We start from the raw sequence: 288358 nt of genomic DNA, 5'->3' as shown, positions 1-288358 counted from the left end.
TGTGACCAACTCCCTTTTGCTGGTTGTAAAGTTAACCCAAAATAAACCCTTTGGTTATCACATAGACTCTGTGGAATTGCCTCATTAATTGCCTCATTAGAATAGATCATGAGAAGAGTCTGTGGGAGATATCTATAGTGTTCAATTTCCTGTTAATTATATAAAATAATTAATTTAATTATGGCATCTTATACAAGTATAGTGTGCTTTCTTCTTACCAATCCCCTCACTCATCCATTTGTTCCCTCTTATTGTTTATTTTACTCTTTAAAAGCAGACAACCTTCAATCTTCAAACCATAAGGTTTTCTTTTAAGTTTCTTTTCGTCTAGATTACGCATTGGAGAGAAAATATGCAGTATTTACCTTTATGAGACTGCTTAATTTAGTTCAAAATTATGATTTCCAATTTTATACATTTACTTGCAAAGAATATCACACAATTATTCATTATACTTGAGTAAAATTTTGTTTCCATTGGCCCATTGATAGGCCCATAGACAGAATATATAACTTGATGTAGTGAATAATGGTATGATAGGATGAGTATAGAGGTATCACTATTTATGCTGACTTTTCTTTCTTCAGATGTACACTCCAGAGTTGCATATCTGAATCACACTGTCTTTGTATTATTAACTTCTTGAGGAATTATATATGGATTTCCATAATGGCTGACTAATTCATATTACCATCAACAGTATAGAAGGGATATATTTTCTCCACATCCTCATCAGCACTTGGGTTTTGCATACTAGTTTCTTCTTTTCTTTCATGTTTATTTTTTTGAATGGTAGTAATTCTTACTGGAATAATAGATATATAGTTTTAGTTTCAATTTCTCTGACACTTAACAATGTTCAACATTTTTCCTTGTTCCCACTAGCAAGTTGTATCTCTTCTTTTGATAACTGTCTGTTCACTTCACCTGTCCATTTGTTTACTGGGCTTTTTGTTAATTTAGTATTTATTTTATTAAGTTTCTTATATTCTAAGTACTAATTCCCTATGATAGCTGGCAGAGACTTTTCTCCCTTTATGTAACTACCTTTTCTTTTCGGTTAATTGTTTACTGTGCAGAAGCTCTTGAGTTAAGCATGATCCTCTTGATCAATTCTAGCTCTTATTTCCTAAATTATTGGAATCCTATCCAGAAAGCCCTTTCATATGCCTACTTATGAAATATTTTCCCCTAATAGTTTCAAAGTTTTGAAGCTTTGATCCATTTTGAGTTGATATTTTTGCATGGTAAGGGGTAACAGAATGGTTTAATATTCTACAACTGAAAATCTAGTTTTGCTAAAATTATTTGTCAAATAAATTGTCTTTCTTAATATGTGTCTGGCAGCTATATCTAAAATTGGTTTGATATAGCATGGATGTGGGTTCATGGTTTTATTACTGGGCCTGTATTTTTTCTTTTGGACAACATGTCTGTTTTTGTATTAATTCTGTCCTAATTAGCTTCAGCTTTCAAATTGATTTACTGTCAGCTTAGATTTCCTGGGAGGAGTCCTCTATGAGAGGAATTGTCTTGATTATTGGTTGATATGACAAGGCACAGGTCACTGAGTGAGGTGCTCTCACTACGCAGGTGTTCCTGAGCTGTATAAGAAAGCTGCCTAGCATGAGTAAGGAAGCAGGAGCCAGTAAGCAGTGTAATCCATGGCTTTAGCTTCAGTTCCTGACCTGACTTACCCTAATAATAACCAACTGTCGTCAAAGTTTCTTTTGGCTATGGTGTTTATCTGAGTAATATGAATCAATTACAATAAGTAAGATGCCACTTCTATTATTATGGCTCTACTGTATAATTTGAAGTTAGGTGGGATGATGCCTCCCAACATTTGCTTCTTAGTATTGGCCTGGCTATCCAGGGCTATTTGTGCTTCCATATGAATCTTAAGATTTTTCCTATGCTAATCTGCTTCCAGATTTAATTTCAAAGATATGTTATATTTTTTAAAAAATTATTAAGTAAAACTTTTTTTTCAAATAAAAGACATGTAGCCTAGAGAATGGGAAAAGGTCTTCACCAACCCCATATCTGACAGAGGACTGATATCCAGAATATATAAGGAACTCAAGAAATTAGACATCAAAATGACCAACAGTCCAATTAAGAAATGGGCTATAGAATTAAACAGAGAATTCTCAACAGAGGAAACTCAAATGGCTGAAAGACATTTAAGGAACTGCTCAACATCCCTAATCATCAGGGAAATGCAAATCAAAACAACTCTGAGATACACCTTACGCCTGTCAGAATGGCTAAGATCAAAAACACTGAAGACACCTTATGCTGGAGAGGATGTGGAACTAGAGGAACTCTCCTCCACTGCTGGTGGGAATGCAAGCTTGTACAACCACTTTGGAAATCAATATGGTGCTTTCTTAGAAAACTGGGATTCAATCTCCCCCAAGATCCAGCTATACCACTCTTGGGCATATACTCAAGGAATGCTCAATCATACCACAAGAGCACTTGCTCAGCTATGTTCATACCAGCATTTTTTGTAATACTCAAAACTTGGAAACAACCTAGATGCCCTTCAACTGAAGAATGGATAAATAAAATGTGGCACATATACACGATGGAATACTACTCAGCAGAGAAAAACAATGACATCACGAGGTTTGCAGGCAAATGGATGGTTCTACAAAAAATCATCCTGAGTGAGGTAATCCAGACTCAGAAAGACAAATATGGTATGTACTCATTCATAGGAGGATACTAGATGTGGAGCAAGGGTGACTGGACTGCTACTCACATCACCAGGGAGGCTACCTGGAAAACAGGACCCCAAGAAAGACACAGGGATCGCCCAATGACGGAGAAATGGCTGAGATCTACATGAACATCCTGAACATGAGTGGGAGTAATGAAGGGTGAGGGTCGGGGGAAAGAGCCTATGGGAATGGGAGATCCCAGCTGGATCAAGAACAGAGAGGGAGAACAAGGAATAGGAGACCATGGTAAATGAAGACCACATGAGAAAAGGAAGAAGCAAAGTGCTAGAGAGACCCACAGAAATCCACAATGATACCCCCACAATAGACTGCTAGCAATGGTCGAGAGAGACAGCCGAACTGACCTACTCTGGTGATGGGATGGCCAAACACCCTAATTGTCGTGCTAGAAACCCCATCCAATGACTGAGGGAACTGGATGCAGAGATCCATGGCCAGGCCCCGGGTGGAGCTCCAGGAGTCTAATTAGTGAGAAAGAGGAGGATGTATATGAGTGAGAATTGTTGAGATCAAGGTTGGATAAAGCACAGGGACAAATAGCTAAACGAATGGAAACACATGAACTATGTACCAAAGGCTGAGGGGCCCCCAACTGGATCAGGCCCTCTGAATAGGTGAAACAGTTGATTGGCTTGATCCGTTTGGGAGGCATCCAGGCAAGTGGGACCAGGTCCTTTGCTCAGTGCCTGAGCTGGATGTTTGAAACCTGGGGCTTATGCCGGGACGCTTGGCTCAGTCTGGGAGGAGGGGACTGGACCTGCCTGGACTGAGTCTACCAGGTTGACCTCAGTCCTCGGGGGAGGCTTTGCCCTGGAGGAGGTGGGAATGGGGAGTGGGCTTGGGGGGAAGGAAAAGGGGGCAGGAGGGGGGAGAACAAGGGAATCTGTGGCTGATATGTAGAACTGAATGGTATTGTAAAATAAAATAAAAGGAAAAAAAAAACAACAGCAACAGAAATCAGACCTCAGGAAGCAGAAATAGGAAGATTGTCACAATCTTGGTCCACATAACAAATTCCAGATCTAAGAGGGCTACATTGTGAGGTCTTCTCACTCTCTCCATCCCCAACCCCCCTCTCTCTCACACACACAAACAAAATGCTAAAACTAAAAAAAAAAATAAGAGAAAAATAATATGGTGATTGTACAGAGGAACTGACTAACTGTGATAATGTACACAAGCCCTGCACAATATAGAATCAGTTAGAATTTCCAATATGGAAGCACGAAGAACTTCTGAGGCTTCACCCCTAGCTGAGCTGCTATTGGCAGCTGATGGCAGCTAAAGGAGAAGGTCCATTTTCTTTGGGTGATGGCCACTGGTCATTTCTTCATTCCTTAGTGAGTGTTCCTACACCTGCATATATATGGGCAACACTAATTGGACTCAATGGGTTAAATAAGAGGATGAATGAATAAATAGACAACATAAAGAAGTACATGAAGTGGAGTGGGAGATATGATGGGGTTACCGAGGAAGTTGGGATGATTAGGAGTGGGTATGATCAAGATGCATTCTACATATGTATAAAACCTTCAAAGAATCAATTAAAAATTAAAATTAAAACAAAAATAATGAATCAGGGAAATAAGACAAGCCGACGACAAATGGACAGCTCATGCATTTGCTTTGTCATAGCAACAGCAAGACCTTAACTGGCTGAACTTACGTATCTCATCTATAAAGGAAGAACATTGACTTAGTCTTACATGGTCACTGTGAATATTAGTGTGAAAGTTACTACTACATGCAACATACTTTCCAATTGCTGAAAGCCCTGTATTCCTTAGGCTGACAGCATTTCAGACAAACCTCTAGGAAGCACATCATAATCTCAGGTGTATCAAGAGATGTGTTTCCTGCATCCTGAGAATCACTAGACTGTGCAATGAATTCAGGCAGAGGTGAGGACTAGGACTCATGTAGGACTAGGAAATAAAGCTCTAGAAGCTCCTTGAGGAAGACAGCAAGGGAGTTTAAGAAGCCCAGAGGCTAGATTTTATTTTTCAGGTGTAAGTTATAGAAGACTTTTCATTTGAAGAGAGAAGTTACAAGGGGGATAGGATGCAGCCACAGGGCATCCCTGGAAGACCTGGTGATGAACCTGCCTTTTAGGAAGTGTTTCAATCTACAGAGAACAGAGATTCTGTTGCTTCTGTTTCTATTATAGGCAGTACTGATGACTTGATCACTATTATTTTAGTGTACCTGTTGGGTACCACATATTTAAGACTGTTATCTCATCTAATCCTTACCCAAAGCACCATGGATACCCTTGTCATTTATCAGTTTTTTCCCTAAGTACTAGACACTCATTGAAGCCTTTTACACATATTAATGCATTTAATACTTGTAACAGCCTTGTGAGATAGGCACTATTGTTATCTCCAGTTTATAAATGAGGAAACTGCAGCAATGAGAGATTAAATTACTTATCTGAAGACATTCTGCTATCAAGTAATGGAGATGGGATTCAAACCCTGGCAGCTTGGCTCTGGTGCTCATTCTACATGCCATTATAGTATATCAACATTCTGGGCTTATTATGCCCATATTCATAAGAACTGAAACCATACTCAAATCTCTTGCCTAATATCACCATTTTTTTTGTATTACATTGTGACCAGGCTTATCCTCTTCTTTACAATTCTATCTGACAGAGAAATAGTATGGATTCATGGCTCATAGCAAATGTTATATCACGCAAATGTCTTAAGACAGAAAACAATACCATCAATAGCATTTTTTATTGACGATATATACAGTGATAAATGTGTATGCTGTGTGTTTGTGAATGTGGTGTGTGTGTATGTGTGCACCCATGTGTCTTCCTCTATTGTTCTTTTTTATTATCTCTATCTATCTATCTATCTATCTATCATCTATCTATCTATCTATCTATCTATCTATCATTTACTTATTTATTTATACATATTTTGGAGAAGTCCCCAGTTGAACTTGGGACTCCAGCTTACTGATTCTTCTAGTCAAGATAGCCAGTTAGCCTCAGGGATCTCTGCTGCTACTGTTTACTGAGCACTGAGATTACAAGTGGTCCACCACACTGACTGACAGAGCTCTGAAGTGGGTACTGCAAATCTGAATTGTGGTCATCATGCTTGCATGGCAAGTTTTTTACCTGCTGTACCATCTCTCTGGCCTAGGAAGTTGTATTTTCCATTTTTAATCCATATGTCACAAATCAGGGAACTGCACATTGCTGAAGCTACAAAATTAGTGAGGTACTCAAAATGAGTTCTTATACAGCCCATGGTGATAAGAGGCATCACTCAATACCCTCTCAACCATAATGAGTGATTTCAGAATCTGATCTCTGTTCTCTCCACTCCCATCCCCAGTGAATTCTACACTTATTGCTGTCTTGGGGGAATTTAAAAAGCATTCCAAATTTTAATGTTTATAAGGAATCTTTGGCAAACTATTCTAATGCAAGCCTCAGCAGCAAATTCCTTTCCATGTTAGCAAGCCAGCCTCAGGCCCCAGAAGAGCAGGTGCTTGTCTGACCCATGTGTCACCTGCATGTGATATATCTCAATAGCCTCCAGCAGAAATTTAGTCTAGTCTCTCCCTGTTCCAAGATGTAGTCTCCTGTAGTCAGAGGGAGGAGCTGAGGACCTGTCTATGAAGAATATAGAGGTGGATTTTTCTCTGGGAGCATAGGAAAGGTATGGGAGACCTATGGCACATGCTCATGAATGCATGAGGTGTTATTAGGTTCTGAAGTAGCTCCCAGCCCAAAGCTTAGCAAAAAAAACAACTTCCATGACGACATCCAGTGAAAGAAGTCCTGAGATCCCACTCAATAAATATCTCTACTCCCAGCCCTTTCTTAGGTTCTGAAGTTTTCTTCATGCAGTCAGTTTGGTGTCCAGCTCTTTGTATCAACTGGGTAGAAGAGACAGAAAGGCAGAAGGAGTAGAAGAGGAAGACTTTAAGTTGAGTCAGTAGAACACACACACAGAGAGAAAAACTCACAGAGAGGAACACACACACACACACATCGTCATCATCATCATCATCATTATCTATCTATCTATCTATTTATCTATCTATTATCTATCTATCATCTGTAATTTTCTATATGTTGATCTTCAGAGTAAGGTCTATAGACTTGTTATTACTTAATATTCAGTAAGACTTCCAACTTAAGGAAAAATTTCAATTAATTGCATAAGGCTCTCATTATAAAAGATAATCTTTGAAATCATCTTATTATATACATCAACTATATATACAAAATGCCTACATATAAACTGTCATATTAGTTACTTTTAATTGTTTCAGAAGAGACAGAAAATTGAAGGAGAATGTGTTTTAGAGCGAACAATGTAGAAGAATTTACACTCTGGACTAGGTAATTGCAAAAATGCCTTTTGGTGTGATCATTCTTCACCATTAGGCTTGTCTTCTCTCCTTTTCTTCCCTGGAGCCTTCCTGTGCTCCAAAGTTTATCAGCTTACTATGCTGAGCAACAAAAATGTAGACAGATCCTGAGAGAAATGTTGCTCATTAGCACCCATCAGATGCATTCTCTCAGCTTAACTATCATAACAGCAAACTCTTAAATCACTTAAAGTCACTGGAAGAAAAAACACAGTAACAATCCTTGATAGCCTGTGTTTAGCACATAATACATTTCTGCTGCATGCAGAGCACCACTTTGTATAGAGACCCAATGTCAACTAGGTCCAAGCCCTGGCCTCAGATAACAGTTACAAAGGGACATATATGGTAACCCATGCTAGAGGTATTTTGAGAAATGCAGTTGGTGATGGAATAAGATGGCACAGTGGATAAATTGCTTACCATTAAGCCTGGAAATTAGAATTCACATGCTGAACCAAGAGAATTGACCCCTGTAAATTTTCTTTCCTCTAACCTCCATACATGTCCCTTCACATGTGTGCACTCATGCTCACATACGTGTGTGTGCAAGCACACACACACACACACACACACACACACACACACACACACATTTTTAAGAGATTACCTCAAAAGACAGACTTTGGCTAGGACTTTCTTCACTACTTTTACAAACCTTATATCTGTGGTCACAAGGAGTTGCCATGTGTCCCAAAGAGCTCTGATCCATAGGAGACTGTTGAGATCACTGTGTGGTCTTGGTAATCTCTTAGAACCTTGGGAGTCCCAACCTGCTAAGTTTGTCCACTATTTTTTGTTATTCAGACTGTCAGAGTTGCTGATTATTATCTGGAGATGGCTGTGCACTTAAAAACTTGGGAGCGGGTCCTGTTGGTCCTAAGGGAGTCTATAACAGCTTAAGATCTCAGATCATCTAAATTTTACCATCAAACAGAGGTGGCAGAGGTGGCAGAGTCTGATGACAGAGACATCGACCTTTTGCCGTCAACACCCTGTGCCTGTTGTCTGTGGAGCATGTCAGCTGCTCAGACTGTTCAGTGTGAAATTTAATTTGGGTTCCTGGGTGAGCAAGGAGGAGGGCGTAAAAAAATATGACACTGGTTAATTTCATGTTTTACAGACCCAATAACCCCAATTGTACATTTCTTGGTGAAAGCAGAACCTGTGGGCCATTGCATGCAATGATATGTGGTCCACAGAGAAAATGAACAGAGAAAGGGGAGAAAAACATAACGAATATATCATTTTCTGAAATCAAATAAACTTAGAAGCTTCCATTTTAATGGGTTAGATTGACAGGCAGAGAGAAAAATGCCAAAGAGAGTTTCCTTTAACTCTTCCAATATATTTACACATGACTGCAGACCCTTTTTAGCTTGTCATTAAAAGCCCCTCACTCTCTCCTCATCTGTTTCTCCATACTCCAAGCTGGCCTTATCTTACTCTTTTGTTTGTTTGTTTGCTTGCTTGCTTGTTTTTCAAGACAGGATTTCTCTTTGTGTCCCTGCCTGTCCGGGAACTATCTATGTAGACAGGCTGGCCTCAGATTCACAGAGATCTGCCTGATTCTACCTAGTGTGATTTGTAAAGATCAGATTAACCAGAGGTAAAAGTTAACCAAAGTATACAATTTGAAGGATGGTAATGTGCTTGATGAATGACAGTTAACCTTGATTATCAGCTTAATTGGATCTGAAACTAACCAAGAGACAAGTCTTTGGGCAGGTAATTAAAGGTATTTCTAGGAAATAGTTAATTCTAGTGCTGGGATTAAAGTCTTGCATCACCACCACCAGGCTGGCCTTATCATACTCTTATTTCAAATTTTTCTTTGCGTTTCTCTAGATTACTACATAAAACTCAAGCTCTTATAAAAGTCCCCTGTTTTTATGGAACCTATATTAGGCATGGTTCTCTAGTGGAGCAGAACTTATATAACATAAACATATTATAAAAGGCATTTAACAGAATAACATATTACTGATGTGGGGTAGGTAGTACAACAATGGATATCTTCAGCGATAGAGGGATTGAGAACCTGGTAGCCACTAAGTCTGAAATGCAGGATGTCTTAGCAGTTTTAATCTAGATGTAAAGACATGGAAGATTTCTGAAGATTTGTTCACCTTCAGTCCACCCTGGAACTCAAAGAAAATGGAGTTTTATGTCAGTAGAGAATGCTAGTATTTCACTAGATGGTAGTGGAGCATGCCTTTAATCCTAACACTGGGGAGGCAGAGGCAGACAGATAACTGTGAGTTCCAGGGAAGCCTGTTCTGAGTGAGTTCCAAAACAGCCAGAACTACACAGGGAAACCCTCTTTCTACCAACTCCTCCAAAATAAATGCCATCAGTAGCACCATAGCATCAAAGATTGGCACACTCACTAGTAAGATGCAGAGTCTGGCAAGCATGACTGATTTCTCACAAATCTTTTAATATTTGGACCTCTTTAAGACGCTGCCCTGCGTATGTTCTCATCTCTGCTAAATTTCCTTGGATATACCTTCAAATAACTGCCCAAAGACCTGTCTCTTGGTCAATTTCAGATCCAATCAAGCTGACAATCAAGGTTAACTATCATTCATCAAGCCTATCACCATCCCTCACATTGTATACTTCAGTTAGCTTTTATCTCTGGTTAATGTGATCTTTATAAATCACATAAATCTACAGGAACTAACATTGCTACTACCTTTATATACTATATAGCTTCAATCTGAAATGCCCACTGCATGTTTATATTCTTAACACTTGTTCCCTAGTTGGTAATGCTATGGTTTGAGACTCTTTGAAACCTTCTGGAGATGGCACAGAGCTGAGTGAACTATGTCACTAGGGCCAGGTCTTTTGAAAGCAATAGCCAAGGTTCTGGTGCTGGCCTTTCTTTATGCTCCTGCATCTGCTAAGATGTGAGCAAGCTGACACATGCTCCCATATCCATGCCTCGCCCACCAAGGTGGAATAAAATCTCTTGAACTGTGGGCTGAAGTAAGTCTTCCCTCCCTTATTTTATCTCTGTCAGATATTGTGGTCATGATGAGGAAATGTAGGTAATACAAGTGTGAAGTTCTTCCTCCACTTTGGATCAATCCTACTTTTCTGGCACTAGCTACTTGATATACTGAACTCTAGCTTCCTACTTGTCATCTGCAGAACTCGGCAAGTTTTAACTCTTCTCATATTTTCCACTAGCATAATGAGCATTTGGTTGTATGATAATGTAAAGTATGAAACAAAATGCCTGACAGAGAGTACATAGTAAATGGGTTATTTTCTTTATAAGATCAGGTCAGATATGTCTTCTTCCAGGAACTGTTTCTTAATTTAATATGTAGTCTGATGGTAAAATTTCACCTTGAATGTACATTGATTTATGCAATCATCATGTCCTATATTTTTCTTAAAAGTCTGTGTGTACCCTTCCTTCTACCATTGGATTTCATTTGTAATTGCATAGTTTTGTTTTGTCATGTAGGTTTGCTCAATGCTCATCCAAAATCCCAAAACAAAATTATTGGATATGTGGGTGAATTTATGAGTAGCAGAATAAAGCAGTGTTTGCATGAATAGATCACTGATCAGAACCTAGATCAAAAGCTTACTTTCTTATGATGTGTTATCTGGCTCCACCAGAAGAGCAATTTTTGTTTAGCATACAGTGGTGAGGCTGCAGGGGTGATAGAGGTGTCTTCCTAAGGAACTCATATCCCCTTGAGGAACCTACCATTACCTGAATTCTGTTGAAGGGTGCTGATTTCAATGATGAAAGTGGCAGACAACATTGGTGAGGCCTGGGTTAGTGATGGAGCCACCATGGCAAGGACCCTGGCAAGGTTCTATGGTGCAACTGCAATTTTAGGAAAGGACTGGCTTGGCCAAGAAGGCATTCATATATTTGTTCCCTTGGAAGGAAAGGGTGCTTAGAGATAAACCAGGCAAGGATTCAAATCTTCATTTTTTGTGGTATAATTGTGTGGCTGTCTGTAGGTCTTTTCACTTGTCTGAGTTTACATTTCCTCATCATTAGGTTGAAGAAAGAAGCCTGAGATACCAGTTGTGATAGGAATGGATGTGATCTATGCTCTTCCTATTTTATGGACAAATTTTAAGTAAATGAAAATGTATATCTGTCCATGTGTGTATGTGTGTGTGTGCTTCTGTCTCACATTTTTGCCATTTTCTTTGCCAAACTCAGTCTTTTCCACCTTGCATAAGCACATTTTACACACCACGCTAGAAGTCTTTTCTAATGCTTTATCCTTAACATTCAGACCAGCTCATTCTAATTGTTCACTCAGATGCCTGCCTTGCTTTCTCATAGTATATAACCATATATGAAAACAATTTTTGAATATTTCATTTGGTATCTGACTTTCCTGACAGACTAGGAACTGTTAACACATGGTAATTTTTAAATATGGTCATTAAGTCATGGCTGTAGACATATTTGGTTGGCACAACTGGGAGACATTGTAACTAGGTGGACAAACTAAGGAAATCCTTGGGTGTTTTACAGGGCCAAATGACACTCTGTGTAATAAAGAAATATTAGGTCCAATTGCCATTGATGTCACAGTTGCAAAGCTTTGCCACAGACTGTAAATTTTATATGGGAAAATATTTGATAATCTCATCCATAATCTTATTCTCATTATCAGAAAACAAACACATAGGTAATATTCAATAAATGTCTGTGCAATCAAATGAACACACACACACACACACACACACACACACACACACACACACACCTTTAGAACAATCTTATACCCGAATATAGGTCATCCTTGCTTCTGCATGGTCTCCTTTATTCTTTTGTACATAAGGCCTCACACCATAAGACTATAATTTTCAATCAAAACCACACTTTCTTGATATATAACTCCTACTGTATAATGCATACATGCTCACTTCCCCCAAGAAATAAATTTTAGCAGTTTCTACCTGTTTCAGTTTTCTTCCAGTACCCCACCACATATATGTTAACCTGCCCTGAGAACTAGCAGACTCACCTTCACCCACATATTTTCTCATCAAACACGTATGTGTGGTAGCAGAGGTTTGTCTTTTATCTTAGGTAAAACATGCTTGAACCAACAGGTGTCCAGATACATACACAGTGATAGAGAAGATGATGTACAGAGGATGGCCCCTTACAAAACCTCACTGATCTCATATAAGCCATAGGAGTACAAAAATCTATGCCATCGAAACTAGATCTAAAGCCAGATATCAAGCAGAGGCATCACATGTAACGTCTGTTAACTCTCTCTCTCTCTCTCTCTCTCTCTCTCTCTCTCTCTCTCATACACACACAGACAGACACACTCACACACATGCACACACACGCACACACACACACACACAATTGCTTTCTTTAAAAAACAAGATGTCAAGCTGTAGAAAATAATTTTAATCAACACCATGCTAGTGTGGGCTGAGGGTGAAATAGGATATTAATGCTTTTATCTCTGCTGGGGACATGGATGACTTTGCCACTGATTCTATTCAAAGTCGCACCCCAGGTGTGTTCTCATAGCATTTCTGCATTAAACAGTGGAGCGACCAGGTCTAACATCTTTTATTATCTCAGCAAAGCTGCACACACCGTGTGGTGGGACCATAATAAAAAGATCCAATACCCCATTAGCACAGCTAAATATTTGACTTCTAAACTCAAGTGGAAAATGAAACTCAGCACCTGGAGTGGAGCTGGCGAGGGGCTGTGATGTCTGAGACTGGACTATGCTTCTTCACTGTTTCATAGCTCTGCAGTTTACAAAGGCTTTGGGGGAGCATCTTTTCAGTGAACTTCCATGACAGCTGTGTGATGTAGACACTATTCAATCCTACTTTGCAGGAGGAAGCTCAAGCTTGGAAAAGTGAGGTGGCTTGTCCAGATGAATAGCCCTTAAAATCACATAGCCTGATTCCTTAACAGATGTGGTACATAAGTGCAGAGTATAGGATACTTTACTCCATGCTGATTTCTTCCTCTGCTCCAATGCACCAGCACTGGATTGTGAACATTCTAAACAGAAAATGCAATTTCAGTTTTACCATGGAGGAGGTTATCTTCCTATTTTCCTTTTTCTCCCCTTGCCCTTGGCTGTCCTACTAGACAACCTCCTCCAGATGGTGAACTCTCACTGCCTGTTATACACCAGACACTTATGATGAAAGGGAGTTATGACTAACACGCACGATGTCCTTGTGATCATGGGTCATCACATCCAGCTGAATAATAGACCTACATGTTCAAATAATAGAAGAAACTTGAGGGACAGAAAGTTTCAAGAAACTAGAAGTGGGGTAGGGATAAGAGAGTGCTAAGGTGGGGAAATGATCCTAAAAATTATATCAAAACTGGATTTCTAGTGAGAATTATTCATAAGGAAACAGAGAGAATGTTGCAGCTGGAGAGAATATCTAAAAGAAACAAATAACACAAGCAGATGCTCAGAGCAAAAAAATGATGCCCTTACAGTCACTGAGAGTAATTCATCATTATCAGAGGACTCTAGTAGTGAACTGGTGAGCAAAGTAGGTGAGGTAAGATGTTAGAGTCAAGGTAGTGTGCTGTGGGATGTTAATGTATGTCCTGTGGGAGCCCTTCTTGGGTTCCTTGTGGCGTTACCCAGCAGGTTTGCATAGAGGATGATTAGGACCATGGGCCTGAGTGCAGGTGTCTGAGATGGTCTGCACTTGCCTGTATTGGGGGGATGGTCTGTATGTCAAGTTGCTCTGATTGGTCAATAAATAAAACCTGATTGGTCGTGGCTAGGCAGGAAGTATAGGCGGGACTAACAGAGAGGAGAAATAAAAGAACAGGAAGGCAGAAGGAGACGCTGCCAGCCACTGCCAGGACAAGCAGCATGTGAAGATGCTGGTAAGCCACGAACCGCGTGGCAAGGTATAGATTTGTAGAAATGCGTTACTTTAAGATATAGGAACAGTTAACAGGAGGCCTGCCACGGCCATACAGTTTGTAAGCAATATAAGTCTCTGTGTTTGCTTGGTTGGGTCTGAGCGGCTGTGGGACTGGCGGGTGACAGAGATTTGTCCTGACTGTGGGCAAGGCAGGAAAACTCTAGCTACAGTAGTGACTGTTGGGAAGAATACAACCTCACCAACTCCACTATGTAAACACATGAACTAGCTTTTATTATGGTACAGGTTCTGATTCTGAATGTCTGAGATAGAGCACAAGATTTTTTCTCTTTGTAACAATATCTCAGGAGATAAGCTAGAACAGGACTATGGACCATATCTGAGTGACAAATTTATATCTGTGCTGTCCAGGTTGTAGTCACTAGCTACAAGTGACTACTGAATAATGAAAACTTTGTTGGCTCAATATGAGACATAAGAGTATGAAGTAGGTAACTTACTCTATGGATCTAGACAAAAAAAATCTGAAAGATCTTATTGGTCATATCTAATTGTCCTATGCTAAAATGATTGTGCTCTCATACTGAATTAACAAAAAAAGTAGGCAACAACATGAAGCTGTCCTGTTTTATGTAGTGGATGTTGATAGAAAAAATAAATCACATATTGACTGTATATTATCTTGGAGCATTCCATCCAGGTGAAGGACAGTCCAGGCTGTTTAAATCACAACAGAAAGCCCAGCAACAGAGAAATTCAAAAGAGAGAAAGAGAAAGGGATCTGAGTGGCATGGGGGGTATGAAAATGATACTAACAGAATTAACCATTAGAATTGATTCCACTTACCTTTCACATTTTAAACTGTGTGTTAAGGACTTTTGAATTACTTCTACTGCTCTTATTATTGTTCTACCAGGCTGTACTGCCCTGGACCTAGTCTCTCTGCCATGGTTAATTTACCCACTGCTCTTTAGTACTGTAGACCTTTCTATCCTTCTCATAATGGCTTCCTAGTTATTAATATTATTCACCTAGTTCATCAGAAATTGCTGCTTCACCTACAACAGAGGTTGTTAACCTTGGAATCATCAGAGAAGCTAGGGACCTAACCATAATTGGTTCTAATCTAAGTATATGACCTCAGGTAGCCTTTATGTGTATTCAATGTACTAAGAAGGAATGCAGAGTTAATCTAAGTGCTTATTTTTCAGATAGTTAAATTAAAGATCAGAGACAGGATACTTAGTTCAGGTAACAAATTAATCAAGGTTTCTTGATCCCCATTGGTCCTTACTCTCTCCTTTTGTACCTTGTGTGAATATCATTCATGTGGGTCCACTATAGTATTTCTTCAAGTACATTTGTATTTGAATCACACACTAGGAAGGGAAGTATATGTGTAGGCACCCTGGAGAACTGGAAAAAGACCTCAATCAAGAAAAAGGATGCTCTGACATGTAGGAAAAATCCAAGGTTTAAGATAAATGCATAGTGTTAAAACAAAAAGTGGCTCATTTAGTCATGTAAACACTGGTGAAGTTTAATTCTTCTTCTTCTTCTTCTTCTTCTTCTTCTTCTTCTTCTTCTTCTTCTTCTTCTTCTTCTTCTTCTTCTCCTCCTCCTCCTCCTCCTCCTCCTCCTCCTCCTCCTCCCCCTCTTCCTCCTCCCCCTCCTCCTCCTTCTTCTCCTCCTATCTATCTGTCTGTTTATCTATCTATCTGTATCTTTATCTCTCTCATATAATTTTATATTTAACTTCATTTCTTGATAGTGTCAAAAGCCAGAAGCATTCCATGATCATGATGCTGTTTACTGAAGGAATCCCTGGGACTCAAGATGGTTCCATTTTAGAACTCCTTGCAACAGGCTTGGCAGGCTGACATCTGGTTTACCAAAACCCTGCTTTGCCTACAGTGCATACTCAAAGCTATATTTTTGTAGACTGAGTCAGAATGCCCCTCAAGTTTCTCCTCTGATATCCAAGGGATTATCCTAATTGTATTCCCCTAAGGAATTTCAATAAATGAAACAGGCAGCTTTAGTGACACATCAGCAACTCTTGCCTTTGAAGAAAGTCTCCTATACTATCCTTTATGAACTCATCTGTTAAAATTATGAACAAAATGTTTAAAGGATTCTCCATTATTCTAACTTTTCTCTAAGAATCCTTCTGGGTGAGAGAACAATATTATAATGTGTTGTTTTATGGCTTTTAATAAATCAGAAAACATTTCAAAACTGATTTTAGATGGAACAGTTTGAACTGTACTCATCAATCTAATAATATAGGATTGCAGATCTAGAAAGAACCCTTGGAGTCATGGTGCTTAATCTCTTTCTTGTACAGATGAGAGTGATTTAAAAGTACAACTCTCACCTCAAAGTAGATATGCAATAATTCATTCTTAAGCCGACATGAGTGACCATGACCCGAAAACACAGATTTTGGTTTATATATTCCAATTCTAATTCTATATTAAACTTTTCATAGTAACAGGAAAAAGTCATAGATCAGCACACTTTTAAAATTCACTCGTGGAAGCATGCTAGGAAGTACATTTTTCAGCAAAGCAGAGAAATTTCGATGATAGGCTCTAGATGGTATGTGATAACATTTTTAGTGTATGGGTTAGTAGAATCTATAAAACTGTTCATATATCCCAAAAAATTTTACATGATAGTCAAATGACATTAGGTCAGACACCAGTGGAGAATAGATGGCTAGTAGGGGTTTAAAGATAGCCCAAGATAATTTGTCTCTGGATCTGTAACATTCCACCATCTCTACAATCATTAATTTCCAATCAGTCAATCAGCTTTGGCAAAATGTTCAAGGAGCTTCTTTCTGTGAACCTTTGCTCACAGGGGTGACATTGACCTCAAAGTGGGTTGACTTGCTCAAATGCCACAAAGATCAATGGTTTAGAGAAACAAACAATTTCTCATTGGTCCTTTGATGTCATAAAGTTGAAAAGAGGCTCCACATAAGACAATATCAGTTTTTGGTGGGTGTTTCCCAACTAGCTATATATACTAAGATGGTCAAAGCATTGTTCTTGCCTACAAAGGGCCTAACACTGTATGAACTCACAATTATAATTAGGGCTAAGTTCCAATATTTCTTCCATGTTTAGGTAAATGGGTTACCATCTTGGAAGATTTTTGTCTATTTTTTCCCACTGCTTTATTTCCTAGAACCTTTATTTAATAGAAATATAAATCATGAGGCTAGAGAAATGCATCAGCCTTTTAAAGCACCTTGGTGGTCCAGGGTTTGATTCTCAGCATTCACATCAGACAGCTCACAACCACTTGTAACTTCAGTTCCAGGAGATTTGTCTCCCTTTTCTAGCCATGTAGGCACCACATGAATGTGGTACACATACTGACAGACAAACACATACATACATATATACATACATACATACATACATACATGTAAATAAAAACAAATGAATCATGTTGGTAAATTTATTTTACTACATTCAATCTAGACATCTCTTTATTGGAATCAGCATTTACAGTATTCTACAAAAGTGACAGACCCAGTTATAAAATATCCTAGGACTTAAAGTATTCCTTTTGGTAGGTGGGATAGTTTCTCACTTTCCAACAGAAATTTTCAATTTTAAAGGTTTTCCAGTATCTTCATTAACCCAATAAAAAGAAATAGGTAGCCCTACATGTAATATTTCTATTTTTCTTGAGTCAATACATCTGAAAATTTGTTTCAGTTTTCAATCTCTATAAAGCAATAGTGAGATATTTTGTTCTATTTTCACTGTAGGTTTTTGAAACCTGGTGTGCATTTTATACTTATAAAGCTGTATAGTTCAGAGTACATTTCAGTGTGCCAAAATCACAATGGCTGGGGCAACCATATGAGACAGTTCAGCTCCAAACCCAAATTTGTATGAAACTTAGTAGCAACTCAAAAAGTAAGCATTAAGTTCTTATGAGTAAATGGGTTGGCTAAGGAACCCATGTTGTAGAATCCCTAATGTCATCCATTCACTATCTTAGCAAACAAAACAGCTAGAGAACAATGACCTCTTCCATAGTAGGGTATTTAATTATCTTACTCCCAGAAGAGAAAGTGAACACAAGCCCTTCCCAGTAAACAAGCCCATCCTGCCCTTGAACCTGGTTCCAAAGGGGCTTAGCACACCTCCGGTGGCACATATGTGCCCAGGGAATGTGTCCTGGAGGAAAGGTTCCTTTGATAATAATTGGCAAGAGCACTGTAGAGGAGCTGGGCTTCTGCCTCTTGCCCAGGGCTCTTCACACCAAACCCTGCTGTCATGCAAATTGATTTATTTTCAGGATCTCGAATAGTGTAACAATTGTATCAAGGACATGCTGGTGGGGTGCAGATGCTGCAGCACTGATTACTATTTAAATTTCTGTGTGAGTAGGTGTCCAGTGGGCACAGTTGCAACTCATTGTGTTGGGATCTGAATTCGCCTGCAGTAGGGATGCTGGATGCCATTTACCCAACAGAAGACAGGCACCTGCTACTGTGCTTTCTTTTAAACAAACATATGTTTGAGGATGTGCCTGAGCCTCATAGGGTTCCTAACATTCCTCCTAAGCAAACCCATATCAAAGCCTGAGAATTGTACCTCTGAAGTCCCTTTCCCTTCTTCTGTGTGTCTATATTCTCCTCATTCTTAAGACCCAGTCAAGAGAAACACCTAGTAACACATTTAACTGGGTTCCTTTACTGGGCTTCCTGGTGTGCCTAAGAATTCCCTCTTCTTCCTCTGGATGGGGCAGGCTGAGTTCTATACCCCGATCCTCTACTTGCTGCTTTCTTCCTAGCTCACAGAAAGACTGTGTTCCAGGAAAGCTGTCTCTTAGAATTGAATAACTATAATATCTGAGCTGAGACTAACATTTCACAATGTTTGCTACATCTACTGTGTGTTTGTGTGTGTGTGTGTGTGTGTGTGTGTGTGTGTGTGTGTATGTGTGTGTGTGTGTGTGTGTGTGTGTGTGTGTGTGTACATACAGAGCCTGTGTAGGAATCAGGGAACTTTCTGGAGTCAGTTCTCCTCTTCTACCTTGTGAGTCTCTGGTATTGAACTTGGGTGGTCATTGGTGAAAAACATCCTACTACTGAATCCCTCTCAGTATTGAGCATGAACTTTTACTCCTCCTAAAACAGGATTTCCTTCTTAAACTTCTCTATTTGTGACACTCCCGAACTGAGAAATTTTTACATAGAGTTGATATATTAGGCTTGTTAAGCAAATACTGGTAATAAATGACAAAGAAATATGTTCAGAAGTAGTTATGAGTACAGACAAGAATTATCATTTATTAAAAACAAAAGCAACTTTGCATTTGCATATGAATAAGAAGAATATACTTTAAGTATTATTATATAACAAATTAAATATTGATGATATATTTGTGACTGCAGGACGTAGATCATCTTCAAAGTTTTCAGTTTATTGATATTTTGATTTTATAACCACCAATTCCAAGAATAGCACTATGCATAAATACACAGTACAGCATGGCAGAACTGTATCTAAGGCTATTTCAGAAATTCTTAGAAAGTCTGTCCTAGTCCCAAGCCACAATTCATTTAGTGCTTATTTATAAATTTCAAGCCAGCAACTCAAGAATTGATTATTAATATCAAACTTTCTCACACAATACAATCCAAAGACATACCAATATGATATTTGCCTGCTGAGAAATGACAGTAGGGAAATGCTAAAAGTATTAATTTTTCACTAATTAATCCATTGTACTTCTGTAAGAGCAGAAACTTCATGTTCATAAAAACATTGAAACTCATGACATACAGTAGTCTTATATCTGAGCCAAGATGTTTCAGGCGGTGCTCATTGGTACTGGGTGGTATTACAACCTGCACCATGTAAAGAGCACACGCTGTGTGTTTTTCAGAGCCAAGGTTACTATGAAGTCATGAGATGTACTATAGGCTAGTGGTGACGAACTACCTCAGATTAATGGCACTTGATTTTGAATGAAATTCTGGTCCTTACACATTCAGAAGCCTTTAATCATTGCCAGATTTTTCACAGTCCCCACACTCAGTTAAGTGACCCAATGCTTAGTGCTCTCAGAGTTTCCCAGCCTCTAGGTATTTGTGTACCATTTTACAATCTTTGCCCTAGCTATTACATTAATGATGTCTTATTGTGTTTGAGTCTTTCTACTTCCTATATTTAAATACGTTTACTTTCATGTAATGCAATAATACCCTTGAAAAATGAGCATATGTGTATTTTGTACTTTATCTGTTTTACTATAATCATAATATAGTGAATACTTATTTTTTTAATTTTTTGTTCATTTTTGCATACCAATCACAGATTCCCTCTCTCATCCCTCCTCCAACTCCCCCCACGCTTACCTTCCCCCACCCCCACGCAACCCATCCTTTATCCCCTCTTCCAACAGGGTAAGTTCTTATAAATAGATGCATGTGTAATACAGTCTCTGTGTACCTGCTGAAACTGAGTGTGCTACCGCTAGTGACATATACGTTTAATTTAAAGTCTTTCTTGAACATACTTCTGTTCAGAGTTCTCAGTGAACTTTTCAACTTTACCTAGTGTCTAAAGTAGTTAGATTTGAAGACTAACTTATGAAATCTATTCTTTTTAAATAGGAATTTTATCACATATTCGATGTTATGTGTTAATAGTTGGAGCCCATCTTTTCTTAAGTCAAGGCAAAAGGAGATGAGGTTATGGGCAAAATGCTGAACTAATTAGCTCCATGCAGGTTTACTTAGAAGGCTCATTTTAGGAACTGTATTATTTAAACATCAGATAACTGATTTTTTAATAACTCTTTTTCTTCTTCTAGTAAGTATAATTTTCTTCTCTGAGGTTTCACAAGGTAAAACTTTCCCCACACAGAGGCCTGATTGTAGTGCTCAATTTTTTGATGGGGTTAACTTCTATGCTGGATGCCCCCTTTTTTTTACCCCTCCTATTCCCTTCCTCTCAGGCTTCAGGTTGTGTGGGAATACTGATCTACATAGGATCTGTCCCCTGCCCTGTTTGTCCTTCTTTGACTGTTTCTCATGTGATGGTAAATACAATAATATCCTGATTTCTGAAGTTCTTTTACCCTGATCCCTTTCTGAGTGCCATGAACTCATTGCATTTCAAAATTTAAGTAAATACAGTGTTCAGGCTACAAATTTAGACAACATGAAAAATCAGACACAAAGGGCCCTTGAAGCACACTGATTCATCCACAACATGCCTGGTCCTCCAAACAGCTACAACTTATGGTCTCCAAGTAAAGCTAAGTCACAGTGAAGGTAGTGTAAACCTTGTTAGAAAAGAGGCATGTTTATTTATGTTCACATTTCATTGTGATTATTAACAGCCCACAAAGATCTGTTGGGTTCAAAATAGCAACAGTCCAAGAGCTTGTAACTTTGATGCAGTTTTTCAGAGAATCAGAGCATTCTCATCTTTTAAGCAACTCACATTTCTATTCTTTCTATCCAGGGCTAAGAGTCCACCTTCCTTTCACAAACACTTCAAAGAGTATTTACAGGATCAGGATCCATCCCTGGTGAATGAGCTGACTTTTTGGAGCCCATTACCTATGGTGGGACATCTTGCACAGCCTTGATGCAGGGGGAGGGGCTTGGACCTGAATCAACTGAATGCACCAGGCTCTGCTGGCTCCCCATGGGAGGCCTTACCTTTTTTGGAGGAGGGAATGGGGAGTGGATTGGGGAAAAAGGCCAGGGTGGGGGGTGGGGAGGGGCCTGGAGAAGGGAAGAAAGGAGGATCTGTGATTGGTATATAAAATAAATAAAAAGTTTCTTAATTAAAAAAATGAATTCTGAGCAACCTAAAAATAAATATGCCGGGGGCTGGAGAGATGGCTCAGAGGTTAAGAGCACTTCTTTCATATATTGTAGGAAGCTTCTGTATTAGTAAATTTTTTTTTTTTTGGTTTTTCGAGACAGGGTTTCTCTGTGTAGCTTTGCGCCTTTCCTGGAGCTCACTTGGTAGCCCAGGCTGGCCTCGAACTCACAGAGATCCGCCTGCCTCTGCCTCCCGAGTGCTGGGATTAAAGGCGTGCACCACCAACGCCCGGCTTTTAACTGTAAATTTAATGAAAGAAAATTATAAAATGAAAATTAATCCCTTTTAATATACTTTAGTCCTAAATCAAGGATCAAACTTGGTTTCTTGCTATAAGAAATAAGCTCTTTCTTAATCAAAACAACACCAACTCAAGGGGAAGGGTAAGATAGAAATGGGGAGAGGCACCACTGTTTAATGCCAGAATTTCCAGAGTGTTTCCATATACGCTGTTTCATCTGCCTTACAGATGCTAGAACAGAAGATATCAAAAGCATGATTTGTCAGACACAATCAAAGAAAGACTTGTTTAGACAGACGGATGGGTTGCCAAATTCAAGGTATGTGTTGCTGGAGGGCTTCTCTCCAGGTTCCCCAAGCCCCGCAGTCCCACAATCCACATATAAAATAATCACTCAGACGCTAATATCACTTACAAACTGTATGGCCATGGCAGGCTTCTTGCTAACTGTTCTTTTATCTTAAATTAACCCATTTTTATAAATCTATACCTTGCCACGTGGCTGGTGGCTTACCGGCGTCTTTACATGTTGCTTGTCCTGGCGGTGGCTGCAGTCTCTCCCCTCAGCCTTCCACTTCCCAGAATTCTCCTGTCTCCTTGTCCCACCTACTTCCTGCCTGGCAACCTACTTCCTGTCTGGTCACTGGCCATCAGTGTTTTATTTATATAGAGAGATATCCACAGCATTTCCCCTTTTCTTCTTTTTTTTTAAAAAGGAAGGTTTTAACTTTAACATGGTAAAATTACATATAACAAAACAATTATCGAGCAAGAATTACAGTTACAATATTAAAGAAGATGTCCTATCTTATATTTGTGAATTTAAAGTTTTATATCTAACTTATCTTTTATCATAACTGAGGAAATTACAGCTATCTAGTTTTCAACCACATCAAAGACCTGAGAAGGAACATAATGGTACCTGAGAAATGGTAGATGGATGCAAGCAACTTTCGGGAATCTTGCAAAAGTAGACCAAGACAGCTGGCAGCCTGGACAGTCACCTAATGTTTCTCAGCATTGTTGGTGCATTCAAATTGGCTACAGGCCTAGAGTATATGACAGACCATTTTCATAAGCAAGAATTTTGAGAGACCATCTTACCCTGTCTTGGCAGAGTACAGTGGTCGCTTTCCTTGTGTCCCGCTTGTCCAGAAAGGACAGCATTACATTTGTACTGTCAGCCATCAAGGCAAGGGCAGTTCTTTGCCCAGAAGGCCATTTTGTGCCAAAAAGACAAACTTCCAAATGGAAATGTCTTAGAAGCCCAACATTCTCTCGGGATCAATTGGTGCAGCCGGGAGTAATTGTGTCTCATGTCAACAGAATTCTAAGTTATTTAAATGTCATATTCTCTAGGTCTCGTGCCCCACGTTGGGTGCCATTTGTTGCTGGAGGGCTTCTCTCCAGGTTCCCCAAGCCCCGCAGTCCCACAATCCACATATAAAATAATCACTCAGACGCTTATATCACTTACAAACTGTATGGCCATGGCAGGCTTCTTGCTAACTGTTCTTTTATCTTAAATTAACCCATTTTTATAAATCTATACCTTGCCACGTGGCTGGTAGCTTACCGGCGTCTTTACATGTTGCTTGTTCTGGCAGTGGCTGCAGTCTCTCCCCTCAGCCTTCCACTTCCCAGAATTCTCCTGTCTCCTTGTCCCACCTACTTCCTGCCTGGCAACCTACTTCCTGTCTGGTCACTGGCCATCAGTGTTTTATTTATATAAAATGATATCCACAGCAGGTATGTGTGTTTGAATGTACATGTCTCACTTGGATTTTACCTCAAGAGTTTGATCCATTGGTAATAACTGTGAAGGCAACTATTAGGAAAGATTTTGAAGATGTAACAGACTTATTTTCCAGAAAAAGCAGTGATTAATTAATAATGTCTGATTAGTTAATAATAATAATAATACCTGGATTCTATTTTGTCCTCTTCCAGTAATGAGTAAGGTCACTTCAAGGTCTCAGAAGGTCACATCTTCCTCAGAAGTTATTCAGAGTCTAAAATCAGGATATTGGAGTCAATCATTGATAAATGTTCATGCTCCTGAAATAGCATACAGGTAGGTAATAATAGCCATTGTGTTAGAACAAGCATGCTCTTATATAATTGTATATTTCATCCTGATATATCAACATATTACTCCTCCTTTTATTCACTCAGATACATTGTCTAAATAATATATTCCTTATATAACTAATAAATACTGCAACTATTTAAAATGGTAATATTGAGTCATTTATGTAAAATTAGAAATAGATCAGTGTTTTTTCTAATACATCTTGGGAAGTAGTCAGAGTCTTGTTTCTGCATGGTGACAGCAGTTTACCTACACAGTGTACTCTGTACACTTGGCACATCTTATGATTATCATGTGGAAGACTAGAGAATCAGAGAAGCAGATAACAAAGAAAGATCCAAAGACACTGTAATGCAAGAAATTATAACAAGTGTTCCTCCCTTCTACAACAAAAATAAAATAAATGCATTATGAAAATATTAGGATATGCAAGTATGGAATTTGCCAGTACATATTTATAGATCATGATAACAGAAATTATGCCTACCATGCCAAGCACTGTGTCACCAATGCTTTATAGAATATCTGGGACTAAAAAATAGAGTCTGAATATATGTGTATATAAGTAAAGGTTAACAGTAATCTCACCTAATTCCTGAAACATAAAAATAACTAGTCTTAACAATATTATAAAGCATATAAACTTCATTGACAAATATATACATATTCATTTTAAAATTTTATTTTAAATTATATGTGTATGTGTGTGCATGGGTACAGGTGTGCATGTGAGTGCAGATGCCTGAGAGGGCAGAAAAAGATTTGGCTGGAATTACAGGTGATTGTGAGCTGCCCCTTGTGCTTGTTGGAATTGGAATTTGGGTCCTTTGCAAGGGCAGTATGGGTTCTTAAATACTGAATCAAGTCTCTAGCTGCTGTGGGATGGTCTTTCTGTACATCTGAATATGTGTTGTTACTATTGGTTAATAAAAAAGCTGTTTTGTCCTACGGTAACACAGAATATAGCCAGGCAGGAAATCGAAGAAAGATATAGGGAGAAGAAATGCAGAGTTGGGAGAACTGTGAAGCCTCCAAGAGAGCAAGATGTAATAGAACACAGGTAAAGCCATGAGACACATGGTGATACATAGATTAAGAGAAATGGGTTAATTTAAGGTATAATAGCTAGCTAACAACAAGTTTGAGCCATCGACCAAACAGTTTGTAAATAATATTAAGCCTCTGAATGGTTATTTTATATAAAAAAATAAAACAACAAAAAAACAAAACAAAAAAAAAAAAAAAAAACACCGGCTGCTGCTCAGGCAGGACCAGGCGGGACCAGGCGGGACCAGGCAACACTGCGAAACTTCAGTCTACATCTAGCCCCTGGCATTCCTTTTAAACCACACCTTTACTGAAGTATAATATTACAGTAATAATTTATTTAGAGTAGATAATTTAATCATGAGTTTTGGGAAATGTATGTATCCACATAATTATCATAATAATAAGGGCATAAAATTTTTCTTCACCCTCAAGAAATCTTTTGTAAACTTTCAAAGTAAATCTCCAATCCTTTTTTTTTTATTTGAGAAATGTTTTTATTCATTCTACATACCAATCAAAAATGTCCCTCTTCCCTCCTTCTACCCTTTCAGCTTCCCCCTCGAACCCTTGTCCCATTAATTCCTACAAGAAAGTAAGGCCTCCCATGGGGAGGTACATTTAGTAGAGGGAAGTCCAAGCCCACTCCCCCTGCCTCAAGGCTGTGTGAGGTATCACATTTCAGATCCTAAGGGATTCCCCCCTTGGCCATGTCCTCTGGCAAGTACCTAGCAATTACCTGCTGCCTATTAGGGGTGGTGCTTCAGGGTAAAGCACAGAAACTACCACTACATCTCCTCCTTTTGTCTAAGGAACAAAGTTCAAACATATCACAAAGCTATATACAATAGAAATAATCATTAAGGAGAAATAAAGGGTGATGACATAAACAAATGGAACTACAATCAACAAGAACAACATCAAACAAGAGACACACACTAAAATCCAGAGAAGTCTGGAGCACAAGTAAATGGCATGTTACACAGATCATTTCAAATGGTGTCCCATCCTGATGAACCTGAGTCTAATATTTAATATGTTCTAGGTAAGATACAAGAAGATTGTAACTGTAATTGTTAGACTTCAATCCCATCAAAGACCTGGGAAGGAATATAATAATACCTGAGAAATGTAAGGTGGATGTAAGCAACTATTGGAAGTCTTGAGAGAGTAAACAGAGACAGCTGGCAGCCTGGACAGTCACCTAAAGTTTCTCAGCATCATTGGTACATCCAAATTGGCTACAAGCCTAGCATATCTGACAGACCATTTTCAGAAGCAGGAATTTTGAAAGACCACCTTACCCTGTCTTGGCAGAGTTTGGTAGTCACATTTCCTCATGAAGTTTAGATCAACAGCTATGGAGCCTGCATGGGACTGGACTAGGCCCTCTACACAGTGAGACACTTGTGGATCTGCTTAAGGGCCCCCTGGTGCATGAGCAGGCTTTTTGGAACCCACTACCTATAGTGGGACAATCCTTATGCCCTGAAATCTTCCAATTTAATATCTCTTGGTATAGTTGTATGTCTTCTTGCGTCTCCTCTTCATAAAACTAAGTGGCATGTGGTCTTTTTTGCCTGCTTCTTTTATAACATAATCTATATATAACACATAAACTATATATAACACAAGTATCTATAGTTTGTTCCAAATATCTGATTCCATGAGTTTGCATGTCTTCCAACTGAGTAGCTTAAATTCTCTAACTTGTTCTATTTTAAAGTAGCAATTGTTGCTGTGGGTCATTTTTATTTTCATACACATTATAAATCAAATTTTGATTTGTACAAAAAGAAAAAAGCTTGAATCTTAAGATTCATAAATATGGTACAATTACCCACATCTTTAAAAATTTATTCCAGCAAAATGATCAAGCACTAGGTATAAAGATATTACTATTTTAAAATAAATTTACTCCAAATGTTTTATGCTTTTTTCGTTTTTATTTATTCCCATTTCTTGAAAGTAGAGGTTTTTTTTCTCATACAATAATTCCTAATTATTTTTCTCTTCCATCTACTCCTCCTACTTTCCAACTCCTCTACTATCCAATCTATTCCATGTGTGTCTCTCGTTAGGAAAGAACAGGCTTCTAAGAGATAACAACCAAGTGCAACAAAATAAAATACAATAAGATGAAGCAAAAACTATCATATCAAAATGGGACATGACAACTCACCAGGAGGAAGAGTTCAAATAGTAGACAGGAGAGACAGATATCCCCTTGTTCTCAGTCAGGCATTCCTTAAAATATTTATCTAGTAGCTTTACTATGTATGCAGAAAACCTGGTGCAGACTCATGTAGACCCTGTGATTTCTGCTTCAGGCTCTGTGAGATCATATGCATCTTGATTAATTGATTCAGAGGGCCTTGTTCTCCTTTTTTCCTCCATACACTCTGATTCTTATTATCTTTCTCTCTCCTCTTCTGCTGGATTCCCTGAGCTCTGAGAGGAAGAATTTGATGGAGACATCATAATTAGGTTCTCTCTCCACTAAAGGTCAGACTATGTGTTTCATCTTCTCTTTCCATTTGCTGCTGGAGGATGTTTTTCTGATGAGAACTAAATAAGGTACTGATCTATAAGTATAACAGAATACCATTTGGAGTCATTTTTTGATACTCTTTTTTTTTTTTAAGACCAGAAGTCCAAAGTCTGGTTTTGTCCTAGGAATCTGGGTTTTTTAGTCAATGGTCCTTAGTTATACAAGCAGTGTCTGGTATGGGTTCCATCTTGTGGAGTAGGCTTTAAGTGAAATCATACATTGGTTGGCTCCCACAAGTTCTTACTTTCCCCTTAGTTTTTATCATGACTATAAGTTAAAGTTCTTCAGATGTTCCTTCTACACTGATTGAAATAGTCACATATATTTTTTCATTATCTATCACTACAGTGAGTTATCTTGGCAGATTTTCTGTATGCATATACATGTGTATGCATAGTTATATTTGTGTGTACATATGCATATGCATTGCATGAGTGTGGAGGCCAGATATAGATGATGCATGTCTTCCTGGATTGCTCTTGAGGCCACATGTTGAGATGGATTCTCACTTGAACCCAGATCTTATTAATTTGGCGAGTCACTTGTGTGGGTGTTGAGGCTCTAAACTCGTGCTCTTACACTTGGTTTGCACATTCTTTATCCATGTAGTGATCCCCCTGGTCCATACATCAATGCTTTCGTGGATTTTTAACATACATCAAGGAATCTCTCATCTTTGCCTTTGGTTCCTGGGATGAAATTTAAATATTTTTTTTTTTGCATACTACCACTCATTTCAAATTTCCTATCACAAAGTAATTTCATATATGTTAGCATTGTATTCACTTACTATCCACAGGATAGAATGTGAGTTCCTTTGTTAAATCTTCTGTTTAACCTAGATAGAATTTTATCATGTTTTGTTCATCATTCCAAATATATTTTTTTTATTTTATTGATTTTCCTAATCCTTTTCTAACTTTTTGATATATATTTAAGTCATCTTTTATTTTTCATACTGATAATAGATTTTATTTCCTTATTGCTATACTAGTTTTTATATATAAATTAAAACATAGACTGAAGTCTTTATTCCTTTTATTATAATAAAATATTCGCTGTATATTTTTCTCTCAAAACTGATTTGCTCCATCCACAGTTTTTTTTCATGTGTACCAATTCTAATTTACTTGAAAATGATTGTGAATTCTTCAATTGTTTACAGCTGTGTTGCAGTTTTCAGTGAACTTGGGACATGATGATGGGGAGTTTCTAAAGTAAAGCAGAGAAGGAAGAAAGAACAGGGAAATTTTCATTTTCCATTTAACACTTCTCATTCTATTAACTCATTTTGAATCTTGCTTGAGTTATTTCAAATATCTGAGGATTTTTTAAAGTATATTCTACATTCTGATTTCTCTCGCTTGTGTTTTGGTCATAGAATACTGATTTTAAGTTTATTTAGTTTCTTGAGTAGTCTAGAATGTTCTATTACTTTGTTAACTCCTCATTTTTTATTGGAAATGGTATGTTTCCTTTAGTCACTCTGTACTCCTAAACTATCATTAGGTGAAGGCTGTTGATAATATTTTTTAAGTCATCAAAATTCTTCATTTTAAAACCAATTTTCTTCAACAATTACTGTAGCAGGAATCTCAAAAGTTCTTATTAATAAAGTCAAACCTGAGGCCAGTTATTGGGGTGAAATGCTGGATGGTCAGAGAGACAGAATAAACCCACAGTTACCTCACCTCGCCGGATCCTCAGCTGGTCCTGTTTCCTCAGACTGGAAGCTTCTGTGTCCTCATCCCAATGGCTCTCAGCTGAACTGCTGCTTAAAAGCCTGAATGCTTAACCAGCCAATGCTTAACCAGCCAAATGCTTCTAGTTTCTCGTCCTCATGCCTTATAAACCTTTCTGCTTTCTACCATCACTCCCTAGGATTAAGGCTTGCTTTCTGGGATTAAAGGTGTGAGTCACCATGCCTGGCTGTTTCCAATGTGGCCTTGAACTCACAGAGATCCCAGATGGATTTCTATCTCTGGAATGCTAGGATTAAAGGCGTGTGCTATCACTGCCTAACTAGTGGCTTTTCTGTTCTCTGACCCCAGATAAGTTTATTAAGGTACACAATATTTTGGGGAACACAATACCATCACAAATTACTAAAAGAAGACAAATTCCCACTATATTATATACTTTATTTCTCATATGTAGTTATAATGAAAACATGAATAACTTTGATTTTTTTCAAAACTCTCTATCCCATTACACTGCTTCTTTTATTGTAATTTTATACATAGTATCTGTTTACTTATAATCCAGAATGAACTGAAGCCTACTAAACATTTTTCTTCCTTATTTATTTATTTATCTATTTATTTATTTATTTGTTTGTTTATTTATGAGGCAGGGTCTCCTATAACTGAGGTTGGCTTTAACTTGCTATGTAGATGATTCTGGCCTTGAGTACCTGATACTTCTGCTTCCACATCCTTAGAGCTGGAGTGACAGGCTTGAGCCAACATGCCTGGATTTTTCTGCCTTCTTGTTGGTTTTTCTGCCCTCTCTGCTTCATTTTGAATCTGCTGTGGGATATCTCTCTATATAAATAAAACACTGATGGCCAGTGACCAGACAGGAAGTATAGGCAGGACAAGGAGAGAGGAGAATTAGGGAAACAGGAAGAAGGGGAGAGACACTGCAGCCACCACCAGGACAAGCAACATGTAAAGACGCCGTTAAGCCACCAGCCACGTGGCAAGGTATAGATTTATAGAAATGAGTTAATTTAAGATAAAAGAACAGTTAGCAAGAAGCCTGCTATGGCCATACAGTTTATAAATAATATAAGTGTCTGAGTGATTATTTTATATGTGGATTGTGGTACTGTGGGGCTTGGTGGAACCTGGAGAGAAGCCCTCCAGCAACAAATGGTGGCCAACGGCTCAAGTTTCCACTTAAACCTGAGAATATTTAATAACCAATTCTAAACAGAGCCAAAAACAGGTTCCTGCTTCTTGTCTCATACGGACAGCTAGACACCGCAAAACGCAGGTTTGAACACTGGCGTGTGCATTTGACCAGCAGTATGGAGAAAATGAGGCGTCTGCCAGCGGCACATTATGCTGTGTGATAGATTTAGTCTTTACTAGTATTAAAAAAAAAGGTTTCTGGGCTACACGCTGCTTTGATTAAAGCTTAGATCCACTATTTCTGAGACTTGACTCACAGAACTGGCGGAAAACGCCATGTTGGTAAGCTGAAATGGGCGGAGCCAGCACCCACAGTGCCATTTCAGTCTTAGAATACTGCAGTTTAAAGCAATAGATTCACAATACGTAGGCTTGAAAGAGACAAAAAAAAAAGATAAATTAATATAAAAAAGCCACGTAAAGATGAATATTACACAGACAATCTGGATTGTGTTGTCTTTGGGATTTTTAACTGCAAAAAAACATTTGAGCGAAAAAGATGTTGAATTAAACCAATATGTATGTTTTAAAGGTACCTTGACTTCAAAATTTGGATTTAAGGATATGTTGCTTTGGAAAAGAGGTTCTGCTTTTGTTTCCACAGAAAGCCAGAGGCTGTGGATTTGTTCCAGATTAAGATACATCAGGTTTCACCAGCCAAGACCCCCTGAAAGGTCGCCGATGACACCATGGCCCAGATGATCCAACATCCAGAGCTGTTTCAAGGCAAATGGTTCACACAATACACCCTCACGGACTACCCCATAGGCCTAAAATTTTCTTTGCATCCCCATAAGATACAGTGCCCCCCTCCAGCAGGAAGTAGTAAGAGATGCTACGCCCAAATTCCCAAATATACCAAGCTGGCTTTAGAGGTGGAATTGGCTCACCCCCCTCTAAACCCAGACATATTGCTTTTAAAAAATGGTTAAGAGATTCTTGTGTCCCAAACCAGAAGAGCCCTCTGGTGTGAGACAGAGAAAAACCAATATTTTTATTTAAAACAGGTTGATTATAAATGTGATCTCTTTCTAAAAAAGAAAAGGGGATATGATATAGATATATAGGAGGATATAGAGATGATAAGATAAAAGGGTAGATTAATGAACCTACTTTTAAAGAACAACTTGTTTAAAATGTTTTACATTGGTATAGATTTTAGTTTATGTTTAAAATGTTTTACATTGGTATAAATTTTAGTTTATTGATACAAACTTGAAGTTAATTTTGTTATAATATATATATATATATATATATATATATATATATATATATATATTCTTGTTTGAGGTATTATGTTTATGTAACTCATTTAAAATTGTAATGGATAATTAAAAAATAGATTAATAATTAGTCATCTATGATAATCATATTTGTAGGCATGTTAGTTAAGTCTTCTAGGTATACATAGATATATTTCAGATAGATAGGTAATCTTCAAACACTTCATAGACCTAGAGAATATGGCATTTAAATAACTTAGAATTCTGTTGACGTGAGACACAATTGCTCATAACTGCACCAATTTGATCCCGAGAGAATGTTGGGCTTCTAAGACATTTCCATTTGGAAGTTTGTCTTCTTGGCACAAAATGGCCTACTGGGCAAAGAACTGCCCTTGTCTTGACAGCTGACAATACGAATACAATGCTGTCCTTTCTGGACAAGCGGGACACAAGGAAAGTGACCACTGTACTCTGCCAAGACAGGGTAAGATGGTCTTTCAGAATTCCTGCTTATGAAAATGGTCTGTCATATACTCTAGGCCTGTAGCCAATTTGAATGCACCAACAATGCTGAGAAACATTAGGTGACTGTCCAGGCTGCCAGCTGTCTTGGTCTACTCTTGCAAGATTCCCGAAAGTTGCTTGCATCCATCTACCATTTCTCAGGTACCATTATGTTCCTTCTCAGGTCTTTGATGTGGTTAAAGACTAGATAATTGTAATTTCCTCAGTTATGATAAAAGATAAGTTAGATATAAAACCTAAAACTCACAAATATAAGATAGATAGGACATCTTCTTTAATATTGTAACTGTAATTCTTGCTCGATAATTGTTTTGTTATATGTAATTTTACCATGTTAAAGTTAAAACCTTCCTTTTTAAAAAAAGAAGAAAAGGGGAAGTGCTGTGGATATCTCTCTATATAAATAAAACACTGATGGCCAGTGACCAGACAGGAAGTATAGGCAGGACAAGGAGAGAGGAGAATTAGGGAAACAGGAAGAAGCGGAGAGAGACACTGCAGCCACCACCAGGACAAGCAGCATGTAAAGACTGTGGTAAGCCACCAGCCACGTGGCAAGGTATAGATTTATAGAAATGGGTTAATTTAAGATAAAAGAACAGTTAGCAAGAAGCCTGCTACGGCCATACAGTTTATAAATAATATAAGCGTCTGAGTGATTATTTTATATGTGGATTGTAGGACTGTGGGGCTTGGTGGAACCTGGAGAGAAGCCCTCCAGCAACAGAATCTTCCCCTTATTATGTCCCAAGTTATTAGAATTTTCTTGGGCAGTGATTAACACTGTTTTCACTTCATATATTTTGTTTACATATTTGTAACTTCCATTCACATCTTTTTAAATCTCTTGCTTTTTCTTTTGCCTGCTTTATTTTCTTTGTAGTGTGAACATGTAAAATGTATTTCCAATAGCACCTTTAACTCCTTTGTATTCAAATTTCATTTTTCACTTAATACATCTCATTCTATTAACTTCCTTTTCTTCTGGTTGTAATCAGTTTTTGGCTGCTTTGCATAACTAATAATTTAAAATATGCACAATACTATATTACATAAGGATATTTTCATGTATTAGGCAACTTTGTATTAGATGTTAGACATCAGACTGTGTTGCTTGATTGTTTCTGAGATTGTCTCATGCAGCCTAGGCAGGCCTCAAACTCAGTATGTAGCTAAGGCTGTCCTTAAACCACTGCTCTTCCTGCCTCTACCTCATTGCACCAGGATACAGGTGTATACCAGACACTGGGCACTTTTATCACTGGATGTTGAGCATTCTCCATGACTTACATCAGTTTTTCAACATGTCTCCCTTATTTTAACATACATTATCATACTTAAAATGTAATTGTTTTGAGTCTCGTTTTAAAATAAATTGTTTTGACTATTCCAGACTGGTATTTATTCAGAGATTAATTTAATACACTCTTCCAACATTCTGTGAATTTGGCCTATTGCCTTACAGATTGGTTAATGAAAGCAGGTATCACCTCTGGTCCTAAAAATCTACCCAACAAATTACAACCATCTGCTTATCAGAAATCTTTCTTTGGTCCTAGTCAGTGACATCACAACAGATACACGCCATCCTCACTAAACAGGACATAAATTGCTATGTCTCCTTTCTCTATGGTTCTGAGCTCTGAGAATTCTAGCCATCTTGGCTTTCCTGAACTAAAGTCTCCTTTTGCTGCATTGTATGGGTATTTCAGCCCCTGGTTTTGTTCTCCTCATTGTTTTACATGTTGTAAATTGATTCTAGCAGAAACCACAGGCAGGCATAGTGCTGATCTCAAAATTCTACATCGCCTGTTGTTCAAAATCTTGTCTCCAATTTGTCTTTTATTTTGTCCAAGTTTCTGGTTATAAAAGCTAACTTCTATCACCATAAATCCTCCTTGGATGGAAATGAAAATCATATATTTATATTTTAAAAGGTGTAATACCATATGAGCTTTCTTGGAGATTTTTTAAATCTGTTTTTTAAGCTTTCACTAGAATGTTAACTGTTACTCACCTCTAACTGCTTTGCACTAACATAGGAATAATTTCAGATACAAAACCAAATGACATTGAAATTTGTAAAGTTTAAATGTTTTTAAACAAAGCAAATTGTCATTGTGTATAGTAATGATAGAGAATTAGAATTAGTAAATATAAATCACAGAATCCTCACCAGATGCATTCTTTGTGGCTTAATGATAAGATCTAGACCAAAGACAGAACAAACATGTAACTGTCGATCCTGGACTGCTGTCTACTTTCTTCTTCCTCAGAGTTCTAGGTAGAATGTAGGCATAGACTTTCATTACAGAAAACAGGAGACACTATTTGATATTTATAGATTCAGGCAGAAGGGAGTCATCATCTTCAATTGTATACTTACCAGTGACCCAATCATGACCCAATAGATAGTTTTAATCTGAGGCTCATGCAGATTGCCCTATTTAACTAAACTGGTCATAAAAGAAAATCCAAAGTCATGAATCTGGGAAAGGAAACAGTATGTGTGTTTGGGCAAGTTTGAGTGAAAGGTAAAAATGGAAAAAATAACCCCAAAAGATGAGAAAAATATATAGAAGTAGAATTATAATCTTTTCTCAAAACTCATAACTGATTATCTTTCAATTCCTTTTTTTATTTATTCTTCCCTCATATATTACACACCAACTACAGTTTTCACTCCTTCCTTCCCTCTCAATACCACCCTCCCCTCCCCCGCCTCTCACCTTCCCTCTTCCCCAAATCCACTCCTCCTCCTTTCCCTTCAGAAAAGGGCAGGCGTCCCAGGGACATGAAGCAAACATGACATATCAAATTATAATAAGACCAGGCAAATCCCCTCATATCAAGGCTGGACCAACCCAGTATGAGGAAAAGGGTCACACAAGCAGGCAAATGAATCAGTGACAGCCGTGACAGCCACCACTGCCACTGTTAGTAGTCCCACAAGAAAACCAAGCTACCCAACCATAGCATATATGCAGAGGACCTAGTTTAGATCCATACAGGTTCCCTAACTGTCGGTTCTGTCTTGGTGACCCTCTATGAGCCCTGGTTAGTTAATTCTAAGGGTCGTTCTTGTGGTGTCTTTGACCACTCTGGGTCCTAAAATCCTTCAGCTCCCTCTCCCACAGAATTTCTCAAGCTTTGTCTAATGTTTGGCGATGGGTATCTGTGAGTGACCCAATCAGTTGCTAGATGTAGCCTCTTTGATGAGGATTATGCCGGGCAGCTGTCTACAAGTGTATCAGGATATCATTAGTAATAATTTCATTGATTTTTTTTTTTTTTTTTGTCTCTGGGCTATTCAAACTCTGGTTTCTGGCCCTCCAGGTAGCGTCATGCCTGGGCTCTGTCTTGTGGCATGGGTCTCAAATTGGACCAATCATTGATTGGCCACTCCCACAAATACGCCATCACTTTTACCCCAGCACATCTTGCTGGTAGGACAAATCAGGACGAAGGTTTTGTGGCTAGGTTGGTGTCCTAGTCACTCCACTGGACGGACCCCTGCCTGGTTACAGAAAATGGCAAGTTCAGGTTCCGTATCTCCCATTACTAGGGATTTTCACTAAGGTCAGCCTCATGGATTCTTGGGTGTATCCATTGCACTAGGTTTCTACCTGGCAACTGAAATGTCGCTCAATTCTCTTAGCACTCTCTACCTCCACACCCTCCTCCCCATCTAATCGCTCCTCTTCACATCACCCAGTCCCCAGTCCACATAACAAAATCTATCCTATTTTCCCTTCACTGTTCCTCTTTGAGCTCTCCTTGTTACTTAGCCTCTCTGGGTCTGTGGATGGTAGCAAGATTATCTTTTACTTTAGAGCTAATATTCACTAATAAGTGAGTGTATGCAATGTTTGTCTTTTTGGGTCTATGTACCTCATTCAGGATGTTTTTTTTTTTCTAGTTCCATCCATTTGCCTGCAAATTTCATAATGTTATTTCCTTTAACAGCTGAGTAATACTAAATTGTGCAAATGTACCACATTTTCTTTATCCATTCTTTGGTTGAGGGACATCTAGGTTGTTTCCAGTTTCTGGTTCTTACAAATAATGCTGCTATGAACATACCTGAGCAAGTATCCTTGTGTTAAGGATGGAATGTCATTTGGGTATATGCTCAGGAGAGGTATAGCTGGCTTGATCGATTCCCAATTTTTAGAGAAACAGTCACATTGATTTTCAAAGGTGCTCTACATGTTTGCACTCCCACCAGTAATGGAGTAGTGTTCTACTTTGTTCCACATCTTCACCAGCATAAGCTGTCACTTGGTTTGTTTTTTTGTTGATGTTTTTTGTTTTATTTTTTATTTTTTAATTTTTTTTATCTTAGCCATTCTGACCAGTGTAAATGGAATCACAGAGTTGTTTTGATTGGAATTACCTTGAATACTAAGGATGTTGAAGATTTCTTTCAGTGTTTCTCACTTGAAATTCCTCTGTTGAGAATTCTTTGTTTAGATATGTAGCCCATTGTTTGATTGGATTATTTGGTTTATTGGTGACTAGTTTCTTGAGTTCTTTATATATTTTAGATTTTAACCCTCTGTCAGATGTGGAGTTTGAGAAAATCTTTTCCCATTTTGTGGGTTGCCATTTTGTCCTGTTGACAGTGTCCTTTACCTTACAGAAGTTTTTCAGTTTCACGAGTATATGCTTATTTATTATTTGTTAACCTTAGTGCCTGCAGTATTGGTGTTCTCAGGAAGTTGTCCCTTGTGCTATTGCATTCAAGGCTATTCTCCACTTTCTTCTCTGTAAATTTCAATATATCTGGTTTTATGTTGATGTTTTGGTCCACTTGGCCTTGAGTTTGGTTCAGGATGATAGATATGGATCTATTTGCATTCTCTTACATCCCAACATCCAGTTAGACCAGTACCATTTGTTGAAGATGCTTTCTTTTTTTCCATTGTATATTTCCAGTTTCCTTATCAAAAATCAATTGTTCATAGGAGTGTGGACTTATGTCTGGGGCTTTAATTTGATTCCATTGATCAACCAGTCTGCTTTTATGCCAATATCATGCAGATTTCATTGCTATAGTTCTGGAGTAGAGCTTGAAATCAGGGGGTGGTGATACCTCTGGAAGTTCTTTTATTGTACAGGATGAGTTTAGCTATCTTTTTGTTGTTGTTGTTTTTGGCTTTCCATATTACATTGAGCATTGTTCTTTCAAGGTCTGTAAAGAATTGTGTTTGAATCTTGAAGGGAATTGCACTGAATCTGTAGATTGCTTTTTGTTACATGGCCATTTTTACTATGTTAATCCTACCTATCCATGGGAGTTTCTTCCATCTTCTGATATCTTCTTCAGTTTCTTTTTTCAAAGACTTGAAGCTCTAGTCATATACATCTCGCACTTTCTTTCTTAGGTTTACCCCAAGATATTTTATATTATTCCTGATTATTGTGAAGGCTGTTATTTTTTCCTGATTTGATTATCAGCCTGTTTGTAGTTTGTATATAGGAGGGCTATTGATTTTTGATTTTTTTTTAGTTAATCTTGTATCCACTCACTTTGATGAAGTGCTTATCAGCTATAAGAGTACCCTGGTAGAATTTGGGATTTATATATATATATATATATATATATATATATATATATATATATATATATATATATAAAATCTTTGAATAGCCATACTTTGACTTCTTCCTTTCCAATTTGTATCTTTTGGTCTCCCTTAGTTGTTTCATTGTTCTAGCTACAATTTCAAGTACTATATTGAATAGATATGGTGGAGAAAGTGGACAGCCTTGTCTTTTTCCTAGTTTTAGTGGAATTGCTTTGAATTTCTGTCCCTTTAATTTGATGTTGGCTATAGGCTTGCTATAAATAGCCTTTATTATGTTTAGGTATGTCCCTTATATCTCTGATCTCTTCATGGCATTCATCATAAAGGGATGTTGGATTTTGTCAAATGCTTTTCATTATCAAATGAGACACATGTGTTTTTTTTTCTTTCAGTTTGTTTATATGGTGGATTACATTGACAGATTATGAATGGTGAACTATCCTCACATCTCTGGGATGAAGCCTACTTGATCATAGTGGATGATATTTTTGATGTGTTCTTGGATTCACTTTATGAAGATTGTTTTGAGTATTTGTGCATCAATTTTCATGAGGAAGATTTGCCTGTAATTCTCTTTCTTTGTTGAATCTTCATGTGGTTTGGGTGACTCTGGCCTCATAAAATGAATTTAGCAATATTCTCTTTGTTTCTATTTTGTGGGGGTAATTTGAAGAGTATTGGTATTAACTCTTATTTGAAAGTCTGATAGAGTTCTGCACTAAAACGTCTAGCCATGAGTTTTTTCTTTCCTTGGGAGACTTTTAATGGCCACTGTTTACTTAGGGGTTATAGGTCTATTTAAATTGTTTATCTGATCTTGATTTAACTTTGGAAAGTAGTATCTATCAAAGAAATTTTCCATTTCTTTTAAATCATCCACTTTTGTAGAGTGTAGATTTTTGAATCATGACCTAATGATTCTTTGTATTTTCTGGGCGTCTATTGTTAAGGCTACCTTTTGCTTCTAATTTTGTTAATTTGTGTATTTTCTCTCTACCTTTTAGTTAGTTTGGATAATGGTTTGTCACTCCTGTTGATTTTCTCAAAGAACCAACTCAGTTTCATTGATTCTTGGTATTGCTCTCTTTGTTTCTGTTATATTGATTTCAGCCCTCAGTTTGATTATTTCTGACTGTCTGCTGTTGTTTTGTGTGTTTGATTCTGTTTAGTTTAGAGCTTTCAAAGTATGCTGTGATGTTGCAAGTATGAAATCTCTCCAATTTCTTTATGACGACACTTAGTGCTATGGACTTTCCTCTTAGCTCTGCTTTCATTGTGCCCCATAAGTTTGGGTATGTTGTGCATTTATTTTCATTGAATTTTAGGTAGTCTTTAAATTCTTTCTTTATTTCTGCTTTGACCCAGTAATAATTCAGTAGAGAGTTATTCAGATTCCATGAGTTTATAGGCTTTCTGCAGTTTCTGTTGTTGTTGAAATCCATCTTTAATCTGTGGTGGTTAGCATGAAGGTGGGGTATTTCAATTTTTTGTATATGCTGAGACTTGCTTTCTGGCTGTATATGTGGTCAATTTCAGAGAAAGTTCCATGAGGTGGTGAGAAGAAGACATATTCTTTTGTGTTTGTTTGAAATGTTCTGTAGACATCTGTTAGGCCCATTTGGTCCATAACATCTGTTAACTCCAGTATTTCTCTGTTTAGTTTTTGTCTGGATGACTTGTCCATTGATAAGAATGGGGTATTGAAGCCTCACTGTCTTAGTTGGGGAATCTATTGCTCTAAAGAGACACAATGTCCATGGAAATGTTTATAAAGGAAAACATTTAACTTGGGTGGTGTACGATTTCAGAGGTTTAGTCTATTATCATGTATTATGGCAGTACATGGAGGAATGCAGGTAGATGTGGTGCTGGAGAAGGAGCTGAGAGTTCTACATGTTAATATACAAGTAACAGAAAGTGAACTGAGTGCCACACTGTGTATAGCTTGAGTATAAGACATGTCAAAACCCATGCCCTCAGGGACACAGTTCCTCCATCAAGGCCACACATACTCCAACAAAGCCACACATCCTAATAGTGTCTCTCATTTTGAGAGCCATTTTCTTTCAAACTACCATAAACTCTCAATGTGTGAGAGTCCATGCCTGACTTAAGCTTTAGTAGTGCTTCCTTTACAAACATAGGTGCCCTTGTGTTTGGAGCATAGACGTTCACAGTTGAATAATTGTGTTGGCTGTTTTTTCCCTTGATAAGTATGAAGTGCCCTTCTCCTTCTCTTTGGATTAACTTTGGTTTGAAGTCTACTTTGTTAGATATTAGAATGGCTACACAAACTTGTTTTTTATGTCCATGTGCTCAGAAAAACTTTTTCCAAACATTTACTCTGAAATAATGTCTATCTTTGATGTTGAGGTGTATAACTTTTATGCAGCAGAAGGATGGATCCCATTTTCACATTCATTTTGTTGGTCTGTGTCTTTTTATTGGGGAATCAAGTCAACTGATAATGAGAGATATCAATGACCAATGATAGCTTGCTGTGGAAAAATCCTTCAACACTGTGAATATGTATTACTATTGTTGGTTAATAAAGAAGCTGACTGGCCAATAGCTGAAAAGAATAAAGCTAGGTGGGAGAGCCAAACTGAAAATGATGAGAAGGAGAAGGGTAGAAGCTGGAATTGCATGTCAGATGCAGAGGAAACAGGAGATGAATATGCCATGCTTGGTACCTGCATGTGGCAGAGCATAAATAAGGAATATCAGTTAACTGCAAATATTAAGAGCTACTTAGTAATAAGCCTGAACTATTGGCCAAATATTTATAATTAATATAAGCCTCAGTGTGTCTATTTGAGAGTGACTGTGGGACTAGAAATCTCTGCCTACAATTGTTAATTCCTGTTATGTTTCTTTTGGGGGTGGGTGGGAGTAATGGTGTGTGTGTGTGTGTGTGTGTGTGTGTGTGTTTCTCTTATTGGTGTCTTTTTTTCTGGTGTGAGATTATTTATTGTCTGTATTTTTATAGGTGTAGTTAGCATCCTTGGGTTGAAACTTTCCTTCTAGTACCTTCTGTAGGGCTAGATTTGTGCATAAATATTCTTTAAATTTTTCTGTGATGAAATATCTTGTTTTCTCCATCTATAGTGGCTGAAAGTTTTGCTGGGGATGGAATCTGTGGTCTCTTAGAGTCTGCAGGACATCTGTCCAGGTACTTCTGGCTTTTAGTGTCTGCATTGAGAAGTTAGATAGGATTCTTAATGATCTGCCTTTATATATTATTTGGACTTTTTCTTTTGCAGCTTTTAATATTTTCTTTTTTTCTGTGTGGTTAGTGTTTTGATTATTATATGATGAGGGGAATTTCTTTTCTGATTTAATCTGTTTGGTGTTCTGTAAGCTTGTTGTACCTTTATAGTCTTTCCAAATCCCCTTTCATGATGTTTCCAGAGTGTTAGATGCAAGAGTTGTGTCATATTCATTGTGGTTGTGGTCCCCAAGAGATCAGCTGTTCTCTGTATTATGACCAATTATGGTTTTCTTTAATAATCTCCTTATTTTGCAAGCAAAGAGATGTTTCTTTGATGAAGGATGAAAGATACATAAGAGTAAGTATTTACAATGCAGTTTGAAATTATGCTAGTTTAGTAAAGTGTAGACTCTCTTCTAAGATCTATGACCTCATGAGTACCGGTTGTTTGGTAGGTTTCTAGTACCAGGTATGATTTTCTGCATGTTGAGTAAGCCACATGTCCAATTAGACAGTTTTTGTTACCACAAAGAAATAGAAGACTCTTATTGTTTAGTAAGTGCAAGGATCTTCATTCTAATTAGAAATCACCTTCCTGTGTATTAGTGTGTTCCATCATTTAAAAAATTGATATGCTATGTCTTAAGTATATGGACAGTATGTTCAAATAACATCACAGCATTAATTCAATAATCCTTATAATACTATTAAAACATTAGATTCCAAACAAATTGTAGAAGGTATGCTATTTAATTCTGTCTACTTAATGATGATAAAATGCCACTTTAAAATATAGAAAAGATGCTTCTTTCCATGTGTTTAGATCATTTTGCTGGCTTTCATTACTTTCTCATTTTAGGTATGGGGACAAGGAAAAATAGTGGGGACTAATTTCTCTTTTGTAACCAGTGAAGTGAGGCTTTTGGAGAAAAGTACAACTCAAAGAACAGCACAGAAATGCTATAGAAAATGGGGTAAGTGCCAGGTGTTTGTGGCATATGCCTTTAATCCCAGTACTCCAGAGTCAGAGGTAGGTGGATCTCGGGGAGTTGAAGGCCAACCTGGTCTACAGAGAGAGTTCCAGGACAGGCTCCAAAGCTACACAAAGAAGCCTTGTCCTGAAAAACAAACAAAAAAGAAAGAAAGAAAAAAGAAAGAAAGAAAGAAAGAAAGAAAGAAAGAAAGAAAGAAAGAAAGAAAGAAAGAAAGAAAGAAAGAAAATGGGGGAAGCATAAGACATTGAAAAATAGAAAAGTCTTTATGTGTTGGGGGGGATTCCAAATTCTTGCTGTTCTCTGAGTAATCACAGCAAATAGATAGTAAAAGACTGGACTAGATTCAGTCCCTGACCCAGAGGTGCAGTTCTCCATTTTCTATTATCAACTCAGCCAGAAAGCTACTCCCCTTGGAGCCATACTTAGCCAAGTTGCTATCTGCATCCACCCTGCCTGGTTCATAAACACGATACACACACGGAGGTGCACAGAATCAGCTTGCTCCTCCCAAAGGGCAAACTATTTTTGTACTGCATCAAGCAGAGTGAAGGGGCCAGAAATGGTTGTAGTAAATAAAATAACAATATTAAATCCTGTTTGCAGTCCTGTGAGCGATGGGTAAAGGAAGATAAGAAGTGGAGAGGCAGAATCAGAATGGCAGATCTTTAGCCCACTGGCTATAGTAAAGTGAATAAATTTTAGAAAGGTGTACCTTGGTGTAGGGAAGGGAGCAGGAGTTTGACACTGTGCTTTTATCTTTGCTTCGCATTCTCATATTTCTTATGGTTTGATTTCTTAGCATACTACTGTCTCAAATGTACCGATCTCACTTACAAGACATTTCAAATAGACATGCAGCTGTCAAGTCACCATGTATTTGCCCTTAATAATTAGTAAGAATAAACATGACCATACTCAATTAGCATTTATATTTGCCTCCTCATTTTTCATGGTTTTCCCTAATAGAATGTTCTCTCTCCACTACCTTCAGCTAAACTGACCCTATTCCATTGCCTTTAGAATATCCAGTAGCCTTGTTAACAAAAGTGGACAAAATGGGTAAAATAAGTAAAATAACATTTTTAAATGTCATTTATCAAAAACCTATCATTTCAACATCATGTAACCAACATGCAGCTATGAGAGACATGATCCATTTCTCGTACACACTTTCTCTTCATTATCCAGTACAGAGGTTACACTTTTGGCATATCTCAGTTTGGAACAGCCATGTCCCTGTTTTGCAGTAGCCATTTATTGCCACCTGTGACTCTTCCATAGAGAATTCAAGAATGATAACTTTATTTCTCACTGTTTCCTGGACATTTTCTTGTTGCCCTTGGGCTGCAGTAATCCAAAATGACTTGGGGAACACAACCACCATAGTTTTAAAGTTTCAATCAGTTTGACTGTCTTTTCTGGTATTTCAGATTTAAACATGAAATTGAAAATGAGATGCAACACAATGTAGGACTTGACCTTCAAAGAACATTTTAGTCCTGGTTCGGTGCCTCATTGGTAATTTTAAACACATGCTTTGTTGTTCAGTTAAACATACAAACACACACCCTGGGAAGAGAGTGGACCAGAACAAATTAGAACCCCTGTGCCCTTTGCTTTCCTTCCAACAATGTTCACAAGTTAGGATGCTATCAGAGTTTGAGGGGCTCTGTTTGTGCAGTATGAATGCAGATGTGCCCAAGAGTAAAAGACCCCTGCTCAGTCTACCATAACCTGAACTTGGCAGGCTCACTGAGGCATGGATGATTATGCAGTTTAAATTGGATGAGAATGGTGATGGCTGTTTAAAAAAAATAACATCAACAGCAATAAAAAAATCACAATAAAAATGAAATAAAGACTCCTCTCACTATCATAAAATAATATTTAATATCAATTCTCTTGCCTAAACCAAAAGTTTCCTAGATTCAAACAACTTTAAGTGAATCTGCCAATCCTGAGATTTCATAGTTATTCAAATGTGAAGAGGTGGCCTTCAAATTCTAAAACCTTAGAACCTTGAGAAAGGTCTGGATTCCTCTGGTCTGCACGTGCTTTTATAATTGGGTGTGATCCAGAATCATTTCGTAGTCAGCAATGGAGATCTACTGATCTCATTTAAGGTAGATGACATCTTTTTGGGGAGAAAGATGTTTGTGCAATGAATTCTGGGTACAGTCAAATAAGATTACTACTCATCATAGTGATAGTTGTTTGTGGGGGAGAAATGCAGTTTGTATTCCATGGGAAACTCAGAAAGCAGCAGAACATCAACGTAGCTCTACAGGAGCACATTCAACTGGCTTTGAGCTTATGATGAACAGCATGACTATTTTGGCTTGAAAATTGTGAATGCTACAAGAATTTGAAAATGAGTTGGAAAAGAATTTTTCTGTCTCTTTCCAGCTTGCAACCTGCATTTTATACGATATTAGAGAAGAGAGGAACCATCTCTGATTCCAGCTCATTGATCAAGGAAATTTACAGTAAGTCTTATCTACAGAATATCAATGTAGAATAGAGTTTTTCTCTCAGAGAAACCCTTTTCTCTCTTCCAAGAAGCTTTGCAAAACAGAGGGATATATGGTAGTGCACCCAGAATGATCTCTCAGGGATTCGGTGAACCAGCAAGAGTTGTATCATTGATGCCATTTTCTAGCTCTCAGGCCAATTTCAGCTTATAGATAATTTTCAAAAAATGCTATTGAAAAATAGAAAAACACATCCTTTTTCAGACTGTAAAATGATAACATTTCATGTACTTGAGGAATATGTCTCATCTTTGGGCTAGTTGTCACAATCTGGATTAATAGACCAAGCAAGAAATATATTCTGGTCACCGACTATCTGTTTAATGTCCTAATACCTTCATATGCCAAAATAAACCAACAAAAAGACAATTTTATTTGGTATTGATTAATCTAGATGTATTAATTCTCTTCAATGTTTCATTCAGCAGATATACATTGGATATATATATATATATATACTATTTATATACTTATAGTATTAAATATATATAGTATACATCAGAGGATGCTTTTGGTGTTGGGTTTTATACTGGCTCCTCCATGAAGACCAGAGCAATTGCTTAACTTTCCTGATAATGAGATAAAATACATCTGCTTTAGTCATATACAGCATTGAAATTTGTGTCAGAACCTATGCCAAGCTGTCATATATTTAGTTCTTGTTAGTGCTAAGTTATAAGTTATTGTACCAATGCAGCAATCTGGACCAATGAACTACAGAGACAGGACTTGAATCTATGTCTATCTGGATACAAAGACAATGTTTTTTATGGGACTATATTTATAACCATAGAGAGTTGTTACCTGACAACATTTTAAGAGTGATACAGCTAATTTCATGTATTAATTTAAAATATATCTTTGGGAGATTAGAGTCTTCAAGATAAATTTTTCCAGGCAAATTTTGGAAAGCCAATAATGGCCTGCTAGCATAGAAATTAGATCACTCAGTTCCCCTATCCCCATTGCATCTGAGCAAGGCTTTAGCCAGGATTCTGTTGCCATAGAGCTGAGACCTGGGCAGCAGTGTTTGTGCTGCACCTGGTCCTGGACCTGTAGCTCCAGGATGGATGTGATACAGCGGGCAGCTGAGCTGCAGTTAGCTCCTGAATCAATGCCAGAACTCAGCGACTTACCAGCTGGCTGAAATGAAATGTGTTTATGTGATATCGTCATTCAGTCTTCTTCTAACTGAGGCACAGAAGGGTTAAATAATAATTTTAGTGTATATATTATAATTGCCTAAAGAAACATGCCTAAATACATAGATAACAGATAGCTAATAGATAGATAGATAGATAGATAGATAGATAGATAGATAGATAGATAGATAGATAGATAAGGACTTGAATTATGCAATTATGGTGGCTCACAAGTCTCAAGATTCTATGAAATTGGGAGAAGAAAACCTAGAGAATTGATAGTGTAGGACCAGTCTGAGTCCAGAAGATGAGAAAAAGGAGATCTGTTGTTTCAATTTAAGTCTAAAGGCAAGGCACAGCTAACTTCTCAATTAGAATTGAAGGTAAGCAGGCAGGAAGAATACCTTTTTACAGAGAGAGAGTAGAGATAAGAAGGTCAGCCTTTCTATTCTCTGAAGGTTTTCCACCTGTTAGGTGATACCCAATAACATAAGAAAGGACATGATGATTTATTCATTTTAACACTTATATTATCAAAAGATGACCTTGCTGAAATGGCCAAATCATATTAAATTAAATGTGCAGGAACCCCAGACATATACCTTCATAAAATAAATAGCAAGGGGGCTATACTGTTCTCAATTCTCACATTCTTTACTTACATATACTGATCTCATATACCTTCCAAAATATTGATTAGAAATAGTCCTCAATGTGTACCAGTATCTTCAAGTTATTAATAGAAATCAAAGAGTGGGAAAATAGCATACGTAGTTCATTTGTAACTGTTTTATTGATGCTTTCAATATATACATATGTCTTATTATACTCTGTAATCTACTTGAACCAGAGGAAAGAAAGTCAATTTAAAAAAGCATTTGTAAATTTCTCTTCCTAACTACATACACTTTATACCATTCTTTATGGTGTTTGTGAATCTGGGCATGTATAGTTAAAAATAAAATCAGCTTTTATTCTCTACTGCAATGTTTAATAAATCACTAAGATATTCAAGATTTACTACAACCATTTTGTAATTAAATGTGTAAGGTTCAGCAGTATCTAAGAACTTTTCTGATAAAATATTTTGGAACCTATTACTGTTTTGCTAAATAGTCACATTGTCAAAGAGCCCTCTAAATTCCTTTGTTGGTACCCATAGATTAGTAGGAGAAGCTTCTTGTTGAAGAAGCCAGTCATCAACAGAGAAACCCATAAATAGCCAAAGTGTGGAAAATAAGTAATGGTAAGTAAAGTATTTGGCTCTTCTAGGGATATCTGTAACACACCTTCAAGATTCAGGGAACAACTCTAACAGGAGACAGAAATAATGTAATTGTTGAGGATAGGGAGGTCAACAGCAAAGAATGGCATCTTCTAGACATGACACGGCTGTTGCATTCAACTCTTTGCAGCTGTGGATATCTGCACACGACTTCTGCAGGACCGGGCCCATCCATATTTCATCAGGGATGGGGCATGGGCCCTGTTCCCAGAAGGATTAGGAATTAAGGCCAGGTAGGAGAGGTGTGTCACTTTCTTCAGTGGTTTAACCACAGATGAACTGCCCTTGCTTAGCTTCGTATGCGGAGCAAAGACCAGAAAAAAGATGTGAAAGTAGGAGACGGATGCATTAAAAAGTAGGGTGCCACTGGGAGAGTGTGGGAGATGGAAGGAGAAGAATGAAGGTTGAAAATGTCTAAAATGCATTATATATGTGCATAAAACTGTCGAACAATTTTAAAAATTGAAAACAAAATAAAATAAGTCCCCTGGAATTAAAAAACGAATTTAACTAAACTAAGAAAAATATTTCTATATTGATACAGAAGTATCATAACTAACAAATTTCTGAGAATCATACAGGTACACATAAAAGTGACCATTTTAGATTTCTTCACCACATTTTAAGTGATAGAAGGGTATATTTAAAATTTTAAATTATTTGCTGTAGAGCTTGCCTGGATATGATTCATATCAACATTTGTTTAGGGTCAAAGAGTCTGGTGATGTGTACATGCGATGCTTCCATAGCCTTTATCTCTTCATATTTATGGAAACAGAATCTCAAATATTCTCAGAGGGAGGGGCACCTTTCCCCTTAGTCCATCTGGTTGATCTCTAGGCTGGTAGCATCGATGGAGCATGCTGGGGATTAATGGACAGAAATACAACTTTATCACAACTAATTTAACAGAATCTTAAGGCATTCATTAGGACTGGCTACTTCTGGCCCTTGAGCCTTTGATGGACAAAGTCTACCTGAGAGTCAGGTCAACTGAAGCAGAGAATGAATTGAAAGAAGCAAGGTGGATTCTTGTGACACAGATTAAAATCTGAAGCATATTCAACTATCCCATTTTTAGATCATGAATCAATAAATTTCCTCTTCCTCCACCTCCTTTTTTTCTCCTCCTCTTCATCTTGTCCTTGTCATTACTATGTAGCCTTCATAATCATCTACTGCTCTTCTTTCTATTCCTTCTCTTCTTGTTTCTATTCTTCCTTCTTCTTCATTTGCTTTTTAAAACTTGTTTAACTTTTTTTTAACTTAATATTTGTTTCTGCTAATTCACTATCAAAGCAGTGCTAGTTTGATAAGGCAAGTTTGACTAACTATTCCCTCTAAAATTCTGAAATTCTTATAGCACTTTGGAATGTGTAGTGATCCTGCAAGATAACTTAGTGCAGGCATGAATGGCTCGGCTTATCATGGTCTGTATATTTAACAGTGTTATTATCAGCAAGGGCTAATATGAGCAAAAGATTTCTAGCAAAGACAAGCTATGACAAAATGCATTATCCATGGTTTTGTTTAGCCTCTTGTTATCAAGTAAAACAGACATTAATTTGTTAATTTGTTTCTGGGGATCTGTGTACCAAAAATCTTCAGTGCCCCCATATTACTGAAAAAGATTTTGACATTCTCAACTATCTTAGGTCCATAAAGATTGCATTTTACACAATTAAAGCAGGGACTTGGGTTATTATGTAAACAATTTTTCTGTGCTGATATTTGTAGTAAAATAGAATGATACGAGCTTTTGATGACTTGACTGTTGTAATAGAAAGCTAAAGTTATGCTTATTCACAGGGTACATACATTTTTTTCTATTTAATTATGCCACTGGACAAACATGCTTTTATCTCTAAAATATACAAGGACCTTTACCTGTGTCAGGGAGAGAACACATTGACTGCTTCTAGGATTTGCCTCCTGAGCCAGATGTATTTGATTTGAGGTTGTGGCTTGAAGGCTGTGATAAGAAGTGTTGGGAGGGGATATTGTAGGAGAGAACGCCATAATCAATTGGTAATGGTTGTCGCAGGTGAGAGATGAACAAGAAACTGCAAGAGATACTGAAAAAAATCTATGAACATGTGATGCAAAGAACAAAGATTAAAGTCAAGCTAATTTCTGGGGAAGTTTATTATACACAGTGTTAAAAAGTTTATAAACTAACAAGTCAACCAGCCTTTCTCAAACAGTGAGCCTGTAGCTATAAAGTGAACGTTCTGTGCCAGAAAAATGTCACTCTGGACTCAAATAGATGAAGCTTGCTTGACGCCCTGTTACGAACTGCTTTGGATTGCACAATTTTGCTGAGCATGGAACATAGCAAGTAAGGACAACAATGCAGCATTGGATTTCAAGCCCCAATTCAGCTCCTCCTAGCAATGTATTGCTTGTTTGCTTATGCATTTTTTTTGTTTTTACATCCTAATCATTTTTTTCTCCCTCCCCTCTTCCCAGTTCCTTCCCTGCACCCCCCCATCCACTCCTCCTCCACTGTTTCTCTTCAGATAAAGGCAGGTCTCCCATGGATATCAGCCATGGTATATCAAATTGCAGTGAGGAGTAGGCACCCCTTTTTCTATTAAGGCTGGATGCAGCAATCCAGTAAGAGGAATGGGTCCCAAAAGCAAACAACAGAGTCAGAGACAGACCCTGCTCTCACTGTTAGGAATCCCATGAGAAGACCAAGTTACATAACTCTAACATATGCAGAGGGCCTTAGTCTGTCCTATGCAGGCTCCGTTGTTGTTGGTTCAGTCTCTGTGAGTCCCTATGAGCCGAGGTTAATTGGTCTGTGGGTTTTCTTGTGGTACCCTTGGTACCAATGGGTACTACAATCATTTCTTTCCCTCTTCCATACGATTGCCTGAGATTGGTCTAATGTTTGCCTATGAGTCTCTGTATCTGATTCCATCAGTTGCTAGGTGAGGCTTCTCTGGGTGAAACTAGGCATAAGTCTATGAGTATTACAGAACATCATTAGGAATCATTTCATTGACTAACTTTTTTTTTTGGCATTCCTGTTTGGATCTATCATAGGTCTGTGAGTACCCTGTTTCTGGATCCTGGTCCTCAGTGAGGAACTCTCAACCTTAGAGTATGGGTCTCCAGCTGTGCCAGTTATTAGTTGGTCACTACCACAATTTCTGGGCCATCTTTACACCAGCACATCTTGCAGCCAGGGGAAATTGTAAGTCAAAGGGTTTGTGGCTGGGATAGTGTCCCAGTCCCTTCACCAGAAGTCTTGCCTGATCACAGGAGATGGCCAGGTTCATATCCCTATTGCTAGGAGTCTTAGGTAGGGCTATCCCATAGATTCCCGCAAGTTTTCATTGCACTAGGGTTCTCGCTCATCCCAGAGATGCCCCCCAGATTCCAGTTGTCTCTCCTCTCTCCTCCCAACACCTGATCCCTCCTGTTCCCATCCTATTCCCCCTTTCAGGTCTCCCCACCAACATCCACTGGCAATGTCCATTCTGTTTTTCCTTCACTGTGAGATTCATGCACCCTGCCTCCTTGAGCCCTCCTTGTTACTTAACTTATCTGGGTCTGTGGGTTGTAGCCCCAGTTCAGCTCCTCCTAGCCACGTATTCTTAAGAAAATTATTTTACCTCTCATTTTTTTTTTCATTAATGGTAATTTTGACAATCTGTGACTCTCAAGGTTTTGGATTTCAATTTGGTTAACCTAATTAATTTCATTAATCAATATGTGTGAATCACTTAGAAAATTCTCTGGAACATCACAGGCGTGGAACAAATGGCAAAGAAAGGTAACCATAGTAGTATTAATAATGTGGTTTCACTTAAGACTTAAATTAGTGCTAGTGATTTGGTCAGAATTTTAGATATGGAGCACTCTTGATAAAAAGGTAGCAATAGATGAACAAATGAGCGTCTCTGGTGTCCTACCCCTTTGCTTTAAAGGCATTCAGTGATGGTAGGCAATAAGATCAGGTGTTTTGATTTTTTTTTTTGTGTGTGTATAGTTGTAGAAATGAGGTGCCATTTCACTGCCCACTGTGAGCTGGAGATATATGCCAATATCTAGGTGGCCCTCATTGTGCCTTGTAGTCCTCAGAGATAGTTCAACATCTAGGTGGCTGATAATTTCTTACAAATTACCTAGCGTGAATCCCTCAGGCCTCCTGTGCTGCAACCATCTTGAGAAAACTCTTTGCTTTTAAAACTCATCATGCTTTGGCTGGATCACTCATTCACCATATAAAATAGCAATCACAATACTGGTGCCTCATTTCATGTAAAGATTGCAGCCACACTGCTAGGAGAGGGGATTATATATGTTCTGATGTTACTAGAAGTTGTTGTAGGGCTCTGCTTACCACAAAGGTTGAGAACATGGCCAGGAATGACAGATAGACTTGCCTTGTCCAGTGCAGTGTTTAGCAGAGGCAGAATTCTAGTAGCTGCTATTCACTTGGCTTATAGTTCATTTCTTTACTGGTGACAGTGCTGCTTCTAGTCTCTCTAAGTCAGATGATTTATCTAAAACCCAATTACCTGATTCATCATGATCTATCAGGATATATTTGGTAGCAACTTATATGAATTCAAATAAAACCAGTAACAAAGTCCTTATGACTTTGGAAATGTCTGGATCATAACACCTTCTTCCTTTGTTCCCAATAAAATTCTCTGTGGTAGCAAAAATGATTGACAGAATTCCAGGCTTTGTCATTACCTGCTAATTATGCCTATTATCATTATTTGATTTTATTAATTTTAATTGCATTTATTATTATTATTATTATTATTATTATTATTGTGTGTGTGTGTGTGTGTCTGTGTGTCTGTGTGTCTGTGTGTCTGTGTAAGTACACCATAGCATATACATGTGGAGGTCAGAGGATAACTTTCAAGAGTCAGTTCTGTTTCCAATGTGTGGGTGCTGAAGACCTAACTCAGATAAATTTCATGGCAAGCCCCTTTAACTACTGAACCTTCTTTCTTTCTGGCTTCGCTATTTCATTTTAGGGAACTATTAAGTAAAAATTTGGTTAAATATTCTAGAACTGATTGATCAGATAGGCCTGTACCAAGATCCCTTCTAAAACAACCACAGCTAGGTGCTGTGACTTGCTGGCCTTGCCCATGTGCCTTAGACTCAGAGGAAAGAGTAACACCTGTAGAATTATATTACATGAGAAATTTAGAAATGAGGTTTCCCGAAGTGGAAATGGAGGCCCCTTTTTAGAGAATGAAAGAAAGAGCCTTTAGGCAGGAGAAAGCTAAAAATAGCCTATGTTGGGCTCCCCCTGGTGGACCACCCCAGAGAGAGAGAGAGAGAGAGAGAGAGAGAGAGAGAGAGAGAGAGAGAGAGAGAGAGAGAGAGAGGTTGAGGGTGGTGGAGGAGAGGACAGGTGGAGACAGAGAGACAGAGACAAGAGAGGAACAAAGAGGGAAGGGCTGCAATTGATTACTCCACAGGAGCAGAGGAATAAACAGAGAGCCCGTGCACTGGGTCTAGTGAATATCCAGTTCAAGTGAGGGCCCCTCATTACAAAGTGTTCTGGAAGTCATCCTCCAGACTTAAATTGGTGTTTTCAGCCCTGTAAAGAGGGGCTACCTACTATGTCCACCTACTCTTTGAGTTACTATAAGAAAATAAGGCTTCAGAAAGTAGAGGATATTTTACATGAGATTTTAAAAAGCCTTATCCCTTCTGAATTACCAATTAAAATAGGGTATTAAAGCAGTTTACAATAAGACTACTCCTTGAGTGTTCATCAACATGACCATATTCTTGTGCTTCATTTATTTTAGAATTTTATGTTACCAAACCAAAGGGCTGAGCAGGCTGCTGGTTAAAGAAGACATAAGTTTAGCATCATGAGATGGGGAGAAGAGAGAAGGTGTGGCGGTAGTCATATGTAGCAAAACTAGGATGCGTGCACTTATGCCCCACAACATCCGTTATTACATATTGAGAGCTTCACAGGAAACCAATACAAGTATAACTCTTCCTCGGGGAATCTGTAGGTGTGCACAAAGCTCTAGACTATGAGTATGTATTTTCTGATGTCTAGGAACACTGCAAAGAGGATTGGCATATGCAAATATTCCTCATTAAAAGCAAGGAGTATTGTAGAATTAGAAAAGATAATATATGCATAAGTACTCAATGGATTGGAAAGATCTTCTGTGTGTTGAATAATTTTGCACCAGGCTCCTTCCCTATGAAAGAGCAGGTAGCATGTGGCATTAAGTTTGACTTCTGTAGTAGGGTACTCCAAGTTTGAATTCTGCTCCTGATATGTAATTCTGACCATTTTTTTCTAAGTTTTCCTCACTTGAAAATGGAGTGATGACCAGAACAGCAATAGCCATATCACAGACTGATTTGAAGAGTTAAATTAACTTGAAGAATTAAATTAATGATTGTGAAGGTCAGGGAGCAGCTATTGCTATTCATTGTGTCTTTGTGTGTTCAGCTTTCATTATGAATCCAGTTTTATGCCATTGAGTTTGGTTTAGGAAATATACATTAGATGAATAATGTCATTGATAATTACTTAATTACAGTTATGATGAAGGAGACAGTAAGAGTTGTGAGAGAGCTGATACTCTCTGTCTGGGGCATGAAGTGATATTTACAATGATACTTGAAGGGTGAGAAGGATTTGGATGGAGAAGAAAGCTCCTGTGTAAGCCTACAGGCAAGCAGGAAGTAGATAAATTATAGGCCCTGGGAAAGGACCAGGGTGGATGAAGTTGAGAGTTTGGTACATCATCTTAGAAAGAGAGAAAGTTAAGATCATGTGTAGTATTACACATTGCATGTTAAATCCTTCTTTATCTTAGTTGGAGCTGCAGAGAAGATGGCATGTGCTTTATTAAGATGGCGTACTTTATTAAGATGGCGTATTTTATTAAGAAGAGATTACCTATCCTCATGGAGCCATGGCAGTGCTGGGAGGAAAAACACTGACATTGAAGGGACCAGCATGACTGTTATGTACAGACAGAAGCTCAAAACTGACCATCAGCGAGCAGTTCCTTTCTGGTCTCAGAGGCAAAATAGGGTGATCACTAGGCATAAAATGAATGTAAATAATACAGCTACCAGATAACAGAGGACATTGAAGTCTCAGTTTATCAGTTCTGATTTCAGTGTGCAACACAAAGTCCACTATGTTTTGCATAAGTACAGTAATGGATGGAAATTTCATTTTAAGTGCACTGCCTACAGAAGCTTTAGATGAGATGAGGATCAGAAGGGGAGATTTGGGGAAATAAAGAGAAACAGAGGACACATTATATAGAATTTTTGTTCATTCAGCAGATGTTCATTTAAACTTCAGTGAGGGACAGGCAAGGCTTGAATTCTTCTGACCTATATAGGTTAATAAATATTAGTTCCAAGCTGGCAAGATAGCTCAGTGATCACAATGCTTGCCTAGCAAGCATGAGCATGAGTGCAATAGTTCAGATTCCCAGAGCCTGTGTAAAAGCCGGTGAGTGTGTTGCCCCACCTGTAACTCCAGAGCTCAGAGGTGAATACATGGGATCCCCAGACCAAGCTCGCTAGCAAGAGCAGGCATAGGTGAATTTCTAAACATTCTTATTAAATAAGAAACACATAGCAAAATACAGGGGTGAAAGCCATAGAGATCAGAGAAATATGAATAGCCATCAGCTAACCTTAACTCACCATACCGCTGTAGCTTCCTAAGAGAACCAGCTTCTTCCTGTCTAACCTGTGCCTTCATTGCCTTGCTGTTCTGCTTTCTCATTGGCTATTAGCCAAGCCACCTCATTTCCTCATCACTGCCTGTCTATACAGACCTCCAGGTCTCTATGGTTGGTCCTGGGATTAAAGGTGTGTGTGTGACCACTCTTGGCTGTGTCCTTGAACAGACAGAGACTCTGCCTGCCATATGATCGGGTTAAGGGCATGTGCTACCACTGCCAGACTTTTGTTTATGGCTATATCCTCTGATCTCCAGGCAAGGCAAACTTTATTTATTAACATTCAAATAAAATATCACCACAAACAGGTGCATCACTGAGCTCTGGGTTCATCCAAGAGAACTGCCTCAGCAAATAAGGTGGAGAATGATAAAAGATATCATGTGATGTCAGTTTCATGATTCCCATAAACCTACACACATATGAAGGTGAATCAAACTTATATGAGGAATCCCAAACATAGGATCACACATATAGACATGCACACACACTGAAGCATACAGATGCATATATATGGTGAGATGTCTGATTAGGTCAAAATGCTTGCTGCTTCTGATTTTAATTACCTGAGTTCAATCCCATGGACCCAAGTGTTGAAAGAAGAGAAACAGCTCATCTCCCCACAAATTGTCCTATGACCTACATGCACTCGTGTGCACACACATGTGCACATACACATGTGCACACACACACAAACACACTGTGGCATGTATGCCCTCTACATACAAAAATAGATAAGTGTATGTAAAACTAATAATGCTAGTTTCTGCTCTTTCAACTGCTTTCAAGACATAATAAAAACCAGCTCTTACTGTTTTTCACTAGATCTGCAATACATCAGGCCTAATAGAGAAACAAATGTTTCCTATGAGCTTTTCCAGAATTTTCTAAGTGTTCTGAAGATCATGAGTATCTCCTTTGATGCACTATGATTGTTTGGCCCAAGGTTGGCCCTGCAAAGGACTTCAGACTCCTGGAAGACAAGTCATGTGATCACTCATCTTCAAATCTTTCATATGACCTCACTTTCAGTAGCCCCTCAAGAAATTCAGACTTCTTGCTACAGATGTTCAGCCAACTTTGAACCCAAAACACCCCAAATTAAAGGATTTTTTTTAACTCTTCTGAGGTCTGACAGCCATGGTGAATTTAAGCCTTGCAGGCTGCAGCAGGTGGTTCCAAGTCCTGAACAAATAGGAGAAAATCTTGTCTTTATTTAAAGTGAGGGAAGCAGTGCCTTCATTTTATCCCTAAATTTTATCTGTACCTCTTAGTATTTCTCAAATCAAAAGTTGTTTTTTTGCTTATTTGTTTCCCTGTTGGTTTCCCTTTTAATTTTCATTAAGCAACTCTCACAAATAAGGGCAAGTGGGAAAGAAGTTTCCAGAATACCCAGGGACAGACATCAGTAAATGAGAATGGCAAAGAGGGATTTAGAAATATCTTATCAAAATTTCAGGACATTTTCATAAACATTTTTTCCCCACAGCACACTGTATCAGTAGCAATTGTGATGTTTTCAAAATAAGCTGAGACTTCCAAGCATTATCTAGTCCATCACAATAGTTATAAGGTGGCGCTCACTCCCATTTTCTGAGTCAATGTCCTTGATCAAGGACTTTTTATAAGAATTATTTCAAGGCCCACAGATAGTAAGTTCTCACTCAAATCTACCTTAATGTGTTGGAAACTCCTCCCCCATGGAAGCCTTTTGTAAATTCCGTGGAAACAGCAAGCAGCTGCTCACCAACACCCACCCCAAAGAAAGAACAAGACATTTCTCACATATCTCAAGCTTCCTTAAATGTTCTTTCTTTGGCAATGAAAAAAAAGAAAGAAGTATATTTTTGGCCTCTAAACCTTTTCCCACCAGTGTGTATTTCTGCAGAAATGTGATCCATATGGTTCTGATTGCTTTCTCCATAAGTCATTAGGAATGCTTTGCACTAGGAACTTTCCTGATGACCAAGAACTCTTTGGAGACAGTTTTAAATGGCCCTCTCAGCCTTGCCTCATAGAAATGGGACAGCTAAACAGAGCCAAATGCAAATGAGCCTTGTCCCAGGAAAGTTTATGTTTTGTCCAAAACTCAGAACCAGTGAGGTTCTGGTGAGCTTTGAATGTGTCCCGCAAAGTCTTCACAACCTCCTCCAGGGACAGCTGCTACTAAATCCTCCACTGGCACATATCAGACAAGGATTCCAGGTATTTAGATTTGTACTTATGTTGGGTACAGTGCTCCATTAAATTCCAAGATCTTCCACTCATCCCTGGGTTTCCCAATTATTTTCTGGAGACACAATAAATATTTTAGACTTGGACATGAATGTGGAATTCTGGGGATTATCAAATCATGATGCATGTAGTTATACTACTCATGTGTCAAGGGACTTAGTCTCCTGTTATAAAAAAAAAACTAGGGTAGTATTATTTGTCTCATAGCACTCAGCATTTTTCTTTTTGAGACAGCATGTTTTGTGTCTCAGACTGGCCTGAATCTCACTATAGCTAAGAATGATTTTGAGCTTCTAATTTTTCTATCTTCAGCTCCCCAGTGCTGGTTCTTTAGGCACATGACACCACACCTAGTTAATGCAGTTCTAGAGATCAAGCATAGTGCTTTGTGCATGTGAGAAAAACACTTTAACAACCGAATTATAACCTTGGCTCATCACATAGCATTTAGGGACTTGTATAGAAAATATATCAAATGAAGGTTAGTGCCTGGTAAAACTTCAACAATTCCCCCCTTTCTCTTTCTATATAGCAGCATTCTGAACCAGAAAAGGTTTATGTTTCTGAGTGAAATATTGACTATTTTGGATGATGGGTAAAAACAGAACAACATTTCATGTTATTAAGTGTCATATTGGACTGCACCCTATCATGAGAGATGAATTGTGAGAGAAGAGGTAGGAAGAGGGATGAATCTTTATCTTGGTCTTCATCTGACTAGATTTTTTTGGACTTCTTTCTGGACTGTATCACCAACTTTTTGTTGGTATTTTTCAAGGAGGTTACTCCCAGCTCGGGGTCACAGAGCAAAAAGAGGATGGGAAAAATAACTAGGAAGTGGTGAGATATAGATAGAAAGAAAGAGAGGGCTAGAAAAAGAACAGAGGGAAAGGATCGGAGCTAACAACTGGGACTTCATGCTAATGTAAACCCGGAAGCAGGTGTGTGGTGAATGTGTTTCTTCATAATTGTAATCCCTTCAAGAACCACACATCAGAGCCTCAGCGCAGGCCAGAAGCCAAGGAAAGAACAAAATTGTTGCCCAAGAAAAAGAGAAGTTTCCATCAGTCAGAAAGAGAAATTATCCAGCTGGTCAGTGGCCAGAGAGCTGTCCGTGGTACTGACGTACTCTCATTTAGATTGCTGAGTAGATGGCCATGGGTTCTGCTGTTCTCTCCCCTCCCCAGACTCTGTACAATTCTGTTTGTCTTTGTTTCTTTTTCCTATTTTCCTTCTATTTCTCTACCTTCTTTGTCAATTACGGCAATTTTTCTCAAGTTTGCAACCTGATAGTCAAGGTTTTTTTTGTTTGTTTGTTTTTGTTTTTCATTTTGCCTCCAAACTCTTCAGTTAGTCACTGTTATCTAGGTCCTTTGAGAATTTCATACTGACTGCATCTCTCTTATCACCTTTTGATAATGTAATGGATACATTAATAGTACTAGGAATCGCAGCAGTGCATATTATGCATTGTGCAGCAAAGACATGGGAGGGATCATTCTCTGTCTCTCTCTATACATATGCATTCATATATATACATATATGAATACATATATATATATATATATATTTCACTTTCAATTCCACAGTAACCCTATTAGAGGGCAAATTATATCATCTTAATAAACAACTGAGAAGGTGAAGGCTAAGCTAACTTGACCAAGATCACACACAGACAGGATTCCAGTTCACACCCAGCACTTATACTTTTTACTGAATCTGGATTTCTTTACAATGTCCAACATTTTCCTTATGGCTTCTTCCTTCTCCCTCTGGTAGCTTCACCCAAGCTTCCTATCTTGGCCAAATTTTCAAGGGACTGGGAATCTGCACTTTTGGTGTGACTTAAGCCTCGAGTGAAATAAGTAAAATACACAGAATGCATACCCTTTGGGGATTTAGACCTTGCAAGGGCCTTCCTTCTGTTTTTCTTCAGGGAGAGGTCCTACCTGCACCGCAGGCTGAATTGACGAGTATTCCCGCTACTGTATTCTTGTCTTACACTCGCTACCCTGGCGTTTCCCCTGTCTCTGGTGGTCCCTAGAGAACTTTGCATTCTCTTCGGATTCCCACTCGGACATCCTTCCCACATAAGGCCAAGCATGCATGTTTAATTCTGGGAGGTTAAGTGGGCTCTCACTTATACACAAAAACAATCTCTAATAGTCACAGAGAAACACAGACACAACGGGACTCAGACGTGCGTCACCCCAGACAAAACCCACACTCAGGTATGTACAAGCAGTCATGCCAAGCTCCCGCATAATCAGAAACACCCAGACGCTCACGCATCACTCAGCTACAGACCCGTTTCAGCTAGAATCAGGATTCGGGATTTGCGCACACAAGGTCCCTTTGGGTGCTCCTATACAACGACTTGCCGCGTTGTCCCCAGACCCATGCGACTTGCTCAGTGGCTAATTCTAGGCCCACCCAGGCCGCCCCTCCCTCCAGGAGGCCCCACTTCTCCTCTCCGGGCTCTTTCTCCTCCACCTAAAGACGTACAAAACACTCCTAGGAATCCTCCCGGCCGCTAGGCTCCTCCCCCCCCCCGCCCCCAGGCAGCCGCTCCCCCATTCATTTTCCTCCGTCGCTGGCGAAGTCCCTCCCCCTGCCTAGCCCGGCCTCCGCTGCTCCCCGCCCGGAGACCGCGGCGTACTTGGACTTCCCTCTCCATTCGCCAGCCGCCTCTCTCCGGGTCCCCACGGCTGCGAACTGATCTGGCGCGGGGGGGCAGGAGGAGGAGAAGAGCGCAGGCGAAGGAAAGGGCGAGAGAGCCAGAGAGCCGGAGGCAGAGGGAGTAGTGGCCGCCTTCCGGAGCCGGGATTCATGCCTGTCCTCGGGACCAGCCAAGGGGACTTTACGGCTGAGTATGAGCCAGGCTGCTAGAAGCCAGGTACCCCCACGCCTGCAGTCCCCTCGCCGTTCCCGGTATGCGAGCAGGACGCAGGGCTCTTCCAAGTTCCCACCGAGCCGAATAAAAAGCGTCCTCCCGCTGCTCTCCGCCAAAGACGGACATTGACTCCAGGTAAGGCGACCCCGGGCTCAGCTTCCCATAGCCCCTCTGCCCATGAAACCCGCCCCGGACCGCAGTCGGGGCGCCCCTGCCCGCGCCTCCCCTCCCCCTCCCAGCACCCTCGTCCGGCTTCCCTAGCCGCCAAGTCCCCTCCTGTTCCGGAGACTGGGGTCCCTGTAGCTTGGACACCAAGGGTTAAATGCCGGTTTTAGTAAGTGGCGTGTGTCCCCGCGCGCTCCCGACGTGTGTACCATGGTGGGAACTTGATGTGCTAGTGTGCGTTTGACTGTGCGGCGTCGTTCGCGTTTGATGCGTGTGGCGTGGTGTGTGTGTGTGTGTGTGTGTGTGTGTGTGTGTGTGTGTGTGTGTGTGTGTGTGTGTGTGTAGACCCTATAACCTACTTTCAGCGCGATGTGTGTGTGTGTGTGTGTGTGTGTGTGTGTGTGTGTTTGTATGTATGTGTTTGCCTGTGTGCGCGTCTGTGTATTTTTAATTAGGTATCTTCAGCTAACAGGAGATGGAATGGGGTTCTTACTACAGGATCACGTAGCTACCGGGAAGCCCGCTGTGGACTTCCTCTTAGGGCTCTGGGCTTGTTTGGGGGAGATGGTGGGGATGTAGACGGTGCCTTATTTAACCCAGTGTATGTACCATTGAAGGAAAATTTCCTCTAAACCATGGGGTAGTGGTGCAGACTTGGACTCACTGTTTAAAATGAAGAAGACATGTCCAAAACCTGAGGCAAAGGAGATGCTGTCCCTTTAAATTCCACACTGGGTAGACTCCAAGATTCTGATGGGAATTTGGAGATGCTAGATACTGAGTGCAAAGGAAAGGAGAAAGTCAGGGATCTCCTTATCTAGTGCACACCAAGAGTAGGGTAGAGAGATCGCCCTGTCTCCCTGTTGAAATCACAACCCACCCACCCCCCCTTTAAGGGGGTGGTCTGGGCAAGTTTGCCTGAATTTCTTCAGGGGAAAAGAGTAAACGTCCTCTGGGGATGTGCTTCTCCATCATAGTCGCACAGGGTCCTAGAGAAAATATAATTTGGGGCAGCTCTGGGTGCTTTGCCAGGAGACTGATAGGGCACTTTCCTAGGACGCATTCGTTTTGCCTTCTCCATCTCAGGCAAGCTCTGGAAGCCCCAGAATCTCTTCTAAAAGCCGTTCTTTTCCATGGCTCCAGGAAGTTAGGAAGATGCTGTGAGAAAGGAGAGATATTGATATGTGTGGGGTGGTGGTGGTCTGTACCTGTGTAAGGACCAAGGGAGACATACAGTTTGTGAGGGATGTGGGTGGGGAATCCATGATAGAATGTTATAGTAGTTGACTTGCACCTCACAGTTCATGCTTGGCTCTAAAATACTGCCAAGGGCAGGGGTCCCTGAGAAGGCTCTCAGGAAGACCATTTGAGTTTAAGGTCTCCTTCCTATTTCCTCCACCTTTTAGGAGCTTGTGTAGGTAAATACTTTGGCCACCCTGCCCAGGTACAGTTGGGCCGTGGTTCTGGAGCCAGCCATTGATTTGATTCCCGGCTGCCTCTTAAAGGCTTGCCCTACTCAGCAAAAATGCTGAGTTTTACTGCTGTTAGCATGGCTTCCAGACTAGGCAGCTGTTACTTTCTCAAGGTAAATGGCAGCCATTCTGCTTGAAAGCAGAGAAGCTGGAAGACGAGGCTGAGGTGGTGGGATGCAGTGCCTCTAAAGGCTCCCTGAAAGGCCTCTTGGGAGGGAAAGAAGATAGAAATATACCCGCTTTTACAAATATTTATGTATGTGCATCCATATCTTCTGAGGAGAGATAAAAGCAGACGTGTGTGTTTGTAGGAACCTGCCCCAGCTGGTGGGTGACTGTTCTACCTGCAAGCACTTGCTCACATACCATTCTCTGCCTATGGGCTGATCTTTCAGGCTGAAGTCTTCAGGAGGCCATGGCCATAGCATAGACTTTACAAAACTCAGGTCAGAGCACAGCCACCTAGTGCAGTTGTGGAGGGAGCATGGACAGACGAAGAGCCCTCATGTTGATAAAGGCTCTCATTATCTCTTTCCAGTGGAGAATGGATCAGAACTGGAAAGCATATTAAAGAGCAAACAGGCAGGACTCTGGCTCAGAGAGAGGATAACAGTTCCCCAATATTCACTAGCAATTTGGTGCCATGCCCAGGACTAGAACTCAGGTTGTTTTTCAGCCAGATCTTTGTCTTTTTCACTCCAAGGAGTCACAACATTTCCTAATTCTACCTGCCCACCACACTCCCACCCATGATAACTGCCTGTTTTCCCTTCTGGAACTTGTTTCAGAGATGCATTTCTGCCCCTTCTTCGTGTGGAATCATGACCCAGGAGAGGGAGAGCCTAGTGCTCAGTCATTCTCCTTCCTTCACAAAAGCATTAAACACATATGCACACATGTATACACAAGGGGGTGGGGAGGGAGATAGAAAGGATAGATTCTCTTTTCAATGTCATCAGATAATTACATGCACGTGGGCACTCAAGATGATGTGACTGATACACAGAACCCAGTAGAGCATTTGACTATACTTGAGCCTTTGATGAGGAAAGCTTTCTTGAGAACATTATATATTTAGCTGTCCATGAAAATACTCCAGGAAAACAAATTTATTTAAATTAATTAAAATCTCGCATTCATGGCATAGGCATAGGAGCACCTGCAAGAATATGCAGGCATTCATATACAGGTGTGTACACAAGGCTAGAAACCCTCCCTTCCTCCTATATTCCCTCCGATGAAACACTTAACCTTCGTAGGAAATTGAGCTATTCTGTGTAAATGCGTGTACGGGGACTCACAACCTCAGGGTAAGGAAAATATAAAGTTTTTTGAGTCACAGGTCCTTCAGGAGTTGAATCAGATTCATTAAATAAGTGTGTTGCCAGTCTTTTAGATGCTCTCTTTGGGGTGCAGGCAAGTACTGAGAAACATGGGGATTTTAGGCCCATCTGCAATAAAGCCATTAACAACCTCACAACCCTCGTCTTTTCTGGAGCTAGATGGCACTTTAGCTCCCAGAAGGGGGAGCTGTGACTCCATTTCAGCCGAGGAGAAACAGCTTAGCTATTCCAAATCAGCGCTGGGGCCCCCCTGCTGAGTTGAGAAGGCCCAGCTCAGGCTGCAGGGAATGTATCTGTAGCAGCATAGGTGGGGTCTGTAAAAAAATTTCTCTCTTGTTCAGTTCAAGCAGGACATCTCTTAGTGGTCTCAAGAGAGTGTATCCTATTGATCAAAACATCCAGTTTCTCTGAAAGTGTCATTGCCCTCAAAGGCCCTGCAGTGTGTAAGGAAATATTTTCTGATTTGCATGTGCTTTCTCATCCCAAATCCTTAGAGGAAGTCATTAGAACGTATCATGAAAACAGACTCTTACAATTAGTCATAACCTCCTTCTTTCCCTATGTCCTCTGACCTGAAATCCAAAGTTTAACAAATAAGTTAGTGAACTCCTGGTAAACCCTCTGAACAAAAGCATAGGAAGAGGAAGTTATCAAATACAATTTTTTAAACAACTCCTCCCCGTTGTTTTTCATTATAATATTTCATATGTAAGATAATGAATATATCATGCCTTCCTGCATTCTAATAGCCCTATAGTATCTGGCTCAGATAATCCTTCAAAGTCTTTCAAAGACCATGTTTCAGAACCACTCTTTTGTCTGGATTTTTATATAATTAGAAATGCTATTTATTTAGTTTTTGTCTCTGTTTGCTCTGTTTGTCAACCACACGGAGACAGATCTCTCTTGATCACATCAACATGTGTTCTTATTAGGAACATTTCTCTTATAATGCCTAGGTACTGGCACACAGCAATTGTTCTATCAGTGTTTGCTTTTGCATGTCATATCCACTGTCAATAGTATGTCAGTCTCTCTCTCTCTCTCTCTCTCTCTCTCTCTCTCTCTCTCTCTCTCTCTCTCTCTCTCACACACACACACACACACACACACACACACACACACACACACACAATTTCAAAGCAAAGTCATGTAGCTTCAAAATTACACTACTTATCCCAACAACTCAGGGGTACTGGTGATGGTGTGGACAGGTAATTATATCTAACTTGACAATATTCCTTGCTGTGTCCCAAGATCCTTAGATTTATTCTCTTATCTAATCTTCCTTCCCCTCCAGTGAGGCAGATGCACCTCCTATGCAGAGGAAGGTGAAGTTCATGTTGGCCAGCTTCCTTTTAAGCAGTGGGGCAAGGATTTGAACATTACTTGAGCATCTCCATTCTTCTACTACACGATCAGCATCACTGGTCACCAATGAGATTGCTTGTTCAATGGATGCTAGAAACAGCTGGAGCACACTGTTGGCTCTTTGGAGCTGATGCTATAAAACTATTGTAGAATCCCTGGATTTATAATAAAAATAGTGTTTTCTTTGAGGAAGTTCCCCGAAGAAACCTCTGAAAGTTTTTCAATAATCAAACCTTTCTCCATAGTCTGGAATCAAAACTGTTTTGGTAATGTAAGCAACATGTGTCTTCCAAGTCTCAGTTTTAATACTAACAGTGAGTTCATTACCACACAAAGGAGCTAGTGCTAAATCTGGAGAGATTTGTGAGATGTTTTCTTGTTTTGAGTGTAAATCTTCCCATCATCTATAAATCTCCGCAATTGACCAAATACATTTTTTTTTTTTTTACTCATCAGGTCCTTACATGCTATAATCATATAAACAAGTAAATATAATCATATAATTGAAAACATTCTCTTTTGAGTAGAAGAGCCCAGAATCCCATGATATTCACTTGAAAAGCCTGTCTGATACTGCACAATATTTTATGATTATTCTCTAGATTATCTCACTTTTAGGGCTTTGACACAAAGTTGTGAGGAGGATGTGTATTGGGTTAGGTTTAAAAAAAGTATTTATTTATTTTCAGTAACAGTAGGTGTTAATAGAGTGTCCTCTGCTTGTCAGATATTGCATTAGAATAGTACTGTCGAATAGAACTTTGGGGAATAAAAAACATGTTCTCAGTGCTAGCCAATATGGTAGACACTGCACTCTTAAATATACTTGAGGGATACTGGTGAAGTGAGCTTTGATTTTGTTTAGCATTTATTTCTTTTTCATTTTTATTTATGCAACTCTATGTGTCTGATGGCCATCGAAACAGACAGTTCAGATTTACACATCAGGAATGTTGTATGAACACAATCCTGCTTTCATTGGAGCTCACACAAAGGGGAAGAGATGGCTAATAGTGAGTAAGCAAATAGAAAATCACAGTAATTAAATCTAATATTAAATGTCATACAGGTAATTACAGACCCTGTGCTAGGAAGGAAGGTGGGAGATATAACTTTAAATGAGTTAGTCATAAAAAGCCATTTCTTAGTAATATACTGATGTTCAGATTTAAATAAAAAGGAAAAATAGAGTCATTATTCAGGGAGATGGTTAAGAAGGCTAAGGATGTACAGATTCCCAGTGTGGATGAAGCTTTAAGTGAGGCAGAGTACGACATGAAATGAAACAGGAGAGACATACAGAGCCCACATCAGAAAGGTCTTGTACAAGGGAGTGAGAGGTTTTGACGTCTTTCTTTTGACACATCTTTAGTTGGGAAGATTGAAGTCTGAGAAGAAAGGCTGTCTGGAAGTTGACAGGAGGCCATTATTAGGGACTCTGGTATGTTTTCATCATGCCCATTTTTAATCAGTCATTTCAATGTTTTTTGCTCATCTTAACTTCCAGTCCTATTTAAGAGTTCCACATTCTAGAAATCCTGGGCTTAAAAGTTAAAAGCAAATGAATAGAAAGGGGGAAAGAGACTGAACATGTGGGTAGCAGATAATGGAAACCTGAGGAAAAGAGTAGACTCTGGCTGCAGTTTCAACTGCAAAGATTTATCAAATATGATGTGCAAAAGGATTTGGACAAAATGGTTAAGCAGATATGCTAGTGAACGATGATAAATACAGGCCTTCTAACTGAAGAGATATGCAAATTCCCAACTATTCATAATGGGATGGTAATTGCCATTTCAGAATCTCATAGAGTTTAGGGAAAGGGAAAGGCTAAAAGAGGACACTTCAGAAAAGACAGTGATGAGGATGAACAGTAATTATAAGATCTTCAAGATCAGGGATTGTATCTTTTTATTTTATATCTCCTTCACTTCAAAATCTCATAGGATACAAGTACAGAGACATAAGTTCTTAATTCTAATCCTGACTCCTCTCAGTGTCAATATAGACTCCTTAAGAGCCTATCTTTCTCTGGGTATGCCTTTTATAAATTTAGAGGGACCGTACTGTTGCTTGGCTTGTTGAAGAGATATTGCTGGGTTGTATGGAAATGCAGCATGACAAAGTTCTTGTAAAAGCAGAGAGAGACACATGCATGGTGGCTATGCTTCATCATGAGAGTTAGATGGCCTCTCAGAGATGAGCAAACCTAAAGAACGTCATATCTCATGGCACTGATTGTGATTCAAGACAGGCTGGCTGAGTGGGATAGATGCTGAGCCTGTTGCCACTGGTGCAACTCTTAATATCAAAGTGATTAAGCGTTAACATTAAATCCACTATTCTCCTGGAACACAGCAGCCCACACAGCAGCCCAAAAAGGTTTTCTACAAATCCGTAGACAGTCCTTGCAACTGAGGGGGCAAAAAAGACAATTAAGAAAATAATGAGGCCAAGGAAATGTGAAATTAATTTTTTTCCATATGACAGTGAAGGAGGTTTTTTTCTCCCAGGGGAACCCTCTTTTAGAGACTGCAAGTGGCCTTCAGGAGACTAGCCTGAATAAGACTAGGTGTGAGAAAGTGAACAGTGGTCAATTACCACTGTTGCCTGCTACTGCCACACAGGATGAGGAAGCCCTATGAAGGCACACAATCTATCATTCTTAACAAATTCTGTACTCACATGGTGCAGAACTGTATAGAGGCATGTTGGCATCCTCTTGGGAATTGCTAAATAACTGTATTCCCCCAAGGGTGGGAGGTAGATCCATAAGGCAATTAACAAAAGTAAGATGCAATCGTTTTTGTGTAAACTGTAAAGGCTGGAACAGCAGGGCTCCAAGTAAATGGCCCATCTGAACAGCTAGAACTCTTTGTAAGGGTTAACCCAATACAGGCCCCAAAGGCTTTCTGAGATATAACTTATCTAGCATTTCAGAGGCCCAGAAAATGAGCCAGTAGGGAAGAACAGATCCTGCGGTTACTGTGGAATAGCCAGTTTACAGATTACAAGTTGATCTGAATGGAAGAAGGTTCCATACATATCCTGGGGTTGACTGCATTTTAGAAGACCCGCCCTATTAAAAGAAAAGTTCTTAAGTTCCTATTCTAAGAATTAGCCATCTGTAAAAATAAATGAAATGCTTGATGCCTGTGGGAATTCCTGGAGTATCCAGAAGCCCCATAATAAATCTGGAAGAGCATTTTCAGAATGTGACAGAGACCATAGCTTTGAGCAAATATGATGTTGTTGACATGGTACTGGGTAAGCTAAATTTCTCATAGAATTTGATGAGTTCTGAGTTTATAGGCATATTGTAGGGGGAGCACCTACAAGGAGCCTGGGTAGTACTATAAAAACATCTGCACAAGCAGAGCAGCCATTTAAAAAGAGGAAATCAGCATTTTGATATGTGTAGGCGTGTAGGGAAAAGATTGAAAAATAGATTACCTGGCAAGGGCGGGTAATGTCATTCTGCTGCTGGGACACATTTTGGAGACATGACTGTTTTAGAGGAAGTGGTCATCATCAAGTGCCATTTCCACAGATGGCTAAGGCTGGGAAGGGTTGAGAGAGTTATAATTTTATTCTGAGTGCATATCAACAGGACAGTATCATTCAAAGTCCAGTGAAGCCTTACAAATGATTTCTGAAAATATTAGCAAGCCAGTCACATTTTTCTCCATTTTGTCTCCTCTCTTTTTTGAATGGGGAAGAATACATTTGTTCAGAGTTCAGGGTCTTCACCCACAGTATTCAGGAGTGGCTGAAGTGTCACTATTATAGAACCGCTCCTGGACTGCCTGGACTGGTGCGGTATGTGTCGAGCTTGTTTGTTTGTACTATGATAGGTACATAGTCTATTCTTTGTTGTATGCTGTCTTTAAGCACATAGTAGGTAGAACGCTCTCCCATTTTGGAGATGTAAAAGCTGAGGTATGTAACAACAATGTTGCTCTTGGAAGACCAAATATTAAGCGGATGATGGGGTATGGGTGATTTGAATCCATTTCTATCTGACTTGAAAACAGTGATTGAAAGCTTGAGGGCTGGAGTCTGAATACCTGTGCTACCACTACTAGCTCTCTGATGTTAGCTGGGTTACCTAATGTTCCCACGTCAGTTTCCCCATCTGTAAAATGGAGAGAACAATAACAACTCTGTATGCAAGTGAAATGAGAATTTAACGAGTGATTGTGTAAGTGTTTCAAACTGTACCTAGCAGATTGTCACAACCACATAGCATTAACCATTTTTTGCTCTTTTTACTGCTATGCCCTGATGAATCAGATTGAGCATTATCTGAATTCATGGGCTTATTTTCTAACTGGAAAAATCATACACAAAAGAGATTACTTTTAGGTTTGAGACATGACCTTGCAAAGGAACTCCAAGGATCACTTTTACACACCAGCTCCCTCGCTGCACCCCACAGTGTAGAAGTATGACAGCAATGGTTAGAAGAAAGACTGAAAAAGTAGGAAAAGGGCATCATAGTATGCAGAATTGCTAAAGCAGAATTTTTACTTCTCTGGGTTTCTATGAAAGAAGATGAAGACAGGACATTGACCAGGAGAGCTGAAAGTCATCATCCATATATTTAATTTTCTCTCCTTTTTCTTTGGTCTTATTTCATATATAGAATCATTCTCTTTAAGATAATACAGAACCTGTGGCATCCTGACTCCCTGCAACCTCTCACCCTTCACCTGTCTACTTCATTTTCCAGTATGTAAGGCCAGTGTGTCCATCAGATTTACCTGAAAGCATTGGTGATGGACAGCAGCTGGATCCTCTGTTTATCTTTGTCTTCATGATTCCCTTTCACACCATTAATGCCATTTATTTTATCAAATTCCTGAATACCTTGAAATGTTTTTTAAAATTCCATTTATCCTTTATTGTGGTTCTCCAAAATTAAAATTATTCTCTCCAGTTTCCCAACAAGGACATTCTGTCTCAAAAGTAGGGAATTCACTGAAGGTATGTAATAAGTGACAATATCAGACCTCAAGCACTTGTCTATCGTGGCACATTAAATGTGATGTCTTTTGCCTAAATTGCCCTCCCTCCTTGCATTAGCCTAAGGCATTGTCCAGCTAGTGCCCCCACATGCAATTTGGTGGCTTCTTATAGTGGAGGTTGATGCCTGATACTAGGTCTCTATTGTCTTGAGTAGGGTCAGTCATTGCAAATCATCAACCATTATGTTGTAAGACTCAGTTCTGATCTTTCAGATGTCTAAAGTAGGAAGGCATCCATTATACTTGTTCCAGGAGAAGTTATAAACGGGCTGCTGGAAAGAGCTTCCTAAATCCTCACTAACAATCTGCATTTTACTTCCTTCCCTTCTTTATCTGTCAGTATCATGAATATCTTCCACTCTTCCAGTGCGTTCTCACTGCCAATTTCATAGCCTCTTAAAATAGTAATTTAACTTCACAATGCCTCTGCAGGAAACCTTAGCTTAGCCTATTTATTTGCACCCTAATTGTGGGAGTTCAAATGCTGTTGAAACCAGGGCCAACCATCATAGAATAAGCTACGTTCTAACTCTGAGCCAGAGCTAAGTGCCAAGATATTCCTTTTAATGGAAGCGATAACTCCAAGCCCAAATCTGGTAGCAGTGATCTCACTGTCACTGTTAAAAGGAACTCAAGAAATTGTAGGGTAGAGATGGCATGAATATCAACAGCCAGATGTTGCAAGATACTGTACATATTTCTGTCTCTGTATGTTTTTTCTATTAACTTATGCATGCACATACATGAATTCTAGAGAATTGATGTTGACCATGTTGGGAACAAGTAGAAAGGAGAACTGTAGCGATATTGGAAAATGCTCAAGCAAAGTTACCTCTCCATATTACTGGACCAAGAGCTCAGTCATAATTGTAGGATCACATGCTATTAGAAGGCAAATGTGTAGAACTTTAAAATGAAGAGCATGTTTGGTTATACCTGAACTTTCAAAAAGAAAATATTCCTTTTCCATTTAAAACAAGGATAAGCAGATGTGGGAAAAAATTGAGAGGAAAGAAAGAAGCCATCAGGAAAGATGTAGAATAGAAGACAATGAGAAGAGGAGATGAGCGGGAACAAATAGAACGATATGTTTGCATGAAAATGCCACAATTACATCTGCCCCACCCAAAAGAAGTATTTTTGGTTTGTTTTGGTTGCTTGCTTGGGCATCTCAAAAAAAAATGTTACAAGAGAAATGAGATAAAATTAAGCAAGAAATCAGGATGTAATAAAAGAAAGCTTTACTTTTCTATGTGAAAATAAATAATAATAATAATAACAATGATGATGATGATAATGATAAAGAAGAACAAAAGCAACATGATGCCAAGTAGCATTATCAAAGTGTTTCTATTTTTGTTGTTGATATTGACATTGTTGATGATGTTGATGTTGTCAGTTGTTTTAACAGTAAATGCTATCCAGGCAAGCAGTGCAGGAAAACAGAATTCCCTGTTAGTTAGAAATGCACATGCAGCACACATGTGGCTTGTGTTTGCTTCATTTTTAAAATGAAAGAATAGATCTGGCAAGGTAAGTCAGTGGTTAATGTACTTTCTGGGCAAATGTGGGAGTGGAGTTCAGATTCCCAGAGTCCATGTAAACACCGGATGGATATAGTCATACCTATAGTCCCAGGGCTCTGCTAGCCCTGTCAGCAAGGTCTGAGTTAGTTGAGAACTACTTCAATGACAAAGGTAAAAGGTAATTGGGGAAGATTTCTGGCAGCATAATCTGTGTTGCATGTACACACACACACACACACACACACACACACACACACACACACACACACATTTGTGATTGCATACATGTACACACAAGAGAAAAAATAAATAATACAAGGAGCACTTCTTATTGTACACTTCTTTATGTCAGACACTGTTCTAAGTGCTGTGAAAACAGCAGTGAACACAACTGACTAAGACCCTCAACCCCATCTTGGAACTCATGCTCTAATTAAGGGAAAAGTTGTTATATAAATAAACAAGCAAAAATATAGTGTGTGTCAGATGGTGATAAGCATAATAGAGAAGAAAAAATAGAACATGACTAGAGAAGGAAGGTGGGAGGGACAGATGGCATGGTGGGAGAGGGCATGTTAATTCATGTAAATAGGGAAGGGAAATGCCCAGGGAAGTGCTGACTTTTGAAAAGAGATCTGGGGGAGATTGAGAATACAGCCAGGGACATATCCTGGAGGGTAGCATTCTAGGTAGAGGTAACCAGGTAGACTCTTCTTGACTCCTGAAAGTAGACAAAGGGAGAATTGCAAGTGAATGACAAAGTAAAATACCAGAGGTTTGAGCATGCTCCTGAAGAATCTTCTGAGGTGAGATCCTGTGTAAGGAGGCCAGTATGACTGGGCTGGAGTGAGCAACAGGAAGTGAGGGGAGAGATTCATTATCAGGAGAGCAGGTACAAAATCCAGACACACTCCTAAGCTATTCTAATTTTTACAAGGGAAGTATAAATTATTCTAAATTAAGAATGTGACCCTCCCTCTAAGAAGTCAGTTAGATGTGCAGAATCTATGAAGAACGTTCCTTTGAGAACAAAAGAAAATAGAAATAAAACAAAATATAGAATAGACTCTGAAGACTCGAATTGTGCTGTTTGAGAGGTATCTTTCTATACCAAGAGATGGAATGATAGGAAATATCAACAGAACCTTCCATAAAGTTTTGATGTGAGAGTGAATATCACATACAGAAAATACTTGACAAAATGTCTTATGCATAGCAAGTAGTCCATAAACAGCACTTTTTTTGAAAAGGCCCTTTGATGGGAAGGAGATCTTTCTATATTGACTTACTTTTTGGTGAGTGATTAAAGGAGCATATAAAACAAAATATTACAGAATTCATGATCGTTGAATAAGATGTACATATGTATTAGTGGCTATTTTTAGATAATGTGTTATGAATGAATTTCATTTCTTCTTTGATGCTTCCCTGTATTTCTTTATATTCTGTAATAAGTGTGCATTACTTGGATAATCAGTGCCTTAATTAGTAGGATTAATGGGATTATTGAGTAATTCATGATACGTTAGAAGAAAAACTGAAACACAGGAGAGTCCATGAATATAGTTACCTATATTTGTAAGCCATCCTAAGCCAAATTAAATGACTAATCTTTTTAACTCACCATTGGCTTGAGTAAAAATATTCATAAAATAGTGGTGACTGTTTAAGTGGTTTGTGATTTCTAATGAACAAGAGTGGGTCTGGGCCCCTTAGAATAAATTAGTGCCATCTTTATATTAAATGAAACCATTTCTTGAATGGATGACACTTTGTGTGTCATGGTTTGAGAATCATGAGTGACTCAGGAGGTCTTTTCTCTGTTTATTTTGAATTTTGAGTAAATTACACTCCCCTGACTTTCATTTTCTCACCTTTGAAGTGATATAGGATCATTCTGAAGTCACTTTGGAAGCAGGGAGGAGGTGATAAATTGGGGCTGCCTCTGAGACCGCTCAGCTTTCAGCCTTCTTCCTGCACCCAAGTAGCTCCTCTTACCTGCTTTGCTTTGTTATACATTTGTAAGATTTGAATATGAAGGTCCAAGGCTTTAACAATGACTGGAAAGCATCGTTTTCAACTTCTATTGCCATTTAAGCCATTGTATTGAGCTCCTTGCAAGCCAAATATGGCTTAGACATATCCCCGAGGGTTCCCCAGGAAGAAAGGCTAATGTAAACTGTGCCTTTGTCACCTTTGTCATCAGAATACATGACACACATTTGCTATCAGCAGATGAAATGATATCCAGACAGTGTGTTCCTTATTTAAGATAGGCTTCTATGGAAATGAAACGTTTGCCTAGGAGACCTCAGGACTAAAAGTATGTCTCTCTCAGTTTTCCAGAAAGCTTACAGCTAGAGGTTGCCCTGGAGATGAACATGGAAATATTCAGACTTCTGGAAATAAATGAGGGTGGATGACATGGTGAACCTAATAAAGTTTGTGTGTCTTTATCTCAGAACCATAGAATTTTAGGGCTAAGCTAAGATTCTTAAAACCCCACATAGCTATTCCTCTGTTTTGACAGGTAAAGAATTCAAGGGCAGAGGAGATGGTTCAGAGTGTAAATAAAGTGCATCCTATAGAAGCATAAGGCCCAAAGTCCAGATTCACTAAACTACTGTAAAGCTGGACAGGGTAGCATGCATCTGTAATCATAAAGTTCTTGTGGTAAGGTAAAAAGCAGAGACAGAATTTCTTGAAGCTCAACAATGCATAGCAGCGACTATCAAGAGACTGTATCAAACATGGTAAAAGGTGAGCATGGACACTTGAGGGTCTTCTCTGATCTCTACATGTTCCTACACACACACACACACACACACACACACACACACACACACACACACACACACACATAAGAAAAAATTAAGACTATCACAACAGGGACTGGACTGAAAAAGGTCACATTCTTCATATAGACCCCAAGCCTAGAACACCAGTTCCCTGTGTCCGATTCTAAACACATTCTCCTTCCATACCATTCTCATGTCCTTTTCTATTGAGCACTGTTTTATTATTTTGTTTTGTTTGGGGTTTTTGAAAACCCTGAGATTAGTGCATTGGGCAGTATAATACATTTGAGAGAAGAATTATATTATATGCCTAAACATTTTAAAGACTCTTTTGTGTCCTACAATAAAGATTTACTTATCCTTAATTCAAGTGTTCTCAAAATTATTTGACCTTATAATTTCAACTTTCTCTATTTCTTTCAATTGACTATTAGTACTGTATGTGACATATAAGAAGCTCTAAATAGTAGAAAATCTATCTTCTATGCAAAGACTAGAATATTGCCTTTGCGATGAATTTGATTTTAGCTAATTTTTATGATCTACATTATTTTTGAAATTATTATCATACTAAGAAAATTATCATAAGATCATAAAGAAATTTCTCACATTATCTGACAGGGTGATGGTTGACTTTATTGGCACCCAAGACAAACACTTACCTTGAGCAAGAGAGAGCTTGAAACATAATAGGATTAACATCTTTACTCACGGCCAGCTCTGCTATAATCTTTATGTTGGCTGTTATTTTAGACATCATTTCTCTAAATATGCATTGTTGTAGGACAGTTCTAGATTCAGGTAGAGTAATTTTCATGAATTAATGTAAGCTTCACTTGTCTTTCCTTCTCTCTCTCTGTCTCATTTTTGTTGTTGTTGTTGTTATTTGGTTACTATCCTGCTTGCTCTTTCTTGCTTGTCCCCTTCCTGTGTCCTCTTTTAGCTTTTTTTTTATTAGTGTTCACTTCTCCTTAACATTTTCTGAAGCATGTTTCTTGAGGATCTACTACATGTCTGATTCTGAAACATTTATTATGAATAGAGTTGGTTTCCTGATCTGAAGCCATCCACAGTCTGAGATTGTGCAAAGTGGCCCAATCTCAGACTGTGGATGATGAAGCTGGAATACACCTATGTATCATGAGGAACAGAAAAGACATCTATCCCTGTCGCCTTGCAGGTTGCATAGCTAGTTGGATGCAGGGAAAGGCCATTGCAGATGGCGAGCAGGAGCAGAAGTGTTTCAGTGTGTCCAGAGAGCATGCCAGAGGTTGAGGCTAGAGGATTAGTAGAAAGGTAAACTACTTAAAGTTTCAGGACTTGGTTCTAATTTCTATTGAGACAGTTTTTGCTGACTGCTAAGAGGGGTTGTTGACTTTATTAGATCTACAATTGAGAATGACAGGGAGGTGTGTGGGGGAAGTGAAAGGAAAAGCCTTGGTAGTCCTTTTGCAGGTCATGGTTGTAGTGTAGCTACTGTGTAGAAGATGCACATCTAGACAGAACAGTGGCAAGGAAGTGGATGGACTCAAGAAACACCCGGTTGGTGGGACAAAGGAAAGGGAGGTGTTAAAAAATGGCTTCTTTAAGGTTGTGTCAGATCAGGGCCTCCTCTCTCTAAACACTGCTTCCAGAAACAGCAGGGTCTCAATTATCTCAACGTGGGCTGTGAAATTCTAAAAAAAAGTTCTCAAAACAAAATTAAGTTTAATTTGCTTTAATTGAAAAATAAACACATGCCATGTACAGCACTCCCAGGAGGAGAAAAAAAGGCTAGAAAATTAAATGAACTGTTGAGTATGGAAGGCTAGTATTGGATATCATAAAATAGGAATTGATGTTGATTGAGAAAATGTATTAAAATTATATTGAGGAATCAGAAGCAGTGGTCTCATGTCTGAGTTTTGGATTTCTCAGTGTTTTGTGGAGATGATATTTTTTATGTTTTTAAGGATAGTCCAAGACAACTATGGAATTTGGAAAGCTGTGAAGTTGGAGTCAGCAATTTCAGGTTCACCATTTTTTCTATTACCTTAAAGGATTTTGATAAATCATATTTAGCCTCAGCTTCATTATCTGTATAATGGGAGAAATAATAATTGGCTTCCTAAGAGATTGCATAACTAATATACATGGAAATTTTAAACATTTAAGAGACGATGTAGAAGGATGCAGAGTAGAAGATGGAAAAGGAGGAAAAGTATTGGAAGAAAGCATTGGCAAAGAGGGAAGAGAAGTGTGCCACAGTGAGCCCAGCTGTCTCAATTTTAGTATTTATTATGAGCTTTCTGTTCAGACATTCAGGATTTATGGTAGATGCTAGGATACACAGGGGGTCTGCCTCTACAATGCTTGTATTTTAGCAATAAATATTCTCACTCTTTGGACCATAAAATGAAATTAAAGTCAAAGATGGGCAGAAAGAGGTAACTTCAGAGACAATTGATGTGCGTTTGGGGCTTTTTTCTCTATAGGGTGCTTTCCCTTTTCATGGTCTCTCTGTCCTCATCACCTAGTATAGGCACTTTGGCCCCTTTTAGGCTTCTGCTTCAGATAATGGCATAGCAACTTCATTCTCATCAAGAGAACTGAGCTTCAAATTGTAAGCTATAAATGCCAAATTCTTATAATATTGACATTTGAGAACCATTGTTGTATAATTTTAGAAACTATCAAATTTTTAAATCATAGAATCTTAGGATAATAAAAACTTAGAGTCAGAATCTCATAAACTCATGGAAAGGAATATTTGTGGAATCAAAAAAAAATCCAACCTTAGTACCATCAAATATTGCAAGTCTAGGATTATGACATTAGAGGTTTTTTTTTTTTTTTTAGGTGAAGGTGGCATCTGTGGTTGTCTTGTTTACTTTCTTTCTCAATCCATGAAAAATACATATATAGCAACTTAGAGATTACTCTTAAATAAATATGTGTATACAATACAAACATGAGAGATGAAATCCTTATAATACTTACCGTAAACACATTGGCCAAATGTCACCTGTGGTGGTGACACATAAATCTTCTGGATGTTCTCACATTGCCTGACAGGGTGATGGTTGACTTTATTGACACCCAAGACAAACACTTACCTTGAGCAAGAGAGAGCTTGAAACATAATAGGATTAACATCTTTACTCACTGGCCAGCTCTGCTATAATCTTTATGTTGGCTGTTATTTTAGACATCATTTCTCTAAATATGCATTGTTGTAGGACAATGCTAGATTCAGGTAGAGTAATATTCATGCATGGCATTGTGATTTTTATACTGTTTCTAGGACAGTTTTTTGCATGCCTGATGACTTAAGCATTTATTCCTGTTCTTGTCCACAGCTTTTCCTCTCTTGTACACATGGTTAACCACTGTTGATCTGTGCTCTGCCTTATGTTTCCTGTGAAACATTGGCTCAGATCATCTAGACTTGCTTTAATCCTGGCATCTGTTTTATATGTGACATTTATTTCTTCCAGATTCTATGATCTCTCACAGGTCTTCATATTCAGTGGTCTATTTTGACAGGAAGAGGAAGAACCTGATTTGGAAAAGTATGTTGAGTGAGTCAAGCTCTCTGTTTTGTACCATGAAAGCTGTATGTTTTTGTGGGTGGTGGTGGTGGTGATGGTGGTGGTGGTGGTGCGTGGGTGTGTGTATGTGTGTGTGTGTGTGTGTGTGTGTGTGTGTGTGTGTGTGTGTTATACATATGTTTATCCTGTTTGTGTATTTTGTGTGGTGTGTATATGGTATGTGTAGAGAGAAGAGTGTGTGAATATGTGTGTGATGTGTTTAGGATGTGTGTGTGTGTCGTGTGGGGTGTATTTTGTGTATGTGTGTGTGGGTATTGTGTGGTATGTATGATAAATATGTGTGGCGTACATGTGTATGTGTACACATTTATGTTTTTGTTGTAAGGGCGGTATACATAGGGTATAGTATATTGTATGCTATGCAGTATGTATAGAGGAGAAAGAGAATGTGTACATGATACATATGTGCATGTATGGTAAGTATGATATGTGTATAGTGTGTGTGGTATGGTGTGTGTTTGTGGTGTGAGTGTGAGTGGCATGTGTGTTATGTGTTGTGTGTAGTATGTGATGTGTATATGGTAGTATGTGTTGGGGGTGTTTTGTGTGTTGTGTGGTATATGATGTGTACTATGTATGGAGTGTCAGTGTGGTGCATTTTGTGCATGTGTTTGTGTGTGTTTGTGTATGTGTGTGTGTGTAGTTTGTATTTGTATGTCCACATAAGTATGACTCACATACGTAATGAGCTTAACTCTTTCAAATATGAATATACCATTTGTGCTTGAATGTACTCATGGATTCCTAAATGTATTCATATGTGAATAAACTCGCATGGGAATGAATGTTCTCATCAGGAGATATGGCATGTAAAATGCTTGCATGGTTTCATAAGCATTTGTTAAGCAGCTATAATATTTCTAACAATGAAGGAAATGCTTAAATGAATATCAATGTATTTATGTATGTAACTATTAAGGAAGCATTGTGAGTTTTATTTGAATGATGTTTCAAATGTATCTCTTGAACTGAAATTATGTTAGATACCAGGGCTGTTCTGGTTCATGAATATAGTTGTAGTTGTGTGTGTGTGTTTGTGTGTGTGTGTGTGTGGTACCTGTATGTGTATATGTGACGGTGTTCATGTGCATGGGACAATCAGTACTTTCTAACGTGTGCTTCTTACTGTGTATATATGAATATTAATACTTTAGTGTTAAATATATTTTTCACCGCTTAAACTCTACCCATGCAGAAAAGCAAATGTTTGTGGTTGGACCTGTGGACTAAGTGAGAGTGGATTGTGTGAGCTATGCAGGAAAATAACCCAAAAGTTGCAGGATGACAGTTTAAAATAAAATTGACCATATTGCTGACATGACTGTGTGCTTTTGCAAGAATACTATCCCACAAGTTATTATCTCCCAATAGCTATTTTTCAGAATGTGCATATCCATGCCCTGATAGACTGACTGGATCAGATAATGCTGGGTAGGGCTCTGACTTGAGCATTTAGTAAAAGTTCCTTCAACAGTTCAGAAGAATAATTGTGACCAGAGGACCCCTACTGCAGAAGGCCTTGAATGCTGTTTTGTCCTCACTTCTGAGACAGGCAGTATCCTAGCATTCAATGGCCTTTGTCTCTGGTTAGGTCTCCAAGTCATTGGAATACCACTCTGACATGCCCATGGCAGGTGAACTGAGAATGTCTCCTGAGAATTACACATCTCAGTGTTAACAGAGACAAAAATAGAAACAGAGACAGTGAAAACAAGGAAATGCCAGTGGCTGTTCACAAGGCAGAGTATGGAGAGAAAGGGGGCAAGTTACATGGGTACAAGTATCCAGACATTTCTGTCTGTGAGTTTTTCCTCTCTGCATTTCTTTCCCTGGTTTCCTGTGCTGGGGTTTTCCTTGGCTAAGGCCTGAACTCACATAAATCTTATGCTGTCTGACATCTAGCCAAGATGCATAAGCATTCTGCATTCATTGCACTGAAGCTTGGTGGTGCTGAAATAGAACTTTGAAATTCTCCTTCACTTTTAATTAAAAAAAAAAAAAAAAGATTTAGGCCAACCCTGGGTTTCTGTTTAACCAAGACTGTTTTTAACCATTGCTGCATTTTTATTGTTACAAATGTGATGCACCGATCCATCTTCCTTGTAATGCTTCTCAATTTCTGCTCCATCTGTCAAAGAGAAAACATTTGCAGAAATCTCTCGGCTTTTCTCCAAGGGCTGAAGCCTCAGTTGTAGCATGATATGCTCGGCAGGAAGTAGAGTCAGACAGTGGTGAAGTAGAAAAATTGATAAAATCTGTTTCTGGTATTTTTTGATCATCTGGTCTCCCAACTAACATGTCCCATATATTCAGCCATTGCCAATGATTTCCAGTTTGTGTCTAAGATTCACTGGGTACTCCCAAGTTGCTTCCTCCCAGTTTTTCTTCCAAATGGAGGCATTGGTTTTGTTCTCATACTTTCATGTTCTCTATTCTTGAAAGGCTCTTGAATTGAGATTCTCTCTCTCTCTCTCTCTCTCTCTCTCTCTCTCTCTCTCTCTCTCTCTGTGTGTGTGTGTGTGTGTGTGTGTGTGCACGCGCTACATGTTTCTGTGTGTGTGTACTCACATGCATATCAGTGTTCATGCCTGTGTGCAAATGGAAGTCATCACAGGTCAATATGTGTGTCTTTTTCAATCTCTTGCTTTTTGAGGTGAGGTTATTGGCTTGAAGCCCATTGGTTCAGCTATACTTTCTGGCCAATGAGTTCTAGAGATCCACATGTCTTATGACTCTGTACCCCCAAGGTTGGTGTTAAGAGTTGTGTTCCAGGATCCAACTTCCATGTGGGTTCTGGGAATCCAAGCTCAAGTCCTCATTCTTATACTATGAGCACATTCCTATTTGAGCCACATTCAAATCCTCTGTGTATGGTTCTCTAGTAAGCTCCCATTCATTTCTTAGTAAAAGGACTACATTTTGGTGTGGGAGAAGCATTGGAAGACCCAGGGTTAAACCTTGATTTGCCATGCTTTAACTTGGCAAATCTCTCATGCTTTCTGAGCTTGAATTTCCTGTGAAAATCCCAAGAGCCTGTGAGGATCAAATGGTTTAAACTAAGCAAAAAATGCTTTGCAAATTGTGAGATGCTGCACTTAGACTACACGTATCCAGCCAACCCATTCATTTGTCAGTTCATTTTGTTTGCTTCTTCATTTATTAATGCATTATTAGCTGAGTGAGCACTATGCACCAAATCCTGTTTTGTTATACCATATCAAAACAAGGCAAATTAATGCTTTTCAATAGCCCACATGCATGACAGTATAGTGTTCTGATATGGAATAATGGGTAGGCTTCTGATTCACCTTCCTATGGAATTTGGCCTTGGAATGGTCTTGATCTGAATGTTCAAGAAGAAACCATTTCCAAATTCTCAATCCTGACAATTATTAGTTTATCGCCAATGCTACAAAATTAAACACACTCTTACAAGTGCTTTTAAGAGATAGGTTCTTTGGTATTTCACTAAAGTGATTGAAATTCCATGTCCACATGAGAAACCTGCACATTGTTTTTGGCAGCTATGTTCAGAATTACTAAACCTTGGAAAAAACAAAAATGTCCCTTAGGAGGTGAATGGATACATAAAATGTGGTGTATCCAGATAGTGGAGATCTAAAAAGAAATGAGCTATTATGACATGAAAAGACATGAGTAAAGGTTAATGCGCATCACTAGTGAAAGAAATCAATTTGGAAAGGCTATATACCATGTTAGTACAACTATACAATATTCTGAAAAAGGCTTGCATGTGATGCTGTAATATTAGACTCATGTTGTCATGTATTTGTTGAACCCATGAAACATACATCACCAAAGCTGAACCATAATGTAAACTATAGTCTTTGGGTGATGAGTATATGTCAATAGAGGTGCATCAACAAACACAGAGGTGTTCACTAGGGTTTAGGATATGGAATAGGGTAGGCTTTGCCGACGTGTGTATATGAAGGGGTAGGAGAGTTATATGTGGATAGCTCTGCACCCTCCCTTTATTTTTTGGTAATAATACAAAACTAATATTTAAACAAAAGAGAGGCAATACAGTTTATCTGTGGTACGGGCTTAGGATGGGGATGGGGTCAGTCAAAAGAATGTTCTAGGAGGAGGAATAACTTAAGGCAAAATGGCTGAGTGGTAAAATATGTTTGGGGTTGCTGAAAATATCTACAGACAACCTAGAAAGCAAAGGTAGAGATGCTAGTCACTGATAGAGAGTGACACATGGGGTTATAATAATGGAGTGAAGTGAAAACTGATCCTAGTTCTCATTTATAGGTGGGAGGGTAGCCATTGATCAGGGCGTGATCCAGGAAGGAACCCAATAATAACAACAGCTACCTTTTACCTCACAGTTTCTGCTTGCCAGACCCTGTCATCAGTTTCCATTCATCACTCATTGCACACACACAAAGACACTACTAACAAAGAACAATTTGACAAGGAAACGGGCATTGAAAGAGGCTGACATTATTTGCCCACATAGATCGTGAGTCTCATGATGAGTCAAAGCCAAATTAGACTACTTATAGTGTCCTCACAATCAGTTTTGAATTGTAGGCATGTCTCTGTAGCTCTGGGGTCAAGATGTTGAGCAAGGGACAAATTATGTTTATTTATTCTTGAGAGTAAAACTATCCTGTAGAATTCCAAGAAAAAAAATTACTTTGGTGGTAGCGTTTCAGACATTATTCTGAAACTTTTCAAGGAGGTATGTGGGGTCAAGGGAGGTTTTTAGAAGCACATCTTTTTCGGTAACTTCCTGCTTCATCTCGAAAGGAAATGGGTGTCTGTGAGGGAGCTGGGCTTTGGTTAATTAACATCTTCACATTTAGCTTATTGGTTCAGTACAGATACCTAACATTTCTGGATAATATCATGGAAGCTGCCTTCTTTGGCAATTCACTGGAGACAGAAAGTGAAAAGGCCATAAAACAACTCATAACCTTTATTTTTTTCTTCTATAATTAGATTTTTATAGCATTCTAAGTTCCTTGAAGGAAAAGCCATAGAACCACGAACTCTGAGATCTTATAGGCCTGTGCGATTTTCCCCCTCTCTTTCCCAGTCAGTGAATACCACTGCAGGCACCACCTCCTTCAGCCTCTTCCTATTCCTGCAATGTGCCTTTTGGATTTTTCTTTCATGTGTGCATCTTGTTTGTTTTGGTTTTTGTTTAAACATTCTCCTTGAACTAGTGCTCATAGGTTGCTAGTATAGAACTTTGTAGAACCTTATTCCAGTGTTCTTACCTTCCTACTACATACTGATATTGGAAATGTCTTATAAAATACTGGTAAAAATTTTTAAGTCAAATGGCCTTTCCTGGAACAGGAACATATTGATAATTTCATGTTTGTTAAAGTACTGGTCTTGTATATTTGACTTGGTTTTATAGCATAGAAGTCTAAAGGTCACTGACAGTCTCCCATTCTTCATTCCAGAGGATACTACTATGATATCTTTATATATATATATCTATATATATCTATATCTATATCTATATCTATATATATATATATATATATATATATATATATATAATTGTCTATAATACCTAGGGGAATGTCTTGTCCAGAGTTAGTCATCATCATATTTCTTATAAGTGGGTGAATCAGTCAATAAAAATATAGATGTATCTTTTCTATGTTCAAGCCTATTTGATGCATTTCAGCCTGATAGGGAGCTTCTAGTCAAGGTGTCAGCATTTTGTAAACTTAGTTGTTTGTTAAGTGTCCAGATTCTGCAAAGAGGAAGTCTGGGTGTGAATTGTGCACCCAATCAGTAGCTGTGTATTCTCACACAGGATGCTTAGTAACATAGTACTTCACTTACCCTGTCTGCAAGGAGATCTACAAAACCTAACTAGAATTGTGAGGGTTGCATGAGTTGATCAAGCAGAAATTTTAAAGCAATACTTGGCACAATGCAAGTTCTCATTAGACTATAACTCTTGTCGTTAAGGCACACATCAGAAAAAAAATAGAATTGGGAATACTGGTTTGTTTACCTGTATCAGAGGCCTGGTTTCAAGTTACTTCTAAAAGTCCTCATTAAAATGAATCTTTACAGATGAATAGTATGTTACTCTGATGAGGAAGGTAAATGGGTGGCCAATGAGATGAAGCTGCCTATGAAACAGATTTGGGACCACGTACTTTCCTCCTTTTGAAAAGTGTTTTGAAGAGTTCTTGGTAAAATCATTTATTTCATTTTGAATGATGAATATTTGCAATATTAAAGCTGGTGGGCATTCTTTTCAAAAGAGACATCAGAAATAGGATTTCTCTTCACAAATTCACTGCTGTGAAGACCTTCTTATCACAAAATAAATGATGAGATGTAGACGGATTTCTAAATGATCTTATTAAATAAAAAACACAGAGCCAAATATAGGGGTGAAAGCCTTAGAGATCAGGGATATAGTGATAGCTACCAATCTTATGTTTCCAGCTCCGCAGCTACCAAAAGTGAGTTACCTCCTGTCTACCGTGCTTTATTGCCTTGCTGTTCTGCCCTCTCATTGCCTCTTAGCCCAGCTACCTTATTTCTTTGTCACTGCCTGTCTGTACAGACCTCCAGATGCCTATAGTTGGTACTGGGATTAAAGGCGTGTCACCACGCTTGGCTGTTCCCTAGTGTGTCCTTGAACATACAGAGACCCTGTCTGCCATGTGATTGGATTAAGGGTGTATGCTACCACTGCCTGACATTTGTGTTAATGCTTGCTATTTTCTCTGATCTCCAGGCAAACTTTATTTATTAACATACAAATAAAATATCACCACAATGAGAAGATGGAAGTAGAGTTGTAAATGAAATTCAAAAAAAGTTAGGTTGTTAGAAAGAAGTTGCCGGGAATCTCGAATCCTCATCAAAGATGCTTAAATTTGGATCAATCTGGGAAACTTTGGGGCACTATGTGAGTGGAATCAGATGTGAATGTGCATGTGAATATTCAATGAGGCAGGGGTTGTGGATGCCTCTGGCTCTCAAGATTTTGCTTATTGCCATAGATTAGGCTGCCATCTGGCTACTACCTGCATTCAAGATGTTGCATGGATTCAGTTGATAATCTGATGTTTTTCAACAATGCCTTTACTTTCATGAAGAGAAGAAATACCTGCTGCACATTAGTGCTGTAAAAGGAAGCTGGTCATGGGGCATGACAGGTAGTCTAAAGCTGAAGCTTTTTTTTTTTTTTTTAAATATACTTTGGAAATTTTTTTATCTGACAGTAAGACCTCACATTACACACACACACGTGGGGGTGGGGGAAGTGAAGGGGAAGTACAAATGCATACACATGTGCAATGCCCATACACAGAGTAGGAAGTGAAGATTCTAAGTAGAAATGTGATTTAATACTCCTTTTAGGAAAATTATAGAGTTTCACAAGTTGATGATGGTCACACATTTGAAGTTGAGTATGTATTATTGGAAGCTATGAGGTGAGGTTAGGCTTGCAACCTTGGCAAAGGATATCAGATAAGCATTTAACTGTAGAATCTTGGAATCCATCTGTCCACTTGTTCATCTCTTCATGAGCATGCATAGATAGGCTCTACTTTGTACTAGAGGCTACAGTAAAAATATAAAATATTCTGGAAAACTTTGATTGTTTGATATAAATTTTATATATATATATATATATATATATATATATATCATGTGTTTTGTGTTGGAGATAAAAATACAAACATGATAGCATGAAGTTTACATTTAATGAACTTAGAGTCAGGAGAAAGATTAATATAAGAGTAAGATATAAGAGTTTTAGAATATATATGTATGTGTGTATATTTCAAATAATAATATATATTCATCTGGCATTTTCTATGTTCAATACACTGAACCAATGCATCCCATATGTTCTGTTTCAATTCTTCCTCATACCCTTCACTTTAGGAAAAATATATAGTTGTTATCCCAAACAGAAGTAAGAAATATATTCAGGGATGTTAAATAAGTTACTAAGGAAACATGAAGAATCTCAATACAAAGAAAGAAATAAGAGATTTTCTGACTGTAGTCTCATTCCTCTTAGCTTCTTTCCTTCTGTATCACCTCCCCAATATGTCAGAGGAACTCTGGAGGAAAGAATAAGAACTGAGTAAAGGCACTAAAGATGCTTAAGATGAATACTGTAGAGGTATTAAATTCATCAGGAGGGCATGTTGGGGAAGTGCACTTCACGCTGCACAGACAATATGCATTGAGGGAGAATAAGAAGCTCTGACTAGGTGATTTAGGAACAGCGGGGGAGTTAGGGGTATCTCTGTCTCTCTATATAGGACAGCATCAGGCAAGTATCAGCATCTCAAATTTCAAAATCTGTCAAAGATCACTTTTCAGAGACTGAGGGTGGGAGGGATGATTCACTGACTTAGTTAGGAAACACCCTACATAAATGCAAAGAAAGAAGGAAGGAGTAGGCATTCAATGTTTATAGATGGACTCTAAGATGTAAGAACCACTTGGAGATGGCTGACATTTTGCACGAGCCATGAACATGTTGGAGAAGCTAGAACCACAAAGGCAAATGTAAATGTTGAATTGTGGGAAATGTGATTGAACAACAGACGTGCCTGGTGTCAGGTGGGAATAGAGCAGATGTTAAGTTCAGGGCTTATGACTTGAAGAACGTGACCCATATAGCCAGCTTTCTCTCACTGATGTGTTTTTAATCGGATGTTCTTCTAAAATTCACCCTTCGCTGACTCCATGTCTCATTCCCTAGAGGCAATACTGAGCAATCTGCTTGCATCTGCACTTAATACAGCTATGGGCACTCTCCCGTCACACCTGGCATGCCGCATTTTGGACAACAGCATAACTTCCAAGGCACCAGTATACTGAATGGACTGGAGGAAGCTGGGTTTGACCCCGTGTCCTACTATTAATGGAAGCATTTAATGCATGCTTCTTATCTTAGGTGAATTGCACTAGATGTTCTGCAAGGGTGAGTAGGTTTGATCCAATACCAGCACAGCCAATGTATTTTGGTAATATATGTTTTATAGTGACATAAACTTAGGTAAAGGGAAATAAAATACTTTGCCAAGATTGAACAGCTGATAGTGACACATCCAAGAAATTTCATTCTTTCCTGTGTGTGCTGGGGATTAAACTCTGGACCTCTTGCATACTGGAGACACATTTTACCCCTGAGCTAAAAGTCACTGCCCAATATACATTATTGGAACTTACAGTTATCTCTGTGAGAGTCTTGTGCGATTCATGTCCAGTGCACTGCTTGCTTGATGCTGTGTGTGGATTTTCAAGCACAAATGTGAGTAGGGTTCAGCTGTGACAGTGTTTTTATAGTATTTATATCTAAGAATCAGGGACAAAAGTAACATCTAGTGCCATCACAAACACCATTGAGTTAATTTTGCTCACAAATCACCAGATGTCCACAAGGCTGTCTTCCACATAGCCCTGTTTGAAGGTCTCCCTTGGGCAGATGGGATATATTAACTTCAGGTCTAGTTCCTGGCCATGAAGCAGTTCTCATGTTTTTCATTTTTGTGGAGACATAAATAGAGATAAAGATAGGTGATGAAATAGTCCTAAGATAGTTGTATTACTTGAAAGACTTGGGGTTCACGCTGAGACAGATGTGGTTCCTGGCTTTTACCTATTTAAGACTAGTTCATTTTAAAAGCTCTGTACAATGAAGAACTGCTTTTCAATTACTCCATTATAGGAATGAACATGAATTGACTCTACCCAGTCACTAACCAGGCACCTAGTACATATATGTTACTTATCTCAACATGTCAATGAAATGAGCAAAGGCTAGAGACTTTTTTCACATATCAGAAAAAAATTAGGACAGTGCTGGTAACCCAGTGAGTACCACAGCTTCTGAGGTGTCTAGAACGTGACTGTCCCTAAATCTTACACTGACCTTCTGTTGTTGTGATGTGTCTATAGCAGAGAGGAGATGATGTTTGGGTCATGGATTAGGTAGTTCTTGGATCCTTCCCTTCATCCTGGGGCTGGGGCAAACTGTCACAGCTCTCAGCTCTGCCTTTCTTTGTTCAGTGGTTGGATTCCCATGCTAATGAGACCCTGATCAAGGATTTAAGCCCCTTGGGGGCCAATTAACTTCACTTTATTTCAGCTGCCAGGAACCTCAGAACTAAATCCAGATCAATTAGTTCATCCCAGGTGCCGGGTTACATCTATTCCTTCACTTGTTTTAACTATTCTTTGTTCCATTTTTATTTTAATTGTCCTGGTTTATATCTTATTTAACTTTATAATATCACTTTAACTGTGTCTTGGGGGTAGATAGAGTATGAATTCTAAGCCAGTACTAAGATCACATTAGGTGTCATTTCTGGAAAAGAAGAACAGCTCCAAAGTCCTCTTGGAAAGATTCTGAGGTTCCCTCTAAATCAGTGGCTTTGAGAAATGTCTTTGAACACAAGGGCATGTAGGAAGAAGAGGGAATAAGCGTGGGAGAAAATGGCCAGAGAAGTCATGGCTCTATGGGGCAAGAATACACAAAATAACTCATGAGGGAAATTGAAATCAACCTGAATTCTGAAGCTGTACCACAAGTGACCATGAAGGACCAAGTTAAATCTGCTGACATATAGTAAGACAGTTTTAGACTCAAATATTTTATCTTAAATAAATATGCTGTTGGTTGTGGGTAAATCACTCTATGTGTTTGCATCCTTCTCTCTAAAATGGGTGAAATAATTTCCATAGAAAATATGAACGACCACAATTGTCAGTGCCTGTGATTTGCTTGGTGACATCTGTTGGCATTTGCCTTGATTTTCTCTGTTGCTGTGATACAATAGCCAACCAAGGCAACAAAAGGACAGGGTGGTTCACTTTAGCCCTTAGTTGACATGCAGTCCAAGGAAGACACTACAGTCAAAAGCAGGGGTGTACGTTTGCTGTGCAGTTCACTTTCTCCATGCAGACGGATCAGGAACCAGGAACGAGGTCAGAGAATGGTGTTTCCACCAGTGGGCAGGTCTTCCCACTGCAACTAAAATAATCAAGATAATCCTCTACAGCAGTGGTTATCAACCTGTGGGTTACAACCCCTTTGGGGATCTCATATCAGACACTCTGCATATCAGATATTTGCATTATGATTCATAACAGCAGTAAAATTATAGTTATGAAGTAGCAATGAAATAATTTTATGGTTAGGGGTCACTACACCATGAGTACTGTATTAAAGGGTCACAGCATTAGGAAAGTTGAGAACTGCCTGTAAAGTCTAAAGGCATACTCAGAAGTTTTTCTCATAGGTGATTCTAGATTTTATCAAGCTGAAAGTGAGTACTAACACAGCATCCACTAATTCATGCATGCATCCATCCACATGTGCACATATTCTAAAGATCTGATTTAGGATCATACTTGGTGCTAAACACTGTTCTAGGGACTAAAGATACTTGAACAATTATATTGTAGGACTCATTTTCTTGTTCATAAACTATGGGATGATAGTCTTAAAGAACAAGGATATTCTAGTAGTCAAGGTTTACAATAAAAGATCAAATAAAATGTGATATGACTGTAGTTTTAATATCTATGGAAATAAAAAGCTAATTAATGTCTAGCTTAATACTCAGCAAAATAGCTCAGTGGACTATGTCTGGCCCTCTTTTTGTTTTTGCAAATAAAGTTTTATTGTGATACAGCCATATTCATTCATTTGCTTATTGTCCAGAGCTCCTTTCTATAATACTGATAGAGCTGATTTATCAAGATAAGATACAGTGGCCCATACAGTCTAAAATATTGACTAATGCCAGGCAGTGGTGGCGCACACCTTTAATCCCAGCATTTAGGAGGCAGAGCCAGGCGGATCTCTGTGAGTTTGAGGCCAGCCTGGTCTACAGAGTGAGATCCAGGACAGGCAGCAAAACTACACAAAGAAACCCTGTCTCAAAAAACCAAAACCAAAACAAAACAAAACAAAACAAAATATTGACTAACTACTGAAGGACTATTTCCCCTTTAATTTAGAAGAAAACAAACACTTGGAGCTGCTATATAGGTAAATGTAGACACAAAATTACGTTTTATCTGTCTCTTTCATATAATGCCTCATTTTTCTTTCCTTTTTTATTTCATCTACTTTCTGCCTTCTTATACCCCAATCTCCCCTTCCCTTCATATCTACCTCTTTCACCTTATATCTGGGGTTTTGAGATGAAAGATTCCTTCTCGTTTTGTGGTCTTTATTTTTAAAGACACTTAATCGCAGAAGTGGAAATTGGCTGCAAAAATAATGTGGCTATTGAGTGAATAAGAAGGGACAGCCATGTCTCAATTGGTTTTCTCTTCCTGTGTATTTATTCTGCTGTGTGCCCTATACATTGATAGGGCATAGGAAAAGATAATATACATACAAATACAGGTGGGAAAGTGGATGGAACATAGTCAGTAAAGCTTAACTGAGTTCAAAGAGGACAGTCTAGTGGCAATGGCAAAAAGGAAATACCTACAGTTAAATACCAGAACCAGTAGAAACCTTGGAATGTATTTGGGGGCTAAAGAGGTGGCTCCGTAGTTAAGAGTGTGTGCTGCTCTTACAGAGGACATGGGTTTGGTTCCCAGCATGCATAACAGACAGCTCACAATCACCTGCCAATCCAATTCCATGGGTTCTAACAACCTCTGGCTTGCCTGCATCATCACCTGAATAATATGGTACACACACAAATGAACACAGGCACAAAAGTAGTCTGTCAACAAATGGCAGAGAACAAATGTGAAGCACATGCCGAGGTCTGTAAGGACTGCAGACTGCTTCCATGTAGGAATAAGATCACTAGGCTACCAAGTAGCCTGTTGTGACAGAAGAATCCAGGAGAAAGTACAGGTTGTTATAGGAAAGTTCTCAATGTTTAAGTATGGAAAAATGGTCTCTCATACACACACACACACACACACACACACACACACACACACACACACACACATATGCACACACACATAAATAACTTATGCATTCAAAACAAGACTTAGGTGTGACTTGCATATGCAAATCAAGATTGGAGAAACAGGCAAACAAAATGTTGTGTGTTTATAGACAACTTAAGTCTTCCCATGTGTTGAAATTGGAGTGGTTGTGGTCATATGATCAGATTTGGATAGAAGCTAAAAGCTGCATTAGGGCATTGACTAGGTGTAGTCAAGGGAAGATCTTGGCTTTTTTAAATTAAAAAGTGAGGACTTCATCCTGTAAGCCCAAGGTAACAAGTAGATGCATGTTTTGGTCCATAGGTCAGTTTTGGTTTTAACCCTCAACAGAAAAACTGGGGAGATATCATTTTTCCATGCTTAAACATTGAGAGCTTTCCTATAACAACCTGTATTTTCTCCTGGCTTCTTCTGTCACAACAGGCTACTTGGTAGCTTAGTGACCTTATTCCTACATGGAAACAGTCTACTGTCCTTACAGACCTGGGCATGTGCTTCACATTTGTTCTCTGCCATTTGTTGACAGACTACTTTGGCAAATTCTACTCTTGGGTACTTCATCTCTCAAGGTTAGCTGTCTGTATTCCATAACTGCTTGATTTTATTTACTATGTAGAAGGAATCATGGAAGAAAAAAAAATCTGTCATCAATGGCATGATGAAATCAATGTTCAAGGCCGATTATTTGCTCATCAAACATTTATTGAGCACTGTTTTTTTGCAATGGTTTATTTAGAAAGAAAGGATTGAGTCCAGGAGGTGAATTGGGAGCCTGGTATATTTAGATGAGAGAGAATAAAATCAGCATTGAAATGGAGCTAAGGTGATAGAGTAGATGTTGTTTGCTTTTATCCTTCAATCCCTTGTCATTCTTTTTAAAGAAAATGCTGTGCCATACATTTCCACAGATTCAGGAGCCTCTTTTCAGAGTCTTTCACCCCATTTCTATTATATGCATGTTCTTGCATTCTTACATTAAAGTTCCATCTTTCTGTTCTCTTTCTCTCATTCTGTCTAGTGATGTATACCATCTGGTTCTCATTCTCCATTATTTGGTCCTTGCCTGCTGATGGAGAGTTCTGAACCTGGAGGATGTGCATGTATCTTCAGTGAAATGCAGAGAGCAGCCCAAGAAAAGCCAGGCTGGCTCACAGAATTGCTTTTGCAAATCAATACAACTGCTTTGCCTCTATCTCTGCATTTGATTGCAGCACTCTAATTCTATCTGCTCCCAAGTCCCTTTCCTGCCTTTCACTCCTACCTTGTGACCTACCTTCCTTCTTCAGTGCATTTCCCAGAGGTCCAAATGTCTCTGCTTCCCTCACACACTTTCCAGTATACTTGCCTTCAAAATATTGAGACTCTTGATTCGGCATGTTGATTTCACCAGGAATGGTCCTTGTGCTAAAACAAAGTTAAAACAAACAAACAAACAAACAAACATACAAACAAACAAAACCTTACCAGAAAAAGCAGTGTCAGCAGGAACAGGGCAGATACTTGAAACAGTAAAAATGGTATTCAGAAGGAACCATGAAGACATCACCCATATTTTTGATTTCTTGCCCTTAACTAGTAGTGGGACCTTCAGGAAGTCATAGTTTCCCTTTCCAAAAAATGAAAAACCTGGATTAGACTCTTTTTAAGGACAACACAATCAGGAATATTCTAGAACTGACATTCTGACAAGTCTTCTCCTCAGTCTGTGCCTAGCATGTGTATGGGGATATCTTCACAATGTAAGAATTGGGCAAACCAAGAGAATTTTACCAATCTGTGTCCACCTGAGAGGAAGCCATGCTCAAGGGAAATGCCAGGGAACTTTGTGACCATGCAAGAGCCTGGGGATTCCTGAGGAAACCCTTTCCTTCCTCTCTACAGCATCATGATGATAAACATCAAGTTATCAAGCACTGAGTCCTGTACTTCCTAAAGACACAACTAGACTGCGTGAACTCGAACCATTTGCCACCTTCTGAGGATAAGGATGACCTTATGGAATGCAGACTATAGATTTAAGGAATCAGTCACCTCCAAAGCATAATGCCTAGCACATGAGAAGTGCCTTATTAGTACACACAAATATTAAAACCAGTTAGATACCTAAAATGCACCCAAGAAATGGAAGTCACTAGTACTTGGCCATGATACACTACAACATACCTATGACAGAAATGTCTTTGGGGATTGTTTAGCATTTCCAGCTGCTATCCATCTATAAACAAACTGAACTCCATGGGAAGGCTGTGCTCACATGAAGAACTAAGACTCAGTTGGGACATGGGCCTGGGTCTTCTAACCCCAGAACCCCTTCCTTTGGTGTCAGTTGGTTCAGGCAGCCTTAATTCAGCCATTTCCAGAGGCCATAATGAGGATTGCACCCATTTTCTGAGTCTTTTAGGGAGAGGTTCCTTCTTTTAGGGAGAGACTCGTACCTTCTCTCTTCCTCTTGTGCTGGCACTTTCTGCTAGTCTCAGTCAAGAGAACATTATAATCTTTCTCTCTGTTTTTCAGCAGTGCACGGCCACCCCATCACTCACTCTAACAGACCCTGCCGAGTGCCCACAGTATATCTGGAAGCCATTTCTGTTTGGAAGTCAGTGGCGGTCAGCCAACATTTCAGTAATATTTGCTTTCTTAAGGCTTAGACAAATCAAATCCATTCAGTTCCCCAGACTCGATGTCTTTTGTCTGGCACCGTGTCCTCTCATCCAAGGCGAGCCAAGATTGAGCTCACTTGATGCCCTCCACCCCCACCACTGTGTGTGTGTGTGTGTGTGTACTCTCTTTTTCTCTGTCTGGTAAACAATGCGCAAAGATTTTCTCCTTCTATCAGCATAGAAACAGCCTGAGACAAAGTTAAGCTTGAAACAAAAGCACAGCACAATAATAACAACAGAACACCTTAGATGACCTTTGTAGTCATACTGTAAAGTTCATGAGTAAAGGTATTATAAAGAGGAACACTCATGCCTTTCCTTTGCATTGTCAGAATTTTGAGGCATTGGACTCCAAGAAATTAGAATTATCCAGGAGTCTCAGAAGGAAAAGCAGAAAGCTAGGGTCTTATTAACAACTCAAAGGAACTTATCTCCAGAAAAAAAAAATTCACACAGTTTTGACAACTTGTCAGACTCACATGCAGGAGAAACCACACTTATGGTAGATTAATTAACATGACTACTTATCTTCTATTTAAACCCAAACCTTATTCAAGTCCCCAGAGATGGACTTGGGAGGTCACCAGACCTCTTTGTTACTCTTGCCCATGTAGCCACATTGAGTCCATTCTTCTCTGCTTTTACTAATGCTTATCTGTTTAGTTGGTTTCTTTAGGACCAGTGGCCAAGCCTAACTTGTTAGGTCTCCTGGGCCCAGACTCTGACCTTAAAGACTCAAGTAACAATACATAGACAGAAATCAAGTTCTAAGTTTTTAATGACATCAGTTGATCCAAGTCTACTATTTCCAATGGTTGCTGGAATAGGTCTAGAATTCAAGCATCCTAGCTCAGGTTAGTTCTGTGTTAGCTAAGCCTTGCTATGGTTTATGTTCCACAAATGACCCTGTTTAAAGCTTCATCTCACCCTTACTGAAAAGGTAAGATCTAGGAAGAGCACACATGAATGTCTGTGTAATCTTAGGCATGTGACCTTAGGATATTCTTGGGAACTCAGTTTCCTATTTTGCTAGCAGTGGTGTGTTGCTGTGGGAATGGGGTAGGGTAGTGTGCCTTCTGGTCCTGAGGTGCTCAGTTTACACCCACTCCAGCAGCTCTCTGTTATTAACTTAGCTTTCTTCCTTGAGAAGGACCTTTCAATATATCAAAGGTGTATTTATTCTATAATGAGCATTTGGGACATCCTGGCAAGGAAGCAGGTATGTTATTTTGGGGCAAAAGATCTCTTTGAGGAGCCCTTCCATTCATCTAACTCCCTACTGTGTGGCATGCTCAGCAGGGAAGCAGTCATGTCCTCAGAATGCATTTAGGGCTGTCTCCATCAGGGAGAGTGAGTGCTAGAAATAGACCAGGCCTCTTCTTCAGAGTTTCACAAAAATGGATCCTTTGGGTCAAAGGACCCCTAATCTGCAAAACACAAGCTGTTTCCCTGACTTGAGGCCTCAGCAGACTTCCTAGGCTTGAAGGGGCTTTGGTATGAAAATGGATTATGTTTTGAAGATTAAGGGTCCTTTCATGCAAAATATGCATTTTTCCCCTCACCTTGAGCTCCCAATGAAACACCTTGTTCCTTTCTGGTTTAAAACCTTCAAGCTTTATTTCTTATGCACAGATGGATTAGGCTGGGCTGAGTATTTACAGCCTATGGCAGGAGACAACCTCAGTGCATTCCTATAGGCCACTCCTTCAGGACCAGCCTTCTCTCCTCCAAAGATGTTCCAATGGGCCTCAGTTTGTCATTAGTAAAATGAAAGAATCTGATACTATATAAAGATTCTGGTGAAATTTTTCTGATGACATTTGGAGGGAATGTATATTTTAAAAGCAGAGATTGGCTGGTTCTCCCATGCTGCATGAGCTCAAAGGAACCCAAGCTTAAAGGCACCCAAGCAGCTGAGTACTCCTTGCATTAAATTTCAGCATTGATTTTAGTATCCCTGAGGTTACTCCTGTTTCTCTCTGCTCATTTTGGTCTTGCTTCAGTATTTTATTGTTGCTTATTTGCTTATTCAGTTGTTTACCTTAATTAGTCTTTCTGTGTAGGCTAGGCTGTCCTCTAATTCCCTGATAATACTTCGGTTTGCAAACCAGAAGTACAGTAGCACAGGAAAAATTGTCAGGTGGTAAAGTGAGTTGTGTAAGCTGACACTTTCAAGGAAAATAGGATGAGCAGTTTAGTATTGTACAAGAGTGCAGCAGGCCGGACAATGAGGAGGAAGCTAGCACAATGGCAGAGGATGGGTTCTATCTTTTTCAGGGCTCTAAAACTCCTTGACAAAGTGCTTGATGATGGGGAGGGATGATGGTTTGGGGACATTCAAACAACCTAGCAGACTGGAGAGATGGCTCTGCAGGTAAGGGTACTTGCCACTCCTCCAGACGACCTGATTTTTGTTCCCAGCCCCCATATGTGGCAGCTCACCTCTGCCTGTGACATCAGCCAGCTTCAGGGGATCTCTCTTGGTCTCTGTGTAAACTTACACATATCACAACACACACACACACACACACACACACACACACACACACGCACGCACACACACATACATACACACATACATACACATGGGGTGGGGGGGATGAAAATAATTCTTAAAAACAAGCAACCTAGCACAAAATATCCCATCACAGAGACAAACTGCAATATAGCCTTGTAAATATTTTGGCACAACAGATGCAATTCATTGTGTTCATAAGTTATTTCTGTCATCATCATTAATATGGTACAGACTCTAATATGATGGCGAACATACTGAAAGATAGACCCCCTGCATCTTGGTATACATATACTTGAAAAGGTGATAGTGCTTTCTCATAAGAATGCAGCTTTGTGCCAGGTGTTTGTATGTTATTTGTGTTTTATTCATTTGGTATACTGAATCTTAGGAACAGAGTAAACATGGGGCAGGATTCAGAGAACCCTGTTTCTATATTGAACAGTTTTCTTTTTAATATTAATACCTCTGTAGTGCTGGCTGTCATCTTCAGCATCCTCTCTACTTCCTTGCTCTTCAGTACACCTCTGTGGAAGGAGTACTATTATTCTTAACTCATTCCTCTATCTGCGCAATATCTGATTTACTGGTTTGTACATAGTAGGTGAGTTTTTGTGATCAAATGATTCTGGTCCTGTGACCTGGAAGTCTTTCTTTTTTTCTTTTTCTTTCAACTGTCAAATCCTAACTTAAACAACTAGAGGCCAAATTAAATGTCAGCTCCCTAAGAACGTTTCCTTTTTAAGAGGCATTCTCTAATTTGCTTTATCTACTAAAAAACAAAACAAAACAAAACAAAACAAAACAAAAAAAAAACAGCAACAAAAAAACCCACTCAGTTCATTGATCTGCAGTTGTTTTACAGTTTTATCTCAGTCTGGATCCCTAAAGTCATGAACATTTTCATCTTTCTTTTTAATTACTCAGTACCTTTGGCATTTTATTCCAATCTTAGACCTCATATGGTTTCCTCAATCAATGCTTTTTTTTCTTTTGTCTCCCATACTAATAATTTCCTTCTTTAATTATAGCTGTCTTATGAATTTATAAAATCCACTAAACATTTTCCATGAGAAGAAATTTCTCCCATTGCTACTTGCATCCCACTGCTAGTAGGTAGAATGAAGAACTTTGGCAGCCACTCTTTAGCTGTTTCCTCACTTGGTAAGTCTATACTAGTCTATGTCTATTCCCTTGCCTCCTACTCATGCTTCAATGTCTTTGGAATCTTCAGTTTCTAATGGCTATTGGAAACTATTTACAACCTCTGTGCCCTGAAGCACAGTAGGCCTCTCTGGTCTTTATGTTGTACAACTCTGTAGCTATTAAAGCTTGACAATTTTCACTTTCTTCACATCTCTGCTTCTCCTTGAGTTTATGAAATCTCTTCTCAATGTACTTCATAGGGTTCTTTCCTTCTTCATGTTGCTGAAGTGTGAGCATTGCTTATTGTTTGCTTTCATTTCTCTTGAGGCACAGGGGTTCACTGGGTGACCTCATCCATGCCAAGAGTGCTAACCACCACTAGAACACAGTGATCAACACTCTCTGCCTCTAATACTAGCATCTCTTTCCATTTGTATAAAAGGATCCCACTGTCTTTTGGAAATTCTAAATTGAGTATTTCCCAGGCACTTATTGATCCTCTGCCTTTGCTACTTATTATCATCATTTTAGTCACCAATCCAGTCCTAAGAGTCACCACAGATTGCTTTTTCCTCACTTCCACTACCCACCCACCAAACCTTGCTGTTTTTCTTCTTTTCTTTCATCTTTCCAAAATAAGGATGTTTGTTCATGCCATATATAATATAATCTATTTAATTAGCTTCTTCCATTTTTACCTAACCATCACCTTTAAATCTTTCCAGTATCCCTTACAGTTAAACCAAGCAAAACTAAAGCATTAACAGGACTCTTCTGTTTGAAAGCTGTCAGTGGTTCACTATGATCTCATGGGGGTGATCCTAGCTCTGGATTTGTGCAGTTCATTCACTCAATAAATATTGATTAGCTTCTACCGCACGATCGGTTCCAGGTACTGAGCATACCCAGAAGGAGATAAAGGAAGGTTGCCAGCTTTAAATACAGATAGATATGAAGTAGGAGACAAGGGCAGCAGTTGGCTCTTGCTTCACTGTCTGGAGTTCCATTCTTTAAAATTGCTTCCATAGTAATTCTGTTCTTTCATTCTTTTTCACATGCTTCTTTCCTGGTCAGGAAACATCCTGGAAGACATGGGGCCAGAGGCTGTGTAGGCATACTCTGTCTTTTCTCTGAACGATCCCTTCCATGTGTTTCTTTTCTGGAAATCACCTGTTTCTGTTCCGGCTTGTGTCCCAGTCTCTAAGAGCCTATTTGGATGGCATGAACTCAATAGATACTTGCTGCATTTCAATGGATGAGCCCAGAAAAACACTCTGAATTTCACTACTCTTTTGAAAGATTGCCTGCTGAGAGTGCTGATAACCTGGGGAGAAAGCTCAAAATGTAGGAATTTAGATCATTCCATTTCTAAATGTGGCTCAAATGAAATATTTATGAAAGAAACAATACTGTAGCACGAAGCTTAAATGGTCTTATTAATAAAAACAAACCCAAGCCAGGTATTGGGATGAATGCTGGAAGATCAGAGAAGAAGAACAAGCCACAGCTTCCTCACCTTGCCAGTTCCTCAGCTGATCCTGTTTCCTTAGACTGGAAGCCTCTGAGTCCTCATATCCAAATGGATCTCAGCTGAACTGCTGCTAGAAGCCTAAAAGCTTAGCCAGCCAAATGCTTCTAGTTTCTGGTCTTCATGCCTTCTATACCTTTCTGCTTTCTACCATCACTACCTGGAATTAAATGCTTGCTTTCTGGGATTAAAGGCTTGAGTCACCATGCTTGGCTATATCCTTGAACACGCAGAGATCCAGGTAGATCTCTGCCTCTGGAATGCTAGGATTAAAAGGGTGTGCTACCACTGCCTAACCTCTATGTTTAATATTGTGGCTGTTCTGTCTCTGACCCCAGATAAGTTTATTAGTGTGCACAACATTTTGGGGAACACAATACCACTACACAATACTACATTTCACTTATGAATATATTATTAAATTGAAAAGTAATACTTAGGATCACAAGAATTCCACATACACATAAATCACATAAAAAGTCTACATACTTCAGTTTTTTGTCAGGATTTTAGTGATCTTCTCTAGATTCAATATTGCTAGAGATTTCACGTTTTCTCTTCATTAACATCTGTACAGCACATTTGTGACAGTTTGTGACTGTCAAAAAATACTGCTAAGGATGGCTTGCTTTCATAGATTAATATATTAAAGCCCTCTGCCATAGTACAAATAATTGGCTTAGGATCCACTTACATTCTAACAGCTTTGTACAATGTGATATTTTTAGAACATGAGACATTGTAAAAGTAAAAAAAAAAAAAGAAAAGAAAAAGAAAAACTACAAAGAAAGAAAAGAAAAAGAAAAACTACATTGTAAAGGACCCTGGGTTTTGTGGTCTGTGATATAGATATACTGTTATTTATTTCATTGATAGGTTTGTTCTGTAGATTTTATGGTATGGGAAATAAGAAAGCATTTGACAGGGCATGTAGCTGTAGCACGTGCTCAATGGTATTTGATTTGCTTTCATTCACATTTTAAAATATATTATGATGTCTACGTTTATCGTGTCTATGAATATCATGTCTGTGATAAACCTGTGGTGTGGGGATGGATAGAGCAAGGAGAGGAACCAACACAAGCAAAAACATTGAGTCATGTAGGTCTTAATGTTTCATTCATGCCCCTGAGGTGAGAATTGAGTGGAATGGGGAGCAGATTGTTGAATGTAAATTTAAGGGGGAAGAGAATCAAAGGGTAAATGGTTTAGTACATTCCATTAGGGGTGCCATTGCTTAGCTGTACTTAGATGTATAGATACTTTCCACTGGTAAGCAGTGCTCAGGCTAGAAAGAAAGAGATTCATGAATGTTTGTGGTAGGAAGATTCCAAAAGGATAAATGTACTTTGAGAAGATGCATTTCTAAGGAAACGAGCAGGAGGATCACTCTGAGCTTACTGAGATGATAGGAAGAAGCTTTATTGGCAAATCAACTGGATGAATATGAAAGAATGTATGTTGATGGGAACTAGAGATGGTGGTTTAAAGTTAAGAAAGTCCCCAAGCTTTGCAAAGGAAGGGCTTAGGAGATTGTGTGGGTCATTGAGACAGAGAATAAAGGAAAAGGCCGTGCTTGATAAGGCAATGGTATGTTCAGTCTGGAATATTTTAAATTTGAGAAATCTGTCAGAGTTTCTAGAGATGCTGATAAAATGTTTAACAATTAATACAAGTACACAAATTATAATAATTAGTACTCATCCCATTGGTTTCTAGACCATTTTCACAATAAATATAACATTTAGTTAAAAAATGTCTTTGGGGCACAGCCATTAGAAGCAAAGCTTCACAACCAAAAAAGTGAGATTATACTTTCCTATAACTTTTACATGTATCACTTCATTAGCTCAATTGTCAATTTTTTTAGTTTTTTTTTTTTTTTTTTTTTAGTTTTCAACAGCTGCTTAAGTGGAGATCAGCATTAACAATGTGAATGTAAATCTACACTGTATCTTGTCTTCCTGAATATCTGGAGTGGCTCTATCTAGCTATTAGCAAATGTGATCGGATAATACTATTTTGGCATACTGTTGTAGTGTAGCTGGCCCTCTGTCGTCTTCTGCTGTTTTCTTGTTCACTTTGCCTTGAGTTTCTCCAATTATTGCCAATCCACAGTTGTTCTTTTGGAGGAAGGAGGTTAATTTTAAGCCACATGCCCATTGCTTTAGTGATAATCAGATCAAATAAACCTCAGCTATGTATCACTTGGCATATATAAAGACCGAAGCATCACAGTGTCCTTTATCTGTAAAAGGGCAGGCTCTACATGCCACAGGATTTTGTGTTCAACACTCCTCTGCCATTGGTGGCTTATGACAATTGGATATTTGAGGTGAAACTTGGAAACTGCCCACAGACATATTTAACAGAATTTCTAATAGTTTTTTTTCTCACCTTGTATGTCTTTATTAGTAAACTGTAATTTAAGTTAATTAGGCTTTTACACTGAAGTGGGCTCTGAGTTTTGTTTTATGTGAAAACCTTTACTTTGGCTAAATAGGATATATAGGGTAAGATTTGGAAAAAAACAAAAACAAATCTGTGTGATGCTTGGCTCCCACAGTATAAATCCGTTTTGTGATGAGATTTCTCTTGATATCTTGAAAAAAGTTCAGACAAGATTGGACATTTTACAGTTACGTTAAAAATAATTGTTGGGCTGGTGAGATGGATCATAGGGTAAGGGTGCATGGTTTTATACCTGGTGAACTAAGTTCCATCTTTAGATCCCACATAGTGGATGGGGAGAACTGACTCCTGTAGGTTGTTCTCTGATATCTACTTATATTCAGTGTCATATATGTGTGTCACATTCAGACACACACACACACACACACACACACACACACGTTAAAAAACATTTCAGTTCACTTTTATTTCTTATGTATAATCTTTGTTTAAATATTAATCTTGAAAAAATATGGGAATATTGGGGTGATTTTGAGAGTGATGGAAACTTTTTCAACTCTTGCTTAGTTTGGGGAGCTAATGTCCTGGGAACCTAAGGGCCACCAAAGCCACACCAGTGGCTTTTTGGTTCTTGTGTCTGAAAGACTTAAGTTCCTGGATCAGGGAGGGTGAGTTTTAGAGAAAAGTAGAATCCCCAGGAGTTTTCTACTACAGGATGGGTCCTAGGAAGTAGGACAATGTTCAGCTCTTTGTCTGGGGCCTTTTCAAAGGACTTTCCACAGAAACTGGCTGAGGTATAGGGGGTGGGGCAAACTTCTTAGTCCAGTTGTCTGAACCAGGTGTCTAAGTGCCTCCTCTCAGCTTTGGTAGTGTTCATGTGTACAGCTTTAAGGCAGAGGTCCTCATATGGAGCAAAGACAGAGATCAGGAACCAGGACTCTGGCACTGATGGTCTCAAGCAAGGCCGATTTTGGAACTGGTGCTTAATGTTCCCATTCTTTTTGACAAATATCTCATTATAATATAGAATATTACCACAAATAAATCATTTTACTAGCAGAAGAAATTTCACTGTACAGAGTCTTCTGTTCCCTGCAGCATCACCGTGCCTTCCCTCCCTTGCTGAACTTGTCAGACTTCTTGATTTCCTTAGGACACAAGGTTTGGTGAAGAATGGACAAATAAGGAAGACAGAAACCCCTTCCATAGCTACTTCTCTTTAATAACATGATTTTGGTGCTCTGAACCCTCAGCAAGCATTGGTGCTGTGGTGTAGGCTAGCTTGGTACTTGACCATGTCCTGCAGTGTGAACCTGTCCTTAGCAACGTTTGTGTAGTGTCTGAGGTTTTTGGCTTCCCCTTAGTTCTCTTGCCATTGATTGTTTTGATGTGGGCAGATACACCTCTTTGCAGCTGCATGGCTGTAGCTCATTCCTTAGACTCTGGGAAAATGGCAGCCCCATTTCTATTTCCTTGAATTGGACTCATCCCTGCTCTGAATCAGGATGCTAGGTAACCTCCCCTGACTTACTCTAGCATGTGGCCCTTCTCTAATCCATGGGAAGGAGGAGGATGTACATTCCTTTCACCCATGCCTTAGGCAGTCATTTCCCTGCTCTTCTGCTGGGTTTCAGCCTGCCTCTTTTAACTCCTCTCTTTAGCATTCTTTTTTTAGAATTCTCTGGCATGAGTTAGGCAGCACTCTACCATGTTTCCCTAAGCTGTAGGGCACATTTAGCGTGCTGTTTGAGTGTTCTTGTCAAAGCTGGAGGTGGAGGAGTTCTATCCCCTTTTCACCCCCTGAGGAGTTTAGCGAGTGGGTTGGATGGCTCTGCACTGTCAGCTTCCACTCAAATCCAACTCCTAGTCTTAAAGACATTTTATGCTATGATGTGGGTGAGAGGTTAAAAATCCTTCTAAGTATACTTTGGCTGCCTTTTTGGTATGTATGATATGGTGGTCACAGACCTCTATTCAGAATGTGGGGAGTATATCAATGGTTGTATCATTCAGCTGAAACCAAAGCTAAAATAGCCTCATTTAAAACATCCCATTCAATCCCTATCTGTACTCTAAAAGTTTCAGTAAACCCAAGACTCAGGGGAGTTAATTAACACAGCCAAGCACTTTCAGCTTTGCAGCTCTTCTTATCAGTGAGACATTTTGTCTGAAGACCCAGGTTTGGGGGTAAAAGTCTTGATGTGATCACCAGAATGGCTCAGCTGGAGCCATCAGGGGCTATGTGCTGCCATCAGATGTAATTATTGACCCAGGTCCTCAGAGGATCTTGAGGCAGGAGTAGGGACATTTCTTCCTGCACTCTGGCCCAGAATGTACGCCTTGACCCTGTAATCCATGTAGATACTCCAGAGAATGAACTTGGTACTGGCTGACAGGACCCCATTGTTTTTATCTTTTTCTTTGTGTGTGTGTGCCTCTTATGTAAATAATTTGGAGTATAATTAGAAAGAAGACTGTGTAGGTGCGGAATTTAGTTCACTTCATGGCATTGCAGGCATATGAACATCCCAGTTCAGCCGTGGGAATCAAATGATCTTTATGTTTCGGCCTGTGTCAGCTCTCTGGGTCAACTAGTGTATCACACAGCAGTACCTGCAACTCTTTGAAGGTCACGAGGATTAAGAGCCGCACTTGGCCCACAACTAGCCCTGAACTGTTAGGCTGTAAACCCCAGTGGTAGGAATCCCCTTTATGAACCTTTTAGAAGATCAACTATTCACAAATTCGTTGAGGACGATTCTGAGGGCTGTCTCTAAGATTTGTGGCTCAGCAGCCATGTTCCCAGAGCACAGGGGATTCGATTTGTAGTGTATTGTTTGTTGATTTTGAAAGCAGAAGGGATGTGGACAATGTCTTGACTGAGCCATGAGGCAGAGTGAAGAAAGCTCCTCGGTATACATAGGAATGTGGAGTTGGGTATCTATGGCCACATTGCTTTTTTAAATAGGATCTTTCACTGAGCCTGAAAGTTCACTGGTTGTCTAGCTCGGCTGACTAGCAAGCCTTCAGATCCTTCTGTTTCTGCCTCTCAGAGCTGATCTTAAAGACACATATGGCCACATCAGGGTTTGCTTGTTTGTTTTTACTGTTGTTTTGTTTTGTTTTTGTTACAAGTGTGCTGGTGATCTGAATTCAGATTCTCATGCTTTCACAAGGCTGAGAATGTGGTTCATTGGTAGATACTTGCCTACCTCCCTCTCCTTTATTCCTTTTGTTTTTCCTTTTTTCCCAATTGGATTGAACCCAATGTTTAATGCATACTACGTAAGCTCTCAACCACTGCACTGTATTTCCAGCCCTACTATGGTTTTCTAAGTCAACAGAAATGTATTCTAACCTCACAAAATCCTGTAATGTAGATTATCACAGACATTCAAACCAACAGGCTTGTGGGTGCATTACTCAGTCAAGACAAAGGCAGAAAGTAGAACTGCTTAATAGAAGCTAAAAGACAGGAGTCATTGTACTTTGCTGGGATCATGGGTAAAATGAATTGTATGAGAACCTCAGTTTTGAACCATTGATATCTCTCATCCAGTGTATTGTAAGGGGATATCCAGTATATGCTGGCGTGTTTAGCAACAACCCTTTCCTCTGTCCATCAGATATCAAGAGTATCCTTTTAGTTGTGAAGTTGTGATAAATGAAGATGTCCCTAGGGCAATAATGACACCTATTTGTGAGGAACTGGGTTAGTCAGTTTTTAGCTACTCCTAGGATTACAGGCTGAAAACTCTCCTCTCCTCTCTTCTTCTTCTTCTTCTTCTTCTTCTTCTTCTTCTTCTTCTCTCTCTCTCTCTCTCTCTCTCTCTCTCTCTCTCTCTCTCTCTCACACACACACACACACACACACACACCCCATTCAGTGTTAGATATATAACCTTTTGCAAGCTGCAATGCTCTGCATTCTGTTTCTTCACAGTAACAGTTAAACATTCTCTCACAGGCTCACATTTGCACCCACTCACAGCAGAAGCTTGGTGCAAGTCTGTATGGGTAGCACACTGTAATTCCAGCTTGTTGTAGTTCACTCCAGGGATCTCAGAACAATTGTTCCCACACCCTGCTTGCCACGCTGGTGGGCTCTGGCAGACAATCCTGGCAGCTGTAGCTGATACAGTTCCATACTCAACATGTAGAGCTTTGTTTTAGCTCTGAACAAAACTTCAGGCCTCAGTTTTTTTCCATCTCACACTCGGCACACATGCCTACCTCCCTCACCCTGACAGCTGGGGCTTGCAACAACAGGCAGATTTTTGTGGCATCTCATTATAAAATGGTGCAATTGAGCCATTGAGGGAAATAGTTGTACAGAAACATGTATCCCTCTTTGATTTCTTCTTTCCTAGCATTACTGACCTCCCATATTCAACTGGGAGAATCACCAAGTTAGGTATACTTAATCATGTGTATAGGTTTTACAGTTCACAAAATGTGTGTCATTATATTTTTAAATGATATCCATAAAAATCTGAGGTCTAGTGAGGGGTTGTGACTGTTCAGTTATATGGCCAGCCAAGATAAGAAACAACTTTCTAAAGCTTCTCTCCAGTTAAAGGCTCACAGCCCAGTGAACAAGACAGATATAAAACAAAGAGGTATAATGCAAGACAATTGGCACTAACAAAGATTTTTCAGAAAATGAGCAAATAGAGTTGGGTGGACAGAATAGGACAACAGCTTTTTAAAGGAATAGAGAAAGATAAATGACCCTGAGGACATGACCTCAAGTGGCTTCCAAGGCTAAATGAGCCTTCATTTAGACATAAGAAAAAGGTGACAAAAATATTTCCTAGAAGATAATTGAAAACGTCAAGTCAATGGTTTCAGTAAGTGCTCTACCATCTCAAGGCCTGACAACACTAACATCCTTATGATCCTGACCATTCTCCTTACCATTTATGCTACATATCACATATTAAGTATCTGTTCTGTGCTGAGGGGTGGAGGGAGCACTCTGCCTTGTGTGATTCAGTCACCATGTTAGGTTTGGTGCATGTATCCTCATTAATTGCATTTTATAGATGAGGAAAAGAAGGCAAACAAAATAACTTGCCTGAAACAAGATTGTTTATAGATGATGCAACTTAAATATGTATTGTCTTTACCATATGGAGTGTGGCAAGTTTATTTAGAAAAAAAGAAAAAAAATGTTGAGGAAAGCATCAATTTGTTAGGCTAGTAATGACTACCAACGAGGTGACAATACTAAGCTTTTAAATTTTCTGAAAGTGGGATATTTCCTGTGATTTGTTTCTGTTCTGTTCAGTAAGCAAACAAACAAAAAACAAAAAAATCTGCCCACCCAACATCTCTCTTGAACTCAAAATTTTGTCCAATATCATGCCACTGTGCTGTGACACTGTGCAACTAAAGAGGTTGGCAAGACCTACCCACTTCCCTAACCCTTGATCTTTAGTGTTCTCTCCATAGATTAGGATATACTGAAGCACAAAATTACCAACAAATCAATAGTCTGTTAAAAAACTTCCTTGAGTACCCAGAAACATTCTACCGAGCTGTGTAGAATTTAGACTTTCACCTGTTGTAAGAGTTCTTTGTCTTAAAGTATCCACCGAATAGACAGTTGTTAGAGCATCTTAAGACTTGGTGTATTTAACTGACCGACCAGACAAAAATAAATATTCAGTGTGTTCCTACCTATGGTATAAAAGAAGAAAAAGGCATTCCTACTCATCAAATCTCAGTAGTGAGCAGGTTTTAGTTAAGGCAGAGTATGGAACAAACATTAGTTCTGTCCCATAACCTGGCCTGCATGTATTAGACTCTGTTACTGCATTTTTTTTTCTTTTACTCTTAAAGCACATACATCTGGACATCTGTAATACACAAGGATTGAGATAAAGGCCCTTAGACATGTTTTTTCTTTATATATAAGGAAATTGTACTCTATAGCCTATGCAGTTTGTATGCCTTCACATTGCATATGAACAGCAAAGCAAAGTAAGACCATGTGACCCCGTCATCACAGCTCCTCTGCTTTTAACAAAGCGCCAATGTTTTTATAAACATAAAAGCATTCTACAGATGACCTATTGATGAAGATATGTTAACCTCCTGTTTTTCTTTTCACTGTCTTTCTCTCTCCCCCTACCCCTTCCTCTTTCCTTTCTGTCTCCTTGATTCGTTTCTCTACAGGACTCCACAGAATGGAGCAAGAATGAGAGGAAAAAGGCCGGCAGAAAAGCATGAACTGGAGGTTTGTTGAGCTCCTCTACTTCCTGTTTGTATGGGGCCGTATCTCAGTGCAGCCCTCCCACCAGGAGCCAGCTGGGACAGACCAACATGTCTCCAAGGAATTTGATTGGCTTATTTCAGACAGGGGGCCTTTCCACCACTCCAGGAGCTACCTATCCTTTGTGGAAAGACACCGTCAAGGATTTACAACCAGATATAAAATATACAGGTATGATTTAGGCTAAGAAAGCCTTTGCTTTTCATTTTCGTTGTGCTTTGGAGAGACTAGGCATTGTCTGAGACCTGACTGTGTGGAGAAGACTCTTAGATAAGGGATTATGACCTTGTTATAGGCTGTTAATTGAATGTACTCAATGTTGCACAAAGTATTAATATGATGAGTCCAAATAACCAGTAATTTTTGAGTACTTTGTGTACTAGAGGTGATGCTTGTTTTATTATCTCCTATACTTTCTATTCATCTGATGTAGATTTTGGTTTTTTTTTTTCCCCTCTGCTTTACTCAGTTACACAGGTAACTGACTCTAAACTAGGTTAAATAATGGTTCCCAAAGAAACAATGTCAAAACTGGTAGAACTTGGATTTAATCCTTGGTTTACCTGTATCCATAGTCATGATAATCCTCTTGTTTTACAAGTATTATGAGTGAATCTAGTTTTCTACCCAAATATATTCACGAATTTGGGGGAGGGGAAGTAGAGACAGTCACTGAAGTACCGTTTTTTAAAACAAGTCTGAGCAGGTTACTAACTTAACTATAATTTTACCCAATCAAAAGGGACCAAGTTCTGTACAGGAATGACCTTAAGAAGGTCCAGTAAATGTGTCTACATTGTGTGTGTCTAGTAGATGGATTAAAAAGAGAAAAACTTGAATTATTTGCATACACATGGTAGTAGTCATGCAAAATAGGAGACATAGGGAAGGGATAGATGACTGAATTTTTTGCAATATCCTGAGTTACAAAAAACTCCTAGCAGAACTCCAAGGAGAAAAAATGAGCGGGAAATGACTGGTGTAGATAAAATGCATCAGATGGTAGAAATTGTTTCTCAGAGCATCCAACTATAACAAGAGGTGACAGCTTTTGATAGAATCTATCTGGGCTAGTGTGTCCTGTCTTGTGAGCTACTATTACCTGCTGATGAGATTTTTGGGGAAGAGGATTCATAACCATTGGGCTACTAGAATCTAGCTGTAGACATGTAAGTTAACTTCAGGGAGAATTCTACTTGGTGATATGAGTGACAACTAGGGATAAGAGAGAGAAAGGCAGGAGATGATGGCATAAATTTTAGTTCAAAATACTCAGGACAATAAGTGCTGTACTTTGCAGTACTGTTTTCTGATCCTCAACCACCAGAAGTATTTTCTTTATGTACTTTTCCTGGTTCCATATTCTACTTAACTATAATATCCTTGACATATCTAAAAAAATGCTAGATTTATTCCTCACTAGTTATAAACCATTTCCAATTAGAATGTATTCCTCTCTTTCTTTTTTAACTGAAATTATGTAACTGTTTATATAACTAACTGGTATCTCTTCCGGTATTATATACTCATGTACGTGTGTACCCACTTGCACACACATTATAATAACCATTGATGTCACTGATGTTCAGGTTTACATTTGTTATATGATTGTTATCATAAACACAAATGGGTACTGTAGTTTAATTGAAGAAATGCCAAAACTACTCTGCAACTTTTGTCTTAATGTCCAGAAAGAAAATGCAAATGCTAATATTGCTGAGACAATTAAAATAAGAAAGCATGGTAGAAGGAAAATGTTGGCCTATAAAGAGCAAAGCCTGAATTTGAACCTTAGGCCTTTCAAGTGGTTGATATAGAAAGTAGCCAAGCCATTCTGTATCCTGATTCCTGGAAATGAGTGACTTTTGAATTTTCAACTAGCTGAAAATACCAATCATGTGAAAGTTGTCCCACTAATAATTTGAAGTTTTACAGTAATAGTTCTGCATATGCAAGAGTTAATGTGTGAACTTTCTATGGGCCCTCAAAAATAGAAAACAATCATTGAACTGCTGGGGAAAGGTGCCTATCAGCATTATGAAAATGTAACATACAAAGCAAAATGAAAATAGAGTTTATAAAATAAGGAAACTGAGTACAAATACGAAAAACATTTTGGCATTTCTATTCCTGAAAGAAAATATCAGAATTCTAATATAATGCTTGATTCAAAAGGCTTCTTCTTGGGAGAACTATTCTTAAATCACCAAGAGAACAGTAGTTAACTGCATCATTTCATATTTGGATCCTTAAAACCATTTCTAGCAGAATACATCTATTGCTGCTTATGATTATGCATAAACCAAGGATTATGAGTATGTGTTGGTTGCTGGAGAGCATGTGTCAATCTCTGAAATGCTTGATCCAGGATAATTTGGAGCTTTGAGGTGTTGAAGATGGGGCATGACCTAAGTCTTTGAGATTCAGATACCTAATTCTGTCTGTGTATTATCAAATAAGAACTTCATTTTGTGTATAGCTTTGTCTTTCTTTTGAGCATCTCAAGGACACTTTCAAAGTTAAGGTCATTTGGGTTTTTTCTTGTTGTTGTTTCTATTTAAAAGGCCATCTCATGAGTGACTTGAGCAAAGTCTTACAGCCAAGAAAAGTTAGAAAATGGGCTTGAAACCAAGTATGATTATTACTCCATAACTATACTAACAAATGTGCTGGAATTATGGGCAGCTGGGTCCCAGTTCCAATTATCTGTTTACTGTACAATGGTAGAGGATCCTATCTTTGTTTCCTTATCCCACTTTCCTAATTTATCAAGTTAGAGGTGATTCATATTAATTATTTTCACTCTGTGCTTACATGAATTGCTGATGACTGATTTAAGTAGCCATAGAAACCACTGCAGTATGGTGAGAAGACCAAAAAGGCTGACCAGGCAGGACTCCCTGCCCTTCACTTCTGTAAACAGAAAACTTGCACCTGCTTTAATATTTGGTTTTCACATGGGTTCTCTGTTTGAATGGAATCCAACATTTAAACAAATATTTCAGTCCTTCAGTGAGATGATTTCTAAGATTCTTTTAGCTCTAAAATTAAATGTGAGATTTAACTAAGGTTACATGGTTAATTAAATGATGGAGTTCCACCCAGAAGCCAAGCCCTTGGTCATCTAGTTATCCTGTCTTTCTTTTATTTAATCCCTAAATAATTATTAAGCAACGGTTATAGACTCAGCACTGTGTTTAAGGAAGATGGTACAATAATGAGCAAAATAAACACTGCCCTTCCTCTCAGAGGAGAGAGTGACATTGATTAACCACGTGTGTGCACACATTTATATTAAGTGCTACAAAGGAAAACATCCAGGATTGGTATCCTAGAAAGTAATAAATTCTGTGTTCATTGATTTGACTCTTAGGGTAGTCTGTGCATGAAAACACATGCAAATGGATACACAGAGACATATGTTCATCCAGTTGCAGGTCAGAGCAAGCACCAGCTAGCTTATGCTTACTGAGGCAGTTGTCAATTGATTCATTTTCCTTTATCTGTCACTTTGCTGAAACATTAAAGCATTTTTTAAACGTGTGTGTATCTTGCTTGCTCTATGCTAACATGGATCCCGAAGATTGACATTGCTTCCCTAAAGGAAGAGTTATCCTTAAAGTTTTCCATATTATTCAATGTTAGAAAGCATTTCAGAATTGAGCCCTAAGTCTCAGTCAGTTCCCTCCTCTCCAGAGTTCAGGTTCACCAAGGGTTACTTGGAATCTACAACAGGAAAAGAAAGAGTCATCTCCTCACCTATGCAGGTTAAACCATCTTCTTGCCTGTGCACAGATTCGGTTTATAGATTGTAGAGTCATGGTGAGGAGTCACTCCCAGTGGTAGTGTGAGCACTATTATAATCCCTGAAGAAGTTCATTCCAATGTGGTTGCACAAGAAGAGTCATCAGATGAGTGCATGCAATGGTTTGAGTTTGTGAGGTATATACTCTCACTTCAGACAGTATAAATGATAGTGTTGGAGACTTGAGGTAAGGGAGGTGTACATTTATGAGAAAAGTTGTGTCTCTAAAATAGTATAGTAGAGGAATCTTCAGCTAAGTCAGAGTACCTTGACATTGTCCACCTCTTGTTGTTGTTTGGTTTTTACTCTTTTGGGGAGGCCCACCACACAGCTCCCAAGTAAATCACAGAGGCTTTTTCTTACTTATGAATTCCTGACATTAGCTTAGCTTAGTTTCTTGCCAGCTTTTCTTAACTTAAAATTATTTGGTCTACATTTTTCCTCTGGGCTTTTCCCGTTCTCTTACTTCTGTAAACCTTTCTCCGTGGCTTGTTATGTGGCTGGGTGGCTGGCCACTGGAGTCCTCCTTTTCTGGCTACTTCTTTCTTTTTTCCTCCATCTCTTTTCTTCTCACTCCCCCAGGTTTCTCCTTCTATATATTCTCTCTGCATGCTAGCCCAGCCTATCCTTTCTCCTGCTTTGCTATTGGCCATTCAGTTCTTTATCAGACCATCAGGTGTTTTAGACAGGCACAGTAAGTAACACACAACTTCACAGAGTTACACAAATGCAATATAAACAAAAGTAACACACCTTAAAATAATATTCTACTACATCTTGTTTTCTTTCTTGATTCTTTTGGTGAAGTAATAGAGTGATTTGAGGCACTTTCCCCATAAGGCCAATAGGTAAGTTAGTTAAGGTAGTCTTGAAAGCCTTTTCCATCTCTGAAATTCCATATTCCATGAAGTTTTGCCATCTCAATATTATAGCAAGTCCCTGTGGGGGAGAAGCTGGATTTAGAGTCTGGGGACTCAAGATATATTTTAGCTGAAGTCTCTGTTAAGTATGTTGTCATTAGTAGCTCCAAACTTGGAGACAACCAAAAGCAATGAGAAAAGGGGAGCATACATAGTACGTACCGACTCTCCCAATTGGGGTTATGGGAGGCACAAATGATAGAGGAGAAAGGGAATAAGTAAAAACTAACCACAGCAAGGGTAGGAATACCTCCTTATGTACTCTAGCTTCTCCTTTAAAGAAAGAGAATTACTTCTGTTCTACCAACTTCATCATAGGCACGCTATTTGAAAATACTTTCTAAAGTTTAAATTGTAGCTACAAGTTATGATAAAATAATTTAAATAGTCTATTTAACTTCAGGTTAAGAGTATGAATGTGCTAGTTATTAACTACTCACAGCTTACCTGTGAGGGAAACTGTGACCCTGTCCCATAGTTTGAGTGAGATGACTGATCCTATCACACACTTGCCAGTTTTCCAAGCTAGGATCCAAAAGCAAGTTTCCTTTGATTATAGACAATCTACAGTTTTCTAGGCTCACTTTTCTCATCTATAAAACTGAGATGGTATTAAATGTCTAGTATAGTTGTGATGAGGAAAAGAAGTATTGAGTATAAAGTGATAGGAATTTTATAGAAGGAAGATTAAGAAAACTTGAGTTTTATCCTTGGTTCCAGAGCACTAGGATAGGTGAATATATATTACTGTTACCTGTTAATAGATTTTTTTGTTTTTGAGACAGCGTATCTCTGTGTCGCTTTGGTACCTGTGCTGGATCTCACTCTGTAGACCAGGTTGGCCTTGAACTCACAGAGATACACCTGGCTCTGCCTCTTGAGTGCTGGGATTAAAGGCGTGCACCACCACCACTCCACCTGTTAATAGATTTTGAGATCATTAGTAATTGCTGTAAATTTGGCCATTTATTTCAAAGGTGGCTTTTTATTGCTTTTTCTTTTTAAGACATGGACTCCTATACCTCAGTCCAGCCTTAAATTCACTCTGTGGTGTAGATCAGCCCTGAACTCCTGATCTTCTTGCTCCTACCTACCACTTATTAATTTTAAATGTGACTTTGGTAGGAAAATTACGGTACCATTGTGCACTTTGATTCTGGAGAGCAGGGTCAGAGGGAGGACAGTGGTTGAGGTTTTTTTTTTTTTTTTTTTTTTTTTTTTTTAATTGAGTGGCTTTCCCTAAGGTTTCAATGGAAGTGGTTTGTGGCTTATGCTGATTCTGACTTTGAGTGTGGTATATGCACCTGAAAGGTGAATGTAAATCAAATAATGGCAAACCAAATTTAATTGCCTGTCTTCCATAACTATTTCTGAATTGTGTGAATCTCAGTTCTAATTTTTGGTCCTGATATTCCTTCATATCTTTCACACGAAATATTTTTAATCGATTTTGTAATAAAGCTCATTGAATAAATGAATGGGTATGGTGTTGGGTGGTTGATGAATGAGAAGTGCTTCTAACCTATCACTCACTCACATTGTATATCACATTGATATTCAATGAGGAATCAAATACAGCAGAAGCTAGGCATGAGGGAGCCAGAGATATATTAGGTGGTAGACATTGTAGGAAACTTTCAGAAAAGTAAATGTGAGAGAGAAGCCAGCCTATGTTCCATTCAAGGGACTATGGTTGAATTTGAAGGAAGTCTCTAAGCTTTGATAAAGTGTGTAGCCTTGACATTTGGTGCTAGGGCAATATTTCTGTCAGTGTGGTAATTATTAGTCCACATGATATTAAAAGGCATTTTCTGGAAAAATAACTTCCTAATGAGTTTAATAACAATAATAATTATTATATATAATAATGTTGAAGAAGACAACTAAAAATTTTAACATTATTTTCAGTGTCCACCATCGTACTGTGCTTACTGTCAAAGTGACTGCCTTTGGTATTTACAATATTTTTTTTTGTAATTTCTTATGCCATTATTTTCATTTACATCATTTGTGCAAGATAAAAGTTTAATTCGTATCAGAATAGGTGCTGTTAAAGGCAACTCTGATACAATAGACTGTATCCTTAACTATGTTGTACTGCCTCCCAGATGATGTAAATATATATTGGGGAAACCTAGACCTAAGGTTCTTTACTGAGGGACTTTTATTACTCTTAGACTATTTTCTGATATTTGGCCAAATCGCCTTGACTATATCTCCTTCTGGTGAGGAAGATGTCTTAAATGCTGTCTTTGTTCATTTAGATTCCAAGTGAGTGGTGCTGTTCTGGGTTCCAGTTGGTGTACCTGGCACCTAACTTAGGAAGTCCCATCATCATGTGGGATTTTTAGTTTGAGTATTTTGGTCTGAATCTTGTCTTTGATTGACAGGAATGGAATTAGAAGCTTCAATTTTGTTCTGTCATTAGGCTTATTATGTTTTTTTAAATTATTTTAAATTTAAGTTTTAAAATCAGTTTGTAGAGATTGAGAAAGAAACTTGTATTTCTGGAAAAATGAAAAAGGGAAGGTGTTAAAAAGAGTGTTAGATTAAATTTTCTTAGATTTAGGTATTCTTGAATTTGAGTTGGGGTGGTTTAAAGGTAGGCCCCACTTTAGAGGTTATATCTCAACATGTCTTGTTGCAGAAGCAAATGGAAACTTGGTATATACTCGGTGGTAGGCACTCAGAAATGAAGGTGAATCATTTTGCTTTTTTACTTAGACAAGTGTTTTAGGAAAATTACTAATCCACTCCAGGTATTCTTTATTCTGAATTCTCGGAAGTGCTGCTCTGATTGAAATATTCTTTAGGGAATAGGATGTTTAGACATTTTCTTTCAGTTAGATATATATGACCAGTGTCAGAAAAACAAAACAACAGCAACAACATAACTCAGACCAGCTGTAATAACCAAGATTTTCTTTCTTTATTAGAGAATGTTCCATTGGCTCAAAAAAAAAAAAAAAAAAGATGAATAAAGGACAATGTTCCTTGCTGATTTCAGGTTCTCTGTAGGGGGCAATGATCTCTACCCTCACTTGATCCAAATTTCCTGTAAGTTTCTCTAAATGTAGGTGGGAAGAGAAAGATAACCAACAACTTTTTCTTGGGCCATGCCAATTCAAAAGCAATCTGCAGTATTGATTATTTAAAATTGACCTTCCAATTCCAAAAATGATGGTTTTATTGCCACCAATTGAGTACCTGTGCGGTATTTTCCTCTTTGCTCCTGTGTCATTACTGGACTGTCTTCTGTGAGTTGCAAACCATTGAAATCTCTGCAGAACAATTGCCCAGTTTTAATCAGGAGCAGTGTCTATAAATGGATTTTATTTGCCCATTCTCTTGAAGAGGCAGCATGTCACAGGTCTTTAAGCTGACCCCAAAATGGTTACTGCTTTGGTAAGGAAAATTAGGAAAAGACATGGAGTTAAGCTCTTAGGTCTTTAGATTCTGCCCTACATCATGGGCTACAGATTGTAACAAGTCTTTCTCTGTCCTGCCAACCAGCTCCCAAATAATGACACAGAGACCTCTTAATAATTATTAAAGTTCATTTGGCCTATAGCTTAGGCTTGTTCCTAACTAGTCCTTATAACTTACATTAACTCATTTCTATTAAACTCGGCCCTGCCCCAAGGTTCATGGCTATTATCTCTCCTTGTGCACATTCTGTTTCATCCTCCACTGGCTGGCAACTCTGCCTTGCTTCTTTCCAGAGCTCTCTCTCTGCCTGGAAGTCCTGCTTATACATCCTTCACAGCTATTGGCCTCTCAGCCTTTTATTACAACAATCACAGCATTACATAGTCATACAGTGTACAAGTACCCACAACAAAAGATGATAGAAGATCTTCCTCTGGACCACCTGTAGCTTGCTCGTTCATTTTAAAATCCTTTGCTAAATTCCTAATGACCTAACCGTGAACTCTTTCATGGGGATGGGAGCAGAAATTTTTTATTGATGACTGAAAAGGATCTATGGTATCTCTGGGGAAGACTGACCAAAAGACTCATTACCAGTGCCATGTGGGAAGCTCCCTTACTGAACAATGCTACAGGAGCTAAGGTTATGGAGAGAAAGGCATCTTCTATAGAATTGGTGTGTCAAAGATGGGGAGGGATGGAAGGGGAAAGAACACAGTTTGGAAGGCACTTCCCGAAAGGGTGGTGTGCCCAGTGTTAAAGGAGTTTTGGGCTATCATGGGAAGCCAGTGAGAGAAGCATCTCAGGCAGATGAGGCATTGCCTAGGAAGGAAACAGGACAAAGCTTGGGACTAAATTCTCATGGACTGTGTGCATGTGTTTTCAATGGTTTTGATGGTAAGATCCAGGCCTCAGAGCCAAGGAAACTGAGATTGCTAGTTCATTTTAACCATCCTTCAAATTCCAGGTAATTATCAGGGTCATATTAGATAGCCACTTATAGTAGTGTCTAGTTATTTTTATATTTTGACCTTGATTCATGCAATGAAAAATATTCTGCATTGACTTTCAATAATTCTAGTCAGTGACATAAATTTTAAAAATATGTATTTTAAATAGACAATCACTAAAACTTTCACCTATTCATTACACATGACACACTAGGACATGTTTTGTTTTACCCCTCAAACGTAATTTATTCTTTTCTAAATCCTTTGTAAGATATTTGTGCCTACGCAAAAATTGATTTTTATTTTTACTAATGGAGGAAAGGCTTAGCAATTTGGAAAACACTGACTTTGAGTTTGTAACGTGTAATACATGGGCTTGGAGGAAGATTGAGCCATAGATTTGTAATAGATTCAAGTCAGAGAGTTCAAATCTGTGTTCCACTTGCCATAAGAACTAGGAAAGAAGCATTTCTGACCAAGGTTGTGAGCAGCACAAATCTAAAAGTATAAAGATTTTTTTATATTTTATTATATTTTATATTTTTAAATTTTATTCCTTTAAAAATATAAAGATTCACTTTGTATGTATTTCGATTCTGCCTCCATATATGTATGTGTGCCTTGTACATGCCTATGGATGGTTTTAAGCTGCCAATAAGTGATAGTAACTGTGCTTGGATCTTTAACAAGAAAATAAGTTTCTTTTCAAGAAATTTCATCTTTCTATCCCAAAATGTTATGATTCTTATTGCCCTAGATAGTGGTTAATGCAGAGAATCCTTACTGTGCAAAGTCCTGAGCATACGCTAATATCAGTACTTAGCCTTGCATGGGACATCTACAATGAGATCCACCCACTCTACTGCAAAAAATGTGAAATGGGGGAAGGATGAAGATAACTGGAGGACAGAGAATGCTGTAATATATTTTCTGGGCAGGGTACGTCTGTTGCCCATGAAAACTCACAGTAGTGCTGGTGATATACGCAAGAGCTGTGTGAGTCAAGCAAGCTAAAAATTACAGGACGGAGTAGGGAGGAGTTTATGATGCCCCACAACTACCTATCTGAAGAGCTATTGGCAGATGAAGGCTTCCTGGAAAGACTGAGTCAGGTTTATGAGGGATTTGACCACAGGTAGTTTTTAATCTCCCAGTAGATGACATGGCATGCACACACATATGGGCAGCACTAATTGGACTCAGTGGGTTAAAAAATTAATGCAGAAGAAGAAGAAGAAGAAGAAGAAGAAGAAGAAGAAGAAGAAGAAGAAGAAGAAGAAGAAGAAGAAGAAGAAGAAGGGCAAAAGTCCGGAGTATGAAACTGATGTGAGTGGTTGCATACTTGGAACATTACTCTGGCTATTGCATGAGGGATAGATAGAGGGGAGAAAGAAGAAAGCTATAGGAGTAGTTAGAGAGAAAGTGAAAACTTTTATCACTGAAGACCGAGTCCATGGACTATGTAGTTCCACTTATAACTTAACATCACCCTTCCCTCTCAACAGGCTTCTTTCTGTGCTATGTCTGGACCCACCCTTCCCTACTCTATGCTCTGTAACTTTGGCATGATACATTCTTCTTGCAGAATTCTGAATCTGCTGAATACCTTTGTATTTAATGAGAGCAACCAGAATTCCCAGGATTCTTCCTCCAAGCAAGTTCTTTAACTCTCAAGGCCTTCTGTCTGGGTACAAGAATTACTGGATCTCATTAAAAGTGTATTCTCAGACTGTCTAGAGCATTACAATTAATAACAGTAGCAAAATTACAATTATGAAGTAGCAACAAAAATAAGTTTATGTTTGGTGTCACCACAACATGAGGAATTGTATTAAAGGGTTGTGGTATTAGGAAGGTTGAGAACCACTGGTCCAGAAAGTTATTTTGAATTCTACCCTATATATCTTCCTGACTCTTCAATGTTTACCTGGATAGATGTTTCCAGATGGAAGTCAGTATCTAAGTTTATTTAAACCCTAAAATTATCAATAGAGCTTAGCAAATTCTTAGAGTGAAGCTAGCATTAATTTGAGCCTTAATTAAGTCTTAAATACATGGCTTAAATTCATTGAGCCCCATCTTCATCTTCAAGGAAAGGATATTCCCAAAGTTATTGGGAAGCACTACAAAGAGACTGTACCTTAACGTGGTATAAGTACTTTAACACTGGTAGCAAAAACAAATAGCTGAAACACAAAAACCTGGAGATTCTGCAACATTGACTCTTGTAGAAGTGTCTTATTGGAACTTCCAGAACATGAGTTCTGTATTATAGATAACTTCTAAAGGTAGGCTGTGTACCATTGTTAGACCAGGAGGACACTTCTAACAAAAACCACAGAGATGGAAGACCAAAAAGACAGCTTTCTGATACCCTGAGGTCCCATGTGATATGAATAAAAGGCCAGGTATTTTCAGGCTATTGGCATACATTTATCAGTTCAAGATATATTATACATCCCATGATTTGCAAGCTTCTAATTAATTAGTCCAGGTGACTTGGGGCAATCTGTGGCATCTCATCTTCCAGTTCTTGCTTCAGGGTGCTTACTAGGTTGTCTTTGATGTGCAGTGCTCTGGAGACTTTAGGCCCCTAGGGATGGTTTCCCACCTGTGTTCTTTCACAGCAATCAGCATCATCTCAGAGTGAGGTGTGTGTGTGTGTGTGTGTGTGTGTGTGTGTGTGTGTGTGTGTGTGTGTGTGTGTGTGTGTTAGTGTAGGCGGGTAACTATGCTTAATGCAATTGCAGGTTTGTTTTTCAAAGAGGGTCAGCAAAGTGCAGCTTCTTTCCCTGAGAGCTTGTGACAGCCCTCTATGCTTCTAGTGTGACAGCCATTTTATTTCACATTGATGGGGGAGTGTGCTTTGAATTAGAAGAAAGGAACTGAATACAAATGACAGGAGAGTCTCAGTCTTGAAGGATGCCTTGTGATTGCTGTACTTTATGAAAAGAAGGAAACGCCTGTGCATCTGTTGGTTTATACTATCTGCAAATATCATGCTAGTCCTTAGTGCCATTAAATTAGTAGTGACCCATCAAGAGCAACAAAGGACAACTGGGAAGAGCCAAGGAAAAATGCCAAACTGACCCCTAGTGTGAGGAGTGCTAGGAACAGGGCAGTAATCATGAAAGGGTTCTAAAATCAGTCTTGCAAGATCAAGAAAAACTTTCAGATTGTAGTGTGTGTAGCTGGAGAGTTTTCTCTCTGGGTCCTGCCAAGTCCTGGCAGTCCCTTAGCCCACTTATAAAATAAACATACAGACGCTTATATTATTTAAAGTGCTTGGCCATTAGCTCAGGCCTATAATTGTCTAGCGCTTACTCTTATATTTAGCCCATTTCTATTAATCTATACTTTGTCACGTGGCTCCTGGCTTATTGGTACCTTACATCTTCCTTGTCCTGGTGGTGGCTGCACTCTCCTCCTCTCTGCCTTCCTGTTCTTTAATTTTCCTCTCTGTTAGTCCCCCTATACTTCCTGCCTGGCTACTGGCCAATCAGTGTTTTATTTATTAACCAATCAGAGCAACACATTTGCCATACAGAACATCCCACAGCAGGTGTGTGTGTGTGTGTGTGTGTGTGTGTGTGTGTGTGTGTGTGTGTGTTCATGTGCACACATGGATGCACATGCATATGTTTGAAGAATTCTCAAGTAAGACTTGTTTGGTAGTCTGCAAGTAATTTAGTATGGGTTAACACAGAAAAATATATTAGCATGCCAGCAGTTAGTATGCAGCACAATCAGGTCAGGAAGCCTCATGAACTTTCTATAAAATACTTTGAACCTTATCTTAAGGCAAAAGCTCCTATGATTCCTTACTGTATCTCAAGATTTTATTGCTTCAGTGAACTTTTGGTGTGTTTCCTCTAGGCCAAAGAAAGACTAATAACGATGTTTATTAAGTGGCTAGAACAAAACAACTTAATGAAGTATTTATGTCCTGGCATGCTTATTGGTCATATGAAGAAAAAAATATTAATGCATGCAAATCTAAAATAAGTGTACTTTTCTCATCTAATTCTCCAATTAGCAAAGCTACCTACTACTCCTTCTCACACTTTGATCTCAAATGCTACCTTCATCATTTCAAGCTACCCATTCATTTTTTGCAATATTTTGTAAATTCTCAAAGTACCCAAAGTAAAACTTCACAAAGATACTCCATATTTGAAAGCAATGCTATATGTGTCCCAATGAGGGTCCAATAAAGCTTAAGTGTCACTCATTTTTCTTGAAACAGTTGGCATGTCCTGCTGTTCTGTGGGACCATCTCAGTGCATAATTTGCAAACTGTTTCCTGAGAACATCAGCTAGCCTTTGAGAGGATGTTGACTAACGTGGCACGAACTCTACCTGTTTCTGAAGTCAATCTTACTAAAACAGAGAGACTGTATTGAAGACTATTGAGAAAAATCAGAAGTTACAAAATGTTTTTGTATGCTCTAGAAAAGAAAAGAAAAAAATTACTTGGGATTAAATAACAGAAATGGAGATTGAGATATTTTTCAAACATATTTTTTTGAACTGTTATAACTTAATAAGGAGTTTCCAACATGGTAAGGAGGTTCTTACAGTCAAGAATTCAGATTTTTCTATCACCACAAAGATGCCTTGTGTAACCATTTAAGTCAGACCTCACTCTTTTATCAACCACACCTCTAAACTCTGCCATAACTATGGGTGTTAAAGTGTGTATGATCTTGTCATTTCAAGAACTTTATATAAATGTAATCATCACCTGAAATACTTTAACGGTCAGCATTTGGTGAGTGCTTGAATATGGAGGCTGAGAGCAAAAACTTACCACCTAAGGGCAATGTCAAAATTGTTCTTTCAGCAATGAATCATAAGTTCTGGGATGAATGTGAAACAGGTGAACATTGTTGACTTGCTTCACAGAGTAAGTGGTGGTGTTTTTCTTCAAGATGGAGAGGTCAGGAATGCATTTTTTTGAGGTTGTATATATTTGAACATGATGAGTCAGCTTTGAAAATATTGAATTTATATTATGTGGATTATCTAGATAGAAACCTGCTTGTCAGTTGTAGAACTGGTTTGAGCTCTTAAAACAGAGCTGGGTAATGTATTAGAATATCCACAGTCATCAGGACTCCATTGACAGCTCCAGGGTATATGTTCATTCATGAAAAACCTATTTAGCATGAGCAAAGAAAAACATTGAAAGTTACAGAGCTAGTTAATTATGTGGAAGAAACATCATAGATGGTTTTTATGGTGAAGTCTAAAATAATGGGACACTTGGAAGAAATGGCATGAGCAACCAATCCTTGGGATTTCTCATATACTACACCAATTAGAAACTAAAGACAGACTTACAGATTTAAAAATCTTCATTTTTGTCAAGAGTTCTTTAAATAGAATCTTAAGGACAGATGCTAGATTGCAGTGGGCTGAAACATAAGAAAAAGGAGGAGGATTTTTGATTTTATATTTTAAAGAAGTACAGCCAGGAGTGGAGTAGAGATGTGAAATGAAGACTTTTTTTCTGTTCACTTTGGAGAGGGATGGGGTAAAGTCTTTGATTCAAAGTGGGAGTAGTCTGGAAAAAGCTACTGAGCATGCAAGGAGAACACCGGTAGGAGTCAAGGGAGGCATATCTTTCAGTTAAAAGAGGAAGAAAGAAAAAGAGAAATTGAGAGAGAGACAGAGAGACAGAGAGAGGCAGACAGACAGACAGAAAGAGGTGGGTAAAGATAATAAATAGTTTTGGTTACTAGCTTTGCAGTTTGAAATCTCTACTTTGCTTTTGGTTAAGATTGTCTTGATTATCCAAAGCCTTTTTTTTTTTTCTTAAAATCACAAGGGGTTTATTTATTTATTTATTTATTTATTTATTTATTTATTTATTTGTAGGGCAGTATTTTATTCAACATAATTAACATGATAAACAAATTCTAAAAAAAAAAAAAGATAATAAATAGTTTTCCCTGGTTAAAATTTGGGGGGAGGGGGCCGCTGACAGATTTGTGAGTAAAGAAAAAGAAAAGAAAAGGAAGAAAAAAATGCCAAAGAGAGTCAGAAAATGCAGTTTGGAGATATTTGGAGTTGTCAGCCTTGAGAGGGGTTGGAGGTTTTTTCTAAGGAAATATATATACATATAAAATAAAAAACAAAAACCAAACTCCAGGAAACAAAGCTTTGATGAGCTTGGTGAGCAGTTTATTTATAATGACTGCAGACTGTGAAACTGAGCTACTCCTCTCCAGAGTAACTGAAAAGTTTTAATAACAGAATATGGGTAATGATAGTGTTGGTTTTGACAGGAGGGGGTCTTGCCAATATGTGAGATGGAAAGATAATTAGGTAAGAGAATTGAGAATACTGAACAAAATTTGGAATTGCTGCATGATCCTGAAATCCTATAACTAAATATATCTGGACAGCCAAAAGATATGACCTTAGTATATCAAAATGATATCTACAATTCCATATCTATTGTTGCGTTATTTATCATAGCCAAGATATGGAATTAACATGTGTCCAATGATATACAAATGGATAAAGCAAATGTGATATATGTGCATAGAGTGGAATGCTATTCAGTCCCTAAAAAAAAAAAAAAATAATGATACCTTCATTTGTGACCACATGGATGAACCTGGATGACATTTCAGTCAGTGAAATAAGCCATACACAGAAAGACAAATACCATACATTCTTATATATGTGGAACCTACAACAGCCAAACTGTTAAAAGTAGGTAATAGAATGTTAGCAACCAATGGCTGAGAATGAGGGAGTTGGAGGGCTTTTGTCAAAGATAGAAAATTTATTTTTGATAAAAGGAATGAATTCCAAAATCTACTACTAAGTATTACATCTATAACTAACGGTGTTGTATTATATGTTTGAAAATCATAGAAAAGGTAATTTTTAAGTGTTTCTACCACAAAAATAATCATGTTAGGCAATATATATGTTAATTACTTTGATTTAGACATTTCAAAATATATACATTTGTCAAAGCATGAGGCTGTATATAATCATTATAAATACATATCATAATATAGTCAGTTAAAATTGATTTTAAAGGGGTATTGGTAAAAATAAATATATGGCTAGATTTTTGGGTGTAAGTCAGATGTAAAGAGAGGTAAAGACGGTAGACACTATATAGAGTGAATGAAGGTCACAGGCTTCGAGGTCTTTGAGGGAAAGCAGGTGTTGTGATAATTAAGCCAGAGACTGGGATGTTTTGATGTATGTCAGAATTAGGAAGTTTATGGAGATGACACATTCTAGAGTAACTAAGAGAGGAATTAGGGAGCCGGAAGAGGGTGATGGTAGAGGTCACTGAGTTAGAGGAGATCAGGGGACTTGGATCTAGGGAAATTTGGTGCAAGACATGTAGCATGAATACATGACCTGGGTTAAATCATGATCTGAAATGATGTCCTAAATTGATTGTATAACATGAGCTAATACTATGAAAGTTCTGTCTTACTCCATTTTATGCTGCTATAGTGAAAAACTTACATTTTTATACTTTATGTAGAAAATAGATATATTTAGCTTATCATTTCAGAAGTCTAAGAACTTGGTGCCAATATCAACTTGGCTCTGGTAGGGTCTCCTTCTAGCTACATCACAATGTGATGGATGGAGTCATGATAGAAATACTTAGAAGGGAAAGACTCCTTTCCTTGGGGGGTCACTTATAGAGTAATCTAAGACAGTGGAACTTTTACTCTACTTACTTGATAACTAATCTATTCCAGGAGACCAGCATTAGTCCTTTTTAGTGATAGAGTTTCCATGAATTCAGTATCTCCCATTAGGCCTTATCTATTCTAGCTTCCTCTTTCTCAACATCAACACCACCCTCCTGGGTGTGAGGCCTGTTCAAGTCCCAGCACATGGCTCCTTGAGGGTACAAATAGTATCCAATAATAGCAGTTACTGAGTACAACAAAAAGACCATAAGAAGACTTGGGGATGATTCAATCTGTAAAACATTTTTATATTTGAGTCTTATTCTATTTTGCCTTAGATCTTTGAGTAGCGATTGATTGTTTCTGAACCTTCAGTCACTCTTTCTAAAAGGAAATTTATCATTTTTACCTCTCTCACAGAGCCACAGTCTGATGCTAGAAAGAGAAAGTGAAACTAAATGTGTTCATTAACTCCTGCATCTTCATGTTAATATTATGGGCCCTATTGTTGTTCATTGGAATTGGAAGACTGACAATGGATTCTTTTCACTCCATTGATGCAAGATAGTGCACTGGATAATCGCATTTGAATAGCCTGATTTGAGAATATCATTTTAGGGTAACAAAATGGACAGCAGCTGTAATATTGGAGATGGACCATTAGATATCTATTCTTTCAGATGTCCAGAATAATGTGTTAGAACAGTTGACCCCAGGCAAATTGACCGATAAAAAGATTACTTTTGCTTCAGCATAATGAGTGCAATATTCTTATGTTTTGAAAAAAGACATTGGAACAACCAGGCCCATGCATACTTGTCAGCAAAAGGAAAAATGAGATTATTTTGCTCCTCCAGTGTGTGGCATAGACTATGTGATGACCAAAACCACTAGAACATGGGGGTTTTCACAGGAAGAGTATTCAGGCAGTGTAATACCAATACAATGTAACTTTCTCAGGCTCAATGTTGCAAGCGAGTCAGAAACAAACAAGTATGGGGAGACTCCAAGAGCAAATCCCTTTGGAATTATATAACCTAGGATGGAATCAATGAATCACAAGAAGACAACAACTTATAAACAAAATATGATGGGGTATTAATATGTTGGAGAAACCATATGGTACTAATAGATAAAGTTCATGCAGGCATATTATACCTAACATTGCTTGTGGTAACTACTTCATCAAAACTCATTTTACATATGAGGAAATAGAGACTTGGAGACTTAATTTGCCCAGGGTCACACAGCTAAGAGGTCACTGCAAACTAGGGAGTCCTCTTCCAAAGTGTGAGAAGAATGTTGGGAAATGGAGTGAAAGCTGTCTGTTAAGGAAGAAAACTTAGTCTTAGCTGGTCAACCTTGATGCTCATCACCTGTCACCTCAGTGATTATTACATGATCCTTGATTTGCACTTACATAACTTTAGAGATTTGGGTAGACAATCACAGAAACCTGTTACCTATTGAATATTCTTAGCAGCTTTATTAAAGATAGAATAAACATATATGCCTGTGCTTCTCCTCTGTCTACTAATTTATAGTGGTCTACATGTCTGATTTTGGGCAATTATTATGTTGTTTTGGTTACTATGCGCCTTCAAGCCAGTAAATGCTATGCCTCCACACTTGTTATTCTTTCTTGACATTGTTTTGACCATTTGGGACATTAACAGTTCAGTATGTATTTTAGGTCTATTTTCCTATTTCTATAAAGGGATATCATTTGGCTTGATAGGGAGTACATTTAATTTGTATGCCACTCTGGGCAATATGATCAATTTAACAATATTAAACCTTTCAATAAATGAACATGAGCTGTCTTTCTCTATACCACTGTCTTGTGTAACTAGTTTCTTTTTCCCAGTTTCATATATTTTAGTGCCAATATTTCACTTTGTGGCTTAAATTTATTCCTCAGGTTTTATTCATTTTCTTGCTAATTATACCTGAATAGTTTACTTTAATTTCATTTTAAGGCAACTCATCATTAGTGTATAGAAATGCTGGTGGCTTTTTATGTTGATTTTTTTATTTTGCAAATTTATCAAATTCATTGATGAATCCCAAGAAAATTTGTTGTGTCTTCACAATATTCTAGATATATTATATAATCTGTAAACAGATAATTTTATTTCTCCAACTTATAACCCTTTAAATTTTTTTCCAGTAATATATTGAATATAAGGGAGGGAACAGAAATCCTCACTTTGTACTGGAATTTGGAGGAAGAGCTTCTAGTTTTCACTTTAAATAACACACAGTGCCCCCTCCATTTTTCTCTTCTTCACTTCCGATTCTTCTTCCTCATATGCAAATATGCCAACTGTACATAATATTTTAAAGTTCAGAAAACACGTTTCTAAGTGTGGGAGGTAATGATAACACAGTTTGTAGATGAGGAAGCCAAGGCTCTATGTCAATTATAAATTCTATGTTGAGTGGTGGTATATTACCTACTATCTAAGGCTTATCAAATGACACTGAATGTTGATTTAACTGTTCCATGGGTGGCTTTTTGTTTGTTGAACCCTTTTATATGACTGACACTCAGTTTAGGTAAATCAAATGCTGCCTCCATTACTACTCTTTAAAGAAGACTCTTGGAGAGCAACTTCTACAAACATGAGGAAGAACAATTAAGAATATTCAGATTTCATTTAAAAAAACATAGATTTTTTAATTTTTCTTAATTTTTGGATAAGAACATAATTGTGAGAAAATTTCTATCATAACACTTATTTTCCTCTGAGTATTTTTATAACATATCACACTTCAGTGATGAGGAGGATTCACTTTCAATTTACTGGTTATTCAATTCATACACTGGGACTTTCCTAAAAGCACATTGTTTTTATGGAAACTTTGAGCCAGAATGGAAACTTGGTAGGGTCATGTGTTTGATTTTGCCATAATCGCTGTTCCTATTTAAAGCCAAAATAGTGGTGTGTGTGTGTGTGTGTGTGTGTGTGTGTGTGTGTGTGTATGCATGTATGCATGTGCACATGCTAGGAGTGGCGACATCCAACACTTAATTGTAAGTCAACAATTAAATCAATAAATATATGGTTATATTTTAGGAAATTTCTTGTTACTAACCTGGATTCTGATTTCCTTTTCCTATGTTCTTAAACTTACTTAATTTTTTTTATTTCATATAGTCATAATCATAACAGACAAAGAAACACAGAAAGAAAAATGAGGGGAAAATGAAGAAAGAAGGGTGGAAGGGAGAGAGGGATAAAGAGAAGGACAGAGGTAGAAGAAAGTTCTTATATAAACTCCTTTTCATCATACCCCAATCTTAAATTCCTTTGAACATAAAACCTTGGACTACCTACCTCTCATATAGATATGAGACATCTACTATGAGAGGAAAGGAACCATTACTTAATTTTCAGGTAGGATGTTAGACATTTTTCTGTACTGGCAGAATGTATTAAAGGCTGAATTTAAGGAAGGCATTGACTAAGAGCAGTGTCTTAGCTCCGAGTGTTTATCTATCTTCATTTCAATCATTTGTATGTCCTTTCATAACGCAGGCATTCAAGCCCTATTTTGTGCCAAGCATTCTGCTGGTTACCATGGATATGAATAGTAAGTAACATAACCTAGCTGAAGAAGCTAATGGCATAGTGTTAATGACAGACAAGTAAACAGCTATAAAATAATGCTTTAAAAGTATACTAAAAGCATATACAGCTAATGTCATTACTTATTTTTTTCTGCTCTGAAAATGTCTCACACTTAAAAAAAAACTTTATCTAAAGCAGATCTTGAGAAACATTCCATATACAAACAGGAGGTACTACAACACTTTGTTTCAGATCCTAGCTTTATATCTAATTTGTGAAATGTAATTGACTAAGTCTAAGGCTCTATGCATTTATCTCTACAGTGAGGTAATAGAACTAAATGTTTTCCAGGAGCTTTTCTTGTTCTTACATACTGGTACCATGGGTCCCCTCCTTTCTCAAAAATTTCAAAAAATTATTGCTGTCTTTGACTGACATCCTTGGACTTTAGGAGTAAAGTATTTTTCTAACTAAGATTCCTTTCCTGAAATTAGCAGTCTGAGGTATCATTAAACACAGCCAGCTCGCTTTGCCTCAGCACAGATTTTCTTTTGTCTCTTGCAGATGGAGGATGGTAGACAGAAGGTCATGGCTGTACCTATTATACACTTCTCTTTCTGCCTACTCTATAATTCTCTCCCATTTTTGGATTCTTTTCTTGGTTGATCACCACCCACCTATATCTGGGAGACAAGGCCAGGTGAAAGACACCATTGAATGTCTCAGCTTCTTCCTTATACACCCGCGATTGTCATCTGGAGTTTCAGCACTACTTAGGAACTTGTTTTTAAAACATAACAAGCAAGAATATCTTTTGACATTGGGATACTATCTATTATGCATTGGAGGCTTTGAAACTTTTCGTAGAACATGAATGGGGAGCAAAGATCTTTTTGTGATTTGTTTCTATCTCCAGCTTTCATATCTCTTTCACTCTTCTAATTCTTGAATCTCACTGCCAAGTGTACCTTTCCATCAGATATTTTCAAAAATCCCAATTTCTCATTTCCTTGATTCTCTCTAACATCAATAATGATTGTGTCCTTGGCTAACGGCCTAAGCCATTAGGATAGTCAGCATTCTAAAGTCACCCCTTTTGCTTATCAAACAGCAACAATAATATAATGTTTAGTAACACCTAGTCTTTAATAAATGGTGGTCATACTGTAGCTCTGTGTTTATTCCTGGTCACCATTTTGTTCTATATCACTCTGACTCTATATGTTTTTCCATCGTGACTTGTGGCCACCTTCACATTAGACTTAGAGATATAATTCTTACATTTTGTATACCTTGTCCTGCCTATGCATTTGTGTTTGTTTCTTGCTTTGCTTATTTGTCAGGTTCTCCTTAGGCAACCCAGGCTGTCCTTGAACTTAGTATGTGCATTGCAGGCATGAATCACCACATCTAGCTATGTCATGTCATTCTTCTAAAATGAATCAAAGTCGGCAAAGATGGCTCAGTCAGTAAAATGTTTGTCATGCATCTGCAAATGACCACAGTACAGGATCTAGCATCCATGTACAATCTTTGGCACAATGTCATATGTCTATCAACCCAGTGCTAGGAAGGGTGGTAAAGGGTGAATAGAGCCAGGGCAGAACAAGTCAATCCCTAAAGCTCATTGGTTGGTTACCTAGCCTCGCTGAATCAATGAAATCTGGAGTCAATAAGAGACTCTGTTTTCAAAAGTAAAGTGGAAAGTTCTCAAGGAAAATTCCTAATGTCAAATTCTGGCTTCCATATGAGTAAGTTTTCAATGCATACACCAACGTGAATATGTACATAGATCACACACACAGGAAACAAGAATAAGGATAATAAGAAGATATAATTTTACAATTATCTATCAGATAGATAGCTGACAACTTGCCTTTGTTGCTTTTACCAAAAGTCCCAAAGTCAGTTATTAAAGATAGTCTTTGCTAAATCAAGAAGAAGGAGTGAAATAAAGGACAGTCTGTGCCAATGAAGAGGCTGTAAGCTTCATGCCAGCAAGAGACAATATACAGCTTGGTCTAAGGCAGTAGTTCTCACCTCATTGCTTGAAATCCTTTTGGGGCTCAAATGACCTTTTCATAGGGGTCACCCAAGACCACTGGCATATCACATATTTACATTACAAATCATAACAGTAGCAAAATTACAGTTATGAAGCAGCAATGAAAATAAGTTTATGGTAGGGGATCAATGCTACATGAGGAACTATTACAAAGGGTCATAGAATTAGGAAGGTTGAGAGCCATGGTCTAAGGGCCCATAGAACTTATACAAAATTATCAGGCTCACAAATTTAAGATGATTGGTTTATGTGAGTCATTAAAAACAGAGACAGCAGCCTCTCAAGTTATGTCAATGGTTCATTGACAAGTGTGTGCATTCTTCTGGATTTCTGAATTGATAAAAACCTAGAATGAATAATTTTTATGATGCTAGACAGCACTCCATCTGACTTAGTTTGAGTCTGTGTGTTTTAGCTGACCATAAGGCAAGCTCTGAAACAATCCAACAGAATACCTTAGACATCTGTTAGTCCTCTCTATCAAGCAGGTCATTGAAGCTCACCTCTGTTCTCCTTCCAAACCACTTTTATACTACTCTTTTCTAGCATGAGTTCATGTCATTAGCTTCCCTCAGTCCCCAAATTGCAACACTAGCTTAATTAGATCATTTCCTTTTATGAACCACAAAACATTAACTAATCTTCTAAGATGAAATTCAACTTAGTTTTATTTAGTTCTTACACACACACACACACACACACACACACACACACACACACACACACACACACACACACTGTCTTCCTACACTGGGAATGTGGCTATGAGTTACATCATGTGCCTAGCATGTGCAGTGCCCTAAGTTTAATAAAAATCAGTGGTTTCCTGAGCACAAGAGTGGAATTCCAAATAGCCTAGCTTAGTATACCAGTCATTTTCTCACTATTGGGTTTCTTTCCTGAGATAAGGTATATCTTTACTTACTTTAGAATGTGCTTGGTACATTCTAAAGCTAAAGAAAAACATTTTCTAACATCTTCTCACTGAGATACTTTTGTTTTCCCCTTCAATATATCATACATAGTAGATACTCAGTGATTATTCATTATCTTGTTAATTCTTAAATAACATTATTTTCTTTTCTTAATTGTGATTTTTGGAAATCTTTCCCTCTCTTCAGTACCATACTATTCTCTTGCCATTTGAAGTCAAGGTCCTTGTTATAATTAACCTGTTTTCTCCAAAATGCCTAATATGGTTATTTTATATATATCGAATGATACACTTGTGCCTAGTCATATGGTGATAGTTTTTAAAAGAGAAAACAATACTTAATGGTGATTGTTTCCTTTTTCATACCAGGCCTCTAAGAATCATATACTGAAGGCATAATTCCTAGGTAGTTAATTGCGTACAGAAAGCTGCTGTGGGGGTGAAGTGATTTATCCTCCTTAAATGAGGCCTGTTGGTTGAGGTACAGATAGAGAAAGGTTATGGGAAACAGACCTTACATATCAATACTTAGATGTTTAACCTATCGTCTTGTTCTCATGTTGTAATATAGTATCCAAACCTTGGCCTCAAGACATGTTATTCTTGGCTCATAATGGCGCTTTAAACTAATAGTGAAATTCAGCTTTATTGAAAATTAAAATATTTCAGAGAAAAATACACATATCTGACTCTTATTTAAAAATTGAAATGTCTTGCTAAAATCAATTTTACCAACATTATGGAAATCAACAATAGATTGTTGAATGGATTGTAGCTGCTACCTCTGAATATGAGTGATGCTTCGACTCCATGAGGACGATGGTTACCATGGTGCTTATGCCCTTGAACCTTCTTTCTGTGGCCCTGGAAAGCTTTGCATTTTTAACCATCTGGGTCTCTTGTATTGTTCTACTTTGCAGACAAATTTTTAAACAGTCTTATCAAATAAGAAACACAGAGCCAAATACAGAGCTAACAGCTAAAGAGATCAGAGCAATAGCCATGACTAGCCTTAGCTTACCACCAGCAGTAGCTTCCACAGAGAGTTTCTCCGTCTGACCGATGCTTTTATTGACTTCCTGTTCTTCCTTCTAATTGGCTCTAAGCCCAGTCCCATCACTTCCTCATCACTGCATGTCTATACAGACCTCCAGATCTCTATGGTTGGTACTGGGATTAAAGGCTCGTGTCACCATGCTTGGCTGTGTCCTTGACCACACAGAGACTCTGCCTGCCATGTGACGAGATTAAGGGCATGGGCTACTCCTGCCTGACTTCTGTTAATGGCTCGCTTTGACCTCTGATCTCCAGGCAACTTTATTTATTAACATACACATGAAATATCACATTTCATCACAAATAAAATATCACCACATTACCTATTTGCTTCTCTGTTAATTAAGAGTCAAGTCCGATGTAGCAGACTGTTTTCTGATGTATGTCAACAGTCAAATTATTACAAATACCCTACCATAGAAATGTGTTCATACATTTATAAGAGTGCTATAGTTGCAGTTCAGAGAAGTGAATGAGCTTTTCCTAGGTAACACAGACAGCATGGAGAGCTAAAATCAAGCTTAGAGCCTTCTGTTCCCAGAAAAGCATGTAGAATAAAAGTAAAAAAGTGTGAACTATCTCTGAGTCAGATAATGAGGGAGTTTCATCCTGCAATGATATATTTAGGAATAACATCCTAAATATATGTTATTCAAGAATTGTTCTTTGGAAGCAGGTCTCTCATAAGTCAGAACTTACTCAAATTGGAGAGTTAAAGCACCCTATAAATTATTTAAAACTGAAATGTGCCACAACCCTAAACAATATCTGAAATAACTCAACATTGGTTCCCCAGAGAGGAGAGATAAATTAGATAAGATTAGCAAGGTGTTTTATTTTTTTCCTTTCTCATCTCCAATATCTCTGTGCTTTTGATTCTTCAAGGTGAAATCACCAGGGTGTTTGGTGATTTTGTGAAGAAAAAAAAATACATCTAACTTCATGTGAAGTAACCCATAGACTCTTCCCCTCTGGTAAAGTGTTCACATTCTGTCTAATACTTTTTCTCCTCAGCAAGAGAATGAGGAATGCCTAGGTGAGTTGATATTCATGGATCAATGTTAGAACTTTATGTCCAGTAAGTTAACCCCACTACCCTTAATGGACATGGTTCTTACTTACTCTGAACTTTCAAAACACAAAACCATATTCATTTTACACTCAAAATTGAAACCTTGCATTATCAACTATCATACCTACTAGCTATATCAAAATTTCACATATATTGCCAGACTCTGGAGATGGCCAGTTCAGGCTACTTATCCCCTATTGCTAGGAGTCTTAGCTGGGGTCATTGTTGCAGATTCCTGGGAGTTTCCCTTACACCAGGTTTCTACCTTACCTGAAATGCTGCCACCCCCTTCCCAATCATCTCTTTCAGTAGTCTCCCACCCCCCAAACCCAACCCCACCGGATCCCTAATGTTCCCATCCCCACATGACCCAAGTCTACTCATGAAATCTATTCTATTTCCCTTTCCCAGGAAGATGCAAGTTTCCTCCTTTGAGCCCTCCTATTCTCTCTGGGTCTGTGGATTGTAGCATGATTATACCTTACAGCTAATATCCACTTATAAGTTAGATACGTACCATGCTTGTCTTTCTGAGTCTGGGTTACTACACTCAGGCTAATGTTTCCTAGTTCAATCCATTTCCTTGTAAATTTCATGATGTTATTTCCTTTACGAGCTGAGTAATCGTCCATTTTGCAAATTTATCACTTTTTTAAAAAATTTTTATCAATTGTTCACTTGAGGGACCACATGGTTGTTTCCAGGTCTGGCTATTGTAAATAAAGCTGCTATGAACAAAGTTGAGCAAGTATCCTTGTGGTATAATTGAGCATCATTTATTTGGGTTTATGCCAAGAGTGGTATAGCTGGGTTTTGAGGTAGATTGATTTCCAATTTTTCTGGGAAACTGCCATTTTGATTTCCAAAAAAGCTGTACAAGTTTGCATTCTCACCAGCAATGGAGGAGTGTTCTCTTTGCTTCTTATCCTTTCCAGCATAAGCTGTCAATTGTGTTTTTGATCTTAGCCATTCAGGCAGGTGTAAGATGGAATCTTAGAGTTATTTTTATTTGCATTTTCCTGATGGCCAAGGATGATGCCATTTCTTTAAATATTTCTCAGCCATTTTAGATTCCTCTATTGAGAATTCTCCATTTAGATCTGTACTCCATTTTTAAACTGGATTATTTAGGTTTTGATATCTAGTTTCTTGAGTTCTTAATTTATCTTGAACAACCAGCGAGCCTGCATGAAACTGACCTAGGCCCTCTGCACATCTGTGACAATTGTATAGGTTGGTATTCTTGGGTGACTCCTAACAGTGGGAACACAGGCTGTTTCTGACTCTTTTGCTGCCTTTTAGGGCCCTATTCTTCATCCTGGATTGCCTTGACCAGCCTCAATACAAGGGAAGTGCTTAGTCTTCTGCAACTTGATAGCCCATGTTCTTTTTGACATCCATGGGAAGTCTCCCCTTTTCTGAAGAGAAATGGAGGAGGAATGACTAGGAGGAGGGGGCAGAGAGGAGGTGGTGGAAGACTGGAAAGAGAGGCTAGAGTGGAAACTGTGGTCTGGACATAAATAATTATTTAAAAAACTCACATATATTTATTGATGTTTTCATTTATTGTGAGGATCATGCTGATACTGGGAGGAGATGGTAAATAGGACTTGGCAGCCAGTTTTTTGCCCAGGCATTTTTTCTAGTTCTATTTAAACTCGTATTTAATTGGTTTAAAGACAGCTCATCCTTCTAGTATAAGTTGGATCCCATTTCTATGAATGAATTAGAAGTGAACTTCTACTAATTAAGTAAAGATCCTCTGGTAAAGTGTAATATCTTCATAAATTCCACAAACTACTATTGAGATTCAAGAAACCTCATTGAGGATACAAGAAACCTTAATGGATAATCAGGAGAGAAGGGAGGAAGGAAGAGAAAAGAGAAAAAGAATTAAAAAAAGAGGATAAGAGAGGAGGAGGGGAGTTGAGGAGAGGACAGGGGAGGAGAGAGGATGGAGGGAGATGGGAGGGAAGAGGAGGGGAGGGGAACAGGTGATGATGACAATAATGGTAAAAGTCTTAGAGCCCCAAAGTCTAAACTGGACTTCTATCCATGCCACTAATCCCCAAGGTTAAAACTTTCACAAGACTAGTTAGGTGAAGGTAGTATCCAGAGTGACAAATCTTAACCGAAATTGTATCTCCACCACTTACTAGCATGTCTGGGACTTATGTAAGTCAGCTAACTGATTCCAGTGTCAGTGCCTTCTTATCTATACACGAAGACACTCATATCTAACTTCTCCATGGATGAGCTTCTGCAGTGCTTTTGATTCATTCTTTCCCTGTATTCCCTCTTCCCATCCTTGTACCGTTCCCACCTTTCATATCCATTCTGCACCAACCCCTGGAAAGTCAAAAGGATTTTCACATTCGTTTTTTTCTAGGTACTGATTTCAGTGATTCTATTGAACTCTATTTTTTTCTTCATGCTTGTAAGAACTTAATTAGTATGCGAAAGAGTGGCCATCCATGCCACACTGCAGTAGGAGCCCAGAGGCAAGCAGAAGGCCTTGGGAACTTTGTGATGCATTTCTCAATGGTAGGAAAAATGAACCTCAGACCAGCTCAGCTTTGTCTGTTTCAAACATTGTCATAAATTCACGTAAAGATGCTCTCTTTCTTCCTCAGCCAGAGGACGAGCACATTTCAGTAGGCAATTAATCTTGGATGATCTATATTAAATATTTATCTGCTGAAATGAGCCTAGTATTGTAGTGGTATTTTTCATTATAGGACTTTATCATTTCCAAAGAGATTTCCATGTGCTGGCTCCCCTGTATATATTAAACCCAAATTTCCTGTGGAATGACATATCTTTCTTGGCGGCGACCTTTTCTCTCCATAACAAGCTACTGATATGTTAGAATTTACAGGGTAATAAACACATTTATTGAGGAGTGAGTGGAGTGATCTGGTATTTGCTCCTCTAATAAAAACCCTAGGGATCATGCTAGGAAATGTGGATAACGGTCCCTATTTTTCTGCAGCATGGAGCTAGGGGGCAATTGATTGAGGTCAGCCCTTGAAAAAGCCCAAAGCAAAGGGTAGAGGAAAGAGTGACTTTAATAAAGCCATTATAATTTCTTTGCTTCTGAATCTCAGCTTTTCTATTTATTTCTACTAATTCAAATCTTACATTCCCCCAGAAATAAAAAGTATGAGTGTCTCCATTTTCAAAAGAGGTTCTGGGAGGTTCAGTGTCTTTCTTTGTCAGTTATCAGTAGAGAACAGTGCTGGGATTAGAACTCTAACCTAATGGATGATAGATAGCTGAACTCAGGACTATTGCCTGTATCATACTGCCTCCCACAGGGGGTAGTAAGGAATGCAACCTCATTAGCTTCTGGTTCTTCAGAATGTGAAATTTAATCAAGTCACTGGGTAGTGTGTGATTTATTAAATCTGAAACTCAGGCTAAATTGAAGCATTGTCACTATAAAATATGAGCATTTTGAAGAGGAAAGGACTATAAAAGAAAAGTAAAGGTGTGCATAGAAAGAAATCACATGGGGGAGGGAAAGAAAGAGGCCTCAAAGGAGAGTGGCATCTTTTGAGTCAATAAAGTATTTTTTACCAGTTATGACCCAATTAAGGACACAGACTATGACTCATTCAGCCTCAGGTAAACCTGGGCTCTTGAGTTTCTCTGGGTTGTTCTAAAGTTCATCACAGGATGCAATCTCCATCATCCAATGTGTGTGATTTAAGGAGTTCACAGACATTGAGATGGCAAGGAACAGCCTAGGGAGGCAAAAGGAGAGATGATAGATAGTATCAACTATCCTTGAGATGCTTGACTGGGAAATATGACACTCTGAAATATTATTTAATGCTGTGTCACTTCTCCTTTACTGCTCACTTTCATTTAGTCCCCAGACAAAACAGCATCCTGGGGAAGTGGCAGGAACTTTGGAAATCTTTGTTTCAAGAGTTCTTAAACTTTAAGCCTTCCTTAAAATCATTTTTAGGTGTGCTTGAACAGATCATGGAGACTTCTCCATGGTGATTCAGAATCACTAGGTTTGGGGCCTATCTAGAGACCCTAATTATCTATCCAGCTATCAGGGGATGCCAATGCTACTAAGGCTGCTGGTCCAGGGACTTGGATGGTCATGGCTTTATTAGCCCTTCCATTGCATAGAGATACACAAGGAAGCCCAGAGAGGCAAAATGATTCCACTTACAGCTACAGAACAATGGATGGGGAAAATTAATTTTTATGCAGTGTTAGTTCTTCTTTAGGGATAGATTTTCACTAGTATTCATTTAACTTTTATTGTTCATGTGTATTGTGCTTGTGCGTGTGCGTGTGCGTGTGTGTGTGCGTGTGTGTGTGTGTGTGTGTGTGTGTGTGTGTGTTCAAACAGGGACATATGCACATGTATTCATATTGAAGGCTAGAGATCTATATCATTCATTGCTATCCTTCTTAATTGCTCCTCACTTTATATTTTGAAAGAGTCTCTTACTAAACCGGGAACTCACTGGTTCAGCTACTCTGGCTGCTCATCAAGCCCTGGGGTGATCCCCCTTTCTGTGCCTCCTAAAGCCAGGGATTTTAGGTGAATTTTTTTTCTTGCTTGGATGCTGCAGGATCCAACTCTGGTGTCTAATGACAGAGTCATCCTTTCCATCATCATCCATTTGTACTCTGATAGGCACTATGAGAAATCTAAGAGGGGCAGTCAATGGGGTGATGATGTAGGCATATTACCCAAGAAATAATCTACCTTCCATCAAGAGGCAGAGAGCAGTGTCATGTTTGTGGTGCCTATAGAAACATGCAACCCTGAACAGTAATCTATCATCCTGCTCTCTCCTCTGAGACCAGCTATTATTCTCTCCATGGTTTTCGCTCAACATGAAAAACATGATTTCAAGGCAAAATTAAATTTGGGGTTTTTGAAAAGAAAAGAACAGCATTCTTGATCCCCAGGTCCCCTTCAGAATTCTTTTCTCTTTCTTGTAAAAGTTATAGCTCCTGGCATTGGTGCACAGTGAATTTTTAAAAAGGCTTTTCTGTAACAATAACTGTAGAGATGGGCTCATTTTTTTTCATTGTTTCCCTTGTTCTTCTTCTTTTGTTCTTCACTTTGCTTCTTCCTCTAGTTTTCTCCTCTTTTATATCCCTGCCTTTCTGCTTCTATCCTATTTATCCTACAGTCTTCCTTCTATGGCTTCACTAGGTACCTTAGCTAAAACATACCATCAATCTAAATCCATTTCTTGTTTGTCAGACAGACAAGCCAGTTTCAGAGAGCTTCTCTTCGTGTTGTTAGATTTCATAGAATAGACACATCAGACTCTCCCTGTGACTCAATGGCAGGGCTACAGCTACTGATGCCAGTGCCTTGTCTTTTCTGTTATGGGTCTCAGCAGCTCCTCATTTAAACACCACTCTCAGGTTCAATATATTCCTCGACAATGACATGTCTTGTACCCATAGTGATTCTCATGCAAAGGACAGTATGAGACAGTGGGATAAAGGGCTGGGTTAAAATTACTTAAACCTATGGAGGGTGTGATGTTCATACATTTGGACCTTGCTAATGGAAGTATAAATCTCTGTTTTTGAAAATTCAAGATGTCTATGAGGTATGATTCTATAATTCCCCTTCAAGAATCATCTCTAAGAAATGCAGTATGTACAGAGGTGCACTTAGCAGTATTTATTATGGCAGTGTTTGCACCAGCCAAGAACAGGAAATGGAAACAACCTGTATCCATCATAGGGGATTTTTCAAAGAAATTATAATGCATCCTTACAATACCAAAAAGCTACAAAAATGAATGAAAATGATCTGATGTGCTGATCTGAAAAAAAAAAAAAACCTTCAAAGGGAAAAATAAGGCAAATTGCAGACTCCTACATAATGTCCCCTTGCATCCGTTATGACCAGGATTCAGCTTGATGACATTTATTAGTTGATATGCATAAATATTAGGTTCATATCAGCAGAAAACAAAATACAGGAATGAAGAATTGTGAGTGATTGTGTAACCTTTCACACACTTTGTCAGTTCTGAGTGAGTCTCACTTTGCTGTAGAGACACTGTGCTGTCCTATCAACATCACTTCTTCCTTTGTGGTCCCTGTCAGAGCTTCCTTCCTTCGCAAGACTCATTGCCTATGTGAGTTTTGAATACTTATTTCAGTGTACTCATGTCCACAGATGAAGAAGACCAGTTCCTGGTAGCTCTTCCACAAAGGCAGGCTGATTGATGATAACTTGCAACCAGGTCCAACTTTCTGTCCCAGATGACAAATGAAGAGCTCTTAAAGAGAGAATAAAATATTCCACATGTGGGGAAGAATCTCTTCCAGGCGAGTCATGAAAAGCAATGAGCAATGAGAGTCATGTGCAATTCCTGACCCATTGGTGATGGGTCTCATTTCTATACTCATAGGACCAGTGTTGGCAATATGAGCTGGACTCCTTGATTTAGCTTTCAAGGTCCCTCCACAGTCAGCCCCATGCCACATTTAACCTCATCACTTGCATTTCCTTCACCTTCCTGCTGGTGGCATTGAAAATGTCTACATTTCTTAAGTACCTTGGACACAGTCACCCTCTGTGGCATTACATATATGTATATGTAGTCATAGATACATGAATTTCAAAACAAGGTGCAGGTATGTGGGAATGGTTGGAGGGAGAAGAGGAAAAGGGGAAAATGTTATAATTCTATTTTAGTTAAAAACAAAACAAACAAATTAACACTAAGCAGTCTTGGACCCTGAGCACACTCTTTTTCTGCTCCAAAGTTTTCTGTATCTCTGCTGTTTGAGACCTTAGTACATCTCAGAACTAATCTGAGGGACTGTACAGAGCTGAGCCCAGTGCTGTTTCTACATGCCCGGTATGTTAGGGCAAAGATCTAGTATTTCACTACATACATGAATACTTCCTACAAAGATTCCCAGAAAATTAAAAAAAGGATGAAAGAGAGAAAAAATAGCTAGATGACAAATCAAGTAGTAAGACTCCTGGTTCAGTGAGGCCCACTGAACAATCACTGCTAAGTCTCAGTTGAGCTTAACGCAACAGAACTTAAACATACTAGACAATCGATTGATGCTCCCATTATCTGAGGCCACGGCACTCTTTCTCTTTTGGCATACACTGCTTTTAATTCATGCTGTAACATCACATCCTGCCTTTACTGAGAAACAAATTGGCAAACACCTATGTCCCCAGAAGTCTTGGCTGCTATTGCTGTTTTCTTTATGTTGAACATTTGACTTAGTGTGTGAGGGGGTGCAGGGGTTCCATTTAAATATCTTGCATAAGGCTGTTGTGATCTTCTTTGTGTGCATAGCATTTTTCTTCTTTGGAATTATTTAGTATGGATTCCCAGGAGAAGGATTATTAGGTCAAAGTATATGAACATTCTTATAAGCCTCATTAAGTCTGACCCCACTAATTCTGAATGTGTGATGATTTGGGAAAGTAGTGAGCTTTCTTTCACTCTCTCTTAGTAAGGAAAATCACTAAATAACAAATTGGCATGAACATATTTTCTGGGGTACCATTGGTATTTCATGTGACTATTTTAATCAGTTCTTGGTAGGAGACTTTTCTTTGTATGTGAAATTGATATGCTAATTATAATTTATTATTATCATTTCATTAGCACAAGCCTTCAATGATCAACACTTATTTAACTATATTTCCACCTTTTTCTACACAATTAATGTGAATGAGGCTTTGGCTATCTCTGAATGCTTCCCCACCGGTTTCATTTGAGTCACACGTATTAAGCAACTATTACTTGCTGGGAATTATGTTGTTTGCAGTAGATACATAGGTGAGTAAACCATGACCTCTTTTTTGAAGTTAATTCATTCTTGTAGAGGAGCCCTGCATACAAACAGATGTGGCAAGGGTGATGAAGAGGCCTGGTGAACAGCAGGGTAAGCTGGCAGTCCCTCCAAGGGTAACTTCACCCAGGCAGGTACTAAGGCAAAATTACCATAGTTCACTACAGAGCTGATCAATTTAGAGATGAATTTAAAAAGATTGAAAATTACTGATAACCAATCAAAGAGTGTAGATGAGGACATACTTTTCAGTTATGTTACTTATCATATGATGTTTATTTTCAAGTGTTAAATGACTCAGTCTTTTCATTAATTCAGACCCAATTTCTCCCACACATCCTAAATTCATATGGCTGTATTTCGCTCCTATGTGAAAAACACTAGTACATACCTGAAGAGGTTAGAAATCTCTGATTGGCCCTGACATCCATTTGCTCTGAGCCCTGGGGATTTATATTTCTGAATCTTAATTTTCTCATAAATAAAATATAAGTGAACTAATATACCTGACTCTTTAGTTGCAATATGATGCATATAAAAATTCAATAGACAAGAAATGGCTTGAGTTATATTTTAAGAAGATACAAGATAAATTAATTTGCCTTATTTACTCATTTATTACAGGGCCTGCCTCAGTCTTTCAGATACCCATCATCCATCTCTGTTTTAAGTTTCCTATTGGAGCAGTGTCACAAATATAATCTATGGAAAATGAAAACAGCTCTATATGAGGCTCCAAAGAGAATCAGCAAAAAATTAGGAAGCAGCACTGTCTGTGACTGCTAGGAAAGGGTTCACTGCTCTGAAAGATAAAGGCTTTAACTCCAGTTAGAGCAGGAGTTCAGTAGGTGGGCTGCAAGAGAGCAGGGCAGTGTCAAGGGATCCCCGAGAAACCTGGGACTCAGAGAAACCAGCAATTCTGGGAAAGACCTGAGCAGTCATCCAGCACAAAGTATCAGCTGTGAAGAGAAGAGGAACAAGCACAGGACTGACGTCTCTCAGTTAGGCACTGGGGAGAAAACCAGTCAGCACAGGACATGGTTCCATACAGATGAGTCATAGGAGGCCAGCCATGAGAAAATTCTATATGCAGAGGTCTAAGGAGATTTCTTTTTTTAAAATGAATCAAATGCTGGGTGGTGGGGGCACACTCTTTTAATGCCAGTTCATGGGAGGTAGATGAGGGCAGATCTCTGAGTTTAAAGCCAGCCTATTCTCTAAAGCAAGTTCAGGGACAACCAGGATTACACAGAGAAATCCTGTCTCGAAAAACAACCAGAACAAAACAAAACAAAACAAAAAAAAGAATGAAGTATCAAATGAGGGCTTTGAGGGCTGTGTGATGAGTGAATGTGGAGAAGACTGCTCAGTATCCCTCAATGTCTCTTTTATAGGGGCTCTGCTTCCTGCGAGGAGAGATTTTGTAAGCAGGCTTAAAGCCCAGGGAACCGTTCTTTCTTGTTGAACAGTTAAGACATTTTTGAACTGGTTTAAGACATAGGTCATCATCCTGTGACCACAAGGCAGTCTTTCCTTCAGCATTCACCTATATTCTACAATACTCAGTCGGGACTTAACAAACGACTTGGAGGTTTGCCTTCACAGACACTTCTCTTAGAATCAGTGGTACTCTATATTTAACATTAGATTGCAATGTTTAACAATTATTGACATTTCTTCCCCTGTATCACCTCTGTGGAACCATTTTATTTTTAGTGCTTGCCAGTTTTCAATAGTGTAAATAGTCTCACCATCAAGTTTCCTGATTGATATCTTCAAATGTTGAGTTAGGAAGAGAGGAGTGCATTCAGTTTTCAATCAAGTGTGGGAGCACATTCTCAGCTTCCTGTTTGAAGTTTTTATGTCATCCAGGCTATTACATAAGATAAGCTATAGATATGAGAGTAAAATAAAGACAGAGAAAAGCTCAAGTGTTCTTCAGTCAAATGCACAGGCTGTAATGTATAAATGCCACATGCTACTTTGAGAGAAAGGAACCACGAATAAGCACGACAAGAGACATGGGCCTTAAAAGAATTATCTAAATGAAAAAAGCCAGACTCAGCAGACTCTGTAATTCCATTTCCACAACCTCCTGAGAAATGCAGAACTATGGAAATGGGAAAAAATGATGGACTTTTTCAAGATTGAGGGATGGGAGAAAGTTTGATTACAAAGGTAACTTGAGGAAGGATAGAACTCTGATTTAATGGTCATTATTACAGGATAAATTGGTCAAAACTCAGAGCAATAGACAAAATGTTCAATCTTCCAGATATCATTATAAATATTAACAACAATAATGAGAGTAATAAGAGGGGATAGAAAGAGAAAAAAAAAAACAAATTAGAAAGCCAAAAAGAGTTGGTATTTTCTCAGTTGTTTCGGAAAGAGATCAAGCACTATTGGTATCATGTAGAATGGGCAAAATTTCTCCCCAGTGATAACAAATCTCAGTATCTATTCTGGAGAAGAATGACAGGCAGCTGTGTGGTGAGATAGGGACTGAGGGTCTTCTTATGACTGAGAATGGAATAACAATGGAAATAGTTAATGTATAAGTATGACACATTTCATTGATAATATAAAATGTCATAAAAGTGGAGTATAAATTGCTATTGACAGAAAGAATTTAATAAAATATTCTATTAAGAATAAATATTATATGATTATCAATATAGTTGTATTCCCATATATATTTAGTTAGTGTATACACAGAATAATATTATGAATTTTAGAAAAATACATTGATATGCATTCAATTATAAAAAGAAAAGTTAAGAAGATTTTACCATTACTATCTATAATTAAAACTTTAAAATGTATTCACATATTGCTTGGATAATTAAACATAAATGACTGTCATTAAGAAATATGAGAGAAAGTTATGGCCCTTCTTTTAGATGTATTTAGGAAAGAACCCAATTAAGATGACTGTTACAGATATTTCAGGAAAATGAATCTTGCAGTAAAGATGTTTTGTCTGGCTACCATCAGGGGAGAAACATGAAAGAGAAGGAAAGCAGAAGGGAGTAGATAAGAAAGTCAGATGATAAGTAAGTGAAGAGGACAAGGGACAAAGAAAATAAATATTGAAGGAACTGGCCATGGATAAAGGGATAAAGAAGGAAAGGAACTGTGATGGCAGAGATGGGACAACCATCAGATGGGGAGGACAATGGAAAAGGCTCTGACCTACTCTGGGAGCATCCTTTTCTCAGGGAACCAGACGGCTGTGACCTCCTTCCCTAGTAAAGGGTGTTTAAAACTCTTCAATGCTGTACCTCATAGAATATCCATCTTGAAAGGAGGAAAGAAAAGATAGAAATGTGGTAATTATACTATAATCTCAATAAAAATAAAAATGAAACTATTCTCTAGAAACCCACAGGTCATGGTGTGGGAAAGCCAGTGACAACAGTATTGCAGATGACTGGGTCTTGCTCCTGCTGATACTGCACGATACTCCACAGTACCAAACATTCATTACACTGTAGTGGACGCAGCCTTTGGCATGTTCATTTCAAGACATTTCTAAATTCTAAGGTTTAAGAAACCTTGTCCCTTTGGGGTCACTAAAAGCAAATGGTAAAATCATGCAAATACATGTTCCTCACAGTTGTTACAAGTACTTCAGGAACGTATCGTACCAGTCATCTTTTCAATGGAAAAATGAAATATCTGACATGAGCTATTTATGAAGAGCAGAAAATTTATTTAGCACACAGTTGTGGAAAGTCTAGGTCCAGTGACTTTTGGTGAGGGTACCTGTTGCAGTACACCATGGCAGGAGTGCATGTTGGAGCCAATGGTCCCATCAGAGCAGGAGTAGACACAAAGTGGGTAGGCAAGACAGCCCTTTCTTCTTTAATGACAACTCTATAGCAAGAAACATTTAAGGGGTTACACAGGAAGCACCCTATGCCTCTGATCACCTAAGGACATCTCACTAATCACCACATCCAGTTTTCCCTTTTCTAAATTAGCCACAGAGGGGAACGAGCCTTTAATCACAGTGAACCATAGCAAGGAGAATTTGTTGTGTTCTAGACAGTGTCAGAGGGAACAGAGATATTAGAGCCTTGAAGTCTGATGGAAGTTAGGAAAATGTACATAACTCTGGGAAGGAGGAAATTGTGAGGGTTTTAGAGATAACTTGCTATTAAACTGTAGTATCTCTTCATGGATGATAGGGGTCCTACTCCTTGAAGGTAGACTTCTGTACACCTAAAATATCTGTTAGAAAATGTAAACATTCTTACTGGTAAACATAACCTTTAACTACCTACCACAACTTAAATACTATTATAATTTAGGTAACCAAAATCTTTATCAAAAACAACTGGTTCAAATCCAATTATTTCCTTCTAGTTAACCTTGGTCAAGTCAGTTTTCTCTCTAAGCTTCAATTTTCTAATTCATGAATAGAGATATGATTTTAACCATGGGGTTATTCTACCTTAAAATCATATAATCATATGAAGTATATAACAGTTTGTGTGTGTAGACACATAGACATAGACACATACATATTCTGCATGTTTACAGTGTACTTATATGTCAAATAGATATTTGTGAAGTTTCATACACTCTTGCATGCACACAGAGATAGAGTGTGTTACACTCTAAGTTAAGTGCTTCATTTATTATATGTATCAATATCAATCCTTGATTTTTTTTGATTTTCACAAAAATTATTTATATCCCAGAGCCCTATTTTTCCTAATTTGCAGCATGCTTATGACAAATATTCCATACATATTTTCTTATTTGGTTTTTGTGACTGACATGGGAACAGGTGAGGATGTTACAATCCTTCCTACCTTACAGAACACTCTCTTGAACAGCAAGCTGGAGAGAATCCATCTATCTTCTCTTTCCAATCTGGGCCAGCTCAGTTTAGTCCAATGAAATGGTGCCAAACCCACTGGCAGAAACACATGGCTCCCAGAAGTTGTCTTCTAATCCCCACCTGATATGCCTTTCAGCTACTCTGCCTCCATCATTTAACTCTGCTCACTCTTCATTTTGTTTTCCTTACAGCAGTTCCCCCACGTATACTTATATCCCATGGTCCTATGTTCCATGGCTAGATCACTTTGGTCCAGATGACGGAAGCTAGCTTTCCCCTCAGCTACATTCCTTGGACGTTCTGTTACTGTGAATAGCAGGAAATACCTGCTATTTAGAGAGCACAGCTGGTTAGTGGGTGGAAGCAGGGTGGGCAAAAGTTTCCACGGCTGGACAACCTGGGGAATGACTCAGAATAAACAGAATGTGTGTGACTCAGTGGGGTCAGTTTGCCAAGCTCTCTGTATTCACTCTCTGCTTTCTGATTCCTAGCCTGCTGTAGTTTGTATCTCAGCCTCAGAGTACTGTATCTTCTATTTTTATTTTACTTTTGTTCAACGATTCAGCTCTTTCCCAGGCTCTGAGAATAAAACATGTAGGGATGATCTGGAGATCTATGCTGTTGTCTTTTTTTTTTTCTTCACACAGAAGTTCAGAGAGTATCCAGAGCTGGAGTTTAGGAGTCTGTAGGCCCTGAAGTTTCTACTGCTGGCATATTTCAGCACATCCCTTTTTAACAGAAGTCAGAAATTCTATGTGCACTTTTTGTTCCAGACCCACAAAAAACACTTCTAAAAGAAATGCCTGCTATACAACCAGGCAGTTAAGATTGTTTACAATGGGTATTGATGAGCAATAGCATGTAAACACATTAGACTTAGTTATCAGATTGGCAGTAGAGAGAGCTCGTAGGGCATCAGTTTCCAGGGTATGTTTGCTATGGGGAAGTAGATGCACTATCAGCTCGAGCTCAGTCACTGGGGAAGCTGATTGTTTTTTTGTTTGTTTGTTTGCTATACCAAGCCACAGCATGAGGACAAACCATCTGAAGGGAAGATCAATAGACATAGGTCCTAGCATATTCCTATTCCTAGTCTCTTTGCATATCCCTAGTTTACCAGGTTGAGTCTGGGCTGCTGGGTTTTTTTTTTTTTTTTTTTTAAGGAATTAATGTATCAGGACTTGCAGGTGACATCCCAGAGGCATCCTCACAGTGTCTCAGGTAATGACGTGCCTATCTGCTCTTAGCAATCCAGCTTTTTTGTTTGTCACACATGTATAAGCATGAATGTCTGGTTGGCCCATCTCATACACCAAGTTAATAATTGCTTGCTAAAGGATTATTTCCTCGGCTTGTTTTATTTTAAAAATGCTAAGTACTTTAAATTTTTGAAAGTGTAAACAGTAAGCAAATGAGAAACAGGGGAAGTCAGCAATCATATTTGTTTATGTCTTTTCATTTTTGTTCATATGTACATGTATTCATGCTTTCACACATATATGAAGATCAAAAAATAACTTACATAAATGGCTCTTCATCTTCCATCATGTGGGTTCTGTGATTTGAACTCAGGGCATCCAGATTGGAGTCTAGCATCTTTAACTTCTGAGGCATCTCACCAACCCGAGTCTTATTTTTTTTTTAATCTGTCTCCATCACTTCCCCACTTGGAGCCCCCCTCCCCAGTTTTTCTGTTTCTCACTTCATATCTCCAGTACTCTGCTATTCCTCTTTCAAATCCCCTGCTTGTACTCCCTGCCTATGGACCCTTTATACTTTCCTGGTTACAGAGGCTATATACTCACATCTGAGGATTTATGGATTATAGTCAGATGTTCTACTCATTTATACCCTTTTCCCTATCTGATCTTCTTGGGTTTTCTTTTTATTCTCCCTTGATTCTGAAATAGAAGAAATTAAATTGTAGATACCATGGTTATGCCATGTTTTGGAATGAGGGCATGTGATAACTAATAACTAAGTTGACATTAATAACACATTATCAGGTTAATAATAAATATACATAAGCATAAATCAACAACTATCATTAAAAACCTTCAAGAAGATGAATAACTGTTGTACAATATAATCTTACCATCATTTCAAGGACTATTCCATTTACTTTTCCTTTCCTTAATCCAAAGGCCATGGACGGCATTTAAAAAGAAAATAAAGAATCTCTTTTGCTAGCTGTCCATCCTTCCAGCATTTGCTCTTGCTGTTTCTACACAGCCTCCTCCCCTTATACCAGCTTCAATGGCTTTTTAATGTTTCCTATTCCTTCTTATACATCCCTTTCTGTCTCACCCCCAGGCAATTCTCTTTACCTTAAAAATGCTCCCTTTCCTTTTGTGCCTTTGGCAAACTGCCTTATCAGGTATCATCTTAAATCTTACTTCCCCTAGGATGCTTTTAATAAAATCCTTAAGTTAGGTCAAGTGCTATAGCTATGTACTGCTAGTACCCACTTACTGTTACCACAAAAGCTTTTAATCATATTGCAGTGGGACTGATTCTTTACAGTTACTTTTATTGTAGTGATATATGATTATTTATATATAGATATATATTCAGTTTTCATGTTAGAATGTGAACACTCTATCTATGGATATCCTATACCCATTTGCTGTCACTGTCTTCTCTATCAATTCGAATGACCAGCATACTTCCTGCTGAATAATAATTACAAATTACACTACATTGGTTGGGGAAATAAATCTGCAGTCAGATTGCTTTAAAGATAAATGGAGGCATTAACATTGCCTGCTCCAACCTTCCCTCTCCTGAAATCCATATTTATTACCCACTGCTCAGTAGACATATCTATATGGAGAATTCTTTTCCAACTGCCCCTCCCACTGCAAGCCAAATTCATCTTACCCACAGTTTTCTTCATATCAGGTAGCTGAATGTCCACACTACAGACTCCTCAATTCTCAATCCTTCTGCTCTTCATTGATCCCATTTGTTATCTCAAATCCACAACTAATCCAGTAGGGTATCATAATCTTACTAACATAAATCTATAATCTCACAAAGTCTTATTTCCTCTCCAGTTACTCCATGCTACCTTCAACCCCCTCTGTCTCCTGATTTAGGACTGTAGTCTTCATTTCTGATAACCATTCATACCTTGCCCTTCTTTCCTTCCTAAACAGAGTGGTCTTGGTAAAACACGTCAGATCATTTGACTCACTTCGGTATATTCCCTGCAATCACTCCTCATTTATTTCATTGTAAAAACAACCCGTTAAGTGTTTAGTGATATTCAACTGGCTAGATGTCTGTTCTCTGATATTAGCAACTGTTACTTCCTAGTCCTTAACCAACACTCTCTATCTGGTCATTGGGTTGCAGTTTCAGATTTTGCAAAACTGTGTCCACAATCCTTGAGAGAATATCTTACAGAAGATACATTTATTTCTTATTACATTTTTAGAAAGTTTCATCCATAGTCACTTGGCCCTAGATGCTTAGGAACAGCACAGCCATAGAAAGATGAGGGAGGCTATTTTTTCTCATAGTAAACAGGAAACTGTGAAAAGGCCACATTAGAAGGGAAGAAACCAGGGCATAATAAAATCCCCAAGACGGGCCCTAAGACAGTTACTTTCTCCAACTAGGAACCACCTCCTATCTATCCACTCTCTCCCAATAATTGAATGCATCAGGGATCAATCTGCTAATTAGGTCATAGCCTTCTTGATCCAGTCCTTTCAGCAAACACTCTCAGAGACACACCCAGAAGGTTGCTCCTTTAACTCCTAGGCAGTTCCCAATCTAATTCAAGTGACAATCAAGATTAACTAACCTTCAAACCAGATCTCCTGATGTTCCTTCTGCTTAGAAAGCTCTTCTGTTAGGTCTCTATACTGCTCATGCGCTGATAGTCTCCAAGTGATTGGTCAGATAGCACATTCTCAGTGACACCAACCTTGACTTTCCAGGTTAACAGATCTTTTTCTACTAATACATGCTATGTATGCTTTCCTGTTAATCTTTGATCCTTCTATAATATTTATCACTTTCTAAATTACTTGCTTAAAATACTGTTTTAGAAAATATGGTTCATGATGAAAAATCTGCAAGTATTTTGTTCATTAATCTACTTCAAGTGCTTAGAATAGTGTCTAGTACTTAATAAATTTTGGCTTAATGCATATTGACATGAATGGATTAATAGAAGATTGGGAATTATCTTGAACTCTGAAGGATATGAGGCAGGTTATAGATGCACTGGATCTCTATGCATCCTTGTCTATTTTCAGATGAAAAAAGGCAACTGTGTTGAAGAATGACTAATGGAAATATGACAGAGAATGTTGTTAGGGTGTAAATATAGGCTAGTCCACACTAGTCTGCAGTCAAATTTCAGTGTTAATCTTCACTTGTCTTCTGCCTCATGGATGGCAGTTCACTGAGACAGTCTTCTCACTGTCTTTGAGATTCTTCTCTTTTCTTTCTCTAGATTTGGAACAACTTGGATTTTCATCCTTGGGCCACTGTCTGCACCTGTGTTTTGGTTGTCCTTTGGTCTCACTGGTTCTCGTGGTCTTGTAGAATTGATCGATCCCACTCTTTCCTATTCTGCAAACTAAACAAGTCCCCCAAACGTTAGACCTACAGCCCAGCAATACAGTAATATCCACAGACTTGTCATGTCAAATTCTGCATTCCTGAGTTCCTTGCTCAAATTTGTTCCTCTTTCAGTCTTCTCATTTTCATTAATAGGCTTTATTATTGCTGTATGTATTTGAGCTCTCAGGTCAAGAATCATTTATTAATCTCCCTTTCCTGTTCTATATCAGGAAATATTATAGATTTCACATAGTAAAGACATTTTTCCATATACACACTTATCATCTTGATCTAGACTATTCTAGCTTTCTTTCAGACCACAACAGAGCAGTGTGTTTATAGGTATTCTTGCTTGCAATTTTCTCTCCTGGCTTCAACTCTTCCCTGTACAACAGTCAGCTTGATCTCTCTGCAACATCACCCAGTTCTCATTAACTTTCTCAGACCTTTAAAGTGGCTTTCATTTCACTGTTGTGCTTTGCATGGGAAAGGCCCGTGACAGGTCCCTGTGTCTGAATATTTGTATTCCTTGCTGATGGTGCTGCATTACAAAGTTGCAGTGCCTTTAGGAGGTAGAGCTTTACAGGAGAAATGGAACAGGCATTTAGACCCTGCTTCTAGTTTATGCTCCTTTTCCCCTGTGTGGAAGAAATATGACAAATCAGGTTCCTTCTGCTGTGTTATGCTTTCCTCACTGATGTCATGTCTTCCTTTTCATGGTAGACCATATTCTTCAGGAACTGTAAGCTCAAATAAACTCTTTTACCTGTCAGGATCTGTTGTCACAATAATGTGAAAGTGACTAAATCAGACAATATAAAACACAAACTCCTAGTTATATTCCAATAGTCCCACTTCTTGGAGATGCCGTTAGCCTTCCTATCCTCTTCATACTGGCCACCTTATCATTATTAATTCTCAGTTCATTCATTACACTGGACATTTTTACTCTTGTTCTTTCATTGTTTGGAAAGGAACAGTTGCAGCTGTTATGAGAAGCTTTTGTGCCCCAACCTATATGAGCCATCTCTCTATGACTCTGGATTTTCCTTTGACTTACTTTGTCTTTCCCATGAAGTGTACACACTTAATGCTTCACTACATGAGCAACATTGTGTTCATTGTCTGGCTCCCTCATTGTAATATAAGCTCACAAAAGGCAACAGTTTGCCTGACCTCATCTGATGATTCTATCTCTTCCACTTACAATATTCTTTAAATAAAGACAATAATCTAAAACTATCAATTGAGTAAATGGAATAGACTGGAAGTAATGGAGTCAGCTGATGATGAAACACGATATTTCGTGCCTCACTTTTTGTTGAACCCTGAGTTGGTGTTAAGAATACCTTGAATAAGTGGCACCTTTTCCATTTCCATGTAAAACCTATCAGGTAGCAGAAGGGGGGCGGTCTTTACACAGCTTTCAGGATATAGATGTTATTGGTAATTATGAAAGACAATGAAGGAGCTAATACCAATAAATAAATTGTTATGTTGTGGTCTGAAAGAAAGCTAGAATAGTCTAGAGCAAGATGATAAATGTGCATATGTGCACATGGGAAATGACTTTATTATGTGAATTCTACAAGATTTCTTGGTGTAGAACAGGAAAGGGAGGGTAATATATGATTCTTGACTTGAGAGCTCAAATACATAGGACACAGCTTTGGGGATATAGATGTTATTGGTAAGTTTGAAAAACATAATGTAGTATATGTCTTTTTCTTCCATAAGTGAAATAGAATTGAATAGATTTGTTAGAATGGATTTGTACACTTGACTGAACTTAATAGCAAAACAGAAAGAACCAAAGTACCATGTAACTCCAGAGAGGAGTGAAAACTAGGAGCCAGAAGCAAGCTGGAGAAGTAAGCATCCTCCTTAGAGTTTGGGGGTGCATCTTACAGAATGACTAGATGCTAAAGGTTTATTCAAATATAAAGCAAAGTTGCAATTGGGTGATATTGTTTTTCTACTTTTTAACTGCTTAATTGTAATGAACTAACAAGTAGAAACATCACACAGAGTCGTTCATACAACATTTGCCCAGTTTCAAGCTATATATCACAGTAAACTTCTGTTTAAAGTGGCCATTCTGAAGACATGTAGCTTCACTTAGAGATTTATACTTTCACTATCAATTATAGTTTTATGTAGTTACTCCCCAAAAGAAAGTGGGGACACTATGATGAAGTTGAAACTAAACTAAAAAAAAAAAAGCAAAAAAAAAAAAAAAAAAACCTTTATGTCCTCATTCATGACTGTGTGTCCCTTTGTTTTGATTTTGTAAATCTGCATCAACAAAAGTCACCATTCTGGTCTTCTTTTGAAATGTTATACTATACCCACACTGACAGCTGTTAACATGTATATCTGTAGAAAACCCTGTTGTGGCTGGAATGAGGAGAAGGTAATAGAGGGAAGAACTAGGCACTTGGAGGCTATTTCTGGATGTGAGGATTCTTCATTGTGAATCATGACAATTTCCTAGTTACTTTTTAGTCAGTGGGATTAATGACTCCTTCCCCTATAAGTTGTGGAAGGTGCCATGAACCAACTCACCTTTTGGGAGGACGATTTTGGCAACTTCGTTTAAGGTTGTCAAGGCGGAAGCAAGGGACCAGGTGGGTAGCATTTGTGCTTCTGTGTATCTTGGCTAAGAACTTGCTTTATTTAATCCCATAAGGCACCTTTCCTGCAGATTTTTGGACATATTAGAAATGCTACTGATTGGAAAAGGGAAAACTGAAAGCTCTAAGGTGTTAAGGATTAATTCCAAAGTTCCTCACTTCTGAAGATTTAATTGCCACCCCTGCCTACATGTGAAACAGGGTGATGTAATAAATAGAAACAGGAAGTCATTGAAGATTTAAGCAATTTGGAAGCAGAGTCCTGAATAACATGCCAGGCACCAGGGGCACAGTGTTGGCTGTGAAACCATTTGAATGTAGGGAGTGCCTGGGAACGTGGGCCACTGCATGCTGGGAAGGAGAGAAGATCCATTTCCAAGCCTGTTGGCACTGTCTTTGTTTATTTAAGGATTGTTTATTGGGTGTTTTATAAACCTCAGGCAATGCTAGAAGTGGAGGGAAAAAACCAGATATAGTTCCTGATTCTCGAATTTATTCTGTAGTGTAGTGACTTTCTTGTCACCCCATAGTAAATAAACAATGTCATATTTTGGGGTTCTGGGAGAGCTGGAGCTGGGAAAAATGTCCTGTAGGGGTGACCTCCAGGTACAGAAGTAGAATGGATGGTGAGAATGAGGCATGATATTTGTCCACAGCAGAGGAAACCACAGCAGAGAAAACCTTGAAGGCTGTTCCCAGTTTTCCTCTATAAAAAATCACCTGAGAGCTTATTAGTGTGATGCTGAGCCTGGACTGCTAAGATTTGAGTGGATTATGATTTCTGTATTTTAGTATGTTTTTCATGGCACTTTGTTGAGGAGGGTGTCCTAGGGAACTTTCTAAAAACATGGACAGAGTTTGAGTCAAATAGCTCTCAGATTTTGCTCCTTCACCCATTGTATAGGGTGTTGAGGGGAGAGATGGGGTTGTGCAGCTGTCTCTTTTACAGGAAAGATACACTTGTATTTCATTGACCTGTTTGGTTGGCTTTCCCCAGCAAAATCCAAGTTGTTTATACTCACTCTCACAGCCCCAGCATCAAAATGGAAACCAAATTCTGTCAGATGTTTCTTACTCATTTTTTTGTAAGGATAGATTGATGACTCAAAAGTTTCATGTCTAAATAAAGGTTTCTTGGCCATCAACCAAGTTTACCTCTGTATTTTACAAATGAGAAATTAAGATCTATCTAAGAATCATACTATATTTAAGTTGGTACACATTCTGCATTCCACATCAGAATAAGTGGTCAATTAGCACTGTCTATGCCCACATTCCAGAGGTAGATCCCTCATAACATATTACAGCTTTTAAGAATGCCAAAAATATTGTCAACTTTGCAAAAAAAATTAAGAAATGTATGATAGCTTAGGAATCATCCACATAAATCCATAGACTTGAGATTTATAACAGGAGATTTGCTTGGTCGACAAAAATCTTGAGTTTAAAGTAATCCTAAATCCGATCTGTTATGCACACAGTACAGTCAGAACTGGTTGCTTTCTATATACTGAATTTCTTCAGTAAAATGAGAATCATCATCATAAACCTCTTGTGATGATTATGATTAATAACATACAATTTCTGCCCCATATCACTTCTATCAAGTGCCTAATATATATCTTTGCGTATGAATATATAAAAACATCATGTACAATACTGAAAATAAAGGTGTGGTGTGTGTGTGTGGGGGCAGACAGACAGAGACAGAGACAAAGACAGAAAGATTCAGATATACACACACAGGGGAGAGAGAGAGAGAGAGAGAGAGAGAGAGAGAGAGAGAGAGAGAGAGAGAGAGAGAGAGAGAGAGAGAGAGAAGTGTTTATGATGAGAGATAGAAAAAGAGAAGAGCATAACTGAGAATTATTTTGTGGAAAGCATATACCTTGTGAGCTTGCAGACAATGGCTTTTGTGGGATATAGCCATCAAATTGCCTTTATGCCCAGCACAAATAATTTGTTTCTAGTAGTTAAGAAGGACATGTGAAGAAAGAAGAAAAACTGAAGGATAATTTGTTGGAGAGGCAATGGTTGTGTATGCTTTAGGAGAAAGGATGGGGTAAAAATGAGACGCATTGTAATTTTATGACTGTATTTTCCAAAACGGTTTAGAACATCATCCCATTGTCAGATCTGAAAAATAAAGAGGCAATCCCTATCATCTTGATATGTGTGAGACTAAAACATACTTCAGTGGTCATAACAATTATGAGTTCCACACTGGAGTGTTTCTACTCTTCCTGAACATTCACAAGGCAGTTCTTAATGTTCCATGTACATTCCCCTTCCCCTTGCTGAAATGTATGGTATCTCCTCAATAAGGCCAGACTCACTGACATTTTCCAACCATCTTTACAATTATGAATCTTACCCATAAGTATATGTGTCAATCATCCTTGTAAATTCTTCAGCAGCTTTTAAGACAGGGACTTCTTTGGGTCCCACCAAGCATCCTGTTCTATTCTCCTCAGCTCTGAGAAACAAAGTATGCTTTCTTGGTCAGGGCTTCGCTGTTGTGTGAGGTAGTTGTGGCCATCCTTATTCCAGACCTTGGAGCTATATTCTTCTGAAGTACAACTGATCAGTTCCTACTAGTGAGGAAAATTAAGAGTATCTTCCTTCTTGATGCTGTGTTCAGGCAATCAGATATCCATAAGGATGCTTGTGATGCTCATGTGGTAATGTTCTCACCTTACTGTATATTCAGTGTTGACCAACTTGGTCATCAGATTATGAAGTTCATTTCAGAGGCTGGTTTCTCCTATGGCTGTTACCTGGGTGCATTTGTCACTGGCGTTTTATACATCTTGGCATGTATTTAAATGACCATGTTTGGGTTTAAAATTGCTCCAATATAATTTTACCACTTTAGTGGTTAAAGTAAAAGGATCATGAGTATAATACCAGCTTGGGGTACACAGTAAAAAATTGTCTCAAAAATAACAAATAAACTGCAACTGGAACAATGGGAAACAAACATAAAATTGCTTCAATATGGGTATAAAAAAATGAAGCATCTTTGTTTTCTAACTTTCTGTAGTCCCAAAGTTTTCAAAAATTTTTAAGAACAAGGGATTCCTTTGACCAAAAAATAATAAATAAATAAATTAATTAATTAATTAATTACAAGGAATATACTGACCTATTGCTCAATCAATAGGCCTCTAATCTGGCATCCTTGGTTATTTATTTAAAATAAGTAATTTGACTGCCTTAGTCAATTAGCTAATCCAAAGTCAGCAGATGATTTTTTATAAAGGATCAAAGAGTGATTATTTCAGTCAGGAAGGCCTTTTGCTTTATGATATGAGTGCTTATCTCCCTATGTTGTTTAATAGCAGCCATAGGCAATGTAGACATAAACAAATCTTGGGAATGATTTCCAACAAAATATTATTTGCATAACAAGCCATGGAAAAAATATAATCTGTGGCCTGTAATTTGTCAACTCATAAATTATATAAGTTACTTATAAGGACATCTGTTATATTTAGGCTAAGTAAAAGATGTTTATAGATGTCTTAATTTCCAGTAAAGGGCCAGAATCATACTGGCTATGTATAGAATGAGTTGAGGAAAAAATGTCTTTCTCAGCTAGTTTGAAGCAGAGATATAGGAGGATTCTAATTAAGAAAACAGAGAGATATAGGTGAGGATCTGTATTGGAGGCAGCTATGATTCGGCAGAAAATACTTCTCAATCTTAAAACATTTTACTAAAAAAGAAGTTGATATTTAATTGCAGTAGTACATGCTGTGGGAAAAGTTTATTTTTCTCCTAAGAAGATACACGATATGCAAGGAAAGTTCTCTTTCATTAAAAGAGACCAGGACAAACAAGACCTGTTATTTTTCCAGTCCAGCTTTTCTGCTAACAGTTGAATGTCTCAGGGAAAATATCCTTTCTCAGAGTATTCATATTTCCATCTCAAGACTGATAGAATGATGAAGACATCCTCTGTGGTCCCTGGAGCTTTCAAATTTTGTGATCTGAAAGAGAAAATTCATATAATTGCAATGTTTAATGGGATCTGTGATAATTGGAAAATAATTGCTGCTCCAAACTTTTATTAATCTATATTTAGTTATGAGTCATGCTTTCACAATAGATGCTTTGGAAATCAGTGGAGAGACAAATCGAGTAAACAGAATTTTAAATATTTTATTTATATGCAGTTTGTGTAATCCCTGGAGCCCATAGGCATATTAAGATCATTTAAAATATCCATTAAAAGTTATGTGTTTTGCGACAAACTCCTCTTTTAGAATGCCTTGCCAAAGGATAAAGAGCTAACGTTTATTGAGTAGCTACTACTGCCAGATTAATTGGATTCATTATGTCTAATCCTTCCAGCAACCCTGCAAGGTAAGTCCTGATATTTCTACTGCACTGATGAAGAAGCTTGGGCATGGTGAGAGAGGTGCACACAATTTCTTAGCTAATGGACAGCTTCATGCTTTGTCTCCAGGCAGATCTGTCTAGCTGTAAAATCTGTGCTCATTCCACAGTATCATAGCACCTTTAGGAGAAGACCTATGTTTAGATACATAAGACAATACAACAGCAGCTCTCTCTCTCTCTCTCTCTCTCTCTCTCTCTCTCTCTCTCTCTCTCTCTCTCTCTCTGAGTGTTATTATATGCAATGGCTTGTGTAAGTATGTGCATATGAGTGTGGGTGCTTATGCATACATATGAATGTTAGAATAAAAATCAATCATCATTTTGTGTGTTTTCCTCAACCACTTTCCATTCTGTACGTTTGAGTCACAGTCTCTCTTTGGACCTTAAGCATAACAATTTTCTAGTCTTCCCCAGGACTGGGATTAGAAGCTTATGCTGTTTTGCTTGACTTTTCACATGGGTGCTTGGGAATAGAACTTAGGTCATCACACAAGCACTTTGCCAGCAGAACCATCTGTCCTGCTCTATCTGCTTGGTTTTGCTACCCTGAATTTGCCCTGTGGAGTATAGTACAGTGTCCTTGTGACACATTTGGGAAAGTCAATTCTCTCCTTCCTTGGTTCATTGAACTCAACAGAGGAGAGACCAGGACAGTCAGAGCATCTAGGTTTTCAGCCATCTTCTAGTAAACATTTGCCAAGACCGGCTTCAGTCCCCTGAGACTCAGTAGCTTTTGCTATGATGGGATCAACAGTCTTTTCTGTCTTCCAGCTTCTTGAGAGGATAACATAAATGGTAATGAAGAATTGTCCAAGTCTGGGTGCTCTGCACAACCCACCAATCTCAGTACTGGAACGAAGCAGTATTTTTAGAGTGGGGCATGCCAAACTGGAAATCAGGAACCTTCCTTTTGTCCCCATCTTACCCCTCCTGCCACGGATGGTGCTGTAAATTTGAGACAACACGTTCTCTTTTTGAGGTTACATTTTCTCCATAGTAAATTATATCCATATCCTTGGGTGGTTTATTGAAAATCTTTCCCACCCTCACGTTTGGATCGTCTAGGGAAAAGCAGTAAGTGGATGGGCAAGTACCCAGGGACTTCATAGCAAATGCCAATTGCTCAGTATAAAACTAAACAAGTTGGTTTTAACCTGCCTTCCCCAATATTAATTCCCAGCACCTCCATATGCCTTGTATTCACTACCGGTATGGCATAAAGAATTCCATTTGTGTTTCTGGGAATGGTCCATTCATAAAAAAGTTGTGTCATTTTGTGTGTGCTCTTCATGGTTCTATTCTTTAGCTTCTTAAGTTTTTGTTTTTCCTCAAATAAAAGATAAGTTCCATGCAAGTATGTATCCCCTGGATTGGACACTCTGATTTTTCCAACTCTTGTTTCCTTGTGGGCCTTTAGACCTGCTCTGTGAATGGTACAAGAATCACATTATCATAATTTGTGTTAGTGAGATTGCGCAGCAGACTGAGATACTTGCTACCAAGCTTGAAGCTCTGAGTTCTATACTCTGAATCCACAGAGTAGGAGAGAACCCGCCACTGCAAGCTGTCCTATGACCTCCACATCTGTGTTGTGGCATACATGAACATGCCCATTAAATTTTAAAAATATTGTTACTTAAATGGACACACTTTGGAGGCATGCAAATTCTAAGCAAACATTATTTTATTCTTTAACTGAAGCCAATGTCCTTACCTGTAATGAAAACAGCAGCTTCATAATCACATTTTCAGAAATGGTTCTTTCTTTTTATTCATTTTTTTCTCTTATTGCTTGCTTTTCTCCTTTTGCCCTTTCTGAGCCAGAATGCTCTGAAAGATTCACTTGGATGGCATGGCTCCTCAACTGTCCTCCCTCTTACATTCTGGGGCATGAATGCAGGCAGGGGATTTGGCACTGACACCCTTGCTCGTTAAAATGCATCATTTCTACTTCACATGTGCCCTTGGGTTCACCTTTTCTTGAGCTGGCTGGGGATCTGTGGGAGAGAATGGGAACAGCAGGCAAGAGAAATGCCCTCGCTTCTCTTCTCAGTGCAATGATTTCGTCTCTTTACCCTCCTCCTCTGTGATTCCCCTAGTTCATCTCTGGGGATAATTTGCTGCTAACAATATCTGAAGCAGTCTCAGAAATCTTCTCCATCACGCTGAAACTCTGAAGCTTCTTTTTATTCCATTTCCAAGTGATTAGTTAATGCAACCAAAAGGATAAGCCATCCAGTAATAAACAAATGCAAACATCCTGCAACTGCAATCAATCATGCTTTCAACAAACATTTATTGGACGTAAAGTGTCTATAAAATATTCTAAGATGTTTCTTTGGATGAAATCAAAACGACAGAGAAGTGAATACCTACTTTATAATGGGTTTGACCCTCATGCAGTTGCTTTACTCAGTGTTGCTTTCACATAGGTATCAGGCTGCCTAGAGCCAGTCAGACTCTTCAGAGGGTTTGTTTTGAGGACATCACTCAGAATCTCCTGCCTTTGTCTCCCTAGGAAACCATAGCAGGTGCTTGTGACTTACCATGAACCCAGAGAAAATACATTTATTGGAAGATATTAAGCAACAGACACCCTGCTCTCTTCTTGACTGCATTCCTCTTGGCTATGATTCGCTTTTGTCTTTTGAATATAGGCATGCCCAAAGATATTGGCAGTTCAAACTCCTCAAGTGTTCAGGATTTTATAAAATCACTCTGATGTGGTATTGTTACTCAGACTTCCTTTTTTATTGATTATTTTTTCCTATTTCCTCTACATTTTATGCTATGATTATTACTTGTGTTTGTGTGTACATGTAGTGTATATGCCCACATGTGTGTGTGTGCAGGGGGGTGTAGTGTGCATGTGTGTACAGCCACCCATGCTTAGAGGTCAGAGGAGAATAACATGCATCCTACTCTATCACTTTCTGCTTCATTCTCTTGAGACAAGGTTTCTCACTGAACTAATTCAGCTGGACAAGCCAGCCAGAAGGTCCCAGCAATCATTCTGCCTCTACCTGCCACAGTCTTGGAGTTTTACACGAGCTGTAGTGTGGTGTGGTGTGGAACGATGTGTGTGTGTGCGTGTGCATGCATTTATCCTGAAGATTAAACTCACTTCATCATGCTTGCCCAACAAGTACTTTTATCTACTTATTAATCTTCCTGCCCCCTTCTCTGCATTTTAAAAATGATAAAATATGTATGCTTTTGAAAAACACCTCTGAACTATGTCTACTACATTATTAGATGCAATAAGCAAACATGAAACCTTCTGTCTGGAAAGCAGATTAACCCTTTCCCTGTTTTGGAGGTTATAGTACTTTCAATCACACAGAAAACTCATGCGAATATGAGGCTTCATGTTATTCCAGGAGAGCCAGAACCTGTTTCTCATTTCATTTTCCAGATAAAGAATCAAAAGAAACATGATAGTATTTCTTTTTTTATTAATTTTTTTAAAATTTATTTTATATACCAACCACGGTTTCCCCTCCCTCCTTTCCTCCCATTCTCTCTTCCAAGCTCCTTTCAAATCCCTTCCCATCCACCCCTCAGAAAGGGTAGGACCTCCCATGGGAGTCAACAAAGCATGGCATTTCAAGCTGAGACAGGACTAAGCTCCTCCCCCTTCATCAAGGCCGAGTGTGGCCTCCCACCATAGGGAATAGGTTCCAAAAAACGAGCTCATGTGCCAGGGACAAATCCTAGCCCCACTTCTAGGGATCCACTTCTAGGGGCCCCACAAACAGACCAAGCTATACAACTGTCACCCACATGCAGAGGGCCTAAGTCGGTCCAATGCAGGCTCCCTAGCTGTTGGTCTAGAGTCCATGAGCTCCCATTAGCTCAGGCCAGCTGTCCCTTTGGGTATTCCTATCATGACTTGATCCCCCTAGCTCCTCCCTCTCTTCAACAGGACTGATTCTAGGCCCAAATCTTGGCTGGGGATCTCTGCATCTGCTTCCATCAGTTACTGGAGGAAGGTTCTATAATGACAAGTAGGGTAGTCATCAATCTGATTGCAGGAGAAGACCAGTTCAAGCACCCTCTCCACTATTAATAAGAGTCTTGACTGAAGTCATTATTTCTTATGGAAATAATAAAAAAATAATATCTGCAGATATCAACTATCTTTTAGTAGTCTGTTTCAATTTACAAGTTGTCTTCCAGTGTTATTTCATTGAATTTTCTTAAATTTTAAAAGATTTATTTATTTTTATTTCATGTGTGTTTTTTTTCTGCATGTATGTCTATGCACCATGTGTATTCCTGATCCCCCTGGAGGCTAAAGAAGGGCACGAGATCCCCTGGAACTGGAGTTTTAAATGCTTATGAGCCTTCATGTGATTGCTGAAAATTGAACTTGGCTGCTCTACATTAGCAGCAGAAGTGCTCTTAACCTCTGAGCCATCTCTCCAGCCCCCCTCATTGACTTTTAATGGGACAATTTAGGGAGCCATGTGGTTTTGATCTTCAGTGTATACATTAGGAAATAGACCAGAAGAAAGTAATTCTTATAGTCAGACTTAATGTTTTCAGTAAATTTCACAATTATGAAAGCCTACCTTTCCCCAAAGTTCTGTCTCTGGGTAACTTTATGATGAAAATTATAATTTGTTCTCTCTTCCCACCATACACCATCTACCTATAGCTACTCAACTTCCTATTGGAACCTCTTATATAATCACCAAAGCAAAATATTGAAGTGACTTTACATTAACATTTTATTGAGGGCTGGCTGCATTGGGCCCTATGCTTTATGATTTAGAACAGGCTGAAATATGTCCCTCTAAGGTACCATTTACATTTTATAGACTGTAAACAGTAGGTGCCACAGTCAGGTTGCAGAGCCCAGAATTTCAGCCTTCAGCCCCTAGACTGGAGGAGTCAGGGCTGCAGGTGATCTGACTCAATCAGTTTTATCTACCAGACAAAGGCAAAGCTGTTGGAGGAGGGGAAACATCTCTGCACAGAGCCTGATTCCTGCCTATCTTATAACCATTTCTGCCACTTCAGTGCAACATACATTCAAAGTTACTGAGAAAGAGAGAGAGAGAGAGAGAGAGAGAGAGAGAGAGAGAGAGAGAGAGAGAGAGAGAGAGAGAGAGACAAAGACAGAGACAGAGGGGGGAACACAAAATCAGACAATTAGTAAAGAGGTCGAAGAGTTTTCCTATAAAGGCTATGCTTAGTCTAAAATGAAATCCTAGGTCTTACAGTTTCCTTTCAGCCTCTCCTTAAATCCTGCACCTGATGTCCCATTCTTCCTCCGTGTACTGCCCTTGTCATCATGCACTTTCCTGCTTGCAGCCCTCCAAGTGGGATGGGTTTTGCAGTAGACACTTCATGCCTTCCATCCAGAATCCTTTTTTAAATCTTAGTCTAATTGGTTCACCCACCCTGCTGGGATGCTTAATTGGGCATAAGCATATTCTGTTGATCCTGTGTCATGGTAGGTTCTTCCTTTTCCTCCAGGGGCATTTGCTTGCTCTGTGGGCTCAGAAGGAAAGATCTATTTTATGTTGTTCTCAATTCACTGAGCACTTACATGAAATTGTTCCAGGGCCAACAGAGCACATAGGCGACATTTCTTCCTTGCTTCCTTTTATGTTATCTTATTTGTTCTCAGGTGGAATGGTACATGGGAAGTCACCTGCACCTGCACTTATGAGCCCCAGGCTCTGATTAAGTCATTCTAGTATTTTGCTCTCGCTCTCTCTCTCTTTTCTTGGGTTTATTATTTAAGCTATTTGACATTCCATTTTCCAATCCATGAATTGGGGAAATTGGATTTGATATCTTCTATGAATGGGGTTAAAATGAAGCTTTCAAAAGAAGGATTTACACACTCCACAGGCATAAACTAGCCTGCCACTTAATGTTGGTAAATATTATTATATTAGAATGTAGCCACATTTACTTGTTTACACATTACCTGTAGCTGCTCCAAAGTACAGGAATGGGTTTGAGTGGTTGTCTGTGATGCCTAATGAACTTAAAACCTGGTCCTTCTCAGAAAACACTTCCCTAACTCCTTCCCTTCAAACACAGTTAGATTGAATTGGCTCAAAACAGTCAATTAGCATTTTATATGACTTAGAATTTATAATTAGGACTGAAAATATAGCTCAGTGGTAGGGTGTTTGCATTGCCTGTGTAGAGTCTAGTTTAATTTTTTTCCAAGGTTAACAGAGCATTTTAGTATCTATACTCTTCCACCGCACATATTGGTGCTGCTTTTTTTTCTCATACTCTTTCATCTTGCCCCTTCTCCTTATCTCTGCCTACATCTTTGATGGTCCCCACACAAGTCAATCCTACTCCTACCTCAGGATCTTTGCACCCACTCTTCTTTTGGAGAGCATTCTTCTACCACCAGATGGCTCCATGGTTTCTCGTTTCCTTCAAATAGCCTTTCAAAGGAGTAAGGCCTTTCCCAGCCACAATACAAAGCTCTCAGATAACTCATTCTCTTCCTTATTTGTCTGAACAACAGTCTCTTCTACATGCTGGTTTCTTTGAGATGTATTTGTTCTCACAAGAATATAAGCTGTCTTAAAGCAGATCTTCATAAAAAATCAATTTTGTTTACTTCTTAAACTCAAGGGCCTGGAATAACAGCAGGCACTAAAATCATGGATACATAACTCACTTTTCAGTTGCATGTATATGGACAGATCTAGGTAGTGTGGGACCCACTTACTGGAGTTCATTTTGGTAAAGGGCATACAGTTCTAGAATCTTGTTTTTGTTACAGTCCAAAGCTCTATAATTGTTGCATAGCTGCATAAACCATTCTCTGAACATGTTCAGTCTGGGTCATTGGCCTATGGAGTCATGGTATCCCACATAAAGAGACTAAAGGCACTTGGTGTCAACCTTGATGACTTGAGTTTAACCCCTAAGGCACATATAGTAGAAAGAAATGACTCACTCCCTCAGATTTTCTTTCATGCACAGGGAACCAATACAGATATAGAGAACCAATACTACCCTCATTGAACAATGAAACAAAGATTAATTTATTCTTCAACAACCTCCAAAGTCTTTGGGACACTCACTACGTATATACTGAGGGTCCACCATGGATGTTGCTTCTGAAGCAAACAAGATAGAAGCCAACATTGAGTTACCAGTTAATCTTTCAAGGAGTAAATGTAAAACCTGTAACATCCCAACCATGTTTCCAGGTCCATTTAAAATGTTTGGATATGGGACTAGAGAGAAGGCTCAGCTGTCAAGAGAGCTAACTGTCCTTGAAGAGGACCAGCATTTGATTCCTTATAACTATTAACAGCTCACAGTGGCCTATAACCCCAGCTCTAGGGGAACCAGATGCTTCTAGCCTCCATAGGCATTAGCACTCATGTACACACCCATATGTGTATGTATGCACACACATATACATATACATAATTGATTATAAATAATAAAAAATAAATCTCGGGAGGAAGGAGGGAGGAAGAGAAAGGAGGAAGAAACTAAGCTTCTTGTGTGGAACTCCCTGCTCAGAACCACAGACAGCACTTCTGGTCCTAAATTGGGGAAAAAAGTGGATGGGTGCTGAGCAAAGTTTGGAAACTGATCTGTTGTTCTAATTATACTTTTAATAAAGGGACCCAAAGGGAAATGTCCATGGTATAGCCTATTGATGGGGGAGAGTAGGAATGGAGGGTGTTCAAAAATTCTGTGCAAATTGAAGTTTGAACAAAACAAGATTTGGCTATGCAAAGAGGAGAGAATTTCAGAAAGCATGTTGTTTTTTGTAAAAATGACATTATGAGAAGGGTTAGGGCATATAGAAAGAGAAGTGGTTGTCTGTAAATATAAATGTCAAGAAGGAAAGGCAGAGATCAGCAGTATCATCACATGACTTCAGTGGGATGGCTATTTTAATGTTCTGTCCCTGGATCTCTCATGAGGCTCCAGTCATCCCAAAGCAGGGCTGAGAAATATTTGGTTCCCAGTTAACACATGTAGTTACTGTCAGAAATATCTCTCTCTCCCTCTCTCTCTCTCTCTCTCTCTCTCTCTCTCTCTCTCTCTCTCTCTCTCTCTCTCTCTCTCCTCTCTCTTTCTCGTGTGTGTGTGTGTGTGTGTGTGTGTGTCCATGTATCAGACTGTTAAACTGTTATTAACTGTTGTAAATTTCAGCCTACAAAATATGTTCATATGTGTGTTGCATGTGTATACGTGCCTCTCTGTGTGTGCACTTGTGAAAATGGATGTGTATGTGTGTGTGTGTGTCGGCTAGAGGGCACTGCTAGGTGTTTTTTTCAGTCACTTTTAACCTTACTTTTTGAGTCAGTGCTTCTCCTTGAACCTATAGCATACTGATTTAGCTAGATTGGTTGGCTAGAAAAACCCCGGGGATCCAGTTTTCTCTGCCCTGTAACACTGTACTGTAAAATATTCTCTTCATATCTACATTAAAAGTGAAGCTAAAGGGTCAGTTTGTTTACATTAGCAGCTTGCTGTAACAAACTAGCTGAGTTACCCTCAGCAAGTTAACATAACATTGTGTGTGTAGATAAACATTCATTTTGAGACCTATAAGAAAGTTCACATGAAAAACCATTCCACAGAAGTAAGTTCTAAATAAATATGCACATCTGGAACAGCGCATGACTGGTTTCTGAAATACATCCTTATATACATATATTTATTAGATTATAGTTTTATGAGTTTAAAGCATAAAATACTGAAGAAAGACTATTTTGTCAGACATAGATTGTAACTCACTTCACCTCATATTGATCATTGATGGTTGAGTAGTACATTTATCCACATTTGGCAACATTATCTTACTGTTGGTTAGGAAGTGGGATGGGTATCCCATGAGGCTTTAGTCATCCTGTACCTGTGCTGGTGAAGATCAGTTTCTCAGTTCTTGCACATGACCAATAATAAGACTCATTTTCTTTCAAGATCTAAAGCTGTCAGAAACTTTTGAATAGAAGCTTCACTTGGGTTGGAATGCTTATTATATGGCTCCCTCCATGGAACTTCTTACAGTGTGATAGTAAGTAAAAAAATATACATAAAAGTACAGAGAGAGAGAGGGAGGAGAAGAAGAAGAAGATATTCTGGGATATTATAAACTAACCACGAAGCATTTTCATATTCCTTAGTAGAAGCAATATTGGTGTGTTCAGGATTCAGTGGGATTAAAATGTAACTTACTCCCTTACTTTATTGTTAGCTCTCTACACTCTTCCCTAGACCTGACTAGTCTTGCTGTACCCTGTCTCCTCTTGCCAACCCCCAAAATACTCCCCTTCTACTCTGATGCTCCTGTACTACATTCTAACTATAATGATCACTGTCTTTGTTCCTGTCCTTTTCTCCACATGGATAATATTTTGTACTGCATTTATATTAATCAACACTACATACAAACTTCAAAATACAGTATTCAAATACCTTCCTCTCAGAACTGTTCCGCAAAGGCATGGAATACTCATATTCTTCCTAGTATGTCCTGTACAACAATCCGGAAAGGCTATCCTTTCCCTGGTACACTGTAGCTTCCTCAGGACAGGCACTGTGGTGTGATTATAGGTACCCTATAGGGCTTTGTTGACTGCATTTGATTGACTTGTATCCATGTCAATGATGCTTTATGTTGCTTTGGAATTTGAATTCTATTCAGAATCATGGACAGTAATCAATTACACAGATATGGATGATAGGTACTCAGGCTCATTAATGTATTTTGATTTCAAAACTTACTTTCCAAACTCAGGTTTCTATAATACAAGGCTCAGATATGACCACTGAATGTATTCCCGCATGATTCTCATATCTTCTTTCTCTTACTTTGTCTTTATCTATTTCTCCTATACTGTAAAAGGGGGGAGAGAGGGAGAGAGAGAGAGAGAGAGAGAGAGAGAGAGAGAGAGAGAGAGAGAGAGAGAGAGAGAAAGCGAGAGCACTTTTTATTAAATGTTGGTTTTCATCATTTATCTGGGCTGATCTTATAGTCCCCTTGGCTATTCTATTTATCTTAAGATATCCAGAGTCTGTAACCAAGGCAGGTCAGAGAGATGGTCACTCCAGGAGAGCTGCATCATTGGTAAAATTGGTAAGTGCTATTGGCACAATAGCAACCTGGACCAAATCCTATCAAGCCTCTGTTTTGTGTACTGGTTTGCATCTTTTAAGTTCACTACAAATATGCCTTTAATGATTTGCAAGTGCATACCTGGGAATTTTTGAGGAGGTAAAATTATAAAACTATAGGACATTAGAGTAATGTCCTATAATTTCCAAAGACATTTCACACCATCTTTCAGAGAATCCCTATACTAGCAATAGGAAATAAATAGAGTTTGTTGAATTTTATAGATCAAGAATGATGTACAGAGAAAGCAAATGCTTTGTCCAATGTTGTAGCACAGAATTTGCAGTAGATTGAACAATGCTTGCATCCATAAATTCAATGCTTCTCTGTGTTGGTCATTTCTATATTCGGCGAAGAAGGAGATTCATATTTTCTCCATATGGTGTTCAGAGCATTGCTTTGTTCCTTCCAAATAGTATGAGTTCTGTGAACTTCCATTAAAGTATAGCATTCTGGGCCTAACACTTACTTTGTGAAACATCTTGGGTATCAGGTAGCTTTGTGCTTAGATTCCATCCATTTTTCTTTACCTGCCTCCCTCACTACCTCTCTTCTCGGTGCCCTTATGCATTTTCATCCACTTACTTCTTCATTACTCCTTTAAGATATATATTAAATCCTACCACATAGAACATCACTGAGCTGATTAGTGTGTGTGTGTTGGATTAACTGAGAAATTTCCATTTGTTGAATGCATTTACAGTCTAGTGAGAGTGACTATCAAGTAAGTAGGTGGAATTGGAATTCTAGTTTCTCCAAAAGGAATCAGAAATGGATAGTCATCTGCTCTTACATGAATAATGTGATAATTAAAAGAATGAGATCGATACTCTTGTTGACAATAACACATGAAAATCATCATCTCAATCATTTATTTTCTGTAGATCATGATTATTGTTTCATTTAATTCAGTCTTTCCATTTGTGTTCCTGATGTTTAGCAAGAAACCCCAGGGCGTTGTTGTGGCTCTGATTAAGTATTCCAGTGATCATAGTGCTTCTCAATAAACAGTTGTGGACTATAGATTTGTACCTTCTAAAGGAAAGTGCCACAAAACAAATATAAGAAGCAATTGCAAAGCTGAGGACTCAGTTGCCATCCTATTACTTGAGAGGTGGAGACAGAATTATCATGAGCTCAATACCTGTCTGGGCTATAGGGTGAATTTCACCCTAGCTTGACTACATAGTAAGATACAATGTGAAAAAAAATGTAAAGTAAAATTGGAAGTAACTGTATACACTCTCTCATCTAAGAGAGCTACTTATGTAGGGTGGATCGCTGGCTTGTGACTACAAATGAAAGCTGAGGAATGTTGCTCATTTCTCCTGCCCAGGGAGTTTGCCCGTTGGAAGGTGAGGAACACAGCCATAGAGAGGAGAGACCTGGTCCGCCATCCAGTGCCCCTCATGCCGGAGTTTCAAAGGAGCATCCGTCTGCTTGGCAGGAGACCCACCACTCAGCAGTTCATTGATACCATCATCAAAAAATACGGCACCCACCTGCTCATCTCTGCTACATTGGGAGGTAGGTCAGCAGCTACTGAGCTATGATTCCATCATTTTGTGTCCAGGATGACAAGAGAATGGGATGCCCTGAGAGTCAAGACATATTGGCCTTAAAGATTCGACTATATATCACCCCAAAGTGTGTATTTCCAGAGATGCCAATTGCCTTGGCTGCTGTGATCATGTCTGAAGAGATAATCTACATCTACATAAAGTGTAATTTAGGAGTATTAACTCTTGTGGAAATATGAGTTAACCTTGGAATGAACTGTTTGTTAGGAATGCTTCATGTGATCATTGTCATCGTTCTTCTGGAGTGGGATCTAATATCAAGAAAATTAAATGTGAGGCATTTTTTTAAGGAATTTCTTTTGTTTAAGTCAAAATTAAGAGGTGATTTTTGAGGTTAGCATTATATAAGTGGACTATCATACACATCTTATATGGGCTTAGAATAGGTTAACATGAAAGTAGGCCAATTGCTTTGCTCTACTCAGCCTTACTCATATTCCCTTCTAGGGCAATCCATCTGTGAGAGAATGAGTAGAGGGAGTAGAATGAAACCAATGAAAAGACAATGGGAACTATGGGAACTGGTGCAAATTGGGGCATTTAGGTTACGTGTCATGCCTGAATGCATCATTTCATATCCCTTAAGCACGGAGGTGGTTTCTTTTTCTTTTTCTTTTCTTTTTTTTTTCATTTCCTTCAGTAACTAAGTTCACTGTACTTTCTGAAAATCTTTGGTACTTCAACACCTGTGTAGAGCTGCTGAGATGCACATAGTTACGGACCATGCCAGGATAAATAATTTGCTGTGTTCTTGAACAGACCAAGGTATGATCCCAACAGGAGTCTTTTCCTTTGGGATATTCAGGATTATCCTCATAGGAGTAATGATACTTTAATTCAGTAGGTAGTGGCTTGATAAACACAGGTAGTAGTGTTTCCCAGGGTAATTTTACACTGTTAATTTGTGAGCATGTACACATTCATGGGTGTGTCAGCATGTGTGAAGGTGGACATACATGTGTGTGCTTGTCAGAAGTCAACATAGGCTCGAGTTGCTTTCTGTTTCCTCAGATTACAGGCATATGTTCTCAAATCCTACCTATTTACGTTGGTTCTGGGAATCCAAACTCAGGTCCCCATTCTTGCCCAGCAAGCAGTTTGCTTACTGAGGCATGTCCCTGGACACTTTCTATACAGTTTGATGAATGGGAAATCAGTAATTTGGAAGCCTGAGGAATATGGGTAGAGTTGTTGGCTGGATAAATTCATTCACAGTTACAATCATTTTAACCACTAATTAGTTAGGATAGCTGCAATGTAGGCATTTCATATTGTCTGTATTTCTCAAAACTACAAGTTAAATCGTAATACTTCCTTCTGTTTTATAAATAATAAAATCAGGCCTCGGAAGAGTATGGCTAATAAGTAACACAGCTAAGTCAAGAATGTAAGGTTTCCTGGTTGAAAAGCCTGCATTAATTGGGTATGAATTATCTCTTTCACCATCTTGATTACTCATCAAACTATCTATCTACTCCAACAACCAATGGATCAAGTTATTTATGTATCTTGTTAAGCAGATATTAAATTAAGTAGGACTTTCAATGTGAAATTATTAGTATAAATTATACTTGATTGTAAACTGAAAATGAGGTGATTTCTACAGGGCATGGTATTCACCTCTACACTTTCCTTTGAATGACACCCAACTCCTCTTTCACTGGGGAAAAAAGTTGTTGCAACCAATTTGATTCTTCTATTAAAAGCCGTGCTTTGGCCTCAGTCTCTGAAAATTCCTAGTGACAAAAGACTTTTTTCCCCCTCCACGAAATATATTTTTAATTTGTCCAAGGCAAGGTGGTAAATTATTCACAGAGCCTTGTTCCTCTCCCGTTTTTACAACACAGTGCTTTAAAATATGCAAAGCATTGGATTGAAATCTTGTGTTGGACAACAGTCCTTTAATGTTCTCTCAGGCCTCACTATGGAGGCGCTGAGCAAAGAGGAGAAAGATTTACTGTTGATCAAATCCTGTGACTTAGAAACAATGCAAGGTCCTTCAAATGTCATTATTTCACTCGTTCACTCATTCATTCATACTTGGAAAAGTATTTCTTAAGGGCCTCCTAGTGCACTGGGAGGGAAAGGGTTAAAGCAGAATGGCAAAGAAAAGGACAGGATCCAGAATGAGATCACCTACTTTCTAGTTCTGCCCCATAATTTTTATTAGCTTAGTGCCACTTCTGCAGATATTCAGTTCTCTGCCTCAGTTCCCTCTTTGTACCTAGTCATAATAATAGTTCTTTCCTAACACATATTGTGAGGATTAAAAACAAAATGAAGTATTAGAAGTCTTTAGCAAACACTGACACATGGCTGAGGGGAAGGAAACTCTTAGCTTTCTGGCACCTAGCAAATTATTGCTGTTGTTGTCACTAACATCACTGTTATTATTTAACGGAGCTAAAGAACTCAGGGAATCTCCAATGGAAGCCACATCCTGTCACTCACTAGAAGAGTGGGAGGTATTCAGAAACTCACTTTCTTGTCGGGATATCAGTTTCCCAATCTCTACAGAAAGAACTGTAGAAAATATTATTTATTATAGAGTATTTTCTTCTCCTTAGGAACACTGTATTCACAGAGACAAAATGCTTTGATAAACCTTTTGAGGTGTCAAGTAAGTTCCTAAGGGCATAATTAAATAACAAAAGATGAGCACTGAACTGTCATGTACAGGACAAGATGAGCATTTGTTCAGCTCTTTAGGGAAATAGGAAGGACAGGGAGTGGGAAGCACACATTCAAGCTGGGGGAGGGTCCCATAACTTAGGTATTTCCAGTACTTTTTAAATTTTAATGAAAACTGTTAAAATCACAAAACCACTTGATGTGAGTGATCTGATGGAGGGTAGTTCAGAGACAAATTCTGTGTCTGGAATTACATGCAGTAGCTTTCCTTAGTACCTCTGAAAATCATGTTTTGGGTCAAAGAAAACATTTTGTAGACTAGGTATCTGTGGGATGTGCCTGATTAAGCAAGCATGCATGCATACTTGGAGTATATGTCCACCTGTTTAAAAGGCACACATGGATGCTTCCCAAGGCTCAACTATGAGTAACTATCCTTGGGTATATCTATATTAAATTCTTACATACATAAAGGTATGATAGATGCATATAGGCTTATATGTGAAGTTTTACATGTATGGGAATATATGTACTACATTCATACCTTTTTATACATGAGTATTAGGGCAAATCCTCCTTGGCCATTTGTGTTTTCTTTGTGAGTGTAGTTGGTGTTCCCCACATTGCATAGCCAATAACTTTCATTTGGCTGGGAAGGCTGATAATAAAACTATATGGCCTCCAAAGGAAGGATAGGGATGTCACAACATCCCCATGTACAGTTACTGTGGTCCCTCCTGCAGAACAGTATTTTCCATTGACAAAAAGAGCAAACTCCCAGCTTTTTCCATCCTCTGTGTGTCTGAGTTTTGCTTTGTGCCTCTGAGGAAAGGTGGTGCAGGGAGTGAGGCAAAGACCCTGGAGGACTAGAAGACTGTGGAAAGGCCTGTGTGGGGTGAAGAGGCAATTTGCAGAAATGCCCAAGTGGGAATGCAGCTCCAAACAGCACATTCTCTTAATATACACGAAATTAAGTCTTAATAATGCAGCAAGAAGTCCATTAACCCCTCTTGATCTAAGGCTTCCTTCTGCCAGCTCTCAGTCCAGAGGGAACCAGCTTGTTTCACCTTCTGTTCCACAGGCCCCTAAGAGAGCCTGAGCTGACATGTGGAATATTTATTTCCACTGACTCATGGCCTTAACTCCTAAAATTCACTTACTATACACTTCTCTACCCATCTATTGATGCATCCATTTACCCAATCATCTGTCCAAACATCCATCCTCTGCCCATCCATTTACCTGTCAAATGATAACTGAACATCTGTTCTCTGTTGTACCCTAGGAGAAGCATTGGGAACATTAGAAAGATGAATTGGGTAATTCACATTTCCTCTTCCCACCACCCACTGTCCCTGAATCTCAAAGTGTGATTGGATGTAAAGTCATCTCTAAACTAGAACTTTTCGGGTTCAAAGAGAAGAGTAGCATTTCCTACTGTCCAACCAGGAATGGTGATCCATGAGAAAAAGCAAACCTACATATTTTGCTAGAAATTCAGTCAAGTCTAGTGTATGGACCCTCATGATGTTCCTTAATCACTTCATTTGTGAGATTTTAGTCTCATTGCTCAAGTAGATAGGTCAATAAATAAGTTGACTATTGACCTGGGATGCTTCCATATTTATTAATTTATGGTCTTATCATTATTTGCTAAGTACACAATCCATGGTCACATTGTTCTAAGTGGGAATGACATAGAACTATTCGAAGAGCCCCAGTCTCACAGTATTTTTGCTCTAGTGGAGGGAATAGGCTGTTAACTCAGAACCCCCCTCCCCAAATGAGATAATACTGTGTTGCAGAAATAAAGAGAATTGTGAGCATACATGGAAAGTATTATCAACCCAGGTAGGGTAAGGAGTGGGAGATAGAGAGATGTATTCTAAGAATAGATAATATCAGAGTATGAGAAATGGGTAAATGCTATCCAGGACAGAAAAGTGGAGTAAGGTAAACTGGGTTCATTTGACAGAGCAGAATATTCAACAGTGATAAAAAAAAAAAAAACAAACAAACAAAAAAAAACAGGGTTAAGTTATGCAGAGTTGTTGACAGTGAGGTAAAGAGGGATTCATTTTGTAGATCAGCAATGTCAACATTAGGGCAAAGTAGAACATGCTTTACTTGATACATGTATGCACAACCGAAGAGGCCAGGTTCTCAGGACTTGTGGTCCATGTTACCTACAGAGGTGTTACATGCTGGTTTGTGTTCCTGTCTATATGTCCCTCTGCCTTGTTGATTCATCTGGAATATGGAAATGATCTTAAGCTGCTGCTTCCTGGAACCATTTCTGGATAATAGGAACAGAATGTGAATCCAAGCGTGAGCCTTATATGCCATTTCCAGTGCTCTCAAGTAGCTAGGGATCACACTTGCTTTTTCCTCTCCCTCTTCTTGCCTTTTCATGCCTTCTTCCTTCCTTCCCTTTTTATATTAAAAACAAAAACAAAAACAAAAACAAATTTCTTTTATGGAGATGGTGACTAGGATTTACACTCAGGGCTTTGTATATGCTAAGCAAATACTTTGCCACTGAGCTACACCCCAGCCCTATCCTAATCAATTTTTCAAGGACTACAATGAACCAGAAACATTTCCAAGACTACATTTTTAAGGGTAAAATAAAGATGGAAATCAATTTAATAATATTTTTTACTTAACCTAACTTACTCAAGAATATTATCATGTCAACATGGTATCAGTAAGAGAACTCCTAATGAGAAGTGTTATTTATTTATTTTATTATTTATTTATTTTTTTGAGACAGGGATTTTGGTGCCTGTCCTAGATCTCACTCTGTAAACCAGGCTGGCTTCAAACTCACAGAGATCCACGTGCCTCTGCCTCCAGAGTGCTGGGATTAAAGGCATGTGCCACCACTGCCTGGCGAGAAGTGTTAATTTTTTTTTTTTCGAGACAGGGTTTCTCTGTGTAGCTTTGAGCCTTTCCTGGAGCTCACTTGGTAGCCCAGGCTGGCCTCGAACTCACCGAGATCCGCCTGCCTCTGCCTCCCGAGTGCTGGGATTAAAGACGTGCGCCACCACCGCCCAGCTTTTTTTTTTTCCGTGTTAAATTTTTATATGAAATCTTTTTGTGTCATTCCACAGCACAGCTTACTGTTTTGCTTGTTTGTCATTGTGACGCCTGCCAAAGTCCTCAAAGAGGGAAATGCCCAGCACAGGCACAGGTGCTGACTGAATGTACAGTCCAGGGTGTATTGAAGGAAAATGATCTCTTCTTTTTGGTTCCTAGGGACATTGCAGGCAATTCCTAAGCATTTCTAAGAGATGTACTTGGGTATGCCAGGTACAGGCCTGGCATGAAGAACTGGAATTAGAACTGGCCTAGAAAGCTGGGTAAGATTTAAAAGTCAAACACTTAGGAGAGGGAGAGGGCAAATTCGTCCTTAAAGTAAATTGCTTTTTCTTTCTTCAACTCAAAAATTCATCAGTATTCTAAAAACATTCCAATTGTCCTAGATACCAGGTTTTATGTCTCAGAATGTACTGTAAGGTTGTGTTCTCTAAATATTTTATTTTCTTGATTATATGTAATGGTAAATACTATATCATAGGCAACCTGAAATTATCAAATCATCATAGTTAATAATAACACAATATTTGCTGCACGCCGTGCAGGATCTAACTCTTTTTTGATATAGATTTAATCCTCATGTCAAGCCTTTGAACTAGGTTCAGCTTGTATCACTATTTTGCATGGGAAGGGTCTGAAGCATGAGGGTGATACCTAGTTCCAGTCAAGGCAGACCAGTCCTACGGTCGGGGTCTATAACAACTACTATTAATCAACTAACTTACTTTTAAAATAATTTTTATTTTATTTCATTTTTAAAAATTCTGCAATTTTGATGGACATATACACAAATGAAATATGATCATATACACACCTCTCTGTCTCCTCTACTTGTATTGTATTTTCCCAACTTCTCTACCACCTTCATCTCTTTTTCTGGTTTGCATGTTTTTCTATTTTTTTTTTTGTTTGTTTGTTTGCTTGTTTGTTTTGAGACAAAGTCTCAGTATATGGCCCTGACTGGCCAGGAACTCACTATGTAGTCCAGTCCCCCTTCTTTTTCTTTTTTGTAAGAAGTCTCTCATTTATTAAACAAAGGGTTGAGGTTTATATATGTGGGGTTTTGGCAGGCTTCGCTCCTAGCTACTGTGGTGTATCTTGGTTGGCTCCAGGCTACGTCATCCTCTTTTGGTTTGCAGCTTGTAGGTCAGGTTTCCTCTGACGAGAGTGCTCTCTACTCATGTCTCAGGTCTTTGTTTACTTAAGGCGTGGCCCAGTGCTTCAGGCTTATCCACTTCAAAAGAGATTCATAATAATTTATATCCAACTTTTGTTTTTCAATAAAATTTCAGATAAAAATGATTTAATTTTGATTTATGTATATGAGTGTTAGCCTGCATGTATATATGTACACCATGTGTATGGCTGATTCCCACAGAGGCTCGAAGTAGAATTTCAGAAGGGAGCCTAGAACAGGTGTTAGATGGTTATGGTCTACAAGGTTGGTGCTGGTAACAGAACAGCTGAAAGAGCAGGAGACCATGACGTTGTGAGGAAATGGGGGTGGGAGAAAGAGAAAAATAGAAGAGCTGAGAAGTACAACCCCACTTCAAACTCAGAGATCAGCTTACCTCTGCCTCCTGAGTGCCTTAAGTAAAGGTGTGTCCTACCACACCTTTGTGTCTATCTTTCTTTTATCCTCCTTTTTCCACTCTCCCATCCTCTCTTCCCTCCATTCCCACCCTCTGTACCGCTCATCTTTCTTCTGGCACTTTGCCTGTATGGTGGCCGAACATTGAATTTAAGGGCTTGCTTTATGCATTCAGAGAACATGGTCTACCATTATGCTGAGGTCAGAGTCCCATACTAATTGATTTTCAAGTGCTAAAATGATCTAGAGACAGTTCTCAATACTTTCACATATTACATAGTTTACTCTTGCTTCTAATCCCAAAGGAGGTTTTTTTGTTTTTGTTTTTGTTTTGTTTTGTTTTTTGTTTTTTTTGTTTGTGTGTGTGTGTGTGTGTGTGTGTGTGTGTGTGTGTGTGTGTGTGTGGCTTTTGTTATCTTTTTTTTTTCAGAATTGCTGCTATTGCTAATAATTACATGGGGGACAGACAAATTAAGAAATGTAATCATTTTATCTCAGTAGAGAATGGAGGTAGTAGTCTGGCTGTCATGTCTACTTGTTGGCTACATTTAGAGCTTCCTTCATAATCTTCCACTGAAATAGCTAGTTAGGCACATCCAATACCATTATAACTTTCTAGTGTTAGGAATCTACATATAAATTTCCAGGAAAACTCATGGAAGAAAAAAATATAAATTTATACAATCATATTTTTATCTTTGTAAGATATATTTCATCGATATGTCCATATATTAATTCCTCTGCCAATTCACCAATCATCTAAAATATATCTGTTAATTCTCTCTCTCTCCCTATCTCTCTCTATCTCTCTGTCTCTGCCTCTGTCTCTCTCTCTCTCTCTCTCTCTCTCTCTCTCTCTCTCTCTCGCTCGCTCGCTCTCGCTCTCGCTCTCTTGCTCTCTCACTCTGTGTGTATGTGTCTTTGTCTCTGTCTCTGTTCCCACATCTACCCAAGCATTTTGCTATCTATTTACTCTCTTTTCCCATACCTACTTATCTTTATATATCCATAACTTGTCATTTGTCTGTGTAAAATGGGGTGGTTAGAAAAGAAATAAAATATGGATGCAAGGAATTAAGGAGATGAGGAGAAAAGAGTAGAGAAGAGAAAAAGAAAGAATTAGGTTGTTTTGAGGAAACAGAATAAAAAAGAAAAAGGAAAGAATATCTATGCTAAATCCATCATAACCTTTCTTAGAAGTAGCAGACTTTATTAGGTAAGACAATGCTCTTGAGATGTATGTAAAAGTTTATTTGGTGATGGACTCTGGTGACTTAACCTTATTCAATGGCCATTGCTCTAATGGAATCTACAGCAAACTCTGAGTTCTGTCTTCTGCACTATGCCCTTGATTTTATAGGTAGAGAGTTGTTTGGACAGATTGGTTGGAGGATAAGTCTGTCTTTTAGCATCCACGCTCTACAAACTTTCCTCCCACACTGAAACTGGAACAAGCTTTCTTATGTTCTTTCTTGTCCTATGCAGGAGAGGAGGCTTTGACCATGTACATGGACAAAAGTCGCCTTGACCGGAAGTCAGGGAATGCTACTCAAAGTGTTGAAGCTTTGCACCAGCTTGCATCATCCTACTTCGTCGACCGTGATGGCACCATGAGAAGGCTCCATGAGATCCAGATATCAACTGGAGCAATCAAGGTATAGTCGGAGGGTGCACTTAGATTCTCAAGTCAATAGAGCAATGATATAGACATTCTGAGAACCGATAACAAACACAATTCTTTGCTTCCTATCACTCAATGTACCTTAGTTTCCTCTAATAAACCACTCTGATGAATATTGCCACATGATCTCTGACAAAATGAACATCTTCATTAGAGTGGTCCTATGTACTGACTTATTAATACATTCTGACTATGGCCATTACAGAATTATTCACAGCCCTGTCAGTCTCTGGTAAATAGCTGGCTCTCTTTTTTCTCCTTTTCTTTCTTTCTTTCTTTCTTTCTTTCTTTCTTTCTTTCTTTCTTTCTTTCTTTCTTTCTTTCTTTCTTTCTTTCTTTCTTTCTTTCTTCCTCTCTCTCTCTCTCTCCTTCCTTCCTTCCTTCCTTCTTTCTTTCTTTCTTTCTTTCTTTCTTTCTTTCTTTCTTTCTTTCTTTCTTTCTTTCTTTCTTTCTTTCTTTTCTTTCTTCCCATTCTTTCTATTCTTTCTTTCTTATGCCAATTGTAGAGACAGAGGCTAGGAGTAAATAATTTCCCCAAAATCATACGGCTAGCAAGAATAAGATTAGTGCATCTCTAATGATCAGTTTGTACAATTTTTATGTTTTTTATCCATTCCCATAACCTATTTTCTAGATTATAACACTGAGGTCCACAGTTTTAAGCATTTTGCTCAGAGGTATTCATCTTGAGAATATCCTAATAGGAGCTAAGATGCTACTGTCTAGCCTGGCAATGTGCAAACATTTTCTGCAAAATTCCAGTATGAAATATTTAAAGTTTACAGGTTTTAGTTGTTACTTCTCAGGTCTGCTACAATTGCAAAGGAGTAGCCATGGACATGCATATGTAAGAGTGTGTGACTGTATTCTGACAAATCTTTATCTACACAAGTGAACAGTTAGCCACATTGTCCACTGAGCCATGCTCTTTCGCATCAACACCTCCCAATAGAACCTTCGAAGATATGAGATACTGGAAGTATCTTTATCTGTGCTGGCCAGGAAGTAGCCTTTAGTCACATGTGATTATTGAATACTTGACTAGGTCTACCAACGAAGTACATTTGTAAGTTGATTCAATTTTAACTAATTCAAAGTCAAGCAGACATGTTGGATGTAGATACGCTGAATTCTCAAGTCAGTGGCTTCCAGTACAGGAAATTTAGGATTCATTTCCAGTACAGTGAGTTTAGAGATGACCTCTATAAAGAAAGTGTGGGATGACATTCTTGAAATAAAGGATTAATTTGTCAGAGGATTTTTTTTTCCTGTCCTAAATTTTCTTAAACTAGATTATGCCTGCAATTTGCTTCTGAGTCTTCATTTTAACTTCTGAATTAAATGTAGGTCTTGCCTCATATTAAGAATCCCTAAGACATCTCTAGGGAAAAGGAACAGAAAGGGAAAGGTCAAGTTAGACTCAGGCAGCTTGAATCACAAATTGTTCACTAGAAGAGGGCAGGAGGGTGTGACTGGGTAGGAAGGTAGTAAGAAGAGAGATAAATCAAATCGACAAACAAAGACCAGCTTATCCAAGAAAAATTACTTGTATAGGGGGGATTATGCTGTTAAGGAGCCTGGCATCGAGAGAAAAATCTTTATGAAGCCATGAGAGTCAGGGAGCTGCAAAGCCCTGGTTTTCATTATTACCAAATGGTTCTCTGCTCCTGGATGGGGTGAAGAATTGAGATATTGAAGGGCTGTAAGGAGATAATCATCTTCTGTGCATCCTGGAATGTGCAGCCCACCTCTTGGGGAGGGATTTCTCTAACAAATTGCACAGAAAACTCTCAATGAGCCATTTTTAATACTCAGCTTGATGTTTTTTCTTTTTATTTAAATTTTTTATTTATTATGCATAACAACCACAGATCTCCATCTCATCCATCCTCCCACTCCCCCCACCCATGCCTAACTGTCCCGATTCACCCCTCATAGCCTCTTCCAAAAGGGTTAAGTTCTCATCTGGGGACAGCAAAGCTTGTTACATTCAGTTGAGTCAGGACCCAGTACCCCCATCTTGCCTCAATGGTGAGCAAGGTACCTGACCATAGGTTATAGGCTCCAGAAAGCCAGTTCATGCACTAGGGATAGATCCTGATCACACTGCCGCTGCCAAGGGTCCCTCAGACAGACCCACGTGTACAACTGTCTCCTGTATGAAGTATGTAGAGCGTCTGGTCTGGTCCCATGCAAGTTCCACAACTGTTAATCCAAAGTTCGTGAGTTCCTATGAGTTTGGTTCAGTTGTCTCTGTAGATTTCTCCATCATGATCTTGACCTTCCTTTGCTCATGTAATCCTTCCTTCTCTTCGACTGGACTCCTGGAGCTTGGCCTGGGTCTTGGTTGTGGATCTGCTTCCATCAGTTACTGGATGAAGACTCAATGATGACAGTTAGGGTATTCACCAATCTGATTATCAGGGTAGACCAGTTCAGGCACCCTCACCACTATTGCTAGTAGTCTAATCTGGGGTCATTCTTGTGGATTCCTGGGAATTTCCCTAGCACTGGGTTTCTGCCTTACCCCATAATGTTTCCCTCTATCAAGGTATCTCTTTCATTGCTCTTCCACTCTGTCCCTCCCTCAGCTTGACCATCCCCTTCCATCATATTCTGATCCACCCCATCCCCTCCCCTTTATTGCACCCCCCATCCCCAGTTTAGTAATGGAGATCTCCTCTGTTTTCCTTTCCCAAGTGATCCCTATGTCCCTTTAAGAATCCTCCTTGTTTCCTAGCTTCTCTGGAGCTGTGGGTTATAGTCTGATTATTCTTTGCTTTACGTCTTGTATCCACTATGTTTGTCTTTTTGACTCTGGGTTATTTTACTCAGGATGATAATTTATAGTTTCATCCATTTGCCTGCAAAATTCATGATATCATTTTTTTTTACAGCTGAGTAATACTCCATTGTGTATATATACCACATTTTCTTTATCCATTCTTTAGTTGAGGGGTATCTAGGGTATTTCCAGGTTCTGGCCACTACGAATAATGCTGCTATGAACATAATTGAGCAAGTGTTTTTGTGGTAAGATTGAGTATCCCTTGGGTATATGCCCAAGAGTTGTATCATTGGTCCTTAAGGTAGATTGATTCCCAATTTTCTGAGAAGTTGTCATACTGAATTCCAGAGTGGCTGTACAAGTTTGCACTCCCACCAACAGTGGAGGAGTGTTCCCCCTGTTCCACATCCTCTCCAACATAAGCTGTCATCAGTATTTTTGATCTTAGCCATTCTGACAGGTATAAGATGGTATCTCAGAGTCATTTTGATTTGCATTTCCCTGATGACTAAGGATGATGAGCAATTCCTTAAATGCCTTAGACCATTGAGATTCTTCTGTTGAGAATTCTGTTTAGATCCATAGCTCATTTTTTAATTGGATTGTTTGCTACTTTGTTGTCTATTCAGTTGTTAGAGTTCCTGGTAGAATTATGGGAGTCACTTATGTAGACTATCATATCATCTGCAAATAGTCAAAGTTTGACTTCTTCCTTTCTAATTTATATCCCCTTTTATTGTCTTATTCCTCTAGCTAGAAGTTTGAGTACTATATTAAATTAGGTATGAGTAGAGTAGACAGCCTTGTCTTGTTCCTGATTTTGGTAGAATAGCTTCAAGTTTCTCTCCATTCATTTTGATGTTGGCCCTTGGCTTGCTGTAATTCGCCTTTATTATGTTTAAGTATGTTCCTTGTATTCTTGATCTCTCCAAGACCTTTATCATAAAGGGGTGTTGAATTTTTTCAAAGCCTTGTTCAGCATCTAATGAGATGAACATGTGGTTTTATTTTTCTTTCAGTTTGTTTATATGATGGATTATGTTGACAGATTTTTGTATGTTAAACTGTCCCTGCATCTCTGGGATGAAGCCTGCTTGATTATAGTGGATGATTTTTTAAAGCATTCTTGGATTCAGTTTGCCAGTATTTTATTGAGTATTGTTTCATCAATGTTCATGAGGGAGATTGAAGTGTAATTCTCTTTGGTTGTTGCATCTTTGTGTGTTTTGAGTATTAGTGTTACTGTAGCCCCATAGAAATAGCTTGGCAATGTTCCTTCTTTTTCTATTGTGTGGAACAATATTAGCTCTTCTTTGAAATTCTGATAGAACTCTGCCCTGAAACTATCTGGCCCCGGGCTTTTTTTTTGGGTCGGGGGAGAGGTTGGGAGACTTATTACTGCTTCTATTTCCATAGGAGTTATCGGTCTACTTAAATTGTTTATCTGGTCTTGATTTACTTTGGGTATATGTTACCTATCCAGAAAATTGTCCATTTCTTTTAGATATTCCAATTTTGTGGAGTACAAGTTTTGAAGTATGACCTGATGATTCTCTGGATTTCCTCATTGTCTGTTGTTATGTCTCCCTTTTTGTTTCTGATTTTGTCAATTTGGATATTCTCTCTCCGCCCTTTAGTTTGTTTTGATAAGGGTTTGTCTGTCTTGTTGAATTCCACAAAGAACCAACTGTTTGCTTCATTGATTCTTTGTAATGTTCTGTTTTTTCTTTTATTGATTTCACCCCTCAATTTTATTACTTCCTCACATCTACTCCTCTTGGGTGAGTTTGTTTCCTTTTGTTCTGGAGCTTTCAGGTGTGCTGTTTAGGTCACTAGTGTGAGATTTCGCCAACTTCTTCATGTAGGTATTTAGAGCTATGAACTTTCTTCTTAGTACTGCTTTCATAGTGTCCAATAAGTTTGAGTATGTTGTACTTTCATTTTCATTGAATTCTAAGAAATCTTTAATTTCTTTCTTATTTCTTCCTTGACCCAGTGGTGATTCTGTTGAGCATTATTCAGTTTCCATGAGACTATGGGCTTTCTGTAATTTGTGTTTTTGCTGAATTCTAACTTTAAGCAATGATGGTCTGATAAAATACAGGAGTTTATTCCAATTTTTTTGTATCTGTTGAGATTTGGTTTGTGACTGAGTATGTGATCAATTTTAGAGAAGGTTTCTGGGGTGCTGAGAAAAAGGAGTATTCTCTTATAAGTTTGGGTGGAATGTTCTGTATATGTCTATTAAGTCCATTTGAGTCGTAAAGTCTATTAGTTCATTTATTTCTGCGTGAAGTTTCTGTCTGACAGAACTGTCCACTGGTAAGTGTGGGGTGTTGAAATCTCTCACTATTAGTGTCTAGGGTTTGATGTGTGATTTAAACTTTATTAATATTTTTTTGCGCATGTGGGTGCCCTTATATCTGGAGCATAAATGTTCAGAATTAAGACTTCATCTTGATGGATTTTTCCTGAATGAATATGTAATGTCCTTCTTGATCTCTTTTGATTACTTTTAGTTTGAAGTCTACTTTTTTAGATATTAGAATAGCTACACCAGCTTGCTTCTTTAGTCCATTTGACTGGAAAGACTTTTCCCAGCCCTTTATTCTGAGGTAGTGTCTGCCTTTGAGGTTGAAGTGTGTTTCTTGTATTCATTCAGTAGAAGGATGAATCCTGTTTTCTTATCCATTCTGTTAGCCTATTTCTTTTTATAGGCAAATTGAGTCCATTGATATTAAGGGATATTAATGACCAGTGATTGTTAATTCCTGGTTTTTTTTTTTTTTTTTTTTTTTTGGTGGTAGTGTTGTGTGTTTCCCTTCTTTGGGATATGTTGGTGTGGGATTATCTATAGCCTGTATTTTCATGGGTGCATCTGACTTCCTTAGGTTGGATTTTTTTTCTTCTAGTGCTTTTTGTAGGGCTGGATTTGTTGATAAGCATTGTTTAAATCTAATTTTATCATGAAATATCTTGTTTAATATGTATATGGCAGTTGAGAGTTTTGCTGGCTGTAGCAATCTGGGCTGGCATCCGTGGTCTGTTAGTGTCTACATTATGTCTGTCCAGGACCTTTTGGCTTTCAGAGCCTCCATTGAGAAGTCAGGTTTTGTTCAGATGGGTCTGTCTTTATATGTTACTTGGTCTTTTTCCTTGGCAGCTCTTAATATTTTTCTTTATTCTGTATGTTTAGTCATTTGATTATTATGTAGAGTAGGGATGTTTTTTTTGGGGGTCTAGTCTACCTGGTGTTTTGTAAGCTTCTTGTATTTTCATAGGCATTTCCTTGTTTAGGTTGGGAAAGTTTTCTTCTATGATTTTGTTGCATATATTCTCTGTGCCTTTGAGCTGGTATTCTTCTCATTATTCCATCTCTATTATTCTTAGTTTTTGTCTTTTCATGGTGTCCCAGATTTCCTGGATGTTTTTTGTTATGACTTTGTTGGCTTTAATGTTTTCTTTAGCTGATGAATCTATTTCCTTCACCATATCTTCAATGCCAGAGATTCTCTCTTCCATCTCTTGAATTCTGTTGGTTATGCTTGCATCTGTAGTTTCTGTTCATTTACTCAGATTTTTCATTTCCAGCATTCACTCAGTTTGTGTCTTCTTTATTGCCTCTTTCAGTTTTCAATTCTTGAATTGTTTCTTTCACCTGTTTAATTGCTTTTTCTTGGTTTTCTTTAAGAAATTTATTGATCTCTTCCAATTTTTGTTTGTCTTTTCCTTGATTTCTTTAAGGGAATTTTTCATTTCCAATTTAAAGGCCTCTTTCATCTTCTTAAAGTCATTTTTAAAGTAATTTTCTTCTGTTTCTTCTACATTGGGATGTTCAGGACTTGCTGATGTAGAACCACTAGGTTCTGGTGGTACCATATTGCTATTTATGTTGTTGAATATATTCTTGCACTGTCATATACCCATCTCATCCTCCAGTGGGTACAAAGGGTGTATGTGTCTCAGGTAGCCACTCTTGGTCTACTTGGTACTCTTGGTCCAAACAGAGCTCTTGGTCCAATCAGAGCTGGCAGAGCCTGTGTCTCAAGAAGCCACTGAGGTCTCAGAGGATGGGTGGGTTTGGGGGATGGAGTGGTCATTGTAGGTCACAGGGTCTGATTGCGATGCTGGTAATCAGGCATGCATGCAGGAGTCCTGCTTGCTGGCCTGCAGCTGGGACAGCAATGCTTGGGGATAAGGAAGCATGGGTTGTGCCCCTGGGCCTAAAAGCCTCAATGAGCCATTTTTATACTAACCCTGGCTTTCTACGCTCAATTTGGCCCAGGAAGGTATTTTTGCCCTTTCTGGCCACTGTCTCAGGACTCGTACACTACAGCTTGTGTCACTCCCTGATTATTGTGAAAGCCAGCCTCTGACCCAGATAGGGTAACTATTGTAAAATAAGTTAGTGGTGTTAAGTCTTACTCAATAAAAAGTATGCTGTTATTTGACAAAAAATGAAGGAATTATTTGTTTTGAAAAATGCAACGATCATTAATTGGTTTATTATATCCCACATACCAAGTACATAAAAACTATGGCTCCTTGGGCATGCGAGGTGGTTCAGCTAGTAAAAGTGCTTACTGGTGACCAAGTGACCTGGTGACTTAAGTCCATCCCCACTACCCACATAAAGTTGGAGGGAGAGAGCAAACTGCTTGAAGTTGTCCTCTGCTCACTGCATCATTCTTTGGGATATATGGTCCCACTTACAAAGCATGCACAAATATACAGGTACACATACACACTAATGTTAATTTTTATAATAATAATTATTATTTTAATATATAATCTCTTTACCTCTTTATGTAAGAGCACTGCTACCTTTACAAAGAGGAGAAACTGGAGTCTGAGGAAGGGAAAGATACCTGCCTAAGATTACACAGGTGAAATGACCGAGAAGTTATGTAGTGTCTTTCCCACAAGTGATCTTTCCCTTCACTGGAGGCTGTTCCTTTACAGTTGAACACAAACTTTAGCACAGCTCCAAAGAATGATGAGTAAAGGGATGAAGAAGCCTTTATGTACTAAACCCTTAATTCCAAGGTTATTTTAAGTAGCTATTCCTTTTTGTCACCACCTTGAATCTTAGAAGACAAAAATCACAAATACACAACAGAATCTGGATTTCTTTTTTTTAAACCCCGCAGTGGCACTGATTGTAGTTATTGCTGAAACTTCTTTTGAAAAATGGAGACAATTGTATTGTTCTTGCCCAATAATAGTGCCTATGTACTCATTGCAATTTATAGAGGCATTTTGTAATCAGCTGGCCATTTTTGAACATTCCCTGTGCTAGGCACTTAAAGTCTTTACATGTGTTCCACAGCCTCCCTGGAAGGCATTGATAGCTTGAGCTTGCTGACACTTAGAGGAGTTAAGTGGCTTCCTTATGTCACACAGCAAATAAATGGCCCAGCTTGGAACTAATGATAGTTTTTCTGATTCTGAAACCTGGGCTTTAGATTTGTATCATTGTGCTATAATGTATTTGTTCATATAACACTTGGTGTGACCTTGTGAAGTGAAAGCCAGTAGTAGACAGTGGACCTTAAGAATTCAGTCTGTGTGTTTGATCATACTTGTTTAGTCTGCTTAGCCAGAGCCACACACAGTTCCAGCCAAGCATTCAGCAGACATTTCAGGTGTGGAATCATTCCTTAGGATCTATCTCCTCTAGATCAGGACTCCTATCTTATACTTTTCTCACTTATTGTCCATTCTAGGTCACAGAAACACGCACTGGGCCTCTGGGCTGTAACAGCTATGACAATCTGGACTCTGTGAGTTCCGTCCTTCTGCAAAGCACGGAAAGCAAACTGCACCTTCAAGGTAGGAAACTGTACAAAAGGGGCGGCACTTGAGGTGGGCAGAGGTGATAATAGTTTCAGAATGAATGAGGCACAGGGAGAAGAGGGAAGGGGAGTAGAGGCAGGAAACAATGAAAATTTGAGATATGGAAATCAGACAGCTGTGATGTGATACACAAGAATTTTAACATACATAGAGATTTAAACTCATGGTTATTAATTAGTTTTCAGATAAAAAAGTATGAAAATGTGAGCTCTATCTGATTATTTTGATGAAAATGTCTGAACAGTATTATTTATGGATGCCTGATGCCCCAAACCTACTATATATTAAAGTTTCATATCTATCATCTGTATTTCTTCCTTATTGATTTGATTTCTAGTGTGTTTTGGAAGGAGATGTTTATCAAAAAGATATGTTGTAGAATGTGTGATTCTTTGTAATGTCTTCCTCTACTGGCTCATCATCTGCAGTTTTAAATAAATACATACATGCGCATTTTTTGTGGTGTTAATAATCAACAATGTCAATACTGGCTGTATGTAGAAAGATATGTTCAGACATTACCTTTAAGACTACAACTATTGTGGGATTAATATTTTGATTTTTGTAAATGTTTCTGTTCATTCAGCTTTTGTCAAATTTAGAAGAGTAAATTTATCCTTTTTAATTTATACCAGAGAAAGGAAAGGAGATTTTAGGTAGAAAGATATATAAGGACTACAGTACTAATGATGTTGGTAGAGTAAAAAATATATTTTTTTCTTTCATGTTTTGAGATTATAAAACAACTATACCATTATCTCTTTTCTTTCCCTTCTATATATATTTTTCTTAAAAACAATATAATCATCTCAATTTTCCACATGTAAGATATAAGTGAATTATGTCACATCTATAAAACATATTAACAGGGCAATAGTGAAATGTTATTTATGAAGAATTTTCTATAATAAGAAAAAACTATTTGGCATTAATTAACAACTGCAATTCATTTTGGCTGATCTTAATATAAAAGAAGAAAATTACTTCTATAAGGAAATGCTGAAAAGTCAAAAGTGGTTACTTTGGGAGAGTGACAATGCACACTATTTTAAGCTTCTTGATGCCTTTTGAACTGTCCTTCAATAATCACATATTAATTTTACAGTCAGAAAAATATGGTATGCACTAACTTTGTGAAGATAGAAATCGTGGTCTTCACCAAAAGTATATGCTAAAGATTATTTTGAATGTCAGTGGGAAGAACTTCAGTTGAAGGCAGGCACAGGGTTTCGCAGAGCCCAACAAGTCCTTTGTGTTCTGATGTCTTAACAATTCTGTGGTTCACGTACACATACAGATAATAATTGGGAAACAGTGTAAGCAGAGTTTAATAGTGTCACAGGGAATCCTCAATGACAATATGATGGAGAAAGTCAAGTCAATATGATGGTTAAATGTTTAAACACACACACACACACACACCTCAGATAATTAGAAAAATTAGATTATTTCCTTTAGTAGAAAAAATAGTAGGTATGATGATTTGATAGAAGAAAATGGCAAAAAAAGCATAGTCCATATCATATGCCTTGGGTGTACCAGAATTTTGAACATCGTAGTTTATGGGATACCTGCAGCAAATCATTGGAATGATACTCAGGATTTGAATCCTGGCAATTGGACACCAGTGAGTGTGTTGTCACTAGCTGTGCATGCTGATGATATGCAAAACTGTACATTGCGATTATAATAAACTTAATAAGAAAAATCAGAAATTACTACCAAAGATAATGGTGAAGTTTTCATGACACTGTCTAATTTACTGTGAATCCAGTACAGCTTAAGGCTCAATGATTTTTCACCTGTGCCCTCATATTTTATTTTTCAAATTATGTATGGAGTTTTATTTCAAATTTTAAATTTCTTCTTCTCAACACACTTCTGTATAAGATTCTGCTCTCTAAAACATGGGACTTCCATGGGTGTCATTGCTAGGAGGATGCTCTTCAAAGAGGAATAACTTGACAGCCCTGTTCTCTAGATAGGTCAGAGCTGAACTGAAGGATTGGGTCTATATGCAAGTATTTCACATTTAAAATCATGTTGAGAAACTGCAGTGTCTGGATAAAGGTCTCCAGGAGTAAGAAGAAAGGTCTGCTTGAAGCACAAATAATTTGTCTACAGATACTTGAAGCACTGACTTACAGAAAAGTTACCTTCATTAATATGGACAAAATGTGCCAGGCTTAATGTAGTAGAAAGGAGATAATCCTAGATTTAGCTCATTGTAAAATAAACCTTTCTTCTTTTTCTGGTCCCAGTGAATCAGAACTAGGAGTTCAGGCCTATGACATACATGCTATATTGCTGAGCAAGATAGCACCAAAATGGCATGTTTGAGGTATATTCCTGTCCAAACATAGCATATGCCATTTGCTGATGCAGAGGAAGATATTTGGTAAAAATTCTACACAGATTATTAAACATTATTCAGTTGAATTGGGTATTTTTAATTTAATTTAAAATAAGAGGGTTTAAATAAGCCTTTTCTAAAGGCTGATGTAGACTTATATAAAAATGATAATCATCAAATATTTACTGAAAATGTGGCTCAAATTCAAAATTAGACTACATGTCTGAACACTAATGAGCTCAAATCAATGTATCCATATCTGATTCTATATTTATCCATTGCTTCTGTATACATATCTACCTATCTCTACATATGCTCTGATTAAATATGACATATTTATATAGTATGACCTATGGACTTATGTCATATTATATGTATGTATGTATATCTGAATATGTATATTCATACATACATATACACATTATTTAAAATTCATTTCAGTTATAAGATGAACAAAATGATACAATGGAGATCAAGAGTGACATGGGATATATTTCAAGCAAACCTGTATTTTCAGAGAGATGACAATAACACCAGCAATAAATGGAGTAGATTTTACAGAGAAGCTTATGGGGCTGTTCCATGGTATCAGATGATGGGAGTTTTGTGGAGAATTATTCTTGTGAGAAATATACACAGCATGAGACCTGAAGGATAAGTGGGCAGGCAGTGGCATAGATGCAGAGGCTAACAGAAGAGTCTTTACAAAGGAACATTCAAGGAAATTGAAATCCTATGAGATTAAAACAGAAGACTCGGTGGTAAGAAAAACATAATAGTATTTCAAAGTCTATGCAGTTTCTGTTGTACACTAATGAACTGAACATAAATTTAAGAGAAGTAGACATCCTGGAAAAGTTTTCAATGAAGTATCGCATGAAGAGAACTATATTTTGGAAGGTCATTGTTTCTCTGTATAGGAAGAGCAAGAAAGATGAGATTTGTGACAGTTGGGGCCATTGAGCTCAGAAAATGAGATGGAGAAATAGACCAATTCTGGAGATACTTAGGAGGCATTATGACCCAGATTCAATAAAAAGACACTGAAGCATTTAGATAATTGAGTCAATGGGATGTGCAGATGCTACGGAGAAGATGGACAGACAAACATCTATGATTGAAGGTAATATGTACTGTAATAAGAAGAGTGAAAGTAATATATAACATTATAGGGCTTCAGGGAAAAGAAAAGGTTGCTCATATTCTCTGTCCAGGGACAGAAGTTATAGCAAAAGATATCAAAGGGAATCAAAGGAGCTTCTTACAAGACAGAAAACTGTCTCGTGACATTTGAATAAGCTGTCATCCAATGATCTAGAAAAATTCAATACAAAGAGAAAGACTGAAACTTGAACACATTAATGTATTGTGTTCTTTTTATAAAAGATGCTATTATAAAATATAACAATGTGTTGTTTTTAACAAATATACTATTAATAGAATGTAAATTTTAGCAGCAAAATGCATGAAAAAAGTTGTTATATAAGATACATGAGAAACCTCTATATGATATTAAAATAAGGAAGTTAGCCTGAAAAGAAAAGAAAATGGATTAAACACTGATGCAAGTATTTCACAAACTGGAATCTCTAGATGACAAGCATCTGAAAAGATGCTCAACTTACCAGTCAAATGTAGATGAAAACCACCATCTAATACCAATGCATAACACTCCCTTCCACAAATGAAAAAGACTGTCAGTATTATGAAATGAAAACTGAAGGCATGGGCACTTACACACATTGCTAGGGGAAGCATAAATTAGTTACAACGATTTTGGAAAACTCTGATGATTTGTACTAAAAATTGCATATGTCCTTTGGCTATGACCCAGAAATTTCAACTCCTAGGGATATGCCAAGAGAAATGTGTCCAAGTTCACAGAAAGTCATGAATGCTCATAGCAAATTCATTCAAAATAGCAAAAACTGGAAACCATTAAAATGTATGTCCATCCACAAGAAAATAAATACTTTCATATCACAAGCCCTCATATAGTAATGAGAAATAATGTATTACTGTTTTGTGCAACAGTGTGTGAGTGTCTCACAAGCCTAACATTGAAAGAAAAAGAAGCCAGGCCCAAGAAGTATGCATGCTATCTGATTTTCTTCCTCGACTTGTCCTAGATTATAAAAACATGTAATTTTAGACACCTGAGAGAGAGTGGAAACTGTAGGGAAGACAAATGACGCAAGAGAGACTGAGTGAGGTTCCTGGGGCACTAGTAATGCATTCTTTGGATTACTTAGTTTTACTTGGGTGTGTTTATTTTGAAAATCCATAGAGCTAAGCACACATTATTTATATGTATGCATTTCTATGTATACATTATGCATCTATTCAACATTTATTTAATAGTTCACTCCATCTTGACACTTCTGCAAAGAGAAATTGTAAATAGAGTGGAGGCACAGAAGAGACTTCAGCCCAGCCAAAGTCACAATCATATGAACAGAGGGTAGATGAGACAGTACTAATGATAGTTATCATGCATTCAGTGATTTGGGGACTGTACCAATATATTTTTGTTAAAAATCATGTTTGCTTCTTGATACTTATTTTTAATTAATATTTTCACTTATTTTATTATTTGGGGCTTTTAGTCCTCACATGGTTCTCATGAGCAAGATAGAAATAATATCATTATTTTACGGGAGAAAAACTGAGTTTCATTGAGCTTGCTCAATAAAAATTTGAGTTGGAAATTTTTACTTAGACATCCTGACCTCATGGCTCCTCCTCAAAATAATGTACTTCTATATTCTTCTGTCTGTCTCCTCATTCCTTTGAACAAGGCTAGGATGGGAGATACTTTATGGGTTAACTTGGGAAGACTAAAGATGAAATGGACAGTTTCAAGACCTTTCCCACTATGTGGTGCAACATAAAATGTTCACTGAAACAGAGTAAAAAGACACTGGGATGAATAAACATAGAAGATAGTTGGATCCAGAGATTAAAAAAAGGGAAAAGATGATAGAAAAATCAGAGGTTATTAGTAGTCATGGCAGCAACACCCAAACTACCAATAATAACAGTAATGCTATAATGAAAACTTCTTATTTTGTGATTCTCTCCTCAAGGGACTCATAATATGTTTTGCCAACATGGTCATGTAACTTAATGTAGTTACCATCTGGTGAAGTATAAAGATAAAAGCATTCTGCCTCAGTAGCTCAATAATGTGGAAATGGATGCAGGAAGAATATTTCTCTGAAAGCTATGGATGGTGTCGAATTTTATCTATTCAAAAGTTCAAGTGTTCTTTTAGCAATTTTAATTGAGCATCCACTATATGTCAAATACAGTTTCAAGAACAGGACAGAAAACTATGAATGAGCTCTCTGTGTCATTTTACAGCTTATGCTCAGTGTGTGGGTAGAGAGAAAACAGAAAATAACATGTAAACTATGTCTTTTCTTCACACTCTGAGAGCACATAGGAACAGTTTTTGTAGAATGTAGACCATGGAAAAGATTTCCATTTAAATTTCTTCTGGATAAACTGAGAAACCATTGCAAATGTAGGCAAAGTAAAATGATCTGGTTTGTAGTTTAAATGGATCATTATTGGTATTGGATAGAAAAGACTGTTCAAGATGTAAGCATGTATATGGACAGTAATTGGGAGGCTGGTTTATTTATTAATGTTTGAGAAGATGGTATCTGTGATACTTACAATGAAGGGAGTGGATTTCTGGATAGATTTTTTAAATGCCATGCTGACAATATTTGCAAGTGAGATAGAAAAAGCTTCTAAAAGAACAAAAGAAATAAAATGTGACACCCTAGTTAAGAACAAGCACTTGTAATGGTATTGCCACTTTTTGGACTCAGCAAATCTATTTGAGGGTTATTTTTAATGGGCGGTGAGAAATTTCATTTTAACCAAAAGTTGATGTATTTATTAAATAAGCAAATATATACAGACAGTAAGTATTTAGAATGTCAGAGAAGAAAACTAAAGTATTAATTAATGTACAAAGACTGAAATTGGAGAAGGTTGCATTTTGAGAGACTGTGAGTATAAAAAAAAATACAATCATTGAGCCACAGAGAATTTTACATAGACAGGTTGTGATAGTTAGATATGATGAAGAAGGTGAGAAGAAAAGGAGAATGAGAAGAAGAAGAAGAAGAAGAAGAAGAAGAAGAAGAAGAAGAAGAAGAAGAAGAAGAAGAAGAAGAAGAAGAAGAAGAAGAAGAAGCAATGCAAGGAAAAATGTGGACTTGGTGCAAGTACTCAGTGGGAGAAGAGTTTGCTTTGTAAGCACAAGGAACTGAGTTCAATCTACAGAATCTTTATAAAAGTGAAAATGATGGATATGATGTCACATATTTGTAATTTCAATGCTGGGGAGGTAAGCACAAGAGGAAATCTGAAGTTCATTTGGCCAGTTGACCTAGTGTATTAGGCAAATTACACGCTATTAAGAGACCCTGTCTGGGAAAAAACAAACAAAACTAAGTGACAACTCCCATACCCATTTCTGTGAGTACTTCATGTGCAAACACACAGACATAGACAGACATTTACACACACACACACACACACACACACACACACACACACACACACAGCCAGAGAGAGGGAGAGGGAGAGGGAGGGAGAGGGAGAGGGAGAGGGAGAGGGAGAGGGAGAGGGAGAGGGAGAGGGAGAGGGAGAGGGAGAGGGACTAAGTATCAGCTATTTAGGAAGCAGGAATCAGAGTTTAATATTTCAAAGTCAAGTAAGGAATATTTTTGTCAAATGGCTCAGTGGGTAACTGTATAAAGTTGAGGACCTGAGCTTTGTAGAAACATAGGCAAACAGAAACCCAGACACATTGCCCAGCCTGTCTAGCTGAAATTAATAAATTTAAGTTAAATAAGTGGCCCTTTCCTAAATATATAAGATGTTAATGGGATTCAGGAACACATTCTAACTTAAAAATCAGGCCTCCATATGGGCCTCGATGGTCAAACATGCCTGTACACACATGCACACACATACGTACATACAACAAACAATTATGTTGTTAAAAAACCAGACAGTGTTGGAATGTGTAAAATGATGCTGATATTGCTGATATACAACTGAAGAGGACTGACAAATAAATATAGGATGGAGCAACAGTGAAGTTTTTTGTGATCTTGAGGAGCAACGTTTCCCTGCATTGACATAGTGAGATTCTTAGTATGAGGAATTCTCATTCTAATTACACAGGGCTAATGCATTTAGCACTGCAGTATCCTGGACTGTGGTGTCAAGTGATTTTTTTTTGTCCTTCTTTAATGCAGAATCAACAAAACCTTTATTTGGCTATGGGGTTTATTCTCTAGACAGGAAAAGACTGATGCTCTGGGCATGAGGAAGTGATTGCAGGATCAAAGTTGAGCATTCAAGAGTAACTGGCATTTTGTGTATAACTGGAATCATCTAACATAGATAGATGATCCTGTCCACTGTGAATTGAGAAAAAGGAGAAAATGGGTTCCTGTGTGGGAGAATTTGTAGATACAGAATGAACAGCATTTTGTTGGACTTCTTGATTACTCTTCATAAGATTTAAGTTGCATGATTTCAGATTGCATTATCTCTGCAATTGGATTGCTGCTTGCAATTGAGATGGTTTGTCAGTTTAATTGGCAAGGTATTCTTTGTATAGTATACATAAAACAATGGTGTGTTTTATGATGAATGGCATCTTAGACACAGTGGCATATTCTATTTTAAATTCCAGTGAAAGAGGAGTGCAGTTATTAGCTTCTTCCATTTGTAATAGAGTAAGATGGATGAGAGTAGGGTGAAGGTCACAGTATCTGAGACTGGATCATTACGATGATTGCCAGGCAACTCTTCTAGCTTCTGATCACACTTGATGATCTATCCCATTGCAGCAGTCAGTGTGGTCTTCTCAAAGCTGCATCAAATGCTGCTGCTTCCCCTTTCAAGCTCTTCAATACTTCTTTGGAAATTTTGTCATAATTCATCTGTTACTAATATCACTCCCCATTAAAGAATTTACATTAGTACTGTGTAAAAACAATCTCTCTCTCCCATCACAGAACAATCTATGGATTCTTTATAAATACTAGTCAGAAAACAAGATTTGGGTTAATTAATAAATGAAAGGATGACTGAATAAACAGGCCACTTAATCCATAATTGTTCTGTTTTCTACCACATTGAAATGAATTCTTTTCAGTCAATTGACCTTTTGCTGATGACCTGTGAGATGCTAGCACTATACTGCTTTGCATGAGTAGCATTTGTGTGTGTGTGTGTGTGTGTGTGTGTGTGTGTGTGTGTGTGTTCAGAAATAGGGTCCTACCATCCAGTTTGGTCCAGCAAACTCAAACAAGGTCAATTCCCTGCATACCAACTTGGCATTGGGATTTTCATTTTAAATTCTGACTTTGAAAGCAGCATTATCCACCCTTGCACAGTACTTCCGTTCAAATTTTTGTTTGCTTTTTACTTATACTTTTTTATGAGTTTACACAACAGCAAGTTATGTACCTTTCATAGCCTATATTTTTTAATCCTTCCCCCCACTGCACCCCATTTAAACCTTTCCACACCTAGGATTCCCTTATGTACTTTCACATCACAGAGATTTTTCTAATGAACAGCATTCTTACAGAGGTCTCTTCTTTCCTCCTACCCTGCTATGCTGTTGAATTATGCTGCCTCTTCAGGGAAAGCCATATTGCTTTGTTTGGCTCTCATTTCTATAACTGGGACTTGGTCTGTTGTCTTTATACAAAAGTTTGTTTCCAGAAAGGGCTTGGACTTAGAAAAAAATGAACTTCATTGTCAATTCTATTTTTGCCATAGTAAGTGACCACAGACATGTCAGGGCAACCTTTGAACCTTTATTCCTCATGTACTTTCTGTGATTGATTGTGACCTATGCATTTGATTTACTTATCTTTGCCTCCTCCATGGCATATTGGCTTGGCTGATGTCAAATTGTCATTAGAAATAGTGTGAATAAATATCTATAAGTTAGTCTAAGTGTCCTCAATACGTAATCTGCTGCACAAAATAGTGAAAATATCACTGCTATAACATTTTCAAAATCACCTTGTTGGTAACAAAGACAAAGGTATAAGCGAAGTATTTTAAAATCAGACTTTAGCTTTTGTGCTGCTGTTTCTTCATCGACATTGTTTTCTATGTGTTAGACCAGTTATCTGCACCTCCAACTAGTCACTAAGTGTTCTCCTTACTGTAGAAATGAGCAAATGAAGAACTCGAAACCGCAAGACGTAAAGGCGTTAGTCTTTGACTTTCCACCTTAGCTTCAGGCAAATTTTTAGGACAGTGATAGAAGGAGTGTCAGGGAATTACATATGTGTGCTGTGATCACATGGGACTGTTTCTTTCAAATAAACCTGTTGTCAAAGATGTAGCATTAAAATCCTTATAGATACAGGGTCTATGTGGTAGTTTATTTGAGTTAACAACCATATCCCATAAGAATGTCTGTCAATCTTATTTATTGGACAGAAGTAAAGCATCAGGATGGACAAATTCTTAATAATTCAGCCCAGGTGATTTGTTTAGTGATTGCATATGGATGAAGCACTTGTTTATTTTTAAAAATGACTAATTAAAAATAAATAAATAAATAAAATGACTAAGTCAATCCTTGTTTATTCCAGCAACTTACCTTGGAAAGAAGTCTCCTGCACAGCCCAAATAGCACTTTTGATACATTTTAAATATATTTTAGACACAACATGTCTTTTTTTATATGCACAATTATAGAGTTGCTACTCCATTGTCAGTGACATCTCCAAGAGGATATTATTTAAAGATTTTTAATTTTTTTTTTGTGTGTGTGTGTGTGCAAGACAAGAATGTGCAGGTGCTCAGGTAGGCCAAAAGAGGACATTGGATCCTCTGGAGCTATAGAGAGTTGGGAGCTGCTAACTGTGGTTCCTGAGAACCATGCTTGGTTGGTCTGGAAGTGTAACAAGTGCACATAATGGATAAGTCAGCCTTCCTACACCAAATTTAGTTGCTTATTCTTCACTAATGAGCTGCCTAACCTTTAGCACATAGTAGATGTTCAATAGATGTTAATAATTTAAATTAGTTGGAACTGAAAACTTAATTTTCTTTGAATTATATGTTTTTGTTTTAAGTGTGCTAAAATAAAAAAAATAAATTTAAGATTGTAGCCATTTTTAAGATGTACAACATAAGATGTAGCATTAAATATACTCACAATCCTATGCAATTATCATGAGATTACATAATGTTTTCATGTCTCAAATGCAAATTGTATACCTATTAAGCAGTAATTCCTCATCTTACTCTCTCTCTAACCCTAAAAGTTGTTTTCTGTCTCTGGATTTTCATATTCTGCATATTTAAAATAAGGAGACTTGAAGAGAATCTGATTTTCAGTCAAGCTTCTTTCATTTCACATGTTCATAACTCAATAATATTATGGTAAATATTAATACTTCTTTTTCATGGCTGGATTAGTATCCCATTGCAAGGATATGCAATATAACATAACTATTCATCAGTTCATCTTCCCTTTTTGACTATAGTGCAGAGAGCTGCTATGAATATTCAAAAGTCAGTTTTTGTTTGGGTGTTTGTCTATAGTGCTTTTGATATGCATGTGAAAGTGAAATTACTGGATCACATGGTAATTAAGAAATTAAAGATTTGGTACAAAAACTAATGTGTTTTGTAATAGATTTTGTGATTTACATATTGCTTCATTCTTTTTAGAAAAATCTATATTCTTCAGTTCATCATATGCTTGGAAATGCTGTACCATGGGGAGGGTGCATTACCATTCAAAGGATATTGGCCTTAGCTCGGTGATTTGCTTTGGGCAACAGAGTACACAAAGACATGGTACATGCCACATCTACGAAGATACCTGGCTTCTTCTTTTCCTTTCCTATGAGAATATCATATTTCTGAGACATACTATGCCTACAGCATACATTTAAAAGGAAGTCATCTGGAAAGTAGCCAAAGTCTAGTCAACATGAAACATGAACTAGAAATAGAGTGCAGCGGCCATAAGCTATCAGAATTTTGGACTTATTCATCACCACTCAGTAATTTAACAACAGCTTAGTGATATTGGCACATTGGGTTAAATATAATCAACCATGTTTTCTTACTGTGGGGTGTCTCATTGTCTAAATTGTGCTAATGTGAAGTATGAATTTGAAGACATGGACATGCACAAACCTTCTCAGTTGTAGTTAAGCTTGGCCACATGTGGATCTATGAGTTCAGAGAATCCACATTAGCAAATCCTGGAGTATGCATGCCACTCAGGTTCACTTTGGTCTTAGATCACCTTTACAAGCTCCACTCCTGCAAAAGTAGAGGATTCTCCTTTTGTATTTCTCTGGAACTCATGTGTATATTTCTGTGTATATTTTCTTGTCATTGTGCATAGATGAATTTTTTCCTATCTTCCACCATGAGCCTCTGGAATTAGACAACATTTCTTGTTCATGTGCCACACTTTTGACATCTAATATAGCACTTGACTTCATAAAGTAAATGAAAGGACAGAATAGGGGCAAAATTGAGATTTTGCATTTTCCACATCTTCTATCATCTAGCACTATTCCAGTTAAGTTGCAAAGAATGAAAAGAAATAAAAAGCACAATTATCCTCAAGAATCATAATTTTTGGAAATGGATCTAAAACAAAATACATGCTGAAATGAGTGGTCCTTTAGTGCCATTGTTCTCTGAGGATGTTTTCAGCCTGTGTATTGTTTTTAAATACAGCTCTTTCTGAATACTTGCATTTATAACTACTGAGATGAAGTCAAATTAGAATCAGGTCTCAAGTTATAATTCTGAGCATAAAGATATAGTTCTGCTTATGAGAGATGAAGCTGGAGTGATGGGTCATGCTTGGTATAGAACCAAGAACCATGGTTCTGTGAAACATAACATTTCTAAATATACCTTCATTCAAACACATTTCCTTGATACCAAGTAATGTGCTGGATGACAGAGAAATGCTCAAGATTAATACCTGTCATATTCATGGAATCTTTCAGAGTAAGAATATGAGCATAAGCACACATAATATAATGCAATAAGTGTTTCTGGTAGATTTTGAGATAAGTACAAGTTATTTTAGCTCACTGGAGAGGGTCTTTCTGAGGCTGCCTGTGACCTCTAGAGAAAACAACAGTAAGTATGGCTATGATAGGAACATGACATCAGTTGGACACAAATTCTATCTATATTTTAATAACATCTGTCTTGTAACTTTATAAATTGTTACTTATTTAACTTCATTTTTAGCCTCATTAATGCACGATTTACATCTAATCAAGTTGACTCCTAAGTGCTATTGCTCTATGAATTTTAGCCAACATATTCAGCCGTATACAGCCAAGATATAAAACAGTTCATTCCATTTTTATGTCAGCCATACAAAGGAAGCTTTGATGAGGGAGGTAATGATGAAAGAACTTAAGCCTCTTAGTTTTTCAAAGGTCATTTAATTAATAAAATTTGGAGGTAAATTCTGAGGAGAAAATAACTTGACATGTTCCAAGTACAGAAGTAGATAGTCTTCTAGGTCTTCTTGCAAAGTAGGAATGGGTAAGAGAAGAATTTGGAAATGTACATTAATGCAAAGATCAAACATCATCACTCTTTTGGGTATCATGTTTGGGTTTTTACAAAATCTGTAAAGAAGCCTTTATTGAAATCAAGTAAATGGCTTCTTATGGCTTCAAAAGTAATTTCATCTTGAAATCTTATAAAATTATACTAAGATATGTTGACTGTTTAATTTATGTTGATTTTGTTTAGATTATGTTATTTTTCCAAAGTTGTTAAAGTCATTTAGAATCATGTTTTCTCCAAATCTATTTTGTCACATAAGTCCTTTTGTCTATTTATTTATTCATCATTGACTAACTTCCTTACTGAAGATTAGTTCCCAAAGAGCAGCAGTAGTGCTTCAAGCCCTTTGACTTCCGATCTTAGGGTTCTGCCTAGGACATACTCTATGATAACATTTGCATAATAAAGAATACAAAGTAAAACCATTGATTTGAAACAAATCTTAGTTGTCATCTTATATAGAAGGTTGCAAACATTGTCTTTAGAGATCCAGACAGTAAGTCTTTTAGGCTTTTACACACGACCTGCATTACAACAACAACAACTCAATTCTTCCATATGTATGGTCTTGCAGTAGAATTTATTCATAAAATAAGCTCAGTTTCTGATTGATCAAATATTCAGGGTATGCTAACTCCCTTATGTGTCTGTATGGGCTACATTATATGGTGTCAACAAACAATTCCTTAATCTCAATGCTTTGCAAAGAGGAGTGCTTCTTTCTTACTTTATGATAGATACAAAGCTCAGTAGGATTCCTTCCCTCTGGTGCTTCTATGTGGAAGACTGTTGGTCTTGTGATAAGAGAAACCGATTGATTCACATGTTGATTCTTACTGTCTTATTTTGGAATTGACATATCTCTTTGAACTTGATCAAAACATTCCATATGAATGTCTCAGATCAGAGGTTGACATATTATATTAAAGAGGGGGCTAACATGGAAGGGTGCAACATGAGTTAATGATAACTTAGCCTATTACTTGTCATTTGATAACTCAGTCTACTGAATGGAATTTGGATCTTGTCATTAGGTTAAATGTTTTCACCATGTTATTATTCAGCATTGCTTCTGTACTTCAATGGCACAGAGTTTCCTATCCTTGAGAATATCCTTGAGAATTCATATCAAGGAATTCTGATTCATTCTTCCAACCTCCTGGCAGTAAAATAATTCAGTTATATTACCCTGTGATTGATCTACCTTTATTTTTCACCTAAAGGTTCAAAGTCTATACCCCTAAGATCCTGGAGCTTAGATGATGGTCATCACAAGCACAACACATTACTCTTACCAGGAGGTGGCATGTCCTAATTCTTGCACCCAAGGAGATAGAACCCACCCTTTTCTCCCCCAGGTAGCTGCCTGTCTTCATTTCCCAGAGTGTAAATGACCCATCCCAGAGACAGGGCTGAACTTCTGAATGAGATCATAGCCTTTTCGCCCTTTCTGCACAGTTTCACTAGGTGAATTATTGTCTTATTTTCATTCCACTCCAATGAGCTGTCAGCAATGGATACTGTAATTCACAGCAATAGAAACACAAACAGATGGGTAATTGACCTGCGTGCCTTCATTACACTGGAGTTCAGCGTGGCTGTGTAAGCCATAAAGTCCTCTATCTGCCAATATGAAATCCCCCGGCTTTCACAGAGAAGAGAATCAGGCTCATGTTTTGCAAAAGGTGCTGTCCTTGTTGTTGTTCGTCCCACCTTGTGCATTTCAGAAATGGACAGGATTTGACAGGCAGAACTTAGCAGGTACAAGACAACATCTGGGACTCCTGTAGGGCTTTGAGATACCCACAGGGGGGCACATTTGATGCAAGGACAGAACAGAAAATATTTATGTACAACCAAAATAGAGCCTATATTTGTTCCCTCTTCCTCTTGGCACTGTAAGAGATCATGAATTTAATAGCAAGTGAAATGGGTCAGAAAAGAGAACTGTCAATCAAAAGTAGGTTGGCTTTGATAATTAGGATGCAGAATAAGATAAAGCAAATGTAAGAAATCCCAACCGATGATGGAAGCTTAAACAAGACTTAGAATCATTTACACTCTGACCAGCATTCAATCAATGCCTGCCCTATGTGGTGGCATTTGCAGCTAGTCTTCTTTGTCAATTCACATTATGCTTCTGGCTTCAAAACCTATTCTAGGGGCTGGAGAAATGGCTCAGCAGTTAAGAGTGCTTACCACTCTTGCAGTGGACCAGAGTTTGGTTCACAGCAATTACATGGGACCTCACAACTCTTTGAAACTATTCTGACCTCCTCAGGCACCTGCATGCATGTAGAGCACATACACACTTTCAGTCACATGTATATACAAACAAAAATTAGAGTATGTCAGTATGTTTCAAAAAACCACCCATACTCAAGTCTTCCACAATTGCTATTTCCAATCTGATTGTCTTGAACCCTCATAATAAAACAATGAAATGTTCACTATTTGTTACTATGTGTTAATAAACATTGCCAAGCACAATGGTGCTTTAAAGTTTTAATCATCTACCTAAGTTTCAAATTCTTTATTATTGAATTTCTTGCTTTAGTTTTAAATCTGCAAATTTCCTTTTTCTTTTCTTTTCTCTTCTTCTTTTTTTTTTTTTAAAGTTTTCCAAGTCAAGTTTTCTGTGTGTCCCTGGCTGTCTTGAAACTCTTCGTGTAGACCAGGCTGGCCTTGAACACTGAGAAATCTGCTTGCCTCTGCCTCCCGAGTGCTAGGAATAAAGGCATGCACCACCAACACCTGACCCCCTCTCTGTTTCTTTTTTTTTTCAGAGAGAGCATATATTAAATGTATTAAAATACTTTATTCTTTTAATCAGCAATTCTACATATACTACTTAAAAACTGAAGACAATGGGGTAAGAGGAACTTAGAAGAGCAAGAATCAGAAATGACAATTTGCTACATCTTTTATGTCTTTAGTGAAATGTCAGCTTATGTTGGGTCTTCTATCCAAAAATTAGATCTCCCACCAGCTACACCTAGCATGGTTAGCTGAATCAGGTTCCTGATTGATAAAGCAATACTAACAACACCGGCAACGTGTTGCAGTTCTTAGGGGATCTGCTTAGAGTCCCTTCACATTCCTGTGTTCCTTAAATGTCCCTTAACCATTGAAACTCCACAACTCTGGAATCTCCATTTATCTTTCTGTATCTCAGAATACTGATCCATGGAGACAAGGATTTTCACCACTGTTGCTTTAAGAAATCTTTGCCTTCTAAGGAGCTCAGATCTCATCATTGACATTCTTTCCTTCAGTTTTCATCTAAGACACAAGAACATTTTTCTCTGTTAAGGACTTTTGAGGAAGTAAACAATAAAGTGAAATAAGCATTGATCAGAAGGTGAGGTAAGGGCTAGTGTGGTTATCAACTGGAGCTTATGTTGCCTGGGGCCCATGCCTATGCTGTTCCCACTTTCTAGGCTCTTCTTCCTGTGGACTCCTTAACTCCCCTGTCTGCTTATCCATCATTAGACATTTTCCAAGGAGGGCTCTAGTTTGGCTCTGGTAGTGGGTAATATTTTGAATTGTGATAAATGAAGGAAGCCTGCACACTTAATTATGTCAGTGCCTTAGAAAGCTTGAGTTATCTAGCTTTCTAAGATGCTAGAGGGTAGGTAGCTCATCCAAATGAGATCTATTTGTCACAGTCTTGGCACTGTACAGTCCAGAATCAAGATACTATAGGATCTGCTAAGGATCTGAATTCTGACTTGCAGATAGCTACCCTGTTACCAAGTAAGTGTCCACATGGCCTTTCCTTTGTATGAACTCAGCAACTTAGTGAGATAGAGAGAGATTACCATTGTCTTCTTGACCTTCTGAGCTTAACCTCCCAGAGGCCCCATCTTCTAACAGAAGTATTTTGTTAGAAGTTAAGGATTCAACATGAACTCGAGGAAGACATGGACTTTTGGGTCATAAAACTCACATTGTGAGTTCTGTGTTGTTTAATCTTCTTTCTTCCTTAACTAGTGAGTACTGGAAAGCAACAACATAAATTACATTTCAAAGAATCTAATACACTGCCAGATTGCTCTGTACTGGACCTATAGTGGAACACAGTTTACACTTTGCATAAGTCCTTTTTGACTGCAGGGGCAGAACCCTCATGTATTTCTGAATGGTCCAAATACTCAGATTTAAATAGTAATTCTGTTATTTTAGCTGTGGGGCTTTGGGCAGATCAACTATCTTTGGAGTTCTAGTATTCCCAAAGACTAGTAGATGAACATCTTCAGTGGGATGAAGAAGAGAACTGATGAGTATCAGGAGCCTGAACTGGGCATGGCTTAACTTGTGGATCTGTAAGAAACATATAGCCCTTTTCCTCCCAATATCTGCTTTTTATTTTTGCAGATGGAAATCAAACACGTTAATAACATAATCTAAATCAACACATTAACTAGTAGGGCAAACAACAATGGCATTTGAACCAATAATGTGGGAGGATCTATGTTTTGGGAAAAGGGAGACAGACTGAGATCTGAGGAATAGTTATTCTAGACATTGGACAGGGCAAGAACAAAGACTACAAGAGGAACAAGACTGGCACATTGGCAGGACTCTGCCCCTCCAAAGGGCAGTGTGTATAGTATGATGCAAGTAAAGAGGAGAACCTTAGGAGATAAAGAAGGGGCAAAGGCATAGCAATACAGTATGCTGCAGCAAAAGAATTGAAGAATTTTAGTGCAGAGTTCCTGTAAAATACAAAACACATTATGTGATGGATGGATGGATGGATAATAAGCTTCTGGGTAAGGTGAGTGCACTGAGAAGGAAGAGGCAAGTGTCAGGAAAAGCAGGAAGTTTTCTTGGGCACTTGCACCTGCCTGTGCATTGCACACATTCATGACGGCACATCACAACATTGCCCTTCAAACCATAGCCAGACCTGAATAAAAATTAATGAGATTAAAGGGAAAATATTCCATATGTTCAGCGTGGGCATGGTGGTGTTCAAATGTAACACTCAACTATTGCCTTCCCGTGTTTGTGAGGCAAAATTTACATGCTTGGCAATAAAAAAAAAAGTGCCCTTTTCTCTCATTCTCTCATTCTCTCATTCTCTCATTCTCTCTCTCTCTCTCTCTCTCTCTCTCTCTCTCTCTCTCTCTCTCTGTGTGTGTGTGTCTGTGTGTGTGTGTCTGTCTGTCTGTCTCTATTTCTGTCTATCTCTTTCTGTGTCTCTCTGTCTCTCTCTGTGTTTGTGTGTGTGTTGGAGAGGGAGTGTTTTGGGAACCATGGAGATAGAATATTCCACTCCAGCCGGCAGCTGTATATCTTTCAAAAAGTGCTTCCACAGGCCAAATCCCCCTCCAAATTATTTATGACTCCCATTGAAGCTAGCGGGACTCAGGCGCCAATCTAGGGGGTCAGCAATGGCCTTCTTTGTTGGACAGGGGTCACTGGGAGACGACTCTGGCTGTGACTGCTGTGTGAACCTCCGCTGCCGTAGAAATGGTTGTGTAACTTTAAACAGTAATGACATTTTGCAGAAAAGTGCTTTTTAATTGCTATGTCTTCATTATTCTCTTTTGAAATTTGCCCAGGAGATTCTGCCTCTGAGACAGCTCGGCATGTTCTGAGTTTCCATTTTTAAAGAGCAGCCAGTGTTCTGTTTCAGTTGCTCTGAGAAAACCCCCAACCCTAAATTTCATCTGTTTTCAGTTGCACTAAATGGGGTAGGTAATACTGCCTTTTGTATCCTTGCCAAACGGAGAAATGATTTGATGCAATTTTCTAAAAATGCTCTCCCCAAATTCCTTTTGGGTTAAGACCAAGAATAGAATATCCTATCCCCTACAAAAGGAAGAAATAAAGTGATGAGTTGTCTGAAAAAAATAAGACTGAGAATATAGTCAGTAGAGTTCCTTTAAGCAACAGAAATGTAACCCCAATCCATAGACACAGTTGCCTATAGGGATCAGCTAAAAATAAATTTTGCTTTGGAGGAGAAACGGTGACAGAAATGAAGTAACTCAATAATGCACACTCTAAAGAACTGCAAACTTGCTTTGGAAAGGACTTTATAGCTGGTTTGTGCTTCCCAGCCTTTGCTGTTTCCATCACCTTATTCTGTACAGAAGCCCTGTGCCCAATCACTTGCTCTCATGTGGATGCCTTGCTCAGGGACAAGGACTTTTTCTACTTTCACACAGACCACTGTCCAGCTTCATAGCTTTCCCAGAATGCCTTCTAAGTAATGTTGTGTATGCACACAAAACAGTCTTCTGGTTCAGTAGGCAGAAAGTCCAAACCACCTCCTTGTGAAAGCTGTGCAGACAATTAACGATTCCCTTTGGAATATACCGGCTGCTATTTTTCCTTTTACATGCTGAAGTTTTGATTGAAGCGTTAGGTATTTCATCAGAGGAAGGAGAACATCATCACCACTATAGTCTCCCTTAGCAGCCGTTTCTTCACATCCAAAACAGGAGCTGGGCTGACAAGATGGCTCAGTGGGTAAAGATGCTTGCTGTCAGGCCTGATGACCCAAGTTCAAACCCTGGGACCCACATGATGGAAAGAGAGAATCAATACTGCAAGTTATCCTTCAACCTCCACACATATATTGTGGCAGGAGATATATATATATATATATATATATATATATATATATATATATATATATATATATATACACAAAAATACACAAACTATGTAAATTAAGTAAGGAAGTAAGCATATAAGTAAAAATGGGAATTGATAATTCAGTGTGTGTGTGTGTGTGTGTGTGTATCCATGTGTATGTGCGTGCATGCATGCCAGGAAATGTTCCATACAATTTATAGACATCTTTACTTTATTCCTCTAGATATAATGTAGCTACTATCAGTATCTCCATTTGGAAATAAGAGAAAGTGCATCTTTAGAGAGAGGATGAATAAATTCCTTGAGATAATTTTGGCATGGAACTCAGTGACCAGCTCTTCATGTGGACTGTGGCTTCATGCTATAGAAATACTGAGATTCATCTACATCTCTTTCTTACAGGGCCCTCAGCAAATTCTACTGTGTAGTTTCCATATGAGGACCAAATGGTAGAATAGAAATCTATTGTATATATAACCATAATAATGGCATATATTACATATAATCTGAATGCATAAGACAAAAGTCTATAAACATAACTGAAAAATTGAAATTGAAAAAAAAGGTTTTAAAAAATGCTGCATTTATTCACCAAATCAAGAGTAAGCAGTACTGAAGTATAGCCATGAAGCATAAGTGATTAAGAAAAAAATATCTAAAAAAGAATATAGCCCCTTGTTTACAAAGTTAAAGGTAAAGTCATTACTTCTATATATGCTAGAGGCTACAATTATTAGCAGCCCAAGAAAAAGTGAAGGGAACTGTCCTGGACATTAATTGTTGGTCCAAACTTGCCCTTCTTTCTGGCTGTCATAGGCTGAAGCATCCACTTGGCTGATATTTCCAGGTTTCAGCATGCTGTGCTGGCCCAGATAAACCCTCTCCATTTTGCACTCTAAAGATTAAGATTCTGATTATTCAAATATAGAGAGACGATCATAAGATCTAGTCAAGGGTGCTCACCATGTACCCATGAATTAGCCACTTTGCCTTAGTGTTCCTTTGGCCTTCTTTATTAGAGCAAATAGGAGAAAGTTAGTATCTAGGATGTCTTTTTTTTTCCCACCAATCTTTTGGTTTTATAATACATACCCTATTTAATATTTCCCTTTAAATATATCATTCTCATCCTTGAGAAACTCCAAATGTGTATTCAATGAGCCACATGGTAAATATACAATCTATAGTCTGTAATAAATTATTTCCTACCTCTGGCCTCTGAAGCTCTCTCAGTCAGTTTTCCTAGTACACTATACCCCTATCCATCCCACTTTGCTTCATGCAGTGGAACCTTCCAGATGCACTTATTACATCTTTCCTCATTCTGCTATTTTTTAATAGTGGTTGTCTCTTATGTACTTTCCAACAACCCCAGATTCTTTCCCCTGTAGAAAGCTGTCCTTACTCCTGACTTTTCTGTGTCTGTTTCTGCTTTAGACCTGTAAGCCATGTTAGGAAGGTGTGTGTCCACATCTGCCTCTGCTGATATTGCAAATATGCTTTATTAAAAAGTCCTGCTGGCCATGGTCACATGCACTTTTAATCCCAGCACTTAGGAAGCAGAGGGAAGCCGATCTCTGTGAGTGTGAGTTCGAGGCCAATGTGGTCTACATAATGAGTAACAGGACAGCCATTCAAAAAAATAAAAACAAAATTAAATCCTTATACATTTACTGGCTAGCTCAGGACTCTTTATAACTAGAGTTCATAAATATTTCAAGAAAGGAAAAGAAAATAAATGAAGAACATAAAGAAAGATAAACAATAATGTTATGCATTCAAGAAGAGTTTTCTCCCCAAATAGAAATAGCATATATCAGAGCATCTCCGGTCTTACTACTAACATAACTGAGCAAGCAGTGGTTGCATTTTCCAGAGTACCCAGGTCATGGCCTGAGACGTTGAATCATAAGTGATAAAATTGAAGGTCCCACTGTCTGTGGCCCATCTATATCTAAGTAGGCTTTTGAAATATTTTGCTTCCAATGCACAGGGAGAGACCTTGTTGTGTTGCATTTTTGTCACCTTTGGAGGCTGTTAATAAAACACCTCTTTACTCTTTCTGATTCTCTCTTCTTGCTATTTTTAACTAGGTCTTCAGATAATCTTCCCACAGTATCTGCAAGAGAAGTTTGTTCAGTCGGCTTTGAGCTACATCATGTGCAATGGTGAAGGAGAGTACGTCTGTCAGAACAGCCAATGTCGCTGCCAGTGTGCCGAGGAGTTCCCACAGTGCAACTGTCCCATTACCGACATCCAGATCATGGAGTTCACGCTGGCTAACATGGCCAAAGCCTGGACTGAAGCTTACAAGGACCTGGAGAATTCAGGTACACAGACTACTAGCATGAATACCCCTGGCCAAGTTAAGACTTCTGTGGAGGGAAATAGAATAATGGCACTTGGTCCTATTGGAAGCTTCAGGATCAGGTATAGTAGTCCTCATAGATGAAACAAATGTTCAGTCTCCACAGAATGAAACAGTAGACATCATAAAACATTATGCTTATATGATATGTATATATCTCTGTTGGACTCAGATGACAAAGTAAGACTGAAAAGACACCTCTGCAGAGTAGAGAGTCAGAGGGCACTGTATTTATTCCTGAGTCTCTGTTTATGTATAAATATGTGTATGTACACAAGTATGTATAAGGATGAATTAATGAATGAGCACACATAAGTATATAAATATATATGTCTGTCTATATATGATATATATGCACATACATAACTACATGTGTATATATGTGTCTATAGTGAGATATAATCATGTAGATATTCAAAGATCATACAGACTACCAAAATTGAAAGTTACTTTTCTGATAATTTATCTATTTCTTGCATTTCTTAGTTCAGACTAATGAGTTACAGGGGAAGAAAGTCAGTTATCCAATGTCATGAGGGGGTAAGGTCTAAAGTTAGATCTTAGCATTCTTGGAACTTTGAATCTGTCAGAAATTAATTATATAACCATGTAAGAGTTGAAAATGATTATGGCATTTCAAGTGTCCACGAGTGAGGGTGGGGAGCAGCTGGCATGGTGATATAGAGATGGAGTCAGTGTGACCAGTAAAGTCATGTGTGGCTATGTTGAAAAAGAAAGATAGTTTAATGTCCTGTGCTTCAGAGAGGCAGTTCTCAGGTTACCTAGAAGTGATAATCCCAAGTAGATTAGAGAGCAGAAGCAGAAATGCACAGAAAGGCTGACCTTAGGAGGGGAATTGACAGAACTAGATTCTAGTTGTCTCAGAGAGTTGAATAAAAAAGGGATTGAAGTGATGTCCAGGACCTTTGCTTAGAGACACATATTAAATAACTTCATGGTTGTTAGTGTTCTTCAGCTGAACTAGAACACCCAAAAAATTGTTGAAATCAAGAAAATATAGTCAGTTTTAGACAGAATAAGTTTAAGAATCGTTAAGAATTCCAAGAAGTGCTGGGCAGTGGTGGTGCACACCTTTAATCTCAGCACTCAGGAGGCAGAGCCAGGCAGATCTCTCTGAGTTCAAGGCCAGCCTGGTCTACAGAGTGAGATCTAGGACAGAAACCAAAACAACACAGAGAAACCCTGTCTCAAAAAAAAAGAAGGAAATAAATAAAAGGAAAGGAAATGAAAATAAAAAAGAATTCCAAGAAGTGTCAGAAAGATATAGTAAGCTTATAATACATACTTTAACATCTGTTAAATGAATAAACTCATCAGTGGAGCAGCACAATTTTAAAACATCTTTATAAATGTTTTCTCTGTTACAACTACACGAGACCAAGTGTGATGTGCCTTTCTAGGTAGCAGGAAGGACACCAAGTCTCAGAAGCTTCCTTGAGGTTACATACTTTGTAAATGACAGCATTGGTAATGGAGTCCCTGACTCCAAACCCAGTGTTCACAGCAGTCTTTTCAACTTATTAATTCTAGTCAACCTTGTAGGCCTGAGCTCCCTCATCTGATAAATGAGAGGTCATGTTTGCATTTTTAATATCTGAATTTATTTAAGTCTTTAGCCACAAAACACTTTGATCAAACAAAATCTTACCTCAGAGCCACTGTGTATCACAAACAAAAGCAGAGTTCTACAAAGCATCATTTAAAATGTCTGGTTGCCATGAACTTGAAGTCTACCACGTTGCCAGTGTCAGAGATGCTGCTTTTTCAGGGTTATGCAGCTTGTAGGGAACTACTTTGCATGCCTTATGAAATTTATCCATTAGTCTGTTTCAAATTCGGTGATCTTTAAAGCAGAGAGATCATGACAGAAGGGTATTACAGTGATTCTTGGCCCCAAACAAACAAAATGCATTTGACAGACTGCTTTTGCAGAGAAATGCTGCTAATTTCTAAAATTCCAAAAGAAATAAAGACTGTCTGCATCAGTAGTAAGGAGCCCTGTGAAGCTACTGTGAGTGGGTGAGTAATGGGGAAAAAAGTGAGAGTTGCAGAAACATGATAAATAGCTTGTCTTGCTCTTTTTCTTTATCAAGTATACATACCCATAGGTCTCCTACATATACCCCTCTGAAATAGCTTCTCAGTTTAATATAAATTCAACTGCTTTTTTTATTTATTTGTTCTAGCACTTATTCCTAATAACTCTGCCCCAGGAGGAGGAAATAATGGTTGTGGCTTCTTTGATGGCTTCACAATTTCCAAATTTGAATTAGATACTATTATGCCAATTTGACAGATGTGTAAACTGAGGTCTTGAGTGAATGAAGGTCCTGAAACTCTTCAATGGTCAATATGAGATCTGAATTCTTGTATATTGGAATATCTGTCATATAGTTTCTAAAGGTCTGGTTCAGAATTTTTGTCTTTAGAAAGTCCCCCCCTTCCCCCCCGCCCAGTATGCTAAGCCTCAAGGTCACCTTCCTTGTGTTGAGAAGAAGCATAATATGTTGAATGAAAGAATATATTCTGGAACAAGGCTGCAGTTTTAATTGAACTGGTTACTGGCCATTGACCCTGTGCAAGTTAGCTACCTGCTTTGTGTCCAGCCTCTGTAGAGTGGGAGTGCTACAGATAATATACCTCATAGGTTTGCTGTAAAGATCCTTCATGAGTTCTAAGTGCTTAGGACTGGATTTGGTATTTTTTGAAAGCTGCAACTACTCCTTATATAAATAAAGTGAATGTATGGACAGGAGTGAAATTCCCTTGCATTTTTTTGTAGCATGAAATAAAATTCTTAAGCGGCAACAATGATTTTTAAGCCTTTACTTGCAAAATGATCCATACTATGCTTCACTTCCCCCCAGTTGAGAAAAACACGGGGAAAGGATAATGTGGCTGAGAAAGTGTCCAAGTAGATAAGAGCAATTCAGATTTTATACTTGGCTCTTGAGGCTCTCTGTCTGTGTTATCTTTAAAAAAAAAAATCACCGTGTCATTCTGGACTTTAGTTTCCTTAACGTATATGTGGAACAAGAAAGATGAGCTAGGTGATTTCTAAGCCTGTGTCAAACCGTAGTCTGAGATGATGCTCAGAAGCTCAAATATTAGGAACTAGGGCACAAACTTTTACCAAGGGGACCCCTTAACATCTCTTAAATTATAGTTTCCCAGCACTGGAGATAATGTCACATGGTTTACACCCAGGACTTCAAATAACAGTTGGATCAGGAGTACAGAGTTTCACTTCCTTCAGCTCTCCAGCCAGCCTACGGTTACATCAAAGAGAAAGATTCAGTTGGGTGCTAATATGTTTTTAACACCATTCTAGATCTACTATTTCAAATGGAAAGAAGGCTTGTGGACTTGATCACTTAGCAGGCAACAATATCTGACTAGGATTTATTAACATTGTTTTTCTCACATTTATTTTCACAGTTACAATTCTACCAAAAGCATGTAATACTGATTTTCTATGTAGATCGGATAAAAGCTTTTCAATTTTTACTTGAGGATAATAATTTGATTCAAAGGCACTGTTAAGAGTAAATAGGAAGAGGATGTATTGTAACCTGGCATCCCAATGCTGGAAGTTTGGGAAGACATATCTTAAATATAGATGCCTCATACAGGTAGCCTCCAGTGGAGATACAATGTTAGTAGCACAGCAGACTATGGAGTGTTATACTGGCCTCAGACAAATTGTGTGATCTTTCATTGGCAGATGAAGCTAAGTGTCAGGAGGGGAATTCAGGAATGACCAAAAACCAATTTGTGTGCTTTTTCCTGGGGAAGACTATTTCTCCTGCTCTCAGCATTCCTTAGTTGCCTGTCATTCTTTATGTGGGGTTGAGGCTTAATGGTCTTCCCCCTGTCCACATATCTGGTGTGTCCTTGTTCAACTCACATTTATTCTATCATATGGGTGTGACTTCTGCCAGTTCTAGGAGGCACACTATCATAGTAAATGCCCTGATCTTCTGGCTCTATCTTTCTAGCCCGTGTTCCTAAATGGGTGTGGGAGTAGTTGGGTAGAAGTAACCACTGAGACTGGGTTCCACAACTCTGTATTCTGATTGATTGTGATAGTCTGTGGTGGTCTGTCGCAAAGACCAGTTTCCTTAATGAGGGGTAAGGACTACACTTATATCTGAAGATTTAGAGGTAGGAGCCTCTGATGAAATAGAACATGTGACTTTTGACTTCACTCAATATATTTTCTAGTTCCCTCCATTTACCTGAAAATTCATGATTTTTATTTTCTTTATGCAGAATAAATAGTATTCCATGGTGTATATGTACCACATTTTCATTGTCCCTTTGTTGGCTGAAGGACATTTATGTTGTTTCCATTTCCAAGGTGTTATAAAGAGAGCAGGGGAAAGAAGTAAGAGAACTAAAATGTAAAGAAGGACTTCAGATATTGGCTGTCAAGCTCACCCCTTCTCTCCTGACTTTTGTCTCTTGTCAGATGAGTTTAAGTCATTTATGAAGCGTCTCCCAAGCAACCACTTCCTGACCATTGGTAGCATCCACCAGCACTGGGGTAATGACTGGGATCTGCAGAGCCGTTACAAGCTCCTGCAGAGTGCCACTGAGGCTCAGAGGCAGAAGATCCAGCGCACTGCCCGCAAGCTCTTTGGTCTCAGCGTGCGCTGTCGCCACAATCCCAACCACCAGCTGCCTAGAGAGAGGTATGAGCTCCTACTACTCCATCTCTACAATGCTCTCCACCCCCATTTCTGAGTGTCAGTTTGCACACTCTCTGACAGTAGAAGGATATGTGCTGCAGGTAGCATATTTGGGACTCTAAGCAAAGTAGTCCATGATATTGACCAACAATGTTCCTGACTGCATTTGGTTCTTGCAACATTGAATTTCACATGCTTCCTATATACACCATTGAACTTCTGTATCTATGGGTTCTTCACCTACAGTTTAACTAATAATCAGATTGAAATTATCAAACAAAAGTTGGGTGTCTACTACAAATGCTTAGATTTATTTTTTAGTCATTTTCTCCAAACCATATAATACAATGAGTTTCATTACATGAAGAATTATAAGTACCCTGGAGATGATCTAAAATACAGAGGAAGATGTGCATGGGTTGCATGTAAATGCTACCTTCACTTTATTAAAGGATTTTGCACATCCATTGATTTGGGCATCTCTGTGAAAAGTCTGGAAATCAGTTTCCCAATAATAAGAAAGAAAATTGGGCCATGAAGTTCAGATCTGCATTGTTTGTGCTATTTCTGTCCTGTCTGACTAAGGGATACCTCCAACACTGGTCCCAGCAACTATATGGTACCATTTTGGTTACTTAAAATGCAATATCTGTACAATTTACAAGTACTTGGTTATGAAGATTTTCACCTGTTCTTAATGGTAAAGAAAATGGGCTAACTAATTTATCAGTCAATTTATGTAATCGAGGGCATTTGATCAGGGTCTAGAGTGGAATAGAACAAATGTAGCACCAAGTGGTGGAAGTTTTAAAGATCAGCCCAGCCACCCGAGTATATGATTCTATCCAGAGGTCCAGTGCCTCATTAAGGTCAGAGTTGCTTCCTTTGCCCAGTCTGGTTCTAACCTTGCCCTGTCTCTAATTTCCTCTGCTAGGCAGTGGTAAATGCAGGAATAGACAGACAGGATTTGCCCTTTCATAGAATTCTCACTTCTTCTTAGGGACATACCATGAGAAAACAGGATTCCTTCTTGGTTGGCCAAATTCCATTCTGCCAGGAAATTCATGATCTATCTGCAGTTGAGAAGTTTCTATCACAGTGTCTCCAGGGTTTCTATGAGGCTGTCAAAGGAGGGCGAGAAAGCAAGTTGGGAACATAGAGTTGAACTCAGGTGTGGAGCGTGAATCAGGCTCATTACCCTAATGCAGGCAGAACAGTTCTGTTTCCATTCATTTCTTATTGGGGGTAGGTCTTGCCTTTTATTTCATTCAGAGAAAAGAGATCCACTTAAAAAAAAAAACCTAAGACAAGTTTGGGGATAGGGAGATAGCTTAGTGTTTAAGGGTACGTTTTGCCCAGTGTTATTCAGTATTCGTACCCACTGAGCAAGCCAGTATCTGGCACACATATGTATCCTTAACTCTAATCAGGGTGGAGACAAGAATATTGAGACCTGCTGACCTCTGTCCTAGCTGAGAAAACACTAGCCTCCGGTCTCTCAAAGAGACAGAAAAAGAAGGGGATCCACTTTTGGCCTTTGCATGTATACACAAGTATGCACACCTTCAGGTGGTATACAGTAACACACACACACACACACACACACACACACACACACACACACACACACGAATACATCTTGAAAAATCAAGTCGGATTTATATAGCATGATCTGTGTTGGCCACATAACTTGTGTGTGTGTGTGTGTGTGTGTGTGTGTGTACAGATTCATATTCCTATTGTACAGTCCAGAAAACTGAAGTTCAGAGAGGTGAAGTCACTAGTCCAAAGCTACAGCTATAAATAACTGGTTCTCAAATGGGGTTGATTTTTTTGTCCTTGAGGAATATGTGGACATATACAAGGACATTTTTAATTGCCACGTGGAATGATGTTATATAGGACAGTCTCTAAACAAAATAATTATCTAGGTCCAAAAGTCACTGAGAATGAGATATAGCCAATCTGTTGTAAAACAAGTCAAAATGGCATTTAAATCTGTATTGGTCCTCTGCAGTGTCTGTTGTGCTAACACACAAGACAGGAAACAAAAAGCATTATATTCTTCTAGACGGTTCAAGCTACTTTTCCTAAATTGAAACTTTCTAATCACATTTTTCTACACTTATATCTAATGTTGCTTCCTCTGTGAAGTCTTTTGTGATTGCATACAAAAATGTTCCTCATTCTAAGGTCCCCTTTATCTAAAACCACTTTTTTAATGCACTTCTCTTTCTCCCCCATTATGACATGTATTCTTACATACCAGTGTGTGGTCATTTTTGTTTTTCCCAGACCCTCCAATTCTGAAGTCCATTCCATTGTTCCTAGTTTGTAATAACCACTTTGAGAGTGAAATCGATTCTTTTTTTTCCTGTCAGTTGCTGATGTGTTGCTGTACTGCTGAATCACAGACTTGGAAAAGGGTCTGTTCACAAATTGACTTCCCTGTTGCATGCAGCAGATGCCCAAGTGGCCACCAGAAGGGAGTCTCTGAAGTAGAATCATTTAGATTTATCAGGACTGTGCCAGGTGACCAGCCTCGGGCACTGTTTGGGGTTCACAAATGACTGCAGTCCACCACAGTGCTATGAAAAACAGTTCTTACAGCAGGACTGGGGAAAAGTTCAGTTGGGAATCGGAAAATAAAATTTACCACAGGTAGCTATTAGTTTGTAAAGGTTACTGCAGTTAAGTCCTATAGATTGGGTGACTTAAACAGTAGACACTTATCTTTTTATAATTTTAGTATCTAGAAGCTGCAACACAGGCTTTGGCAGGGCTGTTCCTTCTGATTAACTCTGTGGCTTGTCTCCTCCCTGTGCCCTCACACGATCTTTCACCCAGGTACATCTATGTCCTCATCTCTTCTGCTTTAGGATCACAGACATGTTGAATTAGCATCCATCCCTAATTAACTAATTTTAAACTAAAAATTGCCTCTGATGACAGTGATGTTCTTCAGTGCTGGGAAATCGAGACTTTTACATATGCATTTGTCAGGGAGGTTAGATAACCCAGCCCATAATATTCTAAAGCAATGGTTCTCAACCTTCTTAATGAAGCGACTCTTTAATACGGTTCCTCATGTTTTGGTGACACCCAACCATAAAATTATTTTGTTGCTACTTCATAACTGCAATTTTGCTACTGTTAAGAATCATAATATAAGGATATCTGATATGTGACCCCCAAAGGAGTCGAGACTCACAGGTTGAAAACCACTGCTCTCAAGGAAAAATGACTTGTGTCACATCTTTCGACCAAGAAACTGTGTGCCCTAAGACTGCCCAAACAGATGTAAATCTGAGCAAAGAGGTCAACATTTAGCCATTACAAGACTGCACATACATCTGTCAAATTTGTTGAGTGTCACTGAAGAAATTCCAAGTCCAAAGACCCTGGAGCAGCACATTAATTAAATGTGGAAAGAAATCTTCAGGGCATAGACCATCATTGGCACACTGGGTCTGGGGAAGAAACAAAGGGAAAGTGCCAGATGTGCATTAGAAGGGTTGGGGAACAGATGTGCATTAGAAGGATAAGGGAAGTAGGCACTGGGCTGTCAAGGAGCCTGAACTTGAATGATGAATTTCACTATGTATTAGTATGTATTAGTGAGGCTGTGGGATCTAGGACAAGTCACTTCCTCATTTTGAGCTCAGGTTTCCACAGCTGTGCCTTGAACTTTTTTTCTGCTTGTGGAAGTTGCCAAGTATGGATACCTAGAAATACCATACTGCTACTGGGACCTTTAAAGACAGCTCTGGGTGTTGGCCTGTCCTCCTGAAAAAAAGAAAATTTACCTTATTCCCGACATTCCTCCCACTCTCTCTAGGAGAGTGGCTGGAATCTACAATTGGCAAGTCACTTAGCTATATTCCTATATGGAGGCATGAATGCTGATACTGCCGAGAGTGGGAACATACAAAATGAGGCTCTGAAGCCTTCCCAGGGGAGCTGAACTTCCTTGGCCTGGCTGTGGGCTGCTTCCTGACATCTGAATCAGAGGCTTTAATGAGCATTTCTCAGAGTAGCAGGGCACCTCTCTGCCAAAGAGAAGTGTCAGACAGAGGTGAGAGCACTGAGAACCTTGAGCCACCTCTAGCTGAGAGAGTTTATGTTTGCAAATGAACTGATTGCTCAGCTTCAATTTGTCTGCTTGTTGAACTCCATAGGAGTTGAGTGCTCTGAGCAGGTGCTGTTATTGCAACAGGTGCCACTGAGATTTTTACTTGTCTCGCAGAGGTGTGGCATTGAGGCAGAATGGGGGAGGGAAAGAGCATAGAGCATTTGCTGTGCACAGATAGGTCAGAGTCAGGTCTGTCTGTCATCTCCCAGCCATCAAGCTTTATGTAAGTACCTGTCCCTCATTTGTGGCACTGGATAATGGCAATTGCCTTTAGGTTAAGAATGAGAATGAAGATTTTTAAAATTTAAAGACCTAGTAAAATACTTGACTGTAGTCAAATGGGGATGAGAATTCATTTAATATGTAAGTTCTATGTGCCTGGCATTCTCTTTTCTTACATGAATTAACTCCTTTTCTCATCACAGTTTCATGAAATAGGTACTGTTAGTATTCTCCTCTTACAGATAAAGCCACCGAGGCATAGGAGGTTTAGGAATGTGCCAAATGATTGCCCATCATTATTGATATTTCAAATGAGTCATTTACTTTTTGTGAGAGGTCAACTGTGGATATTTAGAACTTGAAAGTTTGTTTGCAGGCTATTAGGCAGAAGAGATGTTTTGGTTATCATTTTATGCAAAATAACCTACCGCAAAGCTTAATGTCTTAAAACAGTGCGTTGTCATCACTCATGATTGTGTAGGTCGACTTGGTACAGTTGGAGGGCTCTCATGTTGGCTGAAGCCAGTGTCCTTGGGTAACTTCCATCTGTGGACCTCCAAAGTAGCTATCTCCCAGAGCTGGCAGTTGAAGCTCACTGTCAGCTGGAGGCTCAGCTGGGGCTGTCAACTAGAGTGCTTACCCATGTCCTCTACATGTCATTTGGTCTTCTTGTAGCATGGCACCTGGTCTCTGAAAGGAACATGCTTAAAACAAAGGAAGTACTAAGATTTCTTCAGCCTAGACTTGACAGAGAGAAAGTATTCACTTCCATTATATAATATTGCATTAAATATTATGAGGATATTCTGGTTTTGAGATAAGTCACACAAAACTTCCCTGTCAGTCTCTTCTCCATTTGGCATGCCCACTACTTCAAGTAGTAGGATCTGGCACAAGGACCAGTTCACTGGGAGGATAGCACACAACATCCTCAGAACTTCTAACAAAACCTCAAACATGATGGGCACCTCATAAATACTTAGTTGAGTGGTGACCAATAGTCATATCCTGGAATTGGAATGGTTGGACCCCTTTCCTTGCACTAAGCACTTGATCTTGGAGGTGAATATGTCTTACTCATTTTGACAATTCCATAGCCTTGGATACAGTAAGCATGCCCAAACTGAAAGTCTGTCAAATCTGGGAGTCTTTTTTTTTTATTAGCAAATTTTGTTCTTTCACAATTTCATATTCGTACATTATTTTGATCTCTTATTCTCATTTTCTTCCTGTCCCTACCAAATCCTTCCACTTCCCAGGAATCTCTTTCCCTATTCACTAGTTTTAGCTTAGTTTCCTACATAATTTAACCAGAGCCATATATGTGATCCTGAATTTGCAACTAACCATTTGAGCCTGGGGGTTCACAAGTTAATACTTAGCTAGATACCATACTTCTCTTGTAGACAAATTTCTAAACAGTCTTATTAAATGAAAAACTCAGAGCCAAATACAAAGGTATAAGCCATAGAGATCAGAGCAATAGCCACCAACTAACCATAACTTACCACTTCGCCTTAGCTTCTCAAGAGAACTTCTTCCTGTCTAACCTGTGCCTTTATTGCCTTCCTGTTCTGCCTACTCATTGGCTATAAGCCCAGCCACATCACTTTCTCTTCACTGCCTGTCTATACAGACCTCCAGGTCTCTATAGTTGGTACTGGGATTAAAGGCTCATGTCACCATGCTTGGCTGTGTCCTTGAACACACAGAGACTCTGCCTGCCATGTGATCGGATTAAGGGCATATGCCACCACCACCTGACTTCTGTTTATGGCTCACTATGACCTCTGATCTCCAGGCAAAATTTATTTATTAACATACAAATAAAATATCACATTTCAGCACAAATAAAATATCACTACAATCTCGGTCTCTGTCTCTATCTCTGTCTCTCTCTGTCTCTCTCTCTGTCTCTCTCTCTTTCTCTCTCCCCCCCCCCAAATCTGTTGGTTGCCAACAGATCAGAAATATGTGGTAGGGCACCATGAGTCCTCTGTCACTTCATAGCTTACTGTTAGAAGGAACCAATTCCTGTGGACTCTGCAGTGATCATAATTCCTTTGATTCAGGGTTGCCATGGTTTTCTGTGTCTTGTTTAGAAGATGTTATTTTACAGATGCTCTTGCAATCCTACATATTTTACATCCTCTCTGTTCCCTTTTCTGAATTGTTTCTTGAGCCTTACAAGGGTGATGTAAATTTCTTGAATAGCGCTGAACCCTCAACCACTGTTTATTCTCAGCATCTTATGGAAACATGGGTCACTGCAAAATATTTCTGTTTTAGGCTGAGAATACCCTTTGTCTGTGGGTATAAACATAGGTATTTATTTCATGATATGACAATTGATCTAAGAAGCCATCTAATGTGCTCCTAAATCATGGGTTCTAGACCAGGTTTACAATATCAGACATAAGTTCCCTCTTGTTGAGTAAGCCCTCAAATCAATAAAGAAAGTAATTGGTTATCTCTATAACAGTGGTACCACCATTATACCAATAGACATATCTTTCCTGAATGGTTGTTCTTATTGTTCATAAAATTCACAACTGGCTTGTTGCATAATTGCCCCACATCAACCTGCATAGCACCATGGGATTAGGTACTATAAAAGACATTGACATTTAGTATTATTGGAGATCAATGTAACTATACCAGATAGGGAAAATAAGATCAATAATAATAATGGTGACAGAAATAATGTCAATAATAGTAGCAGTATACAACAGGAGCACCTAAGGTATTTAACGAGCAGGCAATTGTGTAGCAGATATTAGAAGTCATTATGTGCACAGATTTTGGCATCAGACTGCTTAGGACAAAATCCCATCTCTATTGCCATTTAGTGACTTTGTGATGAGTTACTGTCATTCTGTGCCTCAGTTTTCTTAAATGTAAAATGAAGCTAATAATATGCCTATGTCATAAAACTGTTCAGAGGATTTTTTACCCACATTAAAGACTAATAGTTACCTTGATGAGTAAAATTATCAATACAAGATAAAACTGACATTTTATCTATTAATTTCTTATAACATCATTATTACCCAATAATACTAAGTGCCGATAGTAAGGACATGTATTACATCTTATTCTCCTGCTATCTCTAGAAATAGGTACTGTTGAACCATTCTATAGACAAAAGGAACTGAAAAGCCAAGAGATATAATTACATTATTTTAGATACACCACAACTTAGCAGAAGGTTTATAATTATCATGTTAACTAACAAAATTTACCAGAGAGAAATGCTCCTTGGGCAGATATGAAAAAGCCCATATTACCTATGAAATGTGCAGTACAAAGAGAGACCAGTGTTGTGGTTGGGGTACTCTGGTTGCAATGCAGTGATGTCAAAGTCAGGGTTATAGCAACAGGATTTGAAGTGTGGTGGACATTAATTAAGTTTTACAGGTGTTGGTACTATGACTGAGACTCAGAAAAGGACTCTGTGATAAGCCTTGTGGTGATTTTTCAGTTGAGTCAAATTCTGAATCCTAAGCAAGAACTGGGCAAACACATTCTCTAGAGTAAAAAGAAGAGGCTTGGCTCAATGCAGGCTAAGGGAACAAATGTTTCCTGAGTGATTACCATCTTTATGGTTTTGGAAGTGCCAAGATAAATAATACCTATACCAGCATAAGGTCCAGTACATGAGCATAAGCAGATTGATTCTACACCCAGGCAAATGCCTTCTGGAATTTTTTCATGTGTGAAGTTCTATCTCAAGCTCTTGTTATGCTGTGGTACATTTTTGTTAATGCATAGGAGAGATGGTTCTCATTTCAGGTCTCAGTACTGAGGTTGGACGTATGAAGGAGAACAGAGGCCCATAGCAAAGCTTCATGTGACTTGTCTCAACCATAAGCAATCATTGTATTATGCAGTAAAAGAGAAGACAAGAGATTAATTTATTGCTAGATACTGAGACTTTTGATTCTTGGAGTTCTTCCCAAAAGCAGGGTCTCAATTTCAAAGACTATACTAAACTCAAACTTTCAGGAATCCTGCTTCTGCCTCTTGAATACTAGCATTGCAGACATGCACCACCATACCCAGCTCAGTTCTTGAGGGAATAATTGTGCTAAGTACAGGTTAGAATTTGTATGTGGACTACTTTAAGAGACAGAGCTGTGCAAGTAGGGTGGGCATGAATCCAAACTCAGAGAATAGAACAAGATTGAGTTAAGGAGCACTATAACATTGAACATTTAACACCTGTAATCATTCCCCAGTGTTAGTCAGTGTCCTATTACCCTAGCCTCCTACACTCATTTTACATTCCTACAAGGTACCACTAATCCATCTCTCTCTTTTTTTTTTTTTATGAATGAGGTCATTAAGGCACAGTGATGTTAAATTGCCTGGTAAAGACTTTTTTGCCAGGTAGGAGGCCAAGTCTACTATTATAACACTGGTACCATTCTATCCAGCTTTGAGGCAAGATGCTCAGAGTTATTTATACAGAATTTGTTTTCATTGCTGAGATTTGCTTCTTATTGCAAAAGGAAGAGGGAAGAAGTAATGCTGAGGAAATGCAGGGAGAAAAAAGTTGGAGTAAAAGAATTGGAAAAGTATGGAGGGAAGGAGGGAGAGAAGGAGGGAAGTAAAAAACAAAATCTACATAGCAGCCAGCCTCTCAGGAAATATGGAATTCAGGTGTCCTCTACGCAAAATTATAAGTGTTAACTGACCATCTGTTCTACCAGACTCATGCTAGTCTCTGGGAAGTAGTTAAAGATAAAAACAAAGCCCTTAAGGCATCACTGTCTATACTTGGTAGGGTATGAAGGACAGTATTTTGCAAATAAGGTATTTGAGCTCAAGTCATAGCTTTCAAACATGGTATGCAGATAGAGTAGGGAATAATCCCACCTCACTTTTTAACTAGAACAGAGCTGTTTTCTTTAAAGAATTTCTGAATTAAACTCATCTGTGAAAATAAGGTGATTTTTCTTGTTGTAAAATAGTTTGAAAACAATGGTGCTTAATTATCTCTGAGGTCCTTCCAAACTCTATGATAAATAACACTCAGAGTAATCATTCTATTCAGAAATATTGGTAGAAGGTCAGTAATTGAATCTTTGAGCAGAGATGCTCTCAGATAATGCTAATTAGTCAAATTTAATGAGTAACCTGTAGTTCAAACTAAAATCTGCTTTTGCCTGAATGTATAATGCCCTCTTAACTAAGTGTCCCAAATCTACTCTGATCACTTTTCAATTTGTATTCCCAGAAGTCATCAGAATTCTTACCTAAGAAGCAGATCCATTCCTGTCCCATCCCCACTTGAAGTCTTTGACAAATACTGATTGTATGGGAAAGACTGGAATTTTAAGGTGACCTACGGATCTGTAAAAACTGGCCTATGACAATCTCTCATATAATATATGTGTGTGTTATATGTATGTATATATGTTATATATAAAACATATATATTATAGTTTATACATTTTTTATTGTTTCAGTGGCAGTACCCACTAATTCAATTCACGAAATGCATGGCTGCAGCTTATTTTACAAGTAGCCTGGGACTATTCCTCCTATCTGGATGGTACCTAATTTTTGCCTTCCTGACAGTAGCCTCTATTTGCTCTTCAAATCTCAACTCAAGTAGTTCTTCCTCATGATCTTGTTCTTTCTACCAAATGTCTGTTTTGGATCCTGTTTCAGGTGGTTTCTTAGCATTCTAACTTTCTACTTGGATGGCAAATCATAGTTCACCATTATCCCATAATTTACTTACCAGTGTACAAGGCCATCATCACTTATATACAAGTATCTCTGTCAACATACTTTATCAATTTATTCTCAGAATTTCTTAGCATAGAACCTGTCACACAATAGTCATCTAGAAAACTTTTCAGTGAGTAAATAAATTGATTATGTTTTTTCTCAGAATGTGTCCAGAAGGGACACTGACATCATCCTGTCAAAACTGAATCTCTTCACGGTGTCAATGAGCTGTAATTTGTACATACACATTGAATATATTTGGATTGCATTTCCTTCCTCATGTATCATTGAAAAACTGAAGACCAAGTAAATTAAGTGAATTGGCCAAAGTCACTCAAAGACATATGAAGAAATCAAAGCTAAAATTAAGGGCCTTAGATTGATAATTCACACACTTCATTAAAATCAAAGCAGCTAGTGTAAATTGTTTTCCACCATTCAGGATCCAAATCTTGCTAAGTCTATTACTTTGGGAAACTCCTGTTGCACCAAATAAGAATAAAGGGAAAGAAAGAAGGAGGATGATAAAGGGAAGGATAAAAAGAGAAGGGGGAAGAGGAGAAAGAAGAAAGAGGAAAAGGAAGGTGAAGGAGAAGGAGGAGGACAGTAGTTTCACAAACTCTCTAAAGGACTATAAACAGGTATTTCAGAGCTTATTAAATTTAGCAAAATGAAGTGACATTCTTATCAGGTACAGATATTTGATGATGGTGTGACTTACATGCTATCATTACCTGATAGTTAAAGATGATTATATTGTGAAATAAAGCAGAATAATGACAGATTATTTATTGAGGGCATGCAGCATAATTATTTGCATTTCCCAAATACTCTGGGTCTTTGGTTTATTTTTATTTCTGGCCTTGACCTGGTAGTGCAGGCCATAGCCAAGCACAAGTAATTATACACTGTTGATATAAAAATCTCTTGGAGGCGTTGTCTCAGACTCTAGTCCTGGAGCCTTAGCTTTTGAACCCTTGTCAGCTTTTAGCATGCTTTTTATTCTATTCAGTGTTTAATTGGTGTTGGTGGAAAGATTCTGGCCACCAGAATAATTATTATCCCAGTTCCACCAACTCTTTATCCACACTGTTTGCACCCTTCTCTCTGAACTTCCTTATCTCTGGACAGAATCTCCACAGATTCCTGCAGTGGGACACAGAGCTTTGGGTTCTTATATTTTATTGAACTCAAGCTAGTTTTCAACTTATTGTAATACAACAGTCTAGGTAGGCTATGCTACTTATTAGATGTGTGACCTTCAGAAGTCTCTAAATCTCCCTGAGTCCTCTGAAGTCAGGATAAGAACAGGTACCACACAGAGTCAGTGTCCCAGTAAAATTATATGACAACTCTCTGTAACCTGTAAAGAAATATGAGGATGTAATATGAACATAATCAAGAGCAGAGCAATAGTTATTCCTAGAACAGTGATTCCCAACCTTCCTAATGACGTGACCCTTTAATACAGTTCCTCATGTTGTGGTGAAGTTATTTCATTGCCACTACATAAGTCTAATTTTGCTACCATTATGAATTGTAATGTAAATATCTGATGCAGGATATTTATGTGACCCTGAGGTATCATGACCCATAGGTTAAGAAACATTACCTAGAACATGGCTAGAGATGCAATTTCTTCTTCTATGATGTGGTTATTTCTTTTGTATAAGGTAAAATGTGAACCTAGCAAGGTGTAATCCTATAATGAAGATGAGCTAGAAGTTTGGATTCTGAGTCCTGCAGATTTTGACAGGCCAAGATATATGACTGCCATTTACTCTCAATGTAAGCTTGGCTCAGTATTCACATGCTCAAATTTCAGTTGTGGTGATGGATGTAAAACTATGCTCTTATCCTCGATTCCAGTGATAGAGCATTTAATGTAGCATGTTTAGCACATGGCAAATAGATAGATAGATAGATAGATAGATAGATAGATAGATAGATAGATAGATAGATAGATAGATAGATAGATAGATGATAGATAGATAGATAAAATAAATAGATAAATGAATGAATGAATTAGTGAATGAATGAAGTGAGGCTTTTGACCAGATCAAGATAGAGTGCAAAAGTTGTTAGTTAATTGGAAAAGAAGTAGAAGAGTAGAAATAAAATTGAGTTGAAGAGATGCATGCATGTTATACACATGTTCTACAATGTGTACATTGCTATATTTAATGAATAATTTTATTCTAATTTATAATGTATAGTCCCTGTCACTCTTTAGTAAATTGAGTGTTTATTTGGTCCGATATACTGCAAACTTCATTGCGCAAATCATACTCACAATTATGCAAGATTTCCTATTTTAGTTTATTCAATTTAGACTCATATAAAACAGTTTAAATAATGTTTTTAGAATTTTTATGAACTCTCCAAATCTTTCTCAGTTATTAATTCTTTATTTAAATTAATGGCCATTATTGTTAGTAACTGGTCTATATCAAATTTTGCTGCATAGTTCAAATGAGTTTTCCATAGGGGAAAATGCAACTCAAATATCATTGATTTATTTTATTATTATCTCTATAATGTCATGATACATCTTATGTAAGCAGATCCAAAACAAAGCAGTCAAGAGTGGTCTGATTGGCATGGGCATCCTTTGCCTTAATATCTGATGGAAGAGATTTAATTTTTTGGAAGTAACTTTCATGAAGGTCAACTATGAAAGCCTTTCCTACTGGAGGTAGTCACTTTTATTCTAAGTTCTTTTTTTGTAATATTTTAAATGATATTTTTATTAATTCTTTGAGAATTTCATATATCTTGACCATATTCATCACCATTGCACAATTCTTCCCTTGTATGTCCCTATCCCATACCTACCCAACTTTGCATACTCTTTTTCCTTTAACCTGTAGAGTCCAGCTTGTGCTGTTCATGTAATCTTGGATGCATGACCTGGAGCATGATTGACCTACCAGGGAACAACAGGGCTTTGGAATAACTTGGAGTCAGTCCTAGTGAGCTGTCAGTTGTGTGTCCTTTGGCCCTAACTATTCTTATTTGTAAAACAGTATAATATCAGTAATTCTTCCATGGGGCCACTGTGAGAATGAATCAAGATACGTAGATGGTATTCATAAGCACATAAACAATGGTCAACATATACCAGCACCTTTTGCAATTGCCCGGTATTGTTACTAAGAATGTATCTCTGTGCTTGCATGTAATTATACAGGGATTAAATGCTTGTATGTAGAGTCATAATTTTTTCTTTTTGGTAATAGAAAGAAATTGGGAGACAAAAATAAATGAGATATTATAACTTGTAATATTCTCTGGAAGTCATATGGAAAAAAAGAAAACAATGGGCTGCCTTGTGGGCATAAAGGATTTATATTCCTTCCTTTGTTGACAAGAGTGTTAACACTGGTGAGACTATAGTAGGAGACACACTCATCTGGAACATTGTTTCAATATAGAATGGTGGAACCTCCCAGGGTTTGACTGAGTAGATCTAGGATGCATCCTAGACTTTAGTTGATATTGATATGCTTGTTTTTAAAGCTCCATAAATTTATGATGAGAAAATTCCACTCATTCCTACACATATGAGTTCACCTCAATGTATGTACTTGGTAGAGAGGAAACAAAAATGAATTTTACTAAGTGAACTGAATTCTACAGGATGTTGTGAAATGTAGAAACAAAGGAAGTAATATGTGTGATTCAATAAGTTTATATACTACTGAATTAAAAAAAAAAACTAAAGAGAAAAGGGGCAAATTTTGAGTATTTCTTAAGACTTTCTGACCACAGAACTTTTGTTCTAAAAGACTTTTGGAGATGGTCTTTCTCAGAACACAGTGTCAAAGGAACTAAACCCAGACGAAGAACAGCCCTCCAGCCTTTTAATTGCCCTGGCTGTCAAAGATGGTGATTTTCTCCCTTGTTAGTGCCGATTCTCATCCTCCAGATAATCTTTCTGAAACAGTAAATTCCAAACCCTTCTGCCTTAGCAGTTGCACATTGCTTTGTATTTCTGCATGGTGCATCTTCACTGAGAGAGAGCATTACTGCAACCAGCAGCTGCCAATGTAACAGCAGGAAGAAACGCCATCTCTGGTATAACTTGGGAATAATTTATTATGTTTGGTTTAGGGACATGCCTAATCTTAGAGAATGAATATTCCCAAGACAACAGCCTCCAATGTAGGTTACTTTCAAGTTTTCAAAGGGCTTTGTACATTGATGGTCATATCAATTCTTTATAACAATCTGTAGGAAAATAAGAGCAAAATTTCATCTCTCCATTTATGGTGAAAAGACCAAGTCAGTTTCTGACTTGCTCATGATTATGACATATGACTCCTTCTACTGCTGTCTTGCAAAGGTCTGGGACCCTATACTTGCCTCAAAATGATTTATATTCTTGTTTATACTGAATCTTCATTTATTCCTCCATCCAGTCTTTCATTAAAGAAATCATAAGTGAATACCTGTTAAGTTCCAGACATCGTACACATTACACAAAAGAGCACTGAGGTAGTGAAGAACACACTAGATGCCCTTATTGGGAGATAATTTGAAATCTAGCATATTTAGTGTCACCTAAGTGACCTCAAATTATAAAAGCATATGTTATTCCTGGAAGGAAATCTAAAAGATTTCCTAAGTCATTGCTATCAATTTATTAAAGGATAACACAAAATACAATGGGGAAATGTCTCAACTAGAGTAACTGAATTAGTTTGTCTTGCTGCTTAATGAATTACTGTAAATCTAGAAGCTAAAATGACAGATCCACATCCTTACAATTTCCATGGGTCGGAATCTGATTGTGATATATTTAGGTATGCTTATGTCTTGTGAGCAAAAATCAAAGTATTGTCTAGAGTGAGCTCTTGTAGTCCATGGGAAATAATGGTCTTCTAAGATCCTTCCTATTATTTGCAATTGTAGGAGCCAGGCCATCATTCTCCTGTTGTTTTCTGGCTAGAATTCACTCTAGATCATATTTGTCACTATCCAACACTTTTTCACTATCCCTCTCTCTTCAAAGGCATGAATAGTATGCTCTTCATACGTTCAGATGCCTCTGACTTGAAAAATATTTCCTCTTAAGCAACAGGACTAATTAGAATAAGTCCTTCAAGATAACCTCACTATCTTTAGGTCCCTTATATAAAAGAACAAAATTACTGAGATGACAGCTCATCATAATGACGGTGTTAGGAGATTTGATTCTGAAAAAAAAATGCAGAGGAAGGAGGCATATTTAGATTTCTCTCTCATATAGGAGCACAGCCAGCTTACAACAGACTAGGGAAAGAATATATCAAGTTTTCTTTTGGGCTCATACTGTATATACTATTCAGAATATTTATTTTTCTATAACTGACCGACTCACATTTAGGGGCTTAAAGCAAGAATTACTGTCTAAACTTATGTTTGTTTGGTTAGAAATTCATGCCTGGATTGTCAAAGCAATTGTTCTCTAGCTGCAGAAGACAGCAGTTTCTCAATTGTGACAACTAGTAGCTGTCCTGACATGGAGATTCCATGAAAACACCAATGGTATCAAAGCAGAGATGGTCAGAAGGCTGTGTTCCATTGATCAACAGCTCATTTTGGGTTCTCTCCATCTAGTCCTTGATCAGCATGGCCAGGTATTTCAGAAAGATCTTTGAGCACCTACAGGTATTTTTCCAACGGATAAGAGATAGAATCTGCTGGCTGCTTCAGTTCTGAGTACATAAATAGTGTATGTCTATTCTACCTCATTTTATTAATAAAAGCAGTGGTAGGATCTGCTGACACTCAAGAAAATAACCAGCCTCCCATCTCTATAAAAAATAGATATAGAGTATGGTTTTCATTTGTTTATTTTCTCAAACAACCCATGTTACAACAGAAAGGAACACATTCCTTATAGACCATGTGTGGAAACATTTTGTAACATAAAATTGATCTTTAGAACTTACTCAAAATCATCTTTTAGTGAGCTTATTTTAATATTGAACCCATTGCTGAATGCTTCACCCAGGTATATGTCTTGTTTTGATTACTATTGTCTTCCTTTCTTGGCTTTCTTGAGGGATGACGACAGGGGACGGTTTCACATAAGCTATTATCATTGTCTTATTTCGTGGGTATATGTACAGTGTGGGCACCAGACGTGGTAAAGAACATTCTGTAAGTCACTGGAGATGTTAATTATGGAAAATTTCCCAAATGTACATTCTACAATTGAATAAACATCACAGAAAATAATCACTGAGCTCCTGTAAAAAGGGCATGGAGTATTTGAACTCCTGTTCTAATTGACAGACAGGGGAGCTGGTTCACAGTGCTATTTCCTGTCTCCTAAAATTAGTGTCTTCGGGGCCAGTGTCCAGCAAGTTCCTAGCAATAAGATTATTTCCTTTTTTAATGTACAATAACCTTGGTAGAATGAAGGTTCCTTTGGAGAAATCTTAAAGAAAGATTAACAGTTATTTTGGGCAATGTGCAAATTCTTTCTTAAGGGGTAGATTTGGATTGTAGACTTTCAGGTACAATTTGTGTAAGCTCAGGCAAATCACTTAATGTTTCTAGTCTCAGTTTTCCATCTATTTCATTGTCCAGACATTGCCCCCAAATCATTTATATCTGTGATTTTGATGTTCTGCCAATATAGCCTCCTCAGCAGCTCCTCTCAGGCTAAATTGCTATCTTGATAGATCCTGACTACCTGTTTTCTCCTGTGTGTGCGTGCGTGTGTGTGTGTGTGTGTGTGTGTGTGTGTGTGTGTGTGTGTATGTACATGTTGAAGATGATAGTTTGGGTAACAATGACTTATTCTGAGTGTGTATTAAACTGTCTTATAAAATAAAAGGTTCAGGTCCACGAATAAATCCAGCATAGCCTGGGGCAGCTATCTGTCAATCATTGGAGCCTAAGGATTTCTTCCTAACCCTGTGGCAATGAAGCTTTGAGCTAGAAGTATTTTGGGCATTTCTTATCTATTTATGGAGCAAGAAAAAAAATGACAATGAATCCTAAGACTCTGGTAACCCAGGGGAGTAAAATTAGGATAAGGATTGGGGAGATGCGTGCCTAAAGCTCATTCTCAGCATTGTGCAATTATTAAGGCCAAGACTGGCAGGGACATCTCCATTTCCACCAGTGTTTGTCATTCTGTATTTGTAGCAAATAGGGCAGTTGACTCACTCTCAGTTGACGTAAGACAAGAAAATAAGTATCTTCAGTTTCTTTATATTGTATTTAGGTTCCCCCACCTCTTTTCCTGAAGCTTGGAAATTGTTTTTTATTTGGATTAGAATTTACAGATTCAGGGGATTGAGTCAGAAATAGAACTGAGTTCTCACACTTAGTGAATAGGTCTTTCTTTTGTTTTGTTTTTAGTCTTCCTTCAGAAATGTCTTTCTATGCTACACCCCACATCCCAGCCTTACATCCAGCTTGCCTGTGGGTGAGGTATAGTCTCAGTGTTGTGACAAGTCACTGGTGACCATTAGGCCATCTCTTCTCCTTTTCTGAGCCTCAGTGTTTCATAATGTTAAAATGGCATTTTTAATACTCCCTCACCCAGCATAGGACAGAGAAAATGTGTGAAGATCAAAGTTAAGTATGAAACAGAAAAACAAAGGACCTTAATGGTTTGACGGTGATGTAAAACTGCTGCAGGTGGGTGTCTACTTAATGCTATTATGCTGAGCATTTTAACAGATTAATTTTGCAAATGTCTTATAGAATTATTGTGTTTCTACAACAAGGACAAACCATCTAAGTGTTAACAAGATGAAATTTCACTCATTTCCCATATGTAAATATCAACAGGATCAAGAAATAGGGCCTTGGAGATGCACAGATGGTTCGGGGTTAAGAAAAATTGCCGCTCTTCCCAAGGACTTATGTTCAGTTCTGAACACTTAAATTAGATGACACACATCCACCTATAACTCCAGCAGTAGGTGATCAAATGACCTCTTTTGGCCTCTGCAAGCACCAGCACATATGTGCGCTACCCACACATGTGTGCGTGAGTGTGTGAGTGTATGCCTGTTCATGGATGAACACAATGGGATTAAAAACTTACCCTATACCATGTGGTAAGCACTGCAATCATGTGCAAAAAAGTAACAGTATGTGGACTGAGCACAATATGTACGTGTGTGTACATGTGTGTGTCTGTATGTATATACATGTAGGTACATATTTATATGTGTATATATGTATGTGTGTATCTGTATATATGAATTAATAACAATTAAGGAAAAAGTTGCCACAATTTCCAGAGGGAGCAAACTTGGGAGTGTATGACATGTGAGAGGAATTGGAGGGAAGAAAGGAAAGAGAGAAGATGATATAATTATGTTTTAATTTAAAAACTAAAAATATAAACACACACACACACACACACACACATATATATGCATACATGTACACACACATATAGAACCCTATCTATCTATCTATCTATCTATCTATCTATCTATCTATCTATCTATATATCTATCTATCATCTGTCTATCTATCTATCTCTATATCTATATCATCTATCTATATCTATATATACATTGGCTCTCAATCTGTATCAAGGTACTCCATGGCCAACACTGTCTTCTGATGGACACATTTGCCATAGGTCAGCTCTATGTTTGTACCAAAAAAATTAGTTAACTAATTAATACACTAATGTGTAGGTGTGCATGTTTACCTGCTGTGGTATACAAGTGAAGGTTGGAGTACCACCTTCTGCAATATGGGTTTCAGTGCTTGGACTCAGGTTGTCAACCTTAATGGCATGTAACTTTAACCTCTGAGCCATCTCATTGGCCTAAATCTGCTTTTTAAAATGAGCACAAACTTCATCTTTGTTTTGTTACCTTTTACTTCTTCTTAGCAATTATCACTCATTGTTTTGTGTAGTTATGGTAGGCTTATCTCCTAGGAGATCCAGACTGTGGGCAGATATCTGTTCTGTTGCTGATGGACCTTTGCATGGTCTCCAGGTTGGGGCTGCAAGGAATACTGTGGCCATCTTAATCCATGCCTTTCAGGGTACTTGTGTTTTTTTACTGTATACATACTAGGGGTCAAACTGCTGGCATACATAAGTTAGTGTGTTCATTTTGCTAAATACTTCAGCTGGAAATCATTTTTTCCCATCACTGTACAGAGAAGTTGCATTTACTGTATGTCTTTATCAATATTTATCATTTCCCTTGATTTTTCTTTTTTCTTTCCTTTTTTATTTTAATTTTGTCAATTTAAATTTTATTTTAGCTATTCCTCTGAAGTTATACATCATTGAAATTTTGACTTATATCTTAATGATGAACAAAAGTAGAGTTTCACAGGCTTACTAGCATTTTAAAAAAACACTTTGTTAAAGGAACTACCTGCTTCTATCATTTACCCATGTTCCATTGATGCTGGTGACTTGTTCTTATGGAATTATAGTACTTTATGTGGTGTTTTAAACCATTCAAAATTGTACAACAAAATGTTTTAGAAATATTAAATCTATTTCTTCTTCTTCTGGATGCTGGGAATTCCAAGACCAAGAAGTCCACACAAATGTCGGAGGCTGAATTTCTGGTCCCTCTAACCGTGTTTTCTCATGATAGAAGGCTTCACGGGTCTCTTTTGGTCCCCATGTATAAAACCAATAATTGCATTCATGAGTACTTCATTCTCATGGCCTCATCAACTCCCAATGCCCCCACCTCCTAACACCATCTCTTTGAAAACTGAGATGTCAGGTGATGGATTTAGGGGACACAAACAATCTTACCATGGCTTGGATTACAAAAGAAATCTATTGTTGGCTGGAGGTACTTTAATTCATTGTGTTGTCTCTAATTTCAGTATTTTTTGTTGGGTGTGGTTTAAGCTTAACCTTTTTCTATTAATCAATATTTATTCTGTGGTAAGTGCTTTAAAGAAATATCCCCCTTCTCTAATATCATGAAGATAATTGCCTTTGTTTTTTTTGTTAAATTAGTTAGTCCTTGTGGCTGTTGACTGTTCACAAATTTGCCATCATTTGTTTTGATTTGTTGGAATAGAAGCAATTGTTACCAGATTTCATTGTTTAATATTGGTAGTTAACTCGTCCATCAACACTTGTTGAATTTTTCTTTCTTGTAGTTATTTTTTTTTCAATTCATAATTACTGATTTGAAAGGAACACTTTACTGTGTGAGCTCAGGAAAAGGGAGCACAGTCCTTGTTTTCATAAGAGATCCTGAGCACCTACTGTAAATCTGAAACTTCTATGCATTCTCTTATCTGATGCTAAGAATGGCCTTGCAAGGCATATGCTATTATTCCATTCTGTACTAGAGACAACAGAAGCTTAGAAAGGACAAGCGATTGGTTCAAGGTTAAATAATGTACTCATTAAGATTCAATACTGTTTTTTTTTTCTTCCCTGACTCCAACGCCCATGTCTAGTCTAGCTCTGTCTTTTGAAAGCATTCTAGTGGCAAAGTTCATTAGAACTGTGGCAGATGAGCAACCAGTGAAACCAGACTATTAAGCTATAATCAGCTGGGCTGTTTTAGTAACACACAAGAATCTCCATGTGGGACATTTGCAGTATGTGATTATTCCTTGCCTTCAATAGCAAGAATGGCAAATACTTACAACTTCCTTGCATTGGAAACTGTCAGAAGCTTTTCACATTCAAGTTAGCTCTTAAAACAAAGTGCGAGGTAGATATTGTGTTCCTCATTTGACAGATAAGAAAACAGTCAGGACTTGGGAAAGTGACTCAGTTGGTAAAGTTCTTGTCTGGTAAGCATGAATACCTTGGTTCCATCACTAACACCCACATAAAAAAGAAGCCTCCGTTATTAGTTCATGACAAAGAGAGGTGGCTCCTGGGAGCACAGTGTCTGGCAAGCCTAGACTAACCAGTGAGCCTCCTTTCCCAGTGCAAGACCCTACCACAAGAAACAAGGTGTTGGGCTCCTGAGGAAATACTGGTTAGCCTATGGCTCCCAAGTGTATGGGCACACATGTGTACACACACACACACACACACACACACACACACACACACACATACACACACACACATTCAAACACGTGTGAAAGTGTGTGCACAAAGAAAAGAAGGAAGGCTGAGTGTCAAAGAGTTGGTGAGTCATTCAAGGTCAAATATCCAATATCAAATAGTGTTAGTACAAACAGAGTCCTTACTTAACTGTTTTCTACACTGTGATCAGCCCAAGCATTGACCTATGTGGCTATTGTCTCACTTCAAGGTTAAAATAGGCCACTAGGCTTTTCTCTCCCTTGTTCTGAGGCTTTTATTGTCCTGCATATGTGCTGCCCAGGACAAACAGCACACTCTGACAGCCTCCACATGGGAGCACCTGCTGCTTTCAGTCTTTCTTGCATCTCTGAGAGGCTCTTGCTCCTTCCATCATCTGTCTTCAGTACTTCCATGCCCCAAAGCAAAACTCTGAATTTGAATATGCAGCTGATGTTGCCTGTCACCTCCTTCCAGACACAGAAGAGTGTAATTGCAAAAATTGTTTCATAATCCTCCCCAATTAAGATTCTGACAACCTAATTTGAAAGACCAGGTTGGATTTTTTACTTTGCAGCTTGCCTCCTTCCTCCTTCCACACTCACACCTGCCCCCTGCAAGCATACTTACTGCCTTCACACCACAGTTCCCAACTAGAAAATGTCCCCAGCAGGGCATGAGACCACACAACTCTCCATTTGGTCTTTCCTTGCTCATTGTTATGTGCTACTCAGTGAAGCTCTGACATCATGTGAAGAACTGAGAAGGAGAAATGGGCTATTAAGGCCACGGAAGGATCTCAAATAGGGCGATGATTAAAACATAAATATTTGTTCAGAGAAAAGAATGAACAGAGTGAGCCTGATGGCTAGTTATAATTAAGACTGGCATAGCCATGAGCCAGTTCTCCAGGAATCTGACACTAGAGACATGTGCAAGTTTGACCAGTACCGTTCTTTCAGAACATTCATAAGCATGGCTGCATCCACACACTCACGTATATGTATATATACGTGTGTGTGTGTGTGTGTGTGTGTGTGTGTGTGTGTGTGTGTGTGTGTGGACACACACATGCACAGTGTACAAAGAACAGTGTATACCAGAGACCTAGGAGTAAGTACTGGTCTCCCAGTTTCAGCCTGTCTTTTGCACAATATACACATTGTGGAACCATGCAGATTTACTTAGACACCCATTACAATGCCAAAGAAGCACCTAGGAAGACACACAGGACACAAATAAAAGAATATTTTGTAATTCCACTTCTTTTTTTTTTCATTTCCTCTCCACTTTTAAAAACATACTTCTATTAAACAAATAGACCATAAGGATTATAGTTTTCTATTTTAGCCTAGATGCACCCCCCATCCTCTTGGCACTCGATTTGTGTGATCTTCCCTAAAATGCCACAGGCCAGGCACCGCATTCCCAGCTTAGGCAAAACCTCCAATTAAAATCAGCAGGGAGGTTGCTTGAATTAGTATTCCCAGCCAGGGCTCCCCAGCCTGATGGTTCTGAAAGGGAGATGTGAGCCTTTAAACAACGGATGGGAAGCCCTGGGTGGCAAAGCCTCTGTCCTCCAAATGACAAGGGACTCATGCTGTGTCACTAGGAGACCTGTCAGGTTGCCAGAACTTCCTGGCTGAGGCAAAGACAGGGCCCGCAGGGAAGCAGCTGAGGTGTCTCCAGGGTTCTGAGAGTGATTTAGATCCACTCTGGGGTTTAGAGGGCAAGCAATATATACTATGATCACTGAGAGTGTGCTAAGATCATATTTAGAAATATTGAACTCTGGCCATGTCTATTCTGTGTGACCATGGGTGAGTGACAGTCCTTCTCTGGTTTTAACACCCTTATCAGTGATGTAGAAATCAGAAGCAAATCCTGTCTCATGTGGGTAATGTGAGGGTGAAGAGATAACTGCTGTGATCTAGGAGGTACTTCCAAGTATTAGCTGTCCATGTCATCAACCCAGTGGCAGTGTGGTGTCGAATTCAAAACATGACAGAGATAGGCTGTTAATTTGAAAGGTTTTTCTTAAAAGTTCTCTGCTTTTATCTGAAGGCACTGTGGATGCTAATCAATCAAGCAACAGATTTTAACAGTTTAGAAGTGAACCTTCAGCTTCCTGTCCTCCTTCCCCTTTACCCTCTCCCGCACTGTCTCTTCCTTCCGTCCTTCTCTTCTTCCCACTCTCTCCCCTCCCTTCACTCCAACTCCCATCAGAATGAATTGAATATCTCATCCAACAGAAAGATGCTGATTTGCCTGCAAATGGAAGATGCTGTGGCTGGATCCCCAGGGACAGAGAAAAACATTTTTTAAACATGGTTCTAGCTGCCTCACACTGACTGCCTAACAGTGGGTCTGTTTGAGCATTGTGGGACCCTCCCATACAGAACTGGCCTATTAAGCTCTTTCCCTGTCGCCAAAGTTGAGGTGGCTGTCACCAGCTAGCCTGGGAAATGTTATTTATAGATCACAGTCCCTCCTACCCTTGGTCCCCATCCTCTTCCTGTGTGCTCATCAGAGAGTTCCAATTATCTGTGAATGGAGAAGAGACACCCTGGAAGGTTCAGAGGAAGCAAGGCATGTGATAATAGGTTCTTACATGCTCCAACTTTCTGTATTTTCCTATTCTTTCCATTTGTTTTTCTTTGTATTTCTACTCCTTCCTCCGTGTTCTCCTTATTGCTTTAATATCATACTATGGTGTATAGCACCAAGTATACCCATACTAGATTACAAAGGTTAGTATTTGAATGGTATGTTACCTCATTTCTCAAGTCCCCATTATCTTCTTCCACACCATGGTGATGACATGTGGCACTTGGGGGAAGAGTTACATGAACACTCCCTATCACCATTCATGATACACAGTGGCACACTGGCAAGGCATGGAATCCCTCCACTGGTTTAGGGTTCCATCTCTAATGGCAATTTTATTACTCAGATTCACTGGGTAGAGACAGAAAATTTATAGGAGATTATTTTGATTAAGGCTGACTTACTGTTTGAAGTTACTTGCATTAAAAAAAAAATCAGTAAGTGTGCTCAAGTGTGTGAGCACACACCACATACAGAATGACCTGAGCTTGTTTTTGAGGTTTTAATCTCCTCAAAATAAGGTGTTGAAAAGTAACATGATGCTCCCTGACCTTGTGGGCTAGGAAGCACCAACAACACTGCTCTTACACTCTCTGGTGCTCCTACTCTTGTATAAAGGAAAGGGGATGAATCACTGATCCACGCCCAAGCCTATGGCTCTCCAGTGGCCATATTCTCGGAATCTTGTAACTTATGGCAACTGAACCTGTTTCTATCCTGCGCACTCTGGTTGTGCCATACAGTCTGTCTAGTAGCTCCCATCTATCCTTCTGTCCATCATCTCCAACATGAAGTCCTTTTCTCCCCTCTGTCACCCCACTTTTCCCTCTGTTTCCTCTTTCCTGGGCTTTGCACCCCTTAGACCCCTCCTTCACACCACTTCCCTTCTGGGTCCTGGTGCTGTATCATTAATGCCCCCTTTGATACAGCCCACAACCTCATGATTATTCCAAGCTCAGGAGACGCAGGTGCCATGCAGCCTGCTAATGTGTCTCAGAGGGCCTCTGTCCCCGATCCCTCCTGCCTGACAAGGCTGGAATCCTAATTCCCCAGCAGCCCCCTGGCTTGTAGCAGCATCACCAGGAACTTTCATCTTTTTATTCTCCTCACTGAGGATTCTGAGAGTTCCACCACAATGGAGCATTGATAGGAGGAGCGGGGGCTGTGATCCCGACAAAGGGTCCCAAAGATGAGACACGAGAAAGGGGGCGCTCTACGGGCTTATAGAATGCCTTGCAGATGGGAACAGAAGCGCTCTAAATGGGGTACTGTGCTGTCACTTGGAGAGGGAGTGACAGGGGCAAGTGTGGGCCATTTGAAAGAGGCATTTTGAAATAACGCTCTTGTCAGATGTAACCACGCAATCGCAGCCGCATGGAGGGCCCCTGCAGCTCGCAAAAAATATCAGATGACTCATACCCAATATTCAGTCAATGTTCTGATTTGGGAAGTGAGAGCCACACAGCTCATTATGATTCTTGCTCCGTTTCCTGAAAGCTGGGCCTGCTGTTCTCCAGGCTGTAATAGGATTGGTCTCACGAAGCAGAGACCAGAGAGGCCTGCGGCTGTGTGGGTGGATGGTATGGAAAACTAATACTGCCGTCCTGAGGGGAGAGGGAGAAGTTTGTTTTCTTTCCTCTTTTTTTTTCCTTTTTGTTAATAAAACGTAAGAAGGAAAATATTTTTTTTTGTTCATTCATTTAGCAAACATTTATAGTTAGTGAGGTTGTGTGCTAGGTGCTGGGGGAAGAAGGGCTCCCCCACCTGCCAAACCTGAGAAGCTGGAGGAGAAACTAAAAATGAGGCAAACAGTTCAAATATAATGCCTTGGGGTGTTGTGAAGGAGGTTTTATTACCAGGTGGGGATGTTTCTGTGGATTAAACAGGTAGACAATTTCAGAAAGCTAATTATTCCACCATTTTGCTCAGCTGATAAGCAACTCATTTAAAACCTAAGCCAGTCAGGCAGCCATTTGAACAGTATCCATTTTCAAATGGCTGTAACAAAAGGGTTTCCTTTAGACTTCAGAGCAGCATCCCAGAGAATGTCTCAGGACCTTCAAAGGAAGAGCTTATTCTCTGAGATATGAGCACTGTGTATCATTACATTTTTTTTTATATAATTACTGTATGCTAGACTTTTCTCAGCACTTTAAATATATCATCTCAGCAACCCTCCTGGAAGTCTCTTGAGATAGACTTTATTATCCCCATTTTAGCAAAGAATGCCAAGGATTCAAGAGATGCAATGACTCATTTCCAGTCTCAGGACAGTTTTCTTTTCTTTCTTTTTTTTTTTTTTCTATTTGTTTGTTTCATTTTTCCCTGACTTCAGTTCTGTTTGAACCAACAACACCCATGCCCTTCAACCTTAGACTCTACTGCCTCTTCAATGACTTGGGAGTTGATAATTTGGCAACTGTAAGCCAGGACAGACTCTTGGCTAACATGTTCCACTGCAGGGGTAGAGTGCAGATGGGCTTCTGTTAACAACCTCATAGCCCTGGAAAATCATAACGATGGGCTCCAGCAGCAGCAGCAGTGATGTCATCCCAGCCCTTGCATGTAGTCTTAAGACAGGGGTTTATTTTTTTCTTTTTAAATTCTGGATTGATAGAAAATGCCCAAAGCTAAGTGAGTGTGTCAAGGGACTTCCCTTCTCACTGGTCGTGTGATTGTAAATCCACCATTTAGCCTTGGAGCTTCTGTGGCCATGCTTATAAAATAAACTGACAATTCCTTTGCACCAAGAGCAGTGTTTTGTTGAACCCTTAATGCCTACCAAATTTAAAGCTAGATTCCACATAAAAATTAATGTAATCCTTACAACAGCCCTGTGTGATAGAAGGAGTGAGTGGGGAGACTAAGGAAACTGTCCACTGATACCTCTGTTCATATACAGAAGAGTCAAAAATTATATTAAATCTCTAATGATGCTTGAATCTCAAGTCATTGTCTAGGTGTTGGTGACAGGTGCAAGTAGGAAACTTGGAGTAACAATGCCATATGCAGGCTAAAGACTGCTAGGCAGATACAAAGGACTATTGGTAAAGTGGAAGACAGCCAAGAGGAGACTTCAACAGAAATGGGGAAAACAAGAGGCCTCTGGGGTGACTGCCTTACATATTTTTTGTATATTCTTCTGCTATTTCTTATTGGCTCACAGATGTTTCTTCATTGAAATATTTTAGGGTCTAGAATCTGGGTCCAGATACTAGTATCATTCACAGTGAGGGGAGACAATGGTCAGGGGTTATAGAGACACAGTTTGCAATAAAAATGCCACACAATTGAGAATTTAGAACTCTGGACACCTCAAGAACATATACTTTTACTGCATGTTATGGAAAACTACTGTGTGAGAATCATACCAGATATATGGAAGCACTCATGAACTCTAGAATATGATACATTGAAGTTTTTTGTTGTTATTGTTCTTAGCAGGGCTGGGCATTTCATAACCTCATCAAAGAAAGGTGTGGAGAGCATTAAATCCTCTGATGTTTACATAAAAAACATAATGACCCTCAAATCTTTCCCATGGGGGCTTGTTCATGATGTGTTCTCATCCTGAAAGTGTTTTCATGTTTAGACACTATGCTTCCTAAACCAAACTTCTCAGTGCCTATGGAATGGATAGACATGGATAGACATTTGGCCTAAGCCCTCCTCTTCAAAGATGTCCATAGAGGATGTTAGAAGTGTAACGTACAAAGTGGTACAACTGGCTTTGTGCCATTATACAGGATAACAATGTATTTATATGTATTTATTAGTACTTATTCACTCTACATGGTCTTATAGTTGATTTACTTATTCTTTTCTGCGTGGATATGTGTTTTCACATTTGTGTGAGTATGACTGTAGCTGGGTTCACATGCCCATGAGTGTATAAGCATGTGGAAATTAGAGGCCAAACTTGGACATCGTTCTTCAGAAGCCATCAAATTTGTTTTTTTAAATGTCTCTCACTGGGTCATAGGGCTCTCCAATTAGGCTAGATAGATGGCCAGTGAGTCTCAGGGATCCTCCTATCTTTGGCCTCCACATTCTAAGATTGTAAGTGTGGGTGGGCCAGCTTTTTACATGGATACTTGGGATTAATCTTCATTCCTTGTACTTGAACGGCAAGCATTTTACCAACTAAGCCGTCACTCTAATGCCCCTTTTCATTCATTGGGAGGCTCCAACTTGCATGATCAGTTGTATAATGCACCTCACAACCCCATTCATGGTAACTCACATTCTCCATTTTCCTTCTTTTTCACAGGACAATTCAGCAGTGGCTTGCAAGGGTCCAGTCACTTCTCTACTGCAATGAGAATGGGTTCTGGGGAACCTTCCTGGAGAGCCAGAGGAGTTGTGTATGCCATGGTAGTACCACACTGTGCCAGCGTCCCATCCCATGCATCATAGGTGGGAACAACAGCTGTGCCATGTGCAGCCTGGCAAACATCTCACTCTGTGGCTCCTGCAATAAGGGCTACAAGCTGTACAGAGGCCGCTGTGAACCACAGAATGTGGACTCTGAACGGAGCGAGCAGTTCATCAGCTTTGAGACCGACCTGGACTTCCAGGACTTGGAACTGAAGTACCTGTTGCAGAAGATGGACTCGCGTCTCTATGTTCACACTACCTTCATCAGCAATGAGATTCGCCTTGATACGTTCTTCGACCCTCGGTGGCGCAAGCGCATGTCCCTCACTCTCAAGAGCAACAAGAACCGCATGGACTTCATCCACATGGTGATTGGCATGTCCATGCGTATCTGCCAGATGCGCAACAGCAGCCTGGACCCTATGTTCTTTGTCTATGTCAATCCTTTCAGTGGAAGCCATTCAGAGGGCTGGAATATGCCCTTTGGGGAATTTGGCTACCCACGTTGGGAGAAGATCCGTCTGCAAAACAGCCAATGCTACAACTGGACTCTCTTGCTGGGCAATCGGTGGAAAACTTTTTTTGAGACTGTCCATATTTACCTGCGTAGTCGGACTCGGCTACCTACCCTACGTAATGAGACCGGCCAGGGCCCCGTGGACCTGTCGGATCCCTCCAAGAGGCAATTCTACATTAAGATATCAGATGTGCAGGTGTTCGGGTACAGCCTGAGGTTCAGCGCTGACCTCCTTCGAAGTGCCGTGCAGCAAGTGAATCAGTCCTACACACAGGGTGGTCAGTTCTACTCCTCTTCATCCGTGATGCTCCTCATGTTGGACATTCGGGACCGAATTAATCGTCTGGCCCCTCCTGTGGCCCCAGGAAAACCCCAGCTGGACTTGTTTTCCTGTATGCTGAAGCACCGCCTGAAGCTGACTAACAGTGAGATTATCAGGGTGAACCATGCCTTGGACCTCTACAACACTGAGATCCTCAAACAGTCTGACCAGATGACAGCCAAACTCTGCTAACCCGGGACCCTTTGCCATGAACTTTCCTTTCTGTTGTACACATACAACAGAATAAAATAAAGCAAAACAAAAGAAAACACATACAAACACACACAAATTTGTAAAATGTAATTAATATTCAAAAGAAAGGAGGAAAAAAAATCTTCATTTGTTGGAAACTAAAGTGTTCTAGCAACTGTATAAAACTGTGGGGCATGTCTGTTACTACTATATTCTGTCATGAAGATGGGTCTCAGACTTTTGTGGAGCTTTGAGGTGGTGGCTTCTTGGGCCTCAGGTGCTGTGTGGAGGGGGGGAGAAGGGGAGAGCATATGAAATGAATTGTAAAGACCTCTGCTGTGCAGGTGCTAAGATTAAACACTAAAAGAGAAAGAAAGAGATATATGTAATGTACCTCTGACACTGCCATTTTTCCTTGTGGGAGGAAATGGACGTAGATAAAGAAGATATTTCTTCGGTTAACATTTCTTCCCTCTCTATGCTTAATTCTTTGTGCTTCTTTTAATGCTTTGATGGGTTGGGGGATGCAAAGCATTGCAGTCTTACCTATAGGGCTTCTTTACTTCTCAATAAACGGAAGATAATGGAAGCTGGCTAATAGGTGGGGCTGGAAGAACATAAGCTGACACAACTGTAGAACAGCGAATAACTTTAGATACTACCTTCTCAAGCCCCTTAGTCTAGAAATTAGGGTCAAAGGAAAACAGCATGCTCATGAATACACCCATAATAACTGCCCCAGTACTGGTTTGAATCTGACCTTCTGGTTCCCTTGCCCACATACATTCTTTCTAAGTACTGTGGACACTTTTGTGTTTTCTGCTCCAAAAGTTTTTACTAAAGGGTAAAAGATTTCTCTATTCAAGATTGTATTTGATAGCTGTTTTGCTTGTGTAAAATTTTTTTCCACCTACTTTCTCTAAGAAGAAATATAGTATCATATTGTTCAGAAATATTTTCCCTATTAAGGGTGTTTTTTAATTTTAATATAGCCAATGACCAAGTAATAACAATAATAATTATGTAAGTTTTAGTACTGTGTTAGAATACCAAAGGCTTCTCAAGTACTTTTTAATTACTGTTGGAATAACTTAGAATACACATGAGCACAAGTGCATATGCATCAACCACTTGCCACGCGTGTGTGCACAGTATAAACACTGCCACTTCTTGTGAGGGCCTTGGGTTTAGTAGCATGAGAGACACAAGAATGCAGGCTCTTCTCAAGACACTTCTGCAGAAGATTTGGGAGGACATTGCTTATTAGCCTTAGGGTATCAGCATTTGTTTTTCCACTGGATAGTATGGGGCAAGAGATACTTGTCTGCAATCTAGATAGTCATTTGGGCATTGGGAGCGAAATGCAGAATCATGAATGTGTACAGTGGAAAATAGAAATATTCTGATCTAAGTCATCATTGCTTGCCTGGACAGGAAACTGCTTAATTCTCTTTTACACTTTCCTTGAATGCTGCTTTCACCAATGGGAAGGAATAATTCCCATTTCAGCTTATGTTATAAAAGCTATCTAATGATTAGCTATCACTCCATACTTTACACACCCGCAACCCAGCACACACTGGCTTCAGTTCTGTTACATGCATTTGTCTTTCATGATATGTTCTCTACACTGTAGATGTCACCAGCACACCATATGAACCCATTCAAATAATACTTTAGAGTGAAAAGGGAGGGCTTCAGTGTAAAAAAAAAAAAAATTCCTGGCTTCTTAGAGTGAATATGAGGGGCAAAATATTTTTTTTCATAAAACTAAATTAAAATTTTAATATTATTATTTTAGATATGAATTAACCTACATTTACATTCTCAGCTTTTGTTCATATAGTTTGGAAATCCTTTATGTAAGGAATCACTTTACAGAATGTCCCCAGAGCATAAGCAGATCCAGGAACTCATCAAACAATTTTTAAGCATCTAGTACATGAATGGAGAATATCTGAAATATAAATATTGAAAGGAAATTGTCCATGTTTTCTGACATTCAAATAGTAATTAAAGGGATAAACATGTAAGCCGATGACTTAAATATATTTTTATATATACATATTTAGGATATATACATATATATCACCAAGATGAGTGTCATTATAGAATTGGGCATATAGAAAATAGCCCTGAGGAAACTATAATCTGCTTGGCAGTCTGGAAAAGAAACTCTCTATAGAAGAAATAGTTATATTGTCAGTGTTGGAAAATAATTAGAACTTTGACAAGTAGAAGGAACATGATCAGAGAAAGGATGAAAACAAATACATATCTTCTGAAGAGCATTTAGGACTAGCCCTAACAACAACTTCTCAAAGTGTCATTTTTAAGTGAAAATACTGTCTGCAAGAGTGAGAATATTGATTCTATAGGAGAAATAGAGACAACCATCCACAATCATCATGACCTAAACAATTTTTCAGACAGATTACCCTCAGCTCACTTTCCTTTCTCCCTTATCTCCAACTCCCAAGGACTTCCCCATAACTCCTTCCTGGAATCTCCTTGCAAGCTGAAGGGCTTGGAAGGTTGCTAGGCAGTCTTCATCTTCATGACAATGCTCCTTCATCCTTATCACAATGACATTAGGACCTTCAATCTAGTCCTCATCAGTCTTTACCCAAGGTATTTGTGGGGAAAAGTCACTCCCCCTTCACCTTGCAAATATGAGGCAGTCATTTCATCTTGGAGATACATACAGTGTATGATGTTGAAAAATTAGGGAAATATAGTTATTTTAAAGAAGAAAAATTAAATCACTAAAATGTAGTCTAAGATGAGAGTTAAAGGCTTGGCACTGATGGAACACAAAAATCCTGTAGAGTTCCATTGTCTTGTGCTTCAGTCTGACTCTGAGCCCTTTGAAATACAAAGATTGTCTCTAACTGTGAGGAAGAGAATCCTGAAGCCTTTGAGTGGGATTTTAATTCAATTAGATTCTTACCAATTTCATGCAGCAACTGAAGACCTACAGTCTCTGATTAATATGCTGATGCTAAGACACAAGAGTGAACAGAATGCCCATTTGGATAAGGCTTGGCAGCAAAGCATGTCATCACCATGGAAACCACAGAAAGCCATTAATTAGCTATCAAGTAAAATCATTGGAAAATTCTAGACCATGGCATATCTGCCCTCTTTAAAGTCTAGGGTGACGAGAGGGTTGCACTAACAGTAAGACTTTCTTTAGAGATTAAAATTATAGTTACCCAGAGACTGCATCTTTTAATGTAGAAAAAATGTTAGTATGCAAAACTAATGAACACAATGACAATGAGACTTAAGGTTATTCTAGTAGAAAAATATAATTTCTGATATGTAGTTGCTTCTTGGGTTGTCTAAGTTAAAATAAAATAATCTTAATAATAAATAATATAACTTATTCATGGTTCTGTGAGAAGAAAATGATCATAATAGAAATATGGATCCACTAGATGGTGATAAATGATCATGAGAGGATATCACAACACTAAAAGGAGGGAGGAGTGACTAACTGCTAATGGAATAGACGCAGAATGTATCACTTGCCAATTAATAGAGGAGGAAAACAAATATTAAGAAGGCAGTACAGGAGAAAAGTAAAATAGCCAGATACATATACAGACAGCAACAAAAACTTTTTATCTAAATAATCACACTAACTGTAATTGGATAAAATTGATATATTAAAAAACAGTTTGTCAGGTTTCAAGTTATTGGTTAACAGATAAACAAATAATGTTTGAAGATAAGAGAATGAGTAAAGAAACACTGGAAAAATATCAGTAAAATAAAATAGATGTTGCATTGTTAATGGCTGTCAAGAGAATTCAAAAATTAAAATAGTCGCTTTATTACAAAGAACAAATAGACAACTAAACACATAAAAAGAAGACACTTAGTATTAAATGAGTATTAGAAGATCTTTCAAATTTCAGCAATGAAGAATTAGTCAAAAAGTTATGTCATCAGTTTTCTTCACTGACTGTGAACTTAGCGGCCTTTTCACTATCTCAAAATTAAAGGTCACTGATGCTAATTACCTAACCAATACAAGAATCTGCCTTATGGAATTTCAACCAGTGGGTTACAGAAATCACAGCCATGTGGTTTATATGCTTTCTTTACAATTTCCACTGCTCTGCTCCCCTCTAACATCATCATCACGAAAATCTTACCCCAAGGAACTCTTTTTTATATATTTTTTTATTTTATTTTATTTTACAATACAATTCAGTTCTACATATCAGCCACAGATTCCCTTGTTCTCCCCCCTCCCGCCCCCCTCCCCTTCCCCCAGCCCACCTCTCATTCCCACCTCCTACAGGGCAAAGCCTCCCCCGAGGACTGAGATCAACCTGGTAGACTCAGTCTAGGCAAGTTGGGCTGGAGAGATGTCTCAGAGGTTAAGAGCACTGACTGCTCTTCCAGAGATCCTGAGTTCAATTCCTGGCAACCACATGGTGGCTCACAACCATCTGTAATGAGATCTGGCATCCTCTTCTGGTCTGCAGGCATACATGCAGACAGAACACTGTATACATAATAAATAAACTCCAAGGTACTCTTACTACTAGGGATCAGCCAAATTGTTGGATGGTTATAGTGATCTTAGGGTGAGTGGAGGTCATTTTCTTCCTTCCTCTTATATAGTACCAGAAGCTACAGATTGATCAACTTTCCCCTGGAGGGAAGTGGCTGCTTATGTGACTGTTAATATTCTGGCATTGCTTCTTGCAAAACAGAATCAAAGCCTGCAGTTAGAAGCACAATCATTCTTTACACTTCAGCACTTGATCTTTCAGCATACTGAGTCAGTTCTATGGTACACTATGTTGGCTTGTAACAATCTTCCCTACTCAATAAACTTACCGATAAAGAAGGATGTAAGGATAAAAAGGGATAGAGACAAATCAAGGATAAAGAAGTCACCTTACTTTTGTTATATAGATTTAGTATGCCTGAAGAATTAAAAAAAAAATCCTGTCTTTGGGAGATGTAAAAGATTTGGTCTTTGCCTAATAAAATTATACCTTTATATACACTTTGAAGCAACATTTCCATGATCCATTAACAGTTTCTCTTGAGCATTCTGAAATGTTGCAAAACTTGAGTCATATCTCTGATCAACATTACATTACCACTTTCGTTCCCTTTTGACTGAAGCACAATTTGCTCTAAGACAAAATACCAAATCCATGTAGTTTATGTGCCATAATCTTGCTATCTATCATTGTTTCATGAAGTATGACAAGTTGATAGGAATTGTAGTATGATTACTTTAATGAAAATCAACATATTCTAGGTCCAAATGTATTGCATTAATTTGTGCTTTGTAAGTATAACTAAATAAAGGGCTGTTACAGCAAAAACAGTGAGTTTGGGGAAAGGATGAGAAATAAAGACACTATTGAATCAGAAACAGCCTTACTCACAAGCCACGAATAAGGGAGTACCTGAAATTTCAGGGGAGAGTGCTAAAAATGAAAAAGAAAACCCATTTTCCTTAAGAAGTGAATGGATGCCATGTATTACAAGTTGAGCTTCTTCCTGAGTTAGTATCTGATCTTCAAAGCCAAAATTCTTTGCTTGGAAGACATCGTCAAATGCTCTTTTCCCTAGAGAATACAATCTGCATTTCAGCTGAAACTCTCTAGTCTGGGTCACACTTCTTCATGGAACTATTCCCCTCAAGGGAAAAAGGTGCTTTGATAAAAAATTAGACTTAGGGCTTGAATGGAAGAATTGTTTATCTGAAAGCCTAAATTTTGTTGTTGCTGTAATGAAAGATTTCTGTGTTCTCTTAGTCTAGTCATTCCCAACAAGTCTTAGGCACCAACAGAAAATTGGTCTGACTTTATCACACACCTGTGTAAGTGAGGAAATTATAATGTTCTTATACATTAGAGGATGATTATAAACACTGCCAAGCACTGACTAATTATATGGTGTTATCATATAGTACATAATTATCAATTAATAATAATGTCACCTGATATTTTGTTAGTGCACAAAAGATTCCGAGCATAGAAGTTTCACATTGGTAATAGATTTTCTGGGGTTATCAACTGCCTACAAAACCAAAAATAGAATTTGTGTTTTCTGATTTCCAGGTTAGTGATTTCTACTAACTATTTGACAAGGTTCCTAACATGAAAAAATAACAGAGGATTCAGAAAAGTAGCTAGAAGTGCTGACTTAGAGTTGAAAAGCAAGCCTGCAGCTTTACTATTTATTAGCTGTGGAACATAAATGAGCTATTTAATCTCTCTCTCTGATTCAATTTCTTCTCTGTAGAAAGGAGATTCTTAATGTCTTCTCTAATGTGATGGTTGTGAGAAGTAAGCATTTTAAAAGAGTCTGAGAAGACCTGGCATGCATGAAGCCTATCTATTTGGTAAATAAATAACATAAAATATAATTTAGATAGCACTGAATATTAAAATAATAATATCTGTAATCATTTCAGCTCACTTTACAGACAGTAGAACAGTAAGAACTTCATGCAGGATATCTATGTGTTAGTACATTTAAACTGCTACAATACGATACCAAAACTGAGTAATTATCCACCTTAGAAATGTATCTCTCATCCACACAGAAGTTGTGAAGTCCAAGATAAGGCATCAGCAGATTTGGTGTCTGGTATGGTTATAGAATGTTCCTTCTAAATGGCACATCCTATATGTCATTACATGGTAGAGGGAGAAGAAAATTCATGCAAGCCTCTTTTAGAAGAGAATTAATCCCATTAATGGTAGTGATGGCAGAACTCTTTCAAATTAACCACTTTCCCATGGCCTCACATTGGGTAATTGGTTATAGTATTTCAATTTCTTAGGGGAGCATCAACATGTAGACCACAGAATGCTGCTTAACTCCATAGTAACATAAGAAGTTGAATCTTGTTATCACCTTACTTTACACACAAAGAAACTTAGTCTTAAAAGGTATTTTACCTGTCTCTATTCAATAATGGTATTATGATCTCTCATTTTCTAAAAATATGGTTCTTAACTATGAAAGGCAACATTCATTGCCTCAGAAAGTTCAAATAATATGCTCAAAAATACAATCTGAAGGCACTGATTAAACTCTGAAAGTCCTGTGCACCACTTACTTCTCACAGAAATATTAAGCCCCTCCATAAGATGGTAAAGAGTAAAGAGTAGTATTAAATCCACTGGCACCAGAATCGTACAGTTGCAACAGGAGCTCAGGAAGAGAGGCCTGTTTAGGGAAGATTTTCCATCTGGAAGAGCACTCACTGGCTCAGTGCTCAGATGTAGTTCCTGCTCCTTCTCTAACAGTTCAGGAAACCTATTGACTCCAGGTAGAGCTACTAAATCCTTAGCAAAGCACTGCTGATGTGTCTGTAGCTCTTCCCTGAGAGAGAGCAATAGAGGGATTGAAATGGGTAGGTTGAGAGTAGTGGCAAGGTTAACTGAAGTCGGGAGATGAAAATTTTTCATCCGTTTTCTAAATATATGCTGTAAAGGAGAAGTCTTTGTTCAATTGAACAAATTGCCCCCATTTCAATATTATACATGGAGCCAAAATGAGCCTGATCCAAGCCTCCAGAACATCCACTCCAGACTCATCCTATTCAATCAGACATATCCAGTGGGTATCTTTAGAATGAATGTGATACAGAAACAGAGACTTTTATACACAGTAGATAGGTTCTGTGAGGATATCATCATCATTCAACTCCCTGATGTCACATTTTTTCTCTTATAATTTGCACCTCATGGTACATAAAGTCATAAACTTGCCTTTGTTGGTTATAACATATATTCCCATTTCTTTCTCTTCCAAAATCATTGAAACATGGATGGATCAAATGAAGATTCTGTGTTATGATGTGGATTTACAACAGTGTTTCTTGACATATGAACACTCTTTAAAGGGAAATATAAATACCATGGCTAGCCCAGTGAAAGGCTTGCCACCAAGATTAATGACATACATTGAATCCCTGGGAACCACATGGTGAAAAGTAAGAACCAATTCCTACAAGCTATCTTCTAACCTCTACGTATATGCCATGCAGAACATATGTAAATACACATTTAAGTTCATGCATAAAATACAAAGAAATGAAAATTAAATTAAAACAAGTTAAAAATGCTGTAAAACCTCATAGTTTCATTGTCAGCTAGCTAGGTCTCAGAAAATGAGATTCTGTACACATTTGGCAGAAGAGGGAAAAAGGGAACATAATTTACTTAGCATCTATGATGTCTCAGATACTTGATACACATCTCATTTATTCCTTAAAAATGTCTAAGAAAGTTATCATTATTCCTGTCATATAGGTGAACAAATCAGAGCAACTAAAATATGGTGGGTTCAACTTTACAACCGAGCTTAAGCAGTAAGTGCTTAGGTGTAATGGCTCTGAGTCCTGAGTGGTTCAATTCTTGGTAACATCCTTTGTAAACAGGATGATTATTGAAGGTTATTTGATTCCCATGTACTTCAGTATCCTCATATGTCGCTTGTGCACATTAACTTTTGCCTCCCCAAATTTGCAGTAGATATTTCTTTGCTTAGAATTCTTCCCCACCCCTTATAGGAATTAGTGCTGTTAGAGTTTGCCTAGTGTTCCTTGGCACAGAGCATAGAATTTAGCCTTCATGATTCCTTTGAGTTATGCATGGCTCACCCCCAAAACTTGAAATCATTTTCCAATAATGTCCTTTGTTATATATGTGGGCCCTTTCAAATCTTTCAATTATAACACGAAACGGAAGAGTTACAGACCAAGCTTTTCCTTGTACGAGTTAATAAGTGAAGGGTTGCAATAATGTATCCCAAGTCCCAAATAAAGGAAGGCTGCAATTAGAAGGGATATATATTAAATGTGTGTGTATACATATATATGTATATACATATACATATGTATATTTAAAGGTAATAAAGATGGAATCATGAACAGGAGAGTAATTTTGTAAGAAGCCCTGAGTAACTGTTCCCAGTGTCCTCTCTTAACCGACCTCCTACAGCCTCATCCCATTTCCAGGCAAATAGGGATGTTGCTTAGCAACCCATCCAGAAACAGCAGAACAAGCTCAGTGCTGGAACATTAAGGGCTACTACTGCCTTCCTACAAAGGATTGAACTTTCACTTAAAGCTCCACCTTCACCACAAGGGATACCTGCAAATTGGAAGCACCTGGAAAAAAGAGTTCTCTGAGGGATAAGACTGAAGAGAAGACAAGCAAAGAAGAAAATATCCAATCTAAATTAGATGGTAAAATAGAGTGATTTTTTTCTTATTCCCTGCAAACACTGCAGAAACTTGTGTGCTCAGAGAATTGCCAAGCAAATGACTTGGTGAGTCTGCTTTATTGAATTTTGACATGACAATTGAGGCCAGCAGGACATAACCAGTTCTTAGTTCATGTGGGCAACTATTTCACAGCTTCAGATATTTGATTGCTACCTATAGGTACAATCTCAAAGAAATATCTGGAAAAAATATTGTCCTCAGCTGAGATAGAAGGGGATGAAGTTCAATTCTATACTCATTCATTCATTCAACAGATATTTTTCAAAGCTAATATTTTATACATCAAGTTAGACAGTATCTCCAAGTGTGATATATCTTAACAAGAGTTAGAGTGAGATGCTATGGAGTGTACAGAGAGTCTGAATCATAAATGATAAATCGTGTGGGGTGTTGAGAAGAAACAGTTATTAATCCTTATACAGGCTACAGGTAGTGCTGTGTTGAAGGTCTACCTGAGACAATAAAGTGATAGAGAAGACAAGAGATGGAAGGGTTGGGATGTAGAGTAGTATCAGCAGATGGTAAGATTATTACACAATAAAACATGTTGCAACTTATATGAGGATTCCAAATTTTGTCCCTAGAGAAACTGGCAGCGATTTTAGAATTTCAAGCATGCCAACAAATGATCATTTATCAAATTCAGTCACGATCCACTATGCGTTAATTACTTTCCTTGATGGTGTGACCAAAGGGATCAAGTTCATCATTATAGAGAATCTGTGGTTGTGGACCCTAAGGCATTTGGTCATATTATGTTTGACTTCAGGAAACAAGGAACAGACAGGAGACAATAAAAGTTTTTGCAGTGCTTTGAGTGTAACATTGTATTAATTCATTAAAAACATCATACAATGTAATTATATAATATTCACCTCTCATTAACTTTCACAAGATCTACTTTCACCTCCCTAACTCTTCCCAGATGCCTATATACTCAAGAGATATCCAGGGGAGTTTGCTCCCTCTGCCAGGGTCCTCATCTTTAAAATAATATGACTTTCCCTCTCCCACTAGAAGCCATTAAATATCAGTAGCTCTACAGTTAGCGGTGGGGGCTCATGAATCCATAACCTCTCATGCTAGACTATTGACTAGCTTGATTTTGTCCAAGTCTTTTGTAGATAACTTCAGTCACTCTGAATTCATGACTTCAGTGGTCTTGTCATGACCAAAAGCCTGCATTTCACTTGAGTCATCTATAACCTCTAGTTCTCACAAACTTTCTGTTCCATGTTTCATAATGGTTCATAAGCCATAGAGTTAAGAGTGATATAGATGTCCTATTTTTTATTGAGAACTCCCAATCACTTGTTTTCTGCATTGTGGCCAGTTATCAGATTGCCTTAATCACCATCCATTTCACAAAGAAACTTCTATGATGAGTTCTGTGGGTAAACTGAAAATATTTAGGTGAAAAATTGATAGTTTGTCCACTTGCAGAATAATAGTTACAGGTTTACTCTTGGGAACTGTGCTCCTTCCTAAATATGTGCTAGATTTATAGATTGAGGCATGTGTGTCCACTTGTGTAACATGCTTAAATTTAATCGCAAAGTGATTGGTTACCTTCATAAGATGTACCTCTATTGCATCATGGGGCTGTCTTGCCATGAAAGTCACTATTGTGCCTCACAGAGTTCATAGCTGGGTAAGACTGGGTGGCTTTTTTCCACAGCAGCCTACATGTTGGCACTTGAAGTGTTATGAAAGCTGAGGATATAACATTTTAAAGCCCATCCTTAATTGCCTACTTCCTACATTGAGGACCAAGCTCATAAAAGGTCAACAACATTCTAAACCAATGCCTCCATCTGGGGACCAACTGTTAAAATACATTAACCTATGGGGTAATATTTAATATTCAAACCATCATGTATTCTATCACTATATTCAAGTGTTTGGGTACCTGGTATAATCTTTCAAACTTCTGGCTTTGTCTTTTGTCAAGCCCTAATGTTCCTGAAAAAGAGGAACTTTTTGTGTTTTTTGCTGCTTGATATCTATGTTCTGTCTAATGTATATAGATAGGTTTTTTTGTTTGTTTGTTTGTTTGTTTTGCAGTGCTGGGAGTGGAAGCCAAGATCTTACACATGACTACATGAAGTATCTACTTCTGATCTGGTTACCCAGTCATAGAATCTTGCATTTTAACTGGCTGTCATTTCATATGAATTTCCCTGAATTTTCTTCTGACGTGCTTGTTAGGGACTGTCAGTCACAGAGTTTGCCCTATCACATTTTTTCCATTTGCTACTGTGGCTGCCTCTGTCTTATTTAGAATTTCTATGCTGTGAAAAGACATCATGACCATGGCAACTCTTATAAAGGAAAACATTTATTAGGGTGGCTTGCTTACAGTTTCAGAGGTTTAGTCCATTTTCATCATGGTGAGACATGGCGGCATGCAGGCAGATACAGTGCTAGAGAAGTAGCTGAAATTTCTACATCTCATGCAAGCAACAAGAAGTGATCTGAGACAACTGGGTGTGGCTTGAGCATATGAGAAACCTCAAAGCCTTCCTCTACAGTAGCACATTTCATCCAACAAAGCTACTCCTCCTAATAGCACTACTCCCTTTGAGGACCATTTTCTTTCAAACCGTCAACCTCTAATACTATTAGATTGAGTTTTATCACTACAACCCTATTTTCCCCCATTCTTCTAATGCCAGGTAGATCCCATGGTTTTGTTGTCTTGTTATACATTGTATCAGCTATGGTGCAACCAATTACCCCCGTTTAGATAATCTGTACCAGTTCAAGTTTAGGCCAGCTGATGATGACAGGAAATCCATGCAGGACATTTTAGAATAATGACCAAAAGCAGAAATTCTTGATTCAACTTTCCTTTTGGGTAAATCCAGGTCTCTAACACAACATACCTATATGAACTTTAGAAATCTAGCTTGTCTCTCTGGGTCTGGCTTTATTACCCTATGTGAAAATGATGTCACCCACCTTTAATTCTAATATAACTCCTTGTAGTAATTATAAAGAGAATATCTAAAATAGCACCTCTCACATAGTAAAACTAAAGTAAATATTACCTACTCTCTGCTTGTCCTCTGGATGTTCCTTTTCTTCACAGATCTCTGATTTTGACTTTTACAATGATTTCCTAAGATTAGAAGATTAATAAAGACTATGCATCTGAAACACTAGCAACATAGTAAAAACAAGATAAGCATAGCTTTTATTATAATTATTATTATTAATGAAGCAGGATCTACTAGTGGAAGGATTATCTATGTCTTATTTCCCTAAATGTAGGCTTATCATAAGTAAACAGAAATAACCATTTATCTTGGTGTTTTATTTATGAGTATTTGCATGCATTCATGGGAAAAATAAACTCCTTTTTACATGTGTATTTGTATGATGTGTGCACATGTGTGTATGTTTGCATGTGTGTGGATTCACATGTATGTGGGTTCATGTGCATATAGATTCTGGAGGTTGCTATCAGATATGGTCTTCAATTATTCTCCACTTTATTTCCTGAGGCAGAGGTTCTCTCTGAATCTGTTGCTCCCCCGTTTGTCCAATAGAATTAGCAATCTGGTTTTGGAGATCTGTGTCTCAGTCTCCAAGCACAGGAATTACAGGTGATCTGCCATACTCACCCAACTTTTATGGGGATTCTGGAGATCTGAATTTGGGTTATTACATTTACAAACTGCTGGCTAGTTTTGTGTTCCTTTGACATAAGCTAGAGTCATGTGAAAGGAGGGAGAAACAATTACAAAATGCCTCCATAAACTGGCTTGATTTTTTCTTGATTAATGATTTATGTGGTCAGACCATTGTGGATGGTGACACTCCTGAATTCTGGGGTGTATAAGAAAACAAACTGAGCAAGCCACAAGGAACAAGAAAGTAAGCAGCATTACTTTATGGCCTCTGAATCAGTTCCTGTTTCTAATATCCTTTCCTGAGTCCTGACTTCTCTGGTGTACTAAAAGCCATAGGATAAAATAAACCCTTTCCTCTTCAAGTTATTTTTCATTATGGTGTTTTCTCACAGCCCCTAACTTAGTTGGAAGCCCTTAATTAGGACACAAGTCAAGTGCTTTATCCACTGAGGCATCGTCCCAGTTTGGCACTTCTATTCTTTAAGGGCTCTTCTCAAATTTGGAGAAAGCTCAGAAGCTTCTGAAACTATTCTCTTCATTTCGGAGACCATTATATAAATATTATCTTGAAGGCTAGAAAATAGTCATCTGAAAACCAGAGAAAGGTCTCAGAAGACAGTCCTCATGTTGTATCTTAATCTTGAACTTCTAGTCCACAAAAATCAAAACAAGGTTTATTTATATTTTTAGAAATCCTTTATTTGTGATATTTTGCCACACAAACCTTAGAAACTAGTTCAGTGGCAATAAAAAAGAACTGGGTTATTATCTTGTGAAGAGAGATCCAGGACAAGTAGAATGAGGCAAGTGCTTGAGTCAAAGAAGAGGGGTGATTCTTTGGGACAGGGCATTGTGGCTTGAGTTCCTCATGACTAAGTGGATGGAAACTAGAATCTTGCTCCCATGAGGGAAACTAGATTAATGAAATGTTGGTCTCATTATATTAAGAATGGATATTTTCAACAATTCTCGCTCATATAAATCCTCTTCATACTCACTAATTAGACTCCCAGTGCTCCACCAGGGGCCCAGCCGTGGATGTCTGCCTTCAGATGAAGCCAAGGTTGGATAAAGCACCGGGATAAATAACCAAATGAATGGAAGCACAGGATCTATGAACCAAAGGCTGAGGGGCCCCCAACTGGATCAGGCCACCTGAACGGGTGAGACAGTCAGTTGGCTTGATCTGTTTGGGAGGCAGCTGTGCATTGGTGCCAGGTCCTGGGCTCGTTGCATGAGTTGGCTGTTTGAATCCTGGGACTTATGCAGGGACACTTGGCTCGGTCTGGGAGGGGGGAATGGACCTGCCTGGACTGAGTCTACCAGGTCAACCCCGGTCCTCGGGGGAGACCTTGATCTGGAGGAGGTGGGAATGGGGGGTGGGCTGGGGGGAGGGGTGGGCGAGAGGGGGAGAACAGGGGATTCTGTGGCTATTATGTTGAACTGAATGGTGTTGTAAAATAATAATAATAATAATAATAATAAAACCAAAAAAAAAATATTCTTACCTAAAAAAAAAAAAAAAAAAGGAAACTAAAAAAAAAAAAAAGAATGGATATTTTCATGAGACTTTGAAGACAGTGCCAAGGTCCCCTTTTCAAGATGCTGAGGTAAATAAGAGGACATTATAAACAGCTCCAACATGGGTCCTCACAAAAGCAGTAACCTCACAAATATAAAGGGTTTCTCTAAAGCATCTAGAGACAATGGTTGGGTAACAGTTGTCAGTAGATACCAGGGACCACTCCTTATTTTCATGGAGCTCTATATATTATAGACTAATGGAATTTTAAGAAAGGGTCAAGGAAATTTCATTAATTAAGTTAAAAGGCATCTTGCTAATCACAAAGTTTATAACTGGGGGCCAGGGAGAGGGTTACTCAGTAAAGTGCATGCTGCACAATCATGGGGACCTATATTTGGATTCATAGCACCCATGAAAAAAATGGGCATTGCAGTATACTTTTGTGTTCTCGGTGTAGAGTGGGAGCTGAAGACAGACAGATTCTTGGAGTGAGTTGGCTAGCCAGCACACCTGAATCAATGAGATTCAGTTTCAGTGAAAGACTAAGTCTCGAAAAGCAAAGAGAGTAATCAAGGAAGATACAAAGTCGTCCTCATGCTTCCATGTGCATGTGCACCAACATGTAGATATGCAAGCGCTGATATTAATGTGTAAAACACACACACACACACACACACACACGCATGCACGCACGCACACACACACACACACTCGAACACAAATGTTATTACTCAGAACCAGGTATAATTTTAAAAGAATTGAAGCCAACATGCCTAACATCTGTGTGCTATGGAATAAACTAATGTCCATTATCTACAAGCAGTTGGAGAAATTATAAGGTAACTACTAAGGTAAGGGACATATTTACTTCTGTCACCCTGCTGCTTCCATAGAATTAGAACAGTCCCTGATATCAGGACTGTGCTCAGAAATCATTTATTGAGTGTTTGTGTATTTTTCCTCCAGTTAGAAATACACAGAGGCCCTGAGTTGTAAAGAGACTTAGCAAAATCTATAGAGTGTATCAATAACAGAGAAATGATGGAAAACATTTGACTCCCATTCTAATCCTGAACTCAAAATCTGTGTAGACATTTAACCTCATTTCTCCAGACGCATCTATATCAGAGTATTTCAGCATTCTGCCAATGGATGGGCACAGTGATCTAGTGTGACAAATGCTCGTTGCTTCTGCCCCTGTGCAGAGGGAATTTGCCATCTTCTGTGATCATCAGGCTGGCAACATCAATCTGGAAGTTTGTTAATGACACTGACCTGAATCTGTCACATCGAAGGGAAGTCTTCGTGGCAGCAGGGATTTGCTGCCATATAAAGGCTTCATAGTATAAGGAACTCCCTAATAAGCTGATTAAAAAATAAATTTTTGAATTCTTGAAGATGTACTTTTAGACATCTGATATGAAGCAAAAGGAACAGACATATCACAAAGTGTAAAGCATGACTCTGGATGTGTCAGAGATGCTCGTTCTCAGACTGCAGTGCAACCCTTGCAGTTGTCAGAGGCAAGGCCTGAGTTGGGCATGCTTTTCTTTCAAATCTTTCTGTGCTATGTTGTCAAGACTACTCAATAAATGACTGAGAAGTCCATCAGTGAGCAGGGTTGAGGGTGAGCCTCACTACAATCCAGTCTTTTCCACTTTTCCCCATGAAGAATACCCATTTTACTTGTGTACCTGACTCAGAGTCCTAGGTCTAAGTTTTAACTGTCCAAAAGACCATAAAAATAGAATAGGTGTGGCCATTTGCATTGAGCCAGATAGAAAGTTGACTCTCAAATTGTCTTTGTTGTTAGGACTTTCAAAAGCAGGGCTCACAAACTCTCTAAAAATCCAGTTTATGTTGTAGAAACCATTCATTCTTTTTATCTACTAAAATGCACCTACTAGGGACTTAGAATTGAGCTTAGATGGCTTGCTTCCTCATAGCAAGAAGAAAGATATGTCCAAAAATACTTCAGTATTTTTTTATTGATCATCCTGCTGAAAGAATATGTGGGTTGCTCAAATCATGAACCCTTCCACGAACAGCTTCCTTTGGAACTGGCTTTCGGCTAACACTTAGGAGATAATCTCTGAGATCCTGGAATGTTCTGTCTTGTAATCATATTTTCATATGTTCAGATCTTTGGTCCTCAGTCTACCATTTTGGTCAGATAGCTTCTGTTACTCAGTATTATCTACAACGAATATTTGTTTTTGCTATGGAAATCAATAGTCATTGTGGCTGAAGCCAATTGCTATTGCATGCCTGTATAAATGATCCTCAGTGAAAAACACACACCAAAACTCAAGTGAGTGTTCCTAGGTGGGAACCTTTCCAACAGTAGCTAAGGAATTGAATGCTCTTTGAAGTTCCACAAAGTGATGATCCTCAGAAATGTGCAGCTAGTCTCTATTGGATTTAATCTATGTATCTTACCCCCTCAAGCATTTTAATTTGCATCTTTCCAGAACAATTTTCAAATTCTTGAGGAATGTAGCACATTTTGAATTGCTGCATTCATTCTAGTGAACCATCAATATTTAGATTAATGATGGGATCCCTTAACACAACAATCCATTTCTCTGTACCCTCCACAACCTGAGAATACCTACCCTGACAGAGACATTTTGTGAATAGGAGACATTATTTCCTGAGGTGAAGTGTCTTCATAATAGTGTTTTACTGTGTCTAGTGTCATTTGTGTTCAAAATCTGTGAGGCTGAAGAACAGAAACCCAAACTTTGCCTGTCACGTGGAATATGAAGAGTCTAGAGAATTAGGCTGGGGTATTAGTTGTAATGCTCCACATTATTAGTCCCTGGAGATGGATATACCCAACTGTCTAATAGGGGTTTCTATTGATGCAATGAAACACTATGACAAAAAAATAAGCTGGGAAGGAAAGAGTTTATTTGGCTTATACTTGCATATTGTTGTTTATTATCAAAAGAAGTCAAGATTAGAATTCAAACAGGGCAAGAATCTGGAGGCAGGAACTTATGCAGAGGCCATGGAAAAGTGCTGCTTGCTTCTGCTGGCTTCCTTAGCCTGATTTCTTGTAGAACCCAAGACCAACAGGCCAGGGATTGACAATAGGCTGGGTCTTCCCACATTGATCAGTAATTTGGAAAATGCCTTACATCTGGATCTCAATGAAGCATTTCTTCACCTGAGGCTCCCTTTCTCTCTGATGACTGTAGCTTGGGTCAAGTGGACACAAAACCAGCCAACTCAACTGACCCCTTGTCAGTTTGATACACAGATACATAACTATCAGGCCACAACTCTTCCTTTCTTATTCATCCCCCAAATCTCACATTATAAATACGAATAACTTTAAAAGTCTCATAGTCCTTACAAACTCAAACACATTAAAATTTCAGTCCCTTTAAAATAGCCAATCTCTTTTAAAATCCAGTCATTTAAAATTCAAAGTCTTTCAACTGTAGGCTCTAGTAAACTACTTTCTTACTTCAAGAGGGTAAAACCATGGCACAGTCACAATCAATCAAATCAAATCAAAACCAGACTCCAACTGTCCAATGTCTATGATCCACTCAAGATAATCTGGACTTTTCCAAAGGGCTTTGGAAACTTCTTCAGCTCTGCCCTCTTAAGTACACATAGCTTGTCTTGTAGGCTCTAGCTGACTCTACTCTATTGCTTTTGCTGTTCTTGTTTGTTATCCATGGTGCTGGTATCTCCAAAACTACTGAGGTTCCTTGCTGCACCTGGGCTGGATGTTTACCAATAGCCTCTCATAGACTCTTCATGGTGCCATGCCTCAACTTCTCTTCAAGGCCCTTCCTTCATTCCTGAGTCTTTAACTGCTACTGAGGCTGCACCTTCACTAATGGCCTTTCTTGACTTCTCACAGTTCCAAGCCTCAGCTGCTCTCCATGACCCCTCCATCCCAATACCATTTGGGTGACTCCTACACATTACCAAGCTCAGTTGCCAACACTAGGTACAACCTTGGCCACCTCTGGAACATAGCTTATCTGTGATCTCAGGAAACACTTTGCAGAAAATTTCACCTAAATGATGCTAGTCTTATCTTACTTAGCCCTAATTTCTTAGCTCCAGATAACGAGTATCAGTTGTCCCAGTAACACATCGGTTTCACTTTTGTGTTTCTAGTCTCATTAATTGTGGCTGACTCTTAAGTACGATTTGACCAGAATGACAGAATCTTAATTCAAAATAGCAAATGTACCTGATAGTCTTTAAATTTCCCTCTGAAACCTCATAAGCCAGGCCACCATCTTTTGCACTGCGTTCAAAATTCTTATCCTTCAGGCTTCTAAAGAACATCCCACTGAGGTCTCAACACTTCATGCTCCCTAGTGCAAAGTTACAAAGTCCTTCTACAATCCTCCCCAAAATAAAGTCAGGTTGGTCAGAGAAATCTCCCACTATCATGTCACCAACTACAGTCATAGTTAGAGTTTCTATTTTGTTGAAGAAATGCCAAGATCATGACAACTCTTATAATGAAAAACAATCATTTGGGGCTGGCTTACAGTTTAGAGGTTTAGTCCATTATCACCATGGTGGGAAGCACGGTGGCCTGAAGACAGACATGGTGTTGAAGAAGGAGCTGAGGGTTCTACATCTTGATCTGCAGGCAGCAGGAAGAAAGATTGAGGCATACTTGGTCTAGCTAGAGCTTCTGAGATCTCAAAGCCTGCCCCCAGTGACATACATCCTCCAACAAGGTCACACCTTCTCCAACAAGGCCACACCTCCTAATAGTGTCACTCCTTGTGAGCCCATGGGACCATTTTTATTTAAACTACTATATCAACAAAGCAGAAACAAGCCCACAGGCCTGTGTTGCTGGGAGCTATATTTCCATTTTAAGATTATGACACATTAGAGAGAAGACCAATGCACTGATCTCTAAACAGGCAGATATTAAAAGGGAAAAGTGACTTGCACTCTCAAATACAACCATCAAAATATGGACTCTTTCCATGTGAGGAATAAGTAAATAGAAAGAAAAATGCATGAGGCAAACTTCTAATTTATGGGTGCCTTTTTGTCCAGAGGTAGTGAGCTGGAAGAAAGAAAATTACTTGAACATTGTTGGAATTAAGCATCACTGGCAGCACAGGAATTCCCAGTGTTCCTGGAGCGCAAGCATGTCCTCTGACACCAGTCTTCAGCTACTCCATGGCAAACGCTTTTTATTGTTAACTCAAAAAAATTTCAGGGTCTCCATAGTAGAAGATGCTGCAGTTGCTTAATATGTAAAAAAGGTCCAAATAACCTTCATTGAACTTAATAGTACATATTAAATGAAAAACATCTTCTTCCCTGCAGACCTAAGACTATTTCCAAAGCCAATGCCTGATACTTAAGATAACCATAAACCGCTAATTATTGTAAGTTGTTTCACATCAAATAAAAGCACAAGCAAATGCTCAGATCTGGCTTTGTCATTCTATTTTTATCCCTATCTCAGCCCTGTTCCCTACTGGAGATCCCACAAATAAGAGCTATTCTGAAACTAGAAGTTGCTTCAGTTTCTTTTATTCATTAAATCACTCACTTGCTTATTTAATAAAATTTTGTAGCATATAAGATTTTGCTCTATATCCAAGGAATAGAACATACAATGCCTGCCTCAAAGTGTTCTTCCTCAGTTTTAAGAAATGGGATATGCCAGTTTTAACAAATCAAGGAGGCCAGTGTCCCATAACCAAAACTAGAAACACTTGCAACATACAAAATATGGATAAGGGACTGGTTCATCTGGTGGTCAACCAGCTCTCATGAGTATTTTGAAGTATCTATTCTTGTTTTTCATTTACATATTCTTTACCTCATTTCTCAATTACTTCCAACATCTACTCATGATCCTGTGAATTCCCATTTATTGGTACCCCTTAAAGCCATGAGGGACAAAATGCTCTACAGAACACCATTCTTGTGCTCAATTTGCACTATTCTCAAGGCCCTTTAGTATGGAATGGATCTACCTCGTAACATTCCTAAACACATTCTGTTGCCAAGACTGTTGTTAATCAACCTCACATTGTGCTTCTAGAAACCTAGAGGCCATACTTTCTAGCATGATCTTATGTACTATAACTGTTCATCTAAATGAAGACACAATGCACATACCTCTTGGTTTCAAGGAAAAATTTAATTCCCTAGTGTTGTCTTACTGATTTCTTAAAGTTTGCTTTGAACTGAGACTCTGTTGATGCACATTTCAATTGTTAGTCTCTTGTTCTTCATTACAAGGTGATTTATCTGGAAGAAAAATGCTTAAAGAAGTTAAATCAAATATGAGCTGTTTTCATTAATTCAGATCCCACTAATTCAGACTAGACTCAAACATAATTTTGAGTTTTCCAGGACTAAAACAAAATTCTAAGTAAATTAACTATAGAAATAAGATATGAGGGAGAGAAATATGTTTTACCTGATTCAAACACAGTGTTATCAACACATTTGGGTATTCCAGAAAGACCACCAACATGTAAACAATTTATTGTTTGTTTTTTCATTGATGCTAAAGTCTTGCTTGTCATAAAATATTTTTCTATATGGCAATTTTCATTTGCTATCTGAAAAAATGTTATATTTTAAAATAATTAACATTCTCACTCCTTTTCATAATGCAAAATATATCAGAAACATAATGTGTATATATCTAAATATATATAGGTATACTTTAAAATACAATGAAATCTTGATGTTGCATATTTACAGTTTGTAGGCTTAAAGGTGAATTTTATACTTTGTTTCATATTTGCAAGTATTTTCTACAATGAATTCTCATTTTTATCATCAACATAACAGTGTTCAAAAAAGGAACCACTAGTTTTTTTTTAAATTATTGGAATATAATTTTCACCCAAATGCTATATATATATATATATATATATATATAATGTAGATATAGGTTATATTCTGCATCCAGCATTTACAAATAAAACAACTTGGTGGTAGTATGAGAAAGTGACATAAAACACATCAAAAATTAATCCCATCTTCCCTACTGAAAGCAACCTGACCATAAATTCAGTTTAGCATAATAAGTAAGCCAAGATTATTCATTCTGTATCAGGAGCTACCTACTACAGGTCAACTTTCTATTATGACAGAGTGATGTAAGGATGTATAGAGGGACATGTTCACACTTCCTTCTGTGTGTTTTTCAGTGGCTCCAAGGTGTCAAGGTCAAATTGAGGCAGTTTACATACAATATTAGTGAACTCTGTGATTACTCAATTCTACTGAAGCTGTACCTAGTTCTAAATATGGACACAACCCTTGTCTACCTAGTCACAATGACAATTATCACATTATAATTATTTTATAATTATTACAGATTTATTAATAGCTCCTTTGTTCCAGGTAAAATTCAATGCATTTTAAAGATAGAATTTATGATTTAGCCTCAAATCATTCAAAGATTGATTTTCGGGGATATGAACAGATCAAGTTTTCACAGCCAGTGCTCTATAGAGATAAAATTCAAAATCAACTTTATCCAACATGAAGCTCTTACTCTGAAAACTACACAACATTGCCTAGTGCAAAATCAGTAGTCAGAGTGTGTTATGATTGCCTCACAGATGCAGTGAGTGCAGCCAGTATGTTGACCCAAAAGTGCCCTTCATTTTTGCTGGTCATTCTTGAACTTCAGAGCTTCATTCTTGACATGAACATGGAGTTGACTGGATCCTAATGATTCCCCTGGACACTAGAACATTTATTTTGATTTAAAGAAAGCACGTTGTTAAGAAAGAATGGTGTGCTGAGGGCAGAAATGCTACACTTCCAGACCCATCTCAGCTCCTAATTAAATGTGGGAACTAGCTTTTTGTGTGCTTCTTTTTAACCTTTATCTTCTGAAAAATAATTAAGATATATGGCAGATGAGTAAAATGGGATAAAGTCTTTTGTAATGCATCAAAGAGTTTTCTTTTTATTAATATAATGTATAATAAAACCACCTTTGTCTTCATAAACAATTTTCTTATAGGACCAAGTATAGAATTCAGCACTCTAAAAAACAGATAAGGTTAATGGGTTGTGATTTATTATAGACATTAAGAGATCTTTGTGAAATGGAAGGGGATTTCAAAAACAAGAACTGTGGCTAGAGAGATAGATCAGCATTTAAGAGCCGCTGTTACTCCTTCAGAAGACCTGGGTTCTAGACCTAATGTCCACTTCCAGATGATCTGATGTGCACATCTGGCTTTAAGGACACTGTACCTACATAGTATACAGACATTCAAGCACAGTGTTCACACACATAAAATTTAAAAAAAAAACACTGAAACTAAAACCTTCAGAATTGTTACCCTACATAAATCTTTCTTTAAAAACACAAAACAGATGAACAACAGAGAGACAAATAAAAATCGAGAAACAATGACTATTACTAGAGTTTATTCCATGATTAGTTCAGTATTTATTTATGTTGCTTCCACTGATCTTTTTTGAAAATCAAACATGAGCACAGACATTTAATATTAATCAAATAAATAACAAATACATCTGTGAACAACTACTTAAGAAGTTTGTCATAACAGTAATATCCCAAATATCTTCTTATTATAATACAATACAATCCCAGTTCACCCTCATATCATAGTTCAATGTAGATTTGTGGGTCTTCTTAGTAGCTCTACTCTGAGTAGTATCACTGAGATACCGAATCCTCTGTTTTTGAAATGTGTCCATCATAGCTATCTAGCCTGCTGCAGAAGAGAGGGAGTATCTGGCTGAAGATTTTAGCAATCATATTGCTAAACATATTGCTGACCATCATGAATCACATGGTTCCTGGCTCCTGCACATCTTAGTGTGTCCAGAAAGAGGACATGGAAATTGTGTTATGAGGCTTCTGCCTTTGAAGCATAGCACATATAAAGCTTTGCATTAGGAAGGTTAAAAACCTGTTTTCATTAGCTACTGTCTATGCTGTTCCAATTGCTTAGGCTTTCATTGGGTAGTACCACTTTTTAAAAGGAATTAAGGATAAGTCTTTAACCATCTATGATTTCTTTCACTTCATTTCATTACACTTAATTTTATTTTATGTTAGGAAAAGACTATAATTTGATTGTCCATGATACTACTGCAAATACCTTATAATTGGTGTCATATATTCAGTTGTCTTTATTTTTACCTGATAGTGTACATTTAGGGCCTGTTCACATTTCTGATGTCTTGATAACTCATTTCCTTTAACTGCATTCTTGAACAGGTGCACCAATTTGTTTACACACTCATCTGTTGAAGGACTACTTGGTTGCTTCCAGTCTGGGACATTTATAATATAGCTGCTATAAATATTCATATGCAGATTTTATGTATATGCAGATTTTATGTAGATAAAACTGCTCAGCTAAGGTGTGTAGATACATACACACACACTATTGGATCAAATGTCAACACTATATTTGGTTTTGTCAGGTACTACTGAAATATGTTTTATTACTTTACCATTAGCTCTACATTCTAAACAACATATAATATTGCCTATTCTTTCATATGTCAATTATTTTAATAAATGTATCCATGATACTCATTAGTTTTAAAGATGGAGATGTTGTCAGGTCATTATGGAAAGACTCAGAGAGTAGGCTAACAATGCCTTTTGAAATATGCACTATTCACTCTGAGCAAGAGTGAAGAGATGGTTTATTGGATGAATTGGTCATGTCTTCTGAACTCATCAGGATGAACAACTGCACAGGTTTAGAAGGCACATTGGTCATTGGTGAAAACTTTGGATCCATCTCTCTAGCAGTACAATTGTAGACTTCTTCATGGTTGTCCTTGAACCCATCTCCTGCATTCCACTTTGGCATAGAGCTTTGCTGCTGGATTATTTATCCAAACTATCGCAAATGGCGAAACTGACTGAAAAAGTTATCTAAATTATTACATGGTACGTTTAGATCCATGTGGTTTTTAGGGTAATACAAAATACTGTTGTTGTTTATTGTTGTTCAGAATCATAGATATTTTTAAGTAGGAAGACAAATATCTTGAGGCAGGAGGACATAGCAGAGATGAAAAGACAGGCATTTGAATCAATTTCTCATAATCTAGGTTTTAAACTGACAACTCCCATTTTTATGGAAGAGCATCTATTCAAAGATGAATCATGACATAGGATCCAGTGTGTGTGTGTGTGTGTGTGTGTGTGTGTGTGTGTGTGTGTGTGTGTGTGCTGCACTGCACATAATATACCCACTACAGTTGTTAACAAAAGCCGGGGATGTAGAAAAAAACCACATTGAAACTTAATTACTTTAGAGTATATGTACACTACACTATGATCAGTGTAATTCCTATTTCACAGGTATGAAAACATGGAGGTGGTTAATACCTATGTGCATTTACTTTTAACCCATGTTCATTGAGGAATATGTTACTGAACCCAACTATGAAAAAAACACAGACTGTAAAATCAGAATAATGGGTGACACAATTACATATATAAGGACTTACTGAATAGGATTTTAGTTACAGAGGAAATAAGGTTATCAATCAACAAATGGGACCCCATGAAATTCTTTTTTTTTTTTTTATTTAAAACACATGAAATGAATTCATTGACCAAAACATGATTAAGTATCTACACAATGACATATATAACTATGTGATAAGAGTGAATAGTAAGAGTAAAATTACGTTATAAATAATTTTTGTGGAACAGCTTGATTATCATAACATTAAGGATATTTTTATGTACATATGATCACCAGGACACCTGTATGTGAGTACACAAATAATAAAACTCAGAAGCAATATACATGGTTGTATATTGCAGAACTGAATGAAAGTTATGCTTGACTGCATTAAGTCTCAGGATGGCAGGCAAAGATGCATATTCTTAATGCATTAAGGATAGACACACAAGGCCATCTGAATCAGATCCCCAGACACACTTGAAAATTATCCCTGACAAATAAATAAATGTAATAAAAAATGAGTGCTAAGCAGTTGCTCTTAAGTGGTTCTTCTGAATCTTATTCCCTATCTAAGACTTCAATCAGCTCACCTATTTTCAAAAATTCAACTTGTCCTCTAGCTACAAAAATCAGTCATATTAGTGAACTCCTAGACATTTTCACTTCTCACTATTCTTAATCTGTAACTTTTCTTTCTATCTTGCATGTGTGCACCAATGAAGGCATATTATGTGTGTATGTCGTGCAATGTTCATGGGGAGGCATGAGGAAAACTTTGGGTGTCATTCTTCAGGTGTCATCCTGAGATTTGATATAAGAATAAAGATCAAAGTATATGATACCTGGAGCAGATCCGACCCACATAAAAAGCATATTTCTCTATTTTATATCTCTGAACTATTGAAAGTTATTCTGGAGGTCCAGCTTCTAATAGCCTTCTTCTCAGGAGTCCAGAAGAGATGAAAACAACAGCAAGAATGAACCTAGGGAATGAAACTAAGTGCATCAAGTTCTTCAATGCATTCATTTTATTCCTCTGAGATAAAGTTCTATCTACATAGCTTTAATTCTGTACTCATACTTAGTTCCTCTCTGTCCCTTCTCTCATAGTTCTAATTTCATTCTGTCTCATCCCCATCTTCATCTTTGTTTTTTCCATATCCATTCCTTCCCTGTTCTCTCTGAAACAGGTCTAAAACCTTAAAAAAGGAGTGACTGTTGCATTTCAATTCAAGGCTTTCAAGGTCCCCACAAGAGCAGTGATAGTCAGCTTCATTTGGAACCCAAAAGAGGAATGAATAAAGGAGTTAGGATCATATAAGGACTGGAATCAATCAGAAAGAGAATTTATGTATTCAAAACATGTTTTGATAAGTGGTTTGGTGAAACATTACTAGATTGTCATAAATAGGGATGCAGATCTCTTTTAATGTTTCTACAAGACACCTGTCCCCATGGTCCTATTATTCTTCAAGTCATGCAATATAATTGTTTCCAATGAATAATATTTTTTCTTGATGTATCCAACAGTGTCTGAAACCACAGGTTCTTGAACACCTTACTTAAAATTCTCTCTCTCAGATTTTCATTTCTCAATTTCTTGGTTTAACCAATTCCTGTTTATGACAATGACAAAGTGTGGTCTTCCCATTAAAGACACAGCGCTGGGAACATTTGCCACAAACTTTTGTGGCAAAGTTGATAACTTTGGGCTGTCTTTTGACTCTGATTGTATTCAGAAGATCAAGACACACATTTTCAAATTTGTTGACTAAGACATGACCCCGGTCATCATAGCACTCCAGTGGGGCAGGGTAATGCTCCTTAGTTAACTTGCATAGATTGGCCAGGCTTTGCAGAAGGTCCTTCAGGGCTAATATGGAAATGGCAGTGTCATAGAAATATACACTGGTTAGCTGGAAGCACTGGCTCAGGGCAGGCAGGAGGGTACCATGTTCAGAGTCTCTGATACAGCAGTTGCTTATCTGCAGAGTTTGCAGAGTGTCTGCTACACTCTTGAGGAGAAATTGCAGAGCTGTGGGACATAAGTTGAATAATGAAGCACTAAAGAGGTTCAGGTGTTTTAGCTGAAAAAGCCCATGACACTGAGACAGGTGCTTCAAGTCTGAAGATGGGAACTTGTGCAGTTTGATGGACAGAGACACCAAGGGGGTCTTCAGGCATCTGAACAACTGCTTCATGTGCTCACTGGAAAAGTAGGAATCATTGATGATGAGCTCCTGGAGATATTTGAGTTTGGAGATTTGAGCAAGGAACCTTGTAATATGCTTCTCTCTATCTTCAAAGGTATATATAGCATTGTTGATGTGAACTGAAATGCGTGCTAGATGGAGTTTGTGCAAATTTCTCATCTGTACAAAGCAATGTGCCAAACACATCAGCTCTCTTGGAGTCCAGTGTATGGATAAACACAATTCCTCAATGTAGTGTGGCTTGAAAGTACTCAAAACCATCTTGAAGACTTGCTCAGGAGCATCACAGATTATCACCTTTTGACAGCACAGTTGCACAGCATCTTGTTGCTGCTGGGCCCACTGCAGCAAGTATGCTTGCTCTTTATCCAGGGCAACATTTAAGAAAAAATCAGTGACCACCTTCAAACGCTGCCTCAGGGCATATCTAGGTAGGTCATTCTCTTTTTCCTCCTCACTCAATGTCCCTGTTGAGCTCTCTCCACATTCTATGCCAGGCCATACATTCCAGAAGACACGGCACATTTTTCTCAGGTCCAGGACACGAAGCTTCGACCTTCTGAGGTGAACATTTTGTTTCAACAGCATGTCTACACCATCCAGCACAGCTTGTAATATCACCACATCAGGTTCCTGCATCAGTGCTCCGACAGGGAGGCTGGAGAAGGGCCATTCTGCCACCATTGCTGTCAGTATCTTCATATGTCTGCTCTTAAAGGCCTCCTTGAACAGGGATGGGAAGAAAGCCTTCGGCAGCTTCTGCAGAACTGAGATGGCCAAGGCCTCATGCCTCAGCAGACTCTTCATTGTAAGTTCCTGGAGTGTGGATGGGGCCTCAATGTTCATTCTGATGGCTCTTCAGATGGAAGGAGCTCACCAACTCCTCAGCTGATTTGGGAATAGTCTGTCTCCTGGAATCCTTAGACTCAATGCCTCTGAGTCCTCAGCTCAAATCCCCCATGAAATTCTTTAGAGAAGAAACTGTCAATAAAGTGAAGAAGCAGTTCAGAGAATGGAAGAAAATCTTTGCCAGGAATGATTTTTACAGGAAAATGGCCCAGGCTCAAAAAAATCAAACATCACATATTTTCTTTGGAATGTTTATAGACACCTAGAAACTAGAAAGGTAGCATGAGTGTGGCCATAATGAGACTAGGGGCAGTAGAACACAAGATATGAATGTAGAGAAAGGGAATCCATGGGGTACAGAACTGAGGAAAAGGAAGAGCTGTGCTCATCAAAACTAAGGATATCCATGTGGAAACTAATTACTTCATAAATTGACTTTTAAAATGCATTTTCAAGAGGATTTGAAAAGAAGCACCTTGCACTGGTGAAAAGATGATCATAGAATCCACACACTATAAATGGAATTCCCAGAATTAGGTGATGAATAAACTTCTATTAGATTTTGGCCAGGAAGGACACAGAGGCCCACCCTCACTATACTACATATGATTGTCGTCTATCTTGGTAGCCCACCAGACCTAGATACTGAGATCCCCTTTCTTGAGAAAACACACACTTTGGATGTAGATCACAGAGAGATTATTGGAATTGAGCTGAAAGTTTTCTTCCTGGTGGCTAGCTTTCATAGTGGCAGATGTTTCTAAGAAGACAACTGAGGGAGAAAAATCATCAAAGGTCTTCTTAGGTGTGGACTATGAATGCTATAATACCAATGCAATGGACAAATTGTGCCTACTGGTGTAAGAGTGACATGCCTGTTTTGTAGGAAACCAATTACATTCTGAGGAATGTTCCACAGGAGGGAGCTTGTGTCTGATGTAGTAGGCCTGATCAAAGGCTGATGGCTGGAGAAGTCATATTCTGGAATGGTGAACCCATTACTTCTGTTTTTCTAAATGGACATATTGTCAAATTGACTTTTAAGTCTTTATGTTTATAACTGTATATTAGTGTTTCCCTAAGCCTTAGTCAGAAAGCCTTCTTTTGCTGAAAATGGTGACTAATGTACATGGCTGAACACATTGAATTTTACAGGCTATAAAAACAGAAGAAAAAAAAACAGTGAGAAGTTTAAAAGAGGAAGGAGTGAGGGTGAACCTTAAATTTGGAAAGGAGTGGGGGGACTAACATTATAAAAATATATAGTGTGCATGTATGAAATTATAAAATAATCACAATATTATATTAAAATACCAGAGGTGTTAGAGAAAGAGGGGGGAGAGTAAAGCTAAGGCAGCCCTAAATACTAACAACAAGGCTATGGAGGGAGAGTTTAGAAAAACAATATAGACGACTATGGAAAGGAAAAGGAATAAAATTGTTCAGAAGGAAAATTATTGCTATGAAGTTCAGAAGAAAACAAACATTTGAATTATTAATGTTTCTGATGAGAAAAATTTAGACAGAAAACTATCTTAAAGCAGAAAAAATAGTACTGAATTAAATAAGCAAATCCATCTAAAAGAGAGTGTAACAAGTTTTAGGAAAATTAATTGAACAAACACAGGTACAGAAATATATTTATGTGCAAAGTAGCTGTGAAAATTATTATGTTTCAAAAACAACAAATAACTTCTAAAGACTTTCAGACCTCTAACCCCTGATTACATACTTATTTCCTACCAGGGGAGGGGCATGAATAAGAGATGAGCTTCCTCTATTATTCTTTATCAAAGAGGGTTTTTTAGACAATATGTTGATTTGTAGCTCTGACTGTCCTTAAATTTATGATGCTCTTACATTTCCCTCCTGGGACCTGAGATTACAGGCCTGTGTCACCACACCTGGCAAACCTTGCTCATTTCTTGGCAGAAGTGAAACCTCGAAGACTGTGTAGCACTGTGTATTAACTATGCCTAAATGATCAGGGTAGAGAAAGGGTGACCCAAAATTGTTAAACCATATAAAGTTGGAGCTCAAGAATAAAGTCACCCCAAAGCCATTTTATGCACTTTATACACAGCAGAACTCAGAATAAATGTCACCCATGAGCCTTACATAAAAAAGAGATGGCCATAAAATCTGTTGAACCACAAAATGAAGCAAAACAAACTGCATAAAACGGAGGTACTGTGGCAGCAAAGGTGCTATGCACCAAACCCAAACTTCTTTTAATTTAGAGCTAAGGCAAAAGGTAGCTAAAATTTTGTAGTGTGAAAATTATTATGTGGTACAAGCCATGAAAATGCAACTAGCAAAACTGAAAATAAGAATATGAGATGAATGATAGAACTAAGCAAAAGCAGACATCATTTAATATGACAGGATAAATTACTGTATTAAAAAAACTCCAGCATATTGAGTTACACACCATGAAGTTAGAAGTGAAAAAAAGGACAGCTGAGAATTCTAAAATTCTGAGCAAAGACTATTCTTCAAACAAAATTAGCTCGGAAATTAAGCTATAAGCATAAGTTAAATGAGAGTAAAAATTATTAACTAAAAAGGTATATTTTTTTAGTGATACAGGTATGAAAACATCATTGTTCCCAATATACCTGTCAAGAAAGCTGCATAGAAAAATCTCAAAATTAGTACATAAAAACAATTCTGACATGGCTTTCTAACTAAACTGGATGCAGAGATCCATGGGCAGGCCCCATGTGGAACTCCGGGAGTCCAATTGGCGAGAAAGAGGAGGGTTTATATGAGCGAGAATTGTTGAGACCAAGGTTAGATAAAGCACAGGGACAAATAGCCAAACGAATGGAAACACATCAACTATGAACCAGTGGCTGAGTGGCCCCCAACTGGATCAGGCCCTCTGAATAGGTGAGACAGTTGATTAGCTTGATCTGTTTGGGAGGCACATCCAGGCAGTGGGACCAGGTCCTGTTTGTGAGAGAAAGAGAGAGAGAAAGATTTTTTAAAATCTTTAAAGAATAAATAATAAAATAAAAAGCTAAAGAAAGGGGGAAAGATAATGTTTTTGATCTGAATACAAACAAAATGGGCTGAAAATACATTAAAAATTGCCAGCCATCCTAGTCTCTAACTAACCGTTATCACAAGAAGAAAAGCACAACAGAAAATGTTGATTATCTAGGAGACCACAATAATGATGATGCCAAATATAAAGCCATATAGAAAAGGGGCAATTATGTTTAGAACATAATTCCAGGTATAAACACATTTCTCTGTTCAAAACATGAAAATAAATAAATTAATCATTCATCTAAAAGACTGTAAAATGAAAAACAAAATAAATCTAAGGAAAACAGAAGGTGAAAGCTAATAGGTAAAATTAAAATTAATGATTTTGAAAACAAAAACAGCAGGATTAATTAATATAATGAAAAAATTTTATGTGGGAAAATGGATTATTCATTAACTAATTAAAACATATGTGGTTGTGTTGGAAGTGGAGTGACTAAATGGAGAAAGACCATGCTGACACTTCGATAAAGCATTTAGGATCAAATGAAAAAGTGGAATAGTACCTCCCTGTGACAGTTGATATACATAACTCAGCAACTTAGTAAGTAGAATGTAACGGTACCTAATCAAATAATCAACAAATTGCACTTCATGGATATCTTTCTATTAAATAAAAGTACATTACAGCTCAAATGTAACATTACTTTTACACAATATGTAAATAAACAAAAATAAAATATCCTCATAACTATCCCAATAGTCAAGCAAATTAACTATACATTTATCCATACTTGAAATGTTTTGTTTGTGTGTCTAGAAAGGTCTCACTAAGTAGTTCAGGAAGGCCCTTTATTCCTTGATCCTGCCTTCTGGGATTAGAGTCATGCATACCACACCTATTTCTGGTGTTGTTTTGTTGTTTGGTTTTGGTATCCATTTCCTTTAAATGTTTAACCATACATGAAGCAAATAGATCCAATACTATGCTAATCAAAAGTCTTGGAAGTTTGAAAGAACATTAATTACCTTTAAAGATCAGAAAAAGACCAAGAAAATACAGTTTTCTTGACTGCTCCTTAACCAAACAAACACACAAGGCAGAAAAAAAAAATGAATGAAATATTCCTAATGATATTCTGCTATACTTATCGATCGGTGTCCTGTCCAGTTGACATGAGGAAGGCTTCCTCCAGCCTAAGATAGGAGCAGATGCAGAGATGCACAGCTAGAAATTATGGAGAGAGAGAGAGAGAGAGAGAGAGAGAGAGAGAGAGAGAGAGAGAGAGAGAGAGAGAGAGAGAAGACACTAAATTGGAGGTCTGCATCAGGTCCCTCCTGTCAGAGATTGTGAAACACTGCAGAAGAGAGGGAGGAAAGATTGTAGGAATCAAGGAATCAGAGGGGATGGAGGACACCAGGAGAATATGACCCACTGAATCAACTAAGCAGGACTCTCACATGGGCTCACAGAGATTGAAGCAGCAAGCACCAGTCCTACTTCAGTCTATACCAGGTCCTCTGCATATATGTTATGGCTGTTAGCTGGTGTGTTTTTTGTGGGACTCATAGTATTGGAAGCTGGTGTGTCTCTCTGACTCTTTTGCCTGCTCTTGGGACTCTTTCCCTCTTTTGGGACTTCCTTGCCCAGATTTTGTCTTGTCTTATTGTGTCTTGTTTTGTCCATCTTGGCTGTCTTTGGAAACCTGTTCTTTTCTGAAGAGGAACTGAAGAGGGAGGATATCTGGGGATGAAGGGAGGTAGGAGGGAGTTGGAAAAATAAAGGGAGAGGAAACTGTGATTGGGGTGTATTGTATGAGAGAAGAATCTATTTTCAATTTTAAAAATTGATTAAAAAAGAAAAGAAAAGGAAATGGTATTGCTTACAACATTGAGAAAAATTGTATTGTTTTAAATATAAATGACGGTTTAAATATAATTTCATTATTTATTTCTTGAAGTCAATGTATGTGTGTAAAATAGCATATATATAGCTTTGATTATGGAGTATGACCAAATCCTATAAAACTTAAGGAGATAAAGAGGAGATACCTTTATTCACATGGCATACATTCATACAAGCACACACATATACATTAAAAATAAAATAAATCTTTTCAAAATACATAAAAGTAAGTAAACTATTGTATTGATTTTGGAAATGTCACAGAATAATTTGACAGGTACGTTTCATTTATAAAATGGAATTAGTATCAGATTTACAAAAATTAGGACTAACTTTTCTCCCATGTTATACAGTACCTTAACTCTTTTGAAGACAATAATTATGTTAAATTAAAGCTTCCAATGCAGATGTTAAAACAAAATAGAAAAAAAATTGTTGTTAAAGTATTCACCACTACATTTGGAGAAAAGATGAAAATATGATATTATAAAATAGCAAATATGGAAAATTATCAGCATGAAAAGATCATGGAATTACATTCTCCGAAAAATGACTGAAATTATAGGTAAGATAATTTATAACTAATTAATTAGAATTGTGAATAAAAATCAATAACACTTGTAATCACCTGTATTATTATACATTTAATGCAAAAGAAATATCTCATTTATTAGTGCAATAGTAAAGATCACTCCATGGAAATACAAGATATTTTCAGGGCCCTTATGAAGAATCAAAACCGTAAAAACTCTGCTGCTAATCAAATAAGACTTGTATAAAAAAAATAACTCCCTTTGTCCTGTTGTAAGATATTATGAATGGTAAATTATTTGTGATATCAATATGAATAGACAATGTAATTTCAACAAATTTGTTAATGTAATGTTCACTTTATAATTTGAAGATACAGAAAAAAAGCTAATCTAGAAAATGAATGTGAAGACATTGTCAGAAACATTTTGAAGGAGATATAAGGACTCTAGCTATCAGATAGTAAACCACAACACAAAGCCATGGTGTTACTGTATTGTAGTGTGAATTCTAATTGATCTTAATAATTTTTTTTTTTTTTTTTTTTGGCTTTTCGAGACAGGGTTTCTCTGTGTAGCTTTGCACCTTTCCTAGAACTCACTTTGTAGCCCAGGCTGGCCTCGAACTCACAAAGATCCACCTGCTTCTGCCTCCCCAGTGCTGGGATTAAAGTCTTGCGCCACCACTGCCTGGCTTGGTCTTAATAATAAAGACCCAGAATCAGATATTAGGATGAAAGCGGAAAGATCAGAGAAGTAGAGCAGCCAGCTACAAGAAAGACTTCTTACCTCTAGGAATCCTCAGACTGAAAGGGCTGAACTCCTGTCTTGTCACTTCCTCTCTCCACTCAGCCATATCACTTCCTGTTTCCTCCTCCCAAGTGCTGGGATTAAAGGTGAGTGCTCCTACTGCCTGTCCTCCAGAGGCTAGCTTGGCACTCTGATCTCTAGACAGGCTTTATTTGTTAAAGCACAAATAAAATATCACCACACTGTGACAAGAACAAAGCACCAAATTAGGGACATATTCAAATTCCCCAAATAGGCACAAAAGAACACTGGAAAAAATATATTAGTTTAGAAATTCGAACTGATTTGCATATATTTGTTGGCCAACAAGCTGCCCATTTGTTAGGCAGAGGCATCAGAGATAAGTTGTCATCTTAGTTTGTATGCTAACATAAGGTTTTCATGGTTCAATTATTTTAAGATGTTTAAAATTAGGAAACATAGAGAAAACAAATCAAAATAATTAAAGAAAAATAATATACTGAATAGTTAAAAAAACCTCAGAGATTTACTTTGAATATTTATATAATGAAGAAATGAAAAGGTTTAGATGAAAAATCTGTTAATACTAATTTAAATAGCACATCCGATAAGCATATTTTGAAACATTATGTACTATCCTATTAGTATATACAACTTCTATGGATATTTTCATATTGTTAAATATAAGTTTAATTTAGATATTCCTACTTGGTCCTTGTTTACACTCAGAAGTTATTTCTAATTTTTCCTTAATAAATGTACATCCACTTTGAAAATGAATAGATGAGTGAATAATTAAATAAACACATAAAATTTAATTTAAATTAAAGTAGCTTTAATTGGAAAGATCATTTCCTATTTTATGAAGTCAGAAACTACCCAGATATTATTAAGCATAGAAATGAAATAAATATTTCTATACAAATTTAGAATCATATCTAAAGTAAAAAATAGTAAAAGGAGATATTTTAATATGGAGTATACAGAACAAATAACAAAAATTCCTAAAATAAGCATATAAAACCAAGCAAAAGTCTATTGATAAGTGAGAAACTAGACAGAACAATAAATATAGTTCACAGAAACAGCTAAAGAAATACACAAGGGAAATTTTGCTATATTCTCTCACAATTAAAGCAAAGTAAATGAAAATAACAGCAAAGTAACATTTTTCATTCATTGTTTTGCCTGAAATTGAGGAGCAACCTAATCATTCTCATGAATTACTGAAGGAGAGGTACACCAAAAGTGAGATTGGCTGATCTAGTTAAGATAAAATCCATACAATTTAACCTATTGGACAATTGCATGTTTAAAAGCATCCTATAAATAGTTTTGGCCGCATATGTACAGAGATATTGTTTATATTTAACTCCAAATGTCAATCAAATGATTTAAAGTATATCCATATAATGAATACTCCACAGCTACTCCCAAGATGGAGAGTTTATTTCTCTACAATTATCAAAAGATGTTCAGTCTGTATTTAGCTAAAATCAACAGAATGATTGTTTTGGGTAAATTTATACCATATGTATAGACACTAGTAGTTCTTTCCAACAATTCTGGAAAGCTATACACACACAATATACACACGTGCATTTACACTACACACACATAAGTGCACTTACACTACACTACACACAAACACACATGAACATACTCTACTCATGCATTTCACTCACATAGTTTGTTGAAGTGTTCCTTGAAAAGATGACAGTAAACTTGTCTTTGAAAGAAACATATTTTCATTATTTTTTAGCTTAAACTTGATCTGTATTTACCGATGTGAACAGTTCCTTAACAACAGAAATGTTAAGAGACCAAATGACCCTATTTCCCATGAATATATGAAATCCAGATGATAATAGTTTTGAAAGACTGTTTTATACCTAATATAAAACAATTTACAAATAGCTAAAAATATTTGATATTGAACACAGGAACTTGTATTTAAACTATGAGCATTATATAATTGATTATATGTGAAGGTGTGGAGGTTCAGCATTCACACCTATCACTAAGCATGGGTGATCTATATTCAGCCTTGAACAAGCAACTACACCCTGGGAATTTTGCTTAGTTTCCATGAGCCTTAGTTTCATACTAATATGGGAATGATAATAATTGTGGTAATAATGGTAAGCCCATTATTACCTACCTCATAAAGCCATTGTACAAATTAAGTAAGAAAATGACCATAAAGTTTTATCACAGCTCCTGTCACAGTAACTACTTATGAAACATTAACTATACCAAAAGAGTAGAAGAAAAAAGTTTTACAAAGACATGTCAGAGAGAGCAATGGAGAGTCAGAAGGAGTTCAAGAACAGCTAGATATATAGTGAGATCTTGTCTCCAAAGAAAAAGAAAGAAAAACACCAGCAGTGACAACATAACCGGGTTGGTTTATTTACCTGCTTTTACCTTTTAGCAACACATTGCTAAGACCTTACCCATTGTCCCACAGTACATCCTACAGTACACAGGATTTTTCCCAGAGTGCATTTCTCCTATCCATTGGCAAGACTTTCTCATCCATCGCTCTTGTCTATGAAGTTGATTCTCTTTTCTCACCTCACCAGGCAGAATGGGGGAGTCTAGTGTCTGCTGTCATTTGAGAGAATACAGGCAAGGAGAGCAGTTTGCATCAAAGCCATCTGAGTTCTAACCTCAGTCCTAAAACCTACAATGTATGGCCATAAGAAATTTATTTTCTAAGGAAATTTGCATTTGATGAAGAAAACTTTTCTTATGTAGACATAAAAAATGCTTGCTGAGTTTACAGGGCAAGACATAACAATAATTAAGAAAACATACAATGTTCCCTGAGTATTAATAGTTGTATAACTGTTTACTGTCTTAGCACAGCATTAACCTCTCTCACATCTAAACTCATTATTTAATATGCATTATAAGCCCCTTAGTTCTCTCAGTCACTCTTACAGGATTATTATATCAGCCTTCTAAGTGGACTGCATGTCTCCATGTGGTCTCTCCTCCTTGCCTTTATTGCAGATTCATCTTTCTAAACTGTTCTCTTACTATGCCTCTCTGCTGTTCAAAAGTCTTCTATGATTAAACATGACTAAAGGCTAAACTCCTGTATTCTTCCAACCCCATGACATCTTCTTCCATTACCTTTGTGCCCCAGTGTTCTCCTCACTTTTCCATCCCTGAGATTGCTTCAGCTTGATCTATTTTAAGAATTCTATCCTGTGGAATATCACCTTACCTTCCAGCTCAAACTGTCAACACTTCCTTATAGGTAAAGTTATTTAATGTGAACAGGTTTCATTTATACTTCAGAGCTTTATATGTTGAGGTCTTTTCACATGTATGTATTACATTAACCTTCTGTAAATATTTGTTTTGCCTGCAGTAGATGGGGAAGTTCCTATGAATAAAGACTGTTATATTTATCATTATAATTCATCACACTGAATTATACTTTAAACATAGTATTTTTTAAATTTAAATAACATTTTATTAATCCTTAGGAATTGTATAGAGTAATGTTTTTTGTTTTATTTATTTATTTATTTTATTTTACAACACCATTCAGTTCCACATAATAGCCACAGATTCCCCTGCTCTCCCTCTCCCCCCTCCCTCTCCCCCCAGCCCACCCCCTATTTCGAGAGACGGCCGGGACTGACCAACTCTGGTGATGGGATGGCCAAACACCCTGATAATTGTACCATAAACCCCATCCAAGGTCTGAGGAATCTGGATGCAGACATCCACGGCTGGGCCCCTGGTGTAGCACTGGGAGTCCAATTAGTGAGAAAGAGGAGGGTTTATATGAGCGAGAATTGTTGAAGCCAAGGTTGGATAAAGCACAGGGACAAATAACCAAATGAATGGAAGCACATGAACTATGAACCAAAGGCTGAGGGGCCCCCAACTGGATCAGGCCCTCTGAATGGGTGAGACAGTCATTTGGCTTGATCTGTTTGGGAGGCAGCTGTGCGGTGGTGCCGGGTCCTGGGCTCACTGCATGAGTAGAGTAATATTTTATTTCAATATTTTCATGTTTTTCTAATTCAATTTTATTTGATACAATATATTTTGATCATATTTTCCTTTCTTCAAACTCCTCCCAGATCCTTTCCAGGCAGCTCTGTATCCAAATTCATATTTATCTCTCTCAAAGACAAAACAAAACAAAAGAGTAAGAATCAAGGCAAACAAATATAAAAAAATCAAAAAGGAAACCAATAAGACATAAAAAAAATACCAAAAACAAAAACCACACACATAAACACAAAACAAATTTTGAATTAGCCACCTACTCCTGGGAATGGATTCTGCTCTAGAGTGTAGTTAATATACCCAAGTGACACACCATGGAAGAAAACTGATTTTCCTTTTGCCAGAAGGTGTTGGTTACAAATAGTTTCTTGTTCAGGGATGGGATTTTGTGTCCAAGTTTGCTCAGTGTTGGGATTTTGTCAAGTTTAAAATTGTGCAGGTCTTGTGTATGCTGTTGCAGTCGTTGTGAGTTCCTATGTATATCAATCCTGATGTGTCTGCAAGAAGCTGTCTCTCCTTGCAGTCCTCTACCACTGCTAGTTCTTACAGTATTTCCATTTCCTCTTTTCCTTAGATTCCTCATCACTGAGGGAATAGTTTGATAAAGACATTTCCTTTAGAGTTGAGTGCTCCAAGGTCTCTCACACTCTGCACTTTGTCCAGTTGTGAATATCTGTGTTCATTGCCATCTTCTGTAAGAAACTTTTCTGATGAGGATCGGGAGATGCTCTGATCTCAGGATGAAACAATCCTCATTTAAATAAAGCCAATGACCAACAAGCCTGGCTATAGCCTATCTTAGTACCAACTCTGTGAGTATTACACACAGTGTAATGATGATTTGTTGTTGTTGTTGCGGTAATGAGTGAAGGACAATGCACCAATAATTCTTGGTATTTGGGGATCATTGTTTTTATGCTAGGCATTGCTCTAGGTATTTTATGTCAGTGGCCACATTTTTATCCTAATATTCCAGCTTGGCTTTTCTCATTAGATCTTTTTTTAATAGGTAAGAAAACTGAGAATTAGGGATAGTAATACCTAGCTCACTTACCACTATCATTTATTTAGTGTGATAGTCTTGGTTGACTGGATCTGGAATGAACCAAGAGATGTACCACTGGTCACACGTGGGAAAGATTTTCTTCATTAGGTTAAATGAAAAGGGAGGAACCGTTCTGAACGTAGGCATTGTCTTTTGATAGTACCCCGCGTATAACACAACCTAAGGGGAAGGCTCATTGCATTTTCCCTACTTGATTTCAAGTCTTGCTAGTGAGTTCCCCTACTCTTTTGCTGCCACTCCTATTGCTGCTACTGAACTCCATTGCTGACATCAGAATCCAGAACGCAGAAACTCGGTTTCTTCAGCCTTACAATGTGGATTGAAAACCATTGACTCTCTAGGAGTCCTCCAGGCTTCCTCCTGAAGATTGGCAATACTGAGGCATCCAGATTTGTGAAAAGAGCAGTTATTGGTTCTCATTCACTCCACTATGAAGACAGCCATTGTGCAAATACCCAGGCCACATTATGTAAGCTGTTCTAATAAATATCCTTTTAATATGTATTTACACCATCACTATTGTTCCTCTAGAGAACTTGATTACTGCACACTGTTCCCAATTCATATCATCTAAGGGGATGTAAGTTCTTTTTAATGGAATATTAATGATATTCCAGACACTGGCTGGCCTTTTACATTTGCTTTTACTTATCAGTGTGGCTATTTTTGTACATAAAAATCCAGAGCTTAAATGTTTTTTTCCTTCAAAGTCATATTTATTAAGTAAAAAAAAAATATCTGCTTGGCTCTAAAATTCTTCATGTCTTACATTTGATAATACATTTCCCTTATAAGTGCTGTGATAGTCTCTGTAATCAGGAATTTCTCTCCTGCCTGCCTAGTCCCAAATAACCACTCAGAGGCTTAGTATTAATTATAAATGTTTGGCTGATGGCTTGGGCTTATTGTTAGCTAGCTCTTACATTTAAATTAATCCATTTCTATTTATTTAAGTATTGCTAAGTGGCTATAGCTTACCAGTCTACTGGCATGTGGTTCCTGGGGAGGCTGGATAGTGTTTCCCAGACTCCTGAATCTGCCTGAATTTCCCACCTGGCTCTGTCCTGCCTTGTTTGAAGTCAAAGCAACTTTATTTATCAACCAATGAGACCAAATCATATTCATAGCACATAGAAGGACATCCCACATCAGGTCTCCCATTCCTATTCTTAGGTAAGAATGATCACTAGTTTGCTAGGCTATCTCATGAAGTTCATGCAAGACCAAGTAAAGAGGTAAAATATAACAAGGTCTGTATAAAAACTCAGTTTCTTCAGCGATACAATGTGGATTTAAAACCATTGACTCTCTAGGAGAGTGTACTAGCCTTGTGGTACACTTTGGACTCTTCCCCTAGGCAACTGGGGAAAACACTATACTCTAGCAGGGGAGTGATAGGAAAAATGTTTGGGTAAGCTTTTTAATCATGTCTTCCAAGGTGCTAAGTTAGGTTTGAGTTAAGAAATGGTTAAGGGGGCTTACTATTTAGTGATTTTGGCAATTACTTTTTGAGAAAACTTTGCAACAATAAGTTCATTGTTGCCTTCCATATATATGTTAAAACCGATGTAAAAATTATACCTGCCATTTTCCTTAGGCCTAAACTTTACTTTGTGGTATTCAATGGGGATAAAAAGCCCTTCAACAAGAAAAATGATGGTTGTACTTCTTAACATTATTATATCAGGTTAAAAGAGATGCTGAGGTACAGCACTTAGGTAGGTGTGTGGGAGTGAGCCTCCTTTTTATAAGGGAATCAATAGCTATCCACTAGCAATGGCTACAAAGTACCTTTTAAAACTAATAAATGTGGAAGGCCTGAATCCTTCATAATAAAAATCTTTAAAACCTTTATAAAATTCCCCTGTAAAGACAGATTCTAGGGAGACCCATAATTATTGAAAGGCAAGGGGAGAGCATCAGGCCATTTCACATAAACATGGATGGTACAGGTCTAAGCCAAGAAGCTGAGGGTAGGTGAATAAAACCCAAATGAGAAAATGAACCAGGATCAATTTTTCCTCCCAATGTATTTTATTGTATACAAACGATAAAGCATAAACAGCCTCTGATTTCCCTCTAGACTCTGCTGTTTTTCTATTTTTTTCCTCCAACAAAAGCTATGTGGCTGACATTGAATTGCAAATTCTGTCCTTCAGAAATACATGCCACATTCAGACTTCATGCACTCATTTTGTGGCAGTTAACCCTATTTTTGTTTGACTGAAAGCTTTTCCCCTTGAATTCTAAATTCAAGCATTAGTTGGCATTTAGAATCTTCTTTTTTCCCTCTGTAATCTTAAAAATAGTAGTGGTGGGAATAATCACACTCCTTCAATCTTTGCTCAAAATATTGGGTTATTAATTTCTGTTCAAAATGCAAGAAAAGAGAATCTTCTTAAACTGCAATTCACCCCAACTACTCTTCCAAGCAATGTTCCTATTTTTAGCAAACTTTTCCAATGTTCTTCTTCTAAAACATCCCACAGGACTTGGGACAAGCTTTCTTAATTTATTGTGGGACAGGAGGAGAGAGACCAGGATGCCTAGCACCTGGGTGGCCCTGTTCTCCTGTTTAATTATCTACACTTCAGTTTCTTCCTTTTTTCCTGCAATGAAGATATTAAATCTGAGTTTGAAAACATATTTTTTAAATTTTTTCCATGTATGATCAATCAATAATGAGTGTCTCAAATGTTGTTTGGATCCTTAGTTAAACTTAATGTTCAGAATGAAATAAAGTCATATTTGATTAGTAATATCTATCATGAATACAGGATTAATAGAACATGAATGTCAATATTTTGACATTCTGGGGCTATGTTACTCTTCCATCCTGTGTGATCCTTCCTACCTGGGTAGAACAGGACAAAGAATACCTCTCTTACTAAGCAAATATATTTAAGAACTATCAGAAGTTGGACTAAATGTTCCAGAGCAAATTAACTGAACAAGGATAAGAAAAAGTGGAAACCTAGGCACATATGTTTGACCACCAAATAAGAGAAAAGACTGCAGTACATAGAAATGCTGTGTCAACTTGTAATTAGGGTAATGGCTGAGACAAACACTGTCTCTGAAGTTGGTTTTCCCTGGTGTGGTGCTCAAAGGACAGCCGTGTGTAGGCAGTTTATTGCCTGGACCACAATCAGCTCTGTTCCATCAGCCACTCCCCACTAATCACTCAGAGACTTATTATTAATTATAAATGATTGGCTAATAGCTCAGGTTTATTACTAACTAGTTCTTACAACTTAAATTAACCCATTTCTATTAATCTATGTGCTACCCTGAGGCTCAGGGCTTTTAACTCTCCTGCATGTCCTGCTTCCTTTCCATCTGTCTGGTGACTCCTCTCACTCTACCCTTATTTCCAGCCATTTCTCTGCCCTGAAAAATCCTGCCAGGTTATCAGCCAATCAGCTTTTCATTGACAATGAGAGCAACACATTTTCACAATGTACAGGATTATTCTACAGCAGTTGTGCGGAAAGTAGACATATTTATACAAGACATAGAGACGGGTGTGGGAGCTTTTTAAAAGATTGCCTTAAATGGATGGAACTAGAAAATATCATCCTGAGTGAGGTAATCCAGACTCAGGACAAACATTGTATGGACTCACTCATAAGTGGATACTAGATGTTAGGGAAGGGATGGCCAGACTCCAACCCACAGCTCCAGAGAGGCCAGCTAACAGGGAAAGACGCTAGGAGGGACACATGGATGGCTCAGTGAAGGAGAAGTGGATGAGGTCTACATAAGTGGACTGAGAGTCAGGGGGTGGTGGCTGTGGGCGAGGAGTGGGGATGAGAACATAGGGAAATGGGAGGGTCAAGCTGGAACAGGGACAGAGTGGGAGGGCAGGGAGGGAGATATCATGATAGATGAGGACATCATGGGAATAGAAAAGGGCAGGGTTCCGGGGAGGCTCTCAGGAATCCACAAGGATGACCCCACCTTGGAGTGCTGGCAGTGGTCTAGAGGGTGCCTGGACTGGTCTACTCTGGTGACCAATCTAGTGAATACCCTAACCATCATCACAGAGCCTTTGTCCAATGACTGATGGAGGCAGATGCAGAGATCCACAGCTAGACATCAGGGTGAGCTCTGGGAATCCAGTCGATGAGAGAGAGGAGGGATTCTGCAGGTGGGGGACGTCGAGATCATGATGGGAAGACTTGCAGAGATGACTGGCCACACTAGTGGAAGTCTATGAACTAACTGTAGACTAGTGGCTGTGAAGCCCCCATGGGACAGGACTAGGCCCTCTGGATATGGAAGATGGTTGTTTTGTGGTGGTAATCTAATTATACTGAAATGTGATTTTGATTGTATGTTAATAAATAAAGTTGTCCGGGGGTCAGAGCTATTAGAGCCATAGCAAAAGTGTGGCGGTGGTGGCACACGCCTTTTATCCCAGAAAGCCAGCCTTTAATCCCAGGGAGTGGTGGTAGAAAGCAAAAAGATATATAAGGCGTGAGGACCAGAAACTAGAAGCATTTGGCTGGTTAAGCTTTCAGGCTTTGGAGCAACACAGTTCAGCTGAGAGCTATTGGGATGAGGACACAGAAGCTTCCAGTCTGAGGAAACAGGACCAGCTGAGGAACTGGTGAGGTGAGATAGCTGTGGCTTGTTCTGTCTCTTTAAATAGACTAACAGACAGGAAAAGGAGCCCTCATTCGGGAAGCTGGGACACCGCAGGCAGAAGGGTGAGATTTTGGCTCTGAGCTCTGACCTCTCGGCTTTCTCTTTTGCATTATTTCTGTGTTTCTTATTTAATAAAACGGTTGGTTACATCTATATTGTTTAGCTTGAACTGTTTCGGGGACATCCAGGCAGGGGGATCCGGATCTGTCCCTGGTACATGGGCAGGCTTTTGGGAGCCCGGTGACTGTGCTGTGATGCCTTGTGCAGCCTTGGTGGAGTGGGAAGTGGCTTGGACCTGCTTAGGTTCTGTGTGCCTGGCTCAGCTAACTCTCCATGGGAGACCTTAATCAGGGGGATGTGGGGATGTGGGGTGGCTAGGGAGGGTGGATTGGGGGTGGGAGGAAGGAGGAGGGTGGGATCTGTGAGTGGTATGTAGAGTGAGTAGAAAATTTCTTAATAAAGAAAAATTTTAAAAATGAAACAAAAAAAGATTGTGTTATGTATATTGTATGCTGAGAATATTCTCCAATAAATGTCCAGTAGCAGAAAATTCCATCTTCAAAACTTCATAAACCTGGTCTCCATGGTAGGATTATTGAAACATTTCATCCAAAGAGACAACATTGAGTGTTACTGTGAAAATTATTTGGGCTGGAGCAATATTGATGGTTTCAAAAGCAATCTAAGCCCTCAGACTCAGATTTCTATTAGGTCTAGAACTCATGTCTTCTAGTTCCCAACCATGCAACAATATACCAATAGGCATCTGAACATTTGAAATGGGACTAGTCTAAGTTGAAATGAGCTGAAGGTGTCTAAGTTAACTCCAGAATTCAGCTGTAGAATGGAAAATAGGATATAGTAAAATAATTTATTAATATTTTAATACATAATGCATATTAAAATAATAGTATTTTAGATATATTGAATGAAACATATTGTTAACATTAATTTTATTTGTTTTAGTTTTACTTTTGTAATACAGCCACTTGAAAAATTAAAATTCTTAAATTGTTTTCACAGGACTTTTCTTTTTTGATGTTCAGATTAAACAGCTGTTCTAGTCTTCCTTTTCCCTTTTAGAGAGAGGGAAGAAGGAGAAAATGGAGATATGTGAGAGAAAGAAAGTGTGAGAGAGATACATGGAACTTAGAGGAATCTGATTTGATGGTAACATTGAATAATAGTAAAAAATATATACTATGGTTTAAATGCATGTGTCCCTCTAAAATTTATGTCAGGAAATCAAAACCCTCAGTTGATGATAATAAGAATTGAAGACTTTTGGAAATAAAGGGGAATTATGACTATATGATTCTCTCTTTTCCTTTTATACACTTCTGAGATCTCTCATACATGGGAGTGGATGAACAAGAGTGTTGGTGTTCTTCTGTAACTTTATAAATAAACTGGTAAGTTTATTGGACCTACTGACCACTGTTTGTTGATTCTTGTCCTAGAGTCTTGTGAAGTAAATATTATTGATCTTGCCCTGTTTGCCAATAATTAACTAAGTTTCTCTAACAAATTAGAACTCTTCTCCACCCCGTCTTCTGTATTTCTTTTCTGTCTTTCTTCTTTCTAATTACAACATCATTACCATCCAACACAAGCAATAATGGTAGAACAGCATTTTCTTCCAATTTGAAACATTATATCCTGGGGCAAGATTCAAGAAGTGAGACCCACATTGCTAAAGACACCATACACTCATTATAGGACAGAGACATGGGCTGTGAACTCACCAGTAATCTTTCTTCCTTCTATCTATTTTTCATAATGTTAGAGGGTGATATAAAGGCTGATAGGAGAGGGAAAAAAGTCAGTGGCTCTACCTGGTGCTGAATTCTGTGTTTCACAGTACTCACCTGCCTGAAAAAAAATCTACCCATTGCTGCTATTGTGCAAGAGTGTTTATAGGGTCAACCAACTGCTTCTTTGATTGGATGTGAGGCCTTTTCCAAAGGAGAGATCTCACACCTCATTCTGTAAACATGGTCAAAGGCTTTAGGTTAGGAAGTCATAGTCCCAAAAGGAAATCATACTGGTGTTGTTTTTCTAAATTGCCATATTTTGAACTGATTTCTAATTATTTATGCTTATAGTCTTAGATTAGTGCTCCTTTCAACCTTGGTCAGTGAAACTGCTTATCGCAGAGAGTAGCTGTAGTTAATGAGTAGTAGTTAATGATTCATATCTTTTCAAAGTACTAAGAATAAGCACATGAGAGTGATCCTCCATATATTATGGTACCAAGTTTAACAAAATTATAATGTTAAAAGGACTCAGGAAGTAAATACAACTTCCCAGATTCAAGAACTGAGCAAGTCTCACGAAACTACTGAAAATGTACATGATCTGCAAGTTCACTTACTCTCCTAGGTTAGAGAAATCGACAAGGATTCCCACAGGAAGGAGACTCTCCTACCTTACCTTTGAAGCTGCATACAGGTCTCTCAGAAGCTCTATGGATACAGATTTCTTGAGTAATAACCCGTGCTGGAGTGATACAGCTGTCCCTGATTTTTCCATGCTCCTGGAAGTGACCCTTCATTTATACTGGTGTAAATGATCTCAATAAACACTTTGGTTTGCTAAACTGAACATTG

The 288358-nt window shown here is 38.2% G+C and overlaps 1 protein-coding gene and 1 pseudogene across 1 annotated transcript; one reads left to right on the top strand and one right to left on the bottom strand.

Annotated features, from left to right (window-relative positions):
* Positions 1-59886: 59886 nt before the first annotated feature.
* Positions 59887-242297, top strand: Brinp1 (BMP/retinoic acid inducible neural specific 1). Its single transcript, XM_006979572.4, has 8 exons — positions 59887-60262; positions 106830-107097; positions 168174-168364; positions 177224-177393; positions 185934-186039; positions 207748-207984; positions 212515-212737; positions 240704-242297. The coding sequence occupies exons 2-8, from the start codon at positions 106880-106882 to the stop codon at positions 241839-241841; spliced, it is 2283 nt and encodes a 760-aa protein (XP_006979634.1). The 5' UTR covers positions 59887-60262; positions 106830-106879; the 3' UTR covers positions 241842-242297.
* Positions 242298-268327: 26030 nt separating this feature from the next.
* Positions 268328-269794, bottom strand: LOC102928909 (oogenesin-3 pseudogene; annotated as a pseudogene).
* Positions 269795-288358: the final 18564 nt, after the last annotated feature.

Source organism: Peromyscus maniculatus, chromosome 2 (assembly GCF_049852395.1).
Source record: "Peromyscus maniculatus bairdii isolate BWxNUB_F1_BW_parent chromosome 2, HU_Pman_BW_mat_3.1, whole genome shotgun sequence".
NCBI classification, from domain to species: Eukaryota; Metazoa; Chordata; class Mammalia; order Rodentia; family Cricetidae; genus Peromyscus; species Peromyscus maniculatus.
This window is presented reverse-complemented; position numbering and strand designations above follow the sequence as displayed.

Bases quoted from the DNA above. Each gene is read 5' to 3' on its own strand.
- Brinp1 (XM_006979572.4), top strand. From the start codon at position 106,880: ATGAACTGGAGGTTTGTTGAGCTCCTCTACTTCCTGTTTGTATGGGGC. The intron at 107,098-168,173 runs GTATGATTTAGG...TCTCCTGCCCAG, and splicing joins ACCAGATATAAAATATACAG to GGAGTTTGCCCGTTGGAAGG. The intron at 168,365-177,223 runs GTAGGTCAGCAG...TGTCCTATGCAG, and splicing joins CATCTCTGCTACATTGGGAG to GAGAGGAGGCTTTGACCATG.